Source organism: Ornithorhynchus anatinus, chromosome 17, assembly GCF_004115215.2.
Source record: "Ornithorhynchus anatinus isolate Pmale09 chromosome 17, mOrnAna1.pri.v4, whole genome shotgun sequence".
NCBI lineage: Eukaryota > Metazoa > Chordata > Mammalia > Monotremata > Ornithorhynchidae > Ornithorhynchus > Ornithorhynchus anatinus.
In genome coordinates this window covers 22,740,870-23,029,227 of record NC_041744.1, presented here as the reverse complement: position 1 = coordinate 23,029,227, position 288,358 = coordinate 22,740,870, and the positions used below count along the sequence as shown (strand labels likewise).

General features: G+C 41.1%; 4 protein-coding genes, 2 long non-coding RNA genes and 1 other non-coding gene across 21 annotated transcripts in view; 3 read left to right on the top strand and 4 right to left on the bottom strand.

Moving 5' to 3' along the window:
• The window catches only part of ROBO2 (roundabout guidance receptor 2), a 1,482,214-nt gene extending 1,370,950 nt beyond the window's left edge, over positions 1–111,264 (bottom strand). For all 7 annotated transcript variants that reach the window (XM_029081978.2, XM_039914497.1, XM_039914495.1 and 4 more), the window contains exons 1-3: positions 111,177–111,264; positions 108,422–108,546; positions 98,762–98,884 (exon numbers count right to left, since the gene is read on the bottom strand). In XM_029081978.2, the coding sequence (XP_028937811.1) occupies positions 98,762–98,870 (109 nt within the window). In that variant the 5' untranslated portion in view covers positions 98,871–98,884; positions 108,422–108,546; positions 111,177–111,264. The remainder of the gene's footprint in view (positions 1–98,761; positions 98,885–108,421; positions 108,547–111,176) is intronic.
• A 32,130-nt stretch (positions 111,265–143,394) lies between these two features.
• LIPI (lipase I) lies at positions 143,395–163,310 on the bottom strand. Of its 2 annotated transcripts, XM_007669498.3 has the most exons (10): positions 163,098–163,310; positions 160,087–160,472; positions 158,651–158,759; positions 157,124–157,225; positions 154,035–154,124; positions 151,012–151,179; positions 149,492–149,575; positions 148,464–148,575; positions 147,421–147,588; positions 143,395–144,024 (listed from the first exon to the last, which is right to left on the bottom strand). In XM_007669498.3, exons 1-10 carry the CDS (start codon positions 163,144–163,146, stop codon positions 143,940–143,942), a joined length of 1,353 nt encoding a protein of 450 aa, XP_007667688.2. In that variant the 5' UTR covers positions 163,147–163,310; the 3' UTR covers positions 143,395–143,939. The 2 variants fall into 2 exon arrangements, with proteins under 2 accessions (XP_007667688.2, XP_007667689.2); XM_007669499.3 differs by lacking the exon at positions 149,492–149,575.
• Positions 163,311–167,250: 3,940 nt separating this feature from the next.
• Positions 167,251–237,195, top strand: LOC100081717 (multidrug resistance-associated protein 1). Of its 8 annotated transcripts, none has more exons than XM_029082271.2 (32): positions 167,251–167,421; positions 168,241–168,392; positions 172,747–172,919; positions 175,077–175,149; positions 176,129–176,225; positions 191,508–191,569; positions 195,700–195,841; positions 196,699–196,841; positions 199,408–199,585; positions 202,102–202,356; positions 204,622–204,687; positions 207,815–207,952; positions 209,565–209,711; positions 212,879–212,963; positions 213,061–213,127; positions 214,798–214,924; positions 217,683–217,859; positions 219,179–219,346; positions 221,659–221,839; positions 223,890–223,965; positions 224,608–224,668; positions 224,999–225,218; positions 226,880–227,034; positions 229,209–229,364; positions 229,906–230,105; positions 230,908–231,034; positions 231,172–231,273; positions 233,242–233,385; positions 234,262–234,420; positions 235,090–235,256; positions 236,088–236,282; positions 236,792–237,195. In XM_029082271.2, the coding sequence occupies exons 1-32, from the start codon at positions 167,326–167,328 to the stop codon at positions 236,928–236,930; spliced, it is 4,428 nt and encodes a 1,475-aa protein (XP_028938104.1). In that variant the 5' UTR covers positions 167,251–167,325; the 3' UTR covers positions 236,931–237,195. The 8 variants fall into 8 exon arrangements, with proteins under 8 accessions (XP_028938104.1, XP_028938105.1, XP_028938103.1 ...); XM_029082272.2 differs by having other exon boundaries at positions 195,700–195,850; positions 221,701–221,839; XM_029082270.2 differs by having other exon boundaries at positions 195,700–195,850.
• Positions 237,196–238,793: 1,598 nt separating this feature from the next.
• Positions 238,794–250,081, bottom strand: HSPA13 (heat shock protein family A (Hsp70) member 13). The gene is made up of 5 exons (XM_029082239.2): positions 249,982–250,081; positions 245,583–245,923; positions 244,737–244,950; positions 242,984–243,151; positions 238,794–242,060 (listed from the first exon to the last, which is right to left on the bottom strand). Exons 1-5 carry the CDS (start codon positions 250,004–250,006, stop codon positions 241,378–241,380), a joined length of 1,431 nt encoding a protein of 476 aa, XP_028938072.1. The 5' UTR covers positions 250,007–250,081; the 3' UTR covers positions 238,794–241,377.
• A 115-nt stretch (positions 250,082–250,196) lies between these two features.
• On the top strand, positions 250,197–271,578 carry LOC114817928. Its single transcript, XR_003765766.2, has 3 exons — positions 250,197–250,332; positions 263,003–263,050; positions 271,483–271,578. It is a non-coding gene; the product is annotated as an uncharacterized LOC114817928 (long non-coding RNA).
• On the bottom strand, positions 253,591–253,728 carry LOC114818104. Its single transcript, XR_003765924.1, has one exon. It is a non-coding gene; the product is annotated as a small nucleolar RNA SNORA7 (small nucleolar RNA).
• A 9,487-nt stretch (positions 271,579–281,065) lies between the features above and the next one.
• Positions 281,066–283,443, top strand: LOC114817927. The gene is made up of 2 exons (XR_003765765.2): positions 281,066–281,244; positions 283,246–283,443. It is a non-coding gene; the product is annotated as an uncharacterized LOC114817927 (long non-coding RNA).
• The last annotated feature ends 4,915 nt before the right edge of the window (positions 283,444–288,358 follow it).

The following is a 288,358-nucleotide window of genomic DNA, read 5'->3' as shown; positions in this document are numbered from 1 at the left end:
TGGGAAGGCCTCTTGGAGGAGGTGAGTTTTAAGTAGGGTTTTGAAGAGGGGAAGAGAATCAGTTTGGCGGAGGTGAGGAGGGAGGGTGTTCCGGGACCGCGGGAGGACGTGGCCCGGGGGTCGACGGCGGGATAGGTGAGACCGAGGGATGGTGAGGAGGTGGGCGGCAGAGTAGCGGAGCGTGTGGGGTGGGCAGTAGAAAGAGAGAAGGGAGGAGAGGTAGGAAGGGGCAAGGTGACATAGAGCCTTGAAGCCTAGAGTGAGGAGTTTTTGTTTGGAGCGGAGGTTGATAGGCAACCACTGGAGGTGTTTAAGAAGGGGAGTGACATGCCCAGATCGTTTCTGCAGGAAGATGAGCCGGGCAGCGGAGTGAAGAATAGACTGGAGCGGGGCGAGAGAGGAGGAAGGGAGATCAGAGAGAAGGCTGACACAGTAGTCTAGCCAGAATGTTATGAGAGAGCCTGTAGCAGTAAGGCAGCCATTTGGGTGGAGAGGAAAGGGCGGATCTTGGCGATATTGTAAAGGTGAAACCGGCAGGTCTTGGTAACGGATAGGATGTGTGGGGTGAACGAGAGAGACGAGTCAAGGATGACACCGAGATTGCGGGCCTGAGAGATGGGAAGGATGGACGTGCCATCCACGGTGACTTTATGACTTCCTATTCACTAGTGCAGTATTTGACTACAGTATATCACTCAATGTCAGACAGAATGAGATTTTTATGTAAGAAACCAAGACTCAAGGGCCTTAGATTATTTTTAGAAGCTTATATTTCTGGCAAGTTTCACTTGGTACTAGCAAATGGTTTGTGTACCACCAAACTGGCATGTAAGATTTTAAATTTATATTGGAGAACAACCAAACAGAAATGTCTGCTTCTTGTCAGTTGAACCTCAAGAAACTAGTAGTCTTTATTTCTAATGTTACCTCTGCACCTTCAAATCAAAGAAATTCCACAAGCCACTGTCTCTGATACTATATTCTAATGATGTTAAATATTTTGATTTTGGAGATTTAGAAGAAAAAAAGTGATTCACAACTTTGCCTTCTTAAAATAATTTAAGCATCATTAAATGATAGGAAGTAGTGTGGCCTAGTGAATAAAGCATAGGCCTGGGAGTCAGAGGACCTGGGTTCTAATCTCAGCTCTGGCACATCTGTTTTTTGACCTTGTGCCAAGTCACTTAACTTCTCTGTGACTTAGTTTCTTCAAGTGCAAAAAGGGGATTCAATACCTGTTTTCCCTCCTTCTTAGACTGTAATCCCCATGTGGGACAGGGACTGCATACAACCTGATGAACTTGTAACTATCCCAGTGCATAGCATAGTGCTTGACAAAAAATACCAAAAAAAAAAAAAAAAAGCACAGGCGGGGCACATTCACCCACATATGGAGGCTTTAAATTTATAGTTGCCAAGTTTTATGAGCATGTTCCCTGCTGGACAGAAGCTGTCAATCATTTATTTACCCATTAATAATAATAATAATAATGTTGGTATTTGTTAAGCGCTTACTATGTGCCAAGCACTGTTCTAAGCGCTGGGGTAGACATAGGGGAATCAGGTTGTCCCACGTGGGGCTCACAGTCTTCATCCCCATTTTACAGATGAGGGAACTGAGGCACAGAGAAGTTAAGTGACTTGCCCACAGTCACACAGTCACACAGCCAACAAGTGGCAGAGCTGGGATTCGAACTCATGAGCCCTGACTCCAAAGCCCATGCTCTTTCCACTGAGCCACGCTGCTTCTCCATCCCATTATTACTTAGGGATGGAATCCCTATCTGCATTCAATAGCTAGGAGTAGCTGGCTCTTTTGGAAATTCACAGAAGGCAGGGATTGTGTCTACCATCATTTAGTTCAGTGCTCTGTACACAGTAAGTGCTCAGTAAAAACCACAGATTGACTAATAGCTGGCAAACTTCAAAATGGCTCCAAGTCAATGCCCCCTAGAGCATCTCTACCAGGGATTTAACCTAGAATAACCATTTCTGCCCAAAACAATTCACTGTAACAGGATTTAATTTCTCAACCACTAGAGGCTCATAAAAAACTGAAATTCAGATCCTTTTTGAGGGATATTTTTAAAAGCCCTTCACTACCATCTCAACCCTTTTGTGTCATTTATGCACATGAAACCTCACCCTCTAAGGACTTGGATAATAACTGCACCTCTCCCCACCCATAGCTCTTATGCACATATCTTTAAACTGTCAAAAGATTTATTTTACTGTCTGTTTTCCCACTAGATTGTAAGATCCTTGAAGGCAGAGATCCTATCTACTAACCCAATTGTGAAGAGCACTAAACTAGAAACTTGGAAGAGTACTGAGTAACTCTCAATAAACTATTCATTGACAAGCCAAGGCAACTAGTTACTCAATATGTAAGGAAAACAGATTCAAATGATTCTCTTTGGTGCATTCATAAATTTTTTGTAAAATATTTTGAGAAAAACATGCCTAACTTCCTGCTCTTGGACCATTTCTCAAAATGCATTCAGACATTTTGGGGATTTCTTTAATCATCCCTTCCTTGAACCTCTGGGGAGAGGATCCTGGGAAGGAAGGGAAAAGGGTGGGCTTAGAATCAACCAATTGTATTTGTTGAGCACTGTGTGCAGAGCACTGTACCAAGCGCCTGGGACAGTACAATGTAGCAGAGTTGTTATACACTTTCCCTGCCCACAAGGAGCTTGCAGTATAGAAGATAAGGGGAGTTTACAGTTTAGAGGATTACAACTCAGGGGCCCCGGCTTTTTTGCCTCTTAAGTCCACTACATTATAACATCGACAGGTCTACAGTGGCTCATAGGCTATTAGCTTGAAAACACAGTTTGTGTGTTTTTATCCTGGCCCCTGCTCCTTACTACCCTTCTGGGTACCGCTGGGCAAGTTCCTCAGGACAAGGTGAGAGCAGCCAAAACCCTATGGGAAAATAAGAGCAGGGATTCCCTTCTCATTCCCTGAACCAAAATTCTAAATGTATCAATATGAGTTACCAGGAATCAGACCCTTTTCCTCTTGGATGTCATATTATAGTGTGATCCACTTACAATGTGTGAATTTGATTACTGATTATGCATATCTCATACTTAATCTTCCAATTTTTTGCCTTGAACTGGTCTACCTCCAAACCTTTCCTATAAATCCTATATAACATTACACAAAAGCAAATTGTTTATCCTGCTTAGTTACCTCAGAAAGCATGTCAACATAATTTGTTAATAAGATTTGATTTATCTATATTTTATTATGGTGAATAAGTGTAATTTGTCTGCCTTTTAGAACTCCAATATTTTTACATAAAATTACCAACAACAAATTAAAATACACATCTTCATCACAATTTTATCCCTCTGTGACAATAATGTTGAATGTTAAGATTTAAATCACTAAATTGAGGCAACAAATTTGAGGAATTGTATAATTATGAGGTCAATGGCTTGTAGAAAAATAGTACAAATATATGATTACAGCTTAAAAGATTGTGAACTTCAAATGCGGCAAAATAACTCAAAGAATATAATGCATTTATCTTGGAATTTAAAAAAAATTCCGAACAGTGCATTTGTCATGAAGTAATTTACAGCATACCACACTTAAAATTATTTCACTTGATTAACAATCACACTCATTTTGGATTTTCAATCACATAGATATATGGATGTGCCCTGGAATATCATATTGAGCTCTTAACTTCATGTTTCCAAACCTTGCTGCAAAAACTGCCATTATCAGCAAATATTTCCAGATAAACAGGGGTATTAGTTTGACCGGGAAGATGGTTAACAGGATTTTTAAAAATGGTTTAAAAGAAAGAGAAAACTTGTGGGTTCTCAGAAGCCCTCCCCGCCAAAGACATCAAATTAAATAGTAATTTTGACAAGGAGAGGAACGACAAAGGAGACTTGCTGAATATTAGGAAAAAGCCAATATCATTGGTAGACAGCAATGATCTACACTTCTACATAATAGGTTTCTAGCGCTATAAATCTGCTTCACTCTGCAGTACTTCCCTGAGAAATGTGATATATTTCTAAAGAGTTTCATCTAAATGTCACCCTGAAAGCTTGGATTGTTGAGGGACATTCTAAATGTCACAATTGTCTCATGTGACCCAGGCCTGAATTGACTATGCATTCCTCTAGAACAAGTTTTTCTAAAATGAATAGGTAATAACTCATTATACTTTTTGGATTTGGACTCATTTGCCTCACATTAAGATATCTTGTTATAGCCCTTCATTGCCAGTGTTTCTTTTCTTCTTCTTCACCCACTTCACCCACTTACTTGCTCCCTAATACCTGCCAATCATGTTTTCCATGGGGCTCCAAATGCAATATGCAATTGGAGCTGTTTGTTGATAGCAGAAATACTGAAACAAGTTTCATTAGCACTCCCCGCTCCACCCCTTTTGACCATCCGTGAAAATACCACCAAACTGCTCTAATTCTGTTTCATGGCTTCCAAACCTAGATCCTATTTTGTTTGTTAATGGTATTTGCTTTGCACTTAGTATGTGGCAAACATTTTTCCAAACACTGGAGTAAATACAAGGCAATCAGGTCAGTCCCAGTCCCACATTGGGCTCCCAGTCTAAGTAGGAATGACTACAGGTATTGAATCCCCATTTTACAGTTGAAGTAACTGAGGCACAGGGATGTTAAATGACTTGCCTAAGGTCCTCAAGATCCACAAACAAGATCCTCTCACTCCCAGGCCCATGCTTTTTCCACTAGTCCAGGATGCTTACTAATTTTCAATAAACATCTAAAATCTATTAAGAGTGGGTATTCTTTTCTGAGTGAGCACTGCAGAATTTTAGTTAACCAAAAGGATTTCAATCTCCTTTGTGTGCTCAAGGCTGCAATAAGTATTAGGAAGTTACCCATCTTCAAATGTTCTGATTTTAGGTTTAAGGTCATTTGATTTGTCCATAAGAAAAAAAATGTGGTTATTCATTCAATAGTATTTATTGAGCGCTTACTATGTGCAGAACACTGTACTAAGCGCTTGGGATGAACAAGTAGGCAACAGATAGAGACAGTCCCTGCCGTTTGACGGGCTTACAGTCTAATCGGGGGAGACGGACAGACGAGAACAATGGCAATAAACAGAGTCAAGGGGAAGAACATCTCGTAAAAACAATGGCAACTAAATAGAATCAAGGCGATGTACAATTCATTAACAGAATAAATAGGGTAACGAAAATATATACAGTTGAGCGGACGAGTACAGTGCTGTGGGGATGGGAAGGGAGAGGTGGAGGAGCAGAGGGAAAAGGGGAAAATGAGGGTTTAGCTGCGGAGAGGTAAAGGGGGGATGGCAGAGGGAGTAGAGGGAGAAGAGGAGCTCAGTCTGGGAACGCCTCTTGGAGGAGGTGAGTTTTAAGTAGGGTTTTGAAGAGGGAAAGAGAATCAGTTTGGCGGAGGTGAGGAGGGAGGGCGTTCCAGGACCGCGGGAGGACGTGACCCAGGGGTCGACGGCGGGATAGGCGAGACCGAGGGACGGTGAGGAGGTGGGCGGCAGAGGAGCGGAGCGTGCGGGGTGGGCGGTAGAAAGAGAGAAGGGAGGAGAGGTAGGAAGGGGCAAGGTGATGGAGAGCCTTGAAGCCTAGAGTGAGGAGTTTTTGTTTGGAGCGGAGGTTGATAGGCAACCACTGGAGTTGTTTAAGAAGGGGAGTGACATGCCCAGATTGTTTCTGCAGGAAGATGAGCCGGGCAGCGGAGTGAAGAATAGACTGGAGCGGGGCGAGAGAGGAGGAAGGGAGGTCAGAGAGAAGGCTGACACAGTAGTCTAGCCGGGATACAACGAGAGCCCGTAACAGTAAGGTAGCCGTTTGGGTGGAGAGGAAAGGGCGGATCTTGGCGATATTGTAGAGGTGAAACCGGCAGGTCTTGGTAACGGATAGGATGTGTGGGGTAAACGAGAGAGACGAGTCAAGGATGACACCGAGATTGCGGGCCTGAGAGACGGGAAGGATGGTCGTACAATCGACGGTGATAGAGAAGTCTGGGAGAGGACCGGGTTTGGGAGGGAAGATGAGGAGCTCAGTCTTGCTCATGTTGAGTTTTAGGTGGCGGGCCGATATCCAGGTGGAGACGTCCCGGAGGCAGGAGGAGATGCGAGCCTGAAGGGAGGGGGAGAGGACAGGGGTGGAGATGTAGATCTGTGTGTCATCTGTGTAGAGATGGTAGTCAAAGCCGTGAGAGCGAATGAGTTCACCGAGGGAGTGAGTGTAAATGGAGAACAGAAGAGGGCCAAGAACTGACCCTTGAGGAACTCCAACAGTTAAATGATGGGAGGGGGAAGAGGCTCCAGCGAAGGAGACCGAGAATGACCGGCCAGAGAGGTAAGAGGAGAACCAGGAGAGGACAGAGTCCGTTAAGCCAAGGTGAGATAAGGTATGGAGGAGGAGGGGATGGTCGACAGTGTCAAAGGCAGCAGAGAGGTCAAGGAGGATTAGAATGGAGTAGGAGCCATTGGATTTGGCAAGAAGGAGGTCATGGGTGACCTTAGAGAGAGCAGTCTCGGTAGAGTGGAGGGGATGGAAGCCAGATTGGAGGGGGTCTAGGAGAGAATGGGAGTTAAGGAATTCTAAGCATCGATCATAGACGACTCGTTCTAGGATTTTGGAAAGGAAGGGTAGTAGGGAGATAGGGCGATAACTGGAGGGGGAAGTGGCGTCCAGAGCGGGTTTTTTTAGGATGGGGGAGACGTGGGCATGTTTGAAGGCAGAGGGGAAGGAGCCCTTGGAGATTGAGTGGTTCAACAAGTAGTTATTTAAGAAATTTATGAAAAAACTACATGCAAATTTTCTAACTGAAAATTATACTTCAGTTTGCAACTGTGCAAGAAATCCCCCAAGAATTCAATATGTTGTACGCTTTATTGTGATACTGAATCTATTAATACAGGCAATAAGAGTAACAGGATGGAGAGTAAAAATTGGCCAGTATTTCATTTTATAATGATAATGGTTGCCCTTATCACTGTAATATGAGGGAGCCCACAAAATAGAGAGGGTATATACAAGAGGTTAATGAACCCAATCATCTAAATGTACAGTAAGTCCACTGCCAAATTCAGTGCATTACATTTTATTTAGTATTACCCTGTGCATCCTACATTAAAAAGTGTAAAATGAATTGCTCTTTCATAGCATCCTATAACATTTTTTATGACCCCTATTTATAAGAAATAATAGTTTCATTATGAACAACTGTTTTCATATGGAATGTCTAAATGCTAAAATACGCATGTCATTACTCTCCTCACAGCTTTCCTAAAGTATTGCCTGTTAATGAAGATTCACTTTGAAGGATGCAAACTGAAAATTTTCTTGGCCCAGCTACAGGAGAAGGTAAAACAGAAATCTTGTTACCAATGCAAATTTGGACAATTTCCAAAATGATAAGGCAGAGTTTAATTTTTCATTGAGTTCTTCATTAAAAGTAAGCAATTGTCAACAATAGTAGGCTTTTAATGACACTGCTTGGGGAATTTTAACTTTAACCCCACAAAACTCAAGTTTAGCTGGCTCTCAACTCCAGTCCAAGCACCATAAATGACCTCCAGATGGGGTCTGACCAACAACTTGGAAGACAGAATCCAAATTGCTAGTGACCTTGGTAAATTGGGGATTAATGATTTTGGTATTTGTTAATTACTTACTTTATGCCACGCACTGTTCTAAGCACTGGGGTAGATACAAGTTAGACAGGTTGGACACAGTCACTGTCCCACATTGGGCTCATAGTCTTAATCCCTGTTATACAGATAAGTGAACTGAGGCTCAGAAAAATAAAGTGACTTATACAAGGTTACACAGCAGTCAAGTGGTGGAGCCGGGTCATGACTTTCTGACTCCCAGGCCCATGCTCTATCCACTAGGTAATGCTGCTTCTCAGAAGGCTCTGTGTGTTCACAGCAAAAAAAGGCAAGTGGTTAGAATAGATTTTAAAAAAAAGGCAGACCTTGAAACATGAATGCAGTAGTGTAGTTGGATCACAAAAGTACGGACTTTGGAGTCAGAGGTCATGAGTTCTAATCCCAGTTCCGCCACATCAGCTGTTTGACTTTGGGCAAGTCACTTAACTTCTCTGTGCCTCAGTTACGTCATCTGTAAAATGGGGATTAACCCCCTGTGTCTATCCCAGCGCTTAGAACAGTGCTCGGCACATAGTAAGCGTTTAACAAATACCAACCTTATTATTATTATTATTAGAAGTTAACCAGGTTTGACACAGTCCTTGTCCTCCATAGGACTCACAGTCTAAGTAACAGAGGGAAGGATTTAATTCCCATTTTACAGATGAAGTAAGTGAGGCATAGAGAAGTTCAGTGACTTGCCCAGGGTCACACAATAATAATAATGTTGGTATTTGTTAAGCGCTTACTATGTGCAGAGCACTGTTCTAAGTGCTGGGGTAGATACAGGGTAATTTGGTTGTCCCACGTGAGGTTCACAGTTAATCCCCATTTTACAGATGAGGTAACTGAGGCACAGAGAAGTTAAGTGACTTGCCCAGTCACACAGCTAAGTGGCAGAGCTGGGATTCGAACCCATGACCTCTGACTCCCAAGCCCAGACTCTTTCCACTGAGCCACACAACAGGCATGTGGAAGATCTGGGATTAGAACTCAGGTCCTCTGACTCCCAGACCCACTATTTCCACTAGCCTATGCCACCTCTCATAGTAAGCACTTAAGAAAACCACAATTATTGTTATCAAACAGCATTCAGATCATATCAAAGATCTAGAGGAAGATAGGGCCCAACCTTCCATCTGAGTTCCTGTAACTGGACAGGTATCAGAGCTGGTGTCCAGAAATGTTTTACAGTGTCAGCTATAAGCTTTATTCAACATCAAGTAGCAGGATAAGAGCACCAACTTCCTATAAGATAACAAGTCAGCCAGAAAGTAGGTAATAATAATGATGGTATTTGTTAAATGATGGTATGTGTCAAACACTGTACTAGGTGCTAGGGTAGATATAAGCTTATTGCAGCATGAGCCTTCTTGGAAGAAAACATACAAAGAAGGTCCATGGTATAAACAAGCAAGTGCTAAATGGCACTATGAAGCAGCACGGTGTTGTGGAAAGAGCACCAGCCTAGGAGTCAGAGGACCTGGGTTCTAATACCAGCTCTGCTAATTGCTTGCTGTGTGACCTTGGGCAAATCACAAACTTCTCTGTGCCTCGGTTCTCTCAACAGTAAAATGGGGATTCAATACTTGATCTCCCTCCTACTTAGGCTGAGAGCCCCAAGTGGGATAGGGACAGCGTTCAACCTAATCAACTTGTATCAACCTCAGTGCTTAGAACAGTGTCTGACAGATGGTAAGCACTTAAATTCCAAAAAACAGGAGAGCAAGACCTTGCAGTGTGTGCACGCAGGAAACAATTTAGTACTCAACCAAATATCACCCCAAAAAGGTGGTGTTTGTCTTGGAGGTAAAAGTGTTGAGAAGACTGGCTTGACCTGCAGAATTCAAGGAATGGGAACAGTTCTTATAGAACCAAGGTTTCAGCCAGAATCAAGGATGCAGAGTTGGAATCAGCACAAGACCCTCCAAGTAGTGCCTAAAAAAGACAGCATTTTCCTTGTTGATTGTGCATTGTTCTGTTAAACTCACATTTGGAGATATTGTTTCAAAGTTGATAATGGCATTGTCCAATAAAAAAGGATAACGGTGACACAAAGGTTTGGAGAGCTAGATGTTTGAAAAAACCTATAGAAACTGAAAGACAAGGCTGAGGAGTAATCTCAGTTTTAGGACAGGCTCTCCAAATAAAATGGTGACCACCTATTCTCCTGGAATAGGAGACAATGTGCTGCATTGCATGTGACAGCAATAAAGGAAAACTGCTAGGCAGGGAGAGTTATTACACACTGAAATAGATTGGGAGGAAGACAGGGCATCTCCTCCTCTGGAGGTCATTAAGCATAGAATAGATCAGTTCAGCTCATTCCTGTTTGAAGGAGGAGAGTTAGCTCAGATGCTCTGCCAATGTTTTTTCTGGCTTTTAATTTATTGACTCTGATTTTGATGGATACTCCTGACTTTATAAAGGATTAAGTCATCCTAAAATATAAAAACTGACATGTCACAAAGAGCACTGCTACTCTAAGTGAAATGGTGCTACCTTATATTATAAAACATTCTGCCAGAAGCTATGTTCTTTCCCAAACATATTATTCTGACTTCTATTGCTGAATTCTTCAAGAAACTGCACATCAAGGGCAAACATCAGAACAGAGACCAGAATTACTAAGTTTTTAATAAGATGCTATAAACAGCTGAGTAGAACTTTTAAAGTAGTTCAAACACCTCAAAAAATCTCAAAAATCTTTCGTTAGCAGAAAATGTATTTTTATCAACTTTTCACTAAGAGCCCTGCCTTTCATTTTACAGTGCCCAGCACTTAGGACATTGCCTGACACATAGTAAGTGTTAAACAAATACCATCATTATTATTTAGTTTGTATTTCCATTTTGGATATCCACTCACCATGCATCTTCAAACATCTGCTACATTTCACAGAGCAGCAGCAAATTTTTGCAAATGTATAGCACCTCACACATTAAAGCAATTAAGTCTTTAGTTTACAGTGTTAATTTCATTCACTCAAAGAACACACCTTTTGGAATATATTTGCTATATGATTTTTAAAGTTGGAGAAATGACACAGTTCAGCTCCTTGTTGGCAGGAAACATGTCTACTGACTGTTGTATTGTACTCTTTCAAGTGCTTAGTACAGTGCTCTGCACCTACTAAGTGCTCAATATATACCATGATTTACAGTAACATGAAAAGCCTTATGCAAAGGATCTCTGGAACTGGATCATCTTCAGCACTGTTTGACCATTTAGAATATTCCTATGGTTAGAGTGTGACAGGATGCAGAATTCCTTTAACCTATCCGTTTAATTAGGAAGCATCCCTAAAACATCTTTATCAAACCTTGACATCTGTTTTCCTAGGGATTCAAAGTCTGAGAATGAAATACTAACTTCTCAGTGAGGTAAACATGACTGAATGTATTGCAAAGGAATATATAAATCAACTATACCAAACCATTTAGACTGTGAGCCCTTTGTTGGGTAGGGATTGTCTCTAACTGTTGCTGAGTTGTACTTTCCAAGCACTTAGGACAGAGCTCTGCACACAGTAATGAATGAATGAATGAATTTAGGGTAAATCAAGTACACTCAAGTTGTCCATCATGCTTGTTATTCTTATAATTTTCAAGCAGTTTGGGCTAGTGGAAAGATCATGGACCTGAGAGCCAAAGGACCTGACTTTTAATTCCAACTCCCCCACTTACCCACAATGTAATCTTGGACAAGTCACCTCACTCATCTGGGCATCAGTTGCCTCATCTGCAAAACAGAGATTCAATACTTGTTCTCTCTCCTGTGAGCTCCATGAGGAATCTGATTATCTTGTATCTAACACAGTGCCTATAGTGCTTGGCACATAGAAAGCACTTAATACCACAATTATCATTTAATATAATTGTGGTAATTGTCAATTGCTTACTAAATGCAAGGTGCTGTACTAAGTTCAAGGGTAGTTACAGAGTGAACAAGTGGGTTCACAAGCTAAATAAGAGTGAGAGCAGGTATTTAATCACCATTTTACTGAAGCAAAATTGTCACTTGCCCAAGGTCACACAGGAGTCAGCTGGCCTAGTCAGGATTAGAACCCAGGTCCTCTGACTCCCAGGCCTGAACTCTTTCCACTAGCCTGTGCTGCACCCCAGCCTAGAGTGGCCCTCATGGTGGCCATTTTAAGGGTTGGGACCTTTTTTCCTTGCTAAAAGTGAATAGGACTGTGTTTAGCAAATCAATGTTGTTCAAGCAGACATATACTTCACTAGGACCAACTGAAGAGAGAAATTGATGGACATGACAAAAGTCTGTGTGTGAGTTAAATAGAGCCTGGAAATGGATGCTAGCAGTGGAGCTGGAGGTTCCTTGGCCATTCATTACCACTGAAATTGGTGTCCATCACAGCATTTTCCAACAGCAGTGGAAATAGTTTGTGTACAGTCACCAACTTTCTAGGGTTTATATGGGATGGGAAGAGGACTGGAATTGGATAAGTGAGGCAAGGGGAGAAAAGGCATAAGAGAAGAAGCAGTGTTATCTAGTGGATAAAGCATAAGGCTGGGAGTCGCAAGGACGTGTGTTCTAATCCCAGGTCTGCCACTTTGCTGTGTGACCTTGGGTAAATCACTTCACTTCCTCTTTGCCTCAGTTCCCTCATCTGTAAAATGTAGATGAAGACTGTGAGCTCCATGTAGGACAGGGACTGTGTCCAGACTGATTAGCTTGTATCTATCCCAGCTCTTAGTACAGTGCCTGGCACAGAGTAAGCATTTAGCAATTGGTGATTTCACAGGGTAAACCCGCCACCTCCCCCTGTGCAAAACAAGGAACTCCAGGAGAACAGGGGAGCAACCTTATAACTTCCTCTGGCACGGGACACTGCCTAGGGCTCTGGTGTCATGGGGATGAGCCCAGATTGGGATTATTCAGAAGGGAGAAATCCAAGAGACGTTAGGAAAAAAAAAAGAGCTGTCCAGTAGACTGTAAACTCCCTGAGGGCGGGAATAGTGTCAACTAACTGCATTTTACTAGACCAAGTGTACAGTATAGTGCTCTGCATACAGTAAGTGCTCAACAAATTCCACCAAGAGGTAAGAAGTGGCCGAAGTACAAACATCCCCCCAACTTGAATATTTAAAAAAAATCCCTTCATTAACAGCATTCCTTAATAAAATTGCTCGTCTTTTACATTCTGATAGAGAATATGCTCTAGATGGCAGCTAGCACGACCTGCAAAGGACGTCGCTGCACTACAAGCCATGCCGCGGGATTGGACATCTAAAGCAAAGCTCTTGCAGAGAGTTGCGAGAATTTCGCATTCTTCTACTACAGTACCCTCTGGTGGAAAGCACTGGCAGCAACCTTTTACCAGATTTGGCAGAGAAGAAATTTTCCTGCAGGGTTTCGAGAACAAACAACGTACGTTTGTCCAGGTACTGCTCAGCTCGGAAATCCTGAAATCGCTGCTTAAAAGAAAAAGTTCAATGTGTGTAATAAGCACAGTGCAGTGCTCAAAGTGTGTTTACTAACAAATGCCCTATGACTGCTTGGCACACAGACATCACTTAAATACCACAATTATCATTATTAGACTACTGCAAATGTTAATGTGAAAAGACGTTTGCTGCCTTTTAGAAGATAATTCCACATTATACATGCTGGCATGAAATAACACACTCTCTAGAGAATATCCATTGTTCTGGAAAAAAATGTGGGGACTAACATATTTGTCATTAGTACGCTGTAAAAAAAGAGACCAAAATAACTGGAGTTTTCATGCATCAATATCTTCTATCTCCCACACAAAAGAGATAGGAGATAGCTTTTCTTCCCTCCTTTTGTAGATTGTCCAAACCTGATTCTCACCTCACCCTTACCATGCTGAGACAATCCTTCTACCCTCTCTCAGCTCCACTGCACTTCTGTACATATTTGTAATTTATTTCTATTAATGTCTGTCTCCCCCCTCTAGACTGTAAGCTAGTTCTAAGTAGAGTGTGTCTACCAACTTTATATTTTTATATTGTACTCTCTCCCAAGCACTTAGTAGAGTGCTTTACACACAGTAAGCCGCAATAAATATGATTGATTAATTCTACAAGACCGGCGAGATCAAGGAAGACATTGTGAAGCGCATCAGTGGTCCTTGGTCAACCTGAGTACATATTAGAGGTGAAGCAGAAAGGGAGCCTGAAAATTAAGGGTCTTTAATGCCATTTTGTGTAACTGCCAACTTAGTTCATTCATTATAACGATTCAGGCTCAAGGTGGTGCTTTTAATGCCTTCCCAAGCAAAACTGGCTCCATTGTGTTCTCTTAGATGACTATACACTGCCAATGTATGAGCTCTGATCTGCCTGCTGACAACTTTTCAGTGTTTTCTGTGGTAGAGCTGCCTTCTGGCAGCAGTCCCTGCTGGCAGGTAGTTGAGAAGAGTGACTCAATTAGAACAAAAAAGCCCTGCTGTGTAGGAAACAGATAGGGAGAAAGTCTCAAAGGAATGTTCCAAACACTGAAGACCACACCGGAAGTCACACACTGCCCTTTTCAGCTGCATTCACCCAGTAAGAGCAACATAAAAGCAATGGCAATAAGGTGTGTGCCTTAGCCAAATCAGATTGTTAAACTCTAATTGTGCACTAATGAAAAATACTGGATATTGAAAAAGCTGCACTAAAACCTCACAGAGAGCATCTTCAAAAGAAGGTTCTTTAAGATCCAGTATATAGATTTATATACTAGTCTATATATAGTATAATAGACTCTATACTATATATAGTATAGTATAGAAGACTCAGTGGATGGACAAGGATGGACACAACAAATTTAAACTAAAATCCATGGGAGTTAAGCAAGGAACAGCGCAAAGGAGAGATGTTAATGAGGCATCTTTTCAGCAAGTGCCTTAAATCTTTCAGGTGAAATATTTAAAATATTTCAATGCCTTTGAAAATCTTTCCTAACATAGTCTACCTGGTTTTATATATAAACCTCAAGTGACAAGATGACAAATTATTTTTTTTTAATTGGAGGAAAATATATATTTTAATGGTATTTGTTAAGTGTTTACTATGTGTCAAATACTGTTCTAAGCATTGGGGTAGGCACAAGTTAATTAGGTCATATACATTCCCTGTCCCACAAGCTGCTCACAGTCTTAGTAAGGGGGAGAACAGGTATTTAATCCCCATTTAACAGTTGAAGAAACTTAGACAAAGATAAATTAAGTGATTTGCCCAAGGTCACCCAGCAAGCAATTAGAAGAACCAGGATTAGAACCCAAGTCTTCTGACTCCCAGTCCCATGCTCCTTTCACTAGGCCATGCTCCTTCTCAATTTGTCTCTAAATTGCCTTTAGCATAATGAAGCCTCTTATCTTGCTAATACTAGTTTGCTATGGTCTGGGATCTAGATCTGAAGCCAATTTTCTGACTTGCAGTCTTGCCGGTAATTGGAGTTTATATCTTGCTGGAGACCTGAGTGAATGGGTCTTTGTACTTCCCAGGAAGTTCCTCAGAGCAATGAGAACCCAGGAAACTGCTGATGGGAGTAAGGGAGTCAGGAGAAGAAAATGGAAAACTCAGAGGCTGAAAAAAAGAGGAGCAAGAGACAGAGTCAGGGTACAGAAGACAGTTGGGCACTCCCTACTTTTTACTTCACTGAATTTAAATTTCTTAAGAATCAAAACTCTATTTCCCATTGAGTAAAAGATTCACAGGAAGCAATTTAGTAAAAATGCATTTTCTGTGGGTTTTACCAGACCAGTGAATTTTCGTTCAGGTCAGTTTAGAATTGTCTTTATTCTTTGAGAGTGGCTCTAAGAGGCAATACATCAATTCTCCCAAGGTTTTCCTTTATAACAGCTACTTTTTTCCTTGATTGTTCTAAAACATTACAAAAGTCAGACAAAACCAAGCTGTCTTTATTAATCATAATAATTATTATAATGGTATTTTTAAGTGCTTAATATGTGCCAAGAACTGTCCTAAGTAAGAGGGTAGATACTAGGTAGTAAGTTTGGACACAGTCCCTTTCCCACATGGTACTCACAGTCTTAATCACCATTTTCCTGATGAGGTAACTGAGGCACAGAGAAGTGAAGTGACTTGCCCAAGTTCACACAGCAGGTAAATGGCGGAGCTGGGATTAGAACCTCCATCTCTGACTCCCAAGTTTGTGGTCTTGCCAGCCACCAAAACCCGTAATACCAGGGGGGGGAAAAAAACTGCCATGGGAACTCAAAAGTATTTTCTCATGAAATAATATTGCCCTGCAATTACTGTCCTGCAGTAATGAATCACACAAACTCCCTGAGGCATAAATGTCACCTTTTCCCTTTATATGTTCCTAAATGCCTCAATGCTCTAGAAACAGCACATGCTCCATAAATGTTGTCACCTCTGTTACACAAAGAAAGGCAGCTTCTTTCAGCTATTTTACTCCTGCTGCTGTCCACTGCACCTTGCCACCTCTTGAACCACTAGCAATAATAAGGATGATAGTAATATTTATTAATTTCTTACTAAATGCTAAGGTTCCACCCCAATTCTAGTCCCAGCTCTACTACTTGATAGCTGCATGACCTTGGGCAACTCAATGAACTCTGTACCTCAGTTTCCTCATCATAAATTGGAACAAAATAGCTTCTCCCTCCCTTTAAGGCTGTGACCCCTGTGTGGGACCGAGAATGTTTCCGAAATGGTGATTTTTATCTATAGCTCCTCATCTCTATCCTCTGTTAGCCTGAAAATTATGCATCCTGGACTACATGTGTTGTTTAGAGTTTTGCAGGAACCAGGCAGATCAATTAAATGCACTAAAGGTCACACCTGCTTAAAAGAGACTCCTCTTTGTGGCCTGGATACAAATTAAGACAAAACAAAATGTCCAGTCACCATGAGCTCCACATTTTTCTCTCACTTCTCACTCCCCCTGTCCCCATAGTCCTCCCCAACAATCAATCGTATTAATTGAGCACTTACTGTGTGCAGAGCACTGTACTAAGTGCTTGGGCAAGGTGAATACAATATAACAGCGCTGCTGTCACATTTCCTGTTCACAGCCAATCTACAGTCTAGAGACTTTTTCATTTTACATTGTGCATTTCAGGCTTTATGCAAGTACTATGTTCCATGCCCTCTGCTGTTTGCCAACTCAAAGAGCACTGAATTAGAACCACCATGGCTTAGTGGCTAGAACACAGGCCTGGGAGTCAGAAGGAACTGAGTTCTAATCCTTCCTCTGCCATTTGTCTATCGTATGGCCTTGGGCAAATCACTTCACTTCTCTGTGCCTCCTCTGTAAAATGGGGATTGAGACTGTGAACCCCACCGGGGATTCAGAGTATGTTCGGCCTGATTAGTTTGTGCTAACCCAGTTTAGTTGGGTGCCTGGCATAGAGTAAATGCTTAACAAATACTAAAAAAAAGACTGTTCTTACAGATAAATCAGTATCCTATTGCAGACCTTATCTTCCATTTGCTCTTCAACTTCCTGAGTCCGGCAATGCTATTTACAACTCTACTGTAATCTCCCAAACCTCTGCATAAAGTACACGCTTAACAAATGGAACCTCTGCATAAAGTACACGCTTAACAAATACTATTAATTGGCTTATCTATTGCAAATAGGGAGTGTCTCTTGTTTCTGCTCTACTTCCCAAACTCTTAATACAGTGCATTGTGTTTAGTAAGCAAACACCATTACTACATGCAGTAAATCTCTCTAAGGGTACAGCTGATTAGTTCAACCAATTTTGCCTTCTGCTGAAGTAATTCTTATTCCAAATTTCTTCCACATAAAGATTCCATTGCTCTGTGTCCTAGCTCTTCAGAGGCTTTAAATATGTGTAAACAGCTTCTGCAGAATTTTAAGAAGCCCCTTATGATACTAGGATTGTGTCAATTTTGATAAATCACTTCTTCACCTATTCTATTTCTTTTGCTTTTCTTTCCTGGAACTACTATGAATTGAATGACAGTAAATAGTAAGAAATGGGCTTTCATTTCTTAAGAGTGCCTAAATCTTTTGTCAAATGATTTGGCTAATCTTTATATCCCTCCCTCTAGGAATATTCACAGTAGGAAAAAATTGATTTAGCGTGATCTCTTGTGCCATCTTCCTTTTACCCTCTTCCTTTCCTTTTTGTCAATTTTTATATTTTCTGTTTGTATTCTTTCCAAGCCACCCTTGCCCTATACCTTATCTCTCACATGCTTGCTTTTTATCCTTGACTGCATTTTGTTCATCTGTATTCATCCACTTTGATATTTGTTCTCTTTTTAAATGCAGTGCATTACATATGACACCAAGAACCTGGGAACAGATTTTAATTCATCCTTCCACATTGTCATTCCCCCTTCAGACTTTTTTTCTTCCACCCAACATTTCACTCACTGCCAAGATACCCCAAACTAAAATTCACCTTGTCTATCTTCTTGGGTCTTGCTAGTCTGACTGATTGAAGAAAATTGACTGAACTACTTGGAAATTATCTTTTCCCCAAACTTCTCCATGCAATCAATCTCTACACTCAGTGGCACAGAATCAGTTTTGGTCCTTGACCTTTCTTGCTCATTTTGGTCATTAAGGATTCCTCCAGGAACCCAGACTGGCTGTGTGGAAGCTATTGGCTTTGAGTTTAACCAAGTGAACATACTGAAGGGGGTGCTGAAACTTCCTAAGGAACAAGACCCAGAGTAATTCATGTCATTAGGACATAAGGTTGGGGATGAAGAGCTGGAGGAAGGGCTATAAGCAAAGAAAGCAGAAGTAATGCTGTAAAAACACCTAGAGGAGGAATCTGAGAGCACTAGGCCGAGCTAGACTGCTAGGCAATAGCAGCAGAGAGAAGGATAAGTCTCCTAGAGAAGAGACTTCAGCAAGATTGGGATGGGTAGATGTGTGGCCTATTGGAAAGAGTATGAGCCTGGGTGTCAGAGAACCTGGGTTCTAATCCCAGCTCTCCCAATCGTTTGCTGTATGACCTTGAGCAAGTGACAATTTCTCTGTGCCTCAATTTTCCTTTTCTTCATCTTACTTAGACTGTGAGCCCATGTGGGACAAAGAATGTGTCCAACCTAATTGCCTTGTATCTACCCCAGCACTTAGAACAGTGTTTGAAACATAGTAAATGCTTAAGACCATTAAAATAAGAGGCAGAATTAGGGGTGAGGGCAGGCTGAGAAGATAGAGGAGTCAGGGTGAGTTTAGGATGAAGGAAGATGAGTCATGAAAGCTGCTGGGAAAGGACAAGGGTGGGGAGAAGTTGGGGCAAGACGGGATGGGAGGGAATCATCTCTTTTGCATTGATGGAAATATTGGGTCAGCAAATGGCACAGACCATATCTAAGGTGCATATATCATTTTGCCTGAATTTATATAGTCATAATTAGGATTTCTGTACTGCCCTTCTCTGCTAGCTAACCTTCCCTAACCTTATAGTCAACCTCCGTTCTCTAGAGCCCAAGACAAATTACTAAGTCCCAAAACATTATTGCATAGTTTAGTATTAAATTGCTAGTTCTTTGAAGGCATGGATAGAGTCTTTTACTTCTACTGTATGTTCCCAAGTGCCTAGTCTGGTGCTCTGCACACTTTAAGTGTTCAAACACATGAATTCTAGGCAGCTGTTTACTCAAGCATTTCAGGTCTAGACTGAAGTCGACCCAGACTAAAATAGCTCCTGAAACCAACCCAGGACTGAATGGACTCCTGTGACAGCCCTGAATTAGAATGGAACCGCGAGGCCCAGTCTAAACTAGGAGACAGGGTGGCCATCCAAAACAATCTCTCCTGACCATGAAATTCCTGCAAAAGAATGCCAAGTCCTCTTGCCAGTATCAGGCCATTGATTCTAACTGCAACATGACCCAGTCCCTGTATTTTGTCCCTCACGCATCTAAAGCCTGGACTCTCTGGGCCCTTTGGTAATACAACATTATATTCTAGTCATGATGCCAGTATAAGGCTGGGGCTAACAAGTTTCAGAACTGTGCATGAATATAAGGATTAGACATGTTAGGAGTTAAAAGAGTTGAGTTTGCATTTTTATGAGACAACTTATTAGTGTTGGGGAACAGCATCCACGACTGAGACCACTCACTGTCCACTGCTGGCATCCAATGAATCAAAACAAACTTCTGCTCCTCTGGTATTTAAGTCAATGAAGTTATTTTTTACCCTTCAACTTTCTCTTCAAAGCTTCTCCTTCCTTTAATAGCTCTTCTTCATCATGGAGAATACTGAGCCACAATATAATAATGTTGGTATTTGTTAAGCGCTTACTATGTGCAGAGCACTGTTCTAAGCGCTGGGGTAGATACAGGGTAATCAGATTGTCCCATGTGAGGTTCACAGTTAATCCCCATTTTACAGATGAGGTAACTGAGGCACAGAGAAGTGAAGTGACCTGCCCACAGTCACACAGCTGACAAGTGGCACATCCGGGAATCAAACTCATGACCTCTGACTCCCAAGCCCAGGTTCTTTCCACTGAGCTATGCTGCTTCCCCGTGTTCCACAATATGGAACACGGACTGCGTCCAACCTGATTACCTTGGGTCTACCCCAGCACTTAATACAGTTCCTGCCACATAAGTGCTTAAACAAATACCATTAAAAAAACAAACGAAACTTCCCAGCTACCTCTGGTTTGTTCATTCTGCTTCAATGAAAGATGGAGTGTGGCACTCCCCCAACCTGTGTGTTGTCCCAAATATCTAGTTTGGGACCAGAGAGATGGGTTTTGAGCCAGTTTGTTGTCTGGAATAGATACTGCAACAATGTTTTTATTTTAAGCCCCTTCCCACCCTCTTCATGGATAGATGTGGTGCTCGTGTTTGGGGACTTGGTGGAAGGAACAAAATTACTCTAGAAAAAGTGTAGTGAGGGGATCACCCTATAAAATGCTTGAGATCTGGGTGAACTTGGCAGATTTGTGCAAAAGGGCTCTTGTTATACTGCATTTCCAGAGTAAAGTTTGGAAAATCGCAAGTCTCAGTGTCTAGTATTCTCCTCCGCCCTCAGTGACCTCCCTATTCTCACAAGCTCCTTGTGGCAAGGAATGTGTCTGTTTATTATAATATGGCATTCTCCCAAGTGCTTAGTATAGTACTTTGTATACTGTAAGTAAATACGATTGAATTGACTCCCCCTTTTGAGGAGTCCCGTGTGAAAGCCTAATATTCCCACAGTACTCTGCAGCCTGTGCCCTCTACAGAGGGTAATAGAGGTAACCTCTAAAACATTTTTTTGGGTAGGTTTGTATATTCGAAGCAATGCTCCACATAGAAGATTGGAGTTACTACTCTTTAAGTACCACAGATTCAACAGGTATTGTGCTATCGAAAACAACTCTTCCATGCTTTAAACTGTTAGATCACTTAGTGATACTACCAACAGCTTACTAAAGCTTTTCGGTTGCCGAAAGTTTTCACATATTGAAAAAAAAAAAGTTAATCTAAAAGCGATGCAAGCAAAATGAAATAGCTCCATCAAGTGGTTACATAAAACTATGTCAGCCTGCTTTTCTTCAGTGCTAAGGTGAAGAAAAGATACCTAATTCAGATAGTGAACAAAGAAGTTTAGAGGATAGGAAAAGGAAATAAAGGCTTTCCCCAACTAGATCAAACGAAGTCACACAAATGTATACACTTTAAAAATTAAAATTGGGACACAAAAGAGAAGAAGAAACATGATTTAAATGCTAAAGCTTTTTTTTAAAAAAAATATTTATCCCACAAAATGGAATTTTGGAATTCTGTAGATTATATTCCTCATCTAATCCCCGAATCAAGTGGCCAATGGGATGGTTTAGAAGTAACAGTGATTTGGCTTCTGATGATGGGGTAGTAAGTGCTCAAAATGTCCTTGGAGCATAACTAGAGAGCAAACCTCTAAAATTAAAATCTTCTACCCTGCCATCTCCTTCCCATCTGCTCCCACAAGCTCCAGAGTTCAAAACTGACCATATGGAGATATTTTAGCATCTTGTTCCTGACATTTCCCCCTTCACCCACCCCCCTCAGCCAATCTCTCAGCCCAGTGCAGAAAAAGAGGTCAACAGCTGGGTACCATTTAGGGACAGAAAAAAGGAGCACTGACCAAAACTATGAAAACACATCAACAAAATATTTTTATTTCAGTGCTGATGACAGCACTTTGGTCCTCTTTTTCATTCTTTTCTGTCTCCTGAGCTGGTGATTTAATGCCCAGTAATTTCTTAAATAATTACAATAAAACCCAATCAGAGCAGGCATGTGACCAGTGCTTTACTCAGTTAAACCATCATTTGTGTAGTCCATTTTATTTGTGAGGAATAAATTTACTCCAGGGTTTGGATTATTTTTCTGTGACTCTGAAATTCTCAATCAACTTATCAGTTTACAACTAATGTGGGGTAGTGTTAAACCCAAGCTCCTGAATAAGGAAGTGACTAGGTTCCCTTAGCCCAACCTTGTAATCCTGAGATTAAATCTTCCTTCCAACTCCCAAGATGTCCGCTCTGGGCTAAACAAGAATGGAAGTTTATCAAGAGGTCATGGAGGGTTTTTGCAGGCCCTCTCACTCCTTACAGTCCCTGGGGCACAGCTCCTATAGCAGGTTGCTAGGTTATCTTGAGCATATGGAGCAGCTGGTTGGTAAATCTGAATTCCTACCTCATGCTACCTCATAATCCTCATCCACTGGAACCATTTCTGTTCACTGGAGCTTTGCATCCAGGAGCATAAGGGTCTGGAAAGAGCTATACCCCACCTCCCATTTTGCTTTCCAAAGCTTCACTTCAAATGACTAGAAGGGAGTAATAGACAAAGATCTGATGGATTCACCTGGTTGCCTCCAATATTCCACACTGTTGTCATTTTGTGAAATTAAAAAGAGAATTAAGGAACCTGGATCCCCATGGCATAATAATGATAATAGTATTTGTTAAGCATGTACTGTGTGCCGAGCACTGTTCTAAGTGCTGGGGTAGATACAGGGTAAACAGGTTGTCCCAGGTAGGGCTCACACATTTTTAAATCTCCATTTTACAGATGACATAACTGAGGCAGAGAGAAGTTAAGTGACTTGCCCAAGGTCACAGAGCAGACAAGTGGAGAAGCCGGAATTAGAATCCACTTAATAATAATAATAATAATGTTGGCATTTGTTAAGCACTTACTATGTGCAGAGCACTGTTCTAAGCACTGGGGTAGATACAGGGATATCAGGTTGTCCCATGTGGGGCTCACAGTCTTCGTCCCCATTTGACAGATGAGGGAACTGAGGCACCGAGAAGTGAAGTGACGTGCCCACAGTCACACAGCTGACAAGTGGCGGATCCGGAATTCAAACACATGACCTCTGACTCCCAAGCCCGGGCTATTTCCACTGAGCCACACTGCTTTTCTGGCATATGTGTCCACTGCCAACCTGAGACCTCATTTCCTCTTCTTCCATTCCCTTCTCCCTCACCCTGATTTGCTCCTTTTATTCACCCCTCTCTCAAACCCCAAAATACTTTTATATATAGCCATAATTTATTCATATTAATATCCATCTCCACCCTCTACACTGTAAGCTCAATGAGTGTCTACCAACTCTTATTTTGTACTCTCTCAAGCACTTAGTAGAGTGCTCTGCACATAGTAAGTGCTCAAATGATTGATGGGATAACTTGACAAATCATCTAACTCCTTTTTACTTCAGTTTCTCCCTTTGTAAGTTGAAAATAACACTCTCCATCTTCCCTTTTGTATTTTTGCACAGGTAATATAGAATATTATCTGCTTAATTGAATAGATCAAACTGAGAGAGTGAGGATCAATGCTTTGCCCACAGTTACACTGATTGAGGGAAACAACCTTGAATAAACAGAGAATTACTGAGCACCTACTGTGAGTAGAACACTGTACTCAGTGCTCAGCAGAGTACACTGGAAGGAAAAGACACTATCCTTACCTTCAAGGAACTCAAAAAAACCAACCTAGAATATATATCCTTTCCTTTCTAAAAAAAAAGTATTACAGATTGCTGCTTATATATGAGAGAGTCATCAAGAATGTGGATCTAAGTTAACCATCACCATGAAGACTGATGGATGAATATAATTATATAGTGATAATCATTATATTTGTAAAGCGCGCACAGCCTAAGTGGGAGGGAGAACCAGAGTGTAACACCCACTTTATAGTTGAGGAAACTGAGGCACAAAAATGATTTGCCCAAGATCACACAGCAGGCAGTTGGAAAATCAGTGATTAGAACTTTAAAGTCCCAACAAAAGAGAAGTTAGAGATCTCCTGCTTGACATAAACAGCAAGTTAAGAAAGCGACTAAATGAACAGTAAGGCCAAGGCTGAAGAAACCACAAGAATGTTACCCATTCTCCAAGAAACTCTTGCAATTCAGTTAGCCTATTAATTCTGCTGCCTAGGGAATGCATTGTCTATTGCTTTACAGGGTATTCAATCAAGAAGTCAAGCATTTGCTGTGGGAGACTGTCAGCATTTGGTGATTGGCCTTATGGTTCACATAAAAATCAGGTTTGTTGGACCAATAAAAGCATGTAATCATATATATGATTGTGAAACCTTGATCTACTAATTTCTTTGAGGTGAGGAATTAGGTCTACTAACTCTAATGTCCAAGTTCTTAGTAGAGTGTTTTGAATACAATAGGTGCTCAATATATTCACATTAGGTCTTCTGAGCAGGATGAGTATTACCTATATACCACTGCTAAATGAGAGTAAAGGACCACAAACAAAGCAAGCCTGAAGTGCAGTCTACCATTACTAAAGGAATCCTTATCGCAACCCACCTTCACTGGGCAGAATCTATATGGAGATTAAATGATCAGCAAGATACTCAAACATCGAAGCCTAGTGGATAGAGTACAGGCCTGGGAGTCAGGAGGAAATGGGTTCTAATCCTGACTCTGACTCGACTGCTTCGTAACCTTGGGCAAATCACTCCACTTCTCTGTGCCTCAGAAACTTCATTTTAAAAGGGATTAAGACTGAGCCTCATGTGGGACATGGCCTGGGTCCAACCTGATTAGCTTTTATCCACCCCAGGGCTTAATATAGAGTGTCTGGCACACAGTAAGTGCTTAATACCCTAAAAAAAAAATTCTAACTGCTGCTGCATTTGGATCTGAGGTGGGGAGGCTGAAAGAAGTGTGGTAAAAGAAATATTTCAAAGACCCACTTATGCACAACTTCAAACAGTGGCAATCACATCAGCCTGGCATGTGGCAATTAGAAATTGGAAGGCACAAAGAACATTAAACTAAGAGGAAGAATACAAAACAATACCACACACAGCACAACAATACTGTAAAGAGCAAGTTCCAATTAGGTGCATCTGCCTTCTCAGCCACACCTACAAATTTGAGTAATGTCAACATCCATGCATCCTCTTCAAAAACAAAGGATGATTTTACACCCACAGACAAATACTGAGAAGTCTTCAAAAAGCTTAAGATGTTTTTCCTGATAGGTGACATTCAGGATGCAAATACATTTATAGACAGGAAAATGGGCTCAGATGTTTTTTGTTGATTTTAGGTATCAATTAATGCCTCATTTATAATCTGCCAATTATATGATAGAATTCAGGCTCACTGAACCATTAAGGGCAAGTAGTACCATATTAGTGCTACAAATTGAAGAAAAATGGCTTGTTCTGAGGAGAAGGATGTCAATCTCTAGCTTCATATCCCTGCCCATCAGATTTAAAGGGACAATACTAAAAGGAATCCCATCTCCTGAAAAAACACTAATTTCAGATTCCTGACTATTTAATAGCAGGGGGAAAGCAATCTGCTCTGTGTCTTCCTGGATAATGGGAAACTCAAGGGTCCTAGGTGTTTGTGGTAATTTCATAAAAATCTCCCTCCTATGGAACAGACATCTTGGAGAAAATTAGCAAGCATTTTTATCAAACATCCATCCAAGTGGGCTATTCTTATAACTGCCTCCCACATTAGAGTATAAACTCCTTGTGAGCAAGGATCGAGGTTCTTGCTTCTATTGTACTTCAGCATGGCCTAATGGATAGAGCCCAGATCTGGAATCAGAAGGATCTGGGTTATAATCCTGACTCTGCCACTTGCCTGCCAAGTGACCATTTCACTTCTCTGGGCCTCAATTACCTCATCTGTAAAATGGGGTTTAAGACTGTGAGCCTCATGTGGAACATGGACTAGCTTGTGCCAACCCCAGCACTTACAATAGTGCCTGGAACACAGTAAATGCTCAACAAATACCATAAACAAATTGATGGCACCCAATGGGCACTCAAATACCTATACCATGTCTGCTTCCCCAAAGGTGTCAGTGATGGAGAACAATTTACCATTTCCTTATTGAAAAATACAGTAAAACACATTTTAAAAGAAGGTCAGCCAAACCCAACCTTCCTTAAATAACTACTGCCTTAAGTATGGCTGATAGGGCATTTTTACCTTAGAGATGTAGTAATAATAATGTTGGTATTTGTTAAGCGCTTATTATGTGCAGAGCACTGTTCTAAGCACTGGGGTAGACACAGGGTCATCAGGTTGTCCCACATGGGGCTCACAGTATTAATCCCCATTTTACAGATGAGGTAACTGAGGCACAGAGAAGTGAAGTGACTTGCCCACAGTCACACAGCTGACAAGTGGCAGAGCTGGGATTTGAACTCATGACCTCTGACTCCAAAGCCCGGGCTCTTTCCACTGAGCCACGTTGGAGCAACCAACTTCCTGAATGATTATGTCAGGGAGTAGAGGGAAAGGAGGTATGGAAGACATTTGTAGTATAAAATTCACCACTCATCACACTAACCAGATGGTGGGCTGCAAACCAGCTGGTGCACAGGCTTTCTAGATAGGCATACTGTATTGGCATCAGGGGGTGGAGGATGTGGTGAGAAGAAACACTGACAAGTCATTTTGGCACCTTTCATTAAAAGCATTTAAAATTTGTGCACAACTCATGAAGGGTCAAGAAGAATACTTTGTCAATCAATCATTCATTGAGCACTTACTGTGTACGGAACACTATGTTAAGCACTTGGGAGAGTACAATATGACAATTAGTAGGCACATTCCCTGTTCACAATGGGCTCACATTATAGAGGGGGATACAGACATTAATACACAGTGCTGTGGGGCTGAGGGAGGGGTGAATAAAGGGAACAAATCAGAGTGATGAAGGAGTGGGAAAAGAGGAAATGAGGGCTTAGTCTGGGAAGGCCTCTTGGAGAAGATATGCCTTCAACAAGGTTTTGAAGAGGGGGAGAGTTTAAATCCAGAAAAAAACCCCACCCATTAGGAGCCTCTATACATACACATAACAAAACCTTCTCTAAGACACATTTATCCCTATCTTCTTGTGCAGTTTTAAATAAATTTCAGCCAGCTGTCTGCTTTTATGTTTATTAAGGATTTATTCAAAGCTAGGAGCTGGGGTACATATAAAGTTATCAAACTGGACATAGTTCCTATCTCACATGGGGCTCAAAATGCCCAAGTCCTTTAGGTCCCTTCATCTGGCAGGATACATTGAAAGGTGAACCAAAGAGTCATGGATATTTCTATAAGAACAAAGGAAAAGAATGGGGCTGGGATTGGTGTTAATGTGAATATGGATAATAATAATATACCATACCATAATAATCCATATTATGGATGGATTATTATGGAATATGGATAATAATTATGATACTTGTTAGTGCTCACTATGTGTCAAGAACTGTTCTAAGTGCTGGGGCAGATACAAGTTAATCAGGTTGGACACAGTCCTTGTCCCATATGGGGCTCACACTCTTAATCCCCATTTTACAGATGAGGGAACTGAGGCACAGAGAATTTAAGTGACTTGTCCAAGGTCACACAGCAGACATGTGGCAGAGCCAGGATTAGTAACCAGGTCCTTCTGACTCCCACGCCCATGTTCTATCTACTAAGCCACTCAGCTTCCCAGTAGTTAGTGGATCTATCTACCACCCTAGGGGAAATAGTAAATAGAAGAGAAATCCAATTTTTATAGAATGTGTCTGTCAGATAGTGCACATTTTTAGAAAGATATTAGCAACAAGACTAGAGACATCCTAAGGATGTCTTCTAACAGTATTCCATAGAGCTGCAGGAAAGTATAATTTCTGCACACCCTAAACACAACCCCAGTTACAAAATGAGCAATGGATGTTGGTTAGGGAGTAACAAATGCACTCCCTCAGTCCCCTTAGCTTATCACCCTGTGTTCTTATCTGGGACTTGGCCTAGGCATTATTGGGTACCTTCAGAAAGTTGAAGTCTGACTCAGCCACACGACCTGTACTGAGATTTTAGATGGCAAATAATTCTCCAGTGACAGGGAAGAACAACACTCTTGGGACTGGAGGACAGCTGGGAACACATTCCCCTGTGTCTACCCCAGCGCTTAGAACAGTGCTCTGCACATAGTAAGCGCTTAACAAATACCAACATTATTATTATTATTATTATGACTCTCCGTTCATGGTGACAGTGCAAATGGGTTGCAGAAATCCAGTGGCAGATGCAAATCAGTGATTTATTCTGGTTGGATGTTTTCTAAAGATGATTTAAAATTAATAATGCTTTATTCAACCCTAAAGGTTAAATGCGTGGGAGCAAGAGTCAGAAATTTACCTTTAAGCAAAGACTATTACTTCATAAAATAACAGCATTTTTGTTGTTGCTAGTGAGTTTGTTAATGTGGAATTTTTCCTAAAGATGTCCTCAGCTAATGTTACCTGCTGAGAATACAAAAAAGCAGCCACATTCTTGGCTTTTGTTCTGAGACAATGCAGCGGTATTGAAACGTACCAGACATTTCAAAAGAAGCTGCCAAGATTTTGTGGTTCTTTGATGGATATACTCAGGAGTTTACTAAACTTATCCTTTCCCCTGAACCAGAGTCTAGAGTCACATTTGCTAGGGAACCATATGTGCATGGCTCTCAGCCAGGCTGGGGTCATATAAACCATCCATTTCTCTGGCTACACAATAAAACATTCCTGATGTGGGAAGCAAGGAAAGGCTAAAAATAAGATGGCCTCCATACTTTCACCATTCAATTGCCATGATAGGTTATTCTTCATTTATATCACTAGTAACAATGTGTTATACACTCTGCCAAAAACATATTTTAGAAGGTCATAAATACGGCAGATTTAAAGAACAAAAGAAACCTGCTTGGGTTCTGCTTAAGCAACTGCCGGCTAATATGAAACATGGAACATGATATGGATGATGAATGGAAGTATGAATGCTTCTTCCTAATCATCTTCATCCTCCCTCTGGTCCTTAGCCAACAATGGAAGACTATAAACTCACTAGGGGCATTGTCTACTGGCCTCAGGTGCTTGCTTATTTTGACAAATGACTTTGTCAGTTGTTTAATGGGAAGGGCCCAGACAGTGGATTCTTCTTCCTGTGCAACTCATGGACCCAGCAAAGTCTTGTTTTAGAGCCTACTAATTCCTGTTTATCCCATCAGGACACTGATAACTTCTAGCTTCTTCTGATAGCTTCCATGAGATCATTCATCACCATTCAAGACAAGCCTATGTCATGTCTGTTAGGGGTCCCTAAATCCAAAGTCACTCAGAAATGCCCTGTCAGGCCTAGCGAAGAGATGTTGGATTACTCGTTATATTTGCTGGTCCTTTCAGGATGCTCATGGCCCTAACTCAAAGACAGCAGCAGGATTTTCCCCAGGGCTACAAACATACTTCATTAGAATCACTTCCCTGTTCCAGCTTTTTGTTAAGAGTTTCAAGTTGTTATAGCCTTTACCACATATTAGGGTTGTAAAAATTGGGTTGCAGATCGAGGAATATTTTTAAATGAAGTTGTTTTAAGATATACTTCAACATGCTCCAAATGCATGTTAATTTCATAATTCTCCAAAATACTGAGACGTAATTTTTTGAGACTAGTATTAAGCCTCTCACGTTTATTGTTCTAAAACTTCTTAGTGAGTAGTCACCATTAACTTCTTATGACATAGGAAGATTCCAAAAATCCCAGATTTTTCTCCACAGAGAGCTTCACCCACAGTCATTTCTGAGCTCCACAGCCTTTTTCGACAGATGGTCGTCCTACACCATTAATATGTGCTTGAACAATATAACAAATACTCTCCTTTAAAAAGTAAAAGTGAGAGTAAGATTGAGAAGCAGCATGGTATAGTGAATAGAGCATGGGCCTGGGAGTCAGAAGGTCGAAGGTTCTAATCCCAGCTCCATCTCCTGTCTGCTGTGTGACCTTGGGCAATTCACTTTCTGTGCCTCAATTACTTCATCTGTAAATAATGAGGATTAAGAGTGTGAGCCCAGTGTGAGACAGGGACTGTGTCCAAACTGATTTACTTGAATCTATCCCACCACGTAGAACAGGGCTTGGTATATAGTAAGCACTTAACAAGCACCTTAATTACTACTATTATTAGCAAATTTAAGTGCTCAGGAGAGATAACTGATGTGTTCCCTCTCTAACCTAAAGTTATGATGTAGCAATTGCATATGTACCAACTAAAACCAGACACCTACATAAAAACTATGAAACCTTAAAAAGGGCTAACACTCAGTCCAGCTAATAACCAACTTGAAGGACTGACCTAGTTATCTATCAATCACTGGTATTGAGTGTCTACTGTTTGGAGAGCACTGTACTAGACATTTGGGAAAGTGTAATACAAAAGGATTGGTAAACACATTCCCTCCAGAAGATTACAGTTTAGAGTTGTAGACTGACTTTTCAATAAATTATGGCTCTGTCCCAAGCATTGTGGAGCTGAGGGTGGGGTGAATATCAAGTGCTTGAAGGGCACAGATCCAAGTGTATAGGTGAAGCAGAAGGGAGAGAGAGGAGGGGAAATGAGGGCTTAGCTGGAGAAGGCCTCTTGAAGGAGGTGTGATTTTAATAAGGTGAAGCAGCGTGGCTCAGTGGAAAGAGCACGGGCTTTGGAGTCAGGGCTCATGAGTTCGAATCCCAGCTCTGCCACTTGTCGGCTGTGTGACTGTGGGCAAGTCACTTAACTTCTCTGTGCCTCAGTTCCCTCATCTGTAAAATGGGGATTAAGACTGTGAGCCCCATGTGGGACAAGCTGATTCCCCTATGTCTACCCCAGCGCTTAGAACAGTGCTCGGCACATAGTAAGCGCTTAACAAATACCAACATTATTATTATTATTATTAATAAGACTTTGAAGGTGGGGAGAGTTTTGGTCTGTTGCATATACAGGGAGAGGGAGTTCTAGGCCAGAGGGAGGATGTGAGCAAGGTAAATAATATCAAGGTACAGTGAGCACTCTAACAGTGGAGAAGTAAAGTATGTGGGGCAGGCTGTAGTAGGAGATCAGTGAGGTAGGTTAAAAAGAGGCAAGGTGATTGAGTTCTTTAATAATAATGGTATTTGTTAAGCCCTCACTATGTGCCAGTCACTGTATTAAAGCTGAGGGTAAGGAGTTTCTGTTTGATGCAGAAGCAAGCAGATGGGCCACCACTGGAGGTTTTAAGGAATGGGAAGATGTGAACTGAATGGTGTATTAGAAAATGATCAGGCCATCAAAGTGATCTAAGGATTAGAGTGGGGAGAAACAGCAGACAGGGAGGTCGGCAAGGAGGCTGATGCAGTAGTCAGAGAAGGGTATGGTAAGGGCTTGGAACAGCATAGTAACAGTTTGTATGGAGACAAAAGAGAAAATTCAATCAATAGAATGTATTGAGCGCTTACTATATGCACAGCAGTGTACTAAGCGCTTTATTTTAATGATGCTGTGAAGGTAGTTAGTACCTGCAGGATTTGGTGACACTGACCATGAGGGCTGAATGAGAGAGATGAGTCCAGGATATTGCCAAGGTTATGTATGGGTTTGTGGGGCAGAGGAGATAGTGGACTACACCACTGTGATGTTGTCCAGAGTGATGGGTCCACAATGCTTGTTGGAGTGCTCCTGCATCAGAAACCTAATCTTCCCCCTCCCTCTGCCCTAAACCAAAAAGTGTGCCCCTTGATGAAACACCCCAGCAACTGCATCCTTCACCCAGTAACCCTGGAGGAGCCCTGCTGCCATTAGAGGGACTGGAGAAAGGATGGACCAGTGTCATCTGCTCAAGCAGCCCTCTAGTTCAGTAATTGGGCATGTCCAGCAACTAGACAGTCATGTTCCTCCCAAGGCTGAGACTTGGAGGGTAACTAGGAAGATATTTTGTTTTCTGAGGAATTGGGAGAGGCACATGAGTACTAAGATTCACTAAGCCATAATAATGATATTTCTTTAGAAGTTATATGCTAAACACTGTAGGGCAGATACAAAAGATGGTCAGATTAGCTTTAGTATCTGATTCATACAGGACTCAACTTATTTTATCACCTTTTAGAGTTGAAGAATCTAAGACTCAGTGACTTGCCCAAGGTCACACAGCAAGTAGGGGAAGCAGCGTGGCTCAGTGGAAAGAGCCCAGGCTTGGGAGTCAGAATGGGTTTGAATCCCACCTCTGCCACTTGTCAGCTGTGTGACTGTGGGCAAGTCACAACTTCTCTGGGCCTCAGTTACCTCATCTGTAAAATGGGGATTAACTGTGAGCCTCACGTGGGGCAGCCTGATTACCCTGTATCTACCCCAGCGCTTAGAACAGTGCTCTGCACATAGTAAGCGCTTAACAAATACCAACATTATTATTAAGTAGGTCAGTGGCAGAGCTGGGATTAGAACTCCGATCTTCACTCACATTTCTGCTGGGCCACTCTGACATCTTTAACTCCTATTTGCTCATGGGCCTACCAGCATAAATGATTCAGCTTTTCAGGTAGGGGTCTCAAGCTAAATGTTAGGTGGATTCCCTGGGAGCATGGAGTCCTTCATGAAGAAATATAACAGGGATATATTTTCAGATGTAGGGAAGCATTTTGGTGGAATCTGAAGTTCTGTGCTAATTGTCTCACCTGCTACCTGCACACTCACCACAGCCTAGAACTCTCTACTCCAACAACTTCTAGGTAATAAGCACATTGTGTGCAGGGATCAAGCCTACCAATTTTACTGAACTGTACTCTCTTAAACTCTTAGTACACTGCTCTGCACAAACACTCAACAAATACCATTGATTGCCCTCAATAGCTAGCTTTGTCTCATTCCAAGAAGGGCAATGGACTCTGCTTTCAATTTTAAGTTCTGAGAAAATTATTTAGTGGAAAACAGCAATTCTTTTGGGTATTTGTATTCATTATTGAATTGGGTTTTGTTGTGCATGAATCAAGGAAGACCTTCAATCTCAAATTTGCTTCTCTACAAATAGTAAGGCATACTCTTATATCATCTATCATCTAATAAATCTCCCAAAGTGTTTATAAAATCCCAGTCAGTGTTTCAGCCTTCAAATGCATTTTAACCTTAATGATATGATTTAATATTTTAATTCAGTAATAGAATACTCCTATTTCTTGTTGCTAAAACATACATGTCAATGTTTAGAATGTTGATAAACAAATTACTACCCAAAAGGTTTGCCATTTTCCTTTAGAGCAAATGGATGTAGGCACCCACTTTTACCTGATTTTCTAAGAAGGCTAACACGATCCAAAAGGAGAGGAATCAGACTCACTGTGAAAACAGGGTACTTGTGGATTCATATTTCCCATACGGAACAAGACAACCTGGGTACTGGTCCCTCTAGATTGTAAACTTGTTGTGGGCAGGGAATGTGTCTGTTATATTATTTTATATTATTATATTGTACTCTCCCAACCACTTAGTATACTGCTCTGCACACAGTAAGTGCTCAATAAATATGATTGATGGACTGACTTGGTCCCCATAGATGTATCAAAGGAGTGGTAAATCGCTCCAAAAAAATTCATTGTCTAATAGGATGAACTCATTCTCCCCGAGGTGGGATACTTCTTCAAAGTTGGGCAACTACGATTTTAATTTCTGCCTCCTCCACAAGATTTTAAGCTCCTTGAAGGCAGAGTTGACACTATTAATTCTAGTGTACTCTCCCAAGTGCTTAATACAGCACTCTGCACACAAAAGTGCTCAACAAAATACTATTACTTGTTTGATTTCCTCATGCCAGAAAATTAATGTTTTAATTCTGTTTTGGTGTGGGTGTGGAAATGGCCAATCCACCAAGCCCTCTTCAAAACAAGTTCCTCACAGGTAGTGCAGGGCACATATGACGACTGTGAATTTGGCCACAGTTGGAAGAGGAATAAGACCCAGAACGACCTGGAGATCAGTAACTGAGTACGTCCAAGCAGCAGCTTCCTCCCAGTTTGTTTCAGTTCCACTTGCCTCACTCATTCAAGTTCTGTTAAAATGATGCTTTGGAGGCAAAGACTGTCCTAACAACCCACAGAGAGTTGAACTCTGTTCAACAATAAGATTAAGGGAAACTTAGCTGAGACCTGGATGTGATTATACATCAGACTTCAGTCATTCAGGCTCCTTGGAAATGGAGTCTCTATTTTTCTTGCTGCTCTCTACTATAATTGGAAATGATACCTCTCTTTTCTGCCTTCCACATTTGCCAAGATCTGGATCTTATATGACACACACACACACACACACACACACACACACACACACACACACAATCACACACAAAGAGCTTGTTTCCATACTGAATGAAGCTAAGATTGCTGCACTTCATCTTTATGATGAAGTGCTGATTACTCATTAAAAGGCAAATTTTTCATTGGAAAAGTTTGAATAAGATGTTTAAATTTAGGGGGCTGAAAATTTCCCACCTCAGAACATCCAATCCAAAAATATTTTGCGGGCCTACAGTGCTGAGAAATGAATACTTTATTATACAATCTCAACTCTCAGAATTTTGTTTGTTAGGTAGGCTAACAAGTGTGAGTAAGCACATTTGCTGCTACTAGCATGCTATGTTCTGTGACAGTCTGTAAAAAAAATTTGAGCTCTCAAGCATCAACCCAGTCATCTTTTCCTGCTCCCTCAAAGCCCTGCTTTTTCCCTTTCATGAAGCCACTGCTTGCTTGACACAAAATTGCATTTAATGGACCTAATTCAAAGGAGAAAAAAGATATCAAGTTCATAAACATTAACTCTGGAATTCACCTAAATCTTTTACGAGCATATATACACTCTCCTCGCCAATAAAATACTTTCCAACAATTTCCTTTCTGCCAACTTTTGTTAGCAGAAACCCCAAGACAGGATACAACCCTCAAAAGTGAATTTTTTCCTTGCTTTTCATCATTTTAACATTTTTTAGAGAGAGGTGATTAAAAACATTGGAAGTCAAAAATAAATCTGCAAAGATAGATCTGTAAAAGGAAAGTCCAGATACTGAAAACAGAATGGGGAAAAGAAAGTGATTAGAAAGCAGAGAATAAATAAAACCAAAAATAATAATGGAGAAGTTAGCAAGTCATCTATCAATATTAGAATCCATAGAATGTGTAAGTAGTTACAGTTTCCCAGGTCACAAAAGGCTAACATTTCAAAATCTGAAACCTGAATATAGATCCCAGATTCAAGGATCACAACTGAAGTTCTGGCCACCTACATAGAGAAGCAACTAGCTACTGCTGAGCTTGTTTGAAGCAGATTTTCTCATCAAATCATTTCAAATGTAAGTACTCCAAGTCTATATGTATTGTCCAAAATTTAACCCCTTTATGTTCCCCACTATTTCCCAATTTGATTGACTGATATGACATACTTAACAGCTAAAGGATGCGGCATGACCTAGAGGAAAGAGCATGGACCTGGAAGTCAGAGTACCTAGTAATAATATTAATAATTGTGGTATTAGTTAAGCATTTACTATGTGTCAGGCATTGTTCTAAGCGCTGGGATAGATGTAAGATAATTGGGTTGGACACAGTCCCGGTCCCACATAGGGCTCACACTCTTAATTCCTATTTTACAAATGAGGGAACTGAGGCACAGAGAAGCCAAGTAACTTGCACAATGTCATATAGCAGACAGGTGGCAGAGCTGAGATTAGAACTCAGTTCCTTCTGATTCCCAAGCCCACCCATTAGGCCATGCTGCTTCTCATTATAGTAATTATAGTATTTGTAAAGTGTAGGTCCTGGGTTCTAATCCTCAATCTACCAATTTTCTGCTTTCTGATCTTGGGGCAAGTAACTTGACTTCTAGGTACCTACATTTCCTCATCTGCAAAATGGGGATTCAATACCAGTTCTTCTGCCTACTTACATTGTGAGTCCCATGTGGAGTAGAGACTAATTATCTTTCATCTTCCCTAGTACTAAATACAGTGCTTGCTATACAGTAAATGCTTAAAAAATACCACAATTATTAGCTAACCACAAGACTGTGTTCTTGTAGCAGTTGTGTGGTGCCTGACAATCTCATATATTTAATCGACAGTCTTTATTGAGCTCTTACTGTGTGCAAAACACTGAATTAGACATTTGGGTACTTACTGTTTAACATTATTTAATGACTCTTTGCTAAAAGTGCAATGACATCTCTTCCTTGAAAAGTGCTATGTACAAGGCAGATGTAGAAGGCAGGTTTAAATCCACTTGCATGGGCATATGGACAATAAAGGCTCATATTTGCAAATAAAGCACTTTCTACAAAACCATTTTGTGTCAGCATTACTAAGTGCAATATGGGGCTTTATTTCCTGACAGACATCATTAGTTTCCATAGCAAGTGTCCTGAAACTGTGCTGGTGTCTACAGATACCCACTTGAATAATGCACGCTATTTTCAGCGGAAGTATGCATTTGGAAAAAAAAGACTGCATTGGTCAAATAGCTGACAAGAAAAAATATGAATATTAAAAATATTCATTTTTTAGCAAATGCTAATGACATCCTTATTCACTCAGGTGCTAAAGAATGATCTAGTTAACCGATACTAGAATTTAAGCTTTTTCCACTTCAGGCTCTCTTCCCTCCATGTTACTTTGTTATATGTTCGTATTTTCAGTCCTTCTTTCTTGCTCTCTGACACCTTTTTCCTAATCTTCTTTCCACCCTCCTCATTTTTCCAACCTCTCATTCCTCTTCCCTGCAGCCCTGGTCTCCAGGGGAAAAGAGGTATATTTTTAGTCTGTGCCACCTTCAGTATTGTTTGAGCACCTGCGAGCAGGGCACTTTATTAAGCACTTGGGCTGGGAATTTCAATAAATTTGAGAAATAAGCCCAGCCTTCAAGGATACCAAAGTCTAATTCTGGACCTGTAAGTAAACTCGAGGCTCTCCTCTTAGAAATCATCTCTCAGAACTTAAAGTGGAATATAGGGACTACCCATGTTTCCCTTCCCCTACTGTTTTTTTTCCCCACCCACTTCTGGTATAACCAAAATGGTAACCAGAACCAAGACCTTCCTCCCATCTGGAGTCAAAGACTGGGCCCTATTTCCACTCCAGAGACAGAAGAAATATTTAATTTATTTCAGGTTATCTTTCCTTTCTTCCCTGTCCATGAACACACACTTGCTAGTGGGTCAGGGGATTATTAGTCACACACAACTCCTGATACATATTAAAGATGATAATAACACTTCCTTCTTCATCACTGAAAACACAGAAATGCTCACAGGAGCAACATCAACCAGAGTGAGTTAAAAACTTTTTCTTGCTGTTGCTGCCACTATCACCGAGTTCATGCCTCCAGGGTTACTTTTTGCTGTGCTCTGGCAAGATGTCCAGGAAACATTATGGCCAGCCAAAGATATCCAGGGAACATTATGGACAGTCACAGCAGTGGTTTCTCTTACCCATTTGTTCTGGCTGCTGCTAAGCAGTTTTTGTCCCTATCAGGACACCAGCAAGGAGTAATTCGGTGGTAACAAGGCAGTGATTGTTGTTACTACTATCACTATATTAGAAGTAGTCTCCGGGATCCTAGTTAGAAGCCACTACTCTAAAATCCCATGCATGGGCTGAAAAATTCAATCTTAAAAATGGAAATTGATATCATGTGGAAAACAAGAATAAAAATTTGGAATTACAACCTTTGTTGAGTATCAAGAGTAGTCTTTCCTAACCAGAGAGGTCTCTTACTGTGGTGTAAACACAGGTTGCCCAGAAAAGCCAGATACATCCCCAGTGCTGACTGTAGGTGAGAGACTACAAGGACCTCTTTGATGCCTAGTCATCAGAGACTAAATAGAACTATGGAAGCTTACATATCATTATGGAGAGGTATTGATGGAGAATTAAGGGCACCTTGGGGACTGATAGAACTGGATAAAATAAAAATAATCCTACTAGATTTTGATAGATATTCTTAAATTGGGTAATATTATAGGCTTAAAATGATCAGAAACGCCTTAAGGTATGGGTAAGAGTGAAATATTGACTAGAAAAAATGCTAGCATATAAATAAAATATACAGATTGATTTTTTTAAGCTAAGGAACATGGTAAAACATAATACTAGTACAAGTCCTCAATAAATACCACTGATTGATTGATTTACTAGAACCCAGGTCTCCTGACTCCCAGTGCAGTGATTTTTACCCAAGGCCACACTGCCCCCTCATTTTGTTATATCTTCCTATGCATGCTATTTGGAAATACTTTTTGCTTTGTCTCCTTTTAGACTGTGAGCTCCTTGAGGTCAAATTACACATCTTGATTGTGCTTTATTACTATTCCAAGCACTTCATGCTCAGTAGGTGCTCAGTAATTACCAATGAAGCTTCTTCCCAAGATTTCAAGAAGAAATTGAGATTTTGAGAAGATACAGCCTTGGCAGCTGGGAGAAAGGCATCCAGGTCTCTGAAGGAGAAGGTCCAATCTGTCCAATCTGTTTTATTCTGACTACCGGCCAGGGAGCCAGCAGAGAATTCCTGAAAGAGCAGATCCCAGCATGGGCAGAAGGAAAGTGACATGACAACTAGCAAGAAGAAACTTGTTGTTGCTATGCTTGCTAGTGTCTCCTGGTTTCTGCTACTACTTTTGCTGGAAACACCTTCATTGCTTTCCCGATGAATAAAGAGATGGCGTCTTTTCAAGAGAATTTACAAAAGAGTTAATAGGACTTGAAGGTTTGACTGTCCCTTTGCTAATGCTTTTTTCCCTCGCCTTCTGAGCCACTATACCAGTGTTGCCTTACACAAGCCTTTTTCTCCTACTGTATCAATTGCGAAAAACTCAAGAGTATTAGTAGCATTTATGGAGCACCCACTTGGTGTGGGGCACTGTACTAGGAGCTTGAAAAAAAAGAACAACAAAATGACATGTTGCCACTCCACAGAGAGCCTATACTCTAATTGAGGAGGCAAACAAAATAATACTGATAACTAGAGCATCTCTCTCCTGCTTGAGAATAAAGCTTTATAACTAGTGGTGTACAGGGTCTGAACTGGTTTGGAGAATTGTACATTTAGGATAGGCCAAGCACCTCTCCTTCTGAAGATGCTCCAATGGCAATAAAGCATTGTAAAAAAGAATGCCTAGAGTAATGTCTCACCCCAGACCATCTTTCACCCCAAAAAAGAATGTTCTACTGGGTGGAAGAGAAGGTTAAATATGCTAGATTAACCATTTCAAATAGTTGTATTCATTGAAGGCTTATGATGTGCAAATGACTGTACTAAGCACTTGGGAGAGTACAGTACAATAGCATTGGTAGACAAGGCAGAAAAACAGTTTTGTCACTGCTATGGTCTCTTTGGCCCTAAATGACTAAATCAATCCATCAGTGGTATTGGTGAGCACTATTTAATGTGTGCGGAACACAGAATTGGTAGACACTTCCCTGACTACAAGGATCTTACATTCTAGAGGGGAAGACAGACATTAATATAAATTAAATTAGCTATGAACATAAGTGCTGTGGGGTGGAGGGTGGGGTGAATATCAAATGCTTAAAAGATACAGAGCCAAGTGCATAGGTGATACAGAAGAGAGAGGGAGTAGAGGAAGAGAGGGCTTAATTGAGGAAGGCCTCTTGGAGGAGATGCCATTTTTAATAAAGCTTTGCAAGTGAGGAGTGTGCTGGTCTGCCATATATGGGCGGGGGGGAATGAGTTCCACGTCAGAGAGAGGATGTGGGCAAGGAGTTGGTGGTGAGATAGAACAGATCAAGATATGTTGAGTAAGTTGGCATTAAAATAGTGCTGAGTTGTAATAGGAAATCAGAGAGGTAAAATAAGAGGGGACAAGGTGATTTAATGCTTTTAAAATCAATGGTAAGGAGTTTTTATTTGATGTGGAGTTGGTTGGGCACTACTGAAGGTTCTTGAAGAGTGGACAGATGAGAATTGTACAGTTTTTTTAGAAAAATGATCTGGACAGCAGAGTGAAGTATGAACTGAAGTGGGTAGAGACAGGAGGCAGGGGGTTAGCAAGTACAGGCTAATACCAAGGTTACAATCTTGTGAGATAGGGAGGATTGTGGAATTATTTATACTCATGGAAAAGAAAGGAAGAAGATCTTGCCTATAAAAAACCTGATGGGACACTTTCCAGTGTGCTGCACCGCTATTTACTATTTGCCCATTACTTTCCACTCCTTGCTCAGAATGTAATTGTCAGGGATGAGTGAATGAGGCACCCTGAACTAACCATGAACACTATTATTAGTACCTTCACAAAGGTCCTCAGCCTTAAGTCTTAGCACTGGCGCTTGCCCATTGTTCCCAGTGGGAGACTCCAATACCATCATTTGATCAACCTGCTACTTATATTTTTAATGGAAGAATTTTTTTCTATATTTTCCAAGATGAAATGTGTCATTTTGAAGAATGGCTTGGACCAGAAACAACAAATCCATGTTTCAGAAAGTGTTGAAAACTCAGGTTTTTGATATTCATAAATGATTTTAAAGTTTCCAGTCAAGTTAATGCTAATCTCAGCATCATTGTTTATGTACTATAGGAAATAATTTCCAGACAATGCAACCTTTTAGCCAAATGATAATGCACTAACTTAAATCTTGGGGCTTGAAGATTCTGAATTATCCTTATTCTATATGGCTTTTATTTTCCAAAGGTGAAATAAAATTAGGATCTCATTTTCTCATAGGGTGGTCAATGGAGTTGGTAGATTTTTCTGTTACAGATAATCTTAAACTTCAACATGTTAAAAACTCTTTTTTTTTTGCTTTTAATGGTATTTGTTAAGCACTTTCTATGTTCCCGGCACTATACTAATCACTGGGGTAGGTACAAGCTAATCAGGTTGGATACAGTCCCTGCTCCACATGGGGTTTACAGTCCTGATCCCCATGTTACAGGTGTGGTAACAGGCACAGGGAAATGAAATGACTTGTGCAAGGTCACATAGCAGACAAGTGGTGGAGCCCGGATTAGAACCCAGGTCCTTCTGACACCTAGGCCTGTCCTCTATCCATTAGGCAGTGCTGCTTCTCCTCAATCTGTATTTTAGTTTTTAATTTCCTTTTTTCATTTTGAGGATAGGAATGGTGGGGACACATTCATGAAGGAAACTTCCAACATCCTTGCCCATAAACCCCTTTACCTTTCCTAGCAATTCAATCTCCACTGATGGAAGAAAAATATGAACCTAAGATAAAATTATAAATACATATTAAGCTTATGCCAAATGAGCCTTCAGTTTCTTTTTTCTTCTACATTCAATTTTAAAGCAGAATAATCAATTCTGGGCAAGTACATAGGCAGCAGGTAGCAAGGAGATTATACCTTTGCTTTCAGCCCTTGCTGAAGTAAGCAATTACACAATAGGGTAAAAACATAATAGCTCCAAGCTCCTGAAGTTGTCAGCTGGACTGAAGATGACTCCATAAGAATGCGGACTGAGAAGCTGATATAAGGTGTTGCATAGATATATCACCTTTCACTTTCATCAAGTTAAATATCCCAGCTTCGTATGCATGGTTGATCTTTTAGCGTTCCTTCCCATGACTCAATTTATGAACTACTAGCCTTTCTAAAACTGCTTAAGGTTTAGCAGCCTACTATGGATGGTGGCCAGATTTCAGTTAAAGGTTGTTTTTTTTCTCCCTCAGGATAGCAGATTTCTGAAATCTTAACTGCATCAGCACTTATGCGGGCACATTTCCCTTAACAATGTTTTTTTTTAAAAAAAAAAAATCTGTGAAAAAGCCAGTCCTAGCTGTGCTTGCAGTGTGAATCAAGAGGCGAGTGCAGTACAAATCACCATAAAACAGAGAAGACTATTGATCGCGAAAAGATAAATCTGAGACAAACTGGAACAAACAACAACATATTTTAAGATGTGATTTAAACCTTATGAAACAATCTCTCACTGAGATTGGATATGCAGGATACCCTGTAAAAAGAACCAAATGCCTGCTCTGAAGATTTCCCAAATGACTGCAGGAAGCATGAAGAAAAGCCACATCATGGGATTCTGCGATGTCCTGGTTAGTGTTTGTTCTAGGGCTTGTGGTGGGAGTTAGGCCAGTCTTGGGATAGGGGCATCCTGCCTTAAGCCAAAGCAATTCCTGGGGTGATTCAACTCAGCCCAGTTGGTCCTAGCTGGAGGAGCTGCCCCCCTATTCATACATTTAATAATAATAATTTTGATATATTTAAGAACCTATGTGTCAAGCACTGTTCTAAGTGCTGGGGCAGAAACAAGTCAATCGGATTGGACACAGTCCCTATCCTACATGGGGCTCACAGTCCAAAGAGGAGGGAGAACAGATAATGAGTCTCCATTTTACATAAACATAAAAATACTGAGGGGGAAAATAGCCTGAACACCATACCAAAATCAAAACTAATTCACTGAGTTCGGGTGTCCATCCTAATCACACACCATTTCTCAGTCATAACATCAGCTAAATTCTAGGCTCATTGCAGTGAAACGTTTCCAAAAAGCCCTTACTTATGATTGTAATAATGACCTTGTGATGTACTATCGAATGCAATTATGTTTTGCAAAATATGAAGTGCCATCAAATTGTTAACAAAGTAAATCAACCATGATGACACCTGTCAGCTCAGTGGCCTGGGGTCACATTTCTATCTCATAGCACATCCCAAAGCACAACAACCTAGAACTGGCTGTCCTGAAGTGATCATGTTAATGAGCTGGCCAACCAGAACAAGTTACCTATGGATAAGCCCTCAAGCCCTGAATATTTTTCTTCCCTTCTGGCACCAAAAAGCAAAAAGAATGTCCAAATGAAAGCCAAGTGATTCGGACTTGGATACAGCCACAATAAACTCACTCATGTCACCTGCATAATGACCAGGAACTTCCCCATTTTCCTACTCAATCTGAATGTAAAGCAGAGTTAAGATTATTTGGTTCTGTAATCACTGACACAAGGAAGTCTAATTTATCTTACTGTGCATGTAAGTAAGGTTCTGCCTTCCTTGGGAATTAAGGAGAGTTAAAACAGCACCTCTAAATGACAAAGACCCTATTTTCAACTCCTTGAAATCAATTTTAAATCTAGATTTTTATGCATTAAAAATTAAGGCCACATTACAAGATTTTGTAGAAAAACATGCTGTAATTAACCAAACATTCCTGAAAAACAGTTTGCAAAAAGTATTTAATGTTGGTATTTGTTAAGCGCTTACTATGTGCAGAGCACTGTTCTAAGCGCTGGGGTAGACACAAGGAAATCAGGTTGTCCCACGTGGGGCTCACAGTCTTCATCCCCATTTTACAGATGAGGTCACTGAGGCACAGAGAAGTGAAGTGACTTGCCCACAGTCACACAGCTGACAAGTGGCGGAGCAGGGATTCGAACCCATGACCTCTGACTCCAAAGCCCGGACTCCTTCCACTGAGGCACACTGCTTCTCATTTACTTACATGACTCATAAGAATGACGAAAATTCACCCAATATCTCAATTATCCAAGTCATGAAACCTATGGTAAGTTTTCAGAAAGCAGCATGCTTATGCATCAAAAGATGTCTTAAACCCAAAGTCTTGATTTTCATTTTTAGACCCACTTCAACCAGAAAACCTGAGTCACTGATCTTTTACAAAAGGAATGATTACACAGTTCACAGCACTATATCATACTCTCATATTAAAGTGCAGTACCTGTTAGTATAACAAAGAGCTAAGGGCTGTGTCCTTTAGGAACTCACAATATAAGACAGTAGGAAATTACACACACAGAGAGAGAAAAGAACTGATGCTTAAAAAATGTTCCATTAATAATCAATCACTGGTATTTATTGAGCACTTATTGCATACAGAGCACTGTATTAAGTGCTTGGGAGAGAATACAATAGCCCACAATAGCAAAGGAATAAGGAAGAAATCTTTAAAAACAGCCTCCTCGAGGCGAGCACCAAGGACCCCAGTGTTTCCCAGTGTTCTGAACACTTGAACATTAGTTGACTTGCCCAGCTTCCCACAGATGTAAAAAGCAGCGTGGCCTACTGTAAGGAGCATGGGCATGGAAGTCAGAGGATGTGGGTTCTAATCTCAACTCCACCACTTGTCTGCTGTGTGACCTTGAGCAAGTAATTTCAGTTCTCTATGTCTCCAATACCTCATCTGTAGAATGGGGATTAAGACTATGAGCCCCATGTGGGACAAAGACTGTGTCCAACCTGATTACCCTGTATCTAGCTCAGTGCTTAAACAGTGCTTAGCACATAGTAAGCACTTAAATACCACAGTTATTATCATTACTATTATTTTGAAGTGGCAAGCAGCCTCCTGCTCTCCCAGTTGTTGGTTTCCAGAATTCAGACCTGACATCCCCAGAAGCCCAGGATATTCCCAATCAGAAAGTCCCTGGACCACATCACCAGCTGCTGTACATCTTCTACATACATGGAAGTAGAGAGTATGATGCTAAAGAGCTTAGACCCTTCCTGTCCTGCATTGAGATGAAAAGATGGGAACCTTAAAAATGTCAAGAGCTTGTGTAACCCTTCTTCGGGATGAACCTTTCAATAGTATTTTGAGAATATTGATTTTATATCATTTATAAAACTGCCTTTAATAATGAGAAGACTAGACTAAGAGCATTGTTTCCTGGCTCCTGCTGTCTTTCACAGACTTGCTGGATGACCTTGCAAATACATCCATCGTGGGTTGCTAAAATTTCTCTTTGGCAATGGAAGTAGAATATCAATGACAGATGATATTCTTTTGCCCCATATTCAGTTATTTAGTGATTTTACACAAAGACTACTGTAGCAATGTTAAATGCAAGATTATACAAAAGAGTGAAAGGAATATTGATTGAGGGGCCAAGCAGATAGACAGTAAAAATTGAAAGGGACAAAATCATTTTTCAATGGAGAAGGAAATTTTACCTTAATTTCCTGCACAACTGAAAAGGGATGTTGCTGCTTCAAACTCAACTCCTACATCTGAAGGGGGGAAAAAATTTCCAAGTGGTTTCAACATCTGTATCCAATCAAGAAATTATTGCTAAGCTGAAGAAAGTGTGTACTGGGCAAACCATTCCAAATGTTTTTTAAAAAATATCATTTTGCAGTTAAACCTCAAATGCATAATATAGAGAGATAATTTCACATCCAAGAAGCAATATCAATAGTCACTGACCTATTCAATCAAGGATCAAAGAACCTATTCAGCTTTTAGGTCACAAGGCCTCATGGGACTGTACTCTTCCCATTAGGTTCCAAGAACCCAGTGTGCAATGCAGTGCTTGTGACTCAGAGGCTGTCCCCAAAACTTCAGTTGAGGGATTACTGAATAAACAAATTGAATAAACAATTGTGAGGTGAATAAACAAACAAGCAATACCCTCTCTCTTCCTTTCAAATCTTAGTTATAATCAGGTCTACCTGGAATTTTGCAGATATGTTTGTTTTTATTGAGTTCTGATGTAGTGTGCCTAGTGTGCCTATTCTCGTACCACCTTCTTCATGGCAACACTTGTGATACAATAGTCATTGTCTCTGGTTTCCATAGATCCAGGACCACCAGCCCAATAAGTCATGAGTCTGTTTCATTCAATCGTATTTATTGAATGCTTACTGTGTGCAGAGCACTGTACTAAGCACAGCTTATCCCCGCTGTTCAGATGGAGCCCTGGTTTTGAACGTTCTATTATTTTGCATATTATCTATATTGCTTCTCTATAGGGTCAGCTGTCATTTTCAGTTTCATTTCATTCTCCATTAGCAGAGCTTGACCTAAAAGTACATAAGTGAAAGTCTGAAAGTAATTCCTTTCTTAGGAAATCAGTTCTGATATACCTTAAATAACAGCTACAAATCGCTGACTTAGGATATAGGTCTGGGGTAAAATATTCACTGAAATGATACATATCAACTATTTGTATACGTGACAACCCTAAATAGTGAGACTGTAGTGGGGTTTCTTGGGCAATGAGAAATCTGGAAATATTGGGAAAAAAAATGTAAGAGCAGAACTTCAGTCCAAAACAGTAGCTGTAACTATTGTGGCTCTTAACTCCTCCTCCCATAGCATGAACTTTCATTACTATTTAAAGAACATCAACGATATTTTAAGAGGGGAACTGCTCTGTTTAAAAATCAATCACATTTATTGAGCACCTACTATGTGCAAAACACTGTATTAAGTGCTTGGGAGAGTAAAATATAACAGAGTTGATAGACACATTCCCTGTCCACAGTGGGCTCAGTCTGGAGGGGAGGACAGATATTATTATAAATAAATTAAGGATATGTACATAAGTGATGTGGTGCTGAGGGAGGGGTGAATAAAGGAAGCAAATCAGGGCAAAGCAAAAGGGAGTGGGAAAAAGAAAATGAGGGTTTAGTTAGGCAAGGCTTCTTGGAGAAGATGTGACTAATAATGCTCTGGAGGCGGAGAGAGTAATATCTTTCAGATATGGAGAGGGAGGGCATTACAGGCCAGAGGCAGGATGTGGGTGAGAAGTTGATGGTGAGATACATTAGAACAAGGTACAGTAAGTTGACATCATAGGAATGGAGTGTGCAGGCTGGATTGTAATAGGAGAGCAGTTAGGTAGAATAGGACTCGGCAAGGTGACTGGGTGCTGTAAAGCTGATGGTAAGGAGTTTATATTTGATACAGAGGTGGATGGGCAACCACTGGAGGTTTTTGAGGAGTGGGTATGCATGGATGGAATGTTTTTGTAGAAAAACAATCTGGACAACAGAATGAAGTATGGACTGGAATGGTGGGAGAAAGAGGAAGCTGCAAGGAAGCTGATGCAGTAATTAAGGTGAGATAGGATTAGTGCTTGGATTAATGTGGTAGCAGTTTGAATGGAAAGGAAAGTGAGGATTTTAGCAATGTTGTAAAAGTTGAACTGACAGGATTTAGTGATATATTGACTATTTGGGTTGAATGAGAAAGAAGAGTAATGGAAAACGCCAAAGTTATGGGCTAGATTACTTCACACACACATCTGGCCAGTGTTCCCCCAAGAGAGTCTTCAACCTTACTACTCAAACCAGAGCACTTCAAACTCTGACCATTCATCTTTCACCAATCTTGTTCCTCTAAGAAGTGAGTATGCAATTTAGCTGTCCTGGATATTCAGATGAAACACAGAATCTCTTTTTTCCCTAGCAACAGATGGTCTGTCACTGCTGTCTATTTGAAGTACATGTCCAAAATACTACTAATCAATTAGGACTCTGGCTGAGGGAGGGGAACAAGCTCTATGTCCTGTAAATAATTTTCTAGTGGATCTTAGATGGAAAGGATCAAAAATGTCACATCCTGGCTCTATAAAATTCCTAACCTCGTTAGATGTTCATAGTTATTATGACAAGACCTATGAGTGAGACCTGGATTTCATTTCTGGATTTACTGTAATTGACTATCCAGCTGCCTCATTTCACTAGACATTAGTCTGTGTGTCTCTATCAGATCCTAAGAGTACTACCCCTTTATCCATGGATAGTCATGATTTTCACAGGTTTTGAAGGAAGGAAGGAACTTGATTATTTTATTGCAGTTGCAGTCCAGAGAAAGATTCAGGAAAGGGAAACAACTCCAAAAGGGAGAGGAGCTTTTATTTCTTTCCTCCCCAATCCTCAGAAAAACATTTTATCCAAAATAATGTTTCAAGATAGTTTTAAGAATGAGCCAGTGTTAGCTTTTCCAATCAGATTATCCCATCCTTTGTAATATATTAATAAATAGGATTTATAGAGCATTTACAGTGTGCACAGTGAGTGAGCACAGTAGAATTAAAAGTCATAATCTCTGCTCTTCAAGGATCTTACAGTTGAGCACAGGAGACAGACCCTAAATTAGAAAAAAAGGGATATGTGTGTTAGTTCTTAAGCAAGATATGTAAGTGCTACAGGAACCAAATATCTAGTATCATCTTCTGTTAGCAAACAATTCTACTAAAAGATATGTTCTGGGAAGCAACATGGCCTAGTGGAAAAAGCACAGGCCTGGAAGTTAGTAGGACCACCCCCCCTTCACCTCTCTGCAGCTTAACCCTCTTTTCCCCCCATTTCCCTCTGCTTCTCCCCTTCTCCCTTCCCATCCCCTCAGCACTGTACTCGTCTTCTCAACTGTATATATTTTCATTACCCTATTTATTTTGTTAATGAAATGTACATCGCCTTGATTCTATTTAGTTGCCATTGTTTTTACGAGATGTTCTTCCCCTCGACTCTATTTATTGCCATTGTTCTTGTCTGTCCGTCTCCCCCGATTAGACTGTAAACCCGTCAAACGGCAGGGACTGTCTCTATCAGTTGCCAACTTGTTCATTCCAAGCGCTTAGTACAGTGCTCTGCACATAGTAAGCGCTCAATAAATACTATTGAATGAATGAACCTAGACTAATCCCGGCTCTGCCACTTGCCTGCTGTGTGACCTAGGATATGTCATTTTACTTCTCTAGGTCTCAGCTTCTTCAACTCCAAAACTCCTACTTAGACTGAGCCCCATGTGGGACAGGGAGTCTTATCTGCCCTTATTGACATGCATCTAACCCAGTGATCAGAACAGTGCTTGACACACAATTATTACATAAAAGCAATTTTTTAAAAAGTTGGTTAACATTTTTTGTTTAAACCATTTTTTCTCCATAGTTTCTTTAAAGTGACTACAGTGGAAGATATTCTAATTAATTTTTGATTCCAAATGGGGGCTCTCCCAGGTGACAAATATGTGTAACAACATTAAATATAACCTGTTCACACTGCTTTTCAGTTAGATATCAATCACCTGATCCTTCTGTTACCAAGCTGTGTTACCATTTGAAATTGGGAAGAAAAAAATTAAATATCCTAGGTGTTGGAAAAACTTTTGAAAAACCTATACCACAGAGGTAAGCAAGACATGTAAACTAATTTATCAAATTATAGGTCACAAAAAGTCAGGGCTGTTAAATCCTGCCATCTATGATGCCTCATTGAGTTCACTGGATGCGATTAAATAATTTTCTGGACTTTAAAATGAATCTTCATATATTTTCCCCCAGGAGAAGTACCATTTACTCCAAAACAAACATTTCATTTACTGAAATAATTGAAATTATCAAAGTAAGGGCTCTTTTAATGATTGACTATGGTTTATTTCTGGTGTTCTATTATTTTTTCTTCTCATTTTATTTCTTCATGCAGTTTGGCTGATAATACACTGCGATGAAGTGTTTTTTCAAAGTAAATCTAATTATATCATCCATTGAAATTGTCCATATGCTATTCATTATGAAATACCAAATGACCTCTTGATTGTCTCCTTTTTCAAAGAAGTTACCAAGAACTCTGGCTGATAGATTTTCTAGGAATTACTTACCCTATATAACCAATCCACTGCATGTCATTCTAAAATAATCCTCAAATTTTGTTAGTTTAAGGACTAGAGATCTCTACCAGAGAATGGTCTGGCAGGGGTTAACATACTTCTAAAAAGCAGAAACTTCTAGCTACCAGCATTTAGCTCTACCACAGGGCAGACTTTCATGCCCAAAACTCCAAAATGCAGCATAAAATTTAAGCACTGAAAAAAGCATTATATTCTTAGTCGGTTGGAGAGAAACAAAGTCAATTTATTATCTTGGGGAGAACAGAGTTGAAAGAAACTGCAGCATTTATTTGTCCTCAGTGAGCTCTGCATTCATGTACAATACTTCCCTTTCCCTTACATTCTTATTTACTCTAGTACTGACAGACTCTGATGATTCTAAATTGGATAAAAATATATCTTTTTACACACCCATACCTATAGGTTATAGGTGTACTGATCTTCTGGAAAAACATGGGCATCTGGAAAATTCTGGAAAACAGTTTTTGCTTAAAATGGGACTCAAGATAGATGGATTTCGCTGAATGATTATATACTAATAGCATCATCTTTCAAAACAAAAAGGCTCTCTCATGCAATGTAATACATATATTCCCAATATGGGTAGGATGATTAGTGAAAAGATCAAAAAAAATTAACTAACCAACCCTTACCCTAGGATGTTCAGTCCCTAGAAATCCTTCACAGCCCAGAAAGTAGAAAAGTAAAACCTGTGTCATCGATTTCTAAGGAAAGAGAGTGCTAAAGAATGAGAGCTTGTGAAATAATTTAACTGAAAATTAGAAAGAATTTTAGGAATCCTAACATACTGTTGGATTATGCAGCTTTGTGCATTTTATGTGAAATATGAATAGGCAATTCTATCTCCACCACTTGCTTGCTGTGGGACCTTGGCAAGTCAATTAACTTCTTTTTGCCTCAGTTTCCTCAGCTATAAAATGGAGATTCAATACCTGTTCTCCCTCCTACTGTGAGCCCTATGTGGGACAGGGACTGTGTTCAACCTGACTGACTTGAATCTACCCTAGCTCTTAGAACAACACTTTACTCACAGTAAGCACTTAATTTTAAAAATAATAATAATAATGAAAAAGCTTGGATTTTCCTGTTTCTCCTATTTGGGGATCTCACCTGAAGACATATAGTTTCACCATATTGTTCACTTTCACACACCCAGTGTAATTTGTTTGCTTCATGAAGCCTTGAGACATTTTACAGTAGTATATCAGAGGGGACATAGAGGGGGCCATCATTTTGGCACCCTACTGAGACCTGTTCTTTTTTCCCCTATGAGATAAGCTGTGAATTAAGAAGGAGTTTTGTGTGGCAACTCTGGCAAACCAGCAGGAAAGTAATTGGTGCTCTAAACTCTAGTGTAATTCTCCAAATATCAGAACACAGAAAACATCCAAGAACTCCTCTAATTAGAGTGGGATGGGTTCAGGGAACTCGCAGTTCCCCAAAGATCCTTATTTGACTTGGAGCAGTCTCTCATCTCCACAGGAACCAGTGGGCCAGGGGATTCTGGGTCCTGGAGTTCTGATTAGCTAAAGGTGAGAAAAATGCTAATTAAAAGCACCCAGTAAGAATTAAGCTTCAAATAATCCTCGCTTTTAAGCACCAAATTTCAAAACTGTAACCAATTTCAAAATCACTGATATACATTTTCCTAAATTACACCTTCCATTTATCTATTCCCATTTTTCTTCACACTTCCTATTCTATTTCTTCAAGCCACAATGTTGTATTTTGTATGTCAGATTTGTTTATGGTGTTAATCTTGTTTCCAAAACATGCACTGCTAAGACAGTCTTCACTGCAATTTAATTTCAAATTCTGATCTTCTCCTGACACTATAGTTATTTTTGCATGTCCATAGACCAGTTATAATCCTTTCCAACACTCCCATTTCCCATCAGAATGCTAATCAGGCTACAGCAGCATGGCTTAATGGATAGAGCACAGGCCTGGGTGTCAGAAGGACCTGAGTTGTAACCCCAGCTCTGCTGCTCTTCTGCTGTATGACCTTGGACAAGTCACTTATTTCCCTGCGCCTGTTATCTCATCTGTAAAATGGGGATTAAGACTGAGTCCCATGTGGAACAGGGACTGTGTTCAACTGGATTTGCTTATATCTAGCCCAGTGGTTAGAACAGTGCCTGGCATTAAGGAAGCACTTAATAAATACCACAACTGTTTATTGTAGGGCACAAATATACCATACTGATATACATATCAATTGATATTATTTATTGAGTGTTTACTATGTGCAGAGAACTGTACTAAATACTTGGGAAAGTACACTGCATAGTTAGCAGACAAGTTCCCTGCCTACAACGAGTTTACAATCTAGAGGGCATACATATATTAGTCACCTCATTCTCAAAAAAGACAAGACTGGCAGAGTTCTCCTATAGCTCGGTCCACTACCAGTGCTGGTTTTCAATTGCATACCTCATTAATAGCATTAAGAGTCTCCAATTCCTCAAGTTCTCTTTTGGTTTTAAGGAAACCACCTGCCCTTGGATCATGGTCTTGGTCATTTCCCCCAACTCCAGATTGCATTTCAAGTTATGCACTTGACATCTGAAGGCAAACTTGAAATTAAATGATAAGCCCATCTGCTACTGGAGCATTTCCTTTCCTCAGGAGCCTAATTTTCTTTCTACTTCTCAGGCTGTTACTTTTACTTTTAAATCTTTCATTCCTCTTTTTGTCAGTAGCACCTCAGGGAGATCCCCATCATCTCCCTTGGTTTCTTCCTCATTTCTTTTTTTTCCCCTTAATAAATGTCAAGAAACCTTCCCTATTGAACCAAAAAGTACTGTTTGATTTCAGCACTTCAACCCTAGTTGACCAGACAACTGCTGTTTCCCAGAAGCTAAAAGAAAGTCACAGCTCCAGTTTCTTTTACACTTTGGTACCTTGATTTCCTTTAGCAATACTTCTTTCATTCTTTACTCCCCTGTGTGTGGAATTTCCCTTCATGCCCAAATTCTCCAGCCAATGTTCTCCTGATGGCTTTGCATCACTTTCTTAAACGGACTTGATTCCTATCTCCAAGTTGTTGTACCCCACACCTACTCAACGCTTAAAATGGCATTTTCTGGGTACAAATGTGATAGAGATTAGCCATCCTCTACTAATAGACTCAAAGGGCACAGTGTTTCAACACAGAAGTGTATGATGGAACAGGAAATCAAGACAACCACATTCAGTTGCATTGCTATTATGTTGATTTGTTTGATTTATGCCCTTGAACGGCTACTGCAACTGGAGAATCAACAGGGATTTATTCATTCTATAACTTGACTCCAGGGAGACTCAAGGAATGTCTGGCTTCTCCAACACAAACACAGGTCATAGTACTGACCCCCAGCTATGCCTCAAAGGTATTGGTCTGGGTCATTCTTTCATTCATTCAATCATATTTATTGAGTTCTTACTGTGTGCAAAACACTGTAATAAGTGCTTTGGAGAGTACAATAAAACAACAAGCAGACATATTCCCTGCCCACAACGAGCTCACAGTCTAGAGGGGGAAAATTTGAGCACCTCAAAAGAAGAGCAAGGGATCAATTCAGGATTTCATTTTAACTTGTCAGTATTTTCTGAATACAGAGATCTTAGAAAAAAAAAGGTCTTCAGATTTGGCATGGTCTCACTCCTCCTGTCCCATTTTGGAGAGGGATGTTTGGTTCATCAAGATGAACTTCACAGAAAATTACCACATAATGCAAAACTTCAATTCCCTGTGAAGTAGTGTGGTATAGTTGATGGAGCACGGGCCTCGGTCGAAAGGATCTGCCTTCCAATCCCAGCTCCCCGACTTGTGTGCTACATTTCTAATTGCTGCTATTGGAACCCTACTGAATCCTTTCTCTTCTGAAAGGATGGCAGCGGTCTCTCACTTCTGAGTGTTTACAGTTCCTTAGGTTCCTGGCATAACCCTAACTCATCTAAAATGCCGAGCAGGACAGACTGTGAGTCTCTAGTGCTCAATAAAACCCATTCCACCTGGTGATGACCTGGAGGCTTTATCTCTAGCTTAGCCACAGCAGTTGCTGGCTAGACCTCCTTTTATACCTTGGCAGTTGGTGCAGCTCATACCGCAAACTTTCCAAGAAACACTAGGAAATCAGAGATGACTGATGATTTGCTTAGGAATGAGATCTGGAGAGCTGAACAAGTCTTTTCCTCTATCAAAAATTTGGAAATTCTCATAAAACAAGAAACGAGAATATGTTGCTAAAGCACAAACATCTTTCAAATGAGGCTGCTAAACCCCTTCATGTCATCAGCATCACTTCTAAAACTATCTTGAATTTATTGAGCACTTACTGTGTGCAGAGCACTGTATAAATCTTAAGGAGAGTACAATACACAGAGTCAATAGAGATATTCCCTGCACACAATGAGCTTACAGTTTAGAAGGGGATGTAGCTAGACATAGGATCTCTAGAGTATAAGCTCCTCGTGGGCAGGACCATATCTACCCACTTTACTATATTGTAGTTTCCCAAGCACATAGTAGAGTGCTCTTTAGGCAGTAAGTGCTCAATGAATACCACTGATTAACTGATCACTTCCAGGGAAAGAGTGGCATGATCAGATGTGCAAATGAAGTTAAACTGCTAGAGAGTTACTTTGTTTACTAAACCCAAAGTGTGTTAGAGTCATTTCAAAGTGAGTTGAGCTTGAGAAAGTATATCACTTGAACTGTCTGGTCTGAGAATTAAGAAACTGGTCCATAGATGCCTGACTTGCCTAACCTACTCTCTGGAGAAGCAGCGTGGCCTAGTGGATAAACCATTAGTCTGGGAGTCAGAAGGTCATGTGTTCTAATCCCCACTCTGCCACATGTCTGCTGTGTGACCTTGGGCAAGTCGCTTCACTTCTCTGGGCCTCAGTTACCTCATCTGCAAAATGGGGATTAAGAGTGTAAGCCTATGTTGGACAGAGACTGCGTCCAATCTAACTTGAATCTACCCCAGCACTGAGAACAGTGCTTTGCACATAGTGCTTAACAAGTACCATAATTATTATTATTACTCTCACTTGGCACCTCTTTGTCTTTATCTGATCATATAGCTCATTATCAATTACCTGAGGGCTTTTCATCCAAAACTACTTTAATAAGATTGTGAATGTTGTCTAGGAGACTAGATATATTTTTATTAAAAATCAGGTCAACAGAACTTCATCCCAAGCTAATGCACCTGGCCTCTGAGAAATGGGAGAATGAAAGTGTGGCATCAAAGTCCCCCTCTTCCTTGAGGAAGTTCAAGCATTTAAAATGAGAGAACAATGGGGATGGAAGGGCACCAACTCCAAGGTAATTACTGTAGTATATATTATATGCTTACTAAATGCCAAGCGCTGGGGTAGATACAAAATAATCAGGTCCAACGTGGAGTTAAATTGCCATCAAGGAAATGATAGCATCCTGACTAGAGTGGCCTGGTTTTGAATAAAATTCTTACAGCATCCTTGGTAAATTGGGCACTGTGCAGAAATACAAAAGTACTGTGCAGTCCTCAGAGCACTATTTAAATAGAAACAGTTGGCATCTTCAAGACAAGCACTCCAGATAGTAACAAATTTCCCAACTAATAAAACCCAAAGAGGGCATCCCTGAGAAACCTTCGAAAATCTCTTAATAGCAGTAAATCTTCCCATTGCTGAACAGATGAAAGCGGCAGTAAATCAAAGAATAGATCAGTGTAAAGGGCAGAACAGATTTTGGCAAATGAAAAATGTCATGTAAATCTAATCCAATCCCCAAGGTTTGGATACGAAGTGTTGTTCTTTTTTTCACAGATGGAGGGCAAGGATGTAGAAGTAACTTGCCGAAGGTCATTCATTGTTTTTTTCAGTGGCAGAGGTTGAAATAAAACCCCTGACTCCTGCTTTTTCCCCTGAACCATCTGTTCCTCTGACAACCATAAATTTGGTCCTTCCCTTCAGTTTCACTCAGTGGCAGGGCAAGCAAGTTAACTTACTTAGGGTGTAGTGATAAAGTGAAAAAGTTATCACTCTTCACTTGGAAAAGTGACCCTCAAAATGACCAATCAGTAGCCACAGCTCATGGCCCTGGCTGTCCCACACTTCCAGACTGCCCAACCAGGTCTCAAGGTGCAGGTGTCATTCCCCCTACCCTCAACCAAGCCATCCTTGAGGGTCCAAATCCGTCTCACCCAAGTTGCGTGGGGAGAGACTGAAGTGGCACCACAAGAATGCTTTCACAAATTTTAGAAAATTGGGAAAGCTTTAGCTGCTGTGACTTATTGGAGAACCCTGCTGCATACTCAATTCAAAAATAATAATAATGGTACCTGTTAAGCAGTTATTGTGTGTCAAGCCCTATATTGAGCACTGGAGTAGATACAAAATAATTGGGGCAAACATGGTCTCCGTCCCACATAGGGCTCACAGTCTAAGTAGGAAGGAGAGCAGCCATGGAATTGCCATTTCACAGATGAGGAAGCAGACAAAGAGAAGTTAAATGACTTGCCCAAGATCACAGAGCAGACAAGTGGCAGAGGCTGAATTAGAACCCAGGTTCTCTGACTCCCACCCAGGTAAATGTTCTTTCCACTAGGCCTTGCTGTGGTTCAATAATTTTTATATCCACATCCCCTGTTAGAGTGAGTGCCTTGTGGGCAGGGAATAGGTCATGTCTTTATTCTGTACTTCCTTAAAGTGCATTCAAATACTACCACTATTATTGCCCTGTCTATATGGTAAGGAGTCTGAAAATAGCTCCTTCAACTATAATGTTTTTAAAGTTTTATGATCATCACTGCCCTTGTGTTCTTAGGATATTTTTTCTTTAATGAGTTCAGTCTTCCCTTGTCCAGATCAACCTCTTCTCCGGCCCATCCCCATTATAGGCTGGGAGTGCCCTGAAGGGCAGGGACCATATCTTATCATTTATTGTACTCTTCCCCAATACTTAGTATAGTAATTGCACACAGAAGAGACTCAAATATCACTGAATGATTGAAGAGCTCACATTTGCATTTGCACACACATTGCTAGGTATCAAATTTCTCACTACCAGGATGAGAAAAGACACACTGAAATTTGCAGATCAGTATAAGATCAGCAAAAGAAATCAGAGGTTGCCCCACCCTTCTCTGCCTAAAAAAGAAACTTCATTAATCAGTCACTTAATCAGTTCTCCCCAACCCTACTTTATCTTGCTGATCTAGTGTTGTCCAAACCACACACTCACTCCTCTAGCACCAATTAACTCAATGTACCTCAATCTCATCTCTGTCTCTCAACAATGACAATTTGCCTACATCCTCCCTCTGTCTTGGAGCTCCCTCTGCCTCAATATCAGACAGACCACCACTCTCCCCATCTTCAAAGCCCTCCTAAAATCTTATCTCTTTAGAGAGGCCTTCCCTGACTTCCCCTCACTGTGTGCCCTTAAATCTGAGTTGTCTATACACTTGGGTCTGCTCTTAAGCATGTTGCACTCAACCCAGCCCCAGCCCCACTAAGCCCCCAAATGGAGAAGCAGTGTGGCTTAGTGGATGCAGCATGGGCCTGGGAGTTAGAAGTACCTGGATTCCACCACGTCTGCTGTGTGTCCTTGGGCAAGTCACTTTACTTCTCTGTGCCTCAGTTACTTCATCTGTAAAATGGGGATAAGTGTAGAGTCCCCATGTAGGACAGGGACTCTGTCCAACCTTATTCACTTGTATCTATCCCAGTGCTTGGCACATACTAACTGCTTAACAAGTACCATAATTATTATTAGGTACAAATCCTGCCATTCCCCCAATCTAATTTTCATGTCAAATTATATTTATTGAGTGCTTACTGTGTGCAGAGCACTGTACTAAGTGCTTGGGAGAGTACAATTTAACAATGTAACAGACACATTCCTGCCCACAGGAGCATACAGTCTAGTCCCAGCTGCGACTCTCTCTCACTAGAGTGTAAACATCTTGAGGGGAGCATTTATGTCTCCCAACTCTTTTGTATTGTTCTCTCCTAAGTGCTTAGTACAATGCTTTTCAGGGGTCAGGCAGCTTACATTACATGAATTAGTAGGCTCAGGAGTGTTGGGATAAATTTAGAGAGGAGAGGTCTATAATGGACAACTTGGGGGAAAGATATAAATGGAAAGGAAAAGTTAACTTTGCTACATTTCTCATCCCTAACCACAAAGATAGACATGAGCTTTTGTGGGCAGGGAATATGTTTGATGTTACACTGTCCTCTCCCAAGCGCTTAGTACAGTGCTTTGCACACAGTAAGTGCTCAAAAATTCAACTAATAATAAGAAAGCCTACTTAATATGGTTCCTCTAGGCATCCTGTCTCCACTGTTGGAGACTAAATCTATCAGAATGTAGGCTGAAAAGAAATTTGATGTGACCTTGTAACTGTCATCATTATGTATGATCTCACTGGCTGTATCAAAATGCAGAGAAAGGTTAAGAGTACTGAAAGAAGGCATAAAGGGAAAACATTAGTGAAAAGGAAAATAGGGGGAAACTAGCAGCATTCTAAAACTTTCATTTGGCTCCCTATGGAAAAACCAGTCAAGGTGCTCAACTGTTATAGGTCTCTAACCGCACTGCTACAGACTCCTGGAGGGGCCTTTCAAGTGTTTCAATTGACCGAGAGATGGATACCTTAAAACCTAAGGTAACTATTTTATTCACATTCAAAAGAACTAGATTAGATGTTGCAATGCCATTCAATGAAAATCAAGGGGAAATGTATTAAGCAGGTGTGGGAGGAAAAAAAAAATCAGTTTCAGAAATATTCAGATTTTTATGAACTGTGGCTTTTGAAAGTAATGTGACTCCAGGGAAGTTATCAAACATATTATATTGTTTCTTACTGTAAAATTACAAAGTAGCTCAAATATCCACTGGGTATTACTGACACTTCATCATCTGATCCTATATTCTATGTTTGGGAAACAGGAAGATCATTTTATTGAATTAATCAATTACTAGAAATGTTCCTAAACCATAATTGCTCCCTTCAGAGTACTAGAGAGTGTACATTAGAATGCAATAACTGGCTGAAAAGAAGAAATTGCTCATAAATGCTTCATTTATAGTCTACCAGCAGATGGAGAACCTAAACAGCACCACAAAGTGTCCAAAAAAAGAAATCTGCTGCACATTATTTTCAAAGGAAAGAATGTTCAACAAGAGGCAAGAGACACACACATATATACTTCAGGAAGCAAAACGCATTTTGACTATACCTTGTGTATGGTTTTTTTTTATGTTTTTAATTATCAGTGGAACTTCTAAAAAAAGAAAAAAAAAGGCTAGACTGAAGGCATTTGGGGAGACCTTCATGCACAAAGAAGAATGACATAGCTTGGAAAGTTTTTCTCTGATGCATTTGTGGTCTTACCCAGAATCCTGTCCCTTCCTCCCCCTGTTCAGTCCTTCTCCTGAGGGATCAAGCTGGCTGAAGCGGGTAGACTCAGAGGAGCTCTTTGCTTCACTATTCAGTCTTCATGGTCAACAGGAACAAAGATTGGTCCATGGGGTTGTGTGGCTACTGCCTGCTCGATTAATAGTATCTATTTTGTGCCTACAAGTGCAAAGCACTGTACCAAGCACTTGGGAAAGTATTGTCAAAGCGGAAAAACATATAGTCTAATGGGGAAGACAGCCACAGTTGTTTTCAAACAATGTGAACAGTAGAAAAAATAAGGATGCAGCAGGAAGTAGAGCAAATAACAGAGTGAAATAACAGAATAATTCCCAATATAATTCAAGATACATATACTAGGGATGGGAAAAATTACTTAAATGCTAAGGGTGACTGTTGGGTTGATGTGACTGGGCTGGTGCCTTTGTTTTGTTTTATGATATTTGCTAAGTGTTTACTATGTGCCAAGCACTGTACTAAACTCTGGGGTAGCTGCAAAATAATTGGGTCGGACACAGTCCCTGTCCTTTATAGTGCTCACAGTCTTTATCCCCATCTTATAGATGAGGTAACTCAAGCACGGGAAGTTAAGTAACTTGCCCAAGGTCACACAGCAGATCCAGGTTTACAACTAAGGTCCTCTGACCTCCAGACCCATTGGGAACTAACTATTGGGAATTAAATAGGGAGAATTTCCTGGAAGAGGTGGGATTTTAGAGGGCAATTGAAAACGAGGTGGGGGAGGCTGATTCTTCATCACTAAGCCAGAAGAATCATCATTCTATTTTCAGATCTATATCCATTTTGTAAGATATGAAATATGATTGGCATTCAGGAAGTTCTGAAGCAAACTTTTCAGCCTTTCTCCTCAGCACTTATCACATATCCTTAAATTATATATTATAAATTATTCAATGTCTTTCTCCCCTTCTGGACTAACCTCACTGGTGGCAAGGAACCTGTCTGCTAACTCTGTGGTATTGTACTCTCCCAAGAACTTAGTACAGTGCTCTGTACATAATAAGTGCTCAATAAATACCATTGATTGGATGATTTCTCTAGATTGGAGAAAGGCACTTGGCTGAGGTATCTTTGGGAAGGGATCATTTTTTCCAACAAAGTCTTTCCACTGCTTCCATGAATAATCCTAATAGTAATAATAATAATATTATGCTACTTGTTAAGCACCTGTGTTCCAAGCACTGTTCTAAGTCCTGGGTAGATATAAGGTAATTGAGTTGGACACAGATCCTGTCCCACATAGGGGTCAGTCTTAATTTCCCCCTTTTTTCTTTTTTTTTTTTAGAAATGAGGTAACAGGCACAGAGAAGTTAAGTGATTTGCCTAAGGTTGAATAGGCAGAGTCCCGATTAGAACCCAGGTCCTTCTGACTCCCAGGCCTGTGCTTTATCCACAGAGTCATGCTGTCTCTATCTCCTTTGTGAAGATGTGCTTCTCTCTGCAACTCCTTCCTCCCCTTTACTAACTTTGATAGTTAATGTTTCAGCCCTCCAATAGTCAATTATACTGAATTCAGAACTAAAAGATGACCTTCATAAACCCATGATATAACTGTTCACAGCCTCCTTCCTCATCAGGTCAGTCAGGTCTCCATAGCGAGCCGAAAATGAGTCATAGTGACTAGATGCAAACATAATTGCTCCAAGAGGCATTATCAGCCTGGATACATCCAGTCTTTCTGCAACCCTAAAAACCTCCAGTAAACAAGATTTTGTGGATTCAGTTCAGAAGGAGGAAAAAAACTTTTCAGCACTGAAATGGCATCAGATCTGAGGCATTTTCAGAACTGCCATTACATTTGCAATTGGATGACTGCTCACAGAGTCCAACCCCCCGCTTTTTTTACATTGCAAATCAGTGGCCTACACTGGGAACCTGGGGGACTATAAAAAGGTTCATTGGGCTCCCTATATCAGTGGTCAAAGGACAAGCTGCAACTGCCTCATTTGATTCACATCGTATAGGCTGAGCCAAAACAAATTAGGCCAGTTATAAAACAGGAGATTCTAGTCAGGATTTGAAAAAGAATTTAAAGTATAACCTTCATCAGTATTATCCTTTGGGCATATGATTCTCAATACTGATTATGGATTTTATTACAACATTGGTAAATAAGGGAAGGGTTAGTGAAATTGAAGGTTAATGAAAATTCTTTTCAGGTTGTTTCAGTTTTACCTTATACATCCCTTGCTCCCCAGTGCCTTCATTCTGTGACTGTGAGCCCCTTGTGAGGGCCAGGGACCATTTCTAATTTTTATTCAGTTAAATTCTTCCCCAACACTTGGTATTGTGTGCTGCACACAGGAGATGCTCAATAAGTACCAATGAAAGAATGAATCTGGTTTCATCAGATTTTCAAGAGTTAAATGGGTCAGTACAGTGATCAGATGGTGGGACTGTGGCTTTTGAAATTCACCTGTATCCTTCCATTCCTTTAGGATAATCATAAAAGCCCTGCATAAAATTGGTTGGTGATTTGGTCGTGCAAATAAGGTTTCAGCATCTTCTCTTTTCCTAGGTGATTTTTTTTATGGTATTCATTAAGCATCTACTATGTGTCAATCAAGCACTATTCTGGGGGTAGATACAAGATAATCAGGTCGGACATAGTCCTTGTCCCACAAGGGGCTCACAGTTGCATGAACTAGCATAGAAAACTGGAGTGCTTAAACACTTAGTACACAGAAACAGCATGACCTAGAAGAAAAAAAAACAAAACAGGCATGGGTATCCAAAGACCAGGGTTATAATCCCAGCTCCACCACTTGTCTGCTGAGTGACCTGGGCAAGTCACTTAACTTCTTGATGCCTCAGTTCCCTCACCTGCAAGATTAGGGTTCAGTACTTATTCTCCCTTCTATTTAGTAGAGATTCATGTGAAACCTGATTATCTTATACTTACCCAAGTGGTTAGTACAGTGATTGGACATGCCACAATTATTATTACATTGCTCAATAAATATCACTGATTGGTTGGGAGTTGCAGCCAGTTTAGAATAGGCTTAGGTCAATTCTCTTCTATGTTCCCTGTCTCATCTTTAAAAAAAGTCAAAGATATTTCACAAATTCTCACTTATCTGACCATAATTTCAGTTCAACAAGCTTCTGAAAAGTATTTCAGCCTGCTGTTTTCCAGGATGCTGTTTCACATTGAGTTGTGCCAGTCCATGATGCGTACTCCTTTTCCTCTGACAGTGTATGCTAGCCCATACACTGCCAACCAGTCAAATTACCATCTGCTACTTGAAGCAACACTCTTTCGCCTTTCCCAATCTCCCATCTCTTGTCTCCCTGAGTTCCTTCACTTTCAACTCATATTTGGCTCTGTCTTAAGTTTCAAAAGCTTTTGATTCAAGGTCAGAACAGACTTAAATATTGCCCTTTTCAAAAAAAAAAAAAAAGGAACATTAACCAGCTTCTGGTTTAATCTGCACTACTACAAACTCTAGGGTCTTGCTACTGAATTATAAATCAAGATTTTATATAAGAACTGAGACACCCTCCTTCTGATTACTGATGACAAAATGATTTGGTTTGACTTAAATGAATCCATATTAAGTTAGAAATGCACCACAGATCACCTTTCTAGCACTAGAGGTGCTATGGAGAGCATCTGATTTTAAATTGGAAAGCATTTCAATCAACCTGCAGCCTAAATTAAACTAATTCTACCATTCCCTCAGTAACCCTTGAACACCACTTATGAAGGTCATAAGAACCTTTTTTTTCCTTTAATCTCTAATATTCGGGAACATACATATTGCAGGTGCATTAAAATGCTCTTAACCTGATTGGATTTGCTGAAAAGGTGAATGAAAGAATAGTTGTATTATAATAAAGTGTCAAAAGTGCGATTCCAAGTTCTGCATTATTCGTGGAAAATGGTAGCTCCCTCTATTTCTGTTTGCTAAAATTCTGACTGCTGTCAGAGTTTCATGTATATTCCAAGAGGTAAACACAAAATAGACTTATCCCCTATAACTTGTAAAAACAAGGGACATATTTACAAAAAAAGTTTCAAAGTGAATTATGAAAATAATAAACAGCTAAATTAATACTTTATCTAGCAATAGCTCTTACTGCTTTAGCTATTGAAGTTATCAGACCTCTATTCTAACCGACCAAGGCCCAGAAGAGATTCACAAAGAATATTCAGAGGAAGTCTGAACCATTATTCCTTAACTGGGTTTGTTTTTTTCATTTTTTATTTTATATTTAATTATTTGTTCATTAAATCATGAACTCCTTCACTCTAGAGGTAAAAGCATGGGCTGATTCTAATACTGGCTCTTCCACTTCTCTATTGTGACCTTGGTTGGGCAAGCCACAACTGGACTGTGCCTCAGTTTCCTCATTGACAAAAGAAGGATAAAATACCCATTTTTTACTCCTTTTTAGACCCCAAATCCTGTGCGAGCCAGGGCCTGTGCCCAGTCTGATAGTCCCGTAACTTTTCTATGATACGACAGTACTTGGGCACATAGTAAGGGCTTAAATTCTTAAGGGCCAATAACAGTATTTTGTACAAATTCTCACTTATGGTCAGATAACACCCTGCTGTTTTCCAGGGTGCTGTTTCACATTGAGTTGTGCCAGTCTATAATGCACAGTCTTTATCCTGTAATTCAAAGTGGGTGAAGTACCTGCAATTCTCTCACTGCTACTGTCAGTGGAACTGTGAGGGGATAAATTTGAAGATTTTTGATTGGGTACTTGAATGGCTGCAATATTGTTTTAGTTGGATGTTCAGCTACAGAAACTCATCCACTACCCACTCTCTTGACATTCAGATCCACTCCAAAAAACCCCAAATGCAACATTAATCTAGTTATTCAGTGGAATTTATTGAGTGCTTACTGCATGCAGAGCACTGTACTGAGCACCTGGGATTGTCCACCATATTAGTACTGACATGAACTTTCTTAAACCAGGTAATCAACTTGAGGCCTCCATTATATTATTCAATCTTTATACTTTAAAAATGTATCCAGTGAAATACCCAAAGGAAGAAAATGTCGGTCACTAAACAATTTTACATTAATTCCAAATTAGTTTCCTTTTAAAAAAGGAAATCAATAACCATAGGATAACTTCACATTTAATGTCAAAGTAAAAGCACTTCCTCATTCAAATAGCCATTTATTGTACTTCGAACCACCACGTTCTCAAATTTTCCATTGATTTGTTGTGTCTTATGCTCTTATTGAACTTGAGAGTGTCCTCATGGGCAACAAATAAATGAAAGAATTGTTACCAAGGTTAGAGAATTCTAGAATAATTCTGTCCACATCTTCCCTTATGAATGAAACCACTTTAGCAATGTCAATTCTAGGTTGAAAAGGGTCAGAGCACTTATTATAATATAAAAAGTGTTACTGATAGGATTAATCAGTAAATTCTGCAATTTTATCTTCACTTTAGTAACTAGTATAAATGTAATGAGTCCCTGAAAGAAGTCAGTTATTCATCAAAGTAGGCCCCATGGTACAAGCAGACCGCTGGGGTTCCATCCTTCACTCATTTAGTGTCATCTTCATGAAGGAACAAAATAAGCTCACAGCTTGCCAAAACTTTGATTGCATTTTCTAACTGACTTCGCTGGAAATTTATTAAACTGCTATTGCTTCTTTTTCCAACCTAAACTCAAACAACTCATCTAGTGTCCCTTGGTCAGAGACCTGTTCAAAAGCAACCAGACAAATGCCAGTGTCCCTTCTTATTATCCAGAAATTATCCAAGACTGGAGATTCCATCAATCTTCTTGGTTGTCTGCTCCCAGTTCTGGGTTGCCTCTTCCCAGATTTAACTTTCTTTAGGAGCAACAGAGTCTTCCTATTGTTTATGTTTAAAATATGCTTATTTTAAACCCATGTCACCTGGGTGAGACTTCTAACTAGAGATGAATGCAGTTCCTAACAGTGTGATAGAAAGTTGACTGTCCACTATGCTGCATTTGGAGAAGGGCTCCTTCTCCACTAGGAAAAGATTTGTGATCTGGATATCAGGAGGCAGGTTCAAAAACTGGTAAGCCCTTTGTGGAGGAAACCCATTAACAAAGCAAGAATATGTGATTAAATTCAGAAGATATGGTGCCTTGTGTGGGACCTGATTTTGCCTCTTCAACCACACACATCTGCATGAAATCTATCTCCAGAAAAAGTTTTAGTTTACAAATTAAACATGATTCAACTTAGCTTTTTCTGTTGGTTTCTTCCCCCCACTTCAGTTGTGAGTTCCAGTGGCACAAAGACAGTGTCAACGGAGTATCTTGTAATTTACTCCAATGTTTTCTTCAGGGCTTTGCACACAGTAAACCCTTAATAAGTGTTCAACATAGTGCATTTACAAATGGACTTGGAGTTATGGAAGAAAGACCCTGACCCTGGATTTTATTATCACGTTCCTCAAATAAAGCATTAACAGAATATGCAAAAATGCATATGTTTGAGAATGCAGTAAGAAAGAACCGAAAGATGTGTCAACTTGCTTTGCTTAAGGTGCTTGGTAAAGGCATAGTGAAGAATTTTATCATAGCACCTCAGATTTGTGAGAGCAAGCTTCATTCTCTCTCTCAGAGGTGTGTAAAATGATTTTTCATCATTTTCAAATTTTATATCAAGTTTTCTGTAGATACTACAGAAGAGAAAAGAAGAAAAGTATAGCAGGATGTTTAATCTCTTTGAACATGGGAAAAATAGCACATAGGTCAGTATAACAATGCCACAATAAATCCAGTAATACTGGTACTTGTTAAGTGCTTACTATGCACCACGGTCCTAAGCACTGGGGTAGATACAAGTTAATCAGGTTGCACACAGTCCTTGTCCGACATAGAGCTCACAGCCTAAGTAGCAGGAAGTATGATTTAATGCTCATTCTACAGATGGAGTAACTGAAGCACAGGTAAACAGAGAAGTTAAATGACTTGCCCAAGGTCAAACTTCAGACAAGTGGAGGAACAGGATTAGAACCCAGGTTCTCTGACTCACAGGCCCAAGCTCTTACCACTAGGCCACACTGCTTCCCACATGTGGCAACATTTTCTGAGACAGAGCTAAATAAGCATATACTTTCAAAGAACATAGAAATAGGTACTTCTGTTCCCCTAAATCGTTTCTAGAGTCATTTCTTCATTACTTGCTGAACTTGCATATCTCTTCTACACACGCTGCTCTCATTAACTTGAAAGAGAACGGGAAATGTCTGCCATTTAGACAAACAAATCTGGCTCCATATTGCACATTTCCAAGGACGCACCCTCCCGAAGTTAAATTAGCACTTGACACATTCAAGATACTATTTCAAACTGCTAACAGATTCCAAACTATTTTTCTCTGAACTCAGCCGCACTTTTTTCCCCCATCTCGTAAGAGTTGTTATTTTGAACTCCTCCCTCTCCGCTCTCTGGCCTAGCTTTTGAGTTGACCAGTCCCTAAACAGTACTTGTAATGGATATTCAGTCTCTGGGCTGCCCAGGAAAAATGGATGAGGATTTTTGTTTTAATTCATATTCAAATAACCTCTCTGTTAGATTAATAGCACCATGTGGGCCAGGAAGTTGCCTTTTAATTTTACTATACTTTTGCTCTTTACTTTTACTGTACTTCCCAAAGCACCTACTATAGTAAGTCACACAAATGAGACTTCCTGCCTCCTCTCAAATTTACCTCCTCAGCCAGTGCCTCTGACCCCATATCTTAGCACCTAGTGATAATAATAATGGTATTCACTGAGCACTTATTGTGTGCCAGGCACTCTACCGAGCACTGGGGTAGATACAAGATAATCAGATTGGACACAGTCTCTGTCCCACATGGGGTTCAGGGTCTATGTAGGAGGTAGTAGGATTTAATTCCCATTTTACAGTTGAGGAAACTGAAGCCTAGAGAAGTTAAGTAACTTGCCCAGTGTCTCACAACAGACAAGTGGTGGAGCTGGAATTATAACCCAGGTCCTTTGACTTCCAGGATTTAGCTCTTTCCACTAAGTCATGCTGCTTCCCAGTAAACACTTTTATAAAAACACCTTTCCCCTCACTTCTTCTGTCCTTCCTGACTGCCATCTTCAACTGTTCATATTCCAGTGGCTTCTTCCCCACTGCTTTCAAGTATCCCTTATCATAAAAAATATCCTCCCTTGTCCGCAAGGCTCCCTCCAGTTATTGCCCCATCTTCCTACCATTCCTCTCCAAACTCCTAGAGCAAGTTTTCAAAACCCACTGCCTCACTTCCTTTCTGCCAATTCTTTCCTTGACCCTTCCAATCTGGTTTCCATTCCCTTCAGTCCATGGAATCTGCCTTCTCAAAAGGTCACCAGCCATCTCCTTCCTGCTAAATCCAAGATCCTGTACTTCATCCTAATCCTTCCCAACCTCTCAGTTGCCTTTGACACTACTGATCATCCTCTTCTTCTGGAAATATTACCCAACCTTGGCTTCCCTGACATTATCTCTCCTGGTTCTCCTCTTGTGTCACCTATGCACTTGATCTTGTAAGCGCTAGGTACTCACCCCACCCAGGCTTAGCAGCATAATTTAGCAGCTAGAGCACAGGCCTGGGAATCAGAGGACCTGGGTTCTAATCCTGACTCTGCCACTTGTCTGCTGTGTGACATTGGGCAAATCACTTCACTTTCAAGAGCTTCAGTTCCCTTATCTGTAAAATGAGGATTAAAGACTGTGAGCCCCATATGGGACAGGGACTGTGTCCAACCCGATTTGCTTGTATCTACCCCAATGCTTAGTACAGTGCCTGGCATTGGGGTAGATACAATTATTATTATTAAAAACAATAAATCTCTATCCAACATAACTTCATACTCATTTGTTTCCTCCTACCTGCAATTCATTTTAGTGTGGCTCCCTCACTAGACTGTAAGGTCCTTGAGAACAAGGGTCTTGTCTACTAATCCTATTGTACTCTCCTGAGTGTTTAGTGGAAGGATCTGAAGAGAGTAAGCTCTCAGTAAACATTATTGATTGATTGATTCTGACCTCTTTTAGGTAGGTGAAGCCCCACCTCCCAGCCAACAGTGTTTTTGGCATTGCTGTGCATTAATGAAAGAATTCCGCCAAACCATATCTATAATTTATTTACATTGTTTCCCCCTCTAGACTGTAAGCTCACTCTGGGCAGGTACTGTCTCCATTTATTGTGATATTGAACTCTCTCAAGTTCTCAGTGCAGTGTTCTGAACACCATAAGCACTCAATAAATGTGACTGACTGACCTGGATGCTCTGCAAATCCCAGCAGCCACCACGGAACATAGTGCATGAGTGTCACCAAGTAGGCTTCCCAGGCTCCTTCAGGATCCATTCCCACAAAAAATTCACCTGGAAGTCCTGCCCTCAAATAAGAATTGGTGCTTTATAAAAAGCTGTCTCCCCATACTGATTGTCCTACAAGACAACAAGCCTCTATTCCTATTTGCCTTGCATCACCTGGGTGGGACAGAGAAATGCAGATACAATCTGGTGATGCCTCCGCAAAAGTCTCAGAAAGACTATGGTGGCCACTGCTGTAGCATTCACTGTGGATGCTGTTGAGACTGTGGGCTCTGAGCTGCGAGAAGCCTGAAATATTTCTCTTCTAACCACAGTAATCTACAGAACCTCTGTTTTTTGTCTCTGTGCTGTCTTGGTGTTTTGTTTCATCTCTTTTTAGGTAGCTATCACCAGTCCCCCCCTCCCCTTCTTTAATTTTAGACTGAGAGTCCCTGGGACTATGTCTAATTCTGACCTGTGTATTCTTTCACAGCATGCAGTACAGTACTCTGCACACAGTGCTTAATACTACTGCTCCTCAATTTATTTGTGGTCTTTTCAGGGATTGATTTCCTAAAGTTCTCATTGCCTTAATTTTTGAGGGGTCTACTTACTCTTCTGTACTCTCCCAAGTGCTTAGCACAATGCTCTGCACAGAATAAGTGCTCAATAAATATTAATTGACATGAAATAAGGTACTTTTCACTTACTACTTAACTCACCCAAGGCCTGATCGTCAGCACAGCTACACAGGACTCTTTTTCTTGGGGTCTTGCAAATATCAATGGAATCTGCCCCTCCACCAGAGGAGTGAAGGATGAAGTCACTCTGAGCCTTCATTTAGTATTCTTGGTCTTTCTGCCGAGCTCAGCTGTCTGTGTACATTCCACAGTGAGACATTAATGGAGCCTCACTTGTTTGTTGTAAGTTAAGTGAATGCAATTTTAGTCACTGAAAAGAGCGCGAGGTGTCTGTGCAAAACAGCCTAATACGTGCAAACCGGCTGATTGGCGAACAACAAAAGAGCTGAGCTGAATCCAAAATATGGAAGGATGCTAAATAAAGAGGAACATGGTTTAAAAAAATACACTGGTTGATAATTAGGGTAATTGGAGACTTCTGAACTGACCACTGTAATTATGAACCAAGGTCATATGAAATGGCTCTTAAAGTTGCCAATTCCTTAATAATTAAGATCCAATATCTTCTTGTGGTAAAGACTATCAAATAAATGATTTTGCATTACATAGTATCTAATGGAAGGTAAACAAACCACAAGTTGGTGTAAAACCTCTTAACACAGAAAAATTAAGCTTGTATCAGTGCCAGAACTTATTTTCTCAATTTCACAATATCCATTTATTGTCCCTAATAAAAAAATCAATATGTGACAGTAATGCTCAACTGGATCTAGGCCAAAACATTTTGTGTTGATCCCTGGCCTACTTAGGCATAAAAATTCCCATATTGGGTCCTATTCCAGATATGAGGCATCTGCTTTCTTCTAATGCAAAGCATGCATTATGAATTAAATACTAACTCAATTTGTAAAGATTTTTGTGCATGATAAAGGAATACTATAGATCCATTTCACTGATTTTATTCTTCATATGTTGAACATACATTACATAATTAGAAGTGCTTTATGCCATCTGAAAAGGCAAGTAAAGCCTTTATTTAATTGGAAAAGCTGGATGATGTAAATACATATGCATGTAAATTTAATTTCAAAACCTAGCTAATAAGCCAAAATATCTATTGCTTGGGTGCAGTGCAATATACCTAAAAATGTAATCAGAATAAAACGTTAACTACCATAGCATGAGTTGAAACACAGGTGGTTTACTTAATAATAATAATAATGTTGGTATTTCTTAAGCGCTTACTATGTGCCGAGCACTGTTCTAAGCGCTGGGGTAGACATAGGGGAATCAGGTTGTCCCACATGGGGCTCACAGTCTTAATCCCCATTTTACAGATGAGGGAACTGAGGCACAGAGAAGTTAAGTGACTTGCCCACAGTCACACAGCCGACAAGTGGCAGAGCTGGGATTCGAACTAATGAGCCCTGACTCCAAAGCCCATGCTGTTTCCACTGAGCCACGCTGCTTCTCCTTTCCTTTCCTGCTACTTCCTTTCAGAAATACTAAATTCATTTATTCATTCACTTGTATTTATTGAGCACTTACTGTGTGCAGAGCACTGAACTAAGCACTTGGAAAGTACAATCAGTTCATTAAGTAATCACTTTTAAAATTAATTTACTGGACAAATGAAATTTAGCACCATCAACAACATTCACTAAGAGAGATTAGAAGGGGAGATGAAGCAGAGAAGAGAAAGAGCACCAAGAAAGGTGAAGGAAACTCAGGTTTTACTTCCACACCACCCACTGCCAAATAATTTGTTCTATAGCAATAAGCTATTCTAGGCAAACTTTATCAGCAACTAGAGAAGAGAATTTCCAAGCCCTGAAAATTTAAACCTCCCTGAAAATTTAAACTTGATTGAGAATTATGACCCAGATGAACTCCTATTCTGTGAGTGTAGCAAGAGACAGGCCCTACGTCTAATTCCCACCAATGTATTCTTTCTCAGCACTTCATGTAGCCCTCTGTACAGAGTAAGCATTTAAATTCTAATATTACTACTCATTTCTGAATCGAAATGTTAGAGTCTCAACTATAGAGCAATTTACAACCAACCTGGAAAGGTTGCCTAGGTCTCACTATCCTACATTTTCAGTCCTGTGCCAAATGCACAGTAGTGTGGTCTAGTAGAAAGATCACTTGCCTAAGAGGTAGAGGACCTGGGTTCTAATCCCAGCTCCACCTCTTCTTTCCTGCGTGACGCTGGGCAAATCACTCAACTTCTCTGTGCCTCAGTGCCCTCATCTACAAAATGGGGATTCATTACCTGTTATCCCTCCTATTTATACTGTGAGTCTCATGTGGGACCTGATTATCTGATATCTATCCCAACACTTAGTACAGTGTTTGGCACAAAGTAAGCACTTCAATGCCACATTGTTACTATCATTATGCAAACATTTTTAAAGTGAATGAATTCTGGCACCAAGTTTCCTTGGTTAACAATTGCAGATTGCCCTGAAAATAGAAAACCAAAGCAACTATGATAAATCCATCTATCAGCCAAGCCCCATTATAATACAGATATTAAGTGCTGAGCAAAAGCTTTCCTGAATAGCTGCACTTTGATTTTCTCAGCTGATTTGAAGGCTACTCTAATGTGGATTAAAAGGTCCTGCAATCACCTTTTCTTGAGGCTAAAGATAGTCCAATCTTCTTAATGTTACATGCAATCCTGACTTACAAAGCCCTCATTAAAAATCCATGAAGTCTCTCCCAAATTATTCAATCCTTTTGATAGCATTTGGACATCCAGGGCCAGTTAAGCATTTGCCGTTCTCCAGTATCTCAATGCTCTGAGGCACTAGGCACTTTTAACAGCAGCATATCAGACTCTCAAATAACTTAGAAAACCTAAAAGGAGTGATTAGTCTAGGGGTTCTCCTCACACAATGGCATGTTTTCCAATACCCCCTTCAACTCCAAATCATGTTAATGTCAAGAAATTAGCCAGGGCTTCAGAGATGTCACCCAATATAAACCCCATTGATATGGCCCATTGCAGTCTCTGAGGGACGCTTTTCCAGGCAAGTTATCACAGAGACTGGGTCACTTTGTTCCCACCCAACCTGAGAGAAGAATGCTTAGATCCTGACCAGTGCCTTCCCCCACTCTTGCACTGCCCCCAGTGATGGGCTATTCAGACCAGGAGAGACCCTCACATAGATTACTAGAGTCAGTAAGCTAGTTACTCCTCATGACCTCTCCACAAGAAAAAAAAATCATATTTGATGTCAATCACTCAGTTGATGACATCAGCAGAAGCACAGACAATTCTAAGACAAGGAGGAAGGACCTTAAAGTTTTAGTAAAGAAGCCAAACTAGGAGGAAATGGGGAGTCTATATTCTGCTTCCAAAAGGAAAGAAGTTAGAAACTGGCTTTTCATTAGAAGACTGTGGGTAGCAGGATAAGAGATCAGAAATGTGTAGACAGCATGACTGCAGGGGATTTAAGGGACATACAGCAGTATTTCAGAAAATTTGGAACTCCTGGGTTTAGGATGAGAATGAGTACACCAGAGATAGCATATTGCAGTCTCAATATCAAGTAAATATTGGTAATATGATCATAGCCAAAGAGAACTCCTGCATTACCTTGTGGGTGTGATTTGGAGAAACTCAACATCTGAAAGGGATTTGGCATTTGACATCCTCTAGACTGTCAGCTTGTTGTGGGCAGGGAATGTGCCTGTTTATTGTTGTATTGTACTCTCCCAAGTGCTTAGCACAGTGTTCTGCACACAGTAAGTGCTCAATAAATGAATGAATCCTCTCCCAGTTGCAGGTGTTGGACCAACTAGGGCATTACTGATTAGCTACTCCTTAAAGCTTCCAGTGTCCTCTGCAGAGGATTAAGTCTAACAACCAAGAGAGAGTGGCAACCTGCTAGAGCTATTATTGGACCACTCCAGTTAGAAGCTCCTACAGAGTCACAGCTATAAAGAGCTGTGCACACTGAGGCTCTGATATCAAATTTTGTAGGTTCCTTCAAGAAATAACTACCTCATCAAGCACTTTGGTACTTACATAAATATCCCCATACTCTATTTCCCCTATCTGTAGTTTATTTTAATGTCTGTCCCTTCCTGTAGACTGGATAAGCTCCTTGAGGGCAAAGATAATCTTTACCAACTCTATTTTACTTCCCAAGTGCTTAGTATAGGGCTTTGCAAGGCTTTGGGTGAGGCAGGATAATAAGTGAGACTCAATAATGGTTTTATGCAGCATGGCAATGCCCATATTCTTGCTAAAAGTAAACAGTGTTAATCAGAATAGGCATTCCCATGGAATACTCACATAAGCTTTACCCTTGTAAATGGATAATACATTTCTTAATTTGATTAGATGGCACAGTGAATTTAATAATCTGGCAGTGCCTACTGATTTAGTATAAAATTCACTTTTTCTTCGGTTAGTAGAATTAAAGAATTTGGAGGAAAATGGTTTATTCATGTCTTTTTAAAAATTATTTTTGAGGATTCCATGGATGCTGTCCTCCTTCCTTCCCTATCTAGACTCCTCCACCCCTCATTTGGCTGTTGGGAATGTCTATAAGCGTGACCACTTCAGGATTAAGCACAGGAAATTGTATAGAATTTGTTCACCTGAGTGGAAAAATTTAGATAACAGGATCTCTTACAATAGTCAACCCTGTCGAAGTAGAGAAAGAATTACCCATTCCCTCAGCAACCAGCCAGGCCCCCTAACATGGAATAACTTCAAAGAGCCACACCAACAGATTATTTGGGACATACTAGCAGCCAAATGGGCTGTCAGATTTCCCATTTTGTGGAATTGGTTATAGCATAGGATCTATTCACTGTAGACTATAGACTCAAGTCAAGTTTGGTTTTCATAAAGGCACTCATAACATTTTCTGCAAGCCTGAGAGGAGACTGGTTTTGTCCATATTTTGTTTTCGGTGTAAGTCATAAATAATTTTCCCAGAATTACACCAAAGAAAATGGCAGACTTTGAAATGGTGGCTCTCAGTCTAGTGACATATAAACTGCCTCTTTTCTGCCCTTATGGTCTGCCTGCTGTAGATCCTTCATCCACTAAAGCCTCACAGCAGATTACACCTTTTATTCAGCCTGTAGAAAATATTTACTGGACCTTGAATAGGACAAAATACATGTCCAGTGCAATGCAAAAACAAGGAAGGCAGGCTGGGAGGGACAGGTAGAAGTTGATAGGGATTATGTCTTGAAGAAGAGTCAGAGATTTAACTATTCCTTATACTGAGTGTCTACTAATGTAACATTCCCAGTAGAACTAGGCTTTTGGATTTCACCTACAAAAGTGATTTCTTAAGAAGTCTACTGTATTTTTTGTGTTAACCCTAATTTCTTTAATATTTATTGTATTAAGGCAATGGAGAAAGGTAAAAATCTCTGCCTTTATAGTGATAGGATATTACCCATGGTCATCTTGTCCTGGCTCAATGAGTCCAATAAAGTAACCTGCAGGCCATCCTATATGACTTGCTAAAGAAGTTCCAAACTATAATTCCAGTCAGCTCCTTGTCAATATAGTGGTAGTTTAAAATATGTATATCATTTGTTTCCAAGGAAAATATCTACATTTGTATATGACTGAACTTGCTTTTAAAATATTAATCAATAACTGAAATTCTCTGGAAAGAAAGGTCACAACCCTACTCATGAAAAATTAACTTTCAAGCTTTTTTCATTAACCCATATAATGGCCAAGCCAAAAGATCTGAATTGCCCTCTTCTTGTACTCAGAGGAAAACTTTGAAAGGAATTTGGATTAAGTGAATGCTACCAAGCAGGCAGTTCTAAGAAAAGGGTCTGGAAGAGGCAAAGTCTCCGTTCTCCGTCTGGCAGTATTTTACCCTGGCATGTGTCCTCTCCTGCTGACGATTATTTCATTTCGAAATCTTTACAAGAAAACAAAAATAAGTCCTTTATCAAGTGAGAGTTTGAAAGCCAAGATTTTATCAAGAACCGCCCCCCCAAACCCCACCCCCACAACCTGGATGATGGGGTCAAAGCTTTGATGTGTATGTGTGTGTTTGTGTATAGCTATTCTTTGATTTCTGGCCAAGATTTTTCAAGAGCCCCCCCCCCCCAACCTGGATGATGGGGTCAAAGCTTTGATGTGTGTGTGTGAGTGAATGTGTGTGTGTATGTGTCTTTGTGTACAGCTATTATTTGTTATCTAGCCAAAATTTGTATCAAGAACCCCCCAACCTGGATGATGGGGTCAAAGCTTTGATGTTTGTGGGTGTATGTATGCACCTAGCTATCCTCTGTTTTCCAAGAAGACATTATTAATTGCAAAGTCCAATCCATTCATCCTGTAGTGACTGAAGAGACTATTTCAAGAACACTTTCTTGAACTTCCTCCACTTTCTGAGCAAATAAAGATAGTTTCTTATTGCTCTGACACTAAATACATGACCTGTCTCTATCTTGATATTCTTACCTTCATGCAGACTCTTGCCATCGTCAGCACTGATATTTGAGTGCCTTCTCTGGGCAAGGCAACTGTGTGCAATAGAGCTTGGGAGAACACTCCAGAAGCAAAAGACCCAATGTCTCCCCCCTAGGGGCTTACAGTCTCATGAGAGACTCAAGCAAATTTAACTAGCTTACAAAAAGTGGGAAGAGAATAATAAGGAAATAGCAGAGAGTAGCGCAAGTATATCAGGATAGGATAGGATAGCAGAAATAAAATCTCAAGTAATCAGTTATATTCAAAGAGAGTAACCCTCATCCTATTTACTGACTGCAGAGTTGGTCTGCCTTCTACAGTGTTCATGCAGTAATCCACCACCTTGAGACAAAGTTTCTGAGTGGGCTTTGCATGTTTGTTAAAACATTTTTTCTGCCTTTGCTTACATTCACTCCTTTCCAATTACTAGTCAGCAACTGCTTAGATATCCTATTGCAATCTATTCTCCACATATGGGAATGAGAGTACGGATGACACTTTTTCCTTCAGGTGAAAGACTTCCTTCCTTTGGATGCAGAAGAAGGAGCAAAGAAAAGAAGCAGGGGGTCAAAGTATCCTAACTTTCATACCCAAGGGAGTCAAATTAATAAGAACTATTGTATTTGTTTTCAGTCTGATTTTGTTTAAGGGAGAATAGGGATGATCTATAGTGTGCAAAGCCCCCCAAGCCATGTTTAACCAGATTTCCTTTTGAGATTGTCCTTGAATGCTGGGAAGAAAGTAGAAGCTAAAAAGGTCACTTGCAAAAAATGATAACACTTGGCACAGGGAATTTATTACTAGATGCTTTCAAAAATGTTTGTTACTCTGGCCCTGAGAGCATCCCACACTTTTGGCCAAAAAGACTACAGATAGGGAACTGTACAAAACTTTTAATGAATCATGCATTCTCATTTCTATTTCACTTAAGATCATTTATAAAAGTATTCATTCCTGGGCCACAACATTAATGGGAAAGCACCTCACCTTGATGAATGTTCATCTCATGGTTTTCACAGCCAATCCAAAGAACATTTTCATCTCTCTTGATGTGCTTTCTTAATTGGTCAATCATTGAATGGATGCTGTAACTGGTATTAAAAGATGGGGTAATTAAAGTCCTGACTGCATAATGGCCCAGGCCAGACAGACACATTTGAAGTGACCTCATGTGGAACCTAATGTGCCTGTACGGCTTAAAAATAGATCGAAATGAGAAGCTAAAGACAGTGACCTCCCATTATCCTGCTGGATTTCGAGATAAACTGAGTTTGATGTTTCAATCCTCTCAACTTGAAGTAATAAAAAAAAATCTTCCTAGAATCACACTGTTTAGTTTAGAAAAGGGAGTCAGAACACTATAGGTTCATTAACATCGCATATGTCTTCCCAATGAATACTTTAATGATTTTATATCTAAGAAGCGTTGAAAGAGTGTAGTATAAAAGTTTTTGAATTCTGAGAATCAGTTTGCTAATCATTTATTTTCACCACTTTTCCTCAGTTTCCCCTACAGACAAATGGCATCAATATTGTCTGCTAGCAGGTAATGTTTCATAAGGCTTGAATGGACCAGTGGTAGATACATTTAGTCTGTATATGATAAAATGTGATATTAAAGACAGCATATACCTTGTGTTCCATACATGGCTCAATACAAAGATTTAAAATAAAAAGTTACCACCTTCCTCAGTATATTCAGATATGAGATGGCTGGTTCAAAGCTGATGGTGGGTCAACAGTATACTGGGTATTTGCTTAGTGCAGAGCATTTCACTAAGCACTAGGGAGAAGTTCAAGGATCACAATTCAGATATGATCCCATTGAAGTGTAACTGCTTAAATGGACAGGAATGTGCAACTCATTATTCTATCCCTTCCCATATGCCCAGGACAGTGTACAGCACCAAAGAGATGCTTAAAGAAAAGCTACTGCCGGTTTACTTCCAAGGGCTTTGGCAATCATTTGGAGGGGCTCCCACCTTCGAGATTTTTTGATGCCTATCTTCTTGCCCCATTCCGGCACAATTGGGATGGAGTCATTCAGGTAGCATTGGATGGTAGAAGGAAAAAGGCAAGAGAGACTGAGAAGAAGGGACTGATTAGGGTGACTTCCATTTAAAATGCATTGAATGTTGAGTGCTTGCTATAAAACTCAGGATTTCTACATCAGATTCTTAACTGGGTCAAGTCTTCCTCTGGAGTCATTCCTTAACAGGGGTAAGGTCTGAATTGCTACCAACATTTTATTTTTCCTTTTTTTGTCTTTTGATAAACATATCTATATATTATGGAGCAAAAAATGACCCTAAGTGCCAATTTTTAATTCTAAGTGTGAGGAGACAATAGGGATGGGCTTTTGGAGAAGCAAGTGAAACAGAGCTTGGGACAGCAAGAAGACTTTAAAACCCTAATATGTCAAAGATTGGAAATTTCTCAGTCCCACTTGAAACTTCTCAAGTCTTGTTGAAAGAGGTGGTGGGATAGGGGGAGGTGCATATCTATGAATCAAGATCCCAAACAGCTCTGATGATAGAATCAATGACTTTACCTTCCATAGCTGGAAACCAGTGAGGGTAACAGCCCTAATCCCCTGAAATGAAACCTATGCTAATATGTTTTTTATAGAATGAAAACTATTTTATAAGTGGATGTCTCATGCTCTGTTCCCTTTAAACTGTGAACTCATTTGGACTGTGACTACAGTAGAACTCTTTTTAAAAAAGGAATGATTCCAACATCAGCAACTTAACACAAAAGTTCAAAAAGCCTTACTCTGGGCTTGCAATTTGGAGGAAAAGGAATGCTTACTTTCAAGAGAGAGGTGATCTCTTTCCAGGAGCTAATCATAGATCTCTTCTTGTGGTTCATTATATGAAACCCTGGTATACCTTTTTCCAAAATCAGGACCTCCTTCTCTGCTTAACAGGGATATGGGCCTATGGGTAATTATTCTCAGGAGCGGCTGAAATATTTTAGTGAAAACATAAACAAAAAGCAAGAGTTCTGCACAGACATTTTTAAAGGAAATACTCTAGATTTTTCCTACACAGTACAGAGCTGATTTTAAGAGCAGAGCTGATATTAAGAACCAAAAATTTTCCAGGTAAGCAAGATACATATTTTTGGAAATATGTATTTCTCCATCAACTCTACTTTCCCTACTGCTACCTTAAACCCTCCCATTCTGTAGAGGAATAATAATAATAGCATTTAAGCACTTACTGTGTGACTAGCACTGTACTAAGTCTGGGGTAGATACAAGACAATCAAACCTAACAGAGTCCTTGTCCCAAATGGGGCTCACAATCTAAGTAGAAGGGAGAAAAAATATTAAATCTCCTTTTTATGGGAGACTTGCAAAAGGTTACATTAGATACATTGCTCCACCAGGGTTAGAACTCAGGTCCTTTCCTCTTGGCCACTCTACTTACCAAATAATGGTATTTGTTGAGTGCTTACTATATGTCAGGCACTGTATTAAGCATTAGAGTGGATACAAACAAATGAGGTTAGACACAGTCCCTGTCCCACATGGGGCCACAGTTTTAATCCCCATTTTACAGATGAGGCAATTGAAGCACAGAGAAGTGAAGTGACTCATCCAAGATCACATAGCAGACAAATGGCCCAGCTGGGATTAGAACCCAAGTCCTTTTGACTGCCAAACCTGTATCTATCCACTAGGCCATGCTGCTTCTCTTCATCCAAATGCCCCAGTACCTGCCAAATTGACAAAGAGCATTTTGGGCTCTTCGAGTCTCTCCCTATAATCCTTTAGTCACCCAAGTCTTATTGTTATGATAAAGGAGTTGTCTTCAGGGAGGTTCCGATAGCACAAGTAAGCTGAAGGGAGCTACAGAGTCCTTTCACTTCAAATGCTTAGTAAAGGGCCTAGCACTCAGTTTGGGGCTTCTTACCATTGCTTGGGTAGCTGGGACCTTAGGCAAAAAGTGCCAATGGAAAGTTCTCCTGGGACAATCTAGTGGCTTGTCTATGGATTTTTTAAAAAATGGTATTTGTTAAGCACTTACTCTATGCCAGGCAATGGAATAAATACTGGCTAATCAATAAGACACAATCTATGTCTCACATGTGGTGCTCAATCTTAATCCCTATTTTACAGATGAAGTAACAGGCACAAAGAAGTTAAGTGACTTGCCAAAGGTCACACAGCAGACAAGTGACAGAGTTGAGATTAGACCACAGCTCCTTCTGACTCTCAAGCCCATGTTCTATTCACTAGGCCATGTGGCTTCACCAGTTGCCTTGGAAAAGACAACTCTACTAAATAGGTCGGCCTGATTCTTTTCAAACATGTGACGCTGAATCACTGCATCTAAACTACTTGTAAATCTCCTGAGACATAGTTCATTTTGCCCCTGAGGAAAAACATAAGCCTTTGATTTTTTTTTCCCCCAAAACGATAACATTTAGATTTGACTCATGCTTATTCAGTCTTAACCTCACATTCTGGGGAGAGCCACATAGGACACTGGGCCAACCACAATCCCTGCAACTATAACTAAAATAATCATGTGTATTATTACATATGCTGATATCAAAGCAAGGCTTTACTCTTTTCATTTTTTCAGGATTCTTGGGGTGATAGGCGAAACGTTCTAGATGGGGTAAGAAAGATGCAGAAAAGTTACAGTTGGAAACTGAGCTTTAAGTGCCCATTTTTCTTGGAAATAGATTGCATTGAACTGACTGAAGAAACAAACTGTCCACAATAACAAGAAAACAAAAAACAGCTTTGACAAAACAGGCAATTTCTGTTGTATTGCTTCTCCCTTCCAACTGATGAAACTAGAAGCATCTGACTTGGACTGAATAATAATGGATAATGTTAGTATGTGGGATGAGGAAGAGTTTCAACATATTGCTGAGAAACCTATATAAAATATATTTTCTACCTATTAAATATACCAAGGAAGAGGGACCAAGGATAAGGTTTGAGTTCTTTCTACATTTAATGTTTCTTAGAGATCACCTGCCTGACCTATAATTTTAGAAATGTTGAGATTCACTAAAGCTTTATGATTAAATATTTTCATATTTGAACAACCTAAGATATTTTCACTTAATACCTTGTAGAGAAGTTGTTCTTCCAAATTATAGTTACTCTTCTGGACAAGAAGGCATTATGTATAATGAATTAATAGTCTCTTCTTTAAATTCAAAATTCCTTAATACTCTATTGAAGAATACCAACACGTGTTCCTAAAAAGGGAACATACACACTCACACACAAACTCCAAATTTGCATTTAGTAACTTTTACAAATAATAATACAAAGCATACATCTTAAATTGTATAGCTTAAAAGATGCATAAATCAAGCATAAATCAAGCTACTTTCAATAAATTTATATTAGGGTATTTAAAAATCTGTACACCCTCCATGATTCATCTCATTTGCACTATTGTTATCATTACTGCCAATTCTTCTTTTTATGTGAAAATGGCAAACTTCTATGAACCCTTCCTGATTCATACCCCAATGACAGCCAAAAACATGTCTGAAGATGACAATTCACCCTACCACCAAGAGAAAACAGGATATTTATATTGAAGAAAAAGATTCTCTACGAACTGTTTTCCCCTAGAAAATATGTATATTTTAGCACTAAACAGATTTATGATTTGTTTAGAGAGTTGATCAATAATGTGCTGATTGCATACTGAGCCTAATTATATTATCAATGATTTCACATGTCCAGGAACCTGAAATACAAGTTTAGATCAACTAGAAAATATACTCATATTAGAGGGAAAAAATGAAGAAAAGGGAAGTTATTCAAAATGTAAGCAAAGTAAATGTAGAGCATACATTCCTCTTAATTATATAAGCTGAAAGGAAAAACTCAGATCAACCATATAGAAGAGTAGCCCATGAGCAGATGACTCAGAGCCACAAAGTAAAAAAAACACCAAAAAAACCCATTTCCTTAGAGAAGAAAAATGGGAAAAACAGTCAGAGTGGTTTGCCAAATGTCTTTCTAAAACTACTCTCAAAGCTGCAAATCCATGTTTTGGGGGGTGGGGGGGAGTGGAGGGTGGGCAAGGGACCAAAAGAGGGGAAGAGGAGGAAACCTATATTTTAAAATCAAGATTGTACCCCTGGCATATTGGAAAAATTGTGTGGTCCAGCACTTGCGGGGAACCAGAGGGGTTGTGTTTGGCTTTGAGAGACTGACTGCTTACTTGAAGCCAGGAAGGAACTCTTTGGAGCCAGAGAGGCCTATTGCATAGGAATCAAGATGTTGCCATCCCTCAAACACCATCCATGTCAACAGGAATTTCCTCAGGAGAACATCTTAGACTGGCTTGACTTAAAGCGGTGTCCAGACTAATCAAAATCAAGTTTATTCTCCTCTGGAATGCATTTTCATTACTTCTCTGGGTAGAATGTGGTTGAAGAACTATTACTTTTTTTATATTAATGTCTATCTCCCACTCTAGACTATAAGTTCATTGTGGGCAGAGGATATGCCTACAAATTTTGTTGTATTTTAATCTTCCAAGAATTTAGTACACTGCTCTGCACACAGTAATTGCTTGATAAATACCATTAATTCACTGAGGAACTAGGGAACCATGGTTCCAGTAATGCTCATCAATCTGGGCAGAATGCAATATCAGAACTCCAGCACGCCACATTGATCAAGACATGAGCTTGCCTTAATGCAAAGTTCATCAAGAACATAATTCCTGTATTCTAGGAGAACAGACTGTGTTCTGCAGTACTAAATATATTTGAAACATGGGTTTGGGACAATTTTGAAAATACACTCCTGAAGCCTAGATTTTGACCCACAATCTCTGATTTGAATGTTGCATCTACAATCTACATATCTATATCCTTTGTTGTCTGGTTAAAATTATGTGAGTTGAGTAAAAAAAGATGGCTTCTGAAAAATTAGACCCTAAGAAGCCCTGCTCGTTTTCTTCAGGGATTTCTCTCTTTGAAAATCTGTTACCAGCATGAAATCTTTGATTAAGTGGTTCAAGTTAATTACTAAATGCTAAATGTGGTTCATATAATAAGGTGCCCATATTACTAGATTGTAATCTTCTTGAGGGTAGGGACTGTGTCTGCCAACTCTATTGTAGGGTACTCTCCCAAGCACTTAGTATAGGCTTTACCCACATAAAACCCTCAATAAGACTGAATGATTGAAGTGCAAGGAATAACATAGTTCAACAGACTAATCCTCCTGGCATAAATAAAGTGGTATCCAACAGTTAGGCAGGGAAAATGATGGAGGGGATAACAATCAGTTTGCAAGATCAACTGGGGATTTGGGAAAGCAAAAAGATAAGGAACTGTAGTTACTTCTTTCTCAAGGTATTTGCTTCAAGTGAAAATAAGGTCCTTTTGTACTAACATTTCAGTGTTTCAAAAAAAAAAAAAAGAGGAAGATTGTGCTGTATAGTGCTTGGCTTTAATTTACATTTTTACTTAAAATTGACAATTTTTCCTTTTCATTCTTCTCAGCACTCCTGAAAACACACGTGCTCATGTGTACACTCTCTCTCTCCCTCCACTCCCCCCCCCCCACCAGCAACTACCTACTCACACTTTCCAAAGCCAGGGGAATAGAAGATTTTCTCTTTAATAATGAAGTCAGTTCCCTCTTTAGAAACCTTATTGAAAATTGTCAGTTACAGAAATAAAACTCTGTCTTGGGAGTACTCTTAACTTATTAACTCCAAAAGCTTAATTGCCACACACTTGGAATACACTGAAGATTATGTCAGAAAAGGAAATTAAAGTTGCTTTATCTATGATCTGTATGACCTGCAGACTTACCTAGAGAGAGAAAATCAGGCCAGAAAAGGACAGCACAGTAGTGCTAATATAAATTTATCATTGAAGGTACAATAATTTTGCATTAGTGGAAGACAATGACAAATTGCACAAATTACACAGATAGATGGAGAGGGATAAGAAAGGTTAAATTTAATTAAAAGCATCATTTTTTAGCAATTAGAATACTTTTACTAAACTATTCTTTCATCATGGAAGACAAAATTACTGAAATTAAGAACATTACAAATCATTTATTTCTGAAAATGCATTTAAAAAGCCCAGAGGGCAGCTATAAACTAGTATTTAAAAAGGGAATAATCAAAGCTAACTTTACAAGGAAATGTAATAGTTCTAGCACTTTTTCACTCCTATCTAAAGACATTCCAAAACACTCATTCTTCGGCAAAAGAGTTTAATTTCAGGAGTCTAAGGGGCCAAAATATTTTTTCAGTGAATCCTCCCCTCTGTTACTAAGAAGACAAGTTTCTCCCAACAGGGGGAGGAGATATTCTGCTTTCTCTTGCTCAATCATGTTATACCAATGGTACATAATAAGCATTTACTATGTGTCAAATGTTTATAAGTGCTGGGGTAAGTAAAAATAATTATATCAACTTCAGTCTCTGTCTCACAAAGGTCTTGCAGTATAAGAAGAAGGGAGAACAGGCATTTTATCCTCATTTTACAGATAAGGAAACAAAGACAAGTATAGTGACTTAACCAAGGCCACAAAGCAGATAAGTAGCAAAGCTTGTACTAGAACCTGGGTCTCCTTACGCCCAGGCTCATGCTATTTCTACTAGGCAACACTGTCTCATCCCGTCCTTGTGTAGGGTTATGCTTCAGGTACTCAATAAGTATACTTCTATCTTTGAATACAAATTGATTATTTCTTCCATTACTTGCAGACAACTTCTAATGGATGAGGAAAGTGTAATCCTCCATCCCCTTTATTAGATAATTCACTTTCCTCAGCTCTTTATGGAAATGTGCTCTACACAATGGAGTCTGTATCAGATATGACCTAAAATCACTATATATTATATAGGGTAGCCTCACAGTGTAGAGTCAAGTGTACCTGGGGATATTTGAATATCAGAGATGGTTATCACCTCTCACAGTCTGAACTGACATGTGTCCAGCAGTGTTGAGTAGTCCAACAGCTCTTGAATACATATCCATAATTTATTTCCACACCTGTCTCTCCTTCTAGCCTGTACGCTCCTTGTGGGCAGAAAACAAGTCCACCAACTCTACTGCACTCTATTCACCAACCACTTAATACAGTGCTCTGCACATAGAAATAAATACCATGGTATGCTGCCCATCTTTCACTTAGGGTCATGTGGATTTATTAGGTTGTCTAACATACAGGCTTATTAAGTAGTGGAGGAAAACCTTTGGCCTAAAACCCTTTGCTACTTTGATTTCCACTGTCTTATTCTGCCTCTGTTTCCTTAAATATCCTTTGCATTCTTATGCTAAGGCTTAGCCATAAATATTCAGCTGAAGTCCTTCAGTGCTATTTTTCTAGACAAAGAAGCATAAAGAGGACAAACAACCAAACAATATGCCAGATCCTAACAAAAGAAACAAGGAGGGTTGGAAGAACATGCAAGATGCAAGTCTGTGCTCAGAAAGTCACAGATTGGGATTCACATCACGGTGGTATATTAAGTTTACAGAATGTTCCTGGCAACACTCAGGCTTTAAATAATTTTTAAGTAGTAACTTTGCCTGCTTTTCAGTTCTGGCTGTGAAGGGCAGGTAAGATGGGAGAGGATGCTATAGAGCATGGTGTTAAAATATGCAGTAAAGTAGAATGAAAGCTTTAATTCTAGGTTCCATGTTCTGATTGAATATACTCTGCTCCACCTTTCTACCTCCATACAGACTTCCCGTTCCCTTCCCACTGCAAAAGTGAGATAATCCTGACAAACCTTTTTGATGAAGCAGCCTATCCATCACCGACAAAGTCTCTACTCCTTGAAATAAGTGAAAATGCCCCTCATTCTAGTCCTACCAGGGAAGCAGACCAGCATCTAATCAATTAATCCTCCTGATGTTTACTTCCACAAGCCTGATTTCTGTATGTCTTGCTAAGGTCTCCACAACAAAAGCTTCACAAGGAATCAGATGGCTAAAATGAAGGAAACTTTTGGCAGTAGGTCGCAATTTAGCACACAATCACTGAATTTGCTGTGAAGAAAGTGATTATAAAGTGCTTCAGAAACACTATGAAATAATAATTAGTGGAATACATTCCTCTAGATAAGTCTTTGAGCAAGACCACACTTTGCTTACTTTCATTCTCAAGAAGCAGAATTTACTGGAAAATGATTTAGCATAAAATAAAATATGAACATGAGAATAAAAGCTATTGGCTATGGCATTCAGGCTGCAAATGAATCAAGGTTAGACAAACAGAATAAACAACAGGAATATTCAGCTAAAATGCCTTGCTTGAGATGTTAAAAAAAAAAAACCCACCAGATTTTGCTTTCTCTTGTAATTTGTAACAACAAAATTCTCCAGTGTAAGGATTTACTGCTCATACAATACTTTGTTGGATGACAGCAACTATTGTGTGTTCAACAATTACACACAGACTTGGGCAGCAAAACCTATTTTATTGAAAATGGGAGTAGTGCCCAGACTCCAGAATTAACTTTTTTGCTTTACAATTCAGCAAAAAGATTTTAAACTGATTTTTTTATGTATCTCTACAAGTCAAGTACTTCCAATCGTGCCAGAGTATTATATATTGAATAATAGTAAGAATATTAATAATAACACTTTTGGTGTTTGGTTCTGGTGTCTGCATGGTGCTAAGTGCTGAGGTAGGTAAAATAACACAATACAATCAGTTCAATCCCTGAGGTCCCCCCCTGGGCCTCACAATCTAAAGGGGAAGGAGAGCAGGCAGTAAATTCTAATTTTACAGATGAGGATAGTGAGGTACAGAGAAATGACATCCATAATCCAAGAGCAAGCAAGAGGTCGAGCCATGATTAGAAGCCTTGTGTTCTTTTCCACTAGTCCACTTTACTTCTTAACATGTTCAATGAACTTCTAACATTAATATGATCCATCCTGAAATGTCAAATATTTTCAAGGCCTCTCAGACCAGTCTCTCAATGGTGGGCTCCAGCTCAGTAGGAGCCATAAATGACTTCAACCTCGATTCATAATAATAATCGTGGTACCTGTTTACTATGTGCTATGCACTGTACTTAACCACTGAGGTAAACATAAGATAATCAGGTTGGACCCAATCCTGTCCCAAATGGGGCTCATAGACTTATCTTTTTCATTCAATCCACATAGTCAATCTGTCACCAAATCCTGGAGGTTCTACATCACTAAAGCCCACCCTTACCTCTCCATCCTAATTGCTACTATGCTGATCCAAGCACTTGTATTCCACCTGACTACTTTATCAGCTTACTCCCTGTCCTCCCTGAGTCCTTTGATTCCCCCACTTCACTCACTCACTCCTCACTGCCTCTCCACTCTACTGTCCAGATCACTGTTCTAAAAAAGGTTCAACCATGTTTCCCCACTCCTCAAGAATCTTCAGTGGTTTCCCATCTACCTACACATCAGAAAGAAACTCCTTATCATTGATTTTAAAACACTCAATCAACTTGCTCCCTCCTACTGTATCTTGCTGATTTCCTACAACCCACCACACTCACTTTGCTCCTCTAATGCCAACCTATTCACTGTACCTCAATCCTGCATATCTCACTGATGACCCCTCACCCATGTCCTTCCTCTCTCCTGGAACTCCATCCCCCTTGATATCTAACAGACCACTCTCCTCACCTTCAAATCCCATCCCCTCCAGGAGGTCTTCCTCAACTTAAGAACTCATTCTCCCTGCATTCTCTCCCTCTGTGTCACCTTTGTACTGGATTTGCACCCTTTATTCACCCCTTCTTCAGCCACACAGCATTTATGTACATGTCCGTAATTAATTTAATGTCTGTCTTCCCTTCCAGAATGTCAGCTCCCTGTGGGAAGGGAATGTGTCTACCAACTCTGTTGTTACCAACTCTGTTGTACTTGTACCCTCTCAAGCTCTTAGTGTAGTACTCTACACACACTAAGCACTCAAAAAAAGCACTTGATTAAGAACTTGCATTCTAAAAGGAGAGTAGCCATTCAGTCTGTCAATAATGTTTGTGCCACACACTAAACACTTGAGAGTGTACAATAGAATTGGAAAACATGATTCTTGCCCTCTAGGATTTTACATTCTAAGTCATGGAATGCACTCATCCAGTTATATAGCTATTTTCACCTTTATTTTAAGCATCCAGCCTCCCTCCACCTTGGCTCTGACCATTAAGTCCTACAGCTCAGAAGCAGTGCCTCTCTATACAGGCTCTCAGAAGTGAACACAACAGCTCTGGAGGAAAGGTGAAAAGTCAAGAGGCTCAGGGTGGTTACATCCTAGGTTTGGTGGATTTCTATAGAGGGTTTCCACGTGATGTCACCATTGGGTTGTATTTTCCTGCAAACAGTCACTCAAATATTTTGGAGGCATAGCTAAAGGACTGAAAGGTAAAGGAGATAGGAACAGAGGCCTTCCCTAAGGTCTGACATTTTTCCAAAGACTAAAGGCTATTTCTTGTTAATCAAAAGGAACAAGAAACAGAAAATCTCCTTCAGACAATTTTTCCCAGAAGACAAGTCGTAGACAGGAATGGAAATAGCAAGTCTCACTGACAGCCTTTTCTTATGATTTAACCACTTCATTCAATTTGTAAAGCTTGTGGGAGAAATACTGTCCACGCAATAAAAGTTCAAGAATTTCCCAAGAATTTCTCTTTGCTAATTCCAGGCTTTCTCTGTTTAAAGCTATTGCATATGAACATTGGATCTCTAAATATGGATTCCCCTCTCCCATTACCTGTATAATGGGGTGCTTAATACTTCTATGGGGTCACTCTCTGTCCCTCTAAAGCTCTGTTAATGCTTCAATTTCTATGGGTGCCTCTTGGTGGGGTAGGATTTTTATTACTCAGAAACATTGTTACAAGACTGCCAGAGCTTACTATAGGTCTTTGCACATAAGTGCTCAGTAAACACAATCGAGTTTTACTACATTACTTGCACAGCACATGTAACAAAAACATCGGTGCTTCTGTTATTTCTGGGTTTCCCAGACATATTTGGTATGCACATCTGCTATTCACAAGTGCCCTCAGGGCCTCTATCTAGAAGTGGCCCCTGTGGCTAAGTGCAGAGATCCAGCTCTGTGGAGCAAGGAGAAAGCTGAAGGGTCCATGTCTCTCTGGTAATAGGTGGTTTGTGGAAGCTTTGCCTTGCCCGAATTGATGAGCTAATTACTTAATTCAGTTTGCCCAAGGGGTGGTAGAAACCTAAGTAAATGTGTTGCTTGCATTTTATTTCTGAGGCTGACCTATATAAAACGTTTTCATAACAAGAAACCATGTTAACTCTATCCAGAGCATGTCACCTGTTGAAAATAGTCCTATTCTCACTTTATTTCCTAGCTAAAACTTGAAACCCAGATTAATCAATCATATTTATTGAGCATTTACTGCTCCTCTAGTGCTAACCTTATCACCATTCCTCAATTTTGCCTGCATCACCGCTGGCCTGGAACACCCTCCTTCCTCTAATCCGACAATTACTCTCCCTCACTTCAAAGTTTTATTGAAGGCACATCTCCTCCAAGAGGCCTTCCCAGACTAAGCCCCACTTGTCCTCATCATCCACTCCTTTCTGCTTCACCTTTACCTGCTCCCTTTGCTCTTCACCCCCAACCCCAGTCCCACAGCACAGCACTCTGTAATTTTATTTATTTGTCTTGATGTTTGTTTCCCCTCGCGCCCCCAGATTGTGAGCTCGTTGTGGGCAGGGATTGTCACTGTTTAATATTGTATTATACTTTCCAGAGCACTGTACTAAGTTCTTAGGAGAGGACAGTAGGGCAGATTTGGTAGACATTCCCTGCCCATGACATGCTTATAGATGAAAAATTTTTTTGTAGCATTGCCCAGTATATACCCTGTCATTCGTATTGATGAGTACCATGTATAAAGTTCTCTCTGGAAAAGAACAGATTTATAAGTACCTTTATGCCTAACTGGGATTCATTTATAAGTCTAATATATTTTGCAACATGGAATAGCAATTGGAGAGATAGAAGGGATTAGAAGTTGTGGATTTAAAGCTCCAGAGAAGTATGTCTTAAGAGTATTGAGAAAATAAAGTCACAAATTTATATTCATTAAGAAATGCAAAATTAAATGTTCTCATTGCTTCAATTACTCACCCACAGTTTATACTGAATATTAAGGTGTCTTAATACTAAAAATTAAACATGTACAATATGAATTAACACAGTTTTGCAGGACTTACATTTTCCTAACTGAGCTATGATACCTGCATTTTTTTCTGGATTACATTTCCATGACTTTAACCTTGAAAATAAATTAGAATCTCCCTTTTTTCTGTGATTGAAACATCTTCATGGTCTAAAAGATGTTTCCTTAGTTTCCTAAAAAGGCTAAGGGCTAGAGATTATTGAACTGCACTATTTGAGTTAGTAATGGATGGTGCAGTAGGAATATGAAAGCAATTTTCAAACAACAATTCTTTTCTCTCAAGAAATGAGTATTTTAAACTATATTCTTGAAACCATGGACAATGCATGATACATTTAGGGAGTCAGAGTCACTGGTCCACAATTATATAATACTTTCAGAGTAATAAAATATTAGCAATAAGGTAATAGAGATGAGGAATTGAGATGAAGCCTTAATTTCATCAATTTAATTTAGATCCATGTTACTTCAATAAAGTATTCTGCACTTACTTGCTATCTCATAACCTGGAAGAGTCATAAAGTGGTGGTTCCTTTGCACTATCTGAGGAGATTACTCCACAGAGATGTCACTTATTCAGCTTCTCTCAGCACATTAGAGAATGTGCAGAACTGGAATCTACAACTGAACTTATATATTTCCTCATCTAGAAGATGGTATAAAAAGAGAACTTTAAGTTTTATGCTTAAGCTTCCACATATAAGGAATTCTTAATAAGAAAAACAGAAATGCACAACACACAATCCAGTGGCCACCGCCAGCAAAAAAAATAAAATAAATTCAAAAATTGAAGATATCCTCTCTGACTTGACCTCTTTGACTTTCAGTCTCAAACACAACCTGTGCATGTTTGTGCATTTCAAGAGCTTCTATCTACCAGTTCTTCTAAAAACCTGAACCAAATGTTTATTGCCAAATTCAGTACACACCCAACCAGAGCAGTTTTCTCTTAGTTGAGATCTTTCTTCTCCAACATGTCTAAGGCAGCCAGCAGTGCAGTGTAGTGCAGATAAGAGACATGTAAAATATCCAACTGATGCTCTCCCACTGTGGCCTTACAAGTCATCACCCAAAAAATTGGATATATGCGGGGATGTGGACAGGGAAGATTCTATCAGCTCTTGATGATCAGGACTTAATTTTGCTCACTCACGTGCATTTTTTAAAAGGCCGAAAGATGCATAATTGGACTTCGATTTGCTGACTCACATATGACAGATCCATGCCAGTCCAAAGAAATGTGGACAAAACTGAACCTGATCCTTGTAGATGGGACCAGCAGAGGTCCCTTATTACACTTTCACACTTCTCCATGCCCCCATTATTCTAAATCAACACAGATTCCATATTTGACTAACTGAAATTTCCCCCACACTGCTTCCTTCCACTAGTTTATATTGTGAATAATTGTATATAAATAGCATCCACAAAATAAATTCAAATTGCATGCCACTTGATAAAGAAACTTTACATCTGTATCAGAATGTATGGTATTGTACCCCTTTTTTGAACCCCACTCATGGTCCCCAAAAGACACATTCCTGTGACTTGCAGTCCTTTCTCTTCATAGGTGTTAAAAATGTTACCCAGGATTCCAGGAATCTGAGTATTTCACTTTTTTTGCAGTTTCCAGTACTATTCAGCAAGATAAGTGGATGGGCCAAAAAAAGCTCTGGAAGGTGGTGGTGGGGAAAGGCCAGAACAACATCAGTAGGAGGTTTAACTGTCATTAGATAGGTTTAGCCACTCAAAAGACAAAAACAGCAGCAACAAAAGAAAAAAAACACACTTCGCACCCCTCCTTTACTCTTTTATGGCACCTCACCTCTGAGAAGAGAATAAGCAATATAATAATTTATCACTGCCCCAAAATTTATACTTTTCTGCCTATTTACAACATTTTGTCCAAATCCCCAGGGGGAAAGCATGTGAATGGAGTTTAACTGTCCTTTAATCACTGCCTGAAGCTCCAGTGCCAACCTCTACCTCCCTAATTGTCTCTAAAGTCATCAGGATCAGAGTAACCGTGGTAACCTGGAACATCTGGACATCTTGGTAGATAGATCCTATTATAAAGCAATTTACATTTCTAAAAAGAACCAGGTTTTCAAACTCAGTTTTTCAGCCAGAATAAAATTTAATTTCTATCTGAACCAATTGTGCTTTATCAAGCCCCTAATCTAGGATAATAGAGAAACTGCTCTGAGCCCCAGGCTATAACCATTTCCCACAAGAAAGTTCTTATGGGGCAGTATGGAAACCATGTTCATACATGTTCAGCATCTAAGAAGTGCTTTGCTCCACTATGTGGATAAGATAAAAAACACCACTATATTAGCCATAGTTTCTGAAACACCACATCTAATTATATAGGATCAACTGGTCTAAGGGGCCTTATAGATATGCATAGAAAAGGATGTTTTAAAATAGAAGTTGCATGAGCTTCAAGGTCAGGGCTTGCCATCTCTCAAGATCCTCTTCAAATACAAATACACACACACACACACACACACACACACAAAATCATACCATCGCTTTGGTTCCAGCTGCAGGTGATAAATCAAACTTTCCGTGTCTTTTGCACATCTATGAATCTCAGTGTTTTCTAAGTTTTCAAAAAAGCTTTTAGACAGGGGGTGGTGATTTAGGGAAGTGATAAATTGATGTTATCGATGGATGGAGAAATACAGCCATTTTACACACAAAGCAGAACTCTAGTCATCCCAAATATATATCCACAGCCTTTGTAATGAGATTTGCAGTGTCAATTGAATTTTGACCTAGCATTCTCTGCATATAATTTGGGCTTCTAAAAAGCATGTGTAACTAATTTATTTTTTAAAAGAAGCATGGAGAATAATCATGGACAATTCTACCTTGGTGTCCATTCTCATGCTCCAAGAAAGATTTGGATCATGAGTGAGCAGAGGTGAGGGGAAGAGAAGGCAAGGAGACAGGGATCTAACTCAGTGCCTGAAGAAAACTGCAGAAAGTGTCAGAATGTAGCCACTCAACATTCATTCATTCATTCATTCAATAGTATTTATTGAGCACTTACTATGTGCAGAGCACTGTACTAAGCGCTTGGGATGAACAAGTTGGCAACAGATAGAGACAGTCCCTGCCGTTTGACGGGCTTACAGTCTAATCGGGGGAGACGGACAGACGAGAACGATGGCAATAAACAGCGTCAAGGGGAAGAACATCTCGTAAAAACAATGGCAACTAAATAGAATCAAGGCGATGTACAATTCATTAACAAAATAAATAGGGTAACGAAAATATATACAGTTGAGCGGACGAGTACAGTGCTGTGGGGATGGGAAGGGAGAGGTGGAGGAGCAGAGGGAAAAGGGGAAAATGAGGCTTTAGCTGCGGAGAGGTAAAGGGGGGATGGCAGAGGGAGTAGAAGGGGAAGAGGAGCTCAGTCTGGGAAGGCCTCTTGGAGGAGGTGATTTTTAAGTAGGGTTTTGAAGAGGGAAAGAGAATCAGTTTGGCGGAGGTGAGGAGGGAGGGCATTCCAGGACCGCGGGAGGACGTGACCCAGGGGTCGACGGCGGGATAGGCGAGACCGAGGGACGGTGAGGAGGTGGGCGGCAGAGGAGCGGAACGTGCGGGGTGGGCGGTAGAAAGAGAGAAGGGAGGAGAGGTAGGAAGGGGCAAGGTGATGGAGAGCCTTGAAGCCTAGAGTGAGGAGTTTTTGTTTGGAGCGGAGGTCGATAGGCAACCACTGGAGTTGTTTAAGAAGGGGAGTGACATGCCCCGATCGTTTCTGCAGGAAGATGAGCCGGGCAGCGGAGTGAAGAATAGACCGGAGCGGGGCGAGAGAGGAGGAAGGGAGGTCAGAGAGAAGGCTGACACAGTAGTCTAGCCGGGATATAATGAGAGCCCGTAATAGTAAGGTAGCCGTTTGGGTGGAGAGGAAAGGGCGGATCTTGGCGATATTGTAGAGGTGAAACCGGCAGGTCTTGGTAACGGATAGGATGTGTGGGGTGAACGAGAGGGACGAGTCAAGGATGACACCGAGATTGCGGGCCTGAGAGACGGGAAGGATGGTCGTGCCATCGACGGTGATAGAGAAGTCTGGAAGAGGACCGGGTTTGGGAGGGAAGATGAGGAGCTCAGTCTTGCTCATGTTGAGTTTTAGGTGGCGGGCCCAAAGCATGCCACACAATCCCAATTCTATCAGGTTCCGCAGGGTCCCCTTGGGCAAAAAGAGGCACAGTAGATACTTTCGTATCTCTGGCACCTGGACAACTCTTCAGAAGTGGGCAAGACTCTCTTCCCTCCACCCCAAGGGAAAGGAGGCCAGAAACCACATCTTTTGGCAAAGATAAGTATGGTCACCCTGTTTAGCTTAAGCATTAAATCTTTGATACTATCCAAGTTCCACCGTTGATGTCTCATATTATTACTATGATTACAATAGAAGATATATTTCTTTCATTCACAGACACACTTAACCCACTTCCTAAACTCCCAAGTGGTAGTGACAGTTTATGTGATAACTTCTGGCAATAATATTGACCTGTCAGCTACAAATTACAGCTGCCATTATTTGAAGCACTTCAAATTCACTATCATAGAAGAGTTTGATCACCTCATATTATTTATCAAAATGTCAAGGACGAATTATGGGTCATTTCTGCATGTGTCACCATGCCAGGACTTGAGGCAATGATTTAGTATCAAAACAAAGAGGTACAATGACATTTATCATGTGTAAACCAAACCATCCAAGAGAACACAGTAAAAACTCACCATTCCAAACAATACTAAAGGCCCACGTAGCAAAATTGCTTGAGTGGCCACCATTGAAGAAATTAATGTCTAATTAACTTCATCCCTCCAAAAAATACAGAGCCAAAAGGCACAAGTCAAAGCCTATCTACAACATTCAAGCCCTCCAGATGATCATTTTGCAATCAATAAAAAGAGATGGTCATTTTGCAATCAATAAAAAGATGAAGCTATTTTCACCTTCCCTTAACATTCTTTAAAATAGTCACATAAATGTAAAATTGTAAATGACAACTTTTTTGTGCATGCTGCTAAAATATGACTTAACACATTCATTCAGTATATAAATGCATTAAGTTTTGATCCTTTAACAAATTATTATTCTTACTGTCTCGATTTTGCCCCCAACATAATATATTCCAGGAAATATATAATTTTATAAAACACCACAATTTAATAAACTCAACTTTACTTGATTAAAGGAAAGTGTTACTTTCCCTGAGAAAGCATTTGGAGTACTGTGTACCATACTCCAAATCCATTTTATTTATTAGAATGGATAAAAATACAGGCTTTCACTAGATTAGAGAAGCAGTGTGGCGCAGTGGAAAGAGCATGGGCTTTGGAGTCAGAGGTCATGAGTTCGAATCCCGGCTCGGCCACTTGTCAGCTGTGTGACTGTGGGCAAGTCACTTAACTTCTCTGGGCCTCAGTTACCCAATCTGTAAAATGGGGATTAAGACTGTGAGCCCCCATGTGGGACAACCTGATTCCCCTATGTCTACCCCAGCGCTTAGAACAGTGCTCGGCACATAGTAAGCGCTTAACAAATACCAACATTAAATTAAATTAGATTTAAAAGGCATCTTTTTTCTTAAGCAATCACACATTTTAAAAGGAATTTCACAGTTTATCTGTCCATTGAAATACAACTTAGAATCTAACCTTAAGGCATACTGTATATTTTCCTTGTCTAACCTTAAGGCATACTGTATATTTTCCTTGGCCCATGTCCAGGTAAGAATGACAATATCTATTACAGAAATTTTCAAAGCAAACTTCATAAAAGACCAGAAATTTTTAAAATTACAAGTACCTATTTGCCTGGAACTTTTTTCTGCAAGTATCAATAATGTTCTTTTTTCTGTCTTGTGCCAAGTAAAGCCACAAATTTGAAATTGGTAAAAATGACAAAGAAATGAACAGTAAGCATATTAATAATGAATTTAGCACTCTTATAGTCCCCTCTTTATCATTTTAGCAGATTATTACTGTGTTTCATGATAGGACTAGAGTATTTCAGAATATTTTGATTTATCCTAATGGCTCTGGGGCTCAAGAATGTCTTGAGTGGCATTAGGTTCCAGTACCTTGAGAAAATGCTCCAATATACAAAATGGGAACCTGTGCCTGCCAACTTTCTGTTTGCAATCCATGTTCCCAGCAAAAGCACTAGTGGCAGGAACAAGTGAATACAAATGGTGATAGGCAAACAACTGACAATATAATCAATTTTTTGCACTGCTCTCAATCCTGAAGTCTTTGTGACTAGACAGAAAGTCATTCATCTTTTTTTATGGGGGATTCAATAAAAAATAAGGTTAGTACTCTTAGTCGTAAAGATGTTCAAGTTACCAGTTAGTATGCTGAATTCTGCAGTCTTGAATAATCATAGGCATTGATCATGGAGATTTTGAATTTTAACCAGTCTACCTTGGTTACATATTTCTGCTGTGACCTGAGTACCGGCTATTTGAATGTAATTTGAAGGGAAGATTTCCATATGCCTTTAAATACATGATTAGGATTCTACTGCCTAGTTTTGATTGACCACCCTCAAATCACCCAGTTATGTGAGTCTATTAGGTTGTTTCTATTCTCATGGAAGAGCTTGCTAAGTTTCTGTGAAATGATAAAATACTAATGTGTCCTGAGCACTGATCTGGCCTACTTAATTGTGAGAATTTTCTCCAAAGGAAGCATTTTCCTTAAACTGGCATTCATCCAAAGTTCAACTTCTTCCCCTGAGGAAAATTTGAATGCATCTAGGGAAGCAGATTGGTTCGTTGGCTTTTTTTTTTTTTTTTGATCAGGGAGACATGTGTTATAAAGTTCCTTTAGTAAATTCCTAATTTTCATATTTTGCTAAAATTGAACTTCATAATCTTCCTATTGATATGAACCCAAGACCAAGGCAAGAAAGTTCCCAAACCAAGATTCATTCAATTTTGTTCAATTTCTGATTTTCTTTTCACCACTAAGAGATTATTCAGGTCAAATTTTATGATTAAAAAATCATTTATAGTCACAGAGCCACACTTAGTAATGCATATGGTACGTTTCTTAAACCAAACATGAAAGTTCAGGCCTAGGGGATAAAGTAGCAATATAAAAAAGCAGTGGTTTTGCATTACTGATATGTCCTAATAGAATACTTGTCCAAGCTTTAAAATGCAGGGCAGGTTCACTTAGCAATTATAATTTTAGGAATTGCTAATTACTGACAAATAATTTGTTTCAATCACACCAGCAGTCAGTAAAAGGAGAAAAAAACCCCACAAATTCACAATAGCCAAAAAGTTTCCATAGTGCTTTCTATTTGCCCCTTAGCTCATTTACCATTAATTATCTTCTTACCGTGGTAAATAAAAGTCACATAACTTGCATTTTCCCATCTAACATTCAACTGGAGCTACAGTTAAGATCAATTTCAAGAAGCGTTTCTTATATACACGGGTCATTGGTCAAAGAAGGAAATTGTGTACCACAAAGGAAGATCAAAAGAACTATTATAGACAGAATCAAGTCTAAGAACAGCACAGTCACTGTTACTGGGAAGAACTACTGAAAACGACCTAGGAATGAATGAAAACAAAAACTAATCCCCTGCCAAAAACCGCTACATGTTTTTAAGTCAGCTTCACAGGTGCAATTTTGCCTCACTCATTTCTTAAATGAGTGTTTTTTTTATTAATGAAAACTTTGCTTCACTGCCTCACTCCCAATTTAATGAAAATGCATTCTTCTGAATTCAGTAGGCAGTTATTTTCAGCTATATCATTTTACATATCTGGTTGGATCTCTATGTCAAAAATGCTGCCTCTTTGCATCCTTGTAGCATCTTAAGCCTCAACAAAGTAATAAAAGACTTCCTGAGCAAGGTGCAATTTCAAATAGGTGTTGTTTACAGATTTTTCTTTAAATATTAGGCCATAAAAATGGTATTTAACAATCTTTTTTTTTTTTTTTTACAACACTGTAGCACTGTAGTTGTTACAATCAAGGAGAGCAAGTTGAGTTCCCTGGGACATATAAAAATATATTTTCTTAGCTATTAAACACTAATTTTAAATCCCAAACACATTTCATTCTAAAAGGTTAGCTATAAAACCCTGATTATACAACTGAAAATAGTAATAGGGTTCACATGGAATATGACTCCAAATTGCATAGAGCAGTAACAATTTCACTTGTGGATAATCTTGAAAGAAGCTAAGTATACTAACAATATTAGAAAAAGTAATTCAACCAAAAAAGAGACTTTCATATATACAACTCTCACCATCAGTTCTCGGGAAACAGATATGAGCAATCAATTGATCTTTTCCCAACTCACTTTCAATAGTCATAAAGTGATTGCATTACACTATTGTACACTGGAAACTCATTTAAAATAATGTACCTGTCACACCACTTTCTGCACAGAGAAACTGGCTCCAATGCTTAATAGATTTTTTCAAATTATAAACACAGCAGAAACAGACTACTAATGGCTTCTTATAAAATTCATATTGTGTCAAAAAGATGCTTCCTCTATACTGAAACCATCGAGACCCTTTCATACTCATGTTGTAAACTTACATTTCTAACACAATTGATATTCAGTATAATTTATGCCCTTTGGTTTTTCAAATTAGCCTCAAGAAATAATACCACCACATAATGGGACCATATAATAAAGACCTGATTTTTGGCAGACTCCAGTTTTTGTTGTTCTTGAGATTAGTGGACCAAAGACATCCCTCTTTTCCTCCTCTGCTGAGTAAATTTAAGGACAGAATCACTTTGCAGCTTCTCTAGAACAATAATTTACAGGAAGGAGCTTGGTACATCAACAAGAAATATCTCTTTCTGGTTTCTCTTCCTCCTCTCCTTTGCTTCCTAGTTTCTTCAGTGCATCGTAAATTAAGTATCACTTACTAGCTGCAAAAATATTCACTGTCAGGATCAACAAGATACAGCCATTTAAAAATGCTCTTTATAGTTCTTCTCCCCACCAACTTAAAGATGCCAAGTTTTCATTTTAAAATAGATTTCTGTTCTACTCAAACATAAAGCCTAAGCAGTAGAAACACCTGGGAGCAATTTTCTGCTGACAATATCCGGAAAATAAGTCCTCCTTTGACCCATGATACATTATCAATGCAGCAGAGGCACTTAAACCAAGTTTCATATATTAGTTTCAAAGCATGCAGAAAATGGAAGACCACGCAACGTCCAATCCAAAGTCCAGATTACACCACTTCAAAACTCTGGTTTGACAAACCAAAAAGAATTTCATAACTCTCCCACAAGTTGCCTAAAGAGCAAGCTTCTCGGAACAAACTCTACAACAAATCAACAGCTGTGTTTCCCTAAGTGCTCTCTCTCAAAAGCCTGCCATGTTGGCACTACTCAATGATTCAAGATCAAACATTATGCCAACAGACCACAAGGGTCCACTGTTGATCAGGAAATTCTGCACTTACCTTGCCCTTGTGCGCTCCCCCAGCCGGTCCATACCATTAGAATTACTGTTAATAGTCCATGGGTCCACATCTTCCCACTTCTAGAGCTGTATCCTTGCCCTCCAGCCATCACATTCTTAAGCTCTGTGTATTAAAAGCAGAAAAGAAAAAGAGAAGATATTCCATTGTTTGCTACTTCTCCTTGCCATTTAGCCGGGCAGGTCATTTAACTGAACAATTGTCCAAAGAAATTCTAAACTGAGTCAGGGAGCAGTACATAAATTGGATTTCAGCCAGCCCATAGTGGGAGTTAATAATGATAATTACTTCAGATGATAATTGCATAAGTCAAACATAAAAGGCCTCTTGTTCCTACTATGCACACAAACACTACTATTTCCAAAGCTGAAAGTAGATAGGGGAAAGTAAGCAAGTCTAAAGACAGGTACAGAAGTGCTACTGGGAGTAGGAGGAAGGTAAATGCTGAAGTGCTTAAGGAGTGAAACTCAAGTGAATAGGTGAGAGTAGGAATAGAAAGATGAGAGATCAATCAGGGACTCCCTCTTGGAGGAGAAGACATTTTAGAAGGGCTTTTAAGATAGGGAGAGAAGTGGTCTGCGAGATGTTAAGGGGGAGGGAATTCCAGACAGGATGGAGAGTGTGAGCAAAAGAGTTGGTGGTGGGTGGTGAAAGATGAAATTTAGGCCCAGTGAGGTTGATGGCATTATTAATAATAATAATAATGTTGGTATTTATAAGGCGCCTACTATGTGCCAAGCACTGTTCTAAGTGCTGGGGCAGATACAGGGTAACCAGGTTGTCCCACGTGAGGCTCACAGGTAATCCCCATTTTACAGATGAGGTAACTGAGGCACAGAGAAGTTAAGTGACTTGCCCACAGTCACACAGCTGACAAGAGGCAGAGCTGGGATTCGAAGTCATGACCTCTGATTCCCAAGCCTCTGCTCTTTCCACTGAGCCATGAGTGAACTGCACCGGCTGGGTTGCAGTGGGAATAAGACAGAGAAATGTGAATTATGAAGGAATAGGAACAGAATAGCAGGGGGAGGCAGATGGCTCTCTTGTCAGTCTCACCAAGAAAGGGCTATAACAGCAGTGAATTGCTGATGGGACTGTGGGTATTTCTTGGCTCTCTATCCTTTAAGAATTTGCTATTCACGTCACCCTCAGCCCCTCAGCATTTAGGTACATATCCATGATTAATTTTAATATCTGCCTGCCCTTCTAGACATTAAGCTGATGGAAAGAGAAGGTGTTTACCAACGGTCATATTATACTCTCCCAAAAGCTTAGTGCAATGTTCTGCATACAATAAGTGCTCAATAAATACCACTGATTGATTATTCCATCTCATGAGCCAGGGATGTCTGGACCTTGAAATTAAGTGACGCCTCAATTCTTGAAGATTATCGATCAAATCTGAAGGTAAGTTGTCTAATGGTATGTAAACCATTCGAAGTGACTTGGGCACAGTGCCTTATTTGGAAATGCATTGTTTAATCTCAAGTGTTTGGATACCAGTAAATTCATCAATTTTCCATTAAAAGTCATGTACTCATGCCATAACTACAAGAGTAGCTTAGAAGTCCACAAAAACAGAACCAGAAATACTCTCAAAGGGGACTTTTCCCTCTGTAAAGCACATACCTGAAGCAGTTCTTGGAAACCTATAAGAAAATGTTGATGTAAATTCTACTGCTACTAACAACAACTGTGGTGTTTTTTAAGCATTTACTGTGGGCCAGGCATTATACTAAACCCTGGGATGGATACAAGCAAATTGGGCTGAACATGATCCCTGTCCCACCTGGGGCTCATAGCCTCAATCCCCATTTTACAGATGAGGTAACTGAGGCACAGAGAAGTGAACTGACTTTCCCAAGGTCATACAGCAGATAAGTGGTGGACTCGGAACTAGAACCCATGACCTTCTGACTCCCGTGCTCTAACCATGACACCATACTACTTTTCTACAATCTACAAATAGATGGCAGTAGAAGGCTAAGGATGAAATAAATAAAAGTAAATAAAAGTTAGTAAACAAGAGGTTTAATAGTCTCAGTCCAGAAAAACTCTATCTTGCAACAAAATATTCTCAAATTAAGAGTAAAAGTGTTTTAACAGTTGACTCATGCAAAGATTTCTTTGGGCTAGTCAACTGGTTGTCAGCATATTAAATGTCTCACACAGGAAAAACAAGTTGCTAGTAATGCTCAAGCAGGTATTGCTTAGATATTTCTTGAGAAATCATTTATGGCTATGCTCTACTTGCCAATTTGATAACCCAGCTTGAGTCTCACATACTTATCAGTTTCCTTCAATTGACAGTGTCTTCTCCCTCCTAATGGAGGATAAAATTTCAGAAAAAGTTCTTTTCAACTGACCACAGAGGGTATCTGATCTATCAGCAGGATCAGAATGTGCTTGCAAATGCCAATGGAATTGGTGTTTCCTCCAACTCTGACACTGATGGTAAGCAATTGCTTATCCTGCCTGACCCAGTGTGCACATGTAATATTTCCCTCCCACCCCTTAGAGAAAACCAATAAGAAAACCACAATTACAGGCCAGTATCTTTGGGTTTCATTTTCTAATCCTGAATGAACAAATTAGCAAGGGTACTCAGGTCCAACTTTGAAAGAAATCTGGTTAGATTGAGAAAAATCTAATCTCTCTGAGAACAAGATTTTAATTAAAATTCAAAAAGCCAGAGAACTAATTCCACATTGCATGATAGCATCCCTTATTTCCCTTATCAGAGAAGCAGCGTGGCTCAGTGGAAAGAGCACGGGCTTTGGAGTCAGGGCTCATGAGTTTGAATCCCAGCTCTGCCACTTGTCGGCTGTGTGACTGTGGGCAAGTCACTTAACTTCTCTGGGCCTCAGTTCCCTCATCTGTAAAATGGGGATTAAGACTGTGAGCCCCACGTGGGACAACCTGATTCCCCTATGTCTACCCCAGCGCTTAGAACAGTGCTCAGCACATAGTAAGCGCTTAACAAATACCAACATTATTATTATTATTTGTATCATCCTCACACCATTGGTAAAACATTAGAATAGTTGGTCATTTTTATTATGTACAAGTGTTTTTTTTTTCCTTGTCCCTTGGCATAAATTCAATTCTGTTCCGGTGATGTCCATCCAGAACTTAATTGTTAAATGCTGAGCTATTTAGAGAGAAATGGGCAGACAAAGTTTGCAATATTGAAAAGTCTTTCGTACCTTTGCAAAACTCACTTGCCTTTTGTGAGAGTTCTTTTAGGGCCATTTCTATCTATCCGTTGCCATATAAGTGACAGGTTTTGTTTGTTTTTTTTAAAGTTCAAGAACATTAGGAAAAGCCAATGTAGGGAAGTACACTATTTCCTCTCCTACTGCATTACCTGTGTACTTGAGTCCTCAGTCATAGAATGGACTCTATAAGCACATCAGACAAAACACTAAAAATTCATTTCTATATTCAGAAGCCTAAGGCCGCAAAACACACTTGGATTTGGAATCAGAACTAACTTTGGTGGTACTAAAGGCAGATACATTTGATACATTCCCTACTGATATGTGCTTAGTGAAGCAGAGATCACCCCATAAATCACAATGGGCAACTGTTTCGCTAAATTCCACAGCTGGATACTAATCACACTTATGTCAACAGAACATGTAAGACAATGGGAGATGTTTCTTGCTGAAAAGGTACATTAGAAGAGATTGTGGGAAAAAATAGTTCCTGTAGTACAATGGATTTGAGCAAACATTTTATCAGCAGCTTACAATTAAATATAGACAATCTGAAGGGGGTATTTCCAGAATGCTACACCAGAATCTTGTAGCAATTCATAATCTCAACGAATCTCAGTTTCCTTATCTGTAAAGTGGGTATAATGTGTACCCGTATTTCCTAATTTTTAGGGTCTAAGTCCCTCGTGGGATAGGTTCAGAGTCCAATCAGATTACCCTATTTCTACCCCAGTGTCTATTGGAATGCTTGGCAGTGAGTAATCACTTAATACCATAAAAAAACAAAGACTGAGTTGTGCTTTGAATTTTCTTGCTTCTAATTTCGAACCATTAAAGTTGACAAGCCTCTTTTAGGTTCAGGGATTCTGGAACTAGATGGAAAAAGCATGGGCTTGGGAGTCAGAGGACCTTGGTTCTAATCCCATCTCCACCATGTACCTCCTGTGTGACCTTGGGCAAGTCACAGTTTCTCTATGACTCAGTTTCCTCATCTGCAAAGTGGTTCACCACCTTTACACCCTCCTACTTAGACCGTGAGCCTCATGTGGGACCTGATTATCTTTTATCTACTGCATATCATCATTTGGTTATTTCATCAAAAACAACCCAAATTCACTGGAATACCAAGAACTGGTTAGAAAAAAAAAGAGAAAGAACATATGGATGAAGTCAGAGAGCTCAGGAAGGGAAACCTACCAGTATTTAATAGGAATTTCATGCTGGTTCTTAAATTTTCCTCAGTATACAGTTCATTCAATAGTATTTATTGAGCGCTTACTATGTGCAGAGCACTGTACTAAGCGCTTGGGATGAACAAGTCGGCAACAGATAGAGACAGTCCCTGCCGTTTGACGGGCTTACAGTTAACCTGAACTCCTTATACCCAATTATATGCAAAACCTACCTTTCTGTTAACAGATAAGAATCAATAGAATTGACTTCTGGAGCAAAAGCCCATTTGTTTTCTTTCTTGTTTGTTAATAACATATGCTTGCAATACTGCTGTAATCCATTAAGAATATGTGATAGTTGACCAAGGTCAATAGACTATCACATGGAAGACTGGGAAATGGGGCTTTCAGGGATAATTAAAAAAAAAAATTTAATAGAGTGCCAGGAGATTTAAACTACTCAGTAGTATAGCCTACTGGAAAAACCTGTGAACAACAAAAGTTTCCAGCCAGTGGACAATAATACTGGTGTCATGCAATTACCATTACCACTAATCTTTTATATTTACATCACCAAATATTCCCTGCACCAACCTAATGATGACTAATAGAACAATGGCATTGTATTTGAAATGAACCCTTGCACAAAAAAGTTATGCTGAATAACATTCAGAAAAATCTCTCAAAAACTTGGAAAACTATCAATTTAAGGTTAGTAGTGAAAGTTTAGAATTGTTCTTAACCTACTGTGCAATAGAAGTATAGAATTAGAACATGGATTTCAGATTAACAACACATTTAGTGCAAATTCCATGTATCAAAGAGAGTTACTTCTCAGAAAATGAGTTTGGAAAATTATTTTCTGCAGTCAACTGGTCCAGCCCCCTACCTTTAGGCAGGAGAATGCCTTAATAAACTATGATAGTTGGATGCCTTCTTTCCTTTAAAATATCCAGAAATTGAACTTGTTCAGTCTTCTTCAAAAACCTAATGCAAATGTTAAGTAAATTCTTTCTTTTAACCAAACACACTTTCTTAAATTTTAATCTTTTTTTTGTGAAAATTGAAAACAACTGGTTTTGCATCCACTCGAACACTGGACTAAATCAATCATTTAACCCAGGGATGATCATTCTTATTTTCTTAGTTTAATGACTTTCAATTACTTTTTTTGACTTGCTAATGGTAGATTAATTCTACAAATTTTGCTGTAGGGTACTAATTTAAGATAAACCTCACTGCCCAAAGAAATTGAGGGGGAAACCAGGAAGCTAAAGACATAGCCTCTTCTCTGGAAATCTCCTTCAGATTTGGCAAGGTGGAATTTATTTATTACCTTAGATTGAATATATTCCACTGAGAGCTGGCTGCCAAAATGCTATATCCAACCCACTTCAGCCAGATGCTGTATAATGCCAACATACAGCTTATTCCACAGCCAACATTTCTCTGTGATTGTTACGGGAGGAGTCAGTGGGCAGTGAAGCAGTGACTCTGTAATCTTTTTCTTTTTTTGTCCTCTTACAGCTCTGTTGAGTGGGTGGTGAGGATGAACCATTAGACTGTAAGCTCCTTCAAGGGTAAAGGTCATTTCTGTTACTTCTATTGCATGTTCCTGAGCACTTACTACATGTCTGAGTACTCAATTCAATACATGCTTAACAACCAATGGTGATAACCACAAAGAACACAGAGAGGCAGAGTAGGTAAGATCTCGCTCATTCTGAATGATTTGATGTCTACCCAGAAAAGTTGGTTGTGGCAAATTGATTTGCAGGCCTTACTTGTTACATTTAGAAAAAATTTCTTCCAGAAACCCACACACATCCAGCTAATGGCTAGAACACATGCATAGCCCATTCTAACCTGTGAATTTCTCCCAACCATCATTTTTTTCCTGCAACTGTTCATTTCATGCACATTCTCTCAAGTGTCAAATTGTCTATTCTTTAATTATCCTGAGCTAATTTTATGCTATCAAGGCAGGTCAATTTTTATTCTCAGCCCATCCTCTGGATGAATTTTAATTACGTGTTTTTTTTTCCCTCCCCTAGGTTAACACCTTTAAAATGAGTTTTTGTCAACTTTACTCTTCACACAGACTCTTTCAGGGAAATCGGTCATTCAATGTCAGAATGAGGCTCTCCCAGGCAAGGATACAGCACAGAGGAGAAATCTGCTAGTCTCTGAAATCTCAACAAGGTTTCTCTTAGGAATATCCCCAACTGAAAGGACTATTCCTATTTACAGAAATTTATGGCTTTCAAGGTCAATCTCGGTCCTGGGATCGGATAAAGTTAATTTGCTTTTTTCTTAATGGTTTCATTTTGACAAATGAAGGAAGGAACTTTTAGTTAGGACAATGCTCCCCATACAACAACCAGTAAAGCATATCCCATTCATTCAAGGCATCATTTGAAGAAAAATGAGAGGAGACCTTAACAAGGCAGTAAGAATTTATATGCGCTCAATTAATTCAGATCGGTTGGCTTAAGTTTTTTCAAAGGAAAGCGCTATGATTATGGGGAGGAAAAGGAGAGGAAGAATTAATCCACCTTGTAATGGTCGAATGTGATTGAGGGGAGCTGTAACAGTGTGAAGATGCCACCTTCTTGCTGCTATTTTGAAATGAAGTGTTAACCCAGGTGTAATTACTGGCCTTGAAGGATGAATGTGCCTGCTTTGTCCAACTCAAAAAAAAAGCCACATTCAGGCAACAAAGTGTCACCTGCATTGCATCGATCCCTCAGGATTCCTCCAAAACATGGATTTCAGTTTTAAAAGGGAACTTTGTGGGGGATTATAAACAAATTCAGGTTGCATGATTGTTTGACTCTGGCTTCATGTAAGATGCTACCTGCTGGTCACTGCAGCAATTGAGGCCCAAATACTCATTCTACTAAGGAATTAGCTCAGGCAATCCCTGACCCTTACTTATTGACTGCATGATATACTATTTCAATAACACCGAAGTCAATAAACAGACAAGTAGCTGGAATTAAGAGGGGATGACTACAGCAATACTCTCCTTCCACCAAGGATTTCTTCTTACCCTAAGGAAATAAATAACTTAAAATGTGCACAATTTTTCCCATGTGATGCACCCCTTTATTTCAAGGGTCACAAGGTAAAGTACTGTTGTGCCTATTTAAAATGAGGAAAATGAACTAAATAGCAATAGCTTATAAAATCATTCCCCCCTCAAAAAAAAAATTAAATTGAGGAATGAAAACAGGTCCAAGTGGCCAAGAGCTCACATTTTCTCAGTGAAATCAGGGCGATGAAAAGGTAAGGAGGAGAATACCGCCTTAGAAAATTTAGAAAATTATCTAAAATACCTGGATTCAAAGACCACTACTCAATTCAGGAACTATAGTTTTCCACCCTGGAGGTGCAAATAGACTCATTCACAGATTCACAGAGAGTCAACTGGATGAATTGTGTTCATCATATCACAACAACTACATGTTTTTAAGGTTAAAAAACCCTAATTGTAGCTTTGTTCTCATCTGAAGTAGCCCAGACTCTGTCACTCAAACCATAAATAGAAAAATGTACCATGCAAATAGAAAACCTGCTTAATTGCCAACAGGACACTACTCTCAGTGATTGGTTAGAGAATATGATTATTTTATAGCCCCCAAAACCTATTTTCTATTACCAAGTCCTTCCCTGGTTACTAAGCATGCCCTCTCTAGATGCTTGTTGTGGGCAGGAATTTCTGCATTTGTTGTTATACTTTACTCTCCCAAGTGCTTAGGACAGTGCTTTGCACACAGTAAGCACTCAATAAATATGATTGAATGAATGAATATTAATATCTTGAGTCACTATAATGCTTTGAGATTTTCCAAAGCACTTTCACATCGTGTCATTTCAACCTCATAACATCCCTGTGAGGTGAGAGGAGGTAGGTGTTGTTATCTTCATTTACAGGAGGGAGAACTGAGGCACTGAGTGGCTAAGTGACTTTCCTGGAGTCACCCAGAAAGCCAGAGGCACATGAGTGAATAGAACCCAGGTATTCAATCTCTCAACTCTTTCCTCTATGTGACTGGTGGTTTGTCTGGTTCTGCCTCTATTATATATACAGGACACCCAAACACACAGATCTGCATTTCTTACTCAAAGATGATGGTAAATTGCTATCCATATACAGATGGACTTGAGAAGACAAGTTAATTCTCTGCTTGAATTAAAGCTCTAATGAAATGAATACAAGTCCTGTCCTGTTGACTTGGAATAATTCAGGACTCTACAAATCAAGAGACACAGTGTTGGCATCTCCATGTTCCCATTTTCTCCATTTCTTCCATGCCCTGGCCAGGTCCCTTGGACTCAATCTTTGGATTGAACCTAAGTTTCTTTCTTCTCCTCCTCCTCCTCTTCTGTGGTCCTGAGGAGAGGGGACTGAGCTTCACAAATTCTTAAAACCAGAGTTGTGGCAAAGACAGATTCTTGTCACGTTAAGCTAACTCTGTCACTCTGAAGAACTCAATGGATATAGCCCTGATACCACCACCCACAACATCTCAGAGGAGGGTATAAAGACCCAGGTAGCTAAGTGATGAACCAAGGCAGTAGTTCAAAATTAAGCTAAGGGCCCAGTACACTCACCTCACCACCACACCATCATTAGAGACCAATTTTTCCTGTTCCTGAACTCTACACCAAGTCAGCCCAACATAATGCTCTTTTCCACCTTCAAAGTTCTAAAAAACACTACATCAAAAGAGCAGTCATTTATCACTTGGCATTTGATGAAACTGGTGTCCTTTAAAACTCTTGTCCTACTCTTTTCTTATATTTAATATTACCCAGAGGCAGAGTGAGTGAAGAAGAAACAACAAGAAGGAGACAGTGAGGAAGAAGCAGGCTGAAGGGAGAGAGGGAAAAAGAAGGGACAGGAATGAGAGAACAGCAAAGAAGAAAAGAAGAAGAAAAGCATACATAAGTAATGATGAGTTAATTTTATTTTCACTGTTCACTGAAAAACAAGCTCCTAATGGGAACATAGAAAGGCCAGGCCCTGGCAGTGCCCAGTCCTCTTGCTTTGCCATGCACCCAATCTACCAGAGGCCAGAGGACTGAAATGCCAAAATTAGGAACAAAAAGAGGGCAGGGGCATCTGGTAAAGACCTTCTGCATGTTCCCACAGCTGCTCCCCATGCCAGCAGTCAGGACCATATGTCCCAGATTCCAGAACTAGGAAAAAAAATCAAGCTTTGTCACAATGAAACATGAACACTTACGTCTCAACTTCTCACTCTGGCATGCTGTGTCATGGATGGATGCTGCAGGCTGAAGATACACACTGGCCTTCTTTCCTCTCAGAAGGCTTTTTTCAGGGCTCAGCCAGTCATCTGACAGTATAATCCTGTGCAGCAGAAAATAATAAAGAGGCTGTGATCGCTCAGGAATCAAGTTCTCCTTGGTTCCAGAAATTGTTCAGAAGAGATTGTGGGCCAACCAAGCCACGTCACTGGGGGTTCTGGTAGGAAATGGGAGAAGACGGTGGAGTTAACTGGTGGGTTTTTCCCGGCAATCCTATTAGCAGCCCAGACAAGCATAGTGATCTGGAGTTACCTGAGGGTCTGACTATGTAGGCTTCTGAACTACATTAAGGTAGCCAATATTTCAGACAGCTGGGTTTGCCAGTCAAATAACTCTTCTACAAAGCATCTCCCCAAAGCCTCCCCCAAAGTGTAGGATTGTGGTTTCTGCTTTGCTCATATAGAGGCTAAGAATGGTGCTTTTGATTAAACTTGGCTCCCAATTCTGTCTGCTTCTCACAGCCCACGCATGACCTTACAAGTGTTGGTTGTCTATATAAGAGGCTAAGGGAGAGCAATGGATGATGGGATGACAACTTGATTCTCCAAAGATTTTAGGCAATACTTTCTTCCTTTGAAAGTCAGAGAAAGAAAGCTGAGACTATCAGGTCAGGGGTATCCCAGCTTGTGCCCCAAAGTTTTCAGGCAGGGTAGCATGATTTAAATAACATTTTGAACCAAGCCGAAGGATTTCACCCAAATCTCTTCTCTTTCTGTAATTGCATGGCATATAGCCACGCTTCAATTTTTCACAAAAGCTTAGAAGTTTATTCAGTGTGAAGTTTGGCAGTTTACCCTGAAAGCAGCATGGTCTAGTGGAAAGAGCACGGTGTTGGGATTCAGAGGACCTGGGTTCTAATACTGGCTCCTCCATGTGACTGTTGTGGAACCCTGAGCAAGTCACTTAAATTCTGTGGGCCTCAATTACCTCATCTGTAAAATGGGGATTTAGTGAGCCCCATGTGGATCCTGGACTGTGTCCAACCTAATTACCTTGCATCTACCCCAGCACTTAGTACAGTGCCGGACACATAATTAGCGCTTAGCAAAATACCATAAAAAAGCAAACTATAATTATTTTAATTCACAGAAGTAAAAATTGAGGGGGGAGGTAGAAAAAGAAGGTGAGAGTAGAGGAAAAAAAAGTTTTCTATAAAGCACTGATCATTTGACTGAGGAAATAAACATATATATATGTAATTGCCTTGACTGAGGTTCCAGAAAATTCTTCACATGATATTAAATTAGTAAAGCCTGAGACTGAATTTAAGGGAAAACGAGGACACATAGAAAATTGCATGTGCCAGAGATGTCTTTATCTGGAACCCAGAAACCCTTGGTTCCATTTGTGAAACCTAATGTCCAAAGGCCCAAACTTTCAAGTTTTTGCACAAAAGAGAATTAGCCCCTAGTATCTGTGGATATTTAAGTGGCTTTTGTTTTGTTTTTCTGGAAATGTAAGGTAAATAGACATGAAAAAGGTAGTTCTTTCACCTAACTTCCCAAATACAGATGAACTTGTAATTTAAAGAACAAACTATTTTGCATACCTAAAAACACTAGTGAAGGCTTCATTCTAGTCATCTGGATGTTTAATTCTTTGAATGACATGTTCCAATTTTGTTGCTATGGATGTTTCACACCCAGACAATCCTGAAACCTGCACAATTACATGCCACATGCTTTTATAGTACTGTCAAAATGATACACATTCATCTCAATACTAATCCCAATTGCGCTTTAACCTACCATATCATCCTTCCTGGTAGCACCACACTTTGCATATGCATCAGTTCCCCCCCAAAAAATAAAATGCTTACTGCAATCCACTATACTGTAATCATATTATGAGCTATTATGTTTTATGTGTTGAAACTATAACTTTATAACCCACAGACTATTTCTCCCAAGAAGCACTTGCTAACCCAGAATTAATAACACAAGTCCTCAGAAGAGTCAGCCTGCCCCTGCCCTATCTCCACTCAAAACACGACCCATCGGTGAAAATTAAAATGAAAAAAAAATACTTGAAGGATATATCCATCCTTTCATTTCCAAGACTACCTCAAGGATTTCTTTCCCTCTACCTTCAGTGAGGGTATAGAGGGACTCTCCAGAGCAAAAAGAGTCACTATCCCGCCCCCACCTCCCCCCCGCCAAAAAAGCTCCCCTTGAAAAATACGGTTTTCCCTATGAGGACTGCTTCATAGCTTGTTCTTAAGTTTTGCCGTTTACAGATAATGGCGGGGGAAGGGAATAATTTTCGGAGAGATGGTTGAGGAAATGAAGTGAATCCACGAAGCATTGAGACCCAATTATCGGCATATTCAGGGGCCGTCGAGAGAGGAAGCCTCCCTCTTCCCCATCCCTCCCTTCCTGCAACGGTCATCAGCTACGCCCCCTAGGTCCTTCCCAAGTTGACCTGAGTCCCCGCCCAACCCCTTCCCTCCCCCTTTTTAGGGACGATGTGACCCCGCAGTTTTCTCCCCTCGAACCTCCAAGTGCAAACGGCTACCTCCCCCCTCCATCTCCCTCTTCCCTTGGAGCAGATGCGGCGTTTGGTCCTCGTTGGCCCAGCCTGGCTTGGCCCTCCTCCCTGCATGGGTGGTGCCCGAGACCCTCCCGGGACGTTGGGACCCAGGAGTCCCTCCTCCCCCTCAGTCTGAACACTCACCTGGGGTCTTCTGCATCTTCCCCCAACCCGAGGAGGAGCCGATCCTTCTCCTCTCCCTTGCTCTTGCCAGCAGCGGTGCAGAGCGCAGGTCCTCCCGCCCCCTCCCCAGCGGTGCCCCCTCCCCACCGCCTCGGTTAGCCACCTTCCCTCGCCACCCTCCTCCTTCTCCTCCCCGGGTGCCAGGATTGGATTCTACCACCTCTACTCCAGACACATGCAGGATAACCCGTACTGAGGTCTTCCTCAGCTGCTGCCAGTCAGCTGAAGAATTCGTGCAACGCTTGCTAGTCAAAGCCGCATCCTCCTTATTGCTCTAATCTTGTTGCCCACAAAGTTGGGCCCAGCTCTGGGAATCCGGCCGCCCAAACTTGATGGGCACCGTTTCCAACGTCAGCAGCGAGGAAGCTTTGGTTAGGGAAAGAGCACGGGCCTAAGAGTCAGAGGGTCTGGGTTCTAATCCTCATACTGCCACTTTTCTGCTGCTTGATCTTGGGGCGTCACCCAACTTCTCTGCGCCTCATTTACCCATCCCTAAAATCGGATAAGGCGGATCCCCATGTGGGACGTGGACTGTGTTCATTCAATCGTATTTATTGGGCGCTTACTGTGTGCAAAGCACAGTGCTAAACGCTTGGGAGAGTACAATATAACCGGCAGACACATTCCCTGCCCACAACGAGCTCACAGTCTACAGACGAGCTCACAGTCTACAGACGAGATCACAGTCTAGGGATGAGCTCAGCTAATCCCCATTTTACAAGTGAGAAAATCAACAGCACAAAACAGTAAAGTGATTTTCCCAAGGTCACACGGCAGGCAAGGGGCAGAGATGGAATTTAGAACCCAGGTCCCAATTCACCTGGGTTCTTTTCCACTATGGAATGATGCTTCTCATTATAATGGGAGAGACAGGGATGAATGATATAAAAAGATAGTGAAATTAGAAATGAAATATCACTTTGAAATTATGTCTATACTGCATGGTGGTGAGGATTGATCTGAATAGATTACATGAGAGTAAGGGTTGGCTGGCAAACTTTGCCGCAGTAGCTTCCAAACTGCTCTCTGGGTGGATTGGAAAATCAAGATCTGACAGAGGAGTTACATGTGAAATTAAACAGGTTCAGGTGCAGATTTCATGTCTCCATGATAAGTGGCAATAAGGCGTGAAAACTGAAAACGGATTCAACAGTACATGTGATTTTCGTTAAACAGGCATTGACCATGCCATTTTACTATGTACTTTCAGGCAAAATTGATATTCACCAAACAGGTGTCACTGTTCACTGAGTTCTTGCAGTTTGCACCTCTGCTTAGTGACCAATTGTGAGAAAATAATGTCACTACCAATGAAGCCCATTTTCAGGAGGCTCTCTGCTTCAGATAACACTGCATCAGGCATACATTAGTGAAATGAGAAACCATTGGTATGTAACTCAGAAGTTTGAATGTGGCTTCATCTCTGCTCGTTAAGAGTCGAGATGAGGCTGCCAAGGCCACAGCACCAGGAAGAGCTCCTACCAGCCTGCTTTGGGTAGCTCACTTGTTTTTCTTATTTTAGAATCAGACAATTGTCTCTCTCATTTAAGGATAATCTATTCCTGTCAACAATATTCCCTGTGCTGAATCTCCCACCTCTTCACTTCAGCTGGTTTACTAATAATGATGATTTCTTCCACATCTACCCCTCTGCTCTGTAACACAAGAACCAACAAAACAGATCACTGAATTAGGTCAGAAAGCCATGGCTTTAATATTGCTAGGGAGTGAAACCCCCACATCCACACTAGATCTTCTGCATGGTGTGAAGTTACTGTCTTTCCTAGTTTCAGTCTCCCAAATGGCTCAACCTTGTTTTAGTGCAAGAAGTCCACAAACTATCCCCTGTTGGTTAAAGCTGAAACTGTATTTGGAATAAGACTAATGGTTTAAAGGTCACAAAAACGAATAAAAGTGAAATGCTGAAACTAGGTAACAACATTTATTTAGTGCTTTACTGAGTTCAAAATCCCATACTAATTGTGCTGGAAAAGAAAGTCATCTTTGAGCTCTAGTATCCTCATATAAATTTCTTCCAATTTTCCTACTTGCAAATGGCAATAGTAAACAAATATCTGAGCAAAAGTTTCAATAATTTGATATTAAAGCAGTTCCATAAATCCTTCTTGATTCCAGGCTGCTTTTTATTTGCTTTGACCTTCCTTTCTTTTGACTTGGAAGAGACACTTATTTAAATGACATTATCAGCTGGAAATCTTTGAAGCAAAAGGGCCCATGGAAAGGACACAGTCAAAGCAATCCATGGCATTTATAATATAAAAATTTATACCAAAGCCCATTTCAACATAACTTATGGAGAACACCAAATAGCACAATGCCTATTAAACCTCAAGGGTCTATGGAGGCATATGCTAACCTAGAGGTCCAATAAGCAAGGTTTTTTGATAAGAAATAAAATTAATATTTCACAAGAAAAGCTGGAGGCACTGGTATGGATACCCCTCTCCCCATAAAGACAAGTTAGTGGTACCAAATAAATACAATTATATTGAATGTTTACTGCATGTAAGACACTGTAGTAAGCACTTGGGGGAGTATAATAAAAATAGTAAACAAGATCCATGCCTCCAAACAGCTTAAAATATAATGGGGAGGAGACAGACAAAATAAATTCAAGTAAGGAAAAAAATGCTGCAGATTATTATGCATAACAATAATGATAGTGGTGTTTGTTAAGCAGTTACTATGTGCCAGGCACTGTGTTAAGCACGGGGTAGATATAGGTAATCAGGATGGACACAGTCCTGTTTCATATGGAGCTCACAATCTTAATTCCCATTTCACAAAGGAGGCAACTGAAGCACAGAGAATTGAAGTGACCTGCCCAAAGTCACACAGCAGACAAGTGGCAGAACCACGGTAAGATTCCAGATCCTCTGACTCTCAGGCCTGTGCTCTGTCCACTAACCCATACTGCTTCTCCAAACATCTCTAACTCTAATTTGCTACTTGCTCAGAGCCCAGGTGAAAAGGGCAGAAGGGAGAGGGGAGAAGGTTTTAGGCCAAATAATAACAGAGAACCATTAGAAATCCTTGCTTGACAGAAATAGTTTAAGAACTAATCCCCAGCACCACTTCTGACTTGTTTTGGGAACCTGAAAATATCCTAACACCATTCTTGGCCAGTAGTATCCTTGTCCAAACACCAGCAGGGAGTAATGAATTGGTCAACATTAACCAAGTGCTTTGGATCCCACCTTGAAAGAAATGGGGTAGAAAATTAAGAAAACTGCAGAACTGTCCTTTTAGCAGAGGTAGAGGGCTGAGATCATGGTCAATACCAGGGAAGATTTCTAAAGACCTGAATTTTACAGTAACCCAAAGTGCATTTTACAGAACTTAAGCGCAAAATAAAATTAGTAAAGGAGGATCCTGTACCTGCATAACAGAGGCTAGAGAAGGGATAGCATAAGCACATACTCCTTTCAAAAACAGATGAAGGATAAAAGTTCCTATGGTGTTCTTGGTGAGAGTTCTAAAGACTCTAATCATGAGGAAAATGAAACCTGGAGTTTGAAGTCAAGAGGTAATCTTTCAACACAAATATGATTGCTGTCCATCTTTTGAAAAGCTTTTAGAGAAGATGGAGTTGTTTTATTATGTACTCAGTAAAGTGCTTCTGCTGTATTTTTGTACTATCTACCATTAAACAAAATCTCTTACAATTTTGCAGAAGAACAAGTTGCATGAAGATGGAGAAATATGGATATGGAGGAATACTAGTATATTAAAAAGATTGTGATACCATTCATTATTATTATTAGGAATTATTTCATCCCTAAATTACTTCCTGGCACCCTTAGGTTAATCGTATTGATATGTATTTAAGCTTTATTTTCACTTAACACTTGACAAAGCGCTATAGCCATGGACACAAGAAAATGGATCTCTCCTTTGCTATAAATCCATTTATTCTAAATGATGACATTGCAATACTTTCAATCTCATTGTTTGGGGAATAATGTTTCTGTAATTTTTGTCTTGCAATTTCTCACCCAGGTATTTCTTTAACTATTCTTTCCAGCTCTGCCCAAGTCTTTTGCTTATGATTTGGCTCCCCCAAAATAAAGAGAGATTTTTCCTTAGATGATCCCTAGTGAATCCTGCCATATTTAACAACAGTTAATGAAAGTGTACCTTTATCATCCAAATACGTAATTAAGGATTGTAATGTACCATCTGCCTCATTAGGGCAACTTTTTTCCATGCTTTTTTTCTTTAGTACTCAATTCTTAACTAAATCTTCACAGAATTATTCCAAATTCGTACTTTGCCAACTTATTCATAGTTTCCAGTTGTGTGCAATTCGGAAGAACTGAGGAAGCAGAGGGGAAAGGTGTTATTGTCTCTAAAATGTTGCCAGTCTCCACATGAAAAGAAAAATGTGATGGGAATCCAATATGAATATAGTTTTAAGGTTCATATGTGCTAAGCCTTTGTGAGTAACTGTAATGAACTTAGATTTTCAATTCCTAATTCTAGAGAGTTCAAATACTATACTTAACACTCCCAGAGTTCATTGGAGTTATTTTCAGTCCCAATTAAACTACTGAGGACAGTCATAAAGTAGGAACACATTATAACAGTTCTCAATCTTGAAACAATGGAAGACGTTTAACTACAAGGAAAATTATTTCATATTTTAAATAGTTCGAATATTTACCATTATTGCTTATCCAAACCATGAAAGCCCTAGCATCTACCAATGAAGAGTCCTTCCAAATAATATTAAGTGGGGCTAAAATTGCTCTAAAAGAGAATTATACTGTTGATTAGATAATCTTAAAGAGATGTCTTAAATGTTAATAACAGGAAATGCATTATCTGACTACAGACTCATCTTTTCATCTACCTCAACTTGATTTGCTTACCCTTTTTGTGTCAATCATAATTCTAACTTTTTCATTCAATCACATTTATTGTGCACCTGTGTGGGAAAGCACCTGTACTAAGCACTTGAATTTAAAAACTAAATCCTCATTTGTAAATTAATCTGCAAACTAAGTACCTACAGCAAAGAGCATACTGAATTTTACTTGTTTCTAGTGTTTATAGGAGCCAATTGAATATAATTGTATATTAAAGGAAGGAGATTATATATTTTCATCCAGTTTACTTTTTGAAGATATTGCGTATCACTCAAAGATTACTTGTTATGGGTTTTTTTTTACCTGCTCAAAAAGCATTTTCTCTGTTTTTTTTGCATATTGGCAACTTACTTCTTTAAATCATAGAAATTCATGTTAGATTGAAATATTGACACAGCTCATATTGATCACCACACAGTTTCTCCAAGATAAACAAGATAAAAGTATTATCACTTTCAAACACAGTCTTTTGGTCTTTACTTATGGCTTACAATCCATTGCTAAAAAGGTGATTTGGCTTATTTAATAATTTCAGTATTTTTTAAGGGCTTACTAGGGCCAAGTACTGTACTAAGTGCTGGAGTAGATATGAGATCATCAGAACAAGACACAATCCCTATCCTGCAGGAAACTCACATTTAAAGAGGTAGGGAGCAACTACCTTATGGATGAGGAAACTGATGCTCATAGAGGTGAAGTGATTTACCAAGGTCCCAGAGCAGGCCAATGGCAGACCTGTAATTAGAACATTGGGTCTGTCAACCCTCCAGGTCATTCCTCTTTTCCACTAGGCTATACTGGCATCCCCAGATCCCTCAAGCAGTAGAAAAGAACTCTGCGTCGGGATCTAAGCCGTATCAAATGGATCTAATTCTGAACAATAGAACACAGTAGGAACCATTAATATTTGTTTTTACAATTTCAGTGGAAGTATGAAACAAAGTATGATATAAAATTTAGTAGAACAATGACGGTAAGGTTTTAGGAAAATGTAAAATGAATGCCACACAGTCCCCAAATGAGTAATAGCCTTAGTTAAATTATACTTTTTACATACAGCCTATATATTTATACTGCAATTGGTGTGGAAATATATGGAATTGTATTTAAATACTCCAGGGAAGATACAGCATATTGGCTTGCTTTGTTTATAGACACAGAGATCACTTTTTCAGTTAATATATTTCACACTTTCACCTCAACATAATCTGTTTGGGGCTCAACTGGCCCATTATCTTGTTCATACCTGTAAAGACTCAGTAGAGAATTGCTGAAACATATCACCAATTATTTGTATCATATCTTTATTTTCTATTTTTCCTTTATTTTTACACATTCAAATAGACATTTATAAATTCTAGATTGCCATAACTCTGGGATGAATCTATAAGCCAGAGACTACAGTGCATATACAAATGAAGTTCTTTTCCTCATGGCAACTACATGCCTAGTGGTACATCTGAACAGTTCCACTTATCTTTCCAGGTAAGTAAACTTCGTGGATACCAAGAACTGGAGGAAAAAAAACCTATCAGAACAGGGTTAGTTTGATTCAGCTTTTTCTGGGGCACAAAGCGAGTGAAACAATCGATCTGATAGTACCTTCTAAATAAGTAGGTTGCATCAGAACTAATAAATAATTCATGGAAAAGAAGCACACTAAATTTTGGGTTTTAATATTTCCAGTGGAGCACTTCACTCTTTCCTCTAATTCAGCACTAGAATGTTTCGGTGCAAGACAACTCAGCCTATTCTTGCAAGGCAACCAAAGCAGAAGCTAAGCTGAACCCGGCTGAGAGAGCAAAGAAAGGCCTCAAAAATGGAGAATCAGGGTGAACAAATCTCTTAAATCAAATGCTTTTGACTAAGGTCTCTTGACCCAACTCCCCAATCTCAGGGAAATAGCCTTGTTGGACTCTGCTAAGTCAATCAAGACAAAATTCAAGAGCGTAGAGGGGGAAAGGAAATGAGAAGCCTGGAAGAGGGTCCATTTTGCATTAAAATGATTTAGTTACAACTTTGTTTCAGTTGGCATAGCAGCCACTAAACTCTCAGGCTAAAATGCATCCAAGAATTCTCTTCAGCAGTTGGCAACGCTGCAGCCAATATGCTGATATCTTGAGCCTTTTCCAATCACTGCAGAGTGAAGCAAGATTAGCCAATCACACTCTATGTGCCTCTCAGAGGAAAATCTACTTTAACCAAAATAGAAAATTTAAACCACTACTCTTTACATAAGATGATTCATTGTTCTCGTGTCGGGGAGTACAGTCATACCACTCTTATTGACTTTGAAGAGAAGAAATGATTCAAACATAATGGTCAACACTCATTCACATCTGGAAACGTCTTAAAGTTCACACCTGTCAGTGCTTTAAAAAATTAAATGCTAAGAGATCTCCTAGGGGATTATGCCATGTATCATCTCCTAATTACTTGGAATTTCCATGATTCATTCTAAATAGTTACAACACTTAAAAAGAGGGTCTACTGCAAATTTGTTTGTTTCAGGGTAGTTACAGATCAGCAGAGCTGTGAATCTATGCTCACATATGTTCAGAAATGATGGGCCTGCCCACTGGTGGATAGGCAAACAATTGGCAATAACATTCATATGTTGCAAGGATATTCATAAAAGTGGTAGTCAATTTATACTGGCATCTTGTTGTCAATGAAGTAACTTAAATTAAGGCACTTTTAGATAAATATCACTCTCTTCTTCAAAAAGAAGATATACATAAAAAAAAACAGGGGTCATTGGATAAGTATTTTCTGAATCAGTCAGGAGTCATTCTGAAGCAATAGACATATTATATAAACACTAATACAAAAGGACCCAGGAATGTCAATGAGGTTAATAACTACAAAGACAAACAAGAAATTATCAAAGATTATGTTAAGCTCATTTTTTTATATCTCTTCAACACTGATTATAAAAGAAATCCAATGAGCAAAATGAGCTTGTGAAAAAACAGTTAAAAGAATCTGACAAGACACCCCTTTGTAGTAAGAGCACTGCAGTTGCCGACTCATTTTCAATTCAGGGATTGGGGAGGGTTGTTTCATACTAACACTACTCTGCAAAACACAGACCAACAGTTCTAACAGTTCCATGTCCTCGTGGCAAGGGTTCAGGCCTGGGTGTCAGAGGTCCTGGGTTCTAATCCTCCTGTTCCACCTGCTTCATGTACAACCTTTAGTGGGTCATTTAACTTCTCTGTGTCTCAGATTCCTTATTACTTTTTAATAATAGAATCACAGGAACTTTTGTCAAATGCCGTGAACTAGATGCTGTGGAAAGCAAGCAAAAAGACTGAAGCATAAAGCATAAAAGCTAAGGCTGAAGCCTTATGCAGCTTCCTTCTGAGAAAAAACAAAAGGGAGTTCCCCTGTAAATACATTTGAAATTATTTTATTTTTTAATCTTCAATTGTTTGAGGAAACAAGAGGGACAGCTTGGCACTATTCACCTGTTTAGTTTTAAGAAATTCTTGCTTTGATGAATATCATCATACCCATATTTGAAGCATATCAGCAATAAGTTTTTTAAAAATGCATTTAGTGCCACAAAGTCCTGAAATAAGAAAATGGGCTGAAGTTGGAAGAATTAGTAACACCTTCAAAACTGAGGAGTCTCTTTGAAATGTCACATTGATCTTTCTATTCATCCTTCTTTCCACCTAAAAAAAAATATCTCTGACCTCACAGGAATGTACTATAGAGGAAATACATGTGAAAGGGCTTTCAACTCCTTGAAACATGTCATGTGATCATGAGGCATTATTACCACCTCAGCTTAAAATACATTTTTAGACTTATTTTTTCCCTTCCACAAGTAGTTTTTCAAGAGTTCTTTGAAAAAAGATAAAGAGAAAATAACGGAGTGTGGATAAGAGACAAGAAGAAAAACTAGAAAGGAATCACTTTGGTTCAGGGAAATTGAACGCTGTTGCCAAATTATTAGCTTAATCGAGGCCTTTGGGTGAAAAACTAACCCATGTAGTAAAAGAGGCTGTAGTAAAAGGAAAGCATGTTACTGTCTTTCCACATATCTAAACTCCTGAGGTGACCCACAGACCAGAATTTCTTGGCAGTGCTACATGGGGCAACATGAAGGCTACTGAAGCCTTTATACAAATATGACGTTGCTTCTGCAGTTTCAGTCTGCCTGAAAAACGCTCCTTTTTGAGAGTTCTCCCTATGGGTGACAATCTCCAGGAAGAAAGTTTAAAATCTAAGGCACAGTTTAGTTTTATACTCCCCTCTTTGAACAGGTAAGGATGTGTGGCTCTTAAACATTGTTGGAGCTATAAAGATTGAACAACAGTATTTACAGTCTAGAGGGGGACATAAACAAAATAAATTCCAGTTACACAAGTGCTGTGGGGATAAAGGTGGGGTGGATATCAAGTGCTTAAATGGTACAGATGCAAGTTTCTTGGGCATCACAGAAGGAAGAGGGATTGGGGAAATAAGGGCTGGGTTAGGGAAGGCCTCCTGGATGAGATGTGATTTTGCTAAGGCTTTGAAGATGGGGAGAGTGGTGTTCTGTCAAAGATAAAAGGGGAAGAGTGTTCCAGGCCAGAGTGAGGTTGGTGAGATAGACAACATCGAAATACAGTGAATAGGGTGGCATTAGAGGAGTGGAATGAGCATGCCAGGTTGAGTAGGAAATCAGCTAGGTAAGGTAGGAGGGGGTAAGCTTCTTGAGTGCTTCAGTGGCAGTGATAAGGAGCTTCTGTTGGATGCGATGCCAGGTACTTAAATGCCAAGACCAAGCTTGAAAGCCCATCTTACCAAATATGTTTATGGAAATAGATTAAAAGATTCATAATTTTGAACAGCTATTTTAGAGAAAGTGCTAATTATTAGGGTCACACTATATGAGATTGTTGTAATTTTTTGTCTGACAGTTGCCTATGCTAGATCTGTAGCCACCTTGAAATGAAGAAGAGCTTTTGGGGGCCTTGGTTGGAAAAGGTTGAAGGGGCCGGATTCTAGTCCGAGAAGCCCATAATAAAGCCACTCTACCCACAGATTTCTGGGCACATCAGAAAAAATAAAACCTCTGATTGGTTTAACATTTTATTTTAAATCTGCAATCACATGGGGGAGAAATTTCCCACTAAAAAATAAGAAAAAAGTATCCTGCCTCCCTTAGTGGGTTAGAGAATATTTTCTCAAACTGGTAAGGTTTACGGGTTTCCATGCTATGGAAGCCAGGACATATTTTTAATTGCATGGGGCCTTCAGAGACCTAGAGCTTGTCAACTGTCTAATGATTAGACATATATTTTTAATGCAGTGCTTCAGTTCAGTGCACACAACATCAAAACAGTAAGATTGAAGAGAATACAATGTAGATTGGGATGGAATTTCAAAAATATAAGTAATTTACTCCCAACTTCACCCACCCCCCGCCCCTTCCAAATTCCCTCATTAGATATTGCTTTTTTTTAAAAAAAAGGATGCCTTGGTATTTTTCTAAACCCTATTCCTATTACTACTATAGATATTTTCTAGATTACTGGTATAGAATACTGAAACCCCGAGACCAAAGTTTAAATCTAAAGTCAGAGACAAGGCAAAAAAAAAAAATTATAGGGAGCCTGAGGGACTGATTTGCAGAGAATTATGGGTACCAGATTCATTTGCATGTAGATGGCTCTCTAATAGAATAAATCAATTACATGTTGAAAAAAATGCCTAAGGGTTAGAAAGACACTGCAGATAGTTCTGCAATTTAACTTTATTGTGCATGATGCAGAGCTAGATGATATAATTTTTTATCACAAAGTGTCAAAGAGCTGGACAGCCTGTACTCAACATCCTCTATCCAGAACAACTAAATGGGGAAAAAAGATCAGGTGGACCCAATTAATGACTTAGGCCATAGGGGAGATAGCAGCACTTCAAGATTAAATGAAGTTGCCAAGAACATAAAACTCATTTCCTGTGTGATCCCATGCACTTGACGTTTCAGTTCCCCTCTAAATGAACAGCTGCAAATCTGAATTCCAGGAGGAGAAAGCCGCCCAAGGGTTGCACTATTCTCATGTGTGGAAGGAGTTGGCTCCAGCCTTTCCTTTTCATTTCTCTACCCGAGTTTTGCTCTGACAAGATGGCTTAGAGGAATTGAAGCATTCAGAAGAAACTGAAATTCAGCTTATCCTCTTTCTGGTTTCAGCACCAGAAATAAAGCCATCCCATAGGAACCAAGAGACTGGTCTCAGGCACATTGAAATCTAAGTGAACTCTAGAGTAATAATTAAAGAAGCTAACATCTACCATGATATACATATAATGCTACTGAGACAGCAGAAACCTAGTGCAGAAGACAGGAGAGGAGAGGAAGAGAACAAAGGGAGGGCAAAAGGAATGGAAAGACAAACTAGTGGCTACTGATGACTTGGGCATCCTCCCCCTCCCATCTGATTTTGCAAGAGCCATGCCTTCCCCAGGAGGGCATGGAGACAGTCCTCTCAGTGCCTTCGTACCACTAGAGCTGCCAGTTGTCTGGGGAGATCTCTTTCCCATCTAACACCAAGTCTGCCTTCACGAAGTGTGTGCATAACCAACAACAACAAAAAGAACCCAAGACAGCCCCCACCCCTGGAAGGGCTTACAGACTATTTGGCATGGCAAACACACAAGATGGCAAATATTCAATAGCTCAGGGAAAGTGAGACTATATAAAAGAGAATAAGTTCATCACTACCAAGTAGAAAGAATCAAGGTTTAGGAAAGGGCTGCCCCAGCCCTTCCTATAAATAGCAAGCAATGGCAGAGGTATTGAGAGCCAGCAACAAAACAATAAATCAGAATGAAACAGGGCAAAAAATATGCAGATCCAGAGAGGCAAGGACAGATGAAAATAATTTGTCAATTCGCCCTGGCTTTTCCTGTTCAAATTCAGATTGAAATGCTACATTTTTCAGCTGAGAGATGATCTCATGTCAGATTGTCAACTAGAGGCATCTTCATATTTTATAAATAATGCACTGGATTCTGCTTCAAGAGGAAATTGAGTAGGATGTGGAACATAATTCTGTTGACAAGCAGCAAAGCATTTCAAAGGATTAACTTGTATCTAAACCAGAGCTTAGAACAGTGCTTGACACATAGTAAGCACTTAAAATACTATTAAAGAGAGGCAAAATGGTCAAGTGAAAAGTGCATTCTGACAGAATCCTTGTTTTCCTTTTTTTCCTATTTGAGTATAAGCTCCTTATGGGAAGGAAACCGATCTTATGCTGCTACACATTCCCAAACACTTAGAACAGCGTGCTGCACTCAGCCACTCAATCAAAATAATTGCTACTTCTTAACATTAATCCTGTTTGTGAGCAGAGGTAGGGTTTTAACCCCTCCATTTCAATCAACAGTGTGTATTGAGTGCAGAAAGCTGTAATAAGCACTTGTTTGATATATTTAACACCAAGGATGAAGTTTTCACATATAAGGTCATTTCTTGGAACACTAATGGACAACCTTGTACTTAGTTTAAGGGGGAGGGGGAGGGGGAGGGAATGGTCACTTTAAATCTTTAATTTTCCCCTCTCCCCCAACCATCTTTCCACATCAGAGCACCGATGGATAAGTGTCAATAATTAAGCTGGGGAGAAATGATTGACTGTTTTATTCCATCTTACTCAGAGCTTCATTTCGTTATGGCCAAGCCAGAACTACTGGCCATAGCAAGTTTTAAGGATGGTAAGGAATTTGAGGCCTTTATGAAAGGTAATTCCAAATTTTCATTACTAAAGTATGCAACAGTACAAATTTAATAATGACAGTACTTACTAAGCAATTTCTATGTGGTAAATGCTTATGTAGGTACAAGATGACCAGAGAGGGCAGACACGGCCCAGTCAGAGCTCCACATATTAGATGGCAAACAGGTATTTTCTCCTCATCTTGTACATGAGTAGTTAGAGGTGCAGAGATGGTAAATAATTTGCCCAACCTCTCAGGAAGAGCGGGATCTCCTAACTACCAGTTCCCTGCTCTTTCCAGAAGGGTCATGCTACCTCCCCAATTTACAATAGAAACTTAGATAATAATTGTAGTTTTTGTTATCCACATTCCACATGCCAGGCACTCTACTAAGTGCTGGGATAGATTACAAGGTAATCAGATTGGACACATCCCCCTATCCTACATGGAACTCCGTTTAAGGGAGAGGGAAACAGATATTTAAGCACTACTTAACAGATGAGGAGATAAGGCACAAAAAAGTGACTTGCCCAAAGTCACACAGCAGGATAGTGGCAGAGGACTCCTGGTTCCCAGCTCTTTCCACAAGGAGCAACTCTATCCTGGATGCATGATAGCGAGAAAGCCTGTTTTCTGGAAGAGAGAAGGGCTATCAAGTTTTGGTGTAGCCTGAGTGAGGACTGCTCTTTGTTGAGCAGCTTCAGATTATCCTTTGTCCAGATTTCACTGAACAGCTTCAGACTGACTCTCTGCACTGTGACTATGTGCCTTTCAGCCTTTCCCCTCAATTGAAGAAAAATCATTCAGGTGCCTAAAATATGCAAAAAAGTCATAAACCTCTATATCCCTCCATCTTCCCATACACAGTCAAGGACAGATGATACTGCCTTTGTGAAACAATGAAAGATGCAGCACTTTGAGGACCTTGAAAAGGGTCTAGTCAGGAATTACTTACAGCCAAAAATAAGCTAAGAAATAAACTTTCACAAACTTTGCATTTTTTCAGCAAAGTGTATTTATAATCCATTCTATACTCTCCCTATTTAATGATTCAAGACATTTTACAATTTCAAAGAAGGAACCAAAATAGAATATTAATTACAAAACAAAAAGAAAATAAAGAAGGATAATTGGGCAACTTTCTAAGGACACATTTGTCGGAGGACTTGAGAAATACTTCCTAAATATGAAAAAAATCTGCTAAGAGCTTAGTAATAATTCTGCATGGTGTAGTCTTAAACAAAGTGACTATATTAAGTGGGGCCTAGAACAAGAACATGTAAGATTTTTTTTTTCCTGACCCCAGTAAAATTACAGGAACTTTATTTTTAAAGCAGTACATTAGTTATGGCCAAGATATATGTCTTATAAGATTTTGGAGTGAATCATTGTGCACTAATTATTGGCTTGCCAACATATTTTTCCAATAAAACAATTCATGCAGAATTTTAAGTAGGCCCTTTCAATGCCAGAATGCAAGTATCTTAGTAAGGATACCATTTATCTACCATAACATCTGAAGTATAATGAACAGAGTATGATACACTACAGATTTAGAATTGGAGTGGAAAACAAAAGCAGCAAGTTTCAAGCACGTCAGCACAAACCAAATAAAGTAATTGCAGTGATGTGACAATAGAGTCTTTTGCTAAAGGATAAAAAAAGTTCAAGTCCAAAAATAAAGAAGGGTCAGTGACCCTAGCCTTTAATTATGGGTGTCATTAAGGCCAAATCTACCACCTACAGAGGTTCAGTCTTCAATGTGAATCACTGAATCACATCCCACAATAAGCTTGTGGGAAGGGATTATGTTTACCAACTTTGTTGCTTTGTACTCTCCCAACTGTTTAGTACAGTGTGTGCTCAATACATACCATTGATTGATTGATCAATCACTGGCACAGGTTAAGCATCTCTCTGATAAAGATGTCAAAATGCCAAGATTTCTTCTCTGCCAACTACTATATCACTGGCTCTCTCCTCTTCACTGTGTTGCTGGGCATGAGGATGTGGCAGTGTTTTAAGCGGGGGTTGGATAGATCCCAAGGGGTGGGAAAGTAGTCCCCAGTAGGTTACTAAACTGAAAATTAGGGATGAAGAAGGAAAATTGTGTAAACTTTATTAACAACTTTATTATTATATATAATATATATATACATATTATTAATTATTTTAGGATGTATTTCCTAACACTAGAAAGGGGGGTCAGAGAAACTGCTGTTGAACATATTACAGTAGGTATTACTACTGTATTTATTTAAGTATTTACTAGTGAAGCAGCATGGCATAGTGGACTAGAACACGGTCTGGGAGTCAGAAAGCCATGGGTTCTAATCCCCAGCTCTGCTACTTGTCTGTTTGTGTGGCCTTGGGCAAGTCACTGCACTGCACTGAGGTAACTACAGTTACCTCATCTGTCAAATGGGATTAAGACTGAGAGCCCTATGCGGGACAGGGACTGTGTCCAACCCAAAATAAATATCCTGTTGCTGAGGAGCCATATAAACACCTTCCTCTGGCTTCAAGCTATCAGGCATTAATTGCAATGGAGCATTCTGTGAAGTTGGAGCTCATTATCTACTGTTATCTTTTGTTCTGGAGACCGGGATTATGTTTGATCTGCTATACTGTATAAAAATAAAACTTAAACTATGTGCCAGTACTGTTCATAAGCCACTGGGCTAGATACAAGGTTATCAGGTTGTCCCATGTGGGGGCTTCACAGTCTTAATTTCCATTTTACAGTTGACTGTAACGGCCACAGAGAAGTTGTGACATCTAAAATCACAAGCTGGACAAGTGCGGACCCGGCGATTAGAACCCACGACCTCTGACTCCCAAGCCTGTGCCTCCTTTCCACTAAGCCATGATCTATCCCATTGCTCAGATACAGTGCCTTTTGGCGGTGTGTCTTAAAGGAAAGGGCAGCAGCGTTGAAGCTGAGGAGCAGCTCCCCATCTGACCAGGCCAGCTCAAATTGTTTTCTATGGCAATCAGTATGGCATCCATGTCTAACTGCTGAATAGCCATGTGAGGATGACAACAGCCTGGTAGACATCATCTTGCCCCCAGGCTCATGCTTCCTTCCATCAAGAGTCCATGTTTCAGCTTTCCAAATGCATGTTTATATATCTTGTGAGATCATCCTCTTCTACATCTATCTGTTAGCTTTTCTGGACTCTCACCTTCCCCTCTTATCTCTCACTTTTCCCTTGATCATACCTGGGATAACTCCAAGTGGCTTAGGGATGATTCTGACCTTCATCATCCTTTGACACAGATCAGGAGAGCTTTCTGAGATTTCTTTTGTGATTGAGGCCATGCTCTTTCCTTTCCTTCTTTCCAGGAGATGCTTTCCCTCCCATCTTGTAGATAATTTGACCCAGAAGCCTTTTATCTCACACACAAAGCCTGTTGACTCCATCTCAGAAACATACACTGGCCTGGATCTATTCTCACATATAGTCACAAAGCAGGAGGAATCAAGTTTCTTCACAGGGGAACAGTTAAAATTAAAAAACGGACCATTTAGGGTTTTCTCAGTGTTTTAAGCAATCGGTCCCACAGTGCAACCTTTTAAGAACACCCACTATAAAGGGATATATATTTATTAAACATAAAAAGCCAAAGAAAAGCATTCCTTTCATAGAGGTGCTGTCAATTGCTGCATAGATTTTCTTGATCAAACTAAGTGGACCAATGTAGTGAAAAGCAACCTGTTAAAGATTAAAGTGCTATCTGAAGTAATTATGAGCTAAAAAATAAGAGGCAAGAGATTTACATGCCTTAGGGAATAAATTGGGAAACAGTTAAAAGCTTACAGACATCACAGCAGTGATATTATGAAAGGGGAAAAGGAATAGGTGAAGAACAATTAAGAGAAACCCCTGATAGAGCAAAAATTAAAAAAAAAAACTGGATAGATTCAAAGAGGAGGGAAAATGAAGCTGGAAACAAGAAAGGCCCTAGAAATGCATTCCTATGGGAAATGTAGTAAAGATGTGAATTAGTAGAGGCAGGCAGGCAAGAAAGGACAACTAAAGGCTGTTAAGGTAATTAAAGAGAAAGAGGTACGATGAAAAGGAAATACATTACAGTTTACTAAAGGGTTGTCATTGCCACCATAAATGCCAATTTTTCATGAGAGCATAACTCAAAAATGAAAATTCAGCACTTGAAGGTTAGAATTCTCGCTTACCAACAAATTTAAATAGATAATAAAAACAGGACCATTAAGTCAGTGAATGCTCAGTTGGCAATGGAAAAGTCTGTAGTTAGAGTAGAACATTTTTCAAGGGAAGATATAGTTCTAGTTCATGCAGTATTTTAAGAAACAACTGAATTTTGAAGATTAAATCATTGGTCTGGAATTGGTTTCCATGTTGCCCTTTTCACTCACCCATAACTTGCTTAAAGAACTTTTCCAAGTACTGATCCTGAAGCTAAATAATCTAATTCACAGTTCCAGGTACCAAACGTTCACTACAAATGCCTTGCTTCTGTTCTGTTACATGTGCCAGTATAATTCAATACTAGTTTATTTGATAATCAAGTAGACAATATTTGTTTGTGATAATACAAAATATGCGGTAATTCTCCCAAAAATAAAAATGGGCCGGTCTCAGTCCCATCATGAAGACTGGAGGATGGAGAAGCTGCACAAAGAAATTGAGCATAGCATCAGTGGTGTGCATTGTACTATTCATGCTCTCTTGCCCACCCCTGGTTGTGTCCCCCGGGGTCATGGGTGCACAAGCACACTGCTAAACCCTTACAAGAATTTTACCTTCAAAACCCATTTATGGCCCAAGTGACCAGAGCATAGTGCTGATGCTGTGCCTTAGAGCCATAGGAAACAGGGCCTTCATAGTATGGCTATTAGATGGCTATTAACAGTCCTTCTGGGCCTATCATTCACAAGTCCCTAGGAAGTTATTTAATCTGAAGTTTTCACCCCTGATAGCCCAGCCACCCAACTGACCTAATAATAATCCTTACTCCGCAGGTGCGTTTATCATGGTTTTTGTCACATCAGTAAGCACTGAAGATGGTCACTGGTATTGATGCATGAATTAGAGCCCCAATTATGGGCATTTTGCTACTTACTGGCTGTTTCATACACCCTTAACCAATTGGAACCTTGAAAGGGCAAACTACACGGTGATCTTTCAGAAATCAAAGTGAAGAGGGCCATGAGCAAAAACTTGCACCCATCCTTGAAAAACAAACTTGAAACTATTTGGCAGGACAAGTGAATCGTACATAATTGCATGACAAGTTTTACACTAGCAAAGAATTGTCAAAAAAAACTCAAATTCAAGTCACTTCTATAGAAATAGAACTATTTCACACCAAGAAACATTTCAAGTGCAGAGTACTAATTAGTGTAATTTTTTGATCCATCAAAGAGTCAAGCCTTTTGGACATTTATGAAAAGGCAGGTTTGGATTTGGAAAGACAACAATCTAAAAAACTAGTCTTGGGTTTAGTTTAAATGTGTAATTTGTTCATTAAGTCTAGGGATACAAAATCAGATTAATCATTTTTTAAATTCTACACACCTTACTAAGTAACAGGACAGATACAACAATCTGGTTAGACAGAGTTCCTGTCTAGCATGAGACTCACAGTCTTCATCCTTATTTTACAGATGAAGTAAATGAGGCACAGAGAAGTGAAGTGCCTTGCCCAAGGTCACCCAGAAGACAAGCCAAAGAGTCAGGATTAGAACTAAGGTTCTCTGACTCTCAAACCTGTGTTCTTTCCACTAGGTAATGTCTCTTCTCACTTATTTACTAATCCTTGAATGTCATTTGAACTTGAACAGTACATTCAATCAGAAAATCGAACTTTTCCTACGTGAGAAATCAGGGTCATATAGAGGATAAGTGATTGCCCTCATCCTAAAGCTTCAAGACTGCCAGCAAGAGTTATTATTCAGGTTCAACACTTACTGCTCTATCAGACTGCCGCAGTCTACCTTGTTTAAAATAGCTAATTATAAAAGGATAGGGGATCTGGCTTCTAATCTCAGTGTTCCTATCTGTAAAATGGTAATTAATCCCTCTTCTCCCTCCCCCTTAGACTGTAAGATCCATGTGGAAATGGGGACTGTGTCTGGCCTGATTAATGATCTACCCTGATATTTACAGGGCCCAACACACAGTAAAGCACCAAATAGCACAATCATCATCAGATTGCTTTTAAGGAGCTATAAACCTTTTCTGAAATCTCTAAAATATGTGAAGTGTAGCCTTGAAAAGACAAAGAGAGGGTTTGCTTTATTTCTAAGTAGAAGGGTATAGTAAATCTTGGAGTGGGAAGACATGAAACAATGAATACAGAATTACTTTCATAATTCATTCTGTATGGAGCTTAACTTGCTTAAAAATGTGCTTCACTTGTGGATTATTTGCAAGACCACTGTCTCCAACCGTTTATGTAATGAAAAATAATTTAGGTTGATAATTTATTATTCAATTTCTGCTTTTTTGGTAAGAGTACACATGAAGTATGCCTAAAAGGGACAATGATTAGAGTTATACAAGTGACCTGGAAATATTCTTTCCCCCAACCCCCTCCCCACAACAAGCTATAGTCAGGCTGAACACAGTTGAAGAAATTCACTCCTAAGTGGGAACAAAGATAGTTCATTAACACCTTATCTTGTGGATGAGATGCAAATATAAAACCTTTTTTCTTGTGACAAATTGAAGTTGTTTGTGTATGTGGGGTGTGAATTGATATTCCCTATGCTTTGCTCTAATTGTTTGGATAGAAATCTGCAATTTGCACTTCATAGTCCCATTACAAATTAGTTGAAGAAGTTGTAGTTATGTGGAAGTTTAAAGATTACCTCATTAAGGCCCAAGAAGGTCCATGGCTCATTAAACTGAGATGCTTCTAAGAATTCAAGTTGAAAGCCAGGTTTAGATTGCCTTAGCCATTGGAGAAAGCTTTAACTTTAATTAGGGGTGTAATTCCAGAATACCGTTGCTACTCGATCATACTTTCATCTATGAAAATGCTTTAGAAACTGTTAGCTCTACCAATATTGCTGAGTATCAGATGGAGTAAGAATAACTTCCCTCTTTGTTCTCCAGAGTTGAGTCAAAATAAGTGATTTAAGAGACCAGGTCTAAATTAGATCTAGAATTAGATGTTTAGTGTTTGTGGTCTGGTATGCAGATGCAATTTCACTGCCACTGTAGCTAATTAACTCTTTCCATTTCTCTAGAACATGCAGAGAAGCATAGAAAGCTATTATATTCAAACACAAACCCATCAATCAGCAAGAATTTACTGAACTGCATTAGAAATTGGCATGAATTTTCCTTGCATCCATTTACTGGAAGGAAGGAGAGAGAACCTGGGTCTTAGCCTGCACACCATAAACACTTTCTTATGCAGACATGTGGGCAAAAGGACACTTGAACGCTTCTAGTAAAGAGTAAATGTATTTTTTTTCCTGTTTGGGAAGTGTGATTCCACTACTGGGACAATAAATGCCAATTAAATCTGTTTCATACTTTTAGCCCTGTATAGGCATTCAAATGCATGGATTTGCATATGAACACCACCTGAAAGTTCGAATCCCAGCTCTGCCACTTGTCAGCTGTGTGACTGTGGGCAAGTCACTTAACTTCTCTGTGCTCAGTTCCCTCATTCTGTAAAATGGGGATTAAGACTGTGGAGCCCCACGTGGGACAGACCTGCTTCCCCTATGTCTACCCAGTGCTTAGAACAGTGCTCGGCACAATAGTTAAGCGCTTAACAAATACCAACATTATTATTAAGTTATGGTAGTCACAAAACCCCAGAACACCTTATTTTTATTTTTAAATTTAAACCTCAAATGTGAATCAAAGAACCTGTAGTCTTTATGAGTAAAACAGTGTGAAACAGCAGTGATTGAATAAGATGAATAATGGGTCCTCAAAAAGGACTCATTCCATTACTCTAGCAAAGAATGCTCCCAAAGAAAACATGACAGGAAGTTTTCCCTCAATTAAATTTCCACTACCCTTAGTAATAGCAAAGCTTGAGCCACCTCTGAGATTTGGGCATTTCCTCGGGGAAGAAATATGTCGAGGAAGAATAATTCAAGTTCTTAAGCAGGCTGTCCGGTAGGAGATTGTAGATCTCAGCGGGTAGGCCATCTGGGTCCAGGAGTTTTTTCACTCTTCATAGACTGTTCCATTGAGCATGGCAGAGTGGATAGAACACAGACCTGGGAGTCAGACGGTTATGGGTTCCAATCCCCACTCCACCACTTGCCTGCTGTGTGACCCTGGGCAAGTCACTTCACTATGCCTCAGTTACCTTCATCTGTAAAATGGAGATTGAGGACTGTGATCCCCACATGGGACAGGGTCTGTGTCCAGTCTGATTTGCTTGTATCCACCCCAGTGCTTAGTAGATTTCAAGGCACATGGTAAGCACTTAAAGATCACAATTATCATCATTATTATTTTTGAGTTCCCAAGGAGTTGAGAAACAAGGTTGATAAGCTACCTAGAAGTTTGTGAAAGGGCTGGCTTCTCTACCCAGGGCTGGAAGGGCTCTGGCTTATGGGCTCCGTCTTGGTTGATAGAGGGTAGGATCAGAAGGAGGACAAAGAGCAAAGAAGTGGAGAAAACATGACTAGATAGTACAGTGCTCTGTACATGGTAAGTGCTCAGTAAATACAATTGAATAAATGCAGTGCTCTCGATCTCAAGCTGCCTCTCCTCCGACCCTGCTCAGATTGGCCCAGTGAGCCCTTGATTGTGTCCTGCAATGACTGACTTCTCTCAGATCAAATGACTATACCATTCCAGCAGGGAGGGGAGGGTCCTTAGAGTGTGGGGCAATTGCTTGGAACTATTCTATAGGAGAGGGACAACCTTGCCTCTGATCTCATATGTTGAAACCATTTCCACCCGATAAGCCAATCCAATTTCTCAACGCCAGGTCCTCAGGGAGAGCTTCAAGGAGTGAAGTGTCTGGGGATTGTTCACACTTTTCAAAGTATAGCTAATTCCTTCCTCCCTCTGAAAAAGTGCAAAAGACACATTTGGCTCTAAGTAGCTCTAGACAAATGCCCTCTAATGTAATTTAACCAGTTAAATCAATCAGTGGTAGTACTTGAACAACTGCACAGTTAACTAAAACAATGCTGTACTCAACACCTGGGAGAGTACAATAGAGAAAGTTAATCTCAAGGATTTGACATTCTATCAGGGAATCCATTCAACGCAGAATATACACCAAGCAAACTAGGTTTCTGGGCAATTTTTAAAAGTTTGTTTTATTCCACATTTATTCCCAAGAACATAAATGTTCCCAACAACTTTGCAATCAAATATATTGATAATCAATGGCATTTACTGAGCACCTACTGTGTGCAAAGCACTGTATTAAGCATTTGGAAAAGTACAGAGTTGGTAATGGAATCCCTGCCCACAAGGATCTTACAGACTATTTTAATTAATAGATATGAGATAGTGGACATGATAGAGTATAAGACTATTTGAATAAGTACTGGGAGGCTGGTGTGAGAAAGTGCTTAAGGGGCACATGGCCAAGTGCAGGACAAAGCTAATTAGTACTATTTATCACAGTATGAGGAGGTAGAAAAATGAGATTCAGTTTGTGTAGAAAAAGACAGCCATGCCTTGGGGTTTCTTCTCCAAACCTGCCTCAGTGGCCTGGGTTTCACCATCCCTATCTGCAATCAGGGATGTAAGAAGCCTCCAATTCTTCTCTCAGCCCATCAGGATACCAGAGGCAACTGGTGAGAATCCCAGATCAGTAGTAGAATGGACAGAATGGGACAGAGGGAATACTACTACTAATCAATCATATTTACTGAATGCTCACGGTGTGTAGACCACTCTAAGTGTTTGGGAGAGTGCAATGCAACAGAAGCAGTCATGTTCCCTGCCCTTAATGATCTTACAGTATCCTAATAATAACTGTGGTGTTGTTAAGTGCTTACTCCATGTCAAGTACTTTAATAAGTGATGGGGTAGGTACAAGATAATCAGGTCCCACAAGGGTTGCACTGTCTAAGTAGAAGGGAAAACAGGTATTGAATCCTGATTTTGCAGATGAGGGAACTGAGGCTTATAGGTGAGTAAAGAAAAAGAAAACACTCCTCCCACCTTGTACAGGTTTTCCCCATGATCACTACTATATCCTTTTAGACTGTAAGCCCATTGTGGGAAGAGATTCTCTCTCTTTATTGCTGAATTGTACTTTTCAAACACTTAGTACAGTGCTCTGTACACAGTAAGAGCTCAGTACAATTGAATATGATGTATGATTTGAAGTATTTCAAGAATCATAGAAATGGGGTGTGGTCTGGTGAAAAGGATGTGCAAACAGTGGTGAGTCTGACTCCATCTTGGAGATAGTATTTTCTTTCTCTGAACTCCAGTTTCTTCTACAAAACCAGGAGGTGACAATAACTGAAATACAGTTTTTGAGAAGCAGTGTGGCCTCAAGGGAAGAGCAATAGCCTGGGAGTCAGAAGACAAGAGTTCTAATCCTGGCTCTGGCAGTTGTCTGCTTTGTGTCCTTGGATAAGTCACTTCACTTCACTCTGCCTTAGTTTCCTCATCTGTACAATGGGGATTCAATGCCTGTTCTCCCAGGTAGACTGTAAATCCCATGTAGGACATGGACTATGTCCAGTCTGAACAACTTGCGTCTATTCCAGAACTTTGAACACTGCTTGACACATTTTAAGTGCTTAATACCATAGTAATGACTCGGGCAGGGGGCCAGGATAAAAATGAAGCAATTTATAAGCAATCCCTTTACAAGAGTGTAGCATATATACAAGCTATTATATTTTTTTTTTCCATTGATGAGCAGTTGTTTCTATATTGGGCTTCTAAGGGAAGGCCCAAGTTTAAGTGCACAGCCACTTGAAATGGTAAAAACACATTGACAGTCATTTTCGAGAGTAATTCTGGATCAGAGCCTCAATGATACTAATCAACCAGGCTTTGATCATGGGTACCTGGGCATGGAAAACTACTGATAGCATAAACTGACACTGAGAAATATGGTCAAGTGTTAAAGTCTGGCATAGACTATAATAAACTGCAAAACAGAGAACATTCCACCACAGGCCACTCTCAATTCTGTCTCAATCTTTTTTTAATATATATGGACATGGATTCTAATCCCTGCTGCACCCCTTGTCTGCTGTGTGACCTTGGGCAAGTCACTTAACTTCTCTGTGCCTCAATTGCCTCATCTGTAAAATGAGGATTAAGAGTGTGAGTCCCATGTGGGACACCCTGATCCCGTCTATCCAAGCGCTTAGAACAGTGCTCGGCATATAGTAAGTGCTTAACAAATAATTTATTATTGTTACACATAAATAATGTAAGTGCATAGTGTGTGCCAGATACTGTACTAAGCTCTGGGGAACATACAAGGTAATCAGGTTAGACCCAATCTCTGCCCCACAGAGGACTCACAGTCTTAACCCCCATTTTGCAGATGAAATAACAGGGGCAAAGAGAAGACAAGAGGCTTGGACAAGGTCACACAGTAGACAAGTGGTAGAACAGGGATTAGAATCCAGGTCCTCTCACTCCCAGGCCCATGCTCTTTCCACTAGGCAACACTGCCTCTCAAAACAGAAGCATCATGAGAAGCAGGATTGTCTAGTGGTAAAAGCATAGGCTTTGGAGTCACAGGTTGTGGGTTCTTATTCCAGCTCTCCCACTTGTCTATGTGACCTGAGGCAAGTCATTTAACTTCTCTGTACCTCAATTACCTCATCTTGTAAAATGGGGGTAAAGAGTGGGAGCCCCATGTGGGACAGGGACTATATCCAAGCTTGTATCTACCCTAGCACTTAGAATGTTGCTTGGCACATAGTAAGTGCTTAAATACCAAAATAATAATAAACCCTGCTGTTTTGCAGGGAAAAGAACACAGCAAGTCAAATTATCTCTGCTCTTTCACCACACAGGGGACAACAGGAAACTGTAAGCCTGCAGATGGATGCCACAGTGGTTCCAGGAACAGTGGATGTTCCAGGGAATTTTTCCTCAATACATATCTGCTTTCCCTAAAGCACCTGCCATTAATTCCTGAGAAGCCTGGGGTTGGCATGTGGGGTTCTACCCATTAGGAAGTAACAGCCCGAGGAAGGAATAAGGGCTTTGAAACTGAGAAGGAGGAATACAGGGAGAGAGGCCGCCCAGAACACTTAATAAAAAGGGAAGATTCACCCTTAAAAAAATCTTGCATCCCACTCTCAGTCTAAATCAGAGTAGCCTAAGTTTTGTACCAAGGTAAAAGTGAAATCAATTTCTTCCTTTGTAATAATTTGAAGCTTAAGTGGTCTAGCCCAAGGTGTACAACCACTTGACTTCATCTAAATAGGTACTTACAATTTGGCTTGCAATTTATGTGGAAAGACTGTCCTCTAGTGGTATTTCTATAGAACACCCTTTACGTTTTAGCTTTTCCCCATGCTCTTTTACCTAGAAAGAGAGACTAGAAAGTAGAGCAACATGTCACACTTGCTTGCCTTTGCTCAGAGTAAAAGGGCAAGGTCTTGAGAGAACAGTCAGCACCTAAAGGCTCTCTAAGATCATACATACTGAGTCAACATTGAGGACAATAAATATCCTATCAAATAGAAACAATGGCTGATTCAAACCTTGCTGGGTGAAAAGGGAAAAACAGCAATCCGAGTCTGCTATCACAAAATAAGTGGGAAGCAAGATTGTTAGCAGGTCTTTACAGTTCCGTCATTCAGCAATTTCACTCTTCTTGGGTGTTTTCCACTATCATGATTTAACAAAAGGCAAGGAAGTAACGAAAACTGCTTTGTGGGAAGTTTACCACAGCACATTGATATAAATAGAGCCATTTTGGATTTTTAATCCTTTAAAACTGACCCCAACAAGGGCGTGAGGGAGGAAATGCAAGAGGTTTGCTAATCCCTTGGGGAAAGCAAGATCATAATAAAGGGTGAGGAATTGACCTTTCACTTCACTTTTTCCACTTGCACATTTCAGTTTCACCTTTTTCAAGCTTCGCAACCCCAGAAGCTGATCAGTTGTAACCCCCAATGTCCAACCTAGTGAGTCAGGCCTACCCAAGGGGTCCTTTTCAGGCAACCACCCCTGGGGACTGAGATCAACTGTGCACCCCATAACATGGACTAGTAGGAGTCCGGACCTGGGTTCTAATCCTGACTCTGCTAACTGCCTGTTGTGTGACTTTAAGCAAGTCACTTCATGTCTCTGATCCTCGGTTTACAGTAAAATGGGGATTCAGTACCCATTATGGTATTTGTTAAGCTCTTACTATGTGCCAAGCACTGTTCTAAGCACTGGGGTACATTCAAGGTAATCAGCTTGGACATAGTTTCTGTCCCACATGGGGCTCACACTCTTAATCCCCATTTTACAAGATGAGGTAACTGAGACACAGAAAAGTTAACTGACTTGTCTCAGGTCACAGAGCAGACAAGCAGCAGAGCAGAATTAGAACCCAAGCCCATGCTCTTGCCTCTAGGCCCACGCTGCTTCTGCTTTGAGAAGCAGCGTGGGCCTAGTGGAAAGAGCATGGACCTGGGAGACAGAGGACCTAGATTCTAATCCCTGTTCTGCCATTTATCTGCTCTGTCACCTTGCCCAAGTTACTTATCTTCTCTTTGCCTCTGTTACTTCATCTGGAAAATGGGGGTTAAGACTGTGAGTCCTTTGTGGGGCAGGGGCTGGGTTAATTCCCTGGGCAAAGTCCCTCTCCTTTATGGGACTCACAGTCTAAGTAGGAGGGAGGGCAGGTACTGAACCCCCATTTTATGGTAAACTGAGGCACAAAGAAGTTAAGTAACTTGCCCAAGGTTACAATAGATGATTGGCAGAGCCAGGATTAGAACACAGCCCCTTGGACTCCCAGTCCTGGGCTTTTTCCACTAGACCATGCTGCTGCTTTTCACTTAGAGATTTTTTTTATGTCCTTCTTTGCCCTCAAAATTTTATTTTTATGGTATTTGTTAAGCACTAGCTTTGTATCAAGTACTGGGGTAGGTACAGGTTAATCAGGCCAGATTCAGTCCCTGTCCCACATGGGGCTCACAGTCTAAGTAGGAGGGAGGGCAGGTATTGAGTCCCTATTTTACAGTAAGCTGAGGCACAGAGAAATGAAGTGACTTGCCCAGTGTCACACAATAGGCAATTGGCATAATAATAATAATAATTTTGGTATTTGTTAAACGCTTACTATGTGCCGAGCACTGTTCTAAGCGCTGGGGTAGACACAGGGGAATCAGGATATCCCACGTGGGGCTCACAGTCAATCCCCATTTTCCAGATGAGGTAACTGAGGCACAGAGAAGTGAAGTGACTTGCCCACAGTCACACAGCTGACAAGTGGCAGAGCTGGGATTCGAACTCATGACCTCTGACTCCAAAGCCCATGCTCTTTCCACTGAGCCACGCTGCTTGAACCCAGGTCCTCTAACTCACAGATCCATGCCTTATCCATTAAGCCACACAGTTTCCCATGCATATTCAGTTTTTTTAAATTTAAATTATTCTAATTGTAAATTATTTTATCTACCCCATTTCCCTGTAATCTCCTTGTGGGAAGAGAATGTAACAATAACAATAATGTTGGTATTTGTTAAGCGCTTACTATGTGCAGAGCACTGTTCTAAGCGCTGGGGTAGATATCAGCTGGGTTATCAGGTTGTCCCACGTGAGGCTCACAATCTAAATGCCCATTTTACAGATGAGAATTGACTTGCCCCAGGCACAGAGAATTGACTTGCCCACAGTCACACAGCTGACAAGTGGCAGAGTAGGGGTTCGAACCCATGACCTCTTACTCCCAAGTCTATGCTCTTTCCACTGAGCCACGCTGCTTCTCTCACTTCTTTACTCTATACTTGGCAAGAACCTACTGCAGTTCACGGCACCAAGTGGATGTTCGCTAAAAGCTACTACTCATCAATCACATTTGAGTGCAGAACACTATATTCGATGCTCCTATTTCTACAATGAGACCTTTACAAACCAAAACAGATTCCTGGAGCCACCTCTCCAGGCTTGACTACCCCCTATTTCCCTTAAGTGACAAAATGAATTTACTCTTAATTCCTATGTATGAGACAGCCCAGCGATTTTCAAGTATCACTTGATGCAGATATTATAGACCCATTTGCTTTAAAGCAATTTTTGCTTCCCACGAACTAGAAACAAATGGTTTAATTTGTCACACATTAATCCTCCCAAATCTCTTACCATATGGGTACTTAACAATTTAAACCCATTTGTACAAATAGCAGACCTTTAGCACAACTGTAATGTACTGGTTAATTGTAGGTTTTACGTGTACAGTGGGAATGCTCTCAATATGTGGGGAGAGATAGCAGTTCAACAGAATAATAATAGGAGAGAAAGCCCAAGAATAACTTGTATTTATCAAAGTTCTACCTACTTTAGTTTTGACTATAGTTTCAGATGGTTAATTTTATACTCTGGCCTTGAAATGTTCAGTAAACTGCAATGACAATAACAACAATTACAATGACAATAGTAGTTGTTAATCAGTAACTATGTACAAAGCAGTGGGATAGATTAGAAAATCAGTTCGGACTGTTCCTGTTTTACATGGGGGCTCTTGATGTAAGGTGAAGGGAGAACAGATATTAAATACCCATTTTATGGATTAAGAAACAGGCACAGAAAAGTTTAGTGACTTGTCCAAGGTCACAGAAGACAAGTGGTTTTTAGAAGTTATTTAAATCGTAAGTACTTAGCCAGAATTTAGTGACAAGCTGATCTCCAGTCCACCTGTGTGCTCTCAAAGACTTATTTTGCATGTTTTCAAAGATCTAGTCTTGGTGACTGTCCCCTCAAGGATAGTGGAAACCAATAATTCCTCTCAGTCTTTTGGCTACTCTTCTTATTTTTCCAAAAGCACTTTGGATAATGTGGAGTAAAAGAACTCAAACATCAGTCCTGAAAGATGAAATGCTGTTCATTTTTTATTTTCTGTGCTAATGAGGGAAAACAAGAGCAGTGAAAATCAAACTTCCAGTTGAACCAAAAATTTAATCTAAACCTGCTGTTTGGACTTCCCTCACCTCCAAACCTTGTTATATCTTTTCCCTTCCTCTCCCACCCTCTGATGGAGGAACCATTGCATAATGAAATGGCTAAGGAGGTGCACTAAGAAAAAAGGCTGGATAATCCACTAGATGGTGAATCAGCCTCCATATGTGCTAGTTGTTTAGCTGTTTAGCATTAGGAGTACATCAAAAATTATTTATATCAAATGTTTATCTCCCCCACTAGACTATAAGCTTGTTGTAGGCGGGGAATGTGTCTGCTAACTCTGTTATATTGGACTCTCCAAAACACTCAGTAAGCACTCAAAAAATAAGATTGATTGAATATAAACCAAGTGTTAATCCATCTGAAGTTTATGGCTTGGAATTAACTTCAGTATTTTTTTCAGGAAGAAATATTAACCCCAAAATGAACCTATTGGTTGCAGAAGAGAAACTTGATTTTGCAAAAAGGGATTAAATTCTGGAAAATGCTTTTTGTTACTTTCACCTAAAATAATGGGGCAGATCAAGTAAGATCATTAAAACTCAAGTGTGAAACAACCCAAGAGAGACCATGAAGAAAATTATTTGGCTTTCACGTTGAGATTTGGTCATTCGTTCTTATTCACTCAGTCATTTCTGTGTCCTCATTTCTTTAAAGTTCTTTGGAAAAAGGGTAAGGGGGGAGAAGGGGAGAGACTTGGCTTGAGAGCATCAGCTATTAATTCCTTTGAAATTTTTCTTCCTAAACACTGAAACTTGAAGACTATTGTTACATTTATCAATAAGGGCACCTAGGTTTTTACGAGCTTTTAGTCCTACAGTAAATTTCTTCCCTTAAAACCTTCATTCCATACCTCAGACTTACAAATGCCTTAGTAGAAGTGTTTCACTTGCAAAGATGATTTTCTCAGCAACTATCTTCAGTGCAGTTAGGTTTGTATTATGATGTACTCTGAGGAGTTTAATACCCTCTGAATATAATCCTGAATCACACTAAGATATGAGGCTATAAATGAAACAAAGAACAGCCACTGGTTGACAGCCCCTAGTTCTACTCAAGACAACTACTCATAATCACACAATTCTGAGATTTAATCATTCCATTTCTTAATAATATAGCTTCTCTTGAAGCTTTTCCCTAGCTCCCACTCACACCAGAAATAGATTAAGAACAAAGCTTACCTCCCAGGAGAAGTGCAAACTATATCATTAAAGAGACATATAGCATCAGAAAGCAAGAGTAATACCTTTTAGCCATTTTCTTGACTGAAGAATCCATCTTTTATCTACAGCAAGCTCATGGTGCATAAGCAATAGGAAAAATTTTCCTTACAGTATAGCTGGCTTTGTAAGCCTGTGCAGCTCAGCTGAGTTCGAAAAAAACAGAAAGAAAGCTACCAAACGACTAAGTAGCTTCATTTTAAACTTTCTTATCTGCAAAACTGGCTTAAACAAAGTCCTAAACCAATCATTTTTCCTAGTTGCACTGCTTAAACCATCATTTTACCTATTTGCCCTCTGCACTGAACTGACATGATGCCACACTGAAAGTCTAAGAGGAAAGTGAGGACTCATGGCTCAAGGCAAGCCTTAACACAGGTGCAGGTCCTTAGTTACTAACAGCTGCTCATCCAGGTGCATCTAATTGGACCAAATAGTCAGCCACAGCTGAATTTATTTCTGATCTAGGAGATGCAGACTTTAAGTAGGAAATCTATGTGCTAGGTCTGTTATATTGTAATCTCCCAAGCAATTAGTACAATGTTCTGCACTTGGTAAACACTCAATAAATGTGATCGATTGACTGATAGGAGATACTGGTGTTCTGAGGAACTGAAGCTCATTTGAACCATACAAAGATAGAAAAAAATGACCTGATGTGGTTATCTAGTGTTTCTTGAGTTAAATCTATCCTCCATTATGGCAGGGTATGTCCAAAGGTAGAGAGAGGGAGAGTGTTGTAACAGCCTATGGCAGTCAGCTTCTCATATTAGAGAAGCAGCATGGCATAGTGGAAAGAGCCCGGTCTTGGGAGTCAGAGGGCATTGGTTCTAATCCCGGCTCCACCACTTATCTGCTGTGTGACCTTGAGCAAGTCACTCAACTTCTCTGTGCCTCAGTTACCTCATCTGTAAAAATGGGGATTTAAAAAATATGAGCCCCAAGTGGGACAGTCTGATTACCCAGTGTCTACCCCAGCGCTTAGAACAGTGCTCTGCACATAGTAAGTGCTTAACAAATACCATTATTATTATTATTATTGTTATATTTTAAGCTTTTCCTCAACCACTCTACTTCATACATGTGACTCCTCCATGCTAGTAAGCAGGGGTGCTGGATGGCTTAAGCACTCAGATTAATGGATCATAACATCTGAATAGCTGAGATAGCCAGGATTAGGGTGTGGGTATGTACTATCTGAGTTACAGAGTCAACTTGCAGTTGCTTGAAGAATCTTGTTCAGAATCATGGAGGATTTTATGTGCAATCTAGATTTCAGAAGAAGCGAACTAGGGAAAGCCATGGATATGGTGGTCAAATACATTGTTAAATTAAGGATGTTAGACATAGCCTATCTGGGGTGGGTGGGTTCAGCTCAAAATCCCAGCTCATATTGTTGTGAAAGAACAAAGAGATGTGAGGCAGAGAAATAGTTTAAATGACATTTCAAAGATATAGTTCTGGGAAAATAAAGACAGCATTCATTCATTCCTTCAATAGCATTTATTGAGTGCTTACTATGTGTAAAGCACGGTACTAAGCGCTTGGAATGTACAATTCAGCAACAGATAGAGACAATCCCTGCCCAATGACGGTCTTACAGTCTAATCGGGGGAGACAGATGGACAAAAACAAGGCAACATAATCACAATAAATAGAATCAAGGGGATGTACATCTAATTAACAAAATAAATAGGGAAATAAAAGTATATACAAATGAGCACAGTGCTGAGGGGAGCAGAAGTGAGATGGGGAGGAGCAGAGGGAAAGGGGGCTTAGCTGAGGGGAGGTGAAGGGGGGACAGCATCTTAGAAAGAGTGAGTGGAGCATGGTCAGTGCCTAAATTGTCTTGAACTAAAAGGAGAACATGGGAAAAAAATGGAAAACAAGGAAAAACATGCTGTGAGATGATGTAAGATGCTAAAGCAATGCCTACAGAGGAATGCAAAATGGAGGCTTGAAAGATTGTATGGTAAATCAATTCAGTGTAGAGAGATTGTATGGATAATTCAGGTAAAAGATATTTTTTCCTATATAGCAGGTTTTTTATCTGAATTATTCATATCATTGCTTCAATCCTCCCTTCAAAGAGCCTCTGCAAAGAGCAGCCAAAAATGATTTAGGGGATAGGCTAATTTGTGCAAGAAGCACAAAATAGAAAAAATGTGGAAGTAGGAGCAACACTTATAATGATGTAGATTTCATCCTCCAATTATTCCTAAAAAGAATTATTTTATCTTCCCAGCTAGAAATATGAAACTTCAGACAGCAATCATTATTAACCTTTATTATGAAGTCACATTCAGACACATAATATTATAGACTTAAATAGCAAGTAAACAAACTACATGGGTTCAAGTGAAGCTTTATTTATTCTCATGGTTTGTCAGGAAGTCAGCTTCCCACTAATGAGAAATTTTATTCATTTATTTCACTTTTATAAGATGCCAAAAGTTGCCACACAGTAGTAAATCTGTAAATACCTTTGTCTGAATTCTGCATTGTCTTAGATGAAGTTAGGAAGGGCTTGATTTCTCATCAGCCAAAGATTTCCTTTCTTAGAAACAATGAACAGTGAAGACAAACGTATAATGAAAAAGCATTTTTTTCAGTGGGCACAAAAAAATCACCAAAAGTTAAATAGTTTCCCAGAAATTGCCTAGCTACTGCTGTTGGAAATTTTCTTAAAAAATATTGCATTCTTCAAAGTTAAGGCAAGCATTTAAAATACGAGTCCTCTTGACCCCACACTATTATCATGTGTCATAACCATGAGTTTTATAGCAGGCAGATTTTTTGCAGCAGATCATTTTCTTTTTATTTTTGCTTTAGACATGAAATCAGTTTCAATGTTGTTTCCACATTTTCCTTCAGTATAAAATCATATCTGCAAAGTGGCGGCCTGTGTCGAGAGAAGGTACAAGGGTTAAATTCAAGTTTTATATTTTATTCTCATATAAAAATTAACACAAACCAAGGATGATTCTACACAAGGCAGATTCAGGAGAGCATTCTAGGTCTCTGAGAAACTGCTGTAAATTAGGTATTAATAATAGCATTTGACAAAACTGTCAAATCCTTGTGGGCAGGGAACACTTCTATCAATGTGTACAAGCAATCTAGTCTCCTGGAAAGACCATGGGCCTGGGAGTCAGAGGTCTTGGGTTCTAATTACAGCTCTGTCACATATCTGCTGTGTGACTTGGGGCAAGTCATTTCTCTGTGCTTCAGTTACCACATCTGCAAGAAGAGGATTAAATTCCCTTTAGACTATAAGCCCTATGTGGGATAGGGACTACATCCATCCTAATTAGTCTTTAGCTCAGCAATTAGACCAGTGTTTGGCTCATAGTGAGCACTTAAGTACCATAAGTACTAACTATTGAACTTTACTCTCCCAAGCACTTAGCATAGTGCTCTGAAAACAGTAAGCATTCAATAAACATTGTTGATTGATTGATTGGTGCATCCAGTTCTAATTTTTATCTTTTAATTCATTTTAAGGCTCTAAACTCTAGCTACTGCCATTAAAAGTTGAGGTGAAGAAGGGAGGTCCAGAACTTCAGAGTTGTTCACTGTTTAAAAGAGGGGTGCAAACTCAACGCTTGTTCCTTTCTGCAGGCCTCAGTCCTGAGCTCTTTGTGACTGCATCTTCATACAAAAGACTCCAACACAGTCTGATTCCATAACAACTAAAGAAGGGCTACAGCAGGCCACAACAAAACGAGGATCTTGGGTTTAATCTTGTGTGTCTTTTGGCCCCTAAGCAGTCAATGTTTGTGACTCATCATATTCTCCCAGCTTCTGGTGAAACTAACGAGTTACTGTTCAGTAAAGCTGATGTGAAAATTATTTGTTTCAAGCACTCTAGTGTCCTTAGGAGCTGTGTCCCCACAGCCAAAGGATTGAGGTGACCAATTAGGAAAGTAGCATGGCCTAGTGGATAGAGCATGGTCCTGGAAGTCAGAAGGAACTGGGTTCTAATCTCAACTGAACTACTTGTCTGCTATGACCTTGGGCAAGTCACTTAATGTCTCTGTGCCTTAGTTACCTCATCTGTAAAATGGGGATTGAATTTGAACCCTAAGTGGGACCTAGACTGTGTCCAACCTGTCTTGTATCTACCTCGTAACTTAGTACACAGTGTCTGGCACATAGTAAGTGTTTAACAAATACCATAAAAAAATACAGTGAATTCAGGCCTATCCACACAACCAGTTTAGGTAATTCCGGCACAAGGAGAATTTGTTTTTGCTTATATTGAAATAGCCAAAATGAAGCATCACTGACAAATGCTACAAGCATATTATAGTGCAGAGAGTACAGGTCTGGGATCAGAAAGTCATGGGTTCTAATCACGGCTCCACCACTTGTCTGCTGTGTGACCTTGGAAAAGTCACCTAACTTCTCTGTGCCTCAGTTACCTCATCTGCAAAATGTGGATTGAGACTGTGAACCCCACATGGGACAAGGACTGTGTTCAACTTGATTTGCTTGTATCCACCCCAAAGCTTAGTACAGTGCCTGGCACATAGTAAGTGCTTAACAAGTACCGTAATGATTATTATTATTATTATTATTACTTAGACTATGAACCCCTTGTGGGGCAGGGACCGTGTCCAACCTGATCATCTTGTCTCTACTCCAGTGTCTGGTACAGTGCTTGAAATATAGTAGCACTTAATACATATCATAATCCCTACTATAAAACCAAAAAATTTGTTGTTTTATGTCCATCACAGTATGTTGGTGAAGGAGAGTGGGAATTACAAGTAATATCCTGAATATTCAAGCAAAAAATTAAAGTCTTTCATTACACAATTAAGTGCTAGTCTTTTCGGCCACACCTGCAAGTATGGATACATTTTCCACATTAGTAGCACCATTTTCCAATGTGAAGGGTAGGTAGTCTATGAAGATGAAAAATGTTCAACTGATACACTGGTATATGCCTTAAAGAACCATGGATCCTTATGCTACCAATGAATGAGAAAATGGTATGCTACCAAGAATTGAATGCCAACCTTCTTTTCATACAGTTTATGATGCTCTTTATCTGATTTTTTTTGTTGAATGAATATGGTATCAGACTTCTGTTGATTATCGAGTATTTTTGTAATTAAAGTAATTATGTCTACATGTGTAGTTAGTGAAAATACATACACAGTAGTCTTCCTAATTACAACCTGGAAGTTCTCGATTAATGTGTAATTATGCAATTATGATGGAATATGATGTCATAGTAATTTCTGTGAACCCAAGCCATTCAATAAATTAAATATGCTTACCATTAAAAAGTGATATTACTGAAAATACCTGATTATCCTATGTTAAACCACAAAATTTGATTAAAAATAATTTATAGGTTGAGAAACATTCTGAAAATGCTATCTTCACTTTCACATCCTAATTAGAAATGTTTCTTTTTGTAAAATAATTATGTTAGTAATAGGTGACTGCTATATTAATTGCTGGGGAAGAATTCAGGTGAGAAGTAATTATGTCATTTTTGTGAAATGGGGATTAAAGCCTACTCCTTCCTACTAAGACTGTAAGCTTTATATAGGACAGGGACTGTTTCTGACCTGATTAAACTTGAATTTTCCCCAGTACTTAGTATGGTGCTTGGCGCTTAGTAAATGCTTAATAAGAACCATAGTTATTACATATTTATTATCTGGTCCTTAAAGTGCTCACAGTCAGAATAAGGGAGTTGTGGGAAGGTTGACACATCGATTAATCATTGACACTTATTGAGTACTTACTATGTGCTGAGCACTGTACTAAGGGCTTGGGAGAGTACAATACAACAGAATTGGTGGATCTGTTCCCTGTCGTTTGCACAATGCCCCTTGGGCATTCTATTCCCTGCCAGGGAGGTTCCCACTGTGACTTTGGGTGCAGTGAGAAAATGGGCAGACAGTGTAGTACCACACTGAAGAGTGCATGCCAATATCTTTGCATGTTGGATCCATTTAGGACACTAGTGACCTGAGCATAAGGGTAAGGCTGTGCTGTAGCAAAATGAACCAGAAGGTAGTTGCCTTGATAAGTCTTTTCCACTTAGGTCACCCTGATTTTGGTCAGGATATTCCTGATGAGCCTGTCCACATTTTGGGATACCCCAGGTACTTCTTGGGTCAAAAAAGTTCCCTGCTGATAGCACAGCCCCATCAAGTTAGAATGGGATCTAGAATCTTAGTCATTTCAGGGCTTCCACTTGAATCAACAGCAGAAGGCAAAAAGAAAAATACACAAAACACCAAGGTCACAGGTGTGATCATAGTCACTGTCTTACCTTTCTGGATTTGTGAGGGATTGCACCTTGAGTAGGTAAATCTTATTAATACAACTGGAGCCTCCTTTCTGAAAATACGTCAAGGAGATTTTTGAGATATCTTTAAAATCCCGGTAAAATGCAGCAAACAATCGGATTTGTTTAAATTTTTCTAATGTCACGTAGTCACTAAAGAGAAAATAGGACATATTTTAGCATTCTTGTGTTGGAAAACTGATACCTAACAAATATATCTTTGTTGTAGAAACCTTAAAATATGGGATTATACTTTAAATTGTTGATTTAAACCTTCAGAAACAATGGAAAAGTTTAGGTAAGGACCCTTACCCTAAAACAGCTTTCTAAAAGGTCACTTGTCTGGAAAAGTACTTTTCCAGACAAGTATGTGTGTGTCCATTCCAGCCCTAAGATGGGCAGTATGCCTAGGAAAAAGAATCGGGGGCTGGGTGTCCAGGACCTGGGTCTTAGGCTTTCTGTGTCATCTTGGGCAAGTCAAATTTTTAGTACAGTGCTCAATAAAGTAAGTAAGTGCTCAATAAATACGACTGAATGATTGAATGAAGTCAATGTAAGCTCTCTGAGCCTGAGTTTCCACAGCTGTAAAATGAGTATCTCCTCCTTCCCTCTTAGATTTTGAGCCCTATCAATCCCTGGTATTTACTGAGCAATTACTGTTTGCAGAGCATGTATTAAATGCTTGGGAGAGTACAATACAACAGAGAGGGTAGACATCATCCTTAACCGCAGCCTAGAGGTGAAGGGCCCTGAGGGAGAGCTCTAAGTGAGCCCTTAGATTTTGAGAGACAATGTCTGATCTGATAATTCTGAATTTACCCCAGTGCTAAATGCAGTGCAGGACACAGTACTTAATAAATACCAGCTAACTGAACAGAAAGGATTGAATGGAGGTGCTTCATAATCAGTCAGTAGTATTTATTGAGCACTATTGTAATTCACCTAGTACAATAGCAAAGTAAATTTCAATTCCTTTATAAGAAAAAAATCAGAACTTACCCTTTTAGTTTTGATTCTCTAGAACTTACCCTTTAATTTTTGTTTCTTCTTTCTCCCCATTTTTATCTATCAATTTAATTTTAAAATAGCCTTTCCCTGTGGGTTTGCTCCAAATAATAATATCCACAATGAATGTATACACTGAAAAATGGAAAACACATAGATTCCAATTCATATTATATTGATTTTAATGTCCCCTGTTAAAAATAAACTGTTGTTGAATTTGCTAAATAAACATAAAGCAGTTCCCTTCTCGTTTACCAATTTATATCTGGCCATCCTTAGCACTAAGCAGATATATACAGCAGTTATACTACAACTGGGAAGGCAGGTTGAGCGGATATCCAAAAAGTCCAGATTGCATAGGTAAAGTGTAGGAAATTCAGTTCCAAAACCCAACTTTCATAGATGGATGTGTAGTTGGCTTGCAGGCTAAGGATCTCAGTTCTGCAGATACTAATGTAGAATGCTTTGGGCCTAAAGAAGAATGAGAGAATGGGCTCAGGAGAATCTCTAGTGGAAATGGCCCGCATTTCAAAGCTGTCACCGAAGTGATTACCATCCTTTATAGCTCCACTAAGGCAATAAAATTAAAAGGGAAATGGACACTGAACAGTGGCCCTCCTGAATCCCGATAAAACAGGGCAGGGCAGGAACTTGGTTCTTTCCTCTCCTTTACTGAACCAACTGAGACAAAAGATCATTTTCTATTTTATGACTCTAACTGGCTTGCCCCTCTTCTCTCGTTTGCATGGCAGTTTTGCTATTTTTTCTGTTGCTAATCCAAGAAAAATAGAAAGAAAATCATCATCAGGGCCATCACACAACCTTCATTGCTAGGATTCTACTCTCTCAGTGATTTTCTCAACGTTTGGTTTTTTCTTCTTTAAAGTTTGCCTCTTTAACCCTCCCTCTAACTGCTCCCCTTATTCCACTTTAGTTACTTCCTGGGAAATCCTGCTGGGAAACTGGGCATCTGGGGAAACTGAAATCAACATTCAGTGAAAAAATAAAGATGGAGATTGGAAAAAGTTTCTTTAAAATGTTACCAACTCACTACAGAAAGGATCCTTGTTAGTGTCAAAGTAAATCGTAGTCCCCTTTTCACTTATATAGTTTTTCCATTTGTCCACATAGTAACCTGAGATTTAATAAGATTTCAGTGCAAATAGTGAAAACACAACAGCCAAAGTGAAGAGCAGTTAATATATAAATGACCCAACCTGAAGTCAACACTATTTAAAATTTGATCTCTGCACCCAAAGAAGCCTCTAGGGCTGCTAGTCCGTAATTGGCCCAGATGAAGAAATAGTCTTCGTGATTATTAAGTCAATTCTGGATCCTCCTAGTAACCGCTCTGGAAAAGCCAAAAGAAAAAAAAAGATTTGAGGACCCATCTGCAGTCTGGTTATGAAATTGCCTAGAAGCTCAGACTTGAAGTCATCTTCCAAATGTGCAATTCCCCACCTTGCTTTAATGGCAGAGAGAATTTTATGGAACAGTTTGAATTACTCCCCACCTCCACCCCTAAAAACCTGTTGTGAAATTCTTCTCAGGATCATAATTATGATATTTTAAAAGCATACCCTAGGGGTTAAAGCACTGCTTATCTTGTATCTAGCCTGGACAGAGTGTGGCACACAGTAGACACTTAATAAATCCTACACTTATTATTATTATATTGAGTGAAGTGTTGGGGTTATTGCAGATAATATTATGGGTCACAACCCTATCCATGCTTGACATTCATCTTCATAGTCAGGGCTGAATCATCTGACATCTTTTACTATTCTTTAATTATTCTTATTATTTCAATCAATGACATTTATTGAGCATCTACTGAATATAGAGCACTGTACTAAGTGATTGGGAGAGTACAATAGAGTTAGAAGACATGACATGATCCCTGCCCTTGAAAAGTTGAAAATCTAGCAGGTTTTATGGCAGTATTTATATATTTTGAAGTACTTATGGGCTAAACCCTGAGATAAATACAAAAGATAATTCCCATGATGGCACATCATTGATGTGTTATCCATTAATCTGTTAAAAAAAACCCCTTTTTGAACCTTCTACACTTTTCATCTAACATCTTGAACATTCTGTTTGGTAATCCATAGCATTCCTACCGACTATGCATGTAGCAACCTTTCTTTAACTTACTGATAATAATAATTTAAAAGTGTTTTTGCTTTGCTTTGTTTTTTATGGTATTTGTTAAGCATTTATTATGGGCCAGGGATGTACTAAGTGCTAGGGTAGATATAAGATAATCAGATTGGCCACAGTCCATGTTTTACATGGAGCTCACAGCATTAATTCCCATTTTATAGTTGCGGTAACTGAGGCACAGAGAAGTTAAATGACTTGTCCAAGATCACACAGCAGATAAGTGGCAGAGCTGGGATTAGATGTTGTGTTGTTTTACTTCCAAACATCTTCAGCAAGTAGTCATATTCCATAAATCCTGTGGCTATGTGCCGCCTACTGGTAAGAACTTAAAACCCAACCTTGGTGATGTCTTCAACAAATAATCCATCACTCCAAACCACAATATTGGCACCCCACAAATCTTACCTAGTTGTGGACAGGGCAGTGGCTTAAAGACTTCATAGTTGACACACTGACCGTTCCGGAACGCTTGTTGCGAACTGCAAGGACATGCAGTTAAATTGCATTTCCCTTCCAAAGATGACAAGAACAGGTAGACTGACCTCTGATGGTCACATTTAAAAAATGAACTTCCTTCACCATCACAGTTAGGGGGAAAAAATGGAGATCCATTTAATTAGCAATTTAGTTAATTTAAAACACTGTCATTAATGAAAAACCAAAATGCTTTATGTCAGCAAGTTCTTTCAGTATATTTAATAATATCATAGCAAGGTCACATGAAAATTCTCCAAATGGACCATGAAATTCAAGTCAATCATAGTTCTATACCTCTAATAGAGCAATCGTTTATATGTAATTTATCCACTTGTGTTTTATTTCATTTAACTGCTGGTGAAATTCAGATATGGATATGAATTATTCAATTCAATCGTATTTATTGAGCACTTACTCTGTGCAAAGCACGTACTGAGCATTTGGGAGAATACAACAATAAGCAGACATATTTCCTTCCCACAACGAGCTTACAGCCAAGAGATGTTAATTATACTTAATCTGCCATTCATTCAACTATTTTCCATTCTCAATCTATGTCATCTTACTTTCCCATCAGTCTTCAAGCTCCTTGAGGGTAAGCACTGCATTTTAAGTATGTTCCTCAATTACTGAGGATGGCACTCAATGCCAATTTGCTGACACCAATTGATAGTTTTACAGAGAAATGTTGGCAGGACATGAAGCTAATGAGCTCTTGAGATGCATGTTCTTTTCAGGGAGGAGGGAGGTTTCCTAGAGGAGAGAACCCTCCCTCCAATCCCCTCCTGGCAGGTGCAGGACCACTCATTCATTCATTCAATCGAATTTATTGAGCATTTACTGCATGCAGAGCTCTGTACTAAGCACTTGGAAAGTACAATACAACAATAAAGAGAGACAATCCTTGTCTACAACAGGCTCACAGTCTAGAGGGGGGAGACAGACAACAATACAAGTAAACAGGCATCAATATAAACAAATAGAATTATAGCTATATACTTATATACCTAAGTGCTGTGGAGCAGTCCTACTCATGGGTCATGTTCTTCTCCTATTCCCTCCCTCCCTGTTGTCCATCTCAACCAGTGCTGACCATGCAGCATCCAATTACACCAAATGATGCTCACACCCACTGCAGAAGGGAGAATCAACCTGGAGATTTTGGTGGAAAGCTACACTAAAAGCCATAGGGTCAAAAAGATCCCTTTGTAATAATGTTGGTATTTGTTAAGCGCTTACTATGTGCCAAGCACTGTTCTAAGCGCTGGGTTAGACACAAGGGAATCAGGTTGTCCCACATGGGGCTCACAGTCTTAATCCCCATTTTACAGATGAGGTAACTGAGGCACTGAGAAGTTAAGTGACTTGCCCAGAGTCACACAGCTGACAAGTGGCGGAGCAGGGATTCGAACCCATGACCTCTGACTCCAAAGCCCGTGCTCTTTCCACTGAGCCACTCTGCTTCTATGTGCCTTTGTGCCTGGAAGTGTTCAACAGCAGGTTTCACTGCATACCACTGCAATAATCAACACATCATGATCGGAACTGCTTATTAGTTAGTCCAGTTGTCGCAATTCAATGTGAGTTTTTCAGACTAAGCATTCAACCTAATGGACCTATGCATGAAAGCATGCATTCATGAGCATTAGACTGAACACAGTCCCTGTCCCATACAGGGCTCACAATCTAAGTAGCAGGAAGAACAGGTATTAAATCCCTGTTTCGCAGATGAGTAAAATGAGGCTCAGAGAAGTTAAGTTACTTGCTGAAAGTCACACAGCAGGCAAATGGCAGAGCCAGGATTAGAACCCAGGTCCTCTGACTCCCAGGCCTGTGTTCTTTCTATGAGGCTACACTGCTTCCCCTACATCCGGTAAGTTAGAAAACAAATATGAAACTAAAGAAATATTATCTCCTTAAAGACAGAAAGGAGGAAAACAATTTACCTGCAGCATGGTACAAGCACTACTGCTTTATTTTAGACAGTTTATAATAAAATGTTGAATTTGAATAAGTGCTTAGAGCACATCACAGTAGCTGCATTTACCATTCAAAAATTAAAAAATCAGAAATTTCAGGAGATTTACTTGTCCTAAAATGAATTTGCAAATTGGCTTGGGTTCCCAATGCTTGTAAAACTAGATATGAAGAGATGCATACTAGGGTCATCCTTTATTCTCTGCTTCCTCAGTCCTACAGAATTTAGGTACATTATCCATAATTTATTTATTTTTACTAATGTCTGCTGTGTGACCTTGGGCAAGTCAATTCACTTCTCTATGCCTCAGCTACCTCATCTGTAAAATGGGGATTGAGACTGTGAGCCCCATTTGGGACAGAGACTGTCAGCCTGATTAACTTGCATCTACCACAGTGTTTAGAACAGTGTTTGGCACATAGTAAGTGCTTAACAAGTATCACAGTTATTATTATCATTAAATATGATTGACTGGCTGAACCTGGTCTATTTATTTTAATGTCTCTATCGACTGTAAGCCCCTTGTGGACAAGGAACACGTCTACCAACCCTACCATATTGTATTTTCTCAAACATATAATAAACGCTCAGTAATTACGATTGCTTTATAATAGGTAACTGTCCGAGTGTAAGTGTCATGGGCAGAGAGTAAATGTGAATTGATGACGGCAAGGAGGATGGTAATGAAGCTTGCTGAATTGTCATTGATGTTCACAAGTCCAGCATCACTCTCTGCATCAGCTCCTCAAACACTGCTCCCCCTAACTTGGAGACTGCTTCTTGAGAAAAATCTCAGCGATGTGTCACACTGCTGAGAACTCCCGAGAACCTAGAAGCGGTAGGTAGTGCTGGATTGCTTTGAAGCTCAGCCAAGTGAGTCGATTTCTCTCTCCTAACTGTCAATTAAAATGAGATCCATTTGGTACTTCTGATACTCAATCATACTTACTAGAAAGCAGGGCAAAGGCTTTACCTGAAAATATGGTCTTGGGACAACCTGGCTGCTTAGACCCACCGTTGGGATAGAAATCTATGTGGCCCATAGGATTTCTGAAACCTAGAGCTAAAGCAGAACAGAAGAATAAAATATATATTAAAATGATGTCCAGTTAATTCTGTATTTTTTTAAAAATCAACCTATATGGCTTCGGTAGCACACATCAGAAGATACATTCTACAGAAAATGGAACCCGTATTGCTACTAATGGTTTATATTTCTATCATTTTTCACCAACTATGCCATATTGCTATAAGGATGAGTTAAGGGAAGCCCAAGTTAAATTTAGGGGATAAGAAAGAACCTGAAATATACTCTAAGAGTACTTCCCTGATTCATTCACAACACCCCAAACCACCCTCTTCTCCTGAAATATTATCTAACTTCATGTTCACTGATACTGATCTCTCCAGGTTCTCCTCCTCTCTGGCCACTCATTCTCAGTCTTTTTGGTGGACTCTTACTTTGCTTCCTATGCCCTAATTGTGGGTGTCCCTTAAGATTCAGTTCTGGGATCCTTTTATTCTCCATCTACTTCTACACCCTTGAAGAACCCATTCACACACATGGTTTCCCCTACCACCACTAGGCGGATGATACCCAAATCTCCATCTCCAGCCCTGATCTCTCTCCCTCTCTGCAGTCTCTCATTTTCTCCTGCCTTCAAGACATCTCTACTTGGATGTCCTCCTGTCACCCCTAACTTAAGTCTAAAATAAAACTTCTTATCTTCCCACCTAAATCCCATTCTTCTCCTGACTTTCCCATCACTGCAGATGACACACCATCATTCATCTCACAAGCCTGTAACCTTGGCACTATCCTTGACCCATCTCTCTCATTCAAACCACATATTCAGTCCATCACTAAATCCTGTAGATTTGATCTTCACAACATTGCTAAAATCCATGCTTTCCTCTCCATCCAAATTGCTACTACATTAATCCAAGCACTTACCCTATCCCACCTTGATTACTCTATCAGTCTTCTTGCTGACCCCCAATCCCCCACCCCCCTCAGCCTCGTATCTCTTCCCACTCCAGTCCATACTTCACTCTGCTGCCTAGATCATTTTTCTACAAAAATGCTCAGGATATGTTTCTCCATCCACCTCATCATCAAGCAGAAACTCCTCACCATTGACTTTAATAATGTTGGTATTTGTTAAGCGCTTACTATGTGCCGAGCACTGTTCTAAGCGCTGGGGGAGAGACAGAGTCATCAGATTGCCCCACGTGGGGCTCACAGTCTTATTCCCCATTTTACAGATGAGGTCACTGAGGCCCAGAGAAGTGAAGTGACTTGCCCACAGTCACACAGCTGACAAGTGCACAATCACCTTGCTCCTTCCTACTCACCTCCCTACCTTCTTACTACAATCCAGCCCACACACTTTGCTCCTCTAATGCTAAACTTCTTGCTGTAACCTCAATCTCATCTATATTGCCGATGACCTCTTGCCCACATCCTGCCTCTGGCCTGCATCACCCTTCCTCCTCATATCTGACTGACGGTTATACTCTTCCCCTTCAAAGCCTTATTGAAGGCACATCTCCTCCAAGAGGCCTTCCCTAACCAAGCCCTCATTTCCTTTTCTTCAACTTTCTTCTGTATCTCTCTGACTTGCTACCTTTATTCATCTCCAGCCCCTAAGCACTTATGTACATACCTGTAATTTATTTATTCATATTAGTGTCTGTCTCCCCCTGTAGATTGTAAGCTTGTTGTGGGCAGGGAATGTGTCTATTATATTCTACTCTTTCAAATGTTTAGTACTGTGCAGAGCACAGTAAGTGCTCAATAAATATGATTGACTGACCCAAAGCAGCCACAAATGTGGTCCCATAGGGAGAAAACAAGAACCTTATAAGGGGAAGAGAAGAGATTGGAAGCCTAGAAAGAACAAGAAAAACAAATAGGATGTAATTCAGAACACAAATAGAGGAAACACAGACTAGGAGGGAGTGGTTTGAAAGTTAATTTTACAGCTTCTGAAGGTTTTTAGAACTGATGAAAGACTACCCACCTAGAAGCTGGTGGATCATCAGAGCATATGATTATTGATTAAGAGATCAGAAAACCTTGTTTATGAAATGATCCATATATTATGGGTTTTTAAAAAATTTGTTAAGCACCTATTTTGTGCCAGGCACTGTAATAAGCACCAGGGAAGAGACAAGATAATCAGGCTGGACACATTCCATGTCTTAAATGGGGCTCACGATGTTAATCTCCATTTTACAGATGTGGTACCTGAGGCCCAGAGAACTTAAGTGATTTGCCCATGGTCATATGGCAGAAAACTAATGGAGCCAGGTCTTCCCAGGCCTGTGTTCTATCCACTAGGCCATGCTGCTTCATTTATAACCAAGTTAGCCCCAGGAGCCTCCCATTTTATCCAAGATGCAGCTTAACTTATCTTATGCAATGGACCAGCCCTTAAGTCAATCAGTGGAAGAATCAGACCTCTAAATCATTCCCAGCTCTCCCATCAAAGGACTAATCTACATCTTTTTAAACCCTTTCAGAGCTCACTTTTGCCCCCCAAAATATGTAGGGACTTTCACCTTACTGATCTTTCATAACTACTCTGGCACTTAGTCCAGCGCCTGGCATATAATACGTGCTTCACAAATACAATAAAAAATTCTCCAGTTTGCCTAGGCAGAAATAGACTAAATGGTTTCTGATTATGTTTCTTGCCCAATATAATCTAAACAAGCCTCACTTACTTTCTCCTTTTTATCTTTCTAAGTTTTAAGCCTGAGAGAGGTCAATCTTTTGAAAGCCATCTTTTGCTAAATACGGTAAGTAACAGTGTGGGAATAAACTATAACTGCCTACTGACTTTTCACAGCTTTCAATTCCTGATTGCAGCTCTTTGTTTTAATCTGCAAATTTCACTTCCTGAGAGAAAATAAGATCCAGTCATTATATTTACTGAACTGGCTCCACTCAACCTGCCTCTCTATCACTTTCTCCTTCCCCTTTCCTGCATTTTTCTAGGGTTGTTATTTCACAACCCTGTCTCCCACCCTCAGAGAAAAGTGAGAATTACTAGGTACCATCAGCATCAGTATGTATAACGTCAACAAACTTGGCATCAGTGCGATATAATCTTTCATTTGGTGGTTTCCCAGTGAACTGGGGACCAGCAGGATCAAGACCTGAAAGGCAAAAATGAATATTCATATCATTCTAGTTCTGAATATTCACATCATTCTAGTTCTCAAATTCTACGGCAGTGAGCTTTGGTGTTTTGGGTGGAAAGCTTATGCTATTTTCATTTGCGCAAAATGCATGACATTGTCCCTCAGGATAAAGCCTTATTGAGAAGATTCTGGAAAAGGAATGGTATTTGGAAAGTACAATTCAGCAACAGATAGAAACAATCTCTACCTAACAACAGGCTCACAGTCTAGGATTCTGTGTCCAAGTTATGGCATGCTCATTTCACAATTTGGGCACTTGTAGAAAGCTCACCCCTAGAAGACACACCATTTACTTCCCTCTCCTCACTCTTATGGTGACTGAGCAGGATCGGGATGGGCTATAAGCTTGCCCTATTGGACCAATGTTCCATTTCTCAACAGAAATAACACGTTCCACCTCAAGTCACCCAGTAAGACCAGTTTGGTTCCAGGAAAATGGTGGGTCCTCGGGACCTTGATTGAGTTCTTCTTCAACCTAGGCAATTACTCAGACAGTTCCTTAGTCTTCATTCTGTTTACTGTCTGGAGAAAACTGGTTGCGTTGAAGTAAGTTAGTTTACTTATAACAATCTGTTTATTCAGCAATCTTCTTTTAGTTCCATGGGTGGTGACTGGTAACAGGGTGTATGTAATCATTTGGTTTTTAGGTCTATCATTCCCCCTTTATGTTTGTTTCATTTTAGGTCAACCGGTCTCGTGGTTGGCCTTTGGGATATTATATGAAACTCTGTGAGTGCAAACTGGATGAAACATGGCCTTATACTAAGGCCAATCATTTTTAGTCAGAGGGTGAGGGAGTTTTGCTGATTGTCACTCTTAAGAGGGTATGTTACCAAAATTATTCAGCTAAATAACTAATTCTATTCCTTGGTATGGCTATACTTTGGCTTAAACTAACTCCTAAATATGCTCCAAGTTAGATCAGCTCTATAATTCTAATACCAATAGAACTCTGTGCATAAACACAGCATTCCTTTCCATTTTCCTGGCCACATTATTTCCTGGGGTCTTTTTTTCCTCACCACTGGAATTTCAAAAACTTAAGATAAGCAATATGGAAAAACACTCCTTTGGTATCTGAACATAATACTAATGAAGAAATGAATTTTGTTTTCACAATGCCATGAAAATGATTGCAAAAAGAAAGGCAAGCAAACTGTATCTCCGCAGATGGAGTTCAAAATGTGTGGATGGAGTATGTCTCTGATAGCTGTTACAAACATAAAAGGCATCGACAATAAGATAAAATAAGTATTAGTGATTTACTCATATTTTCATGCAATTTCAAATATGACTTTCAAAGAAGTTAAAATCAGCTATTCTAAATTAACATCCGATGATTAAAGTTATTAAAATAGCAGTTCCAATTAGAACCTTTACCTGAAATTCTTCCAAGAGAACCATTGAGCCTTTTTCCAACAAATCCACATATATGAGCCCCCAAACTCAGTCCTATCATATGTATGTTGTCAAGAGAAACTCCCTGTGTCTGCAAAAGAAAAGTACAATGATGGGTTATGGCAAGCATGCTAACTACCAGGTCTGCAATATGGTTGGTTGAAAAAGTCTCAAGCACCAGGATTCTTGAACTCAATAATTTTTCTTCATAATATTCCATTCTAACTCCACCCAAGAAAAATAGTAGACATTTCTGATCTTTTCTTTTTGGTGAAGATTTCAAATCACATTGAATAGATTAAGGCACAGACTTTGTCCCATAAAGGGTTTGAAGTCTAAGAAGGCAGGAGAGGGGGAAGTTAATCTCTATTTTGCAAATGGAGAAACTGAGATATAGAGAAGTGACTTGACCAAGATCATGAGCAGGCAACTGGCAGAGCTGCGATTAGAACCCGGATCTCCTGACTGAGTCCTGTGCTTTTTCTATTAGGTGATGTTGCTTCCTTATGCCTGCTTCCTGTTAGACAAGTGGTAGTTCTGATGGATAGATTCTTCCTTGGAATGTTTAATGAACTTCCCTATCCATCCTTGACCCCACTTCCAGTCTGTCTGATCTCTGGAGGTGACTCTGAGACCACCTAAACCAGTAGTGGTTCTAATCCCAGCTCTGCTACTTGTCTGCTATGTGGCCTTGGGCAAGTCACTTCACATCTCTGGACCTCAGTTCCCTCATCTGTAAAATGAGCATTGAGACTGTGAGCCCCATATAGAATAGGAATTATGTCCAACACGATTTGCTTGTAACCAACCCACTGCTTAGTACAGTGCCTGGCATAGTAAGCACTTAAAACAAATACCACTATTTTATTATTATTATTAGTGGGACAGTAGTCCTGGGCAGGAGGGCAAAGAAAGCCTGAAACAGTCTCTGGTAATTAGGTGGTCATGCTGATGTCAGAGTTTTCTGGGACTGGATCTAGGAACCTCTTTAATGGTGCTTCGGTCACATACAGTGATGACCCATGTGGGACAGGGGCAGTGTCTGAATTGTTTATTTGTATCTCCTGCAGTGCTGAGAACAGTGCTCATTCACATAATATGGACTTAATAATACCATAATCAGTCAACAAGCAAAGCACTACTAATCTTAATTAAAACTCATTCAGGACTGATAACCTTGATGTAATTTGCTGAAAATGATATTCTGTAAAAAATAGTTTTTAAGTTGGTCCTTGGTGGTGTCATGAAATCAAAGTAAGCATGGATATTTCCAATGAGAAACTTTCCCTCCTTCCACTCACAAACACTACTCTCAAGCGGGCGTGTCACCATTCTGCAAAACATTTTGGTTTCCCCCTTTCTCCTTATCTCTCTGAGTTGCTTTTAATTCAAATCCTGAGGTCAACTGTCTGCCTTACCTTCAGTTTTAGAATGTATTCCGCCAAGATCTCTGAGACATTTTTGGTGTTCTTGACCGCATGTGGATAATATAGAGTTGTAGCACCTCGGACCCAGTCAACAACAATGACATTAATATCGTCTGCCTTAAGCAGGAGTTGGACCATGGAGGGTAGCCACTGGGGCTTTTGGCCTTTTCCTCTGTAACCATGAACAATCATGACTGTTTTCTTGACTTGGGTGAATCGTGTGTTCAGGGTATAATTGGATTGAAACAGAGGTTCAGCACAGTTTCTGAATTCCCTGGTGTACAACAGCATTTTTACATCCACGCTGGGGTTAAAAATTTCAGCAATAGCATCTGATACATTAAGATCTGTAAGTTCGAGACATTTCTCTTCTGCATCTGGAAACCAAAGCAATAAGGTCAGTCAGAGAGTTGGGATGATCTCTGGCCTTAATCCATCCCCAGCCTTTTAGAAGAGAAAACCCATCAAAATTCAGTGTGGGGTGGACTTTCCATTGGTCACATCATGGCTCTTTTACTAGACCTGAGCTGAGAAAGAGAACTATTGAGTAAACCACTTCTGAGAGACTTCAATGAGTCAGGCTGGCTGTCTACACTGCCCAAATTAGCTGGATAATTTCCCAAATGTTCCCCTTCATTTTGAGTATGCAGATCCACCCTAAACCTGGTCATTTTATTATTTAGAAATTTTCTATTCATTGCTTTTAGCAATTCTGGATGGGAAAAAGTATTTTCTCCCCTACTAAGTAAGCCTTTATCTGCTAAGTAGAGTGAGCCTCACACAACCATGTACTATCTTAGCCAAAGTACACTTGCACACATTTACAGCATGCAAGGGATAAACCATCTCTTCACCCATTAGCTGAGCAGCCCTATCCAGTTCTTGGGATGCACATCCCAAAAGACTTGTGGTATGGCTGGTGTTCTATGGCCAGTTTAAGGGCCAAACATTTCAAGCTCCCCAATCGGATATTTTCTTGGTTCCAAGAATGTTGAGGAGAAAGCTTGACAGAGTTGTTCAGCCTAACTGAACAGCAATCAGTGCTTCTGTAAGATATTGTCTTCATCAGGAAGCAGTGAGAATTCAGAGTAAGAGCATAATGCATGAAACAAAAACAAGTGCCTTAGCTGGCCACAAAACAACTACTCTTTTCTGAGTATCCACCCTTCTACAATAATCTACCACCCTGTCAGACTTGGTGAGATTCACAGGACAGTGTAGAGTCAACAGAGAAGCAGCACACTCTCTGACCAGCTTGTCCTGTGGCCCGGTTACAACTTTGGTGGGGACAAAGAAGACTGAGAAGGAGAAGGCAGTGAAACAGGAGAACCTACAGAGTACAGTGTGAACAGATGTGACTGCTCTGGATTTTTGGCATCTGAGCTATCTTTTGCTTCTGCTCTGATGATCTGCTTTCTTTTGCTGCCCCAATCCTGTGGCTGTGTGGCTAAGATATGGTAGGCTCGCAAACATGCTTGTTTATATGATACTTTGTCCATCACTCAATGGTATTCATTAAGCACTTACTATGTGCAGAGCACTGTACTACATATTTGGGAGAGTAGAATACAATATAATAGGTAAACATCATCCTGCCCTTTTAAGAATCTGCTTTATAAGGCTATACCCACCGAGTGATTTTTGTTGGGTGCCTACTAAGTGCAGAGAGAATGGTATTAAGCAGTTGTGAAATACAGTAGAAGAAAAACAAGTGTTCCCTTATGATAATAAGAAAGCGTGCACTTTGGGTGTAATTTGGATATGATCTTAGTATTCCTCTCTTTTGTTATACTTTGAAATTAAGCTACTTTGTGTGCCTCATTTCCATTGTGTTTGGGAATGCTTAGCAGGATAATGGAACTTTCTCAGACTCCATCCCAGAATCCCTAGAATCCCTAGAAATTGACATCCCCAGTTATTGAGGTGCATGTGACATCAAATGCATTAACCAAGCCACACAATGGTTGATGGAGGTGGTTGATGTTAGTGCTGGAGAAAAAGCAGTTGACTTCCTCCATGTCTTTCTCTCCCCTCTTGTTCACTCTCCTCCTGCACTCTTCCCCTGCTATTTCTTCTCTCTCTTTCCTCTTTTCCTCACAAACATGCTTGTTTATATGATACTTTATATGATCCTTCCCCCTTCATCCTTTCTCTATTCCCTCTCTTTCCTCTTAATTTGGTTTGTCTTTCATATCCCTTTCTTCTCTTTACTTCCCTCTTGCTTATTTCTCTTTCCCTTTCTGCCTTTTGTCTCTCTTCTCTCTACCTGCTTCATTCTGTCTCCTCCTCCTCCTCCTCTTCTTCTTCTTCTTCTTCTTCTTCTTCTCCTTTTTCTTTCTCTCTTTCTCTATCTCTGTCCTTTTCCCTAACACTTTCTTCTGAGCCCCAGGATACTCTGGTCACCTTACTTAGTAGATTCAGCCTGAATGTTCTCAACTTTTCATAATGTTAATGTTCTGAAAGCTTTTAAAAGCCTTGCACTTGTTTCCTTCCCTTCTCCTATCAAAGTGAAGCTGCTAATAGGGTCAGAAACATAATAGAAAACCCCCCAACAACTTTGGAACCCTAATTTATCTAAAAAAGTTATACTCTAAAGCCTACCCTTTCCATTGTATTCATTACCATGATATTTGATGCTCTAAAAATTGCTCAGAAGTTTGAACTTTTAGCTTGAAATAAAAAAAAATCCATGAAGAAAAAATCCTAATACAGACATCTTAAACATACAGATGCCAAGCATACATACAGTGCCAAATTAAAAAACAACAACATTCAATTAGGAAATGCTCACTTTTCTGTCATCAACTTGGAGGTACTGTTATACTTTCACTGAGAAAGCTTTGGCGTTTTAGCTAAAACATAATTCTCAATTACATGAATGAAGTTCATTTCAAATCATTTCTCTTAACAAGTTTGGTAAGTGTTCCCTAGACTAAAAAGAATGTTAGTTTCCTAAAGAATATTTTTTCAGGTAACCACAAGTTAAATTGTTAAAATCTTACCAGACTTTGTCCAGGGTATCAAGATGAAGAGTAAGTATAATCGCAACATTTGGAATCAGAGTAAAATAACCAGAAACAGTTGAATTTTCAAGAAAAGGGATCTGCCGTTAGTTCTCTCCTCCAGTAATTTTTTAGCGTGTTCTGGGTTTCTCCTTGAGATGACCCGAGCTTTTTATAGAGAAACGGTGACTTTCAGGAAATGAATTTAGAAACACTGAAACAAGGTTCCTCGACCTTTGGCTCTACCAGGCTCCTCCTCTTCTTTACTTAACTAGGTGAGGTAGTTTCCTCAGTGTTGCCTCACTGTTATATTTGGTCTAGGACAGTTTCTTATTCAGTTCAGACATTGATGTGGATTTAAACAAGGAGTTCAGCTAGATGTGTAGAACCAAGGAGAAGGGAAAACTAATTACAAGTCTCTTTTATTTTCCCATCCATTGGATCTCAGATGTGATCAGGAGAAGCGTGGTTGTGGAGAAACTGGTACACATCAGGAATCGTGCCCATCTAGAATTAAAAGGGGTTCGAAGAGCCCACAGTGGACAGCCCCTCATATTTATAAACTTGGCTCCTCCAAAGGATAATTTCTATATTCACATCCATGAACCCTCCTTCTAGATAATAACACCTTGCCATCTTCTAGAAATTTGGAGAGAAGCAAAAGAGCTATTTACCAAAAACTGATAAATGAGATCCTTCTTCTTATTTGGCTCTAGGAAAGAGAAAACCAGATAACCTCAGTCTTTTTTTTTTTTCAAATGTGGACTAGGATAAAATCCAAACCCAATCCTTTTTTTTCTTTCACATATTTGTTGATTTAAACCTCCTCTTGTTTGTCTACAAACAGTGCTTTAAAATAGTCGTGACCCTTAAAAGAGTGGAATGGGTAATTATACTAGTGTAGAATATTGTATGAGCTAATCTAGAGGTTTAGTGGGTAGCCAGGTTAATTTCTCTGAGTAATCCAGAGTCGCCAGCAATTGAAAATGCTCTGTTATAGTTCTGCTATAAAAACCTCCCCAAAAGGACAAGTTGCCCTTTAATTATGGTCATTTAATTATGGTATTTATTAAATGTTTACTGTGTGCTAAGCATTAGTGTTGCCAGGAAAAGCACTCCAGGTCCTGAAGGAAACACCCAAGAATGCAATCTTTTGTCTCCTTCCTATTTTCAGAGTGCTGCTAGTGAATAACTAAATAAATTCAATTTTAAAATAGAACTCTAAAGGTGAATATATACATAACAGATCCTTCTCAACAAGAGTATTCTTGGAGCCCAAGAAAGAAAACAAACTTTCTTACGTGGCATATAATCACAGTTGTTCTTTGTCTGTGTACTTTGGACAGTCACATAATCTGTCTTCCATAGGTTCTCTTCATATTCACTGTCCTCCTGAACTAAATTTACTATTATCTTTGCACTTTGGATGATGGATAAAGTTGAAAGTAATCAATCCCAACTTATTTTTACTCACAAAGTCCTGCTTCCTTGTAGACCTTATATCCTTACTAAACAGGAAGTAGAGCATAAGAAGTTCAGTGAGTTTATTTGCTCCGCATGATAGTATAATGCAATTGTGATGATGAGATAACATGCATTCTGTAAAGTACTCTGAATTCTTGGAGGTAGTTGCTTTATAAAATAATAGATATTACAATTATTGTTGCACTTTTCAAATTGTTTCCTGTTCACCAATCCTAAAGACTGCTTTTGTGAAATGAAAAAAGCAACATTTTGTATCCTAAATGTAACATTTCCAGTAAATGCAAAAAGCCAAACATATGGGGCTCACAGTCTAAGAGGGAAGGAGAGCATAGGAGGGGGGAAAATATATTTAATCCCCATTTTACAGATGAGGAAACTGAGGAACAGATAAATTAAGTGATTGCCCAAAGTCCCACATTACACAAGTGGCAGTTCTAGGATCAGAACCAAAGCAGCCTTATACCCAGACCTGTGCTCTTTCCATTAGGTCATATTGCACAGGTTTGATCATTTGGCAAGCCTAAAAACAAGTCACCATGAACAAATACTGTGCACATCTAAATATTAACCACATGTACAGCTATTTACAACTCAATTCTCTCCACCATGAGTCAGAGTCCTACTGGCTCTCTCTCTCATGCACCTTGTTAGAAATCATGTATTTCTACGATGGAGGGGCAGCATGTCAGAGGCAGAACCTGAAGCCCAACTAGCTCTATGGGGTCTGCCTTCCCTCTCCTTGACCTTCCTTAGGCTCTATTGTCAATAGGAGGGCCATCAGCACCGCTTCCCCCAACCGCACGTATCATATATCATTTTCTGGTTGTAAAACTGGATCTCTTTGGAGCAGCTCTTACATCTGATATTTTATCCCAATTTTACAGATGAGGAAACTGAGAATCAGCATGGCTTAGTGGAAAAATCAGGGACCTGGAAGTCAAAGGACCTGGGTTCTAATCCTAGCTAAGCCACTTGCCTGCCACATGACATTGGGCAAGTCACTTAACTTCTCTGTGCCTCAGCTTCCTCAACTGTAAAATGGTAATCCAATACCTGTTCTCTCTCCTATTTAAACTGTGAGCCCCATGTGGAACCGAGACTCTGGCTAACCTGATTAATCTGTATCTACCCCAGTGCTTTAAACAGTGCTTGACACATAGTTAGTGCTTAAGAGATATTCAGGAACTCTCAGTCAAGCAATGGTTTGCATTGAGTGCAGAGAAATAAGCTAAGGGACTGGGAGAGTTAAATAGAATCAAGTCACAATATTATTTGGCCTGCAGTTTCATCTCACCACTAAGTCTGTTGTGTGACCTTGGGCAAATCACTTCACTTCCCTGTGCCTCAATTACCTCATCTGCAAAGTGGGGATTAAGACTGTGAGCCCTATGCGAGACAGGGACTGTGTCCGACCAGATTACCTTGTATCTACCCCAGTGCTTAGAACAGTGTTTGTTACATAATAAGCACATAACAGATACTATTATTATTGTTATCTTGACCATTTCAGGGATTTTTTTTTAACTTTTCATATTGCAGTCTATGTGAAGTACACAATAAAGAGAAGCAGCGTGGCTCAGTGGAAAGAGCCCGGGCTTGGGAGTCAGAGATCATGGGTTCGAATCCCGGCTCTGCCACTTGTCAGCTGTGTGACTGTGGGCAAGACACTTCACTTCTCTGGGCCTCAGTTATCTCATCTGTAAAATGGGGATTAACTGTGAGTCCCACGTGGGACAACCTGATCACCCTGTATCTACCCCAGCGCTTAGAACAGTGCTCTGCACATAGTAAGTGCTTAACAATTACCAACATTATTATTAATAAATACCACAGACTGATTATCCAGTCTATCAGCCAGACAAACACCCTCCCCTGCTTCAAAGCCTTACTGAAGGCACATCTCCTCCAAGAGGCCTTCCCAGACTAAGCCCCACTTTTCTTCATCTCCCACTCCCTTCTGCGTTGCCCTGACTCACACACACCCTTTGCTCTTCCCCACCCCACAGAACGTATGTATATATCTGTCATTTTATTTATTTATACTGATGTTTGTTTGCTTGAATTGATGTCTATCTCTCCCTCTCTAGACTGTGAGCTTGTTGTGGGCCGGGATTGTCCCTCTTTATTGCTGTAGTGTACTTTCCCAAGCGCTTAGTATAGTGCTCTGCAGACAGTAAAAATAATGACATTTGTTAAGCGCTTACTGTATGCAAAGCACAATAAATACGATTGAAGGAATGAACAAATGATTAACTACTCTCCCAGGGGAGCTGGAGAATAAAGGTCGGTGATGGGAGGGGAGAGAGAAAAGCAGGACTGGGGGAAGAGCAGTGATGAGGAAATGGGGGAAAGAAGCTTGATGGAGGAGGAGGGAGAAGAAATTAGACGAAGAGGAAGGGGAGAAAAATTCCGGACGTCTATGAGAGCCCTGAGTGCCGAGAAACCAGGACTTGGACTGGATAAGGTCCCTCAAGGAGAGGCCGAAGGCCTACGCAGGGGAGGCTTGGTTACCAAGGCAACGGGGATGAGCGGTTCCCGAGGCAACGAGGAGGCGCTGTTACCGAGGCAACGGGGACACAGCCGTAGTGCAGGTGTTTCGCCTGCCCACGTTGGGACGGGGGCTTGAGAAGGCCGTCGTAATGCCGTCGTGATGCCGAGCAGGGTTGGTTGGCGACAGCTGGGAGGAGGCGGGGAGAAGGGACAATGACAGGGAGGGCCAGGTGATGCTGCAACTCCTGCAGAGATGTTCCCGGCTCAGGAGGAGGCCGACAGGACTGTGTTTGTGGGGAATTTAGAGAGCCGAGTGAGAGAGGAGATCCTCTATGAGCTCTTCTTGCAGGTACCCCCGAGGAAGAGACGGGAGGGAGGAGGAGGAGCATGAGGATGGGGGAATGAGGGAGATGGGGGAGTGGGTGGGTTGAAAGGAGGGAGAGGTGGGAGTTGGAGAAGAGGTGGCATGATGGGCGGGGAAGAGGAGACCCGGGAACCCCTCTGATGCCAAGTCATCGCCGGTGTTTGCAAACACTTTGAGCAACAAGGCCGGCAAACCTCCAACCTTGCCTCTGAAAAAGACCTAGACACCTCAATCCCCCGCACCTGCATGAAAGCAGCAAAGGCAGCTTTCAGATGGATAGGGATCCATGCACATCGCAGTTAATAATAATAATAATAATACTAATAATAATAATGGCATTTGTTAAGCACTATGTGCAAAGCACTGTTCAGAGCGCTGGGGAGGATACAAGGTGAGGTTGTCCCACGTGGGGTCACAGTCTTAATCCCCATTTTATAGTTGGGGTAACTGAGGCCCAGAGAAGTTAAGTGACTTGCCCAAAGTTACACAGCTGACAAGTGGCTGAGCAGGAATTTGAACCCATGATCTCAGACCCCCAAGCCCGTGCTCTTTCTACTGAGCTATGCTGCTTCTAGTTAACCTAGAGGAGTCATTCATCAGGACTGCATTTAAGGTGGTCTTTTATATTTGGCCTGCATTTGGCAAAAGCCTTCATTGGATTCATCAGTAGTCATTCAGTGCAGTAATGTTTATTAAGTGCCTAGTGTTTACAGCAGTATAGTAGGTGCTTGCCAGAGTGCTGCTAATCCTAGGAAAATTTACAGTTTTCTAATTCCATCTTCTACCCTTTCCTCATCTCGACAGCTCTTTGTAACTTTAATCTTAGAACCCAGATACCTACCATCCGAACCGGGCCAGTTTGCCTTTGGACCACGTAACCAAGGAGCTGCCAGGGCTTGTGAGGTCCTTACTGAACTCTATCTTGTCATATGCTCCCGGTTTGTTTTCATGACTAGGTAACATGAACTGTTTATTCTTTTACTGTAAACAGCAAAGGACATCCCACAGAATACTTTTCAGCCTGTGCAGCTTTGTTAATGCTTAACCTGAGTTTGTTTTGTAGTAGCTTGAGTTGATTCCCTCTTGCTTAACCACAGATGGTCATAAAAAGCAGCTGGTTATCAGCACTATCCTTTACTATAGTAGAAAAGTAGTATTATAATAATAATAATAATAATGTTGATATTTGTTAAGCGCTTACTATGTGCCGAGCACTGTTCTAAGCGCTGGGGTAGACATAGGGGAATCAGGTTGTCCCACGTGGGGCTCACAGTCTTAATCCCCATTTTACAGATGAGGGAACTGAGGCACAGAGAAGTTAAGTGACTTGCCCACAGTCACACAGCCAACAAGTGGCAGAGCTGGGATTCGAACTCATGAGTCCTGACTCCAAAGCCCATGCTCTTTCCACTGAGCCACGCTGCTTCTCTTCCTAATGCAGTGTCCTACTTCCACTCCTCCAGATTTCCCACTCCCAGTCCAAATACATTCCTAGGATAATAATTGTGGTTTATTAAGCATTTACTATATGCCAGGCACTGTACTAAGTGCTGGGGTGGATGCAACCAAATCAGGATGGATACAGCCCCTGTCCTGCAAGAGGCTCACAGTCTTAATCCCCATTTTACAGATGAGGTAACTGAGTCACAGAGAAGTTAAGGGACTTGCCCAAGGCCACAAAGCAGACAAGTGGCAGAGCAGGGAACAGAACTCAAAACCTTTAAGGTCCCAGGCCCACTCTCATGTTCACTCCTCCAGTCACTCCCAACACCAAAAAAAGGATTAGAAGAATCTTAATACTTACCTTGAGCAGCTCCTAGTTATGGTATTCATTAAATGTTTACATTACAGTGTGCCAAACACTGTACAATGAACTGAAGTAGATAAATAATGAGTTCAGATACAGTCCCTGTCAAACGAGGGTCTCACAGGCTAAGTAGGAGGGCAAACAGGAATTGAATCACTTTTAAAATGAAGAAACTGAGTCCCTGAGAAGTTAAGTTACTTGCTCAGGCAGGCTGCATAGTGGGATTAGAACTCTAGTCTCTGACTGGATCAACTGTATTTATTGAGTACTGACTGTGTGCAGACCACTGTATTAAGCCTTCAGAGGAGTACAGTAGAGCAGAATTAAAGGACACATTCACTGTCCCCAAGGAGCTTATAGCGTTCAAATTGTTCAAGGTCAGGTGTGGATAATCCACCAAGGTATTAGCCAGAATACACCTCCAGAAACTATTGTTACATGGTAATGGAGCCTCATCTTTTCAGCCCCTCTAAGTTTCTCCCAACTATGATAGTTAACTCTTGGGGAAAAGCTACAGGAGTCCAGTTCTCTCCTTGTTTCCATTTCACATCCATCTAGAGGCTGGAGTGAAAAAATGTTTTTTAATTGTGAACAGTTATATTTTTGGTTGGTTTTTTATTTCACTGTTTTCCCAAATTTCAATCAAATTTCTTGTCAACAGAGTAAAACTTATTTTGACTGAAAGTGCTGGCCTTGGTGAGAGTTTTATTGGCATTTATTTTCTGATTTGCCATCTGTATTTTATTTTGTTCTTGACATTATATTACTTCTTCAGAACTTATGATAGGATATTGGCCATGATGACCTGGGTGATCAGTGTTCATGAAAGAGGAAAAACTATGGGCCATGTCACAACCATGGCCTGCTAGAAATCAGTTTCCACTTTGAAGGGTACTTCTAACTTTTTCCTCTTTACTTCTGCTCTCCCAGTTGGGCTATCAGTTTATGCCTCCTGTAGAGGTGTTTTGCCTTTTCTCCTAGACGACCAGAACTGTACTAGAGAACAGATGGTGGGAGGAGACTGGGCTGGTTTAATGTGGTTTCTCCTGGTGAGGTGTGAAAGGCCAGTTTCTGTGTAGTGTTCTGTTTTGGATTAATTAGGGCTAGAGGCCCCTCATTTGGGAGCTAGCTGGTTTGGGGTGGGTAGGATCGGAATTAGAACTGGAGGTCCCTGATGAAAAGTCCAACCTCCTTCCTTTCGTCCTACCTCCCTGACTCACGATCTCCTTTTAATACCCTCTAATGGATGCACACAGTTTTGTTTTTTTTTTAACTATTTTTTCAGAGGCCCTTGTTGTGCTTTAAGAATGGGCAGTTTACAAATTAAGCAGCCTTCTTATTTCCAAGGCTATTTCTCCCAGCCTTGATAAGACTTCCCAAGAGTATCTTCTGGGTTTTGTTTTTGCCTTGAAGATTGATAAATAGAAAACACATTGAAGGGGAGGAACCAAAGGGAGCCATTCATATAGGTCACAACAGTGAAATATTTGAGAACCACAGTAACACCTTTCACTAAAAGATATTGAAGGTTGGGAGTGGGAAGAGGTTTCAGTTGGAAAATAATTGTTGAGCCATATCTTAAGTAGTTTACCATTTTATCAAATACAGTTTACATGTGTACCATGAATCATTAAACTGAAAATTCCTTGGTTATTTGAAAACCAGACAAAAATGTTGAGTGGCATTGACTACAGATAACTTGCTTTGTTTCCTGGGTTCTTCTCAAACCTGGCCATCTTAATTAGTCATTTCTAGTGTTCCATTGTGGGAAATGATTTTTTTTCAATAGTTAATAATAATAATGTTGGTATTTGTGAAGCGCTTACTATGTGTAGAGCACTGTTCTAAGCGCTGGGGTAGAGACGAGGAATCAGGTTGTCCCACGTGGGGCTCACAGTCTTAATCCCCATTTTACAGATGAGATAACTGAGGCACAGAGAAGTTAAGTGACTTGCCCACAGTCACACAGCTGACAAGTGGCAGAGCTGAGATTCAAACTCATGACCTCTGACTCCAAAGCCCGTGCTCTTTTCCATTTGCAACTTAGTATATGTGAAAGATTGACGCTCCAGCAAAAAAAAAAAACTTTCTTTACCATGATTGAAAGGACTGTTGGCTGACATAGCTATTACAGTGGATATTTCTTACAGGTGAATTCCCCTCCTAAAAAAAAAAGTTTCAGCTTATGAAGATCATCTTTATGAAGACTCCACAGGTCAGCATATGCTGCACCATTGTCATTCAACTTGATCAACATATAGCAGTGGAATAATAATTGAAAATTGGTACTTTTTTGGTTATTTCAAATTCTCCTCAATTTTTTCCTCACTTTTAATTATTGCTGTCCTTTCCCCCCCTTTCAGAACCAGTCACCTATTTGAAAGATGTTGATCTCATTGTGTGAATCTGTTAGCAAATCCATGTTACAGTCAGTAGCATGGTCACCTGACTTTGACTCTTATTGCCATATGTGCATAAATTACCACCGTGAAACAGTAAATCAAACCAGTTAGAATGGTTTGTCCCATAATGGTCACTTGAAATGCTAGAAATAAAATTTAACATTTGGAGTAATATTCGACTATTCTGCCAAATTGACTCCCCACATTTGCTGGCCAGTGAAAAGTGAGAGAGATTTTTGCCCCTGACCTTGAGCCAGTAATGCCCTCCACTATCTTGGACTTGCCCCCTTACCTCGGTCATTTATCTGGGATCTCTGTGAGCACTGAAGTAGTCAGATTTCTTGGTGACAGTGGAAGGAAGAGACGACAGAATCTGTCAATGCATTGGAACCAGGTCCAGCAAAATAGCTCTTTATTGCTCATAGGTCAGGATTTAAAGGTTGTTCAGTGAGGGCGTGGGGAAGTTGTTAATTTTTCTGCTTCAGTGAGTGTGGAGATGAGGGGTGGGGAGACCAGAAGAGGGGTCACCTTCATTTCTGGGGCCTTCACCTTGGAGAAGGGTTGGAAGCAGGATGGGAAGCCAATCCCAGCCTTCTTCACCTCCAGTATGTGTCTCGCTGAAGTGGGCAGAATCACTTTAGGGGGTTCACAGGCTCCCCCAAAAGACTCATTGGACCACATGTAATCCACAGGTTGTCATGTGGACTACATTAGCTCATGATATAATGCGATGAAAAATAAGTATTAATTTGTGCAGAAAACAGCCCTTCTATTTTAGCGAAAATGATTTAAATTGGTTTATTATTGGCAGGGAACTTAGGGTTACCTTGCTCAGCAGGATTTAGAACCAGATAGGATCTAGATTACAGATTAAGCTCATTAAGGTCATTTATCTAACTCTCAAAATTTTGTCTTGTTTCTCCTTAAAACAGTTTTGAAGATGGTCTGGAAATAAGTTTGACAGCTAGGTAGGGCATCAATAGCTTCAGTTAGGCTCCTATATTTAGCTCTAGGAAATACCTTCTGTCAAAATGGATTTTACTAGATGAACATGAGTTAAAAAAAGTTTATGGGGATTTATGGAGAAAATAATGTTTTAAGTTTCTTACAGGCTGGACCATTAATCAAGGTGACCATATGTAAGGACAAAGAAGGAAAACCCAAATCTTTTGGATTTGTCTGCTTTAAGCACACAGAGTCGGTGTCTTATGCAATAGCTCTGCTGAATGGAATTCGTTTATATGGAAGACCAATAAATGTGCAATATCGCTTTGGTAGGTCTTGCAAATTTTAAACTCAGTCTGTGATATTAATGGGAAATCCTTCTTCACTTGATAATATGAACTTTATTCTAGCCTTTCAACCTGACCTTGCTTCTGTTTTATTTTGCAGATTTGAAATTACATTAACTACTTAGAAAGATGACTTGCAGTTCAACAAAGCACAGTGTCTTCGCTAGTTTTCTGGTGAAGATAAAAAAATCTTTTATTTTTGAATCAAAAGCATGTTCACGTAGGTGGAAGCTTTTGTAACACAAGTCAGTACACCACAGGTATAGATTACCCTTAAAAGTCAAGGATGCTCACTGCCCACAGGGGTAATGCATTCTCTTCTTGGGTAATTTTTATGGAACTATTTTAAGATAACAATAAGGAAAGCAGTTGTAGATTTTTCTTAGCCATTAAATATAATCCAGATTTGGACTAAGGAGTGCCTCTCCTTAATGGGGAAGAGACACCCACATTCATAAATCTTCTGCTGTGCCTCAGGGTGGAGAATGCTTGGTTTGAGTTGAGAGGTTTGAATCCTGGATGAGATTCTGAGCCCTCCAGAGGCTGTCCTGCTCTGACATTTTCAGTCTGAACTAGTACCAAGGCCAGAGGGACTCTGCAATAACAGTACAAATTAGAGAAGCAGTGTGCCCTAGTGGAGAAAGCATGGGCCTGGAAGTCAGAAAGACCTGGTTTCTAATCCTGGTTCTCCCACTTATCTGCTGTGTGACCTTGGGCAAGTCACTTAACTTCTCTGTGCTTCAGGTACCTCATGTGTAAAATGGAGATTAAAACTGTGAGCCTCATGTGGGACAAGGACTGTGTCCAATGTGATTACCTTGTATCTACCCCAGCACTTAGTACTGTACCTGGTATAAAGTAAGCACTTAAATACCATTAAAAACAAACTGTTATTTGTTAAGCCCTTCTTATGTGCCACATACAAAGTGCTTCAGGGAAATTCAGGATAGTCACATCAGCCATGGTCCCTGTCCTACTATGGGCTCACAGTCTATTGATATTGAATAACAGTCTAACAGATATTGAATTACCATTTCAAAGATGAGGATGAGGGAAGAATTCTAATGTCCAAATTTGATATGTATGCTTGTCATGGCAGTCACTTTTAACATCCCCTTCCTGAGTCACTGCAGTGGGAGGAAGAAATACTGCTTCCATCATTTTATCCCCCTGAGAGCCTAGCACTATGCTAAGCATTGGAGTACTAAGTCTTAATAAGGTAATAAGTAAGGGGCTTACAGTCTTCAAGTGGCCCTTCGTGCAGCAAGATCATACTATCCGTCTGGCACTGATCAGTCTGTGGTATTTACTGAGTGCTTACCATACTAAGCACTTGGGAAGGTACAGTACACCAGAACTGATATATATGACCCCGGCCCACAAGGAGCTTTACAGTCTAGAGACCTGAGGACGTTCACTGCCATAGGTTAGGATTCTCGATGCCAGTAACAGGTGCCTGGCTCATCCCTGGGCTAATTATTAATGGAATTCTCAAGAACCAGGGGTTGGGGAAGTAGTCATAGACATCTGATACATTTACCTTTCTCCAAGCAGGTGGGTGACTAACCTGTCCAGGATAGAGGTCTTTGTTTTGATTAAAGAGTGTATGGGTGGAAAATCCACAATTTTCCTTAGCTGGCCATTCCAGTGTTTCATCACGCTGATTGGAAGCTCCTTCCATATGTCCAAAAGAGATCTGCCAATGTAATTCCAGCTCTCTAGCTGTGTTCTGTCCTGAATATCCAGATAATTTAAGATGACTTAAAAATTGTAATTTCATCATGGTTTTTACTTCCTCAACAATAGCTTGTGATTGCTCCCTCAGTCCCTGTGCTGATGTAACTTCCTGAGGTGCAGTTCAATTGAACATGTTGTGCTTATAGTTCAATGGGAGTTATGTATACTTGAGGGATACAGGCCAAGAATGATTTTTTTTAAATCCCTCAAAAATAAAATAACCACATATCCTGAAATAAGAGATTATTTAATTGACTTCACATTTTTCATATTCATGAATTAAACATTTGTACCCCATTTAAATCAATACTGTGCTGTTCCATGGCAGTCTTTTTTTGAAGCTCATCCATCAAAAAAAAATATGAAGCAGAATCAGTAAAGTTGTCATCTTTTTGTTTACAGGGAGTTCCCACTCATCAGAATTGAACAGTCAAAGTGTGGAAAACTACTTGGATGTAAATTCACAGAGCTACAGGTAAGGGAAAACAATTGTGAGGCAAAAAAGTATGGGCTATTTTATTTAGGGCAAGTCTTCCTATAAGTGGAAAAAACTCATCCTTCATTAGGGCAAGTCTTCCTGTAAGTGGAAAAATCTCATCCTTCATTAGAGTATTTGTATTTGGATGTGATGTCATTCAATCAAGTAGATAGGAGGAAAGTTCTGAGAGCCAGAAATCCCTTCTCGAAGGAGCCTGTGGTACTGAGTGCAACCAGGCCTAGTTTAAAGCTTCCCCCAAAATGCAGTAATGGGCCTTGGACTTCCCCGCAACACCAATCCCCACCAACCCCAACCTACAGATTACTCCCTGTTGAAGAGACAAATTCTCAGCCTCTGGCAACAGGACAGAAAAAAAAAGCCTCGATGGGCCCCTCCTCTCATCCAGCCCACCTATTTTCTAAACAGTTCTGGAGGGAACACCAATGGTAATGCGCCACCAGCCCAGAGAGTGGAACCAAGCTCAGCTCAAGTGAGTCATTTGCCACATGTGTTCACCTGGGACTACTGAGTCATATCTCACTGAGTTCATCCTCAATACCTGCACTTTGGCACAGAGTAGGCCCCTTCCAAGGTCTCTAGTGGGGGGATGGGAGCGGTTTGGGGATGATTGCACTTGTAATGACTTAAAATTGGAGGAAAAGTGTGGGTTTGGATTTGTTGGACATTTGGCTGGTGGGAGAAGTCCAGCAAGCCCAGAGGAATGGTTCCTGATCCGATATCCACAGAGGGACTGGACAGGAAGTAAAAGCTGGGGACCAGGATGAAGTACCCTGCTGCCACCGAATGTGGGGCACCCTTGAAAAATAGTTGGGGGTATTTGGGAAGACTGAGGGTGCTGGTGGGCCGAATTTGAAAAAGAGCCCAATTGTTGGTTCATCTGCCAAATTTCCAAACCTGCCCTGCTGCCGAGAAGGACCCGACTCCATCCCTCAAATCCCCATCCTTGTTTTTGAAGGAATGAGGAGCCATGGGACCGACCTGCATTTCCCATGAAACCCTTTACAGCGAATGATTGTACTTTACCTCAGGAATATTCTTTCTTTCAAAAGATGGTGAGTTGGCCAACTTCTTTCTCTACCACTGTCGTTAGGCTGCGTCATTCAGAATGTGAAACCAGAACATGATAGAATCTATTGCAGTGTTGTAAAGAATTTTAGGGGAAGCAAAATTCACTCGGAGCATATGCAGAATTCTGCTGCCACCTAATGGCGATGCACCTTCTCATTGTTAGGATTCTGCCACTCACTTCCCCTACTCTTTGAAATTAAAGGCTTGAGCAAAACAAAAATCTTGGGGCCTGAACGTACACCCAGAGTAAGAGGCCTGTGTTGAACTTGACTACATCAGTAAAATGCTCTCTCCCCAATAAGTGCTCAATAAATCCCTTTGGAATTGTAGCTGCTCTGCTTATCTAGCCCCAGGTGTCCCCCATGCTCTTTCCAGCTAGAGGAGGCTTGAAGTGAGGGAGACAGCATGGCCTAGTGATTACAGCACATGTCTGGGAATCAGAAGAACCTGGGTTCTAATCCTGGTCTTGCCACTTGTCCACAAATCACTTAACTTCTCTGTGCCTCAGTTACCAAATCTGTGAAATGGGATTAAGACTGAGAGCTCTGTGTGGGTCGTGGACTACATCCAACCTGATTAGCTTGTATTTACCCCTGTGCTTAGTCCTGTACTTGGTACATAGCAAGTGCTTAAATCTCATTTAAAAAAAAGGGGGGAGGAGCCTATGATTCCAGAAGGTGCAGACCCTCAGGTCTTGCACTGCTTTACCTGGATACCAAAGTTCATTCAATAGTAATTATTGAGCGCTTACAATGTGCAGAACACTGTACTAAGCGCTTGGAATGAACAAGTTGGCAACAGAAGTTGAGCTCCAAGTTGAGCTCCAACCTTTGAGTTAGGACCTGCCATTTCCAAATCTAATCCAACATTCCTTGGGGCTGGAAGTATTGACAAGTGATGCTTCCTTTCACCTTGGGAGAATTGGAGGGGGAGACCCGGTGGCCACAACTCACCTCTCTCAGACTTCTGACTCCCACTGGTGCTTTATGACCAGGCAGCTGATACAAATGAGCTTCCAAGAAGGGGAGGACAGAGAACAAGGGGGCTGTTATATAAAGATCAGTCATACATTTTAAGGGCATAGAATGTTTACAGAACATAGATCATGTTACCAAGGTCATTGATAACATGATCCATATTCTGCTGGGAAGTATTTGCCAAAAAATAAAGGGTTTTGTCTGGAAAACCTTTTCACAATGGAGTGAAGTTTTTGCAAGCAATCACTTTCAGTTTAGTAGTGTATAAATTACAAAAGCCACAAGATTTACTCAATTTCCCCTGTCTGCAGAGAACTGCAGCAGAGCCTGGTGGGAATTTCAAACAAATAGCTAAGCATGCTCTTTTCTGTGAGAGAGTTCAGTAGACAGGAACAACACACTTAAACAAAGAGGGTTTAAACATAGCTGATAGAGGAATAGAACCCAAAAGGTATATAAGTGAAATCTCTCCATCCAATTACCAAGGTATCATAAATGTTAAGGGAATCAGAGTTTTCAAGGATCCAGAATCAGATGGAGTAAATCTGAAAATGGGATATTCTTCCAGTATTAATCTTTATCTGAGCTACCATTATCTCAAATTTTTAAAAAATTCATGTCTGACTCACTTGGTTAGGATATGTAAAGTCTTACCTTCTCAAATTTCTCATAAGTAGAAATTCTGATTCAAAACTAACTTTAAATTAGGACTCAAGGGTATATAGATTCTTGTCCTTCAACCCTGAAGAGGCCACCTATGGGTATGAAGGTGGTGAAAACACCAACAGGGGAGTCAGAGCCCTTGAACACACTGCACATTAACTAGACTGTAGGCTCCTTGTGGGCAGGGATCATGCCTACCCACTGTATTAATAATAATTGTGGTATTTGTTAAGTACTTACAATGTGCCAAGCATAGTTCTAAGCACTAGGATAAATAAAAGGTAATCAGGTTACTGCATTGTAATCTCTCAAGCACTTAGTAGAGTGCTCTGTAGATAGTAAATGCTCAATAAATACCTTTGATTGGTAGTAAACCAGGCCTTATAGTGTGAGGGTTTTGTGAATAATCATTCAATAGTATTTATTCATTCATTCAATAGTATTTATTGAGCACTTACTATGTGCAGAGCACTGTACTAAGCCCTTGACCACAGTAACCAGGGTTAACTTTTCTCAGTTCTCAAGAAGTGTTAATGTCCCATCAGTGGTCAGTAACCTGCACATTTGCAAATGGAATTTACTATTTTTAGTCCTATAAAAAGCAAATCTAATGGTATGTCCAGCTGATTTTTTCCCCTTGCCCCTTTTCTACAGCATTCCACCTGTTTTAATTGTCTTTTTGTCTTCTTTAGATGAATTTATTTTTATCACAGCAATATCCCATGCATAATCCAGCGGAACAACCTTCCTATGGCCAGATGGCATCAACGCCCAGACCCGGCTTGCCCATGTCTCTCTCACTAAATCCTGTTTCTGACCTTGAGGCGGGGCCAAGCTCTCTTGAGTGGGTTCAACCTCCACCAAGTGACAGTGGCTTGTACCAAATAAACAAAAGAAAAAGACAGCAACAAACTAGTGATAGTGATAGTAGTACCGAAGACAGCAAAGGGAAACGAAGATGTGGCCAGAAATACAGGAAGTGTAGGAAGAAGAAAAAAAGACATTAATATTGTGTTCAAATCCAGGATTTCTCAACATTGCACTCATTCTCTTAAATGAAGAACACATATTTGCACTCTACCAAAGTGAATTTGATTCATGGTACTTAGTTTCTAAATATATTCTATATGGCTACTATGACATTTAATCTTATGCCTTGAATGAGGAAATTTTGCACAATTTATGAAGGATTATTAGTGTTGCATGATTTTTTTTCTCAAAGAATGACTATGTGGGCTTTTGTTCCCCTCATCTGTTTAGGTATTTATTGCTTACATTTTTTTAATTTATTGTCTCAGGCTTATGGGAGCTTAATTTGTAAAGAGGTCTGATGTGGCAAAGGGAAAGGTGGTCTTGATCCTTGTAAATGTCTGTCACTAGTTATTAAATGCTTGGACCCTAAGGTTAGGGTTGGACCTGACCCTTTTTTACTCATTAAAGTGGTCTAATACAAAGCAACATCCTGTATGCAATATTTATTTGCTTTCAAATGGATTGGCTTCCTTAACTTCCCCTGTCTTACCCAAATTAAGCACAAGCCTATTTTTCTTTTCATTGTTAATCCTAAATACTTAATTTTTTGCCTTGTTTTGTGCTGTTGAGTCAACTCCAACCCATAGCAACATCAGGGACACATCTCTCCCAGATTGCTCCACCTCCATCTGCAATCATTCTGGTAGTGTATCTATAGAATTTTCATAGTAAAAATGCGGAAGTGGTTTACCATTGCCTCCTTTTGCTCAGTAAACCTGAGTCTCCACCCTCAACTCTCTCCCATGCCGCTGCTGTCCAGCGCAGGTGAGTTTTGACTTGTAGCAGATTGCCTTCCACTCGCTAGCCACTGGCCATGCTAGGAATAGAACGGGTATGCCTCTGCTTGACTCTCCCTCCCATAGTTGAGACTGATACAGTACTAGAAAATTTCCAGGTGTGACGCTGAGAGGGGAAAGAGTTAATCACAAGAGTTCACTGTTCACCCCAGGTGCCAAAACTCTTCCTTAGAAAAAGGCATTTAGGGAGGTACATAATGAAGATAATAATAATGATAATGCTTTTATTTGTTCACACATCAATGAACCAATAATATTAAATGCTTACTGTGTGCAGAGCACTGTACCAAGTGTTTGGGAGAGAACAATGCAATGTAACAAACATTCCCTGCCCGCAAGTTCATATTTCCAAAACTGTTTTCATATTAACTGTAGCATTTTTCTCCTGAGGAAACCCATATGGAAGGGTTAAGTGACTTGCTTGAGGTCACCCAGCAGGTCACTGTCAGAGCTGTGAATCCATAAAATGCATTTTTTGAGCACTTTGTGCAGAGCACTGTACTAAATTTGGGAGAGTACACTATAACCAAGCATTGTTCTGAGTACTAGGAAAGAACATATTAATGGGAATTAGAAATGAGCCCTGACCCCTGGAGGTAGCTAGTAAAGGGCCCTTGATTAAGTTGCTAGCGCAGAAATTGAAACTCAGCAATCAGACCCTTTATATTATGGCCTAAAATAATGTTCATCTGCCACAATGTTGCCAAAATGAGAATCAGAAAAGAAATAGATAAAATTTCCCTAGCATGGTTTGAACAGAATGGCAATGCAACCTACAGGTTCAATGGCCTTTTTCCAGTAATAGCTTAGTGACTAACAACTTCAAGATGACACCACATCCAAAATTGTTAGGGTGGGTTAAGAAATTCTATCAAGTGCTTTGTTAAAAAAAAAAAAAGCAACAACTTCATTTGTTGCACTACCAGAGTTATTAATTTATAGTGACAAACTCATGCATGAATTAAATCTCATGGTCATAGCAAGGAGGGGTGGGGGGTGGGGGGTGGGCACTTGTCTTTGGATAATTTAATCTGTTCTCTAGAAGAACTCTAAATTATAAACTAATCTAGATACTATAAATTTAGCTTAGGGGAGAAAATATAGATCATGCATTGTATGCTTGCAAGATTACTAATCAGTTGAATCTATTTGTCTTCACTAGTACCTTAGAATATAAGTACTGCGATACAAATGAAGGTAAATAATTCACTAAGATAAAGCAGTATGAATTTCAATTCAGGAAAACTACATTAGAGGCAAAGCTGTGGGATAATTTTTGAATTTATATGATTAGACAAGAACTCCCAGATTATTTAGTAATGCATAGAGATTAGTCACAGGTCACAATCTGTATTTTCAAGATACTTATATTACAGATTATACAGACAAATACATAAGCATTTCAAATACTATCATGGCTGCACTAAGTTTCTTACTGATTTTATCTGTATAAAAATACTTAAAATTTGTCATTCTTGTCTCATAGCCTATTTTCATTCATTAATTCAGAATTTATGTGGAAATTGAGGTAAGATGGGTAGAGTCAAAGCTCAATAAATACCATTGATCCATTAGAGAATGACTATGTTCAGTGTGATGTATGCCTAGTATATGGGTGACTCTTCAACACAAGAGTCACTGCCCTTTCCAACACACCTGCAACCTGCAGTCCCCTCCTTTTTATTTTTGACCCACCCAAACGTTCCAGACCATGTTTTCAACTACTCCTCCATTTGGTCATTTCTTCTGTGTCCTTCTGTCAACTAAACTCTCTGCCTGGGGTGGCTTCAGTGTTGTTCAGAAACAACTCTGAATATCTCTCATAACCTGTTGGAAAAGATGGAAGTCGCTACAGATGGGATTATGTGAAAGTGTCTTAGGTTACAGCACAGAACTGGCCTATTTTCATGTAGCGATTTGTAAAGTAGCCATGTGCTTGGATATCAGCTAGCGGCATTACCCTGGCATTGGCTTTCCACCAATGTCAAAACATGGGCCATGTTGCAGTTCTGGCTGAAATATTTGGTCAGGATGGGGAGATAATTCAGCTAATACCTATAAATTCTAAAAATCTTTCATTTTCCTCCTGCATCACAGTATGAAGAGAGGTGATTATGCCCATTTTACAGAAAAAAACTGAGGCTTAAGAGAGTAAATGATTTTGCCAAGGTTGCAAGGTCAGTCAGAAGAAGAGCAGCAGCTTGGAGAAGCAGCGTGGCTCAGTGGAAAGAGCACGGGCTTTGGAGTCAGGGCTCATGAGTTTGAATCCCAGCTCTGCCACTTGTTGGCTGTGTGACTGTGGGCAAGTCACTTAACTTCTCTGTGCCTCAGTTCCCTCATCTGTAAAATGGGGATTAAGACTGTGAGCCCCATGTGGGACAACCTGATTCCCCTATGTCTACCCCAGCGCTTAGAACAGTGCTCGGCACATAGTAAGCGCTTAACAAATACCAACATTATTATTATTATAGTCAGAAGCCTGGTGTATGACCAAACTCATTCAACTGTGCACGTGGCCAAAACTCAAATACCTATTAAAGGACTGATATTCTTTGTGTCTTTGCACTAGTCACGACCTTTTACCCTTCTTTAGTAAGATCCTGTGTAACATTAACCAAACCAGTCATCATTTGACTGTGGCCTCTGTCCTACTTACCACCTGATAATATGCTGCAAAAATCAGCTTCTCATTATACTACCATTTTACTAGTTGTTTTATCTAGAAGTGCTCCCCTAGGCAAGATTTCACCTTTGTATGGTTTGGGCAAGAATAATAAAAACAGTGGTATAAAGATAGTCATGTCAGACACGGTAACAGCCCCACATTCTAGTACCTCTCAATTCTCAATAAGTATCTCTGATTGGTTGATAAGTTCACAGTATGAGGCAGGGCATTTTTATCCCCATTTTACAGGTGTGGAAACAGCTCCAGAGAAGTTGAGTGACTTGCCTAAGATCACCCAGCAAGCAAAAAGCAAAGCTATGACTAGAACCTGAGTCTCCTAACGCCCTAGCCCATGCTGCTAGCCAGGATGATTTAATAAAAATAATGTCCTATTTTCTTCATTTTCAAGTTGAAAAAGCACTTAGACGGTGCTTTGCAAAGCGGAAGTTTTCCATAAATGTAACCGATTCCACCCCTCCTATATTGTTGGCCTAGGGTCTATTCCATGAGCATTTGAGAACTGCTGATGAAATTCACGTGGCCAAATGTGGTTGTTATACAAAGTAAAATGTGGTGAACTTCTTGTGCATTGGGAAATGGGTGGTGAGCAGAATAACAGGTGTTTATCTTATTACCCCTAAATTCCCTTTTAATAACAATAATAATAATGTTGGTATTTGTTAAGCGCTTACTATGTGCAGAGCACTGTTCTAAGTGCTGGGGCAGATACAGAGTAATCAGGTTGTCCCACGTGAGGCTCACAGTCTTAATCCCCATTTTACAGATGAGGTAACCTTGAGGCACAGAGAAGTGATTTACCCACAGTCACACAGCTGACAAGTGGCAGAGTTCAAATTCGAACCCATGACCTATGACTCCCAAGCCCGTGCTCTTTCCCCTCAGCCAAGATTGCCATGATCCCCTTCTCTGGGAAGGGAACTGCTGACAAACAGATTGACATCAAGCCTGAAGCGTGCAACCTAGGGTGGATTCAAGCAAATTGGGTTGGACACAGTTCCTGGGATATGCTTTGTTCTCACCCCGACACCATAGCTGGTTATCCTTTTTGGAGCTTCCTAAATCAACTGCAGAGCTGTTTATGTGGGTGTTGATTAATGGCAGGAAACCACGGGGTGATTTTTGGGGGCAAACCCTTCTGGGAGCACCTTCTGTGTCCAGACCCAATCTCTGACAATGGAGGAGCAGTCTGACCTAGTGGAAAGAACACGAGCCTGGGGGTGAGCGGGCCTGTGTTCTAATCCCGTCTCCACCGCTTATCTGCTGTGTGACCTTAGACAAGTCTCTTAACTTCTCTGTGTCTCAGTTGCCTTATCTGTAAAATAGGGATTCAAATTGTGAGCCGCGGGTGGGATGGGGACTATGTCCAACCTGATTATCTTGTATCTGCCCAAGTGCTTAGAACAGTGCTTAGCACATAATAAGCGCTTAACAAATACTTTAAAAAAAACCCTCCCTAATGATGGCTCTGGAAGTAGCTGCAAAGTGGGTGGCATCTCTCAAACCTGGACAGATGAGATAACAGGTTGGAGGAGATGGGCTGAAGTGGACGTGCGGTTGTTCATCTCCGGAAGTCTGAATTAGGTTTGTTCAGATATTTCTCAATTGTGTCCTGAAACCGCATATATGGTAACGCAGATCGGAAGATAAAATCTGAGAACATTCCAGGAAGAAAAACAGAGTAGCGATTGACTATTTTCCTGCCTGATATTAACCCTAGCCAGTCCCAGATCTGTTCATACTGAGGTGCCCGTAAAAATTGGGGCAAAATTGGGGTAGATCAGAGACGGTCCTTGGGTCCCACAAGGGGCTCAGAACGTAAGGCAGCAGGAGAGCAGATGCTTAATCTACTTGTCAGCTGTGTAGCTTTGGGCATCTTAATTTCTCTGCACCTCGGTTACCTATCCTGTAAAATGGGGATTAAGACTATGAGACCCACGTGGGTCTGAATATCTTGTATCTACTCCAGCGCTTAGAACAGAGCTGGGCACATAGTAAGCTCAACATGGCCTAGTGCAAGGAGCACGGGCTTGGAAGTCAGAGGTTGTGGATTCTAATCCCACCTCTGCCTCATATCTGCTGTGGGACTTTGGGCAAGTCACTTAACTTCCCTGTGCCTCAGTTACCTCATCTGTAAAATGGGGATCAAGATTGTAAACCCCATGAGGTCCAAGAACTGTGTCCAGTCCAGCCTGATTACTTAGCTTCTACCCCAGCACTTAGAACAGTGCTTGGCACAGAATAAGCACTTAACAAATACCACGATTATTATTATTATTAAGTGCTTAGAACAGTGCTTGGCACATAATAAACGCTTAACAAATACCACGATTATTATTATTGTTATTATTAAGAGCTTAGAACAGTGCTTGGCATATAGTAAACACTTAAAATACCACAATTATTATTAAGTGCATAGAACAGTGCCTGGCACAGTGAATGCTTAACAAATACCACAATTATTATTATTAAGCGCTTAGAACAGTGCTTGACACATAGTAAACACTTAACAAAATACCACAATTATTATTATTAAGTGCTTAGAACAGTGCTTGGCACATAGTAAACGCTTAACAAATACTACAAGTACATCCCCTTGATTCTATTTATTGCTACTGTTTTTGTCTGTCTCCCCCGATTTGACTGTAAACCCGTCAGTGGGCAGGGATTGTCTCTATTATACATTCCAAGCGCTTAGTACAGTGCTCTGCACATAGTAAGCGCTCAATAAATACTATTGAATGAAATACCACAATTATTATTATTATTAAGCCCTTGGAAGAGTGCTTGGCTCATAGTGAACACTTAAAATACCACAATTATTATTAAGTGCTTAGAACAGAGCTGGGAACATAGTAAACGCTTAACAAATACTACTATTATTATTAAGCGCTTAGAACAGTGCTTGGCGCATAGAGAACACTTAACAAATACCATAATTATTATTATTATTAAGCGCTTTGGACAGTGCTTGGCACACAGTTAACGCTTAACAAATACCATTATTATTATTAAGCGTTTAGAACAGTGCTTGGCACACAGTAAACGCTTAACAAACACCGCAATTATTATTATCATTATCGTTTTGTAGATGAGGTTAGTACAGTGCTATGCGCCTAGTACAGTGACCTGCATATCGTAAGCGCTCAATAAAAACGATCGAATGAGTGAATGAATGAAAGTGAGGCACGGAGAAGGAAAGTGACTTATCCAAGGTCACACGGTGGGCACGTGCCACTTGTCAGCTGTGTGACTGTGGGCAAGTCACTTCACTTCTCTGGGCCTCAGTTCCCTCATCTGTAAAAGGGGGATGAAGACTCTGAGCCTCACGTGGGACAACCCGATGACCCTGTGTCTCCCCCCCCCCCCCCCCCCCGTTTAGAACAGTGCTCTGCACATAGTAAGCGCTTAACAAATACCAACATTAACAGCGTGGCTCAGTGGAAAGAGCACGGGCTTGGGAGTCAGAGATCATGGGTTCAAATCACGGTTTTGCCACTTGTCAGCTGTGTGACTTTGGGCAAGTCACTTAACTTCTCTGTGCCTCAGTTACCTACCTCATCTGTAAAATGGGGATGAAGACTGTGAGCCTCACATGGGACAACCTGATGACCCTGTATCTCCCCCTAGCGCTTAGAACAGTGCTCTGCACATAGTAAGCACTTAACAAATCCCGTTATTATTATTATTTATTGCCATTGTTTTAATGAGATGTACATCCCCTTGATTCTATTTATTGCTATTGTTTATTGTCCGTCTGTCTCCCCCGATTAGACTGTGAGCCCGTTTTTGGGCAGGGATTGTCTCTATCTGTTGCCGATTTGTCCATTCCAAGCGCTTAGTCCAGTGCTCTGCACATAGTTAGCACTCCATAAATACTATTCAGCGTGGCTTAATGGAAAGAGCCCGGCCATGGGAGTCAGAGGTCATGGGTTCGAATTCCCGCTCTGCCACTTGGCAGCTGTGAGACTGTGGGCGAGTCACTTCACTTCTCTGGGCCTCAGTTCCCTCATCTGTAAAATGGGGATTAAGACATGTGGGATAACCTGATGACCCTGTATCTCCCCCAGCGTTTAGAACACTGCTCTGCACATAATACACGCTTAACAAACACCAACATTATTAGAGAAGCAGCGTGGCACAGTGGAAAGAGCCCGGGCTTAGGAGTCAGAGGTCATGGGTTCGAATCCCAGCTCTGCCGCTTGCCAGCTGGGTGACTGTGGGCAAGTCACTTAACTGCTCTGTGCCTCAGCTACCTCATCTGTAAAATGGGGATTAAGCGTGAGCCTCACGTGGGACAACCTGATTACCCTGTATCTACCCCAGCGCTTAGAACAGTGCTCGACACATAGTAAGCGCTTAACAAATACCAACATTATTATTCTCTGTGCCTCAGTTACCTCATCTGTACAATGGGGATTAAAACTGTGAGCCCCACGTGGGACAATCTGATCTCCTTGTATCCACCAGCGCTTAGAACAGTGCTTGCACATAGTAAGCGCTTAACAAATACCAACATAATTATTTTCTGTGCCTCAGTTACCTCATCTATAAAATGGGGATTAAAACTGGGAGCCCCACGTGGGACAACCTGATCTCCTTGTACCCACCAGCGCTTAGAACAGTGCTTTGCACATAGTAAGCGCTTAACAAATACCACCATAGTGAATGAATTATTATCTATTATTTGGCGTTTTGATCCAGGGAGAGCAAGGCCCCGGGAGAGATGGGCGGGGCCAGGGGAGAAGTGGGCGTGGTTTAGGGCGAAGGGGCGGGGTTTGGAGGAGGGGAGGCTCCGCCCCTCGGCTCCTCGACCAATGAGGACATCGGTGGCCGCGCTGCCATTGGTCGGCAAGGAGGTGGGCGGGGCCAGACCCCGCCCGTCCAGTCCTGGTGGCCCGAGCCCTAGGACCGGCCGCAGCGGCGGCCAGCGAACCATGTCCCCCTTGCCTGGGGGCCACCACAAGGTAATAATAATAATAATAATAATAATGATGATGATGATATTTGTTAGGCGCTTACTCTGTGCAGAGCACTGTTCTAAGCGCTGGGGTAGACACAGGGTCATCAGATGGTCCCACATGAGGCCCACCGTCACCCAGCTGACAAGTGGCAGAGTCGGGATTCGAACCCATGCCCTCTGACTCCTAAGCCCGGGCTCTTTCCCCTGAGCCACGCTGTTTCTCTAAAAGCCCCCTGGCCCTGGGAATCGTCATAATCGTCCTGCTTTCTTAATAATAATAATAATGTTTATTAAGCGCTTACTATGTGCCAAGCACTTTTCTAACCGCTGGGGGTGGGATACAAGGTCATTAATTCATACAAGCGTACTTATTGAGCGCTTACTATGTGCAGAGCACTGTTCTAAGCGCTGGGGGTGGGGTACAAGGTCATTCATACAATCGTACTTATTGAGCGCTTACTATGTGCAGAGCACTGTTGTAAGCGCTGGGGGTGGGATACAAGGTCATTCATTCATACAATCGTACTTATTGAGCGCTCACTATGTGCAGAGCACTGGACTAAGCGCTTGGAATGGACAGTTCGGCAACAGAGACAATCCCTGCCCGACAACGTGCTCACAGTCTGATCGGGGGAAACAGACGGACAAGCAACTTAATCACGATAAATTCATTCATTCAGTAGTATTTAGTGAGCGCTTACTATGTGCAGAGCACTGGACTAAGCGCTTGGAATGGACAGTTCGGCAACAGATAGAGACAATCCCTGCCCATTGACAGGCTCACAGTCTAATCGGGGGAGACAGACGGACAAAAGCAGCGTGGCTCAGTGGAAAGAGCACGGGCTGGGGAATCAGAGGTCATGGATTCGAATCCCTGCTCTGCCACTTGTCAGCTTTGTGACTGTGGGCAAGTCACTTCACTTCTCTGGGCCTCAGTTCCCTCATCTGTCAAAGAGGGATTAAGACTGTGAGCCTCACGTGGGACAACCTGATTACCCTGTATCTACCCCAGTGCTTAGAACAGTGCTCTGCACATAGTAAGGGCTTAACAAATACCGACATTATTATTATTATCAGACTGTCCCACGTGGGGCTGACAGTCTTCATCCCCATTTTACACACGAGGGAACTGAGGCCCAGAGAAGTGAAGGGACTAGCCCAAAGTCACCCAGCATGGAGGCAGCAGAGTGGGATTAATAAATAATGTTGATATTAAGCGTTTACTATGTGCCAAGCGCAGTTCTAAGCTCTGGGCCGGGGGTGGGGATACAAGGTGATCAGACTGTCCCACGTGGGGCTGACAGTCTTCATTCGCATTTTATAGATGAGGGAACTGAGGCACAGAGGAGTTAAGTGACTTGCCCAAAGTCACCCAGCAAGGAGGCGGCAGAGTGGGATTAATAAATAATGTTGGTATTTGTTAAGCGCTTACTCTGTGCTGGGCACCATACTAAACGCTGGGGCGGAGGCAAGCCAAGCGGGTTGGACGCGGTCCCTGTCCCACATGGGGCACCCAGACTCCATCCCATTTTAATAATAATAATGTTGGTATTTGTTAAGTGCTTACTATGTGCCGAGCACTGTTCTAAGCGCTGGGGTAGACACAGGGGAATCAGGATGTCCCACGTGGGGCTCACACTCTTAATCCCCATTTTACAGATGAGGTAACTGAGGCACAGAGAAGTTAAGAGAGATGAGGTCACTGAGGCACGGGGAAGTGAAGTGACTTGCCCAAGATCACCTAGCAGGAAAGCAGCAGAGCGGGATTAATAAATGATGTTGGTATTTAAGTGCTTACTATGTGCCAAGCACTTTTCTAAGCGCTGGGGTGGATACAAGGTAATCAGGTTGTCCCACGTAGGGCTCACAGCCTTCATCTCCATTTCTACAGATGAGGTAACTGAGGAACAGAGAAGCTAAGTGACTTGCCCAAGGTCACACAGCTGACAAAAAGCAGAGCCGGGATTAATAATAATGTTGGTATTTTTTAAGTGCTTACTATGTGCAGAGCACTGTTCTAAGCGCTGGGGTAGATACAGGGTAATCAGGTTGTCCCACGTGAGGTTCACAGTCTTAATCCCCATTTTACAGATGAGGTAACTGAGGCACAGAGAAGTTCAGTGACTTGCCCACAGTTACACAGCTGACAAGTGGCAGAGTCGGGATTCGAACCCACAACCTTCTGATCCCCAGGCCAGGGGGAGGGGGGACGCCCCCTTTCCAATCCCAGCCGGGTCCCGGGTTGGGGCGGTCTTTGGCCAAGCTCTCCTTCCTCCCCAACCCGGTTCCTGTTTCCCAGTTCCTTCTCTCCCCTAAACTCCACCCAGGTTGACAACCCCCACCCCCACCCCCAGGGCAAAGCCAGGAGAAGATAATCAGCCAATCAGTAATAATAATAGCAATAATGATGGTATTTTTTTAAGCGTTTACTATGTGCCAGGCAATGTACTAAGCGCTGGGGTAGATACAAGGTAATCAGGTTGTACCAAGTGGGGCTCACAGGCTTCATCCCCATTTTACAGATGTTAACTGAGGCCTAGAGAAGTTAAGTGGCTTGCCCAAAGTCACACAGCTGAGAAGTGGCAGAGCTGGAATTTGAACCCATGGCCTCTGACTCCCAAGCCCATGATCTTTCCATTAAGCCATGTTGCTTCTCCAACAATAATAATGGTATTTTTTAAGCGCTCACTATGTGCCAGGCACTGTACTAAGTGCTGGGGTGGATACAAGTTTATTACAGTGCCTGGCACATAGTAAGCACTGGGGTGGATACAAGCAATTGGGTTGGACACAGTCCCTGTCCCACGTGGGGTGCCTGGTCTCCATCCCCATTTTAGAGATGAGGTCACTGAGGCACAGGGAAGTGAAATTACTTGTCCAAGGTCACCCAGCAGGGAGGCAGCAGGGGGGGGATTAGAACCCATGACCTTTGGATCCCCAGGCCCGTGCTCTTTCCACTCTGCCTTGCTGTTTCTTGTGCATCCCCGGGGAGGAGGTGGGAGGACGTCCCTTTTCCAATCCCAGAATGGCCCTGAGTTGGGGAGGTCTTTGGCCAAAATCTCCTTCCTCCCCAACCTGATTCCTATTTCCCAGTTCCTTCTCTTTCCTAAACTCCACCCAGGTTGACACCCCCCCTCCCCCCACAAAGCCAGGAGAAGATAATCAGCCAATCAGTAATAATAATAGCAATAATAGTGGTATTTTTTAAGCACTCACTATGTGCCAGGCACTGTACTAAGCGCTGGGGTGGATACAAGTTTAGTACAGTGCCTGGCACATAGTAAGCGTGGGGTGGATACAGTTGGGTTGGACACAGTCCCTGTTCCACATGGGACTCAGTCTCAATCCTTATTTTACAGGAGGTCCCTGAGGCCCAGTGAAATGACTTATTCAAGGTAACACAGCCACAGCAGAGAAGGGGCAGAGCTGGAATTAGTTTCCAGCCCACAAGCTCCCTATAGATCATAAGCTTCTACCTCTAGACTGTAAATTCATTGTGTGCAGGGAACATATCTACCTATTCAGTTATATTGTTCTCTCCCAATCACTTAGTCAAGTGTTGTGCATACAGTAAACACTCATTGTATAAGCTTGACTGGTGGACTGAAGGAGTTTACACTTTAGAGAGGCAGGCAAACATTAAAATAAAACTAAAGATAAGCATATGGTGTGCTGTTGGGATGAGGGTAGGGTGAATATCAAATGCTCAAAGGATACAGATCCAAGTACATAGCTGATATAGGGAGAAAGCGAGAGAGTAAAAAGAGAGAAAGAAATGAAGCATGAGTAGGGAAAGGCTTCTTGGAGGAAATATGACTTTAGTAAGACAGAAGGGGAGAGCAGTGGTCTGTCTGATATGAAGGGGGAGAGAATTCCAAGCCAGAGTTAGTAGCCACGGAGTCCCAGATTTTCTGTTGGATCACAAAACCTTTTACTATAGCCCAGGGTGTGGATATATGTTCAGAATTTAGTGCCTCCATGTTAAAGACTTAGTGTTCAACAAAAATTAAAATACATATAAAATTTCCAGGTTTTACATGTAAAGATTTGTGAACAAATACCTTTGTTTACTACATAAAATGTTTCAAATGTAATTCAGATGGTTTATTTCCTACACTGATACTTATATGCATATTGCGTTTATGTTTTAGAAATATAGTCCAGAAAAACAAGCATCCTTCTTCAGTAAGGTGACCTATTCCTGGTTTAGCAGGTAGGAATTTAACAATTGCATTTGTTGGCATTTCCACTGTAGCATTTTAAAAATTCAGCCATACCTACATTGTGTACTCTGATCTTGTTGCATAATTTGGCATAAAAGGGTCTGAAATTCATTAGAAGAGGCTTTCAAAGTTTATTGTAATGACACATTACAGGCTGCTAAAGCTCTCCTGGTATTAAATTGCATTTTCATATTGTTTGCATTGTCGTTGGGAAGGTTATAGGCAGTGATTTCCCAAAAGCCCACTGGGCTGAGGGCTGTGTGCTTGGGAGCTGGCTAAAGGCTAAGGCCTTGAAACCATTGTTCCCAGGCCTCACCCCTTCCTATGAATGGCAAAACCTCTGAGGGAGGAGACTCAGAGGAGATCACCCTGCCTCTTTCCTCCCTGCCTGGCTGTTCAGGGATTTGCTGGTTCAGGACAGGTGGCTCTTCAAAGCCTTTAACTGTGGTATTTGTTAAGCACTTACCTAGCACTGTGGTAAATGTGGGTTAGATTGAATCCAATCTAATCTGGTCAGGCACAGTGCCTGTCCCATATGAGTCACCCAATCTGAAGGTAGAGGATGGGTGCTTCATTCCCGTTTTACAGATGAGGAAAATGAGATACAGAGAACTCCTGTGTGACATACCCCAGTTTACCCAAGAGGCAAGTGGTGGAGCTGGGATTAGAACCCAGATCTCCTGAATCCTAGGCCTGTTCTTTTTCCACTTGGCTACTCTGTTTTAGATGGGGAGGAACTACTTGCCATTATATTTGAGCTGCTTCTTTAATTGCCTCCTTCCTAGACCAAGCTCAGGAAAGTGTTAGACTCCAGAACCAAAATCCCAGGGCTCAACCCAATAGATGGAGCAGGGAGAAGTTGTTCCTCTTCTCAGTAGGACACCCGATTGCCAATTTGCCCAGCCTAAATCCCAAATGCCAGCCCTCTTCTTCTTAATAGAGTCAGAGGGCACTGGCTCTTGATGTTTATGTTGACCCATGATGCCTGAACCTCAGATAACATGACACCTGCTTGGCAACATTCTAGCCATATGTTGTCTCTGGCCAGGTACTTTCTGTTTCTATATTTCACATTTCCCACTCTGTTTTCAACACAACCTCTTCCCAAATTGTGAGCCCGGCTTAAGTTATGCTCTTGGCCGAATTTGACTTGCCCTGTCAAATTCATGTCACCAGAATTTTATACCTGTTTTCCTTCCCTTTGTCGATTCTATGCACATCCTGTCTCCACTGCCACCTTTCAATGCCACTGGAATCCTCTGCACCAGTCCTGTAGCGGTTTCACCTCTTTTCAAGAATGCCTGCATCTAACTGATCCTCTTCCTTTCTGTCACGACTCTCGACTTTTTTTTTTAAATCTAGACTCTTCAGTCATTTCAGATTACCATTCTTCACTTTTTCCCTCCACTTCCTTGTATATCTGGCTTGTCATCATTTTCCCTGTCACCTCCTGAACGCTTTCTTTCTTGAGGTGCTGGCACTTGCAGCAGTTGGGCCACTGGTTCTCTTCTAGATTTCTGGCCTCATGCCTTCTCCATACCAGAATCTTTGGTCTCTCTTACATATCTTCATATGCTTCCTGTCACAAGCTGGCCGTCACGCGTTCTTCCGCTGGGGCTCTGACGGTGCTTTGCGGAAAAACTAGTCTTGCAGTAGGATTTCAAGCACCGTCTGGCCTGTGGAAATACTTCTTGTCCCACAGTGGTCTCTGGCCCCACCCACATTTAAAATAGTAACAGTTGTCAGGCTTGAGTCAGGCCTTCCCTGACTAAGCCTTCCTTTCTTCTCCCACTCCCTTCCATGTCGCCCAGACTTGCTCCCTTTATTCATTCCAGTCTCAGCCCCACATCACTTATGTACATATCTGCAATTTATTTACATTAATGTCCATCTCCCCTTCTAGACTGTAAGCTCATCATGGGCGGGGAATGTGTCTGTTTATTGTTATACTGTACTCTCCCTAGCGCTTGGCACAGTACTCTGCGCACGGTAAGTGCTCGGTAAATACAATTGACTGACTGACTTGTGGTACTTGTTAAATGATCACTGTGAGCCCAGCACTATCCTAAGTGCTGAGGTAGATGCGGGATATACAGATCAAACACAGTCCCTGTCCCACAATCCATCCCCACAACTCCTTCTACCAATCTTTTTTACCCGCTTCATTGCCAGGCTGAGAGGCCATGAGTTTCTGCTTGTAGCAAGCATAGACACGTGTCTGTGAAAATCAAACCAAAGAGGAAATAGAAAGGAGAAGCAAAATATTCTAAGCTAGCAATAATGTTCGGTCTACCCTCACCTCTGCCCTTATCTCTCCACTTGTGCCCCTCTCCTGATCACTACATTCAGGACAAAATCCTCTTTAAAATGGTGGGAAGCATCATCGGGTCCAAAACCTTGCCGATGCTGGACCATGCATCTTGAGTGTCTCTGTGAGATTCAAAAATCAGGGGTCACCAGCCCATATAAACTCAAACTGCTAGATTATGCACAGTCCTCTCCCCTCTAAATGCCGAGTCGGTGGACGTATTCAAAATACTTTTGGGAAAATCAATGCAATGTTTCTTTGAAAATGAATGTGCATTGTATGGAAGGGAACAGAAGGATTTGACATAACACAATCACATTTACTGCTTGATATTTTTAAAAAGTGCATTGTCGGAAGACTTCCAATGCATTAAAGCCAACTGAAACTGAATACTGAAGGTCCTTTGCTTATTACATTTAAGTCTTTTTTAGGCATAAATCATGGGGGAGCACATTTTATTCATGTTTCCTTATAACATAAGTGGAATCAGAACCCTGTGACTGTTCTGGTGACTGGAGGGATTTTTCCAGTCTCTCTCTACCTTCCTAAACTATCAATGTTGTATTTATTGAGTGCCTACCATGGGCAGAGCACTACACTAAGTACTTGGAAACATGCAGTAGAGTCAGAAGACACAATTCTTAACCTTCAGGTGGGTACAATCCCAGCTTTTGTTGCAGTATCCTGCAGATGGGCTCAGTCTAACTGCAGGAGACCCGAGCAGGGGTGGGATGACTCAGGTCTGTGGAAATCACCTGGGATGGAAAAGGAAACTGAGACACTGCAGGTGCCTTTTCAATGTCTGAGCTGGTCTGAGCCCTCGCTCCTTGACCCAAGAGGGAGGTTAAATTTTGGGTCTAGCTGTGCAAAATGGCCGTAGTCTTTGGCAGCAGAGCAACTTTGGCCATAGGCATGAGTTTGCTAATGGACTTGTTGGGCCTCAAAATATATTGTCCCTTTGAGAAAATTGTAAAATATTTTCTACTGACTGGAGACAGTCTAGGAGCAGAGTGGCAAGCCCTTTCTTTCCAGTCCATCTCTGCTCTCCCACCTGGCTGCAAGACAACTGTATCCTCCATCGTTTTACCCATCAGACTAAGCAGCGGAACACTGGAACTCTGCTAATTTTTGAGCACTTATTGAGTGTTCAAAGTGAAGCACTGCACTAAGCTCTTGAGAGAGTGTACTCTCCCAGAATCAACCAATCAATGGTATTTATTCTGTGGGCAGATCACTGTACTAAGCTCTTGGAAAAGTACAGTGCAGTAGAGTTGATAGTCATATTCTCTACCCTCAAGGAGCTTACATCAAGGAGAAGGCCAACAAATACAAATGATTTACAAATAGTGAGAGCAGAAGGAAGAACAAGGATAGACCAGGTAGTTGTACAACTATATTAGTGTCTTGCAGGGGTTGGGGTAGGGATGGGGGTGGGGAAGGAAATGGAAAAATGCCTTTTGAATTGTTTGTTACCTCAGGCTGGCTTCCTTACCTCTCGGCTTGAGAGACTTGAAAGCTCCATCTAGAATTTCCCAGTCATGTCAAAATCAGTCCTCTGTTGGTGTTCAAGAATGGTGCGAAGCTCTTCAGCCCAAGTTTCCACTGGTTTTTTTCTGTGCCAAAGACAAAGTGGACTATGCAGAATTTGGATGGCAATAGGACATCACAACCTTTAATTTTGCCTGATGTTTATGATTTAGGCAGTGGCATTTTACTTTGGTTACAAACTAACCCCACGTTGCCAGTGAAGCCCAAGTTGATTGGTACTGAATTTTAAAATTTAATTTGACCTGATGCTTCCCTCCTTTCTAGAATAATAATCCTTGGCTATACAAAGCCCCTGGAACGCGAGGACCTGTTTGAACTCAATGAAAGTGACTCACCTTACACAATAGGCCCCATCTTTGAAAAGCAGTGGAGGAAGGAAGTGTTTAAAAGCAATGAGAAGCAAAAGGTGAAGCTGGTGAGATTTTTTTTTTTAAATCACATTCTAAGAATCTACAAGAAACCTTGCAACAAACACATGTATGTGAAATATCAAGTTCTTGAAATTAGCAGTTTCTGGATATTTCAGTAAGAAATAATAGTTTAGTGTCCAAGCCAAGGTCATCCAAGTGGGATAATTAATGCAACAGGACCGAATAAAGATCTGTTCTGTAGGGACTACAGTTACCTAGCCCATAAAAAAGATGAGTTAAAAATGTAAATCTGGAATTACATCCCTCTCACTGTCTATTTGATAGCACAGACTTGCAGAAAAGTTCAGCAAGTGTGTCTCAAAAATTGCTCCCAAATTTTTCTACCTCCTTTTCCACACTAACTAAAGCTGTCAAAATCATGCTTCTAGTAATAGTGAGCAAAAGACCTGCAGTGCCTGGGTGGTGACTTATCTTTTTCCATTATTTTAAAACTTCTTTGCCCATAACCTAATTATTTTAGATTGTGGCCTACTTCATTAGGTCTGTAGATCCACTTATATTTATAAGAAAGCAAAATATGTCATTTATTAAGCCCTTATTCTCTGTTAAGCACTGGGGTAGCTATAAGGTTATGAGATTGGCAATGCACACTGGCCCAGATGGGTTGACAACAGATCTTATGCCCATTTTACAGATGAGGAAACTGACATCCAGAGAAGTTAAGTGTCTAGCCCAAGATCAACCAATAGGGTAGTGAGGAAGCTGGGACTTAAATCTTGGTCTCTTGACTCCTAAACAAAGGTGTTTTATATAGACCGTTCAACTTTTAATTGGCTGAACATCAAAGAAACAGTCTTCCCTGACTTTTGTGTTTCATCCTGAAATCCACTAGGTTTCTCTTGGCAAGGGGACAGCCATCAGGAAACCATCTTTGCTTTCTGCACTGTGGACCACCTTCAGAGTTTTACTCACCCAAGTTGCTCTTTTCAAAGTGTTTGCTGATATTCTCTCCTTCACTAGTCCACTCATAATGAAGTAAGTTGAACTGTGCTTTACTTTTTCTTAATCAATAAAGCAGTGTTTACCCATTCTCCTAAATGATAAGAATGATGCTGAAAAAAATCTCTTAACATTAAGAGATTTATTTAGGGCACATGGATGATCTTCTAGGGAACATGGCATATTTAAAAAATAGTATTTAAGTATTTACTATGTGCCAATCACAGTACTAAGCGCTGGGCTAGATACAAGATAGGTTGTACACAGTTCCTATCGCATATTGGGTTCATAGTCTCAATCCCCATTTTACAGATGAGGTACCTGAGGCACAGAGAAGTGAAGTGACTTGTCTAAGGTCACACAGCAGACAAGTGGCAGAGTTGGAGTGGAACTCAAGTCCTTTGACTCCTAGGTCCATGGTATTTTCACTCAGCTACACTGCTTCTGCTAATTCTGTTGTATTGTACTTTCCCAAGTGCTTAGTATAGTGCACTGCACATAGTAAGTGGTCAATAAATACCGTTGATGATGATGATGATGATAATACCTGGAGTCTGCAAAAATAAGCACTAGAATTTTGAAATATGTTTAGAAATTAATTTAATTTCTTCAACTTACACTATGTTCTAGATTTTCAGGTCCTGAATTTCACCAGAAAATAATAGGGGAAAAGCTAGATTCTGTAGAAGCATGGCATCATTCTCATTGTCATATTTCTTTTCAGGAAATTGCAGCTCACTTGTAACTATCAATTGCATAAATATGACAAAGAGGAATTTGGGCAAAAGTAAAAACATTTATTTGCCTATGGTCCCTTTTCATTTATTTTAATGAAGTGGTGAGTTTTTAGAATTCACAGGAACCATTCTATTCACACTGGCTAACTGAGCCCGGGTGGTCATCAGTGACTCAGGGGCTAAAGGGCTGGAAATATCAAGGGGGTTTCCACTGGTACCAGCCCAGAAATTAGCTCTGTTCAGTATCTTTATAGGTGGTCTGGATAAAGGAATCGGCAGCACATCCTTCAGATCTGCAAATGAAGTTAAATTAGGGTAGGCTTACTAAAGCATTAGGAAACAGGAAGAAAATTCAGAATGACTTAGGTAAATAGAGAAAAGAAATCCTACAGGGGAATGCCTTTAGAAGTGAAAATCAAACACTCAGATTCTGGATGGGAGCAGTTGGCTAATAATAATAATGGTATTCAGTATTTACTACTTGTCAAGCTCCCAAACTCTGTTGTAAGCACTGGGGTACAGTTAATTAGGTCATGCGCAGTTCCTGTCCCACGTGGGGCTCACAATCTAATTAGGAGGGAGAACAGATGTTGGATCCCCATTTTACAAATGAAGAAACTGAGGCCCAGAGAAGTTAATGATTTACCCAAGATCACACAGCAGAGAAAGGACAGAGCTGGGATTAGGAATGAGGTCCTCTGATACCTAGGTCTGTGCTGTTTCAATTCGGCCATGCTGCTTCTGTAGGAAAAGAAGATAATTACAGAAATTAGTGCTTAGGAAATGGATATATTCTGTAGGATGTGTTCACAAGGTACCTAAGTGACCCTCATATGAACAGAGGCCCCTGGGGAGCCCAGCCTGCTGCCCACTGACACCAGCTTTTTATTTTTATTTTTTTTCAGACATGGGGGCTTGGTCCATACCATCAATTAATCAATGGTATTTATTGAGTGCTTACTTTGTGTAGAGCACTGTAATAAGTTCTTGGGAGAGCACACTGCTCTCTAGACTGTAAGCTCATTATGGGTAGGGACTATGTCTTCCAACTCTGTTGTATTGTATTCTCCCAAGCACTTAGCACAGTGCTTTGCACACAGTAAATATGTGCAATAAATATGATTGATTAATATAGTACAGTCGTTACAATGTACAGTAGTTGCAACTCAGCTCATGAACTGTTTTATGTCACAAAATAAGAACGCAAAATAAGGGTATTTACTTACTTCATCTCAGTAATGAAAGTACCTTATTCATGTAGGGCCCAGTGGTTGAATTATTCCAGACATCAGGTTCTTTGAGTTATGATATTGTTTCTGACACTGAACCAGTGTGGTGCTGGATTGAGAGATTTCTCTCTATGGAGGCACTTCCCTTTGATGACATTTCATCAGGTGACCAGGAGGAGACAGCAAGGATAATCTTCACAACAGGCTTGGAATACTTCAATATTTCAACCAAAAGATTGGGCATAGAAGAGTGGCACAGGAGTACAGCACTCAGGGCTGGACATTTTTTGTCATTTTTTCATAAAAATCCTGTCCCAGCAATAGGACAAAAGTGTCTTTGGGTAGATTGGTGCATGAGGGTTTTGCAGCTGTGTTGTTGTCTGGGTTTCTGTTCCAGGGGAGGTTAATGGAAAGATCACTGGATGATTTTACAATAAGATTGTAGGGCAACTAATTAAATGAAAAGAAAATAATTCCTTGGGAGGACAGACTGGGGGTGGAAGAGCTGTTTAAATTGAGCCTGAGAACAGGTGCAGAATTATATATTGGGTGGCAATACCTTTTAAGTGGTAGTTATTTATGAACATAAAACAATTTTTCTACTTTAACCTCCCCTTCTGTTTACACAACTTTCAGACAGATGATCATTTTGGTTGAAAATCGCTCCGACTTAGGTTGGATTGGATGCAGCTATGCGGTTGCTCTTTTTGCAGTGGCCATTTTGCAAACCCTGGTCCTTCAGTTATATCAACGCTTTAACATCCTTACCTCTGCAAAAATCAAAACCGCTGTAATTGGATTGATCTACAAAAAGGTATCCACCCTTCCAAAGAAGTCTCTTTTCAGAATGGAGCTATTTATTGATGTGCTAATCAAAGCCGTTCGATGGGGCGTCACAGTTGACTGGAAGGATGTGTATGCTGCTCTTTGAATGTGAAATTTAATGATGAAATGTTTTCCCTGAAAGGGCCTTTGTTAGGTTCTTTTTAATTAGTGGAAAATAATCTGAGCAATTTAGGCTCTTTAGGCCTCCAGTTAGCCCAGAACTACTATTCTGCCAAAGTCATGACCCCAGCCTGTTCCTTTAACTTTGTCACGCCCCTCCTCTGGTGCTGAAAGTATTTTTTAATGGTATTTGTAAGAACGTACTGTGGGCCAGGTGTTGTAAAAGGAATCAAAACTTTCCAATGGATTCTTGCCCCATTTGCTTTGTTCTAAACTCCTTCCCAGTGTCCCTCTACTTGCTCCCTTTGTTGTCACCGCCCCCAGCCCCACAGCACTTATGTACATATCTGTAAGTTATATATTTGTATTAATATCTGTTCCTCCCCACCCTGTCAAAACTGTAAGCTAGTTGTAGGCAAGGAATATGTCTGTTTATTGTTGTATTGTACTCTCCCAAGCATTTAGTACCATGCTGTACACACAGTAAGTGCTCAATAAATACGATTGGTTGAATGAATGAATGAATATAATGTAACAATGAACAGACACATTCTCTGCCCACGACGAGCTTACAGTCTAGAGGGAGAGACAGACATTAATACATTAATTATTATCTCCTTTACCCAAATTCAGCTCCGAGACTTCCCCCTTCCTGTTCCTTTTTCTGGAGACAACTAAGCCAAATCCCCCTACCTTTTAAGAGCAAAATGTAATTACATTTTAACTTTGCCATAAAACCACTAGTTTTCCACTGAAGTCACCACATCATCTCCTATTCCCCAAAGGTCCTGGATTGCTTTTAAAAAAAATAGACTGAGACATCCACTCCCATCTTTAGCCCTCCATCCACTCAAACAAATGCAGATTCAGAGCTCAACCATGATACTTTAGAAGGAGTTGCTTCTGGCTAATAAGGTGATATCCCATCTGGGGAGTGGGGCTGGGAGAGGGGATGGGGGCAAAGGATGAGAAAAGTTAGGTGAAAAGAAGAACAGATTTGAGTATCAGTAAAGTAATGGATGCAGGGGCTGGTCACAGAAGAGAAGGGGAGAGTATAGGAATTATATCGGTTGTTATATTTATTTCTTTGTTTAGAAGGTTCCAAGTAACCTGGAGCTACTCAAAGGCAGGAAGTGTAAACTCTCCTCTAGACTGTAAGCTCATTGTGGGCATTGAATGTGTCTTTTTATTGTTGCATTATACTTTCCCAAGTGCATAATGCAGTGCTCTACACTTAGTAAGTGCTCAATAAATATGATCCAATGAATGAATTCAGAAGAATTGTTTTATAATTTACATGACCTAGAGTCTCTTTTTCCAAAAGCTATTTGTTTATTCTTGCCTTATCTTATTATTTGTAGTTTAGGACTCATTTCTTACCTTCTGGCTCCACTTCATTTGTTCGATTCCTTTCTACTGACTTTCATTCCCCAATTTTAGAGCCCACAGCTATTGTGTCTCTTTAGATGTCTTCACACTCCTAGAAAGTTGTACAGCCTGGGTAATTTAGCAAGGCAAGGCCATTTAATTGCCCCTTGTGGTTTGTCATTTTATTCTTTCAGAGAGGTGTCTAAAAGTTGACTGGACACATAAAATGTAAAGAAAAATCAGTTCTGCTAGTGTTTCACTTTGGGCCCCTATTTTACTATCTGGCAATTTGTCTCTTGACTCTTTTGTCCTTTCTAGTTCTTTCATAATGCTCCTTCATTTTGCAAACTATGGTTGAGGTCCAAATTAAGCCCCACCCACATTAGTGGTGGTGATTGATTTAAGGAAGGTGGCATTTCAAATGGGTACCATTTTTTAAGGGGATTGGGAAGAGGAAAATTTGCAGAGGCTTTTTTTATCATTAAAGCCTCAGTGCCTGTAATTGTGTGTAATAATTGTTTGTATTTACAGCATCTCACAATTGTACATCAGAACAACTTTATTGTTGCCTGTAGTGGTAGTATTAATGGTATTAATACTATAGGTATTATACAGGTGTAATGTACTGTACTATGTCCTTGGAAAAATACCTTCAAAACAAGAGACAGTCTCTCTTAGGTGAGTCAATCAATAGTATTTATTGAGCACTTATTGTTCGCAGAGCACTGTACTAAGCATGTGGAAGTGTACAATGCAACTGAGCTGGTAGACGTGTTCCTTGAATCCCAAATTGGGGGCCTTACTCTATACTGGGGGCTGCTTTACTTTCATCTTTTGAATTGAAACCCCTGGGCAATGTGACAGATGTTTCAAATTTTATTTGTGCCAAGAATATCCTATCAATAGTGTCCTTTTGAACTTCCAAATTATAATTTTTAATGTTCTCTGATGTGGTTTTGAAAACAAAATCAAACTCAAAATTCTTTCTGCCTATTTTTTCTTTTTTAATTTCTCCAGGCCTTGAATTTATCTAACTTTTCACGCAAAAAATTTACAACTGGTGAAGTTGTAAACTTAATGTCAGCAGATGCCCAGCAACTTATGGATCTAGCAGTAAATCTCAACCTGTTATGGTCTGCACCTCTGCAGATTCTAATGGCCATCTTACTGCTGTGGCAAGAGCTTGGACCATCCGTGCTAGCAGGGGTAGCTGTCCTCATCTTGGTCATCCCCATAAATGCCTTGGTCGCTACCAGGATTAAAAAACTGAAGGTAAGGAAGTGGATGGCTAGGACCTCGATAAATCAATTAATCAATGGTATTTATTGAGCACCTACTATGTATTATGGGCAGAGCTTTGTACCAAGCAGCTGGGAGAGTAAAGTACCACAGAATTAGTAGACAAGTTTCCCACCCATACTAGGATGCAATCTAGAGGACTCTTGTGTGCAGAGTACTCTGCTGAACACTTTGGAGAGTCATAGTAGTATTTGTATTAACAGTATTGATTGTGTACACTCTGGTGCAACTTGCTACACTAAATGCTTGGGAAAGCACCTCAGAAGCAAAGAGACACATTACCTACCCTCATTGAGTTTATACTCTCATGGGAGAAATGAGCAAAAATATTTATAAATGAAGTGGTCATAACATAGAAGGCACGATCTCTGCCATCAAGGAGCCTGCAGTGTAGTGGGGGAAACAGACACAAAATAAATTATAGATAAGAGGGAGAAGGGGATGGGAAGATGGCTGCATGGATGAGTACTTGCTTCAAAAGGGGATATGTAAGTCAGTACTTACTAAAGTGCTTAGGGTGAGTATGAATGTTAAGTGTGTAGTTGGCCCAGGAGAGCTGAGGTGGTAGTTGTGGGAATATGACCTTGAGCAGGGAATGTGTCTGTTTATTGTTATATTGTTCTCTCCCAAGTTCTTAGTACAGTGCTCTGTACACAGTAAGTGCTCAATAAATATGATTGACCAACTGAGAAGACCTCCTGAAGGAGATGACTGCAGAAGGCCTTTGAAGATGGGAAGAGCTGGGATCTGGTGGATTTGAAGGGGGAGACGGCATAAAGTGGAGAGCTCCAATTTTACTTGGTGAATCTACCTGAAGGTTTCAGTCAATCTAGAAAATTCAGGCTAAAGCATTCCCCCTACTTCCCCCCAGCCTCCCGCCTTTTATTTTAAACCTCCAAGGTCATTTGAAAAGATTGAATTGAACTACTTAGATTATTCAGTATACTTCATTTATATAGACAAAGCTTAATGCACCACTATGTTATGTGACATTTGGAGAAATTTATCGCCTGGTTCTTTTTTCTGTGGCCCTTGGGAGTCACTGGGAATTGGAGAAGAAAAGCTTTTCCTCTTGGGAGAAGGTGTTAAAAGACAATATAAGATAAAGATGACATTAATGTTCTGTTATTTTAACATATTTTTTTGTATCTTTTGATGATGTAGATTTTTTTTCCAAACCAGCTTTTGAAATCGTGTTTAAAAGTATCTGTGGCTATATAATTTTAGAGAAGCAGAGTGACCTAGTGGGTAGAGCATGGGCCTGGAAGTCAGAAGGATGTGGATTCTAATAGCTCTAGCATTTGTCTTTTGTGTGACCATGGACAAGTCACTTAACTTTTCTGTGCCTCAGTTATCTCCTCTGTAAAATGGGGCTTAAGACTGTGAGCCCCGTGTGGAACATGGACTGTGTCCAACCTGACTTGTATCTACCCCATTACTTAGTACAGTGTCTGGCATATCGTTAAGCACTTACATACTTTCAAAAAGAAAAAAAAAATCAAGTAGCTGCTCTGCATCCAGAAATGTAATATATATTTTAAATGTTAATATATGTTTTACATTTCACACACCAGTGTGTTACCTTTTAAAGTGATTCTCTTAGCTTTAAATATAGGTAATACAGCAATCTGTAAGAAGTGGCAAAGTAGTAGAATCACCTTTCTGATGGCATAAATTGAAACATTTGAATAAGTTGTAAAATGCGTTTTATATTGTTTCCAAAACACTTTAAAAATTCATTTATTTTACCAATTCTAGTTTCAGAAGAACTAAGTATGGTGTTTAAGAATAGTTTGATTCAAATATAGAAAACTGCTTCTAATGACAGTTGAATTGTACTTTTTTTTGAAAGCAATCTAGAACGGATTAAAGCAGCATTGGGGGATTTATTCCATTACAATAGAATGTATGTCAGCCTATTTAAAATAGCACCATTCAAAGTGATAATGCATTTAATGAAACCTTCAAATGGTTTCCAGAGGTAATCCTCTTGTACAGGTTTATTTAACTATTATGCTTTTCAAAATTTTCTGCATTCATAAATCACTAGTATTTATTGAATGCTTACTATGTGCAGAGTACTGTACTAATTTATTGGGAGAGTACAATATAACAGAATTAGCAGACATGTTCCCTGCCCATAATGGGCACTGTAGGTTGTCAATAAATATTTGTAATACAATGAATATTTCAGCTGCATATTATGCTCTTTCCTTTTTTCTCCTCTTGTTGGAATAGAAAAGTCAACTGAAGAGCACAGATCAACGGATCAAACTAGTCAGTGAAATCTTACACGGAATAAAGGTAATATCAGTGATCAAAGAGATAGGACTTTAATTTCTTTCCCTTGAATGATGAGGAATCTGTGTGCATATCTACATTAAAGTGCTTATATGAATGAAAGCTTTTGTGAAGGTTTATACAGCCTATATCAGATTCAAAGACTTCTAAATTTTCAGGGTATACCACAAGGTTAGGTGAAAATAATAATTATGGTATTTGTTAAATGCTTACTATGTGCCAAGCTCTGTACTAAGCACTGGGATAGATACAAAATAACTAGGTCTCATCTATAATGGGTCTCACAGTTTAAATAGGAGGGAGAATGAGTATCAAATTCCCATTTTGAAGATGAGGGAACTGAGGCAAAGAGAAAGTAATTGACTTGTCCAAGGTCACACAGGTGGCAAGTGGCAGAGCCTGGATTAGTACCCAGGTCTTCTGATTTCCAGGCTCCTCTTTGTCCTAGGCCATGCTGCTTCCCAAATGGTATTTGCAAATCATTCTGATCCCTTATTTTTGTAGGAGCTGGCTGGTCTGTGTAACCATTCTTGTATTGGAGCTTTGCAGTCGTTTCTCTGGGTCTTTTTCTAGTGACTGAGGTTTTCTGTCCATGATTTTACTGATAGCAGATCATAAAATCCAGTCAGGTGTAGACTTATGTAAAGCTGATAGGAGTCAGTTTTGGTGGATTTGAGTCACCAGTTGTCTTCCATCCACATTATTTATTCAGCACTTACTCTGTGCAGAACACTGTACAAAGCACTTAGGAGAGTACGTAGAGTTAGGAGACATGCCGCCGGCAGCACTAGGGTGGCAAAAATGTTGGCAATTGGGGCTGATTTGGTCCTGTTGATAGTGAAATTTACCTCAGTTGCCTCTGAATTATGAAGAGGTCCTGTAGGCAGAGGGACCCAAACTCTGCCCAGATTTTAGAACCCCTGGGAAGGGCTGTTTGCCACCAACTTCCACTCCCAAAATGAAGTTAGTATTCTTGTTTATGCTGTCGAGTGGACAAAAATTTCATCAATTTTGTCTCTGGAGTGGGGCCCTCTGGTGAAGATCTCACCTATATATCTGAGTCTGAATGAGGACATGTCCCAGCTAAAGACCTGGTATAGCTGACAATGTGTGAGGAGCGATAGTTTAGTTCAAGTCTGGGACTGGACAGGATGACCTTTTGAGCTTCCCTTTCAATTACATGAAACTATGAATTCAAGCTGATATTTGCCTTGTTCAGTACCTGAACATCACCTTTAATCCACGGTGACCGAGAAGCAGCGTGGCTCAGTGGAAAGAGCACGGCTTTTGGAGTCAGGGCTCATGAGTTCGAATCCCAGCTCTGCCACTTGTCGGCTGTGTGACTGTGGGCGAGTCACTTAACTTCTCTGTGCCTCAGTTCCCTCATCTGTAAAATGTGGATTAAGACTGTGAGCCCCACGTGGGACAACCTGATTCCCTTATGTCTACCCCAGCGCTTAGAACAGTGCTCAGCACATAGTAAGCGCTTAACAAATACCAACATTATTATTACATTATTAGTGATCATTTTGATGATAACATAGCCTGGCATGGTTGTTTTGATGTTGGCGAAGCTCGGAGTGGTCATTTTGATGTTGACCAATCCTGGAACAGTTTTTCTCATGGTGACATAGCCCAGGGAGGTCATTCTGATGATGGAGTAGACCAGGGCAGTCGATCTGATGATGGCATTGCTCAGGGCAATCGTTCTGATAATGGTATAGCTCAAGGCAGTTGTTACGATGGCACAGCCTGGATGGTTGTCATGATGGTGAAGCTGAGGGCGGTTATTCTGATAATAACAGAGGACTCGGGCAGTTGTTGTGATGAAGGCAAAGTCCAGGGTGGTTGTTCTGATGATGACAAAGTCCGGAGTGATTTTTCTGATGATGCCAAAGCCCGGGGCAGTCGTTCTGATGATGGCAAAACCCAGAGTGATCATTCTAATGATGGTTTAGCCCAGGGCAGTCGTTCTGATGATGGCGTAGTGCAGAACGGTCGTTCTGTTGATGGCGTAGCCCAGGGCGGTCGTTCTGGTGATGATATATGATGGTACAGATGGTATGCTCATTATCGTTTGCACTATAAACAAGGCAGTTCAAGAAGACCTCTTACGATGCTCAGTAACTCCAATCCTACTACCCCACCCCTGGCACAGAGGATTTCTACATTAACACCGTGGCCTAGTAGAAAGTAGCAAGTGCTTGGAAGTTACCGGACCTGGATTGAAATCCATATTCTGCCATTTGCCTGCTGCTTGACCTTGGGCTTATCACTTAACTTCTTTGTGTCTCAGTTTCCTCTTCTGTAAAATGGAAATTAAATACCTGTTCTCCTCCTGCCTAGACTGTGAACTCCATAAAGGATAGGGATTATGTCTCACCTGTTTAGACCATACCTCTTAGTACACTGCTTGTCATACAGTAGATGCTTAACAAATACAGTTGTCACCATTATTATTATGAATAAGCAGGGCAGTAAGGGAAAAACACCAGGATTAGCAGTCCTGTGGGGAAATAAATATTGACAGGTTAAATGTCTTGAATTGAGTACTTACTGTGTACCGAGCACTGTCCTACATGCTTGGAAGAGTACAGTGCAATCCAGTTGGTAGACTCAATCCCTGCCCACAAGGAATTTACAGTCTAATGGGAGGAAAGGAAAAGTGTAAGGATATGTGTATATATATAAAACCCAGTGCTTAGTACAGGGCCTGGCACATAGCGCTTAACAAATACCACGATTATTTTTATAAAGTCCTGTGGGAGTGGGGCTGAATGTCAGAGTACTTAAAGGGTACATATCCAAGTGACACAGAAGCGGGGGAAAAGCCTCTTGGAAAAGTCCTTTGATAGGGAGAGTGGTCATCTGCTAGAATGAAGAGGGAGAGTGTACCAGCCCAGAAGGAGAACTTGGGTAAGAGATCAGCTGCAGGTCAGATAAGATTTTAGGTACAGTAAAGAGGTCGGCGATAGCGGAATAAGTCTTGTGGGCTGGGTTGCAGTAGGAGATTAACAAGGTAAGGTAGAAGCAGAAGAGCTGATAGAGTGCCTTAGAGAAACCCAGACCATCACTTACACGTTCCCTCTGAATGCATGTAATCATCTCTCAGTCGGTGTCATCCATGTAGATTCTCAAGCTTTATGCATGGGAACCTTCATACCAGAAGAAGATCACAGAGATCCGGGAGCGTGAACTGAATGTTCTCAAATCTGCTGGGTACCTGACCGTATTTTCCATGCTGACGCTCACTTGCATTCCCTTCTTGGTGAGTTTTGTCAATATTTTCTCACTCGATTTTGGAGATTTAATCACGAGGCAACTTCTAACCGGTTGGCGTTCATGTACTAAAAGTAAAACAAGAAAGTGTATTTTTAAATGAGTTGCTTCAAATTGAAGTTAACAGTGCCTAAAGAAGGAAATGGGCCGGAGATGTTTCTTGGCAGTTCTTTGTCCTGAAAGGAACTACAAGTGAAATATGGTTTCATCTTATTTTCAAAAGGTAAAAATTGATCAGCTCCTTAAAGATGAACAGGAACTTTATATAATACCCCCCAGTTATAGCAGCACTTCACAGGTCATCAAACTATTATGCCATTATGTCCAGCTCAATCCCAAAGCCATGGTCTGTGGAGAGGGAAGCTTCCTTCTCTATACCCCATTTGGAGAATCAGGTTCTCAAAAGAGAACATTGCCAACAATGATCAGTGGAGAGGAGAACTAGCTAGAAGAGCTTAAACCCTCTGAGACTGACCTCTTCTATGGAGAGCCATTTGAAGCCAGTTTTAATCCCAACTCCACCATTTGTCTTGTATGTGACTTTGGACAAGTTCTGTACTTCTGTTACCTCACCTGTAAAATGGGGATTAAAACTGTAAACCCCCCAGTTGGACAGATACTGTGTCCAATCTATCTTATATTTAGTATAGTGCCTGGCACCTAATAAGATCCCCCTTCCCTCCTTTTCTGTGTCAAAGAACACACACTGTTTTTGTGCACTGTTCCTCCTGCAACTGCCCTTTCCCAGTTGCCCCACGAGGCCCTTTCAAGGCAGTCACTGCAAAAGCCTGGAGCACAGGAGGTCATTTGCCATACACTTTTTTGAAATAAGATTATGCAGCTTATTCTCCCATACAACACGTTTCATTGCTCTAGACTCTAAGCTCATTGTGGGCAGGGAATATGTCTGTTTATTGTTATTCACAGTATATGCACACAGTAAGCGCTCAATAAGTACGATTGAGTGAATAAATCAATTGCCATTAGGGAATTGGAGACCGTTCTTCTGTCTGCAGGTGACTTGGTAGAGCACCAGGTAGCACTGGAAGAAACAACTATGCCCACCATGAACAACATCAATCATTGTTCAAGTACTTCTCTGCATTAAAGAGTTGCTTTGTTCAAGGATCAACTACCACCTCATTCTAGGAGAATTAGCTGTACTTATAGCCAAGGAAAATACAGTTCTGCACAACGTTAATTGCTAGTTCTTTGCAATATCCATCCAGTCAGTCAGTCAGTGGTATTCTTTGAGTACTTAACATTAGCCAAATTCTGTACCAGACACTCAGAAGAAAGCAATACAGTAGAGTTGGTAGACATGTTTCCCACCCACAAGGAGCTCACAGTCTAGAGCAGAAGAAGTAATTAAATTACTAATGGGGGAATGGGAGAGTATGGGTGAATAGGTTGAAAGTCTATGAATTGGGGCTGGGGGCTGGGTTGGCTGAACACTTCCTGTTCATTAACTCACAATTGAACTAAGTTTCAGGAGAGAAGACAGTAATTCAGTCTGCTTGAATGTCTTCAGTGTGTAGTAGCACCTGTATCAAAAAGAGAAGATGAAGTCAATAAAATGTCGGATTGCTTTATCCTTCCAGGTGTCCTTGGCCACTTTTGGAGTGTACTTTTTGCAGAATGATGGAAATATTTTGACAGCAACCAAAGTTTTCACATCTATATCTTTGTTTAACATTTTGCGGCTTCCTCTGTTTGATTTACCAGTGGTGATCTCTGCCGTGGTTCAGGTAAAGACCGTGACTGCAAAACCAAACACGAATGCTCCTGTAGCGCTGCACGATTTCACAAAGGCTTTAATTTCCTCTGAAAAAATTATTTCCTTTTCCTTTTCTCTTTGACTTTTGGTTGTTTTAATGCCCCAAGACTAGTCACCTTAGGTGAGTGGACTCAGTAAATTTCATGGGGCGTCAATGACCGTTACCTTTCTCTTGGGGTTTTTTTTTGGTCAAGATGATTTTTTTTTTAATGTGGAAATTTCCTTTTTTTATTCACATCTTTTTTATTTCTATTAAGAGTAACATTTTTTGAGCATCTCCTAAGAGCAATACATTGTTCTAAGCACTTGGGAAAGCATACCAGAAGCACATAAGGTGTAACATTGCCTGCAAAATGTTGATCTTTTTCTTCACCCACTAACTTTGATTGGGTTTTTGGAAATTGTGTTAACTTGTATATATGTCGATCCCCAATCAATCAGTTAATCAATCAGTGGTATTTATTTAGCATTGACCATGTGCAAAGCATCATACTATGCTCTTGGGAGAGTTCTGTACAACAAATTTGGTAGACATATTCCTTAACCACAAGAAGATTACAGTCTGAAGGAGGAGATAGATATTCCCGGAGCTCCCTCTGCATTTGACAATTCCCATCTGGCCCCAAGGGAAACTGGATGACAATAGCATGCAGAGTTCAGCAAGCTGCCCACAGGATTGAGAAGCAGCATGGCCTAGTGAAAAAACCCCGGGCCTTAGAGTCAGAGGACCTGGATTCTAATACCAGCTCTGCCACCCATCTGCTGGGTTACCATGGGCAAGTCACTTAACTTCTCTGTGCTTCAGTTCCCTCATCTGTAAAATGGGGATTTAGACTGAGTCCTATGTGGGACAACCTGATTACCTTGTATCTACCCCAGCGCTTAGAACAGTGCTTGGCACATAATAAGCACTTAACAAAAACCATCATTATTATTATAACAAATACCATTTTTTAAAAAAAGTCACAACTTCTCTGGGCCTCAGTTTCCTCATCTGTAAAATGAAGATTGACTTCTACTCCCTTCTACTCCACTGTGAATTCCATGACAGGGACTGTGTCTAACTTGATTATCTTGTATCTACCCCAGTGCTTAATAGAGTTATTGTCACACAATTAGTATTTAACAAGTACCATAATAACAGTGATTATTATTATTGCTATTATTGTGGTTATGCCATTCAGAACTGCAGCAGCCAGGGACAAAATGAATTCATAACAGCAGTCCACTGACAACACGTTTTATGAGGCATTTGCCATTGTACTTTCCCAAGTGCTTAAGATGTGCTCTGCGCATAGTAAGTGCTCAATAAATATAATTGATCAGTTCTTCCATTTCTACATCCTCTCATCTTCCACAGCCGTATTCACACAAGGTGAGGGAAACAGGGTGGATACAATTATAGAGGAAATTCTGGCCCAGTTAATTATAGCCGAGTAGCTTGAGTAGCTTAGTAGTGACAGTGCACTCTGTGGAGCAGGGATCTCCATCATAGTCTTTGCAATCCGAGGAGATCAGTAGGGACTAAGATACTGATTCTATTGCTTTAAGCAAAGAGGTGGCTAGAGCATGGGCCTGGCAGTCAGAAGGTCCTAGGTTTGAATCCTGGCTCATCACTTGGCTGCTGTGTGACCTTGGGTAAGTCACTTCACTTCTCTGTGCCTCAGTTACTTCATTGTAAAATGGGGATTGAGATCGCAAGCCCCACGTGGATCATGGACCTTGCCCAACACGATTTGCTTATATACACCCCAGTGCTTAGTACAGTGCCTGGCACATAATAAGCACTTAACAAATACCATAATCATTATTATTATTATTGATATTTAGCTTGCCACTACAAATAATCAAAACGAAAACATTACTCAATTTACTTTGTGCGGATTCATTTTGGGGAGTTTGCTAATTCTTCCCTATTAAGTCTCTATTAAACTGCAAGTTATGACCAATAGGTGGCACCAAATTACTATGGATGGAAACATTTTCTACTTTTTCAAATAATTTCTTCCAACAAGACAATTTACAGACTAAAACTACTCCAAGAAAACTTGGTCTTTTCCAGTCCATCTTGAACTATACAATACATTTGAAGAATATTTTACCATTTTTACCTGGTATGAGAAGTAAGGACCATTAGTGATGTCAAGTAGTTTATCTAGTAAAAGCAGCCTTTCTTGTGATGTCTTTTTGCCTTCAGCAGCATGAAGAATTAAACAAAAAACTTTTCCAATCCTGGCATACATAAAATTATGAATTGGCCACCTCCCCATGTGAACGATAGGCAAGAATTTCTAAGTGCTTAAAATACTTCCATAACTGAAATGCCCAAGAGAATTGTGCTCTAACCAAAACAGGTTAAATGTTAAGTTGGAGTAGTGGAACCACAAACCTTTTAATATCTTGCATTATATTCAACCTGGGTAATGAATGATAATTCTATTCTAGTTGGAAATATATCTCTGTTTGTCTCCCCCATGAAAATGTAAGGTCCTCATGAATAAGATATGTGTCCCATTTTAATTCAGTACTTCACAAATGACTGGGGCAGTGCAGCACCTCAAGTGAATGCTCAGTAAATACAATTAATCAGTGGTATTCATTGAGTACTCGCTGTGTGCACAGCACTGAATTTAGCCCTTAAGAAAGCACATTATAATAGACCTGTGAGAAGTGATCCTTGCCCATAAGAAGCTTACAGTCTACAAAATTCTTAGTCTGTAAAATTCTGCTGCTATTTCTAATTCAGTTCCATTTATAGTAATTCGACATTATTATAAATTTTCTTTAGTCTCACTGAATATTCCTGTGTCTGAAAGACTTTTATTTGAGATTATTAAAATGAAAACAGTGGTAACTCTTGCTGGAGAATGTTGTTCAACTTTCCCATAAGAGAAACTACTGAAGACAATTTTTAATGAAAGGTATACTAGTGATCTCATTAGTTAATCTAGTAATAGCAATCTTTCTTGTGATGTCTTTTTGCATTCAGCAGCGTGAAAAATGAAACAAATTTTTTTTCCAAAATTAGCATATCTATAATTATGAATTGGCCACCTCTCCATGTGAACCCTAGAGTATATTTTATTTTCAGTATTACTTTAAGCGGCAATCACCCCACGGGTGTGTGTATTTTGACAGACAAAGATATCTTTGGGTCGTCTGGAAGATTTCTTCAACGCTGAAGAACTTGGTCCTGAGAACATTGAGACAAACCACACTGGGGGTGAGTCATCTCTGATGGGTGTGGAATCCAGGATGGCTTCTCTCTTTGGAGCCCATACTCAGTAGTTCAAAATTGCTATTTTTGGTTTCCACTACAGATCACTCCGTGGGGTTTATTGACGCTTCTTTCCGCTGGGATAAGACTGGGACTCCTGTCTTAAATGAGTAAGCCATTCTGAGGATAGTTTTTCCTGAGCTTTCCCCACAGATATTACATTTTGATTGGATTCACAAGCATAGCTTTCAAAGTTTGGGGAAGCTTCTATCAAGGTTGTTCAAAGATTTCCCTCTACACTTACCACTTCCCCTACCCATCTAATTTCTTGCTTCTGGTGTGTGTCCTCCTAATAAAAAACAATTTTTAAATGATAGAAAAATGTACACTCTATTGCATCCAGTACACAATAAAATGTTAAGTGGGGAAGAGAAAATGTGCCTCGGTTTCCTTGTCTGTAAAATGGGGATTTTCTCCATTCCCATTAAACTGAGTCCCTTATGGGACAGGGATAGTGTCTGATAATAATTACTAATAATTATAGTATTTGTTAAGCACTTATTTTGTGCCAAGCACCGTTCTAAGCACTAGGGTAGATACAAGGTAATCAGGTTGGATACAGTCCCTGTCCCACATAGGGCTCAAAACCTTAATTCCCATATTACAGTTGTGGTAACTGAGGCACAGAGAAATTAAGTGACTTGCACAAGATCACACAGCAGACAAATGGCGAACAGGGATTAAAACCCACATCCTCTGACGTGCAGGCCCGTGCTCTTTTCACTAGACCATACTGCTGCTTATCTGATCAGGTTGTATTATTTCTACCCTAAGCTTGTAACATTTTAAGAGTTTAAAAATACAGTTGTTAGTTTTATTGGACTTATTACATTTATTAAGAACCTAGAGCATGCAAAACAGTGGTGAGCTTTGAGTATCAAATATGCAATAATAATAATAATTATTAGTATTTTACTTAAGTGTTTACTGTGTGCCAAGCACTGTTCTAAGCACTGGGGTAGATACAGGGTAATCAGGTTGGACACAGTCCCTGTCTCACATGAGACTCACAGTCTTAATACCCATTTTACAGATGAGGTAACTGAGGCACAGAGAAGTTAAGTGAGTTGCCTAAGGTCACACAGCAGACAAGTGACAGAACTGGGATTAGAACCAATGTCCTCTGTCCCACCATGCCCTCTGACTCCCAAGCCCGTCCTCTTGCCACTAGGCCATGCTACTTCAAAGACCCCTACCCACAGAAGGACTCACAATCTAAGTGGGGAAAGATAAACACAGAGAACAGTAGGAATGTAACACAAGCAACAAGAAAGACAAATTAAAACACTCACAAAAAATATGAGTGGTAAGAACTGTAAAAGTTAATCACTATTCCTAGGGGGCAGTCGCTGTGTACTCAATAAAGAGTTTCAGTGCCACTAGCATAGGTAAATGTAAAATTTTGTGGACTGATAACCTTCTATCATCTCCAGATGGTCTGATCAAATTAACCAGAAATTAACCAAATTTTAATTTTCTGCCAGCAAAATCCAGCCTTATAGTACCCAGGAGGTGGATAGAGGTTTTTTTTTTTAACCTCTCAACAGATCTATTAAGGACATTTTCTGTCATTCTCTAGATTAACATGCCAGAGAATATTGCGATTTGGCCCTGAAGAATATTTATAACTGCAAAAGCCAAATAAATAAATTTGGGAGTGGATGAGGATAGAGTAACAAAATGAGCAGTTGGAATTGAAGTGATGATTCTCCAATCAAGAGAGGATGCTGTAGTCTAGGGAGGTGTGTAACAGGTATTATATACTCTATTTTTTTCCTAGTTTGAACATAAAGATTCCAGAAGGAGCTTTGGTTGCTGTTGTTGGACAAGTTGGATCTGGAAAATCATCTGTTCTTTCTGCCATTTTGGGAGAAATGGAAAAACTTACAGGAACAGTTCAAAGAAAAGTAAAGTCCATGATTTATATTGTTTTTAGTGAGATGCAAGTATTTTAAAAACGGTTTCAGTTCATAACCAACATTTTAATTTACAGGAGAATTGATTAGCCATGGTTGTGCTTGTAACATCATTTTGCCTATTTAATGCTTTGGAAAACCACTGATGTAATGCTCATAGTAATTATTTGTTGACAGTTAATTGATTTGCAGCTAATTACACTGAAACTAATGTAATTTCGAGTTTAATTTTATTAAGTTTAAAATTATTTTTCATTGCAAGATCCCCGAATTAATTAAGGTCATTCAGTGCCAGATAGTCTTGTAACTGCTATCTTAGGCTAGTGATGCTCACTGGGGACAGAAAATGTTTCTCCCAACCCTGTTGTAGTGCACCCTCCCAAGCACTTAGTTTAGTGCTCTGATCACAGTAAGCACTCAATAAATATCATTGATGTGAATGCGACTCAGGTCAAGAAATGATGTAGTCCAGCAGTCGCTGCCTCAACCTTGGATTGAGGAAGAACTATTGATCATATGGGAAAGACAGGATGCTAAATTGAAAATAGTGATGATGACTCGCACAGGAAAAAAATCTGAATGAGTAATAATTCTGTGTTGGGCTAGTATACATTATTTATTATTATTGTTAATAATAATGATTGTGGCATTTGGTAAGTGCATATTATATGCCAAGTCCTGTGCTAAACCCTGGGGTTGACAAGATAATAAGATCGGGTTTAGTCCCTGCTCCAGATGGGACTCACGGTAGGAGGAGGAGCGGGGACAGGTGTTTTAATCCCTATTTTACAGATGAGGAAATTGAGGTGCAGAGAAGTTAAATGATTTGCCCAAGATTACACAGTAGGCAAGTGGATGAGTTGGAATTAGAACTCAGGTCTCTTGATTTCCAGACCAGTGCTTGTTACACTAGGTCACGCTGCTGCTCTTCAAGAAAGTGAGTTTTAGAGAGGGGCCGAGGGCCACCCCCCCATTAAAAGCAGCAGTTGGTTAGGGTAAAGAAATGAGGAATCTAGACCATGGACTTCATCTAGAATTAGGGACAGTATTTAGTATCGTGAGACCCTCAAATTCTCATGAAAATAGGGGAAAAAGTGAAATTACTTCTTGCAGCAGAGAACGGGGGTGGTTAAATTGAAATACAAAGCAATCTTATTCTTTTTCAGGGGACAACAAAGCAATACACACATCCTTAGATTCGCAGTGTCTGCTGTTTTGCCATCAAAGAGCAATTCAGAAAGCTTTACTTTCATAAAATTATATATTCATACATCCATCTTTCCTTTTAAGGCAGATAATACGTATAAATATGTATGTATAGGTGTGTGTATATATATATATATATACACACATATATATATAAACATATGTACTATGCAAATATATATATTTGCATAGTACATGTGTTTGCATATATGTGACATACGACATACACACACACCTGTTGTTAGTGACAGGGAGACCTATCTATGCATACAGGGATGACTGAAGAGCCCTTTAACTGACCAATCAGGGAAGCAATGTGACCTACTGGAAAGAGCCTGGACCTGGGAATTAGAGGACCTGGATTCTAGTCCCATGTCCACCACTTGTCTGCTGTGTGACCTTGGGAAGTTCGTTTACCTTATCTGGGCCTCTGTAAAAAGGGTTTTGGTAACTGTTTTTTTTTAATGGTATTTGATAAATACTTAACTGTGTGCTGGGTGCTTTACTAAGTGCTGGAGTACATAAAAACTAATCAGGTTGGACACAGTCCATGTCCCACATGGAGCTCACAGTCTCAATTCCCATTTTTACAGATGAGGTAACAAGCACAGAGAAGTGCTTGTTCTCCTGGCTATTTAGTCTGTGAGCTCCATTCGGGACAGGGACTGTATCCATCCTGATTATCTCGTATCTACTCCAGTACTTAGCAGAATGCTTAGCACACAGTAAATGCTTAACAAGTACCATTAAAAAACAAAACAAAAACATTGCCCAATCTGGGTTTCTGAAAATGGTCCTTGGCAACCTGCATTGCTTTTTACTGTTTTAAAATTTACATTTATATAATATTTGTTAAGCCCTTACTATATGTCAGGCATTGTACTAAGCACTGGGGTAGATACAGGCTAATAATAATAATAATAATGATATTTGTTAAGTGCTTACTATGTACCAAGCACTGTTCTAAGCACTGGGTTAGATATAGGGTAACCAGGTTGTCCCACATGGAAATCACAGTTCTAATTCCCATTTTACAGCTGAGGTAGCTGAGGCACAGAGAAGTGAAGTGACTCATTCAAGGTAACACAGCAGACAAGTGGCAGAACTAGGATTAGAACTCAGGGCCTTCTGACTTCCAGGCCTATGCTGTAACCACTAAGAAAGCAAACAAGCAACCCAACTACTCTCCTGCCTACTGCAGGCCAAGCAATTTTGTTGGCACAGCCATTTTATGCCAATCTCTGAAATATCTCATGGTTTTTAGCCTTCTCTATAGTAGGCTATAGTATTTATAGTAGTTATAATATTTACAGAGCACCTATTGAATGCCATGAACTATTCTAAGCACTTGGAAAAACATAGCAGCAGCAGAAGTTACATCCCCTGCGCACAAGGACAGTCCTTACACTCTGACAGTATTCTATTCCATTGTACAATTCCAGTGTTAACCTGAAGCAGAGTGATACTGTTATTCTCCCAGTTTCTCACCCCATATCTCCATTTAGTCTCATAAAAATATTTCTTTTTCCTTCCTTCACTTTAGGGCTCTGTGGCCTATGTTTCCCAGCAAGCTTGGATTCAGAATTCCACATTGCAGGACAATATTCTGTTTGGCTCAGTCATGGAGCAGCAGTATTATGAAAAAGTGTTAGAAGCATGTGCCCTTCTTCCTGATTTGGAGCAGTTACCTCATGGAGATCAAACTGAGATTGGAGAAAGGGTATGGAAAAAAAAATCTATTCCATTCTCTACAGACTTCAGACTCTATTCAGCGGAGCTAGCCGTGAAGTGTGGGTAACCTCTTTTTCCTGATAGTCTCCAAGAGCAAAATGCCACAATTGCTTTAATTGCAGATTACAAAGGCAGTTGGGGTGGGTTTGCAGGGCTGGATGGGAAGGAATGTCATCCATTAGGTGGCCATATTGTACTCCAGGTCAACAATGGGGATCGTGAGAAGGGAAGATGAAACCTCCACCCCATGATGAAGTTTCTGTTGGAAATTTCATGTTGCCTGTCTGTATTTTGCCCCCCTGCTTTCCGTGATTTCTAGTTGAGTTTTTGTCTTTTCGGGGGCATAAGTGGGTATTTCAGAACCAGCAATCAAAACTGTGAATCACCCTAGGGAAATACCCTCAGGGTCTGGAGAACTGAGCTGGTAACAGTTCCTACTTAAAATAAAATTGTATGTCCTCATCCTGACAGGTCAGTGGTTGCCTTTTTAAGCTGCAATTAGTGCTGATTTTCAATCGGTTCTGTACCCTCCAGATGGAAGGAAAACAAGGTTATAGCAGCTCTACATTCAGGACCCAGATTTCCAACTTTAAAAGTGGGGAGTGGGGTCCAGTCTCTTCTGCTATTTCACTCCCCAACAATGGTAATCCTAGTCCTGGTGAACCCAAGTCACGACACTTGTCGCCTGGGTGTTGAGTTTTCCTTCGCCCTGCAGCTTGCTGAGCTGTTCAGAAATACGTCTGACAGTGAAATATGGTTGTTCATGAAAACATTCGTTTGGCACCACAGTAAGCCCTGATTTTTTTTTTTTCCCACGACCAGGGATCTCGGTAGTCTCACCACTGTATCTCTCCAGTCCTCTGGGCTCTACCTGGTTTACAGCTGGTTAGTGCCACCACCAGGGTTAGGCAGGAAAAATGAGGCGAGAGAGAGAACTCAAACCTATCCATTTTACTCAGTAGCTCTGGTCAAAGGGTAGAGGCCAGGGAGGCTCTTGGTTAAAATGGAGTTTAGGTATTTTTTGAGCACTTCCTTTGTCCTCACTATTTCAGAAAATGAACTATGACTTGAGTAAAGCCCTTTGACTAGGGCTTGGTGTTTTCTCCTAGAAAAATAGCTGAACTGGACTTCACAGGTCACCTAATCCAACTCCCTGTCTCCAGGCAGATAGCGTGGCTGTCTATCCTTCATAAAGGAACTTCAGAGATAGAGACTTCTTTAATACCTAGAATCCTCATTTTATTCCTCTGATGGATAAAACAATTCTTCTTTATGTCTAACCGATCTCTATTTCTTTCCTGTTTTCAGGGTGTTAATATAAGTGGGGGTCAGAAGCAGCGGGTCAGCCTGGCCAGAGCTGTTTACAGTGGGGCTGATATCTACTTACTAGATGACCCTTTATCTGCAGTTGATGTTCATGTTGGAAAACACCTTTTTGAGAAAATAATTGGGTCGTCGGGTCTTCTAAAAGGCAAGGTACTGATGGGAAAGGTGTGCACTTCTTCTAATCGTTATTTCATGGTGATGGTGACAGGTATCAGCATAGTAACATCACTCAGTGTTGACAAGAGGTTGAGATCGGCTTCATCCTGGTCCGTGAGAACACACCAGTATGTTTTAGTAATTTGTTTCCTTTGTCTGGAACTAGCCAAAAGGAACACAGATGAGCAAGAGGTTTGGGAATCACAACCCTCATCTGGTGCAGTGCCAAGAACTTGGGTCTAGCAAGTTAGGGCACTTGGGTTTGAATGGGATTGGGCTAGCTGGGGTGTAGGTTTCTGACCAAAAAGCCCCTTCAGGGTATTCTGGGTATAAAGAGTCTCTGAGTGCTCTTCACAATGTGCTGCACCGTCGTTTCTCAGTGGGAGTCCAACAGGGAGAGATGAGAGCTAGGTGATACAGGGTAGAACTGTCTCACTAGTCAGTTTCTTTCCTTTGAATTCTAGAGATTGGAACCTGCCCATCATTCTTGACAGGAAACTTCCCGGTTAGGAGTCTATTCGATTGTTAGAACTTTGCGAATGGAGGGCCACGAAACTTTGGCCTCCTGCCATCTTGGATAAAACTTCACGCATGCAAACACCTTCTCCCTTTAGAATGTAAGCTCACTGTCGGCAGAATCTAGCAAATATAGCAACTCTGTTATATTGTACTCTCCCAAGCACTTAGTACAGTGCTCGGCACACAGGAAGCGCTCAATAAATACCATTGATTGAGCGATTCTCATGCAGGCACATTGTCCCCGGGAGAGGGAGCGGACCAATGAATACCATTTTCATCTCTCTGTGTCTCTCTGGAGGGGGTGTTGTGCTTGCATGAAGGTTACTTCAGTCCTCCCTATTCCCAGCCGATTGCTTCCCTCCTTCCTCCCTCTCCCTGACTAGTTGATGCTGAAATAGTTTCCAGGACTGTGTGAAATCAAATATTGCACCTTCAAGCTGAAGTGAATTTCCACATCGGTATATAGAATGAAAATGGTTGAAGAGCAGCAGTAGGTGACCTTTTAGGTGTATACTATGTATGACACAGAAGAAATTTTGAGAAGCATTAGGAAATTTCATACTTAAACTTTTTGTCCTGGCCATGGCTATTTTTATATACAAGTCATTTAATTTTTAAAAATCAACACTGTGGCATACATAATTTTTTAATTAGCCAGTCTCTGAGAGGAGCACAAAATAGTGAAAAAAGCATGTTTGCTCTTAAAATAGTCAGGCACACATGTATATCTGAAAATAAAATGCAAGTGAATATATGCTGAGATCAAATATGCCCAGGGTCATATGTCCAACCATTGTAACTAGTTTTAATATTAAAAAACTCACACAGTAAAGGCTTTTAAATAGACAGTGTGAATGATGGCTCCTTAAAACTAACAATTTCTTGTAGTTAGAAATATCAGATTTCTAAGTAACAATAAAGGCCAGGTTTACTTAAAAACAAAAAGTACATGCACTCCTATTCGGGAAAGGAAGTTAAGTTCTAAACCATCCTCATGTTATCAAAAAAAAATCTTCTTGTGTCAGACATCATTTCAGTGGTAAGAAGGATTGAGGGAAGATGATTTGAAATCAGTTCAGTCACAACAGGTAAAATTCAAGAGAGTTGTAGAAAACTAAAAAAGTCTTCTATAGCTTGGTTTAGACGGTCATTTAGATGGTGAATTGATGTTTTCTCTACCACCACACAGGGAATCAGTTTGAAACAGCTTGTTTTCAGCTTCTTGGGAACATTGAATTTTAAATAATTGCAACTGATAAGCTTCTTGAGGGCAATGATCGTGTCCCAAGTGGTTAGTACAGAGGTCTACACTCAGTAAACAGTAAATACCACTGATTGATTGATGAATGACCTTCTGTTAGAAATAATAGAAAGTGCCAGTCTGCTCGGAACAGAATTCCTGGCATTTTAACTAATTCACAGTCATGGTAACTTGCCTTCTAGTCAAATTGTGTTCTAAAATGGTGCGTTCTGACAGGAACGTTTTTATATAAGATGGGTATAGTTTGGTATTAGCCTGTTTCAAATTCAGCACTTGGAGAACCAAACCGAGGCAAATGGCATTATAATAGCATTCACTAACTGCTTTAAGCATATCCTTTAGTAGCTCATGGCAATTCATTTTGAAATATAAGTGCTGTCTGGCATGACTTGCACTGCCCACCTCTAGAGATATGACTCACTATACATAGTCAACATGGAAAAATCAATTCAACTCTTGTGTCTCATTATGCTATTGTCTCAAAACCATTTTTGTACCTCAAGAGAGAAAACATTCTGTCTTCCAGACTCGCATTTTGGTGACACACAATCTCACACTTCTGCCTCAGATGGATCTGATCCTTGTAATGGAAAGAGGCAGAGTGACCCAAACGGGGACTTACCTGGAGCTGCTATCCAAACCCCAGAACTTCACCAAGTTGCTTCAGGTCTTCAGTGCAGACAGGAAGGAGGATGTTTCCATGAAAAGTGAGCTCTCTTGTGGTGCTTTTTCTCTCTCCTCTTTCCTTGTTGATATTTGTCTGTTAGAGAAGCACAAAAAAGATTTTCATCAGTTTTCAGAAACTCCTGTCAATGGCTTAGGAATTTATGCCAGATTCACACCCATCTTATCACTGCCCCTATGGAAGAACAGACAGTCTAGGGAGAGGCCCAACCCAGGGATGTTTTGGGGAGCAGTTGCACAAGAGGGGGCCAGTCTGGCCTGTACCTCTCTCTCTCCATCAGAGGTATTTATTGAGCCCTTACTATTATAGAAAAAAAGAGGTGCCAACCTTCCATCTTGAGTCTGGAGCACAAAGGGGGATGAGATTTGGGAGGGGACAGGTTCCCAAGAGCTTATTGGTCAAAAAACCCACCATTTTGGGTCTCTTCAGCCACGATTAGAAATGTTCAGGTCTTGTCAGAGGCCCCAGACAACGGAAGTCTGACACTCTGACTTAGAATAATGATAATAATTGTGTGGTTATTTAATCACTTAGTATTAGTCAAGCACTATATTAAACACTGGGGTGGATACCAGATGGGCCGGATTTTATGTATGGTAGTGTTCATTATTTTGTTTCTCAGAATTGGAATAATGGGAATATTTTATAAATAGCTCTTGGTTATAGATTGACTCCAAAACAGTTACAACCTAGTCCCAATTTAAGTGGATATTAATCAATGTTTATTTTGCACTGACTGAATTATTATAGTTGACCTACCATACTGCAAACTGAGGTTATTGTTAAGTAAAATAACAGCATTTATAACCCCTAATCTAAAAATCTGGGAGAAGGAGGAGCATTGTTCACCTAACAGGTCAAGTTCAAGAGGGAGGTTTCTTTTTGTAACTTTCATATTGCAAAGGTAAGAAATGTTAGACATTTAAAAAGCAGCTGCCAAAGGCTTTAAGGCATTTTCGACTCCATAAGGCAAATGATATTAGGAAATCAGAATATGTAAAAAAAAATACCCCAAAAGACACCTTTGAAAATATAAGCCAGAATGCTTTGAATCCATCCTGGCAACAAGTACAGCAATATGACAGGTGAGCTTTAGGGTAATGGGGTCATTTACCAACTCAGCTCAATGTTTGAGCTCTTCGGCAGGCCCTCTGGGCTTGGGTTTTTCCTATACTGTACTGCTGAAGGAATTCAGATTTCTTGTGGCAGTCAGCTCTGTGGTTCAGTAGGTTGAGAGCTCCTCAAGGACAGAGACCCAACGTGTTTGGCATGTTCTCACACTCCTCGTATACTGTCGTGTCCACAGCAGCTGTTCAGGAAATGCTCTTTGATGCTGAAGATGATGAGGAGTGATGGTATCAACTGAAAACAAATCCCACTATAAGAACTTCCCCGCTGACCTAATATTTTTGTTCTTTAAATGACAGTAGGGAAGGTGGGGAGGTGTAGGAAGTGTGGAAACATAAGATGAATCCCCAGTCATTTAACAAGAGTTTAAAATGCTAAATTCCGAGTTAATAATAATAATGTTGGTATTTGTTAAGCGCTTACTATGTGCCGAGCACTGTTCTAAGCGCTGGGGTAGACACAGGGGAATCAGGATGTCCCACGTGGGGCTCACACTCTTAATCCCCATTTTACAGATGAGGTAACTGGGGCACAGAGAAGTTAAGTGACTTGCCCACAGTCACACAGCTGACAAGTGGCAGAGCTGGGATTCGAACTCATGACCTCTGACTCCAAAGCCCGGGCTCTTTCCACTGAGCCACGCTGCTCCTCCTGCCTCTTAGTCCAGACACTGTCATATCTCATAAGAAATTGCCTTTACTTTCCTGGCTTCAGGGTCCTTTTAATCTGAAGACAACTCTGGATTTTCAGCATTCATTGCCTTCCCTAACCCCCTCCACCAGGACCTCTGCCTTATTACCCTATATTTTTGCTTGCTGCTCTGAAATCCTGTTTTAACTCCTTTTCTTGGTTTGATAAATCCATATTTGAAAGAATCAACAGAGACGTGATATTTTATGGATGCAATCTAAATATATTAAAATCTTCCCCATCTTTCCCTGCAGTTCATGCTTCAGAAGGAATCAGGCAAATCAATAGTCAAACTACACTAAAAGACCAATTTCTAGTGCAGAAAGGCAGGTAAGTGTTCAAATAAATCAGTACTTCCTGAGTAAGAACAATCATAAATTGTAGTTTTAGCATCTTTAAATTATTTAATATGGCCTCATACAAAGGAACTCATACATCCTCCTGGCAGTTTAGATTTCTTAATGGTTCCCAATTACCAACTTAAAGGGTCAGGGAGGTAGGATGGTTTTGATTGAGATTCCTCACCTTCCTTGGGGAGGTTCCAGGGTGTTACTGATGAGTGTGTTCTTCTGCAATAAACTTCTTGGTATTTTCTCTCTTTCCTAGTGCCTGTCAAGCCTAGAAGTGAGTGGGCTGGTTAGGTGAAATCAGTCCTGCCTCAGAAACCTCAATGCCAATTTACTGACTTGCTCAGTACTGTTTATAAAAAGCAGTGTTGCCTAATGGATACAGCACTGTCCTGAGATCAGAAGCACTTAGGTTCTAATGCCGGCTCTGCCACTTATGTGCTGTGTGACTTTGGGCAAACCACTCAACTTGTTCATGCCTCTGTTATCTGTAAAATGGGGGTTAAGACTATGAGCCCTACATGAGACAGAGACTGTGTCCTACCAGCTCTGGTTTGGGTAATACTTGTTTAGAAAGCACACTACTTGCTGACCCAGATAGACGAAACTCTCCTTGTCTTTTCAGTTCCACCTCAGATCAAGGAAAACAGTTCACCACAAAGAAAGAACCGGTCCCTACTGGAGGGGTAAGCGTCTGAAAAATCGGGGATGTTATCTCTATTAAATAATTCATATGGAAAGCTTCACATACAATGTTAATGAGGATTGGAGAGTTCTCGTTGAACTCCAATACCCTGAATGTTGTCATTTAATAGTTCAATAAAATCAATGGATTCTTGAGCTTATGGATTTTTTAATGGTCATTTGGAAGGACAATTTGCTGTCCAGCTTCATTATACTTCTTGTTTATTTCCCTTACACTAATTCAGAAATTAATGCCCATAGTTCACTTATTGAAAACTGACCCTTTATATAATGGGAATGAGTGTCATTGACTCCCCTTCCCTTGTATTTAGGTGAAATTTTCCATCATCATAAAATATCTACAAGCCTTCGGTTGGCTCTGGGTATGGCTAAGTGTGGCTACCTACCTCTGTCAGAACGCAGTAGGCATCGGGCAAAATTTATGGCTTAGCACCTGGACAAAAGAGACTAAGGAAATAGAAGATTTCACAGAATGGAAGCAACTAAGAAACAAGAACCTGGGTGTCTATGGGATTCTGGGAATCACTCAAGGTCTGCTCTTCTCCTTTTTTTTATTCCCTGGAATCAGCTTATTGAATTGTCAGATCATGTTTCTGTTCTATTTCAAGAAAAATCTATGTCACAGTTTGCATTATATATGTTGGTTGCTCAATAGTACTTATCACCCATTGTGTGATAATAATTTTGGTATTTGTTAAGTGTTTACTATGTGCCAGGCACTGTTCTGAGCACTGAAGTAGATAGAATAGAATCAAGTTGAACACAGCCCCTGTCCCACATGGACACCCAGCAGGCAAGTGGCAGAGCTGGGATTAGAACCCAGTTTCTTCTGCAGTGAATGCTGACTGTGTGCAGAAGAACATACTAAGCATTTGGGAGAGTGCAATGCAATAGTTGGTAGACATGATTCCTGCCTGCCAGGAGCTCTTTCCAAGCAGCTGCTCACTAAATTAGTCACTAAAGGATGTGGGTTGAGAAGGATCAGGAAAATGGGGAAAGAAGTGGTAAAACTGTCGTCTCCATTTTGTGATGTGCAGTTGATTGGGTTGCAAAAAAGAAGAGGAAAAACCAATCTGAGGCGGGGAGAAGGTTAAAGTGGTAGCAGTGAGATTTTAGAATAGTCTAGGTCTTACAATTCTTCCCGCCCCTTTGGGAGCTAGACTTGGCTAAGACTAGAGAGCTGGGTCACAGTCAGGGGGTTGGCTTCTGCAACAATTTACCTGGCCGAAATGCACAGAAACCTGGATAAGAGCCTCATGAATCTGCAGAAAACAGTACATTTTCCTAATGAGGTGGGTGAGAAGAGATGATTTAGTGTGGATATGTGATCATTCTGCAGAGGGAAAGTACTAAAAAAAGAGAAGGAGCATGGCCTAATGGATAGAGGATGGGCTTGGGAGTCAGAAGGACCTGGGTTCTAATCCCAGCTCCGCCACTTGTCTTTGTGTGATTTTGGGTAAGTCACTTAACTGCTTTGTGCCTCAGTTCCTCATCTGTAATAAGGGGAGTAAGACGAGCTGCATGTGGGACATGGACTGTGTCCAACCTGATTAGCTTGTACCTAAGCCCCCTGTCCCTCTTCTCCCACTCCCCTCTGCATCACCCAAATTTGCTCCCTTTATTCACCCCCCATCCGAGCCCCACAGCACTTAATGTACATATCTGTAATTTATATATGTGTATTAATGTCTGTCTCCCCTCTAGACCTAAAGCTCGTTGTGGGCAGGAAATGTGTCTATTGTTATATAGTACTCTCCCAATTGCTTAATACAGTGCTCTGCACTCAGTTAGCGCTCAATAAATAGGATTGAATGAATGAATATCTACCCCGGCATGTAGTACACTGCCTGGCACGAGGTAAGCACTTAAGAAATATCACAAAATATACATACCCACACTAAGGCTTACTTGCAAAGCTGTTGTTTCAAAGACTGTACACCTTTTTACCTGATTTTGACTAGGCAGTTTAGGTGACTTCGAAATCTTGATGCTTTCATTGGTCGGGATCTCTCCTTCACCTCAACACATCACTAGCCCGCCTCCGTTCAGGCCTGGCTCGACTCCATAATTCAGTGCTGCCACCTTGCAAAAAACTGCCAGACTCTGTTTTGAGACGGTGACCGCAAGATCCGCCGGGTGTAACCGCAGTCCCCGGCTGAGGGTAACTACCCTAACTGGGTTTTGTTTTCCAGGCCTGTTGGTTTGCTCTAGTGCCTTCATGCTCACGCGAGGGGCATTTGCGGCTTCCCGAACCCTGCACCAGCAGATGCTGGGCAATGTGTTGCGCCTCCCCCTCTGCTTCTTTGAAACCAACCCAGTTGGCCAGGTCATCAATCGCTTCACCAAGGTAAAGGAGGGAACAAAAGGAAGACTTGATTCTTAATAATACATAGTAACTGTTGTTAGAAACAGTAAGTTACCAATGTTCTAGCTATTCTAGATGATAGCCTCTAGACTGTAAGTTCTAGCTATTCTAGATGATAGCCTCTAGACTGTAAGCTCCTTGTGGATAGGGGACGTGTCTACCAACTCTGTTAAATTGTACTCTTCCAAGCACTTAGTACAGTGCTCTGCAGTAAGTACTCAAATATAACATTGATTGATCCCTAATATTCCATAGTTTCTAGTAGATCATTGGAGCCCCTTAAGATCCTAATATTAATGTTGATAATAGTCAATCTTATTTATTGACTACTTCCTCTGTGCAGAACACTGTACTAAGCACTGGGAGAGTACAATAAAACAATATAACAGACACATTATGCTATACTAAATTCTATTGTTACACATCACATGTACCTACGGATGTGTATATATGTCTTAACATACAGTATATTATATATACTATTTTACTATTGTATAATTATAGAACAGTAGAAATCACTTTTATCATTATATGTTATCATGGTATCGAGTACCATAACATTGTGCTAAATTATGGGGTAAATATAGGTTAATATAAGATGAGATAATAAGATCAGTCCTAGTCTTTGTGCCACTCAAGGCTGACAGTCTTACCCCCCATTTTACAGATGAGGAATCAGGGGCACGAGTAGTTAAATGACTTGCCCAAGGTCACACAGCTGGCAAGTGACCAAGCTGGGATTAGAACTATGGACTTCTGATTCCCCTTCAGTTACCAGTTCCACTGGGCCTCACTGCTTGTCCTCACTGCTGTAATCTGAGGAAAAGGCAGTGTTTTTCAGTCATAAGAAGAATCCATAAGTGTTCATCTTTTGTTTTAAAAATGTTAAATTAGTTTGCCAATTAGGAACCTTGGCCCTGGTCAACGTAACAGATTATTAAGAAAGTAACCAAGTTTAGAGGCTGAGTCCTGCCCTTGTGCTTCCTTAATTTAATCATATTTATTGAGGGCTTACTGTGTGCAGAGCACTGTACTAAGAACTTGGAAGAGTACAATACAACAATCAACAGATGCATTCCCTGCCCACATCGAGCTTACAGTTTAGAGGGACAGGGTTACAGTTATAAGATCCCAATTTCCCACCTCCTTTATGAATTTTCTGTTAGTTGGGTGGCCATTAAGGTCATCGCTCCGTCACTTGTGTGCGTTCATGCTCATGCGAGGGGTGTTCGCGGCTTCCCAAACCCTGCAATGGCAGATGCTGGGCAGCGTGTTGCGCCTCCCCGTCTGCTTCTTTGAAACCAACCCAGTCGGCCAGATCATCAATCACTTCACCAAGGTAAAGGAGGGAACAAAGGGAAGATTTGATTCCTAATAATACATAGTAACTGTGAAACAGTAATAGTTTCTGATGTTCTAGCTATTATAGATGATAGCCTCTAGACTGTAAGCTCCTTGTGGACAGGGGACATGTCTACCAACTGTGTTATACTGTACTCCTCCAAGCACTTAGTACTTGGCCAAGTCACTTCACTGATCCTCAGTTGCCTCATCTGTAAAATGGGGATTGAGACTATGAGCACTACATGGGACAGGGGCTGTGTCCAACCTGATTTGCTTCTACCACCCAAGCACAGTGCCTGGCACTTAGTAAGTGCTTAACAAATACTATAATTATTATTATTATTACTATAAATAAAAAAAGCCAGGGAAAATGCAGAGAGCCTATTCTCAGCCATATTTTGAGCCCAATACTTCTAGTGCTGGGGATGTTAGGCATTTTAGTGAGAACACTATCTCTTTTAGTCAGTAGTAGCACACTATTCTGAGGGACTAATATGGTCTCTAGGGATTGGCAAGACAAAGTTGTTACCCAAATGCCTGGTCAGTAAATATTGATACTAAAACAGCAAGTTCATTATGTCCTTAGCATTGATACTTTTGTCCATAGGAATTGAGGTGCTTTGGCTGATCAAAATTCACTCAGTCAATACTTCCATTGCATGATGGAGGTTTTCTTTTTAAATCATCAATAAATGGTGCTCATTGAGTGCCTATAGTGTGCAGAGTGCTGTGCTCAGTACTTGGGAGAATACATTTTTACAAGAGGGAATTTGAAGGAAGAAAAGTGATTCTATATGCTTGCAATTTTATAGGACATCTTTATAGTGGATGTGCGTTTCCATTATTACTTACGGACCTGGCTGAACTGCACCCTCGATGTCGCCGGGACAATTCTTGTGATCGTGGGTGCCTTACCCTTCTTCATTCTGGTGGTTATACCCCTCATATTTCTCTATTTCACGATCCAAGTAAGTGGACAGATTCCCCACTTCTGAGTGATGAAAAGCATAAATATCTTTAAGTTTCAGTCGATTCTTAACATTGTATATATAGAGATACATATTATGGGTGTGTGTGTGTGTGTGTGTGTGTGTGTGTGTATGTGTGTAGAGGAAAAGAGAGAAAAGAGCACCATCCTTTCAGCTCAAAGAATGATTGCTGTCATCATTCCAATCATTCTGGTACTCAACTGCCTTTTTGCTCCTTAAGAGGCCCAGCCAAATCCATAAACTAAAAATATTTTAAAGATCAGACTATCACACTAATGATTGCTCAAGATTCATCTTGAGGATAAGATTAGCTGGCACCCTGTCCTAGCTCCTCACTGGGCATTTCAGTCATCTAACCTCTCTGCACTTCCTGTTCCTCTCCTGAGAGGGTAATAATGATTCAGACTCCCACTCGGAGTCCCCTGTGCAATGAATGGAACATTCAGCTTTCAAAATAGTGTGCTCCTTTTGCCAAAATCTTTGCCTGACTCTCAACCTCCACTGCCTTGGTTCTCTGTAGAGATATTACATAGCCAGTTCTCGGCAGATCCGGAGACTAGCAGGTGCCTCGCGCTCTCCAGTCATCTCTCACTTCAGCGAGACCCTCGCTGGAGTGTCCACCATCAGAGCATTTGGACATCAGCAGCGGTTCATCAGCCACAGCAGAGATGTAGTGAATGAGAACTTGGTTTGCCTCTACAACAATGTGATTTCAAATCGGTAAGGATGGGTACTTGGGAAAAAGCCAGCTATGGCAGAAGTCCGGGACCAAGGCCAGTCCAGACAGTCTGATGTTCTGGGTCACAGAGTGAGTCCCCGGATGCGAGGGTCCTTGGGTTACTCCAGTTTGGGGTGCTGACCCTTGGCCTCCTTGAGGTCTCGACCATGGTGATCTCAGAGGAGCAGGTATGCTAAATCTAGTGTTCTCACTTCCCCAATAACCTATGTTACTTCAGGTTTTTAATTTTCAAAGTATTCATCCAGCTTGGATTTCCCTTCCTGCATGACAATATCTGCCATTTGTTATGTACTCTCCCGAGCACTAAGTACAGTGCTCTTCACATAGTAAGCACTCAATATATACCATTGATTGAATGATTGACTTGTCTAAGAGGAAAAAGGAAGGCAGAGAAATGTGATTATTTGAAAGAAAATATGTCTTAAAAGTAGAAATTCTCTTTCCAGTTAATTTGTTTGACTGAATTCATTCTCTAATTTACATTCAAGTGGAAATGAAGTTTGTAGAGTGATGGTCTTTCTTTGTAATTAGACCACTAAAAGAATCCAGCATTTTTTTTGAAAGCAGGAATTTTGCTCAGGTAAATTCCTCACTGTTCCAAATGATTATTTTAAACTCTTTCGTGTTTTTTAAATAAAGCAGTAGGAAGTGGTAGGAAAAAGGAACATCAAGGCTCAAAGAAGCGTTGCCATGAACACAACAGATTTGGGAATGTGCATCTTGTTTCAGTAGTAGCTTTGATCTTGGTCCCTCCAGCTCTCAGATTTATCCTCTGCATCGCAGGTGGCTCTCCGTCAGACTTGAATTCCTGGGGAACATGATGGTCCTTTCAGCTGCCATGCTTGCCATGATGGCCGGAGATAAAATGGACTCAGCCACAGTCGGCCTAACCATATCCTACGCTCTAAATGTATGTAGTGCTCGGCGGCCAAAGTGACTGCAAACAGCCTTGGAAAGACTGAAAACAAGCTGAACTATGTGGCTGAATTAGATAGGTGGCATTTATACTTGAAGCAAAACAAAATAAATCCCATTTGTTTCTTCCAGATCACACAGTCTCTAAATTTCTGGGTACGGAAAGCCTGTGAGATTGAAACTAATGCTGTGTGTATTGAACGAGTATGTGAATATGCAAAAATGGATAAAGAGGCAAGTGTCATTAGAACCATTTCATTGCATGTTTTTGCTGTTAGCACTTTTTCTTCCTACTTCCACTGTGGGAATTAGATTTATCTGCCTGTGTCCCCCATTGGATGGTTCTTTTTACTAATTTTGTACTCCCGAGCTCTGCCCACAGTAGATGCTCAGTGAATGACTAAAACATAACAAATGCCTGCCACAACACTAGACTGTCACTGAAAAAAAAGAGGTGGTTGTATTTAGTTTACCTGAAGTTTAACATTCAAAGTTTAAGTTCAAAAGCCATATCAAAATGACATCTCCAAAAAGCCTTCCTCAATTATGACATCATTTCTCCTCTTCTCTCCTCTCTGCATCACCCTCGCACTTGTACTTGTACCCTTTATTCACTCCATCCACAGCACTTATCTATATTTCCAAAATTTATTATGTCTGCCTCACCCCCTCTAGATTGTAAGCTTGTTGTGGGTAGGGAATGTCTGTCATATTGTTGTATGTACTCTCCCAAGTGCTTCATACAGTGCCCTGCACACCATAAGTGCTCAGTAAATATGATCGATAGACTCTAAGTTCCTTTAGGGCAGGGAACTTATCTGCCAACTCTTACATCCTACTCTCCAAGCACTTAGAATAGTGCTGTGCAAACAGCACTCAGTAAATATTATTAATTGGTTAGCAGTGCACATCTATTTGTGAGTTTGTTGGACGGTGAAGCCTTTTTGAAACCCCAACTACAATCTGAAAAGAAACAAGTGGTTACCGGCAATTACTATCGCTTGATAGGAATTAGTGTAAAACAGGCTCATGTAGGGTTGGGGGATTTTTTTTTGAATAGTAGGGAGAAGGACATTTTAGCATTAGGTCATATGAACTCTCTTCCTAAATCAAACCAATCATTGGTGTTTACTGAGCACTTATTGTGTCCAGAGTACCATACTAAATGCTGGGGAGAGTGCAGTACAATAAAGTTAGTAGACGGAGCGAGAATACAGATGATTCTCAGTTATTCACTCTAGGGCTGGCTGGTCTAGTCATAATAATGATGTTGGTATTTGTTAAGCGCTTACTATATGCCAAGCACTGTTCTAACTACTGAGGTAGATACAAGGTAATCAGGTTGTCCCGTGTGGACTAACAGTCTTAATCCCCATTTTACAGGTGAGGTAACTGAGGCATAGAGAAGTTAAGTGACTTGCCCAAAGTCACATAGCTAACAAGTGGTGGAGCAGGGATTAGAACCCATGACCTCTGATTCTTCTCTACCTTGTTGTTGCTGCTTCTCCCCCGTTCTTTGGTGATTAGTTATTTTCCGTCATTCTTGTCACTACCAGGAGAGGAGGTGAACTCAAAGCACCATGTGTGTCAGCACCTTCACTCCTAACCCTTCTTTTTCCGTAAAAGCAGCCGGATGGCATGGGATAGAGCATGAGCCTGGGAGGCTGAAGGTCATGGATTCTAATCCTGGCTCTGTAACCTGTCTGCTCTGTGACCTTGGGCAAGTCACTTCATTTCTCTGTGCTTCAGTTCCCTCATCTGTAAAATGGGGATTAAGACTGAGAGCCCCACATGGGACATGGACTGTGCCCAACCTGGTTAGCTTGAATCTACCCCAACATTTAGTATAGCGTCTGGCACATAGTAAGGCTGTGGCACATACCATTTAAAAATAAATGGGTTGGGAATGATCCACCTGACCGTATTTCTTGGTTTAGCTTTCTCCATATGAAGCTCCGTATGTTTATCAGATTCTTAAGAACTCGAGTGACTCGAAGGCTAAAGCACATTGAAATGGCCTGAGCCTGTGCTAGACCAAGACTGAGACCCTGCTGGAGTTTCAGCTTCTCAAGGGCAGAAACTGGGTCTACTTACTCTATTGTACTCTCACAAGCGCTTAGCAACACATAGTGCTCTGCACACAGTTAACACTAAATACTATAGATCGATGTGATCAACAGATGGTGTTCTCTTGTATTTCAGGCCCCCTGGATCATGCCAAGAAGACCTCCCCCTCAGTGGCCCACCAAAGGGGTTGTGGAGTTTGTCGGTTTTCAGGCACGCTACCGGTCAGACCTCAGCTTGGCACTGCAGGATGTCTCCTTTCAGACTCACAGTGGAGAAAAGGTATTGTGGTTTGTGCCCTTCACATTCACTCACTGACTGTATTAATCCAAATAGCAAGTATGCCTAAGCGTTACCATCTTCCTTTGACTTTTCTCCATTCTCAAAGTCTTAACTGGAAAAAGTGTTAATTTGCAGTGCCTTTTCTCCTCCCTTTCCTGCACTCTCCTTCCCTATGCCCCAATTCCTGAACTCACACAAGCCTCTCGGGTTCTCACTCCCTCTTGTTTTCTGACCCGATGAGGGACATGAATCAGAAACCAGAACAGAAACTTGCACCTCTCACAAGAGACTAAAGCTGACTGACGCAGGGGATAGTGCCCCAGGACCTTCCACCTCTCTCGGCTTCTTTTAACTTGCTTTCCAACCTGAAGTCAATCTCCTTGTCTTTGCTCCCTCTCCCACAGCATTAGAACCTTTAGAAGAGGGAAGAGGCTTTGGGACTAAATAGTAAGGGAGAGCATGGAGTTGGAGCTAGTTGCATAAATAAAAGTAAATCATTAACCCCATCATTCACTAGGGCCTGGTTTAATAAAATGCAGCATGGTATAGTGGGTAGAACAAGGATCTGGGAGTCAGAAGGCCATGGGTTCTAATTCAGGCTTCACCACTTCTCTGCTGTGTTAACTTGGACAAATCACTGAACTTCTCTGTGCCTCAGTTACCTCATCTGTAAAAAATGGGGATTAAGAGTGTGAGCCTAATGTGGGACAGGGACTGTCCCCAACCTGGCTAACTGGTATCTACCCCAGCACTTAGAACAGTGCTTGGCCCATAGATGGCACTTAACAAGTACTATTATTATTATTATTATTATTAATAGTGACCATAAGGTAATTGCATTCTAGTGGTTGAAAGAAGTCATGCATTTCATTACAGGTTGGAATTGTGGGCAGGACTGGAGCTGGTAAATCAACACTCACTAATTGCTTGTTTAGAATTGTAGAGAGAGCCGGAGGCAAAATCGTTATTGACGGAATTGACATATCAACTATCGGACTGCACGATCTACGGGGCCAGCTCAACATTATTCCCCAGGTAATCCCAGCTCTTCAACTATCATTCTAGGTCTGGGTGAGATTTTTATTTGAATCTTTCATTCTTTTTCCAATTCTGTTCCTGGACTCAAAGGAGAATTGTGTCTTCCCAGAGGTTGGGAAGTATAAATGATTTTTTCCACTCCTTGCAGTGGGAATGAGGAGACTTGGGTTGAAAGAAAAAGTAGCAGTAATAGTATTAATATTAATAACTATGGTACTTGTTCACCATAGTTATGAACAAGCTAAGCACCATTCTAAGTGCTGGGGTAGATACAAATCAATCAGGTTGGACACAGTCCTTGTCCCACATGGAGCTCACAATCTTAATCCCCATTTTACAGATGAGGGAACCAAGGTTTAGAGAAGGTCACACAGCAGACATGGCAGAAGATTAGAACCCATCTCCTTCTGACTCCCAGGCCTGTGCTCTATTCTCTAAGCCACATTGCTTCTCAAGTGCTTACTGTGTGCAGATCACGGTACTAAGAGCTGGGAGAAAACACACATGTCAAATTAGACATGACCCCTGTCCTGTGGAGGGTTCACAATCCAAGAAAAGGCTACAGAAAGCATAAGAGTAGTATATATCTAGGTTTCCAGTGCATTCCCCTTTAGAGTCAAGAAACAAGTCCTTTCCCAATTTTGACAGCTTTGCTTCATCTCCTAGGACCCTGTTTTATTTTCTGGGACCATCCAGATGAACCTGGACCCTCTTGAGAAGTACTCGGACAGTGACCTGTGGGAGGCTCTTGAATTGTGCCACCTGAAGGATTTTGTGCAGGCCCTTCCCAAGAAGCTGAGCCATGAGATTGTAGAGGGAGGCGAGAACCTCAGGTACACAGAAGGGATGGAGATGATTGGGCCAAGGTCTTTCCAGCCTCCCTCACTCTAGTGGTTTCCAGGAGAGGGCAGTTACAATTAGGGAACAGCTCTAAGGAGGGGAAATTGTGGCAGCAAAGGAAATGGAGATAGCATGAGGGAAGGGAACAGGCAGAAAGGAAGGGGTGAGGCAGTGAAAATATGCCTATAAACATTTTCCTTGCTATCAAATGATCCCAATGCCAATTAGTTTTTCTCTTTATATCTGATCCTTAGCTGTCTATAACCTAAGAGACTCAGCTTATGTGCAGGCTCATAACCGTAGAGTCCTTTGCCCATCAAAACGCTGAGAAAGAAGTGGGATTTGAAGTTCCCTTCGGCTCAGTTGGTATCATTTCCAGCTGCCTAAATAAAGCACCCAGAAGCCCCTTCACCATAGTACAGGCAGAGCACCAATGCCCTGTCTAGGCCAGCTCAAACCCAACTGTGCTGAATCGAGACTATTAAGCAAGTCTGTTAGTGTTAGCACTGTTAAGGAAGACAGCTTCTGGGAAATTTTCTTGCTGGTGGGAGTTTTACCCTAGGAAGACACAGTCAGTGAGAAGTGGGGACATGGGTTCTCACAGGGTGAATGGCATGTTTGTTCCTTACTTCCCTCCTCTAATTTATAGAGCTTGTTCCCGTTTGTTCCCTGTTCACTTCACTATGGGTGAAGTACTGTCCCCTCCAGGGAGTTGTGGGGAGAGGGCCACTGGCAGGACATCACTAATCAAAAGCAAAGGATGATTCCAACTGGAGAGCTGCCTAACCACCCCTTTGAAAAATACGTATTTATCTCCTTGACAGTGTCGGACAGCGGCAGCTTATATGTCTGGCTCGAGCACTGCTACGCAAAACTAAAATTCTGATCTTAGATGAAGCCACGGCCTCCATAGACTTTGAGATGGATAATTTGGTGCAGAGCACAATCCGGAAGGAGTTCGTTGACTGCACAGTACTGACCATAGCCCACAGGCTCCACACCATTATGGATTCCCAACGGTAGGCTTCTGGTGCTTTCCAAATGAAGTTATTGCTTTAGAGACCTTCAGTATTCAGATTGCTCTAATTGGTTGTGACCAACTCCTACATGCTTCTGAAACTGGATTTTCCTCCCTATTCAGCCCATGCTGTCACCAGCGACAGTTAATAAAGAAACGGTAGCTTGGTAATGGAATAACACTGAACAACTTGATAAGCAGCTGGTGTAGCATGACTATTCTATTCCGCTGTGCAATTACTCTCAATTTTTCCCCCAGCTGGGATTACATCCAGAGAGCTGCAAATTCATTTTGGTCATTGAGGTAATTAATGTGGCTAGAAATTTTTTAGGTTGTTGCAGTCCTTCCTTCCAGAAGCTGGTTGGAGAAGGACTACACCTTGGGACTCAGGAAATCAGTTAACTTAAAAATGAGCAACCTCCCCTCCTGGCACCCCCCTAACACCCCCAAAATCCATCTTCATCAGTCATCTAGGCTGAAAGATGACCCTCTGCTCTCTTTCTGTTGCAGGGTCCTGGTCCTAGAATCGGGCAAGATCGTGGAATTTGACACCCCTCATGCTTTGATGCAGCGGAGAGGAGTTTTTTCTAAAATGGTAACAGAGTCAGAGATTACTGGTGATTCTGAGACAAACACTAATGGGTTTTAGAAAGTCTTCTATATTTTGTTATCACACATTTACTGATGCTGAAATAGCTGATTGCTTTGCCAAGCACTACCAGCAGGGCAGAAAGGCGTGTGTCAGCTGCACTTTGTGGCCTTCTGCTCCTTTTTTAGGAGAACTTTAGTCTGTGATGGGTAATAGAAACCAAGTCCGTTTGAGTAGGCAAAGAAATATGTGGTCAATACTGGTCTGAATCATGTCTATCAACTGTATTGCATTTAGTAGTGCTCAATAAATGCCCCTGAAAGAATGTAAGAGCCTTTCTATCTTTTCTTTGCTTCTACCAACCACATTTACCCTTTCTGACCAGCAACCTCCAATTTCAGACATAAGATTTATTTCTCTACCCTCTGAGCTGCTCACACTTTTACTGAGAATCCTTTCCCCCTCTCATCTTTCTAATTGAAGAAGTTTGACAAAAATCTGAACAACAAAGATGTACACACACCCAGCTTGCTGCTCTTCCCTACCTATGAAAGGCGCCATGCCCAACTTGGTTATCATATCTACCACCAAGCTGAGTGGACACTTAGCAAATACCACCACCACTTCAACTATTATTTTTATCCATCCCCAATATACTCTAGGCCTTCTTCTCCCTCTAGGCTATAAACTCCTTGTCAGCAGGGAACCCATCTACTAATAAATACCATAGATTGATTTGCCTTGACCACACAGAAAGAGAGCCCCACATCACAGGCTTGCTTCCAAAAAGGGCGAGTTAGTTTATTCTTTCAAGAGGAAAAAAAATTTAGCTTTTTAATATCAGACACCTCACTCGATGAACCATTAGGACACATACTATGAAATGGAGTGTAGCTTGAATTACTTAATCTAAGAAATACCCAGGAATTGGGGAACACCATTATATCCTTCAAGAGACTCCAGAAACATGGATTAATTAACAGATTTTTTTCATGACTTAGAAGTAGAGGTAAACAACATTGCCCAGTGAGAAATATTTGCTAAGTTCTAAAATGGTCTTGAGATCAAATAATAACCCATCTTGCTTTCACTGATTTCCTCTGCCCTCTTTTTTTTAATCCTACTTTGGAATGGTCAGTAAAGGCAACTCCAGCACTGTGGCCAACTTGGAGAGAGAGGAAGAACAGAAGAGGTGCCTAGCAGATGAGGGTAGAGTACCTTCCCAAGCGCTTAGTACAGGGCCCTGCACACAGTAAGCTCTTAATAAATATGATTGAATGAACCACAACTCTCTTTTCTCTGGGTCTACTTCAGTCAGTCAAACTTACTTACTAAGCACTTGGGAAAGTACAGTATGTTAGTTAGTCAAGTTCCCTGCCCTCATGGAACAAAGTCTGGAGGATATGTGCAGAAGTGAGAGGGTGTAAGGGAAATGAATCATCTCTGTAGAGATGGTAGTAGAAGCCATAGCAGTGAATAGATTCACCAAGGGAGTGGACCAGAGAGCTTCCACGGCTGGATTCAAACCCACTGGTGAGGGAGCAGCAGAGGAGTTGGATCTCTCAAGGCAACCACAGTTCTTAGAGAGTAGTTCTGAAAAACCATTTCTACCCCAATCTGAAGAACAAGTTCTGGATTTTAGAGCCAAAATCGCAAACCCCATCCCCTTGGGTCTGGCTCATTGGTGTAATAATTCAGTGGTATTTATTGTGCACATATAGTGCATCATACTGAGAGTTGGGAGAGTACAAAAGAGTAAAACAGACACAATCAATCCCAGTATTGGCCCTCCGTCTCCCCTGAATATCCCAAGAGGCAGGTGGACAAATCGGAGGCCATCACTTTTACCTGGGAGTAGACTTGAGTTCCTAGGAAAAAAGAAATGTGAAACAGTACGATAGCAATTAACTCAAAACAAAGAAATTATAATGCAGAAAATACAGTCTAATCTTTATTGACAAGTGCTCATCCAAAATGATATTTTAATAAACCGAATTTTGGATATCATATATCTTACTGTACTGGATTTGTCAGTAGGGGAAAATACAATATCAAGAAGCTCCATTTTCAGTAATATTTGGGACAGGCCAGTGGCAACCTAAGTGCCTTAAAATGGGAACAACCTTAGGCACTGAAAGGACAATAAAGTGCAGTTTTCAAAATATAAACTCTACAATGCCACCTAATTCACATAATCTCATCTTAATGCTGCTGAGTCATCTCCGACCCATATCAACATAAATCTCTGTGCACTAATGAGAGGTATATAGACAATGGAATATCATTCGCAAACTCAGTGGTCCGAGCCAAAATACAGTACCAAAATTCTCTTCTGATACGTAATAAATAAGTACCTCACACGTTGTAGAACAATACAAGTAGGCTCTTCATCAAAATATGAAACGGAAAGCAGTACTTATAGTATAATGCACCCAAAATGTACTATGTTCTTTTTAAAGAAAAAAAGTCTTTTCCCAAAGTTTGTTATAAATGATCTCTTGCAGATAACGGGGGTCTCAGTTTCCATGTAATCTGAATCCTCTTTCAAGTACAAGACTGTATAATCCCAAACCAATGCATTTGGCTGAAGGCAAACTGCCTTCATTTGGTTCAAGTAAGGTACTAAACTAGGTTGCTTTTAAAAGCTGCTATCTAGCCCGATAAATTTTCAAATTCCAGAAACAGTTCTCCAATTTTGGTATACTGAATGACTTAAAAATGCTTCTATTTATTTCACTGTTTGAATCTGATTTCATCTGAACCTGGAAGATGCTGACAGGGTATGAAACACAAGAGAAATAAAGGTCCTCTTTCAGCCTAAAACCATTCCAAGGCACATCAGCACAAGAAATTCCACATTTCTCTTATTTATAAGAGAATCCAATTCACCTTTTGTTCATGCAAAGGACAGTCAAAGTCATGTGATTTTCCTCATTTCTATGAAAGAGAACCGTACCTGGAACCGGGTGCATCAACCCATAAAAAAAAACCATTATGGAAAAAAGTCTCGAAAAATTAGGGAAGATAACTCCAACCTCTGCAAAATAGCCTGTTTCTTTGTAACCTAAGTTTTCTTAGTTGAACAGTCCCAGGGATGGGCAACGGCAATCGCCTTCTAGTTAGCCACAATGGAGATAACAGACCTACAACTGGAGTGAACCTATATGGATGGCATCAGGATCATCTGGGCTTTGATTTTTAGCTGCCATGCTTAAGCACTTTAGCTGCCACGTTAACTGCCCACTCCTAGGGAGGTCTACAAACCTAGACTACCAATGGTGCACCTGGACACGGTTACTCAGCCCTATACAAATACAGCCTCCTTGCTACTCGCCGGGCTCTTTGTGAAGTTACTTGGGTCCCTCAGACCTCCCTGACTTCCCCATAGGCCTCACCTAGGGACGTGATCCGCCTTCAACTGTAACCAAACACTGGAACCCCAAGATGTAAAACAAAACAGAATGGCGCTAAAACCCAAAGCTAGAAAAACAGCAGCAAGGAGACAAGAGCAAATACATCATTTGGAGGGGCAAAATCCCAATTGGAAAAATGATCCGAACAGAACAGCAGGAATTTGTCTGTGGACAAGAGCTGGAATCTTTACACCTTACGCAAACTGAGTTTGTGATGTCCTTTTTGAAAAGACATCTACCTCTGAGTAGACTGCTACGCTTCGGGCAAAACAGGACTGAGCTTTCAGCAGGGATTAGAAAACTCTGAGAACAGAGTCGCTCATTATTGGTCACTGACCAGGATCATGTCCTGGAAATCCAAGCAGCGAGAAACAACTGAATACTGGATAAATAAAGCATTTAGGAAATTAGTTGGGATTATTGGATGGTGCCGATATTTCCTAACCAAAAAAGGTGCCATTTGTTGAAAATTTTTCCTGGCACAGGAAGGCTTGTAACCAAGCCCCAGAACACACAGCCTGGCAGGGCTGCTACATCTGGAGAAGTCAACCTGTTAAATGAGTACTCGCCAGGATGATCAATCTGAACACCCACCTTGTTGCCTGCACTAATACAAACACTGCTATACTTCAGGTCTCGGCAAATACAGATCCCAGGGAATGTCCCAGGTGGTGTGTTCAACACCATCACGCCCGCTGGGTTCAAATCGATAGTAGCATTCCACAATCAAGTAAAGGAACTACTAGGTCCTGCTAATACAATTTAGAAGGGATTGCACTTTTCGCAGTTGGCACAACTTGTTTCTCAAAACACGTTTGCTCCGCACGTGTGGTCACATGCTATTCAGCCCGAGATGGCTGCCTGTTTTGGTCCACGATCATTTCAGAAGACTTAGTTCTTCCAAAAAGGCGGGTAGGGGAGGAGGAAGGAGGTGCCGTCCACCTAAAAGCAGCCAGTCACCTAACTGGAAAGCAATATGAGCAAGAGTGAGTCCACACCCGGGGTGTGTTGGACTATCTTTACAGCTTGTTTTCACTTGGGAGAAGTGAAAAGGAGAAAAGAGGCCACCCAGATGAGGAGGAGGAAGAAGGAGTTCAATTGAAGTTGGTTTTTCGTAAATGCCTGTTCGGAATTTCAATAGCACTAACTTGAAGCGGCCAAGACCCTCCATCGATCCCAGCTTGTATTGCCACCCCCGTCACCACCGCCAGATCGGGATCTACCGACGTGTTGGGGTCCTTGCCGAAGAACTCTCGAATCACTTGCCGGATCCGAGGAATGCGAGTCGAGCCGCCGACCAAGACCACTTCGTCGATTTCGGTCTTCTGCAGGTGCCCTTCCCTCAGGACCTGCTCGATGGGCACAAGGATCTTCTGAAAGAGATCTTCATTCAGGGTGTCAAAGAGTTTCCTGGAGATCTCCATTTCAAACAGGACCGGGGTCCCGAGGCGGTCCGCTTCCGGAGGGTTCACTCGGAAAAGGCGCTTCCCGGGGTCTCCGGCTGCCGGAGAAGGCCCGTCTTCGGACAGGCCGCTCCTGATGGTCCCTTGGTCTGGCGACGGTTGCTCTGAGTCCTCCCTTCCTTCCATGGTCAGGGACACCGCGACCCGGGCAGAGTTGTGTAGAGTCAGATTTAACTTGACCGCTTCCACCGCCTGCCGGAGTCTATGGATTTCCTCCTTTCGGGAGGGCAGGGAGCTGTAAGCGTGATAGATCTGTTGATACAGGTACTGCAGCAGCCTCTGATTGAAATCCTGTCCTCCAAGTTTATTGTTGCCTAAAATGTAATAAAAAAGATGTGTTACAGGGAACTCTGGGGAGGGAGGGAATTTGCTCTTTTTTTTTTTGCAACTGATCTGTAAGGTGCAGGGGTGGGCATAAAGACAAAGCTGCAGGTCTGGACTGGTCACCCGAACCACGCAGTCCACCCGCTGAAACCAAGGGGGGCCACCCCAGTCCAGATCAACCGTGAGGCTTCGAAACAGGACGTGGGCCTGGTCTCTGGGAAGACACAGCCCTTCCTCCACCATGAACGGAGGCTGGGGGTTGCTGGGGCCTGCTCTAAGGTTTGCTATAGACAGACATTTAAATAACTGATCATTTAAATTGATTAAATATGACTGAATAAGGTCACGTGGAGCAATCGTATGAAAAAAGGAATGGCTGGGGGAGGGGAGGGAAGGGTGAAGGGGCCACAATTTGGGACATGTGCATTGTTCTTCATTGGCTATTACATTACACCCTAGCTCTCTGCAAGAGGAAGCTCAGTGATCTGGGGACCCGGAAAGGGAAAGAATGGCACATCCACCCTCCCTGGTTGGAAAAAATGATGCTGCTCTACTTCTGAAGAAAAGAGCTGAAAAGGTCAGGAAGTCTTTAGCACGTGACACTGAAGGAAGTTCCTGGAATACCGAAGCACTCTAGGAATATGACAGCAAAAGCCCGATCTGTTCAGAGCATTTTGTTTCTAAAAGGCAAGGAGAACGCGGGATTTTCCTGGGCAAAGCTCCAATTTGGTGAGTTGAATGGATTAGAGAAGAAGGAGGAACATCACAGCGCAGGGCAGTTGCTCCCAAAAAAAGCCAGATCACAGATGACAGGAGGAGCTGGGCACTGTGGGGTTTACGGAATGGAGGGAATGGCCCTGATGAGGAGGGACTTTGGTAGCCGTGCCTAGGACCTCCACTGAGTCCTGCTTACCTGCCATTGCCCGGGTTAGAAACATCCCTCCTTGTTTATTCAGCAGAGACACGTCCAGGGTTCCCCCACCTAAATCGACCACCAAGACGTTGAAGACATCGACCTTGTGGAGTCCGTAAGCCATTGCTGCCGCCGTGGGTTCGTTAATGACCCTCAAGATCTTTAAACCTATAAGACGGGAAGATGGCAGGATAATGATGACGGGACAGATGCTCAGAGCGGGGACTCCTTCTGGGGAAGCTGGGGGCTCCTACCTGGTGCCCTGCAGACCACATCACACCCTGGAGGAGCAAGCCCACTTGGGAATAACCACATTCGCCTGGAATAAACAGCCCTTTCACTAAGGGAGCAACACTATAGGAGCATGGCCTTATGGAAAGACTCTGGAGTCGGAGGACCTGGGTTTTTTGGGGTTTTTTCATGGCATTTGTAAATTGCTCACTATGTCCTAGGCACTGTATTAAGTGCTGGGTTAGACACAAGATTATCAGGTTGGATACAGTTCTTTATCCCACACTGGATTTACGGTTTTAATTCCCATTTTACAGATGAGGTGACTGAGGCACACCGACGTTGAATGATTTGTCTGAGGTGACACAGCAGGTACTTGGCAGAATTAGAATTAGACCCGAGGTCCACTAACTCCTAGGCCCAAGCTCTTTCCACTAGGCCATGCTGCTTCTCTAGAATTTCCCCCATTACAAGCACGCTCTTTCTCCCAGGGTTCGAATCCCAGCTCCACCACATTTCTGCTGTGTGATTTTAAGCAAGCCACTTCACTTCTCCATGACTTAGTTTCCTCACCTATAAAATGGGGATTCAATCCCACTCTCTCCTACTTAGGCTGTGAGCCCCACGTGGGACAGGGACCAGGTCCAACTTGATTATGTGGTACCTACTCCAGCACTCAGTATAGATCTCGGCACATAGTAAGCGCTTAATGAGTACTATAATAAATAACAGCTAGATTCTGTCTCTGGAAAGGAGATACTAGAAATGCCATGGAAAACTAGTCTCCTGCTAAGTGGGACTAAAATGATACCAAAAGACATTTAAATAAAGATGGAAAAACATATAACCATGGAAATCATCTTCTACTCTTTCTGAATTAGATTATTTTAAAGTCCTTTGGCCTTTTATATTTTTCATTTCCCACTTGGGAATTTTGAGCTATGCAGGATGAATCTCTCTGACACTATAATTAATTGCTATAGGATTGACATAAGTACTCATCCTCAAACTCTTTGACCTTCAAGGTTTAAAAATATACTTTTAGCTAGAATAAGGAAACACGTACAAAAACAGAGTAGAAATGATAATAGATAATTAGAATATTTCATGTGGGACTCATCTGATGTTAGATCACTAGCATCAAATGTTCCTTTATTAAGGGTTCAAAAGCTTCCTCTGAGACATACTGCTATGCAGTGAACATTTGGGGATCCACAATTTATGAGTCCACTGAAAACAGCATCTATTAGAAGGTTTTTTTTTAGAAACCAGAGCTTTAGAAAGCACAGCTCCTTGGGTCACAAAATAGAAACCTGCAATTCAACATACATTCAAAATATTTAAACGGAAACCAATGGCCCAAAATCCTCAGCAAAGCCGCCTTAGTAAGAGTACAAGCTTCTTGGGGATGGGGAACAGGTCCTGTGTATCTGCAGTGTTTAGCAGAGCACATTGCACTTAGTGGGACCTCAAAAGATCCCACTGCTATGACCGCAAACAATGAAATCTTTCCTGTTTTCACCTGCAAGGCGCGCAGCCTCAACAGTGCGGTTTCTCTGCAACAGGTCAAATTCTGCGGGCACCGAAATAACTGCGTTGAACACTGGCACCCCGAGGTATTCTTCAGCCATCTTCTTCAGCTTCGACAGCAGTCGAGAGCCAATGTACTCCGGGGAAACCCTGACGGTCTCGTTGCGTGTCACGGAAAATTCAGCTGCTCCGTTGTTGTTGACAACCTGAAAAGGATACCAAAAATTTACAAGACTCGATCGGAGGCCTCATAATAATATTTTTTAATGGTATTTGAAGTGCTTAGTATGTGTCAAGCACTGCTCTAAGCACTGGCTGGGGTAGATACAAAATTATCATGTTGGACAGAGTCCCTGTCCCACATGGGGCTCAGAGTCTAAGTAGGAGGGAGAATAGGATATTGTTATCATTATATGTTGTTTTTATGGAATTTGTTAAGCATTTACTATGTATCAAACACTATTCAAAGAGCTGGGGAAGGTACAAGTGAAGTTGGACACAGATCCAGCCCCTCATAGAGCTCATGGTAAGGAGGGAGAATAGGCATTTAATCCCCATTTTAGAGTTGAGGAAACTGAGGCACAGAGAAGTTAAGTGACTTGGCCAAGGTAACACGGCAAGCAACTGGCAGAGCCGGGATTAGAAGCCAGGTCCTCTAAGTCCCAGGCTTCTGTTCTTTCCATTAGGCCATGTTGCTCCTCAAGAGAATGGTCCCCTCAAGTCTGCTCCCTTTGATGAGGCAGGTCCCCATATAGTCCCAACTGGTGCGCTCTCTGCGTTAAGGCTCAATTATGGTACCTCGACCTTTGACTAGAACAGGTCTCTGGGACTCATTCACCTTAAATGGATATTGGCGGCTTTCAGTTTCCAGCTCTTCTGGGGTAAAAATTTTCCCGATGAATCTTTTGGCATCGTAGATGGTATTCTGGGGATTGGAGTCTGCCAGTTCTAAGACGTCGTAGCCCACGTGCACTTCGGTGGCTGTAAAGGACACCATGCTGGGTATGCTGAAATGGCCATTTTCATCTGGTATGACCTTCACCTTTCCTGTGCCCGGAAGAAACACTCCGACTGAACAGTAGGTGGTACCCAGGTCAATGCCAATCACTTTTGGCGTGGGCATAGGCAAATACTGTTGAGCCCAATAGCCTGCCAATAGGAGCGTCAGGACGGCTGAACCTGAAACATATGAAAAAGCGGTCATCCATTAGATTATATCCACTTAACGTATACCCAACTCCAATAACGTGTTCAGCTGCCAAAGTGAAACCACAAAACAAATGGCTTGACGTGGGAATGTGCCAATGTGGTTTTCAAATCTGTCTTCACCGAGTACTTCACTGCTCATAAATGAGCTTTGGTGCAACTTCCCACACTCTTCCTGAACCTTATGAATAAAATAAGTAGAAATGCAGTGTGAATTAACTGAGTATTGGCTGGTCGAATGATATCGGCAACCATATAATAATTGGTGGAGCAGGTGAACGGACTGATCCATTGGAAGAGCAAGTGTGACCTGTCATTTGGAAAAGATTTAAACCTAGAAAATGGGATTTGAGGGTTTACTCCCAAAACCCACTGCCTGATCATAACAGAGATCCCACCTCCACAGCACTGTCTCCTCCGGTAAAGGAGAGGTGGAGTGATTCCTTTTTTCAGGGAGAGAGATCTTTTCCCCTCCTGCCTTCTCCCTGCCTCCTTGGGTTGTCAGCCCAGATGTTGGTGCTGGGTAAAGAGCCGTATTCTGGGAATCAGGAGACCTGGGTTTTAGACCTGATTCTGACTGCGGCTAACATGGTTGGAAACAACAGAAACACGATAAAGGGCTGCAACCCTGCTTGCCAATATGCTTGTGGTGCTCTACGCTCCTGTGGGAACGTAATTACTTTCATCAGTTTGGGATGTCACTGCATTTTGGTTCTTCCCCTAGGAGTAATGAAGCGAGGATACCCCCTTCAAGTCCATTTTGCCACTTGGTAGGATCACTGGCCCAGGTTCTGGTGGAGAGGGAAGTTTTAAGTCCTTCTGAAAAAATGAAGATTATGGGCTCTCTGTAAATTTCAATGATCTCCACTTCCTTTAGCCCTAACCAAAAAACGGCTGGCCGGAGTTATGCTTACTCTCATGGTGTGAATTGTAGTTATGGGACTGCAACAAAATCTATCAAGCAAGGGATCTGGACCCCGACTAAAGCATAAAGAACAAGCAAAGCTCTAAACCATGGCCTGTAAGTCAGGGATACTGCAGTCAAGGGAGGGTATTTGGAACCGCTCTGCTCCGGAGCTTGACATATGGGTTTCTGCCCACTGCCATGTATCAGAACAATATTATCATCCCCTCATTAATGTTAGGCAACCCCCAAATAGCGTGTTCTTTGGACGCAATTTCTTCCACCAAAATCTTAAATCAGTCTTTGTTAACATATCTCTTAAAAGTCCGAAAAATGATTTCATCACCTAGCGTAGTCTAACCTCTGCATGAGTACCAGTAAATAAATCCATGCAATTTTCACACATTAAAACATTCCCGGAATGGTGCATAGTCTGTTAAAGTTGCATGTGACCTAAGAAGACCAAGACCGGGATACTTTGCTGTGCCCCAGGCAATGTGAGGGAGAATTCAGTCACTTTTCCTGCACTGCACATTTTCATTCTGCAGTAGAACACGGTGACTTGATTAGAGGATGTTCTTCCACCAATTTGTGTCTGTTCTTCTGTCTGGAAGTGGTTGAGATGTCTAAAGAAATGGTCAAATGCACACACCCACGACATCTGTCAAGGTGCAAGTAAGATGGCAACAACTCGCTTTAGACCCGAGCTCTTGAAGGAAGCAAACACCCAAATTATAGGAGAGACTGTACATTGAATAATCTAGAGTTTCCATTCAACCTGCTTTTCTGTTGCATTACCACACCTATTATTTCAAGAAGGTTAGCAGGTTCTTTGGGAGTGTGGCAGGAAATATGGTGTCAATTTTCAGACCACACGGGACATCTTCAGTGGTACAGTGCCTGGGGTTCTAAAAGGGCACAAGGCCTGGATGTGCCTCAGAAATCACAACCGATTCCTTACACAGTCACATCATTATGCCACGGTGATCACGAGATAGCAAATGGGAATCAGAGGAAACAATGTTCCAGGACACTCTATCAACACTGAATGGACGTCGGTTATATCACAACCTGCTGGGTAAGGCCTGGCTGAAGAAAATGGTCAACAACAAGGAACTCAAACAACCGCCAAGAACCCATCTGAAGCAGCGCAACAAGAAAGAAGAGAGGCATGAGAAAAGTTTTAAAGAACGAATCATATACAACTTCAAACAATTCAACACAACAGTCGACTGTTGAGAGGCAGCTGCCAGAACTGACTGTCCTGCTGCAATCGAGAACAGGATGTTTTTTTCCACATGGGGGTTTCTGGAAGGTCATGAAACTTAGGCCAGGATCGAAACACCACCACATACTGAAAATGACAAGGGTACCAGATGGGACACCTGGCTTTTTCACTTCCTCTGTAGGCCAGTTTTCCAAAGCATTTCATCACCCACCCAGTTGGGTGAGAAGCAGCGTGGCTCAGTGGAAAGAGCACGGGGTTTGGAGTCAGAGGTCATGAGTTCGAATCCCAGTTCTGCCACTTGTCAGCTGTGTGACTGTGGGCAAGTCACTTCACTTCTCTGTGCCTCAGTTACCTCATCTGGAAAATGGGGACTGACTGTGAGCCCCACGTGGGACATCCTGATTCCCCTCTGTCTACCCCAGTGCTTAGAACAGTGCTCGGCACATAGTAAGCGCTTAACAAATACCAAAATTATTATTATTATTATTATGATACAAAACCTAGCCTGGTCCAGAATGTCAGGCACACACCCTATGATACTTCAGCTAAACAACTGGTTTCTTTCAACCGATACTTGATCAATATTCACGATTTTATCTTTTCTACACCAACTTTCCCACCTCACTGGATGGTTGGACACTGAATGTCATCATATCTCCTGTCCTCCATTTACTTTACAACCCAAAAGATATTTTCATTCAGACAGACGCTCTCCTACCTAGGAGAGGCACTTCTAGGAGCCTTGGTTTGTGCCAATCCCTCACCCGACCTCTGGGTATAATGTTATCGTAATATCACAATAATAATAGTGGTATTTGTTAAGCATTGTACTACACACTGGGACACAAGTCAATCGGATCGGCCAGTAAGTAATCAGTGGTATTTATTAATCCCTTACTGTATGCAGATAACTGTACTAAGTGCTGGGGGAAGTACAATACAACTGAGTTGGTTGACACACTCCCTTCCGAAAACTAATTTACAGTCTTTGAACCACATGAGGCTCATAATTTAAGGGGTAGGAAGAAAGGGTCTCTAATCCCCATTTCACAGATGAGAGAACTGAGGCACAAAGAAGTTAACTAACATGCACAAAGTCAAACAACAGACAAGTGGTAGAGTCAGGATTAGAACCCACATCTTCTGTCCCCTAGCCAGGTGTAAGAAGCAGCGTGGCTTAGTGGAAAAAGCCCGGCCTTGGGAGTTGGAGGACGTGCGTTCTAATCCCACCTCTGCCACTTGCCCGCTGTGTGACCTTGGTCAAGCCACTTAACTTCTCTGTGCCTCAGTTGCCTTATCTGCAAAATGGGGATTAAGACTGTGAGCCCCAAGTGGGACAACCTGCTACCCCAGGGTTTAACACAGTAAACCCTTAACAAATTCCATCATTATTACTATTTATTTCCACTAGGCCCCAATTCCCCATCAACCAAGGCTATTTATTTAGCGTTAATTGGCAAGAAACACTTCTGCCTACTGTAATGGTGCACTCTTTGGTACAGCGCTTCGCACACGGTAAGCGATCAATAATTACGGCTGAATTAAGGGCTGGGTGTTACGAGGCACACTGTGCTAAGCGCTTCCCTAGGGAGAAGCAGCACGGCCCAGGGGCAAGAGCCCGGGCTTGGCAGTCAGAGGTCGTGGGTTCTAATCCCCACCCCTGATCTGCCGGGTGACCTCGGGCAAGTCACTCGGCTCCTCCGGGCCTCAGTGACCTCCTCTGTAAAATGGGGATGGAGGCTGTGCCCTCCACGTGGGACAGACTATGAGCCCAGCGCTTAGCACAGGGCTGGGCCCACGGTAAGCGCTTAATAGATAACAATATTGGTATTAGTGGACGCGATGCCGGCCCCGCTCGCTGCTTCCCTCCCCGACGCGAAAGCCCCCGAGACCACTGACCCAATATGGTCATCTCCCCGGCCATGGTCCCTGGCGTCGCCGGCCTCCCGCCTCCGCCGCTTCCTCAAGCCCACTGGAGCGGGCGTCACGTGACCTCCGCCTCACAATCACCTCCCTCTCGCCCCCCCCTCCCCCCAGCTGACGCGCGGCTCTCTGGGAAATGTAGTCCTCCCCCCCGCCCCTCGCCGGCCGCATCCCGGCTCCCGAACACCATCTCCCGGCAGCCCGCGCGAGGACTCCCCTCCCTCGGCCTCGGGCCTAGCGACGCAGGGGACGCGTTTTTGCCAGCGTCGCCTTAGGGAGCCAATGAGAGGGACAGGCGTCCGGAGTTTGTGACGTCACGGCGCGGGGGTAGGTGGGAATTGTAGTAAGCTGGGAGAGTGGGGGGGGAGGGATAGTAATAATAATGTTGGTATTTGTTAAGCGCTTACTATGTGCAGAGCACTGTTCTGAGCACTGGGGGAGATACAGGGTGATCAGGTTGTCCCACGTGAGGCTCACAGTTAATCCCCATTTTACAGATGAGGTCACTGAGGCCCAGAGCAGTGAAGTGACTTGCCCAGTCACCCAGCTGACAAGTGGCAGAGGCGGGATTCGAACCCATGACCTCTGACCACTTGCCCACAGTCACACAGCTGACAAGTGGCTGAGGTGGAATTCGAACTCATGACCTCTGACTCCCAAGCCCGGGATCTGTCAAACCTTAAGTTTTCATTCTACCTTGCGTGGCTGGTGCAAGTTGCACCTTTTTGTCCCACTTCTTGTCCCCCTTCGTCCTCCCTGATTTCCTTCCCTGTCCTCCACTCTGAGTCCTGGGACCACATTTTCTTTGGGAAGCAGCGTGGCTTAGTGGAAAGGGCCCGAGCCTGGGAGTCAGAGGTCGTGGGTTCGTATCACCCCTCTTCCACTTGTCAGCTGTGTGACTGTGGGCAAGTCACTTAACTTCTCTGTGCCTCAGTTACCTCATCTGTAAAATGGGCATTTAGATTGTGAGCCTCACGTGGGACAACCTGATGACCCTGTATCTACCCTAGTGCTTAGAACAGTGCTCTGCACATAGTAAGTGCTTAAATACCAACATTAATAATAATGTTATAACAATTATAATAATAAAATATAATAATAACATTGTTGTTGCTGTGTGACTTTGGGCAAGTCGCTTCACTTCTCTGGGCCTCAGATACCTCCTCTGTAAACCTGCTTTGTTTTGTTCTGTTTTGCTTTGCTGCCCGTCCCCCCCGTTTAGACTGCGAACCGTTATTTGGCAGGGATTGTCCCTATCTGTTGCTGAATTGTACATTCCAAGCGCTTAGTACACTGCTCTGCACATAGTAAGCACTCAATAAATATGATTGAATGAATGAATGCAAAAAGGGGATTAAGACTGTGACCCCCACGTGGGACAACCTGAGAACCTTGTATCTACCCCCAGTGCTTAGAACAGTGATTGGCACACAGTAAGCGCTTAACAAATACCATTATTATCATTATTTGCCTTTAAACCAAGACGGAGGAGTTGCACAAACCCTCACAAAACACTCCCCTGCACCCTAAAGCACACACACCCAGAAAGCTACACTCCTAATGGATTAGCTCAGCTCAGCCCAGCCTAAAGAGCAGGACTACAGCCTATGGCTTGGGAAGCCATAACTGGTTCTTCCAGGAGCCAAATGTACCTCTCCGACTGGAGATGTTGAGTGGGGAGATGGAATGAGACATTTAAAACTGTTTAGATTCACAGTGCAGTAAGCCGTGTAAATGTGTGGTTGAGCCCAGGCCCATGCAATTACAATGCAGGCACCGGAAGGTATTCAATTAATATCGGTGGCGATCAGTCAATCGATTGTATTTATTGAGAGCTTTCTGTGTGCAGAGAACTGTACTAAGTGCTTAGGAGGGTACAATACAACAGAGATGGTAGGCACCTTTCCAACCCATAAGATGTTTACAGCCTAGAAGGGGAAGCAGGCATTCAAATAAATTATAGATATGTTCCTAAATCCTGTGGGGTTGAGATTGGGATGGCTAACAGGTGGTTAAAGGGTACGGATCCAAGTTCATGGCTGATGAGGAAGGAAGAGGGAGTAAAGGAAATGGACTCTGTCAGGGAAGGCTTCTTGAAGGAGATGTAGCTTTAGTAAAACTTCAAAGGTGGGAGAGTGGTGGTCTGTTGTTATGGAGGGGGAAAGTGTTCCAGGTCAGTGGGAAGATGTGGACAAGGGGGTCAGAGGAGAGATAGAGGTACAGTGAGTAGGTTAGCATTAGAGAAGTGAATGTGTGGACTGGGTTGTGGTAGGAAATCAGCAAGGTGAGGTAGGAGCGGGTGAGCCGATTGAGTGCTTTAAAGCCAACAGCTAGGAGTTTATTTCATGCAGTGGTAGATGGGCAAGCAATGGAGGTTGTGATCAACCGATTAATCCATCTAGGCTCCTCCTCTTAACCCCACCCCAACCTGCAACTGTCTAAATCTCCCATCTCCTTTTTGTGGCTAAACTATCTGACATCTATGACTGGTTCTTTGCAACCAACTGCTCAACGGTTTTATTTTGTTAGACTCTTTGGCGCAAAAGAGTGGCCAACATCTGCTCTAGGAGATGCTGGCCTTGGAGACCCGATAGAGAGTCAGGAAGTAGCTCAGACTACTAGCCATCCTGGGGAGTGACGGCTGGACCCCAAGACCCCAAAAAAGGGGTTCGTCTGAGGTAAATGCTGTGCAGAAAAAATCCCATCTACTTCCCTTCTCCACTTTCATTTCCCCTTTTCCTCCCTCTTCCCTTTCCCTCTAAGTTCCTTGTGGACAGGGAATGTGTCAGTCATACTGTTTTCTCCCAAGCACTTAGTACAATGCTCTGCATACGCTAAGTGTTCAATAAATATGATTGACTGACAAGTTCAGTTCTCATTCCCTCCCTCCTCTTCTCTGCCTTGCTCTCTCCCTACCCTTCCCTGTGCCCAAGCAGCCAAACCCAGTGTGCCTGGGGCAGATTGGGATGGTTCCAGGGACTGAGATGGATGCGCTATCTCATCCTGTGCTCCATTTGCACATTGATCTAAAACACCAAAAATACTCATTATGACTGGCTGCAAATCTTTGCCAGCTCTTGTTTATATTACATTTTGGCTCTCTTCCCCCATGGCTCCCCACCTCACACTCTATGCTCCTCCCAAGTTCATGTACTAACTTCACCTCGCTCTCAACTCTCTGCTTCTGACCTCCTGTGGGAGCTATCAGTCTGACCTGGAACCACCTTCCCCTTTTGCCCCTGTTTTTTTGCATAGTGCTTCTATTTTTCCAAAATCCTTTCACATCAATTCCTACTTTATCCTCACAACATATCCCCATGAAATAGGGAAAATCAGGCATTCTAACTCCCGTTTTGTTGTCATTGTCTTAGGCCGTCGAGTCGTGTCCGACCCATAGCTATGTCGTGGACACATCTCTCCCAGAACTCCCCACTTCCATCTGCAATTGTTCTGGAAGTGTATCCATAGAGTTTTCTTGGTAAAAATACGGAAGCAGTTTACCATTGCCTCCTTCTGCACAGTAAACTTGAGTCTCTTCCCTCGACCCTCTCCCATGCTGCTCCTGCCCAGCACAGGTAAATTTTGACTTGTCGCAGATTGCCTTCCACTCCCTAGCCACTACCCAAGCTAGGAATGAAATGGGTATGCCTCTGCTTGACTCTCCCTCCCATAGTTCAGACTGATAGAGTACTGGAAACTCTGCAGGTGTGACCCTGAGAGGGGACTTCCATTTTACAGATTAGGAATATGAGGACCAGAGAGGTTGAGGCACTTGCCCAAGGCCACACAATAGGCTCTTTCCATTAAGCCAAAGCCTGCCAGAACTGAGCTCTCCCTCATCTTCAAATTCCTCCTCCAGAAATCTCTCCCCCACAAGTGCATCATCCCAAGAACCAACCCTAGCACTTTCACTCCCGTCCTCGTGACTTGTGTATAGTCAATCTTATATTCAATTATTCAGCCATTTCATCCTGACATTGACAGTGCTTCTCCCTATTATATTCTTGTTCTTCTCCTGTTTCTGCTCTTCATGAGTGATTTTGGTCTGTCTCTCCCATTAGACTGAAACCTCCTTGGGGGCAGAGAGTGTGGATCTGGCTTGTGTGGTTCAAAACCGGCAGGTGCTGAACAAGTATCATTGATTGATTACATTTTACCCATCTTATCTTGCAGAAGAACTTAGTGTGAAAGGAGGCTGCCATCCCCATAACTGTGCTTGTGGTTGGGTTTAGGATACCGCCTGCATCAGATCGTTGGTCAGATCATAATGATTCATCCAAGAAACCACTTGGGGCTTATTCAAGATGCCATTGTATTTTACATGCAAAATGTCCAAGAAAAAAATACACCTCATTCTCTTGATTATTAACTTGATGATCTGCTGCGACAAATTTCACGGGTTACATAAGGTGTAAAAGTTCTTTAGCCTAATTGTTCAGTTTCCAGTCTATAACAAGGCCGCCTGGTAACGCTCACCTCTTGGATTTACTGATCTGCCCTAACAGGTCCATGTAAGGGACTTTATCAAAAGGCTCTGGGCTGGGTATATTTAGTTGCAGTGAAACTGAGGGTTGAGAGAACATCCAGACTGAGCTAAATTTTCACCCAGAGATGTAAATCAGACAAGACACATTGACAGGTCAGTCTGCCCTGGGAAGAAGCCAGTTATGCTTTCCCAGTTCTTTTTATAACCGGAATACTTTAGTCTCCAGGGAAGGCACAGAGTTCCTTCCTTTCATGGCCATTAGATTTATGGAAGAAACGGCAAGAAAATATACTGAGCCCAGTTAGTGGGCTACTCAATTGGTTGTTAAAACAACCATGAAAATAAGCATTGGTTCACAGGCCCAGCACATAAAGGAAATCTGGCTTCAGGCAATGGGCCTAAGATAAATTTAGTGTCAGCCACCTCCTGCCCTGTTTTAACATCTACTTCGTAAAACCTTCCCTTTCAACTCCAAAAATAGCAGTCTGCCCATTTATTATGGCAAACACCAGAAACTGAAGGCATACTATTAACCTATCCCTTTCATTGGTGGTGTCCTAGCACAAAGAGCACACGCTTGGCAGCCTGAAGACCTGGGTTCTGATCCCAGTTCTGCCACCTGCCGCTGAGTGACCTTGAGCAAGTTATTTCACCTCTCAGTGCTTCAATTTCATCATCTGTAAAATTGGTATTCGGAATCTGTTCTCCCTCTTACTTAGAATGTGAGTCCCATGTGGGATAGGAACTGTTCCTGACTTCATTATCTTACATCTATCTCAGCAATTAGTACAGTGTTTGGCCCATAGTAAGTGCTTAAATAACATCATCATCATTATTATAAGCGGTTAGAATGAGAGTGCTCTGCCTCAGGGCTCAATGGTCTCGGCCAAATGCACTGGCTTTGGCATTTAATCCTGCTTGACTTTTGCTGCTTTTGATTCCACTGATCACTCTCTTCTCTTTTAAACTCTCTCTAGACTAGATTTCAAGGACACATGACCCTCCTTTTTCTCCTTCCGTTCTATCTGCTTCTTATCAGTCTCCTGTGTTCACTCTTTTTCTCCTTTTTCTGAGAGGCAGCATGACCTGGAGGAAGGAGTCCAGGCCTTGGAGTCAGAAGACTGGAGTTCTAATCCCTTTCCTGTAGAGAAGCAGTATGGCTCAGTGGAAAGAGCACGGACTTTGGAGTCAGAGGTCATGGGTTCAAATCCCGGCTCGGCCATTTGTCAGCTGTGTGACTTTGGGCAAGTCACTTAACTTCTCGGTGCCTCAGTTACCTCATCTGTAAAATGGGGGTGAAGACTGTGAGCCCCACGTGGGACAACCTGATTCCCCTGTGTCTACCCCAGCGCTTAGAAAAGTGCTCAGCACATAGTAAGCACTTAACAAATACCAACATTATCCCTGCTATGCCACTTCCCTGCTGGGTGACCTTGGACAAGTCACTTAACTTCTCTGGGTCTCAGTTTCCTTATCTGTAAAATAGGAACTGAATACCCGTTCTCCTCCTACTTAGACCCTGAGCTCCATGTGGAACAAGGCCTGGGTGTTACCCATCCCAGTGCTAAGTACAGTGCTTGGCAAATAGTGAGTGTTTAAATGCCACAGTGATCATTTTTACTCTCCTCACCTTTGGGACCCTGAAGGTTCAACTCTGGTCCCTTGCTCTTCTAATTTTGTATTCACTCCTTTTGGGAACTCATTAGCTCCCATGGTTTCAACTATCACCTATATCCACATGACTCCCAAATCTATATCTACATCTCTGACCTTTCACCTTCTCTCAAGTCTCATATTTCTTTCTCTATCTGGGACATCTGCACTTGGATGCCCTCAGCTCATGTTGTCAAAAACTGAACTCCTCATCTTCCCTTTTAAATCCTCTCCTTCTCTCATCCCCGTCAGCACTATCCAGGCTCCAGCACTCATAAACTTAGAGTTCCTACTGCCTCCTCTCCCATTCACCATTCATGTACATTCCACAACCAAGTTCCACACGTTCTTACAGACTCTTATTAATAATAATAATAATACTAATGATAATTGTGGTATTTGTTATGTACTTACTGTGTGCTAGGCACTTCACTAAACACTGGGGTAGATACTGGTATATTGGGTTGGACACAGTTCCTGTCCCATATGGGGATTTCCAGTCTTAATCCCTTTTTACATATGAGGGAACTGAGGCACACAGAAGTCACTTGCCCAAGGTCACACAGTATGGCCAGTAGGTCCCAAGTCATGGAGCCAGAATTAGAATTAGGTCCTTTTGATTCCCAGGCCCGTGCTCAATCACCAAGGCCATGCTGCTTCTCTAGTCTCTTCCTCAATAACATCTCACAAATTCAACTCTCATGCTTTAACATCTCACCTCTCTGGGACAAATCCTAGCTTCCTTTCATTCATTCATTCAGCACTTACTGTGGGTAGAGTACTGTACTAAGCACCAAGCGCTTAGTACAGTGCTCTGCACAGAGTAAGTGCTCAATAAATATGATTGAATGAATTAGGAGAGTACAATAAAGCAATAAACAGACACATTCCCTGCCCACAATGAGCTTATAGTCTAGAGGGAGAGGGACAGACATTAATATAAATAAATAACTTACAGATATGTACATATGTGCTGTGGGGCTGGGAGCCTCTTTTCTGGACTTTATGTTGTTGTTAATCGTACTTGTTAAATCTGTACTATGTGCCAGGCATATACTGAGGTCTGGGGTATATACAAGATAATCAGGTTGGACACAGTCCACAGTCTGAATCCCCCTTTTACAGATAAGGTAACTAAGGTACAGAGAAGTTAAGTGACTTGCCCAATATCACACAGTAGGCAAGTGACAGAACTGGGATTAGAAGCCAGATCCTCCTGACTTCCAGGCCTGTGCTCTATCCATTAGGTCATGCAGCATCTAAAACCTCTCCTATTACATTCCATCCACTAGCCAGTAGCAAGAATCATCTTCTTGAAGCAGGCAGCCATCTTAAGCTGCTTTTCTCCTCTAGGCACCTGTCCCCCATGAAGCTGCCTCTTCTAGGCCCTCATTTCCCCTTCTCCCACTGTCTTCTGTTGCTCTTGCACTTGAATTTGCAATCTTTATTCACCCCACCCTCAGCCCCACAGCATTTATGAACACATTTCTAATTTATTTATATTAATGTCTGTCTCCCCCTCTAGACTGTAAGCTCATTGTGGGCAGGGAACGTATCTACCAACCCTCTTTCATTGTACTCTCCCAAGGGCTTAGAGCAATGCTCTGCACATAGTAAGAACTCAGTAAATACGACTGGTTGACTTTAAAACTGTGGTGACTTTTTAGCTGTTGCTCATATCAGATGTGTGTCAGAGTTCTCCACCAGCTGGCTTCCTTGAGCCAAATTGTCCACTCCCAAAACTCTCTCTTCCATCTCATGAAGTCATCTTGTTTGCTGTCTCCTTTCCTCACCTCTCCTGATTCACTGCCCATATAATAATAATAATTTTGGTATTTGTTAAGCGCTTACTATGTGCAAAACACTGTTCTAAGCACTGACTTCCTTCTTCCCTTCTTGCAATGTAGATTCAACCCTCCTTCAAAGATCTACTAAAAACCCACCTCCTCCAAAAAATACCCTCACAAATACCCTTCCCTTGACCTCAAACTTTCAATCCATTCCGACAATACCTTAGAAACTAAGTCTCATGACTCTCATACTTTTTGCACATTTTCATATGGGCTTGATGTGTCCTATATCCTCAAGTAAGCTCCCTGCCTGACTGTTCTTTCACAGTTCCCAATAGCAGGCTCCCCAAAGGGAAGTTCTCAATAAATACTGTTGCTGCACAGATGGTTTGGAATAGCCCAAATTTAATTCCAGAAAGTATGCAGAACTAAATACTGTACCTAAACAAGGTTCTTTAGTGCTCTTCATAAAACAATCTAGTGATAGCCATGAACAGGTACTGTACATGGGCCAACCTCAACAACATTCTTCATAGCTACCCTTAAAACACACAGAATAATAGCCTGTGTGCACTCTGTGAGTGTGAGAGAAGGCTTCCTTAGCGCCTCGATTTCACTGAGTCTAAAATCAGAAATCCTCCTGCAGTAGATGCATACATGCATACAGTGGCTATCAATCAATCAATAGCATTTACTGATGACTAAATGTGGGTAGAGAACTATACTAAGTGCTTGTACAGTACAGTAGACATGGACCCTGCCTGTTAGGAGCTTACCAGCTGCTGTGGCTTAGTGGCTTAGTTGGTAGAGCACGGGCCTGGGAGTCAGAAGGACCTGGGTTCTAATCTCTGCTCTGCCTTGGTGGCCTTGGGTGAGTCACTTCATTTCTCTGTGCCTCAGGTACCTCATCTGTAAAATGAGGATGAGTGTGAGCCCCGTATGGGGTAGGGACTATGTCCAACCTGATTAACTTGTAACTACCCCAGTGCTTAGAACAGCTCTGGGCACATAGTAAGCACTTAATAAGTACCATAATTATCATTATCATTATTACCATCTAGCAGAGAGTTTTACAATCTGTCATCTTTCAGGAAAATGGAAAGGCACTGCAAAGCTTTCAAAGTAATGAAGAACAACTGGTTACTGCTTAGAGAAGCAGTGTGGTCTAGTGGATAGAGCAGGGCCTTGGAGTCAGAAGGGCCTGGGTTGTAATCCCAACTTCACCATTTATCTGCGCTGTGACATTGGGCTAGTCACTTAACTTCTCTGGGTCCCAGTTCCCTCATTTGTAAAATGGAGATTAAGACTATGAGCCCCACGTGGGACAACCTGATTCCCCTATGTCTACCCCAGCGCTTAGAACAGTGCTCGGCACATAGTAAGCGCTTAACAAATACCAACCTTATGTGGGACAGGGACTGTGTCCAACCTGATTAGCTTCTACTTGCCCAAGGACTTAGTAAAGTGCCTGGCACACATTAAGTACTTAACAAACACCATTTAAAAAAATAATACCCAGTAATTTTTCAACCTTTTGAACTATATGTTCTTTGCCTCCTTACTATCTACTGGTAAGATAGCCAGTTGAAATGATAAACGAATCCCATATGTTTAAGTCACTCAACAACTTTAGTCTAAAGCTCCTTTCAGACTTTGAAATTAATCCCACATGGTTTCAGTGACTTACTGAAATTTAGTAGCTTCAGTTATTTGAACATTTTTCCCTCCCATCTTTTTCTCTGGAAGTGATTTGTTTTATCCATAAAGAATAACTCTTGGGGCATTTTCTCCTCCCCTCTCCTCCAAAGGGAAAAAGGTAGGTCAAAAAGTTACTTGAAAGATTTACAGCTCATCGAAATATACAATGCTTAACTTCAGGAAATTTCATGCTTAGTGTAAAGTTTAATTTTTACATTTTTAAAATATCTGGCTGCTTTTACGTTTTAGAAGGCTCTGGACCTATGACAAAAATGATGTAAAACAGGGTCCTCCTCAAGATTGAAGGTACCCTTCTACCCAATAATTCCTACAGTCTGGAGGGTCCCAAAGCCCTTATTCATTTTTAGCCCCAGCTACAACTCCTAAATCGCTTACATAGTTAAACCAGATTGGTGTCCCTGTTGATGTTAACAAGGGAGCAATGTGGCCTAGTGGAAGGAGTATGGTCCTGGGAGTCAGAGGATCTGAGTTCTTATCCCAGCTCCACCACCTGTCTGCTGGGTGACCTTGGGAAAGTCACTTGACTTCTCTGTGCCTTCGTTTCCTCATCTGTAAAATGCAAATTAAATTCTACTCCCTCCTGCTTAGACTATGAGTTCCATGTGGGACAGGGACTGCTTGTGGGACAGGGACTGCCTCCAACCTGATTCTCTTGTATCTACCCCAATGCTTAGCACATGGTAAGTGCTTAAATTACTATTACTACTACTACTAATAATAATAATAATGATAAAAGGCATACCAAATACAGAAAAAGTTGGAAGACCCTGGTGGGGTCAGTTCTGAGGAGTGCAGAGCAGAATACAAGCTGAGGTTCAGAGTTTGGCAACAGCTGCCCATACAGCTAACTGAGCTTGTTGCTTAGTACAGTCCTCTGCCTAAAGTAAGCATTTAATAAACACTATTTAAACACTATTTAATAAGTACTACTACTAGTCACAACTCAGCCAGAAATTAGCACCTGATCTCAAACAGGTGAGCAACAGATGAGAAAAAGACTTGATATTTCATTCTCACCAAGAATCCAGGGAAGCAAACTATATCACAGAAGCAGTGGATCATTACTGTATGATTAGCCCATCCTGAGGATTAAGATTGTGAGCCCCACATGGGATGTGGACTGTGTCCAACCTGATTTGCTTGTTTCCCCCCCAGCACTTTAGTAGAGTGCTTGGCATATAGTAAGCACTTGACAAATACTACCATTGTTTAAGGTGCAAAATTATGAAGCCAGCCTTGAAGTCAGCTCCTCTAGCTTCAAACCCAGCTGAACCAGGAGGTTTGCCCAGGCTTCTCCATACCTGCAAGATTTGAAATTCCACAGATGTCACTCCTGTCTTCTTATACACTTTCATCAGCATTGCCAAGGGTCAGATTTTACAATGGCAATGCAAGATCACCAGCAGTGGAGTTCTGAAGCCCACCAGCATCGAGGCAGTGCTCATTTTAACAAAGATAGCAAAGTAGCGACTTAACCAGCTGGTAAAATGTGACTAGCAAGCAGGGTGTAAAGCACAGTCATTTTAAGGCAATCAAGGACATTCTCCAATGATGAGGGAGTTCTCTGAATGTTAAACTACTGGAAGTCAGTCTCTAAGGGGGAACTGTGGCTACTTTTGAGGAGATTTTTTTCAGCAGATATGAGAACAGTTGATTCAAACCTGCATGACCCAAAACAACGTTGTATCTGCAGGGGTAGACTCTTTTCTTTCTTTCTTTTGCTTTCTTTCTTTCTCTCTCTCTCTCCTTCCCTACACCTTCTTAACCATACCTCTCCCTGACCCAGCATTGCTCAATTTCACAAGGAGAAAAAACATCAAAAAACTTTGACTGAGTCAAGCTTCATGAACCTGGGAAAAAGCTCACTCACAAATTCCCTTTTTGTTACATGAAAAATTACGCTGAGAATATTTCCGTTTTTAAGAGATTCCAGGATGTTTTCTCTAAATTCTGAAAATGTCTGTTTCCCCTATACCAACTTGGCCAGTATCAAAGTTCTAAAAATTGTAAGGAAAGTAAAATTTGGACTTCACATCAAATTGTTCCTGATTTTCATGGGAATTGAAAGAACACTTTTCCAAATTCTCGTTGAAAATGAATGAAATTAGCCAGTTCCCAGTATTATAATAATCGTGTTGTGTATTAGGTGCTTGTTATATGCCAAGCACTGTACTAAGCACTGAAGTAGATAGAAGATTACAAGATCGGGCACAGTTCCTGTCTCACATGGGGCTCACAGTCTTAAGTAGGAGGAAGTAAAGGTATTGAATCCTCATTTTATGGATAAGGTACAGAGAAGTTAAGTGAGTTGTTCAAGGTCATGTAGCAGGCAAGCAACAGAGCTGGGATTAGAACACAGGCCATGCCCTTTCTACTAGGCCAATACTGCTTCATGCCCTTTGAAGATGTGTAATCCTCAATCTTTGGGGCTATTTTATTTCTGATATTGATGCTAAAAGAAATGCAAAAATATGCATGGTTTCTTAAAATAAACTGGCCTTGAAATTCTCACTACTGATTCCTCAGTCTGAGGTGTTGATTAATCAATCAATCATTGGTACGATTGAATGACTGATTGGTATTTACTGAGAGCTTACTGTATGCAGAGTCCTGTATTAAGCACTTGTAAGAGTACAATATAACATCTGGAAGACACATGCCCTGCCCTCAACTAACAGTATGGAAGGATGCACTCTAAAATGGAAATTCTTACATCCATGTCAGGGCCAGTGAGAATAACCAAAACAATTGAACTCTGTCTTTAATGATCAATGTTTTTACCTGTAGATATTTTCCTTTCATCCTAGAAGTGGTTATGGAGATGTAGAAAAGAGTCATCCATCAAACTAAATTATTTAACAGTTATGTGGATCAGGCAGAAATCCATGTTAGTAAAAAGGTATGTCACTATGCTAGTAGGCCTTTAAATACTGAAATTTTTCAAAATCAACAATGTATTTAAGAAACATTTTGAGGTAGGACAGAAAACACATACAATTAACAATGTGGTTTGAATTCCATGGAATCAGAGTGCTGGAAGAGGTCAAAATAGTCCAGTCCCTTGCCTCTAGTCAAATAATTGATTAAAGCACCCAAGGTCTGGGGATGCCTATTTTTTTCTGAAAAAATCTAAGGCTGGAGACTCCACAATCTCTCTCGGTAATCTATTCTTGAGTAGAAGCATGCCTCAGTGGAAAGAGCATAGGCTTGGGAATCAGAAGATTTGGGTTCCAATCCCAGGTCCACCCCTTGCTTGCTGTGTGACTTCGGGCAACTCATGACTTCTCTTGGCCTTTGCCTCCTCAATCCATAAAATGGGGTTTAAATGCTTGTTTTCTCTCCTCCTTAGACTGTGAGCCTCGACTGAGATATGGACTGTACCCGATCTGCTGAAAATGTATGTACTCCACTGTTTAAATCAGTACTTGTATAATATTAAGTGCTTAATAAATGCCAAGATTATTATTATTGTTATTATCATTATCATCATCCACCTGACAATCAAGATAATCTTTCTTGCATCTAATTATCCTTTGTCCTTAAATTAACCTATTTCCTTTGATTTGGCCATCAAGGCCCAAACTTCTAAGTATCTTCTTTCTAAACACCCTTAAGGATCTTGAAGTCCTAGCATCATCCCTCAGCTTTTTCTTCTCCAGGCTAAATAATCCACTTCTTTAACCTTAACTCAAATGACCAGTTTTCCTCACCCCTTTAATAATTTAGGTCTTCTCGGTACCCTCTTCCACTTCTCCACAGTCTCTCTGACAGAGAGGGAAGTAAATCTTGAGGTGGCATGATCAACTGCTGGTCTTGAGACATTTTCTGTGTGCAAAGCACTGTATTGGGCATTTGGAAGAGCATGCCAAAAGCCAAACTGTCATTCCTGCTTGCAAGGAGCTTCCGATCTGTCAAGCAGACAGTAACTGTTTACAAATAATGGGAATGGGAAAAGGAAGAGATATTAAATCAGATAGCAGCATGAATATTTCAGGCTGAATAAATAATTGGATGTACAATTATATATATGTATATTATATGCTATATAACTAAGTGTTGAGGATGGGTGCGATATCTAAGTACTCTAACATTACATTTGCCCTCAGTCTGAAACTGCAAGATACCAAATTTAATCTGCTGAGTTCATTTTTGAAACATGGAATTCAAATCTGGTTTTTCAACAGTATTTCATCCCAGTTTGAAGAGACGAGACTTTAGAGAAAATGTAAATCATGCTTGGGTCTGTCAACCTTGGCAATATCTTAGTTGATATACTGGTTAGAAGACAAAAATATAGTTCTGGAATCTTGTAGCAATGTGGCTTTCCCCTCCTCTGCCCATTCCCTGTGGGGGGAGACCGGTAGAACTGTTCGGTTAAACTCTCACTTGCTTTTCTCTCCACTACCTACTAGCCTAATGATGAGGCTGACCGAGTGCAGGATTGCACCCCAGTGTTTTTCTCAAATGTGTTTAAATGTCTTTCCTTGTTCTTTGCTGGACCAAAAGGAAAGACAGATACATACACACACACACACACACATACACACATGCATGCACATGCCCAAGCGAAAACTAACAATATCAACATTTCTCTGGAAGTCAGGAGGAAAAAAATGTTGCCAGAATCCAGTTTCGGGAGAAGACATCATTTCTAGCTGTCATAGAAACTTCTTGGGCCCCATGTATTAGGGATAGGAGGTTACTAAGCTCCAGGTTACTTAGAAACTCAAAGAGCCAAACAGAGACAAAAACAGGAAACCTTAACCAGCAAGTGGCAAAGCCCGGATTAGAACTGTCAGGTCTCTGACGGCCACTCCTGGGCTCTTTCCACTAGGCCAAGCTGCTTCTCAAAATCTCTCTAAAACAAACTTTCCCTTCAATTTCTTATGCTTTAGCTATGGAAAATATTAAAGCATCAAGATTACCAAGGGTTTACAATCTCTCTGAGAACTAGAACCCTGCATTGGAGACTCAGTGAGTTAGTAGTGTTTTCCAATCGTGTCATCCATCATTAGTGATACTCTGATGCTTTTGTAAAGCAGGAAAGCATTGGGTTTGGCCTGTTTGGTGTTGAGTATTTTCTAAACTAACTTTTTCCAGCATATTAGGCACAAAAAGGTCTAATTTAAAATCTATTAAAAGGGTATTAGCAAAGTTGCTATGCTAGAGCAGATATTTTTTCAGACACCAAGTACAAAAAGCACTTCACTGATTTTTATTATTATCTTTTGCTAGTGTAAATCACCCATCATATTCATGCTATGAATCTTTAATTGATTAGAAATGATTTAATGGAGTTGGGAGAAGACCAGTGAAAGGAATGTGTATTTAGAGGGAGAGGAGGAAACTACCAGTGCCCAGTAGGGGTCTCTGTTACACAATATACGGGGTAAGTACTGTAACACAAACTTTCTGTTGATTTTTTTTCTGCACTGATGAAATTTCTCCATTTCATTTTTGTTCAGCAACTTCCACTCTTCTCATATTCCTCATTCACTGATTCTTACTATACTATTTCTGCTCTCCCCCTCTTCTTTTTCTCTTCAGACTGCAGCTTACCCTAGGCTACCCTTTCAAGTCTGAAATCAACCACAACCTTCCCTAGCCCAGACTCTGAACTTTGCCCTATCTTCTGATCCTGAGTACACCAGGGCTTTTCCCTACCTCTTTCTCCTATTCTCTTCCCCCAACCCCCAGTGGAGGTGGGGGTAGAGGGGAGGAGAAGAGACTACCTCTTTCTCCTATTCTCTTCCCCCAACCCCCAGTGGAGGTGGGGGTAGAGGGGAGGAGAAGAGACTACCTCTTTCTCCTATTCTCTTCCCCCAACCCCCATTGGAGGTGGGGGTAGAGGGGAGGAGAAGAGAGGAAGAGAGGGAGAGAGGGAGAACGGGAGAGAGGGAGAGGGAGAGAGTGCTCTCTTAGGACTCCATTTTAGTGAACAACATAGCGATTCAGTGTTTTAAAGGAGATATGGCAGACTGGAAAAATGTGAAAGACTATGGATTCCTTGCAAAAATTAGCTGGATAGTTAACCAATAAAAATTCTTTTTGGCATCAACTCTCAAGATGTTTCAGACCTGAAATATTTGGAATATCAAAGCCAGTTACTTTGTCTATACTGTACACTCTTGGGAATCTTCACTAATAATCAAGTCACCCCATGTTTCATTAAACTCACACCTTGATTATTTGAGAGAAGTAATTACAAACCAGTAGGTCTCTTTGATGTTCTGTATTACCTCTGAACAACCCTGGATCCTCTTTGGAATGCTTCCTCTTAGAAGCAGGTTTATCCTAACGCATATAAGGTGAATAGCACAGGTTGGAACAGAATAAAAAGATTCTGCGTGGCTCCAATCTGCTGCAGCCCAGCCTCGCTTTCAGAGCACTGAAAGATGGACAAGAAACCAGTTTGTGTTGTGGAAATTCAGCTTGTTTTGCCTTCCAGAGAGAAGGTCATGTTCCCCAGGATAGTAGGGCCAGGGTCTAGTTCTCTTATGTATGTTTTCTGATTTTTCTGGAAGTCTGCCTGATTGACAGATGTCCTCCCCACTGGCACCTGGCCATAGCTGGCATTGGCTCTTTGTACTTCCCTGAGACTCTTAGTGGTGGCTGGTTGGGGGATAAGGAAATAGGGATGGGAAATCCCCATTTTGGGGCAATATGATATGCCTCGTCCAAAATCCTCTGCAGATTCAGAGATAGCATTAAACTGACTGTAAACTCCTTAAGGGCAGGAATTGTGTTTCACTTGATTTGGATTCTCCCTAGTGCCTAATACACAGAAGGACCTCAGAAAATGCCATTTGATTGATGGACTTGGCGAGGGATACCATTGAAAATTGCATCCACTCAGCCCAAAGACTGTCAGTCCTAGTTAGTACTTAAAATCAGGTTGGTTGGAATAAAAATTTAGCATGGAAGAACTAGGTGTGAATTACTCCAGTTTCTCTACTCTACCTTATTCACAACTGAATTATTCAGATAATTTAACATATGGACAAAACCACATTTTTCTCATTCTTTCCCCAAGATTTTACAAAGGCAATCTCATAAAAAAGGGCTTACAAAAAGGAGAGGTTATTACATTTTCATCCCAAAGATTTAATTGGATTTTAATAGATAGCCTCATTTATGGCCCTTGCTTTTTTCAAATGACTAATGGAATCCATATTTTCCTTTTCACTGCTACAAGAAACTCCATGACTTGTGAGAAAATCATAATGCCCAACCAAGGATGTTTTCAAGCTACAAAGAAGCTTCTCTCTCCACATACTTCTCACACTTAACTCTGTTTGAGTCAGCCAAAATCTTTGAAAAAACAAACCCTCTCCTTAAGTAATGTGGGAGAAAATGTAAATTGGATCCTGGAATTTTCTAGATCAAATAGGTTTGGCACTGGTTGAACTGAAAAGTAAAAAGATTCCTTATTTTCTGTTATCCTTTCTACTTAGACTGTGAGTCCCATGAGGGGTGGAGACTTGTATCAACCCCAGTGCTTAGAACAGTGGTGTCACATAGTAAACACTTAACAAATGGCACAGCAAATAACACCATAAAATGAATACCTTGGCAAACACTGAAGAAAGAGCCCCCAGAGTCAATGGTTTGGCAGAGAGAGGGCGAGAAGACTCTCTTCTCTGGTTCACCCAAGCTGATCTAGCCCACAGAGGCAGTGAAGTAGAGAAATGAGACTGCTTTCAGGATACTTCAGACCTAAAGGTGTTTTGGGCCCAGATTAGCAGAAAGATTTGGTACTCTGGATCTGGCCGTAGAATGACGGCGCTCAATCCAAGGCAGTGGTATGGTGAGTCTGATTTGGGAAGTTTCTAATAGTCTGTGTATATCTTAGGGACAGTGCTTCTCTAGCACAGTGTGAGCCCCAATCACACATTGGGGAGAAGAAAGAGAGAAGCAAAACAAAGATGAGTATCATTAACTTTATGATATATTGGAGTCTCTGAGGCTAGTCTACACTTCCAAATTTGCCACATATATTGGGTCACTAAACTAGATTTTGCCATCCATCATTTTGATAATTTGCCAGGTATGTCCAGCCTTAATGTAATAACTCAGGGTTGTGAGTCAATACTGCCAGCTCCTACTGCTTGTGACAGGAGAGGCTTTGTGGACTAGGGCATTGTGAAGTGAGAGCTCTTCTGTTTTTGTCCTTCTATATCTACATCTGTGCTCAGAGCATAATTCTATTTATCCCTTATGATAGGCCTACGTTAGTGAAGAGGAAAATTGTGGGAATTGTCTGAATTAATTGAGAAGCAGCATGGTCAAGGGGATAGAATACAGGCCTGGGAGTCAGAAGAACCTGGGTACTAATCCCAGCTCTGCTTTTTGTCTGCTGTGTGATCTTGGATGAGTCACTTAAATTATCTGTACCTCGGTTACTTGTGTAAGATGGGGATTAATACTGTGAGCCCCATGTTGGACGTGGACTGTGACTAACCTGATTAGCTTCTTTCTTCCTCCATGCTTATTAATGATAATAATAATAATAATAATACTGATATTTGTTACAGTTAAATTTTGTATTTATTATAGTACCTGGCACTTAGTAAGTTCTTAACAAATACCACACACACACACAAAATACCACACACACACACAAATTAATGCAAACTAAAAAAAAATTACTTTTGCCACCAGTAGTAGTTACTCTCTTTGTTTAATTAAACCTTGTAATATTGTATATTAAGCACTTGGGAGAGCACAACATATATATTGTGGCCTAGTGGATAGAGCACAGGCCTAGTAGTTAGAAGGACCTGGGTTTTAAACCCCCCGAAGGTCTGCCACTTATCTGCTACGTGAGCTCGGACATGTCACATCACTTCTTTGGGCCTCAGGTACCTCAACTGTAAAATGGGAATAAAGACTGTGAACCCCAGGTGGGACATAGTCCAATCTGATTTGCTTGTATCTACCCCAGTGCTTAGTACAGTGCCTGGCACATATTAAGCACTTAACAAACACCATTTAAAAGAAATTAATATATTCCCTGCCCATGAAGACCTTACCCTCTAAAAGGAGAGATAAATATTTACTATTTTATTATTTAGTCTCCAGTTATGCAGATATTTCAGATAAACATATTCTCTATGTTTTTTTTTTTATTTTTTATTTTTTGGCTTGTGCTATCTGGATAATTGCCTTCTCCGCTTGATTTCACTTTTGTTTATGTAGAAATGGCGTTATTGATCTTAAAGGCTTGTTGAGGGAATAAATGAACATATTTATTTCTGGGTAGAGAGTGGTTGCCTAGGCATGAGGTAGTATATGAAAAATTGCTTCCCGTCTTATCCCATTTTGAAGAAGGTCCCAAGGAAGTCAATGTGTGCTGCAGACACTGATTGTTACAGGAGTCTTCCTTTAGCTCGCCTGGTTGGAGTCCTTTCTGGCCCTTTCATTACTCTCCTTCATCTTGGCCAAGGGACCAGAAGGGTTAAGAACAAACGCACTTCCAGTGGGCCAGCTGGGATGACCCCAGACTAGTCACTGATTTTTTAAAATGGTATTTGTTAAATGCTTATTATGTACCAGACACTGTACTAAGCACTGGGGTAGATAAAAGACAGGTTGACCACAATCCATGGCCAATACGGGGCTCACAGTCAGTCCCCATTTTACAGATGAGGTGACTGAGGCAGAGAGAAGTTAAGTGATTTGTCCAATGTCTAATAGCAGCCAAGTAGCAGAGCCAGGATTAGAATCCAGGTCCTTCTGACTGCCAGGCCTGTGCTCTATCCACTAGACAGCACTGCTTCTCTAACGCACTGACTCTAACAAGTTAAAACAAGTATTAGGCAGAACACATCTCAAGTTCTCAGCATCACCCCCACTTACTCTGTGTGTGAACAAAAGGTGTCTTGGCCTTGAGAAAAATTTACTAGTCACAAATAGAGTTTTGAACTTTACCAAAAAACCCAAGAAAACATTTCTGTGAGAACAATCTAATTCACACAGAGCAACACCACCCTAACTACCCTTCCTAAAGAGAGGTGAGGCATAATTTGGCTTGTAGTGTCTTGTTTTCACTAAACCTGTGGTTTGTAGTTCTACTAGGTCACTGGGTTCTGCCTCTAGCTTCGGCATGACTAAATATGCTTGATTAGTAGATGAGTGACACACGGAAGGCAGAATACAGTTAGTCACCACATCTCCAGGGTCACATGCATTTTTCTCAAGAGCATTTTCCAGGAAAAAACTGCTGTTTTAAGACTGAGCACTAACCCAAAGTGAATGGGGATTGCCTAGGGCAGGGAAGAGTGGGATTTGGGTTCCTGTTGGTTACCCAGCCCGAGAACCCAGGTGACAACAAAATCAATGATAAACAGAAATATTCCTAGCTTGTTTAGCTCCTTCACCCTATGCACCCCTAGCCCTCTAGACTGTCAACTCATTGTGGGAAGGGAACGTATCCATGAACTCTGTTATACTGTAGTCTTCCAAGCACTTAGCACAGGACTCTACACAGAGTAAGCTCTTAATGTATAGGATTGATTCCCCCAGTCCTGTCAGGAAGGCCCAAGAGTCCAACCAGGCAGGCTACCAGCACTGATCAGCAGCAGCCAATCATACAAACTCCTAGACCAATCAGGGGCCTGGTCTGGCTACATCTTTTTATATTTAAAAAAAATTATCTGTCTGCCCCACCTCAGTCTAACCCTCTTAGAATCTTTCCAAGCTGAATTATTTTCAAAAAACAACTAGTATCAAATCCCCTGAACATTTGAGAGAGAACAATATAATGGCATAATAGATCTGATCAACATGTTCCCTGTCCACAACCAGCTTACAGTCTAGAGGGGGAATTTACAGTCTAGACTGCTAAACTCCTTATGGGTGGGGAAGATGTTTGCTAATTCTGTTGTACTGTATGCTTCCAAGCACTTAGTACAGTGCTCTGTACATAGTAAGAGCTCAAATACCATTGAATGACAGATTTATTATAAGTTGCTATTATGCGGTAAGCACTGAATTCAGCACTGTGTTACACAAGGTTTCCTCTTAGTTGTGCTGCAGTCCGTGAGGAGTTAACCAGAACTCTGGCACTAGCAGGGAGGAAACTGAGAGAGCTGAGAGAAAACTGGCTCCTGAGGGAGCTGAGAGGGGCAGACTTCTTCCTGAGTCTCTCCAGGCCCCCAAGGGAACCCTAATCCAGCCCTGCTGATTTAGCATGTAAATGAAGATAATGCTTAAGCCTTCTCAAAGGAAGGATGGCCTTGAGGTCCTCCCTCGCTTTTCATATAGGCTCGGGGGGGGGGGGGGGGGGGGGGGGGGGGGGGGGGGGCGGGGGAATGTCTCATTCTCCACTCTGCTCTTTCCCTCTATACTTAGGGGCTGAGCCTCACGGTAAAAGCAGGGCACAGAGGCAGGAACTCCATTGCAGATATCTGAAGGATGGTGAGACTGAAAGCTTGTGTGGGCAAGGAATGTGTCTGTTTATTGTTATATTGTACTCTCCCAAGCGCTTAGCACAGTGCTAGGCACACACTAAGTGCTCAATAAATACAACTGAATGAATGAAATTGTGCTGCAGGAGAGAGGAGAACAACAGAAGAAGCCAAGTGGCAGGGATATTTATAGTTCTCTCCTTAATGCAAAGCTGAGTGATACCCTTATAATATCTTTATTTTCAAAGACCTGCAAGTCCTTTAAATACAAGGTAGTATGAATGACAGCATTAACTGCTTGTCAAATACTGTCATGGGCTATATTGGGAAAAGACATACGTTTAGCTGTTTTTCATCCAATTACGATAAAGTTGACATCCATGCCAGATTTTCTACAATGTAACCTTTCATTCCCCTTTAGATGGATCAGATCCAAAAAGAAAACTTTTGACTCATCTCTCTGAAATGACAGACAACTTCAGAAGCACTGGAAGCACTATCTAATCAATCAATTAATTAATCTGTAAGTATTTACATTTTATTCATGTCTGACTGTCACCCCTTCCCTCCAGATTCTGCTATGGTCAGGAGACACCTGTGAACAAATTGCTAGACTACAGGGGAGAAAACCTACTTTCTCAAAGTCATTACCCCCGTATTTTAGCACAACATTGCTTGATTCTAATTGTGCATTATTAATCAGTCACTGATATTTATTGAGTACTACTTAGTGACAAACACTGTACTACTTACAAATCACTAGTTTCTACTGACAGTTTATTGTGCATAGACCACTGTATTAAATCCTTGAGAAAGTTTTTTTTTAAATGTTATTTATTAAGCACTTTTTATTACTAAATGCTGGGGTATAAACAGGTAATCAGGTTGGACACCATCCATGTCGCACACAGGGCTCACAGTCTTAATCCCTATTTTACAGATTGGGAACTGAGGCACAGAGAAATTAAGTGACTTGCCCAAAGTCACACAGCAGACAAGTGGCAGAGCCAGAATTAGAACGCAGGTCCTCTGACTCCCAGGCTTGTGCACTTTCCATTAGGCCATGCTGCTTCTCTAGAGTTCAATAAAGTTCTCTCAAATTCAATAGTTAGTAACCACGATCTCTGCCCTCATTGAATTTTACCATATAGTCAGGGAGACAGACACAAAAATAAATTCAGGTAGGGAGACCAAGAGAGTTAAAAGATGGGTGCATATGTAAAGAAGGACTGAGGGCAGGATGAATACCTAAGTGCTTCAGGGGTGAGCACTCAAGTGCACAGGTGACAAAAAAATGTCAAGAGGTAGTTGGGGGAAAATTGGGTGAGGAGATGAAAGATTAAACAGGGATCCTAAAAGTTTAAGTGAGTACAACAGCAATGAATTACACATACCCTGCTCTCCTTTTCAAACTAATAGGGGATTCAGATAATGCTGGAAGTGCCCCAGTAGCAAACTGGGAATTAAAATGTGAGCTGTTCCTTTCATATTACCATTATTGGCAACATGATCTCTGTAAGATCTCTGCATAGCTCCCCATTTTCTGTACAAACACTCGTCCTGGGCCAGTTTTCAGATTCATTTTTTCCCAGTCCTGATCAGCTGAAAGTGAAGCTCTCCACCCTATCGCTTCCTTAAGGAAAAAGAAATCAGGTGAAAACATATCTCTATCCACCCTCTTCTCATCGCAAATGAACCCATACTGGGGTAGTCTGCATGAAGGCCTCTCTGCCTCCTCAGTTGATGCCCATTGACTATGGAAAGAGGCACCTAGGCCCAGGGCAAGGATCACTCTGGTACATTCCACCAGGCGCAAGCAGGTGTCTCAATGCCAGTCTTCAGATTTCCCTATCCTACTTACCTCCCAGCAACTCTCACCCCACCCAATAGGACATTTACAGGAATGGCTAATGCTTTTGTTTTAGCACTTCTCTCTATCAGACATTGACTTGAATTCTTTGTATCTCATTCATTATTTATTTAGACCTTTATAACTCCTTAGTTATTGAATCGGTTACATTACTCATCAAATTGAATCCTTGTCCACAAAGCCAATGACAGAATAAATAGCCAAAGTAATGGCTGCATATCTAAAGAGACCAGATTTCCTTGAGATCTAAGTGGGACCAGGGAAGGGGATTCCAGGGGATGAGACCAGCGGACGAGCAGCACGGCCTAGTTGAAAGAGCACAGGACTGGGAGTCAGAGGACCTGAATTCTAATCCTCTCTGTGCTATTAGCCTGCTGCGTGACCTTAGGTAAGTCACTTTACTTCTCTTTGCCTCAGTTTCCTCATCTGTAAAATGGAGTTTAAGACTATGAGGCCTATATGGGAGAGGAACTGTGTCCAATCCGATTATTTTGTATCTACCCCAGAGCTTCTTATGGTACCTGGCACATAGTATGCATATAGTAAATGTCATTATTATCATTATTATTACTATTATTATTAAAAAGGAGAAAAAGTCTCACTGCTTAATTCCCAGATCATATCCATTTCTGCCACTTTTCTACTTATTTACCCCCAAGCTTGGCACTTCTCTAAATCTGTTTATTCAACTGTATATTCATCTATTTGTCTTGATCACTCAAGTTGTACGTATTTTCATGTCTGCTTCCCTTTCAGAGGGTAAGTTCCTTGTGGTCAGGGAATGCATCATTCTCTGGGTTATATTCTGACAAGTGCTTAGTACAGAGCATTGCATCCAATGGGAACTCAATAAATGCTCCTCCTCCTCCTACTACTACTAGGAAAAGGAGACTAAAGCAGAGACAGCGATAAAAATAAAGAGGGAAAGACTCAGAGAAAGAATCAGAAAAAAACAGCCAGAGACACCTACTCAGGAAGGTTGGCAGACATACCTACCATGATGAGACAGTTGAACAGGAACACCACCCCCCTTCCCCGCCCCCTCCAAACACACACTCACTCTGTCTCTCTCGGCCCAGAGTGGATAGGAGCAGCAGCAAAAGTTAAGAAACAGCAACAGATAAAGGTAGCTGGCCCCTCCATGATCTCCCTGACATTGAATGAGAAACAGCATGGCGTAGCACAGGCCTGGGGGTCAGGAGGTCATGGGTTCTAACCCCAGCTCTGCCACTTGTCTGCTGTGTGACCTTGGACAAGTCACTTCACTTCTCGGGGCCTCAGTTCCCTCATTTGTAAAAAGGGAATTGAGACTGTGAGCCCTATATGGGCCTACCAAGCACTTGGTACAGGGCTCTGCTCACTAAGTGTTCAATGAATACGATTGAATTAATGACATGGACTGTGTCATTCATGATTACCTTGTGTATACCCCAGCACTTAGAACATAGTAAGCGCTTAACAAATACCATAATAATAACTGAATCAGTCAGAGATTCTTCTCCAGTATTGGTCAAGGCAGGTAACTGTGGCGAGATCCAAGGGGCCAGTGGCCATGGTTATTACTGAAATCTTCCTCGGTCTGAAGCTACTCAGCTCTGTGTGTCATCGCTTACTCCAAGAGTTCTTGCTAGTGCCCTCTCTTCCCATCCCTGCAGCTGCCATGTCCAAAAGCAGCACATTTGCATCCTGGGCTTCTGGTAGGTGGTGGGAACAATGAGACAACATGAGGTAGTCCTGCTGAGGGTGGATGTCTGGTCATATGATAAAATCAAATATCAATTGGACTCTCCCAACTTCCAAGTCCCTCTTTGCAAGCAGATAATAATCATCATCACCATGATAATAATGGTATTTGTTAAGCACTTACTTTGTGCCAGGCACTGTACTAAGCGCTGGGGGAATACAAGTAAATCTGGCTCGATACAGTCCCTATCCCACATGGCGCTCAAAGTTTTAAGCCCCATTTTACAGATGAGGTAACTGAGGCAGAGAGAAGTTAAGTGACTTGCCCACTCAGCAGACAAGTCGTGAGTTGGAATTAGAACCCAGGTCCTTCTGACTCCCAGACCCGTGTTCTATCCACTAAGCCATGTTGCTTCCCCTACACCGTCACTCTTTCTGGCCATTAGGAGAGAGATTCTGTTGCATCTTGCAGTGTCCTAATGTGTCACAAACAAACCACACAAGAAAACACCAAATAGACGAACTAGAACAACATCAGAAAAACAGCTAGGCCATAGATAGTAACAGAAGACATTAACAAGCACAGAAAGCCCCAGGCAAGCATCCTCTAGGCGACAACAACAGAATGGCCTAACACAAGAAATCACTGGAGAAGCAAGAAACTAGGCCACCAGAAGTTAGACAATGACGATTGGTTGGAAGAAGATTGCTTAATGATACCATTAGCAAATATGTCCCCGGTTAGCAAATCAATAAAAACATCACAGTTGAAGGCATCCAGTGTCATATCTGAACCAGACAACAATCTGGCTTAAACCTGGACAAATGGTCAACCTATGCTGTGAGAGTATGTTTGGAGTTAGAGATGGCAGTTCCTAATGATAGATTGTGTAATTGACTGTAGGACCTCACAAAGGGGGGGAAGATTTGTCTTTGGGGCCCCCAAAGACTCTGCTGGACCAGAAGATTACCATGCTACCCATTCCAGTTTCAACGTAACTTCCACTGGATCAGAAAAGCAGCATGGCCTATTGGAAAAACCTGCTTCTAGGAGTTACAGGACCTGTGTGTAACCTGGGACAAGTCCTTTAACTATCTGGCACTTGGGACACAGTACACTTTTGAAACCACTATCATCATCATGAATATGGGAGTGGTAGCTTTCCAAAGAGCCCACTCTACTCATGACATCCATGAAATTAGCTTCAACTCATCAGCCGCCTCTAGAACTTTTGTATTTACTTATTTTTCCTCCCTCAGCATTTATATATCTTTATAATCCATTATACAGTCAATCTATTTCTCCTGATTACCCTATTTGTTAAAAAATTGTAGCTTGCCTCCCCATTAAACTGTGAGCTCCTTGTGGACAGGGAATACGTTTCATGCATCTTTTGTACTTTAGCATGCTCTTAGTATAAAGTCTATTGCACCCAAAAGATGTTCAATAAATACCTTTACTATGACTGCTACTACTATCGTTATTAAAATTCCTCCCCTGATGCTATCCCTGGCTTTGGCTAGTCCTCTCACATGATCTCCGCAGTGAAGGGACCCTGGACACACAAACATTATTTACATTGAGGTAGAGAATGTACAGAATCATCTAGAGGGAATTTAGCCAGTCAGCCAGTTGGATTTATGGGAAGTTTCTTCTTGTTTAATTCTTCTGGGTAAACCCTGTTCACATCCTCATCATCACTGTGATCAATAGTATTTACTGGGCCAATTTTTCATCCTCAGATATCTTCCTGGCAGGATTTCTAGAGGTAGGTAGTCTACCTACCTGGGAGTCTGGGAATCAAGGGACCTGAGTTCTAGTCCTAGCTCTGCCACTGACCTGCTTGTCACAACCATTCGTGGCTTCAATTTCCTCATCAAAAACCAGTTAGAATGATGCCTGCCTTGTCCTATCATACTGGTATCTTCATAAAGTAAGTTCACTGTTGGGGGAGCACTTTGGAAAAATTCAAGTGCTCCACAAATTTCAAAGGTATTATTAGAACCCTTGTTTTTCTGTGTTGAGCACAGAGGTTTTTCCAGGTTGTATTCCATTTTGCTCTACCTCTGCTGATCCATGATAATTTGTCAAGGGTCCATTTTGAATGTTCCCTTGATCTGTGAGCAGGCTTTGTGCTTTGTGGCACTTTATTTCCACAACCAAATATGCCCTGTGCTCTCAGCCTTTCCCTATTTACCAAGCCTTTGATTGTTTCAGTGGTTGTTCTCTGCATCTACCCCAGAGCTTTATAGAGTGCTCAGCACATAGTCAGCGCCCAACAAATCTCACGATTATTGTTTTCTGAACAGCTTCCAGTCTTTCAGTCTAGTAGAGAAGGGAGCCCAGACTGGATGCAGAAGTCTGACAAGTGCCAAGTGGGAGAGAATAATTACCTCACTTGTTTTACATGGGATACTCCCATTAAACAATCCTACGCAGCTCTCCTGGCAAGAACATCGCATTATTGACTCATCCTCAATTTTTCATCCCCTCTCACCTTTAGCACACTCCATAATGAGGACAGAACGTGGCTGGGCGGCTGTGGAGGGGGGAGGCATCCTAATGTTTTCATAATAAACTCAGGACTGGCAAAAGGTGCCAGGCTGTCCGCTTCAGAGATGGAAGCTTTTGTTTAGCCATGGTGATAATACCTGCAGAGGAAGTTTCTGAACTCAATCCTACCCCCATCAACTCCATCCCATGTCTAGAAGAGATTCCCTTGAAGGACAAGGATAAATTATCAAGTGAACCTCTTTAAATACAGTATCATTGGCTGAGGGTCAGTAACCTCAGGTTTTTGGCTTGATCTTTGCTGGACTGCTGTATAATCTGTGACAGGGTTTTCTAATTAGCTTGCAAATAGGAACCTCCCCCCTGGAAATGAAGCGGTGACCTTGAAATTCCCTAATCAAAATACTTCCGGGTCATTCTGTCCTTATTTACAGATATGCTCATTATGGATGAGGATTGAGTTCTGTTATTTAGAATGATTTCCCAAGATGGGAAAAGGGAGAAGCAAAGTTAACAGCTAGCCCCCCATTTATTTCTGACTTTCATACCTTCTTTTATTGAAATGGGATACATACATTTAGATAAGTGCTATTCATGCCTGTTGGTCACAAGACAGGGTTTAAAATAAAATCACTGACCATACCTTTGATTATGTATGAACAATGTTTGATTTTAATCTCTGACTTGACTGTTCCAGAACCCTGTAGGAAAATGGTTAGAAAATGCCTCGGGTTTGGGCTAAGTTTTGTTTTATTATACAACAGTGGTTTTATAGATTAGCATTTGAGAAAGGTACAGACTTAGGAAGGAAGATCTCCTTGTAAGTCATTCCTGGTATTTTAGTGTATAGAGGGGTATTTGAGGAAGCTCCACTCAGCATGAGTGATAAAGACAGAAACATTTCTGCTTATTTCACTCTTGCTTCATTTCTCTTTGACCTCTAAATCCCCTGAAGCCTGTCTGCCAGGATCTGGAATTGTCAGAATGTCTCTCTACTCATTTAAGGTGATACCTCACCACGAAATTGTTTTTGCTGAATGTCTCTATAATATTCAAAATGGAGATCCTTTGTTTCTGGACCAATTTATAGTCAGGAGAGGATCTACATTATCAGAGGCCACTCCCATCACACCGGGTTTTTGCCCTTTGGGTGTAGCAAAACTCCCCCAAAACCCAACCAGAAATGGAGTACTGGGTAGTGGGGAGCGTCAAGAGAGTCCTTATTTCACCCTCACCCCCTGCTTCTGGCAGGGGGAAATGGCCTTCATCACCCGAGACAAGATGGATGTCAATCCTCTGGTAAAAGTCTCCAGAATGGGGTTTCCACAATCCCCTCTGAAGCTTCCTGCATAGCTTAAGCTTTTGTGCTTTTTCTTCCATGTCAAGAGGTTCTTTCTTATGCCCAGCCGAATGGTTTTGTTCAATTTAAATCCATTTCCTTTTTTTTGGTCCTATTCGGAGAGGCAGAAGACTTAGGCAGAATCCTCCATGCAAAATTATTCTTGCATGGGGAGGGAGTTATTAAGACTCCCCTCCCAGCCTTCTCTGCTCTGGCCTAATAACCACAGTTCAATGTGCCCTTCCTCATAGAATTGATTTTCTATCCTTTAATCATTTCTGCTGCTCAAATGTCTCTTGACTCCCTTCTAAGTGTCATGGGTTGAAGTGTCCTCCGTCCCATTCTTTGGCCACACTCTCCCTCCCTAGGACAGTTTTCAAAAATTCAGAGGGGTGAGCCTTGGAAAGACTGGGGGAGAGGAAATCCTGCCCCATCTTGCACAGGTTGCAGAGGGCAATACTGCAATACTCCATTTACCCTTTCCTTTCATTTCCTGTTTTAAAGTAAACTAGAATGTTACCTTTAATAGCAATGTCCCTCCATTTTTCACACCTGTAGACATTTCTACCAGTCCAAAGATTCTCTTAGTCTATGTACTTATCCAGTTGTCCCAGAACATGAGTTTTCACTACATATGTTAGCTAGAAGGTGGTTCAGGAATTAGGGAATGTTTGTCCGGCAACATGAATCCATTTAAATATGGGCCATCAGGGGTCAGAAGAGCCAGCTTGTGCGTTAGTTCACGTGTACATATGCTTGGCATCTGACACCATGAGTAAAACATAGATTTTCCTGACAGCGGGATTTTGTGAGAATGTGACTCCCAGTTCTCCTAGAATCATGAGTGCATTCCTAAAGACTATCCCTGCAAAGTCACCAAATACACAAGTCCCAAAGGATACCACAGAATAAAGTAAATAAAGTAAACCGCTAGGCTACAGGCCAGTTATGATTATATTGAATGCTACTTGAAATAGTATTGACCAACTTGAGCAGGATAATTAATAATAATAGCTAATTCATTATTGTGAAGTAAGAACTTAGAAAATAAATCAATAGAAATATGAAATGGAGATGAGGATGAGCCTCACCAATTTGATAGGGAATCCTACTGTTGCTTCTGTGGTCAGCAATGCCTTCAGGATAATGGACTGTGCGTGTGCTTTATACCACATAATCTGTCTCAGGTCTGCCCTTCTTGACCTTTGGAACCTAAGAATGGCCCACTCCCCCCTGTACCTGTCAATTTTCTTCATCTAGAAAGCAAACCGATACAAAGCTTCCATGCTGTGAGTCTCTTGAGGGAGAGAAGTAATTCCGAGTCATTAGGGTGGCTAGTTCTTTAGACGGACAGAGTGGCCTCTAAGAGGGCCTTGATTCAGCCAGGTTTCTGTTGATTATGTTTTATTTTCAATGTTATAATGTTTGAACCCCAGGCTGCTGTTCTGTCCTTTGCTTCCCTTCAACCTCGTTGCTACATTGCCCCTGGAAGAGGGCAAATGCCCAAGACATGATGAGGAGGATGAAGAAGGTGATTATGAAGCAGTCTCTCAATGTAAAGAATAGGCAATTTTGGTCCAGTAATGAAGACGTTGGGATCGAGAATCCGCACCATTCTAGTGATGGTGGTTTTTGAGGTGCCCTGACCTGTTCAGTGCCTGCCAGTTTTATCCTTGTTGTGGCATTGGGTGCAGAGCAAGATGGGTGGAGGGTTCTGACTCAGTCAGAACTGGAAACGGGAAAGAGGGGCATTGGTGGTCTTTCCTTTCTGACCTCAAGATTTCAGAAACAAGAAATCAAGTCACAGGAATAAGGACTCTAAGGGTCAAATTATCCTGTATCTACTCCAGTGTTTAGTACAGTGCTTGGCACACAGTAAGTGCTGAACAAATAAAACTATTATAAATTTGGAGGTGAAGATTGCTTCTCCTAAGGCTGCTTTAAGGAAACCTCTCCAGTCTATGCTATTTAATTTTCTTCAACTTGGAACAAGTATTCAATGGAATGCAAAGCTTCTGTCATCCAGGGACTGTTAGTTTCTCTCCAGGAATAATAATAATAATAATAATGATAATAATAATGCTGGTATTTGTTAAACGTGTACTATGTGCAGAGCACTGTTCTAAGCACTGGGGTAGATGCAGGGTAATAAGGTTGTCCCATGTGAGGCTCACAGTCTTAATCCCCATTTTCCAGATGAGGTAACTGAGGCACAGAGAAGTTAAGTGACTTGCCCACAGTCACACAGCTGACAAGTGGCAGAGCCGTAATTCAAACCCATGATACATGACTCCCAAGCCCGTGCTCTTTCCACTGAGCCATGCTGCTTCAGGAACCATGGAAACGTAACTAAATGACATGGTCAGAGTCAAGGGGTCTTTATGTCATTTGGGCTGGCTTCTAGGGAAGGTTTGCCATGGGACAGCATTCACTTGCCACTGCTCCCTCCCCGACCACAATATACCTCAATTTCAGGGCCAATGATAAAGTTAATCAGGGTCACATACATTATAACCCCAACAGAAACAAGTGAGCAATTATTCCCGGTGTGTTGACTTGGTAACTATGGTAACCACAATTCAAAGTCTCTGGGACCTGTCTTTGTTTTGGCGTGACCATGGTAGTGCTTCTGTTTGAGAATCCTGGTTTGTGTTTGCTCATCCAAAACCATGTTGAAGTTAAGACTTCCTGTTGTCTTCTGGGGACCCAGTAGTGAGGACCTGCCTGGATTTAACTCTGTGCTGGCCCAGCTTGGCTCTGTGGCTTCAAGATCCACCATGTATGTATCCTGGGCTTGACAGAGTTAAGGGCAAAAAGTTATTTCAGGGGTTTGATTCTATGGTTTCGATATGTGTTTCATCTCTAGAGAATGAGTAAATGACCATCAGTCTGCCTCTGACTTCTTATCATTTGGAATGGGGGAGGAATGTTAAATCCAAATATTATAACAGACCCATCAAGTTGTCTCCCTTGCATTGACTCAGAGTTGCAAACCAGAGGTTTTATCCTCCTCATTTTCTATTGGTAAGGGGCTCTACTGTTCCTAGAGCATTGGCTACACTCCACTATACAAAAATGTATGGCTATTCTAGAAAGAGTCCTTGGTCTGGGGTCTGTCGAGGAGGTCCCAAGCAGAGACATTGTCACTGAATAAAAATTCTGATATTCATTAAGTTTTTACTATGTACCAAGCACTGTACTTAACACTGGGGGAGACACAATATAACCAAGTCAGAACCAGCACCCATCCCACTTGGGGGTCACCAACTAACAGGTAGTTAATCCTCATTTTACACATGAGGAAACTGAGGCATGGAGGAATTAAGTGATTCATGGAGGAATTAAGTGATTCACCCAAGATAAAGTAATGCCCAAGGTTAACTAATGTCTTCTCTGTTAGTTGATCCTCTCAGAGAAATAACTATTTGGACGTTATTTCTAAAAGAAAAAAGGCTCTCTAGACTGAAAGCTCAATGTCGGTAAGGAGCGTGTTATATTGTACTCTCCCAAGCGGTTAGTACAGTGCTCTGCACACAGTAAGCGCTCATTAAATTCGATTAACTGGCCCTGAAAAGATCAGTGACTGGAACCAAAAGCAAGCTATAGAATGGCTGAAGGGTGGGAGATTGACAATAATAATAATAATAACTGTGGTATTTAAGTGCTTAGTGCATGCCAGGCACTGTACTAAGTTCTGGGGTGGATACAAGCAAATCAGGTTGGACACAGTCCCTGTCCCACATCGGACTCACAGGCTCAAACCTCATTTTACAGATGAGGTAACTGCGGCCCAGAGAAGTGAAGTGACTTGCCCAAGGTCACACAGCAGAAAAGTGGTAGAACCGAGATTAAAACACATGACCTTCTAACTCCCAGACCCATGCTCTAGCCACTATGCCACGCTGTTTCTCAACAAAGTTAATCCAGGGCTGAGGGCTCTGAACAGCACTTTTTCGGGGGGTAGGGGGTGCAGGGACTGTCCACTGATCTTTTCCCTGGTGGAAAGTCTTCTCTCCTGCTCCCTTCTTCAGCCCCTCCATGCCCCGCACCCCAACACACACCTGGCACCTTTTTATTGACTGTGATAGAGCTCTTATTATTTGCTTCTCCTCTCCACATTTCACACCAGTCCATTATTCAAGTAAATTCCGTAGGTTTAAAAGCCTGGGTGCACTCACCTCAGGGTGACATAATTCCTTCCCTGTTGTAGACACAGGCAGTTTGGGTGTGGCTGCCTCCAGTTTCTGGCTATCCTCCCATCCAGTTGAGAATAGGCCACGCTGTAGACAAAGAGCAGAATACAGCCTGTGATTAGGCAATAACGCAACTCTGATGTTCAAATGACCCAGATAGATTGTTGGGGATAAACAGTCATTCACAGGTCAATTACACGATGATTCATTCATTTTTTTATTGATCAGTGAATCTCAAAATATTCAGTTTGATGTGCAAATCACAAAAGTTCAGCTACTTCAAGGCAATCGAGGTTTTCAAAAGCCCAGCCGTTCAATAGCCTGAAAAAGAATCAAGCGGCCCTGACTGCATCTCTACAGCCAACTCTGATATGATGCACAAGTACCTCCATGTTCTATACCAAAGATACAACTCGCTTTCAGGCAGATGACTTTTCATTTCACTGATTTATTGCTTTCATTCTTTTTATGGCTGAACCCGTATATAAGCAGGAGAAACTGACTCTTCTCTCCTACCTTTAGAGTCATACTTTGGTCAAATTTGTGTATAATCAATCCATTTCTCTCTGTCTCTCTGTATCTTCCAGTCGCTCCTGCACTTATAACCACAGAGGCCACACCAACATGTACTTCAGTGGACCTATCACTTCCTGCTGTCTCCCATGGCATCAGGGAAGAGACAGATTCTCCAGGGGCATCCTGTTGTGGCTCAGGGTTTGGGCCATATAAGGATGCATCCAGTACAAAAGACCAAATACAAATATATAGAATTGTCATTTGACAAACCCCTTCCTGGATGTCATTTTTGCCAAAATTTGAGGGTTCTATGCAGAAAGAACTACTGACCCCTAAAGCTAAGACAATGACGGAAACATGAGGAAAAAGCATTCTGGGTTATTTTAGCCACATCCTGGGAGGTGCAGATTGGTCTGTTTTGCATTTATTCATAAGTTCCCCAGGAACACTAAAACCACATTTTCCACATTTATAGCAGAGACTCATGATTTTGAAGTCATTTCCCACCCAGGCACCTCAGAAATGCTGCGGTCTGTGTGGCGATTCCCTGTGGAAGAATCATTCCTAAGAAGGAGTATTGACTGAGTATTGAAGCTCCCGGAAAACTTCCTCTGCATCCAACAGAAGCCAGGGAGATTTAGATTCCAGACTTGGTTCATGATCAACTGAACCCGCTTCAAGACCAGTACAATCTTTAGATTGAATCAATCAGTGCTATTAAGCTCTTACTGGTGCAGAACACTGTACTAAGTGCATGAGAGAGTACAATACCGAGTTGGTCCCTGCCCACCACAAGTGTGCAGCCTAGAGGGGGAGATTGATATTAATATAAATTACAGATTTGTACATAAGTGCAGTGGGGCTGAGGGTGGGTTGAATATCAAATACCCAAAAGGTTCAGATCCAAACACACAGATGATGCAAAAGGGAGAGGAAGTAGGGGAAAAGAGGCTTAATAAGGAAGGCTTCTTGGAGGAGATGTGGCCTAACACTGCTCCTTTAGACTGTGAGCCCCCAGGGGGATTGAGACTTTGAGCTCCCATGTGGGCAGGGACTGTGTCCAACCCGACTTACTTGTATTCATCACAACGCTCATTACAGTCCCTGGCATATAGTAAGCACTTGACATATACTAGTATTATTTTTGCTTATTTCTACTGCCAACCAAGACTCCAATTTTGAGGTTTGCTTGGTTCAGGTTCACATGAACTAGTGGAAAGAGCACAGGAGTCAGATGTCAGCTGGTTATAACCCCAGCTCTGCCACCTGTCTCCGTTGTGATCTCATGCAAGTGACTTTACTTCTCTGTGCCTCTGTTTCCTCATCTGTAAAATAGGGATTCAATTTGCCTCCCTCTCCTTAGACTGAACCCCCTGTGTGACAGAGACCCTGTTCAACCTGACAATCTACCCCAGTGCTTAGTAGAGTGTGACAAAACAGCGCTTAACAAATATGCACAAGTGAAAGAACAAGTGCCTGTTCCAACTCTCTCTGGGATTTCCTCTTTGGTCTGAATTTTCGGCAGGAGGAATGGAGAGTCTGCTGGCAGAGACCAATATTTCGGGCTCCAGCTGAGGGTGGTCTCCAGGCAGGCCTAGGTAAAGATACACAGAATTCTAGTGAAGGTGAAAGGGCCCTATTCCTGCCCTGACCTGTCTGGCAGTGACCAACAGGGCCTACTCCCAGATCCTGTGGTTTGTTGTAAGCTCCCTGTGGACAGAGAATGTGTCTGTTATATTGTTATATTGTACTCTCCCAAGTGCTTAGTACAGGGCTCTGCACACAGTAAGGGCTCAATAAATACAAGTGACTGACTGACACCATAGGAGATGGAGACTGTCCTGCGGGCAGTGCCGGGGTGATGGACCCTGATGCCATGTTTTTCAGTCAGCCTTTCCTTTCTCCCTGCAAGGGGAAGGACTGGGCCGACCCAAGAGCCCAAGCTGAGAAGCAGCATGGCTTAGTGGAGAGAGCATGATCTCTGTCAATTGCTTGCTGTGAGACTTGGGGCAAGTACCTCAGCTTCTCTGTGCTTCAGTTTCTTCAACTCTAAAATGGGGATACATGCTTTCCCTCCCACTTAGACCTTGAGCCCCATGTGGGACAGGGCCCATAACCAACCTGATTAACTTGTACCTACCCCAGAGCTTAGAACAGTGCTTGATATACAGTAACTGCTTAATACCATTAAAAAAAAAAAGAGGGCCAACCCCCAAGTGAAACCTCCAGAGAATCTCCTGGTTGTCAGTGTTAGACTGTCTTCTGGTCTCAAAGCTTCTCTATTCCCTGCAGCAACATCTGCAATCAACCCGATGCGAATGCTTCTATTTCTGGCATCAGACGGCTTGGCCCAGGGTCCATGCAGTTTCTCACTTTTCTCGGCACAGCACTTTTCCAGCACATGCGGACTCTGGGTTAATTATTTTAGCTGCTAGCTGAGGGAGATGGAAAGCTCACATTTGCTAAATCAAGACTGACAAAGGAGATGTAAAAGTGCTTTTTCCCCCCGAGTGCTTTATTCAACTGGGCTAAGGTAAACACTGCTGCCCTCTAACTACTATTGAAAACATTGCCTTATCGCTTTTCTTCATACTTTTCTGCCCCATTTTATTCTGTTGTGCTTCTCAGTGGGCAGTTGCGTGTTCCATAATGTGAGATTTGTGGTGTGGTGAGGGAGTTTGCCAACTATGGAGAAATGTGCGTGATCTAAAGAAAGGAACCATTTCTCTGGTCCGCCCTGACTGAAGCCAAGGGTGGTCATGTGAATTCAGTACTGACCCCTGACCCCCACTCTAGTTCTGAACTTCTACACCTCTACTCTTAGTGCCTCGCACAGGGCTATATCCACAGGGAGTGCTCAATAAATAAATACCCCTCTCCTGAACAAGGTTGGACAACTGTGTCTCCTAATTGGCCTGCTTATAACTCGGACAGAGCCTAAAGCAAACAGAGGCCATAAAGCTGGTGTCCCAGCTTGTCTACTAGAAGCTACAGATTTTTAAAGGATGTTATCTGGCCCTCAATACACAGAAACCTACATTAAAAGTATGAGAAACAGGTATTTGTAATTTTATTTATCCCTTTGTGCTTCCCCTCTTCCAAAGCACTTATGTACATATCTGTAATTTTATTTATTTGTATTGATGTCTGTCTCCCAACTCTAGACTGTGAGCTCACTGTGCTCAGGGAATGTCACTTTTTATTGTTGTATTATACTTTCTTTCCCAGGTGCTTAGTACAGTGCTCTGCACACTTTAGACGGGCAATTAATACAACTGAATGAATGAATACAGGGTAATTAGATTAGAGACATCCCATGTCCACATGTGAAGTCTTAACCCCCATTTTAGAGATGAGGAAACTGAGGCTCAGAGAAGTTAAGTGACTTGCCCATGGTCACACAGCAGAGAAGTGCAGGAACCAGGATTAGAACCCAGATCCTTCCAGCTCCCAGGCTTGTACTCTGTCCATTAGACCACACTGCTTCTCTGGAACAGCTACGCTCCAGATGACCGACTCCAAGTGTCACAAGGGCCATTGTTTTTACGAGATGTTCTTCCCCTTGACGCTGTTAGTGCCATTGTTCTTGTCTGTCCGTCTCGCCCGATTAGACTGTAAGCCCGTCAAACGGCAGGGACTGTCTCTATCTGTTGCCGACTTGTTCATCCCAAGCGCTTAGTACAGTGCTCTGCACATAGTAAGCGCTCAATAAATACTATTGAATGAATGAATGAATGAATTTCCGTGTCTGCTCTTCCCATCCCCGCCCCCCCCCCCCCCGGTCCTCAGAGATCATGTTTGAGTTAACAAATACCAATAATCATTAAGGATGTACTGTATACAAAGCCCTGTGCTAAAGGGCTCAGGTAGATAGAATTAAGTAGATCAGATATTGTCCCTGTCCAACCCTGAGTTCATAATCTAAGAGGTAGGGAGAGTAGTTTTCCATTTTACAAGTGAGGAAATGGAAGCACAGAGAAGTTAAGTGACTTTCCCAAGGTCACACAGGAAGCAAGTGACAGAGATGAGGTTAGAATCCAAGTCTCCTGACTCCCAGTCCCATATTCTTGTCACTAGGCCACATTGCTTCCTTCTGAACATCAAAGAACAGGGAAGTTGGTGACTAACTTCTGCCCTAAGAAGGGGACTAAAATAAATGTCTGGGACTCGAGGCTTTGTTGTACTTTTCATTGTTTCTCTCTCCCTGGTACTTACAGGTGAGTAAAAAAAAAAAAAAAAGATAGTCATTGAGAAAAACTTCTGAAGTACATTTTTGATAGTATGAGTTTTCTGTACCCAAATGTAAATCAGGTTTATAAATTCACAAGCAGAATGTCCATCTCCCTCCAGCAGATGAATTCAAAAACTGAGCAAGGAAGTAACATATACACTAAGAAAACACAACACACAGCAACAGAAAGCATTCTTTTTGTTGCCAGAGCCACACTTTAAAAAATATAGCACTGTCCCAAACAACCTATACTGTTCTGAAGCAGTCATTTGATTCTCTTACGGAAACAATGTTTAGACCAAAATGTAGTGTTTACTCCCAAATATGAGCCCTAAATATTGTTTTCTACTCGCAATGCAAATGCTCTCCTCACAATCTGATGCATGGCAAGGTACGTTCCTTATGCTACTTTGGTTTGAAAAACAACAAAATATCTATTCCTGTGAAGCTCCTCTATAAATATTATCTGGACATGATGATGAAAGCAATTCCCAGACTCCTCACAGTCTCTGGTTTATATTACATTAAGCTTCATCTCACTTTTTCATTTTTTTAAAATTAAGGCTCTTCCTGACCAGGATGTGACTCCATTTTTATAATGGTTCCCAGCCCCAAATGCTAGGAATAAATAGTTTGGATGCATCCCTTCTCTGTTCTTCCTCCCTTCTCCAAAATATCCAATAATAATAGTAATGGCATTTAAGTGCTTACTATGTGCCAAGCACTGTTCTAACCGCTAGGGTAGATACAAGGTAATTAGGTTGTCCCACGTGGGGCTCACTGTCTTAATCCCTTTTTACAGGGATTAAAATGGGCCCAGAGATGTTAAATAACTTGCCCAAGGTCACAGCAGACAAGTGGCAGAGGCGGATTTAGAACCCATGTACTCAGACTCCCAAGCCTGTGCTCCTTATACTAAGACATACTGCTTCTCTCTCTAAAGTCCCTTAATA

Excerpts from the sequence above, each read along its gene's own strand:
- LIPI (XM_007669498.3), bottom strand. The coding sequence starts at position 163,146 with ATGTTGCGATTATACTTACTCTTCATCTTGATACCCTGGACAAAGTCT. Across the intron at positions 158,760-160,086 it reads AATACATTCTAAAACTGAAG|ACACAGGGAGTTTCTCTTGA; the intron begins GTAAGGCAGACA and ends TTTCTTTTGCAG. Across the intron at positions 151,180-154,034 it reads TCCCAAGACCATATTTTCAG|GAAGTTCATTTTTTAAATGT; the intron begins GTAAAGCCTTTG and ends GTGATGGTGAAG.
- HSPA13 (XM_029082239.2), bottom strand. The coding sequence starts at position 250,006 with ATGGCCGGGGAGATGACCATATTGG. Across the intron at positions 245,924-249,981 it reads CGGGGAGATGACCATATTGG|GTTCAGCCGTCCTGACGCTC; the intron begins GTCAGTGGTCTC and ends CATATGTTTCAG. Across the intron at positions 243,152-244,736 it reads TGAGGCTGCGCGCCTTGCAG|GTTTAAAGATCTTGAGGGTC; the intron begins GTGAAAACAGGA and ends CCCGTCTTATAG.
- LOC100081717 (XM_029082270.2), top strand. The coding sequence starts at position 167,326 with ATGTTCCCGGCTCAGGAGGAGGCCGACAGGACTGTGTTTGTGGGGAAT. Across the intron at positions 213,128-214,797 it reads GGGACTCCTGTCTTAAATGA|TTTGAACATAAAGATTCCAG; the intron begins GTAAGCCATTCT and ends TTTTTTTCCTAG. Across the intron at positions 221,840-223,889 it reads GGAGGATGTTTCCATGAAAA|TTCATGCTTCAGAAGGAATC; the intron begins GTGAGCTCTCTT and ends CTTTCCCTGCAG.